Source organism: Podarcis vaucheri, assembly GCF_965113315.1.
Source record: "Podarcis vaucheri genome assembly, chromosome: 4".
Taxonomy (NCBI): Eukaryota; Metazoa; Chordata; class Lepidosauria; order Squamata; family Lacertidae; genus Podarcis; species Podarcis vaucheri.
Window position 1 is genome coordinate 27,737,895 of NC_138762.1, and position 261,547 is coordinate 27,999,441.

Sequence of the window (261,547 nt, forward strand, 5' to 3'; positions counted from 1 at the left end):
CCTCTGCATCTAGGCCTTGCCCCAGTTCAGCCGGCCCTGGAGGCGGGGACTCCTGTGCAGGCTGGGATTCCTCTGTTTCATCCTCCGAATCGGAATCCCAGGCCATCACACTGCTTTTGAAAAGTCCTTTCAACACTGGTTCGCAAGATGACTGAAAGCGCCTGCTGTTCAAAGGGAAACACATGGCAGAAATCCAGCTGGGCATGCCAAAAGCAACTCTCTAGATGCCAGGCTTAAGCTACTATCCCTAGGCATACCTGCTTGAGACTAAGCCCAGGGGGACTTCATAGTAAGCATGCACAATGAGTCACTGACCTATGATGCACATTGTAAGTAGGTACTCATCTCTTTGGCCTTCAGAGTTTGCTGCTCAGTCTTGACTGCATTTTGTATACCTGATTCATACTATTGCTAATACTGGAGTATTCTCACAGTAATTGAGATTTACCCGATTTCTATTTGTGGATTGTGCAAAATCACTGCAATTCATCAACAACATCTTCCACAGAATTATCCATCCTTTATAACATAGGCCCTAACTATATTGAGATTGCAGACTCTAGAAGCATTTGGGATTGTAAATCCCATTAAACTCATAGGAATTCTGAGGAGTCATCCAAAGGATTTGCATCATAAGTCATCTTAATATTCCTACTTTGATTTCACAGCAGTACATGTGGCTTCATGGAAGATGCTGCATCAAGTCCCTTGCTGGGAGCTTTTGATCAGAGCTTTAGAACAAAGCTCAGAAATAAATGTAATACGTAAACAACGAATATCATAATACAATAGCCTCATTAGGTGTAAGCAGTGTAATCTCTCTCAGCCTAGCTTTTTGTTCTGATTCCAACAGGATTAACTCTCTTAAATGCGAGCCCAATGGTCCAATAGAGTAGCCTTTTATTTTGAAACAAGAGCTCAGTGCCCTAGCTTATCTCCAGCCCATTATATTTTCAACATAAAATAATAATGATGGTTGGCTTGCCATTATCAGACTTTCCCCTGCCTTTTAATAGCTGTGTGGAAGTCAAATCAAGAGAGAAGCCAGAGGCAGATTTAGGGCAATGTGGCTGGTTCCACAGCAGTACAGGGTTGCAGATGCTTTGGGACTACAACTCCCATTATCCCTGACCTTTATTGACCACCCTGGCCAGGTCTTATGTGTAGGAAGGGTTTTAATGGATAGGAGAGGGCATATTGATGGCAATTTACCCCTCCTGGCACTGCATGTGTGGGTTAAACAGAGTTTCTAAATCCCATCCATGGCTGCAAAATTCAAAGCATAGGAATTAGGTCGTAAAACTTTGTTTTGAGCAAGTCCAGCGATGAAGTAAGCCAGCTTTCCCTTTCTTACCCCGCTTAACAAAGAACCAGGCAACAACTTGTAAAGAAGTTCAAAAATAAGATTTACTTACTTTATAATCATGCATTGGCTCACAGTAATGGTAACAGTAAAGACTATGCAGGCAAAATGCTTATATTTACAGCAAAACCGTGCCTGAAGAGAGAGAGAGGAACAAGAAGTACTATATGCTCCTTAATCTCCATGAGAGGAGGGGAAATGACATCACACAGAGCCCTCTCTACCAATCGTATTTCTATGGTCTGAGTACTGGCCTGTCTTCAGTACAACTCTGTGGACTTAGCCCCTTCTCATGCTAACTAGCAAGAATATGCATTTGTTAGGTTTGCCTGCTAATCTCCCACATTATGGGAGCTGGAGTCCCTATCCCTGCTAGTGCAAAGGGCCATAGCTCAGTAGTAGAGCAGCTGCTGCCCATGCAGAAAGTTCCAGGTTCAATCCTTGCCTTTTCTGGGTAGGGCTGGGAGACAGACCCCTGTCTAAAAGCTTCTGCCAATTGCTGAATTAGATGGACCAATAGTCCTACCTGTTAGGATCATCCTACTTGTGTGTAGGACCCTGGTAGAGACACATGCCCAACTGGCATGTTCTCTCCCTCCTGGTCGGTCGTTCGGGAGCTTCCAAGGCTTTCTCCAGCCCGAACATCACACCGACTGATACCAAGAGGCATCAGCACACTTAGGAACCTGCAGAGTATTTGCAGTTTGTGTAACAGAACTCAGTAGCACAGCATTTTGGCTAATCTACTTTTATTTACACATAATACACTCGAAGTATTCTGACTTAGCTCCTTCCTCTTTCTCATCAGACAGCAAAGAGAGAAAGAACAAAGGACAATAGTCCCACATCACGGAACACAGTAACACCAAAACATCCTGTCTCTGTCACTTCCCACCATGTGGAATGAAAACATACACCGTCATGTGATAGACAACAATCTCATGACTGCAAACACGGAGCAAGAATCCTAACACTAATTCAGTGTAAGGCAGCTTCCTATGTCCCCATGAAAGCTTTGAAGGGAGAGGAAAACAACCAGCAGGGAGAATATTGCACTCCTCCATTCAACACTGCATCTGCCTAAGCTTATTTTCCCTAAAGGGAAAAACAAACAAACCCCTGTCTGAGCAGTTACACAGATTTGCATGTAAAGTGTCTTCTGTCCTTTCTAACCTTTTCTACTTTAAAATCCATAAAGTATTTAGAAGCAATCTGAGAAGTATAAACATAGGGGTGGGATGCAATTGCAGCCGTAATCATGGGTTATGCCGCATGAAGAGAAAGGAAGGGTTTCTCCTCCTCCCACGAGTCGCTGAAATTGCATTTATTATGGTAGCGTGAAAGACAGACGTGTTATTCTCCCTTTGGAAGGGAAGTTAATGGGATGTCTGCCTTACACTCAAGCAACCCCATTGCCCTGGTTTAACGCACTCAACTGCACTTTCCGTATGGTTCATTCCAATTTAGAAATGAACTCTGTATTCAGGAGAGATGGGTGTGTGATTGCTTTGGGAAGCATAAGCAAAGTGGCAGATGGGAAAGCTGGAAATGGTTAGAGAGAGAGGATATTCTTTCTGCAGCATGTGTGGGTATTTCTTTCGTCCTGGTCTTGCCTCTGGTCAGATGCAGTTTGTGAGTAGTCATGATGGTATAGGAACCTCCAATCTACAGTCATACCTCATGTTACGTCCGCTTCATGTTATGTTCTTTCAGGTTACGTCCCACAGTGACCCGGAAGTACTGGAAGGGGTTACTTCTGGGTTTCGCCACTCGCTGTTGGCTTTTTGCAGTATGGTAGCACTGCAGAGAGCTTGCTGGGGAGACCATGCATTAAAAAGAGACTCAAAAATAACTTAAACAAGGTTTTAATAACAAAAACAAAAACTCCATTTACACTAAATACATCACCAACATGACCCAAGCACCAACCCGTCCCCCAAGGAAATGGGAGAGCTAGGTGCTGCTCCTTATATACTATACCCAATTGCTGACACAGCTTAATCAATATAACTCAGCAGCCCCTGCTATGTTTCACAGCTGTAAAGCTGGGTCTCGTTACCTTGCTCTGGCCCTTGCTCTGGCCCCTTAAAGACATACACATCGGGTGGAACAATGATGAACCTTTACATTTAAAGAAACCATTCAACACTCGCACCTGCGCAGAAGCGCAAAATGATGTCACGCGCATGCACAGAAGCAGCGAGTCGAAACCTGTGCGTGCGCAGACGCCGCTGTGGGTTGCACTCTTTTCATGCTGCGAACAAGCCTCCGGAACGGATCCCGTTCGCAACCAGAGCTACCACTGTATCTGCTCACTAGAGACAAAATGTGTGGGAAATGTTCACTCTGCAAGAAAGACCCATTCCTTCAAACCACCTTGAGTTTTCTGAAATTATGGCCACATCCACACCATGGACTTAAAAGCAATCTTATACCGCTTTGCCAATGACTTCCCCTGAAAGAACACTAGGAACTGTAGTTTGTTAAGGGTGCTGAGACTTGCTAAAAGACTGCATGGAGCTACGTTTCCCAGTGCCTGTAACAAATTACAGTCCTCAGCAGGGGTGCCAACTTGAATAAAATATTGGGGAGGGGGCAGATAAGCCCCACCCTGCATAATCGATCACATGACACAGTGCATGCAAAGCATTTGTTTTCTCATGAAAATTGAGATCATGCCTGCCTCTGGTTACAATTGAGGAACACCCCCCCCCAAAGAAATCCAGGAGGAGCTTGAAACTTCAGTCTGGCATGCCAACCACATTAGGATGCTGGCCAATCAGTGCTGGTTATAGAATCGTATAATTGTACAGCTGGAAGGAGCCCTTAGGATCATCTAGTCCAGCCCCCTGCAAGGCAGGAATATTCCCATATGGGGATCGAACCTGCAACCTAGTCATTATCAGCACCATTCTCCAACCAACTAAGCTATCCAGCTGAATGGTCATGTCAGCATCATCAGGCACCTATCCAGGCCTACATTTTAGCAGGGGCCTACTGCTGACCACCCTCCAGAAACCCTTGGCTTTCTTTGCCTTTGCCGCTATTGCTGCCCACTGTCCCCAAGCACGCAAGCAGTGACAGGAGCAAGGAGGAACATCCGCTTGCCTTTCCATCCTTCCTGGGCCATGGTGCTGACTGGGCCCAGGAGGAAAAGGCATGTGAATGGGCTATGGTGAAAAGCAACAAGGAGGTGGATCCCCTCAAGGAAGGAGTTCTGAAGAGAACACCTTGCCAAAGAACCTCCTTTCCATCATCATCATCATCAATCAACCCCATCTGGAATTAACACTGCATGAACACAATTCGGACTGCATAATTGAAGCACACACCATGCACAGAGTGGCTACGTATGAATGATTTTTTTTCTTCAAAGGCTGCAATCCTTTTTTTTTTAATAAGAAATTTATTAAGATTTTCAAAATATTACAAAATAAAGATAGAAAAAATAAAAATTCAAAATAAAAATAATTAAAAACAACTCAGTCTTTCCATTACTTATTTTTCATTAGCTTGTTTCCCGGACCTCCTCACGCCTCCCTTTTTTGTATTCCAATTCAGTTTGTTGGTTCAGCAAATCCTTCCCCTCTTTATTTATCCTAATCTTTAATCTTAAAATATTGTAACATTAAACCTTTACCTATTAGTAATCCATTTTTCATATTCCCTTATAGTATTGCAGCTAAAAACCACTTAGTTTCTATCCAACATCATTCTAACATTCATTAATTTTACAATATTTCTGTAAATAGTCTTTAAATTTCTTCCAATCTTCTTCCACCAACTCTTCTCCCTGGTCTCGGATTCTGCCAGTCATTTCCGCCAGTTCCATATAGTCAATCACTGTCATCTGCCATTCTTCCAGATACAGGCTGCAATCCTTAGTATATTATATTGAAGCCAACTGGAACTTGCTTCCAAGGCAATGTGCGGAGGACTCAGCTATAAATCCTGCAGAGAGTCTGAGTGGCGGTTGTCATAGTGACAGATTCTACTAACCCAATGTGGTAGCCAATGTTCCATTGTTAAAAAAATAAATTGTTAACTTTCTTTTCAGAAAACCCTCGCCATGTATGAGTATCATACTATTGCATCTGTTTAGCCCAGTGTTTCCCAAACGTTTTTGGGCAACGGCACACCTGTTTACCAGAAAAAAATCTCGCGGCACACCACCATTAAAGCCCCGCCCTGTGACGTCAGCGCGCAGCGTCACGCCGGGAGGGACGCACAAAAGTGAACGTTTTTTCCCTTCCCCTTGCCGGGGAACCTCCAAGCTTTGGGGGTGGGAGGAGGCAGCAGAGCGAGGGACTGAGGGACGGCGGCAGCTGAGGCGGCGGCGGCTGTTGTGGTGGTGGCGGCGATAGCGGCGGAGGAGGAGCCGTCGCCGGGAGTTGCTGCTGCTGCTGTTGCTGCTGCTGCCCGGACATGCCGGCCTCCTCCTCCTCCGCTGTCTCGCGCTCCTCCCTTTTGCGCGCGCTGCCCCGCCGCTCGGCACCACCACCGCGGAGCCGCCCCCGGCTCGACGCGGATCCTCGCCGCCGCCGCCTCTCGCCGCCCGACTCGCCCGCCTCCCTCCCACGGCACACCAGCCGGTGTCTCACGGCACACTAGTGTGCCGCGGAACACCGGTTGGGAAACACTGCTTTAGCCCTCTGCAATAAAATAAAATAAAATTCTAATAACCAAGTTTCTACCTGGTTCTATTCTCAAAAAAGTTGTATGGGGGGGGGCTAATTCCACCCACCCTCTACACTGAGGTGAGGAAACATTTCTGGCTGGTGCGCCGGATTTTTTCCTCTCTATCCCTGCGGAGCCAATTTTAACAAACGGGCTGCCCCCCCCCCACTTCTCAGAGGCCTGATGCTATAGTGATGTCAGATGCAGCTGTTCTTTGAAGCCGTAATTCTCTGGACTTGGAAGCATGTTGCAGGCCTATTTGAAAACCCATTTACCAAACACCTCCGTCCTGCTCTTCAAACCTCCAGGTTAACATCTCCAAGCTGACTTACACCCGTGTGAGATTCATGTGCGTTGCTGTTTTGCTTATGCAAGGGTTATGCCAGATACCTTTAAATGGTGCATCTGAATCTATTTCCATATTCGTTGCCCTTGGAGAACAATACTCCTGGAGATGACTGTACAGACAATGTGATTCAGCCTCGCGAAAGTATGTAATACTCTTCTGGAGGTAGCAGCTCAGGATGACACAGCGGTAACCATGGTATGCGAATAAAGAAAAGTTTAGCCTAAATAAATAAATAAAATACTACTGCGCTATAGCCTCCTCATAAGTGAGTAATATCTGTAGTGATCTAAAAAGAGAGAGAGAGAGAACGGCAGTAGCATTAAGAAAACTGCATTATTTCTTGATGATGAGAAATCTCTTCTGTCTGTTATTTTACTTACCTTTCATATTTGTACCCCATCTTCTTCCAAAGGGATTCAGGGTTTGTAAAAGGAGAGAGGTGATATAATGCTCATGGTATCCATGATGCAGCGCAACCATGAATCTGGGGAAATCTGTGTGGGCTTCAGGAAATTCTTCAGACAGCTGGCCTAGAATTATTGGTGGATTCAGAAAACCCAACATCTGGGTTTTGCCAACCCCCTAACATTTATCACTAAGGCACTCATAAAACGTCTTTCTGCGATGTTGAGCCCCTGATGATTGGCCATATGATATAAGGTCTGAATTTCAAGTCTAGAAGATGACCCTGGAGGGCGATGGCTTGTACGAAGGCTGCAGTTCTCATCAGATGTGTTGAAGGAACTTCCATTAGCATTAGTAAGTGGAAACCGCACCATTCCCCTTTCGTATTCTAGCTGAACTTGCTGTCTAGTGGGAGTTTGTTCTAACAAGCTGGAACTGTTCTTTTCAAACCACTTGTCTCTCTCTCTCTCCATTAACAGAAACCAGTCCCCTTTCCAATGAAGCCCACAAATTGTTTCTGTCTTTATGACCTTGTTTGTGCGGCAACTGAATGTGCCAACAGCACCTCCAGAAAAATGAGGGTTGGTTGTTGTTTTTTTGTTCAAGGCAGATGAAAGTCCTTTATGACTCCTACAGGCTTATAAAAATCAGACATCATTTCATCCGAAACCTTAGAGTGAAAACAATGATTGCTTATTTGGGGGCAACCGGGGGGGGGGTCCCCCAGTGGACAAACCAGAAGACGCAATTCAAGATCCCATAGAACAGGAATGGAGATTTTTTATTTGTAGGAAAAGGCAATGGAGGCCTTCAGCTGATGGTGGCTGGAGACAGAGCCCAAAGCGAGCAGAGCTGAGTTTCAGGATTGCATAATTAGTCCTTTTAGAGGTGCTTTCAGACTGTCACTTTTCTTGGGTGGAATTCAGTCCTCTACAGACTTCTGTTTTATTGTGCTTTCAGGATGTCAGGCAAAGTGAAAAGCCTGAAGCAAACCGAATTGGGAGTACCACACAACCTGACTTGCAGCCCCTAAGCGACCCTGCTGCATTCAGGTATGGTGGAAGATGCCATCCCATTGCCAGGCTAGCATTTAGCTGCTAGTCTCAGGGCCCCTCCAGTCATCCCTTCCATCGTGCGATCATGATGATTTGTGTTCATGATGCTGCTGGAGAGCATCACACGTGATCCTGCGTTTGTGCCTGCAAATGTTTTGGGACAGCCATACTGCTTCATTTGCAATCCATGCAGATCCTTTAACTTCCCACTGAAATCCCACTACTTCTCATGCCAGAAACATACTGGTTAATTTTTGTCCCACTTTTGATGTGCTCTCTGGACAGCAGTGATGTGGTAGCACTGGGGGAGCATCACAAAATGAGCAACAGAGCAGAATCCATCCACCCTAATGCACCATTATTGTGTCCATAGCACATTGTAGAGTTGCTCTTTGCATCTGTCTGTCTCGAGAGACAATGGAGTGTGTCTCGGGGTGTGTGTGAAGTCAAACTGCTGCATTTGCAGCACCCAAGTGACCTCCCCCGGGCTCAAGCCTGGGCAGTATGTATGGAGGTCCTGGGCTGCCCAGATGACAAGATCTGCCCCCTCTCAGCCTCGCTGATGCGGTCGAAAGGGAAACAGAGCAATACATTTGGCACCAGCTTGGCTGCAAGAGTTGCCGGAAGGAGGCATACAAGGCAAAACAAGTCTTAGGGATTCCACTCAGGATTTGTGTAAGTCTTCCTCCTTAGCTTTTTCTCCTCCCGAAGGTGTCCTGCAAGGCAGCGGAGATTTAGGATCAGAGTTTTCCTTCTGCTAGATGGGCTCACTTCCCAGGTTGGCAAGCCCCATCTGCCGCTCACTTTCCTCTGCAGCACATGCAGAAACCGCCTTCTTGACCATTGGACTCACTATTGGTCTCATCTGCTCCATCTGCCAGAGCCTGTCTTCACATGCAGGGAAGTCCCTAACTTAAGGTTACCAGATTTTTTTCAAAGAATCTGGGGACACTTTTTTTTGAAAAGAGAGAAAAAAAGTTTTTTTGGTTTTTTTAAAGAAGAGAAGTAATATCTTCCCCTCTGTGGTCTCCTCTGTCATGTGGCCTGCCTCTGGGCCCCGGTCTGCTCTCTTGGAGCGCTAGTTGCCGTGGAGTAGGCTCGGATTGGGCCTGGGCTTGCCCCCGTGTCCTTGCCCTCCCAGTGCTCTCCTACCACTCCTCAGCAGCAGCAGCGGCGTGGCAAAGTCGGGGCTCCCCTCCTTTTTCTCCTTCCTCTTTCTCTCTCTTCCTTCTCCTTCTCCTCTCCTCCTTTTCCCTGCGTTGGCTCAGGGGTTGTCCTGGCCTCAGAGCACCGCTGGGCAGTTGGCCAGGTGACCGGGTGCTCTTGCTCCCAGCTCAAATTGGGTTGCGGTGTGTGTGTGTCAGCGGTTCCCCCAGTTGACGTGCTGGGCGTCTCAGGTTCCCTTTTGGCAGTGGCGGCGGCAGTGGCACTCTCAGAAGCCAGGAGCCAGTCTGGTAGCGCAGTTGGCTCTGGCTGGCTTCAGGAGCTGCTCGCTGCTGTGGCGCCTGCCATTTTGCCTCGTCGGAAGTCCCCATATGATGTGTCTTGTGCCGTTGAACCAATCACGCAACGTTCATTCCCTCCTAATAAATCTACAACACTTAAAATATAAATCTGGGGACATTAAGTGAAATCCAGGGACATTCTGGGGACAGATTTTGTCTGGGGACAGATTTGTAAATCTGGGGACTGTCCCCAGGAAACAGGGACATCTGGTAACCGTACCCTAACTCACTGAAGATTTGAGACCCATCAGCTACCCTCACCTGGTTTAGAAGGCCAGTCAAAGTTGCTTCCCAGGGTGCGGCCGCTGTTTCATGTTGACAGCTTCTAGGAGCCAGCAGTGAGAGCTGAATGCAGGGAGGGGTGTCAAATTTTGGCCTTAATACACCCCCCCCCAATGTACAACAAAGCAGTGTGTGGCCTGCAGCTTCTGTGTCAAAGTACTATTGTGACCCACTTGGTGTGAAAAGTTGGACTGCCCTATTCTAAATAAATATTCCCACCCCCTCCCTCAGCTTCTAGTTACAGGCAAGACAAACAGTTGAAGGCATCCAGTTCTAGGCTGCAGAGTGAAATTGAAAAATATATGTGCGCGCAGTCAAAAAAATTATTTGTGGTTTCAATCCTCACGAAACCTTTCATCTCATGCTAAAAATATATCTGAAATAAAACGCACCGTAAAGAACAAGGAACACTGAATGCAATTAGGTTTGAACAGAACTCTCTGTACATTCAAATAAAGTCTTCTTTATTTATTGCCTTTTGCCTTTCAAAGACCACTTACCTTGCTGTGAGCTCTAAGGGGTGTGCTTTATATACAGGCTTTGTGTCCAAAGGGTTTTAGAAATAATCTTACATCAAAATATATATTCTACTCTCTAAATAAAAGAATATATTCCATTTTCCGCTCTAGACTTTCAGGATAACTATTTATAGATTATCACTGCCACCTGGGCCCATTTCTTTTGTAAACTAAGATGATAATAAAGGTTAGCACTTCAAGATGCAGAGATTCCTGAGTGTAGTTTAATACTGAAACACTATGAAAGCCGTGTACATTTAAGGGAGCCATTTACTGAAGTTGTGGAGTTAGGTTTAAGCAACAATTTCACTTTCAGTAAAGCAGTGCATGTGATAAGGCATACAGAAGCATCTTAAAATAAACCCCAATCTTCACAGTAAACAATAAGCAAAACAGCTTTAATCCTTCAAGTTGAAGATGGAAAATTGCAATATGAAACTGTCTTGGAGAATCACAGGATTGTACAACAGTAATGCTCAACATCAAAAAAACCAAGATTATGGCCACTGGTCCCATCACTTCCTGGCAAATAGAAGGGGAAGAAATGGAGGCAGTGAGAGATTTTACTTTCTTGGGCTCTGCGTGATCACTGCAGATGGTGACAGCAGCCACAAAATTAAAAGACGCCTGCTTCTTGGGAGAAAAGCAATGACAAACCTAGACAGCATCTTAAAAAGTAGAGACATCACCTTGCCAACAAAGGTCTGTATAGTAAAAGCTATGGTTTTCCCAGTAGTGATGTATGGAAGTGAAAGCTGGACCATAAAGAAGGCTGATCGCCGAAGAATTGATGCTTTTGAATTATGGTGCTGGAGGAGACTCTTGAGAGTCCCATGGACTGCAAGAAGATCAAACCTATCCATTCTGAAGGAAATCAACCCTGAGTGCTCACTGGAAGGACAGATCCTGAAGCTGAGGTGCCATTACTTTGGCCACCTCATGAGAAGAGAAGACTCCCTGGAAAAGACCCTGATGTTGGGAAAGATGGAGGGCACAAGGGGACGACAGAGGATGAGATGGTTGGATAGTGTTCTCGAAGCTACCAGCATGAGTTTGACCAAACTGTGGGAGGCAGTGGAAGACAGGAGTGCCTGGCGTGCTCTGGTCCAGGGGGTCACGAAGAGTCGGACATGACTAAACGACTAAACAACAGAAATGTTATTGGTCCTTTAAGTCTACATCAAGGAATGGAGAACTTGTGGCCCTCTATAAGTTATTAGACTCTGACACCCATAAGCCTGAGCCAGCACAGCCAATGGTCAGGGATGATGGGAACTGTAGTCCAGTAATATCTGGAGATATTAATGTAAATATCAGGTGAGCTCCTCTTGGGGCACCGCAAATAGAAGGGCCATAGCTCAGAGGTAGAGCTGCTTTATACTGAATGGGACCATTGATCTATCTGATTCAGTATTGTCTACACTGACTGGCAGCAGCTGTCCAGGATTTCAGGCAGGTATCAGGGACTGGCAGGATGCTGACGAGAGTGCACCGGGGGAAGGAGGGCTGGAGTCTGACCCGGGAGAGGGGGGTAGTAGTCTGTGGGGCAGTAGTCTGCCAGGAGGCAAGAATCAGAGGCAGGGGACGCTTCAGAGCTGGAGGAAGAGGAGGAAGATCCCTGGAGATCCACTATTTGGGTTCCACGCAGCTTGCAGACGAAGGCTTTTCATGAGATTAAGAGAGTGAGGGAGTCCTTAGGTTTCAGGATCAAAGGTTTCCATGGGAGGGAATAAATCCAGAGCCATGATGGTGAATATTGAAAAAGTGTACCCACTTACCTAATAGTACACCTTGTGAATCTGGTTAGACAGCACACTTTCCCCATTGCACAGAAATGCTCATAGATTAAGAAAAGAAAATTTATTGTTGGAAGTACATAACTTGGATAGAAAAGTTTATCGTGCTAATTTAACTACTGTACCTAATCTACAGAAGAAGGAGGCAGTGTCAGGGAATGGTCTGAAGACAAGGACTGGGGAATGCATTCTATGGCAGACCAGCTTCTCTCCGATGGAGAGCTGGAGGGGAAAGAGTCGCCCCCCTTGTCCACAGCGTGTTCAGAAGCAGAGAGAGAGACAGAAGCCAAGCAGCTTAGGGAGGAGTTACCCAGTTTCAGGATAATGACAAGGGAAGCAGAAGGGAGGAGGCAGCTAGTTGAGACATCTCTTGAGAGTGTGAGGGGACCCTCCCCCTCACCACGGACTCGGAGGTCCGAATGTACCAGAGAGCAAAGGAGTCAGAGGGAGGGAGGAACTTCCCACTGGTGTCCAATATGCTGTGGAAGTTAGAAGGAAGGTTTAGAGTAGCCAACTGGCCTCCTTGCGGAGAGCTATGCATATGTGCTTGCGACATGATGCTGTAATAAAAGGTTTATAAATCTATCAACTCCTTGTTAATTCTTATCTGTGAAGTTACCAAAGAGAGGGGCGGACTCTCCACGCCTGACAGGCAGCCATGTTTGCTGCTTTGTTCTCAAAGGATAGTTTCATAGGGACCTCTCATCTTGAGGTCTGAGAGTGAAGTGGGAGCAGGAAGAGGAGGGAGGGTGTAAACTGGATGCAACCCAACCCAAGAGGATCAGTCTAAACATCAAAGAGATAGATGGGTCAGCTTAAGAGGTCAAAGGTATGGAGAATCTGGAGGTCCCTCACTCTAGCTGTCTTAACCTATGATAAAGTCATCTTCTGCAAGTTGAGTTGCGCTCAAACTCCCAACAGAAGTGGGCATGGGAATCATTATTGTGAGATTTGTGAAGCACTTCATACATCAAAAGCACTATAGACATTAGTTTGGAGATATTTTGTTTTTCAATAAACCAAGAATGTCACATGGTTTGATGTTACATCATGACATTTCTCTCGATGTGTGAAAAAGAGCCTTTGTATTTCAGAAGCAACAACAAAAAAGAGGGGTAAAGTTTCTTCCAGTCAAAAATGAAACAGCAATCATTTCACCAATCATGGAAGAATAAGTCCGGAAAGATTTATCTTTAAAGCAGAAAGTCATAAAAACGAACATTAAGCCAGTTTTATGCTTCTCCAGTAAATACTCGCACAGCGGGGTAGCCTTTATGGTTGTGGACAGGCAAAACACATTACATAATTTCAGCTATGAAGAAAGTGGGGTGGAATACTATAAATCTGTCACCTTGGGCGTAAAGTTATACCTTTATTGATTCCTTTGGAGCAGAGCAGAGCAGAACAGAATTAAACTTGGAGGCAGGTGAGAGTACATTTCCAGCTCTTTAATTATGATGGGGGGGGGGTGCGAACAGGATACAGGGAGTGAGGCATCAGGCATAAGCCTGCATTTTATTAATGTTTGATCAGGACTTGTATATTAAAGAGAGAGCTTAAAGATTTTCAAAAGTTTCATGCCAGGCAGACCAGCTGCTTAAGAAAACACTGGCAATGTTTTCCTCCTAGACAAGGGGGCCCCTTTGATTTATAGCAGAAAACAATTCTCAAAGTCGTAAAAGCTGAAATTACAGGCTGAGAACGAGGACACTGACCCTACATGTTACAGAAGATAAAAAAGGCAGAGATGAACATAATTAGGAATGAGTAAATAGTAAAATAATACCAATGTGCCTCCCAGTAAAATGAGCCAGATCTTCTTTCTAAGGTTAAAAGGCCAAGACCAAATGGAGAAGCATCTAGCTGGCAGAAAGAGAGCATTTTTGGAAGTCTTTTTAAAGCATTTTTGGGAAGTCTTTTTAAAGCTGTTTCTTTCTTAAACTGAGAAAGTTAGAGGGCAATAAATGTTGGGAAGAGCTAATGGGAAAAGCAACTGGCTGGAGAAGGGGGGGAGTGTAAACTGAAGAGGCTTCTTTTGGAACTGCTTTTTTTACTGAGTTCCCTTTTCTACTTTAAAAAGGCCTTATTCCTTTTAAGAGGCTACCTGTGTTGTGTATTAAATATATTGGCTTAAATGTAATTATGCAAAGGATTTAAGAAATGCTAGATTTCATATAGTTGTAAGAGTTGTATTTTGAAATTAAGTCAGCCACCAGTCTAGCCCCCCTTGCCAGACAAGAGACGCCATCCAAGCAGTCCTGATATATTAGTTGTCAGACATTTGTTTAGAAACCTTCAAATGAAGGAGATCTTTCAATGTTGATGTGAAACTCAAGATCCTTGACATATGTTTAAGATAAAAATTTAAGATTAACCATTTGTTTTAGAAGGCAATAGGGCAAGGAGGGCAAGAGGTGAGCTGGTAATTAAGATTCCTTGTTGAGACACATGTAAGATATATTACTACTTATTTGTCATTTATAGATGTAACAATATATAGCTCTTTGTGTTCCATATAAGGACAGGAGGATATGGGTGTATCTTTTAGGATTGGTTATAGCAATCAGCCAATAGGAAATTCAACCAGGCTGATTGGACAGAGGCAGCCAAAGGAGGAGCAAAGGGGGCTGGATTAAGGGAATATAAGTGCTGGCCATAATGGCAGGAGGCCAGGCCAGAGCTTGGTAACCATATACCACTGTGCCTCTCATTTATTTGTCTGACAAATAAATTATTATTTTAATTTCTCTATTGCTGCGTTGAATATTTCATTCCAGCTAAGCGTTAACCACAAGCAGGGTGCTACAGGAGAATGACTTTCACTTCCATTGCCATTCTTGAAATTTGGATCAGGCTTTGGACAATCATGCAAGCACTAGAATTTGCTGCAGCTCAATTGGTCTCCTGCTCCTCCTTTCAAAACCACCAGAATATTGTAGTTACCGTAGTACTTTGAACTAGATTCAAAGTATGCCTGCCACAAAAGCAAGCAATAAGACAGAAATGTGGTCCATTAAGAAACACACACACACACACACAGAGAGAGAGAGAGAGAGAGAGAGAGAGAGAGAGAGAGGTTGATCAAGGTATTCAACGGAAAATAAAAAGCTTGCCACTACTTTGGCCAAGTCCTTTTCTTATATATTACAAAACTCTGGCCTCCATCATTCAGTCTTCCTTTATAGCCCCCCCTGTTTCCTTAATGTCATTGTCAGTTTAATGATTGCCTCCCACAAATTCCTTAGTCAATTCCACCATATTAGGCTTGCCATTAGCCTTCCAAACTTTTGCAAGCACGATTCTTGCTCATGTTATATACAGTCCATTCGTTTGGAAGTCCCCTGGTATCCTTTGTTTAGCCACGGAATTCAAAAGGCGTAACAATGGGTTGCTGGTCATTTAAAATGGAAACCAGCATCTTCCAATCATGTCTGGCCTTCCTGCATTCCCACTAGCATTTCCTCCAACCCTCCAGGCTCACAACTCTGGAAAATATCCGTCCAGCAGATGGTGTTCTTTTTCCTGCTGCGAAAGCAACACTGGAGCTTGGGTCTCCTGGGTTCCTGGCTCCACTGCACCAGCACATTTGCCCTTAAAGCATGCAGACATGGTGCAAATAGCAGGAGAACAACTCCAAGGCATTTGGACAACTTAGCTGTGAGAATGGCCAAGGGCTGCTGAAGTCTGCTTCTTCCCATTAAGGGAGATCCACATGAAAAAAAGCAGGCTGCAGCTGATGTAAATGCAGATGGTCATCTAGATATGCACCTACATTTTCCAGAGACCCAGCTGGCTGCATCTGGAGCCACTGGCTGTTGAAATATGACTAATTATACATGACTAGTGTTAGATCAGGGCCTGCAATTTCGGGAAACAGCGTACAGAAATCTCTTTAAACTGTCTGTGTCTTCGTGTGGAAGTGCCTTTCGCCCCTGTTTTTCCTCTTGGGGCGGCTGGGGGGGGTGAGGGAAGTCCTTATAAGGAGCCGTCACACAGACAAGTCTTTCTGTGAGATAAATGTTTACCACAGATCTACTGTTTATCAAAGCTTTTTACAGATGCATCACTTACGCAAAGCCATGAGTCACGGCAAGTGCAGTGTATGAAATCGCTGACAGGCTGAATGATTTTCCCCCCTTGCATGACAATAAGGGTCAGTAGAATAATAGAATCATAGAATTAGATCACTAAGAAATGTATTGCCCCAAAATGGTTTCGATTCACCGCAGGAACAATGAAGGGAAAAGGAGGGAAGGAGAGAGAGAGAGAGATGAATTTAATAGGTCACAATCTGAAGTTTTTTAATGGGGATTTTGTTGCTATATGCTCTCCACGCTCTTTTAGAGCTTGTAAACTGTATCCCATCTCAAAACAGGCAGCTGCTATTTAGGTAGCCGGTGACCTTCCATCGTATTTGATGTCAGTTTGTTCTGCAGTAAATGTGGGAAGAATTTGGTTATATATAATGGCCAAATAAACAGACATTTCTCAGCAATGGTGAATCCTTCAGTTTGGGAGCCAAGGACAATAGCACCATTGGGTTTCTTGGCAAAGCTTTTTATCTGTTTGCTCCCACTGAAGCTGGTAGCATTGACTTCTGAGTCTTCCTAGTGCTTTTCTGTTCACAAGCAGAGCAGAAAGCTTTCTGTAGTCAGGAGAAGAGATGAGGAAAACTGGATACACAAGGGCTGCAAGATCTTAGCATATCCCTCAAAGGAGAGATTATCTTGAACCTTAGATTACAGCGGAAGTCTGGGCTGCAGTTAGATAAGGGAAAATCCTGGGAATGGCCTGGCTAGATCGGAAGAGATGACATAAATTACAAGGGCCTTCCACTGATTTCAGTTCCTGAGAAAATCCTGGTGAAATGAGTGGAAGTCAGAGATTTACAGCAGCTTTCCTCCACTCAGTTTAGCTATGGTGGCCTTTGCTCAGTAACCAGAGCACAGACTGTAAGGTATGGGAGGAAGCTCACATTTATACAGCATCCCACACCATGCACAGACCCTTATATATGAATCAGGGCTGCAATGTACAGGCCAGAGATTTTTCTCGGTCTGTACCTCTGGATTCCAAAAGACACAAGGGGACTTGGAGGTTGATGGCCTTATGGGAATAATTAACCCCCTCTCTGGTGGCAGTGAGTTATTTGAGGGGAAGGATGAACTGAGCAGTGGGGTATTACTGTCTGTGAGAGCCAGGAACTCCCCTCAGATGGCATGGGACCCAGGGCGGGTGGGAGGCGGCCATTGTTATGTATTCAGCGGTCTGTGTTTGCCTGAGCTTGAGTCTGGACTTAGGAATCTGAGCTCCTGTGTTCTGATTCGAGACATGATATCCAATCACAGAACATTTCAGGATTTGGGCCTTTGCCATTGGACCTTAATATCTGAGTCATGATTTGCAGCTTGGAAGTTTAGACAGCCAATCATGTTGGGAGTGGCCGAGGCCTTCAGGAATATATATAAGCAGTTGCTTTGCCCCTACTGTCTAGTTCGGTTAGTTCAATAAAGGTTCTTGCTGTTTTCACGGTGTCTTCCCTCATGGGAACCCACCTACACTTCAGCCATCACACCATCTAAATTCTACTAATAGTAGGCCCAATGAGATTAATAGACCTAAGTTAGACAAATCCATTATTTTCAACAGGTCTGCTTTGAGTAGAGCTAACATTCTCTAGCCTGGCTGGAAGACTATGAACTGTGAATCAAGAAGCAGGTCAAAGTAACTGCCCATCAATACCAATAATCTCTACTCTGGCAGCATCAGGAAGAGTCCTTTCCCCACCACCTTCCTTATTGCAAATAGCAAGAATTTGAACCTGGGGTCTTCTGCTTATACCGTAGGACCATTTAGCTGTTGATTTTTCCTGGAAGTCCTGAATTCAAATTTCACCTCAGCCAGAACCATAGGCGCCGACTCCATGGGGCTTGAGGGGGTCCGAGCCCCCTCAAAAATTTGTTTGGAGGGGCTCCGCCCCCCCAATAATCTTCGGCGCCCCTCCAGCAGAGCGCCATCGCCGCCCCTCCCCCAGCCCAAAATGCATAGGGTCGGGCTGCATGCCTCCTGCCCTCCCTCCCGAGCAAAAGCTCCACCCAATTTCCTTCGGAGCTGATTAATAGGCGCAGCACACTCTCCCCTATTCACTCACGAGGAGGCGGCGCCACTGTATTTGCATATTCATGAGCTTATTTATTATTCATGAGCTTTCCTGGGGCCCCCCAATATTTTTTATAAGTCCGCGTCCCTGGCCAGAACCTCAGTAAGTAGGAAAGCCAATCCATCACAACGCCAGCGCATACCAGCAGTAAATAACACTGCTCTTGTTACCTCACGGAGCTGCGGTAAGGTTTGCCAAAATGTCTGTGAAGCACTCCAGACACTGAAATGTGCTATAGTAATTTTTAATATAAAGAAGAACAATGTGATTATTCTGTGTATGTGCATAATAATCATCGTCCAGGGACTCTGGAGTAACTGACTGCTCCAAAGCACAACATGGTGCTTTTATATACATCCTCCCTGAGACTACCTCTAATGTAATGAGCGGCGAGGCAGACAGGAAATTTGCGAGCTTATTAGCAATTGCAGGAAGGGAAGCCAGAAAGCAGGTTTCAGCCCCGAATCCCTTTGTGGCCGCCTCCAATCCCAGCTCCAGCTTTTCTCCTTCTGAAAAATGAAGCAATAATCACGACGAGAAATGAGAACATATTTCTCAGAAAACAGCTCCTTGCCTTTCTTTCTAAATAGACCAGATGGGAGCACAGCCTCGAGATCGCACATATAAATCTCACCTATGAGGTGCTCCAGTTCTGGGAAGAGTCCAGGGGGCTTGTGAAATGTCTCACACATTTGATGGCTTTTATGCTGTGGTTTAGGGACTGTGCAACTTATTAGATGCTCCCTCGCACCCCGAGAAGCCACTGCTTGAGGCTTCTATGTGGCTAGTTAAGCAAGTTCAGGGTTAAGAATGGAGTTTATGGATTGGGGAGGGGTATAGTTCAAGGTGCTTTGTGTGCAGACGGTCCCCTGGCATCTCTGATTAAATTATTTCAGCAGCAGGCACTGGGGAAGAACTTTGCTGAGACCCCGAAGAGCACCCGTGAGTTAGAATGAATGCTGGGTTTAGGAGAATTAGTAGTCTTCTGACTCAATATAAGGCAGCTTCCTATTCTCATCCCATTTAATGTGATGGGAGTAGGATGGGCAGATTGATATGGGGGAGACGAGGGACTGCAGACAAATTCATTCAGTATGTATGTGAATGAGAATCTGCCTGAATCACACTTCCTAAACTAACACATGATCTGAAACACAAGCCATTCTTTGAAACTGGCCTCTGAGTGGTTTAGCAGTCAATCCTTCAAAGGGAACGACAGACCCTCCAAGTGTCCCTATTTTCCAGGGACAGTCCTGGATTTACAGAAGCTGTTTCGGTTTCCGATTTGATGTCCTGCTTTTCCTCAGGACGTGCCTATTTTCATCGGAGAAATGTTGGAGGGTATGGAGTTATGCAACCCCCGAGCCAAGGAGATAAGTAACTATACAATCTTTAGAAGACATTTCAAGGTAGCCCTGTATAGGGAAGCTTTTAAATGTTTATTATTATTATTATTATTATTATTATTATTATTATTATTATTATTATTATTGAATTAATTATTTTCATGGGAGAAATGTTGGGAACTGTGGGACTCAGGGCTGGCCCATCCATGAGGGACCTCAGGGTGGCAGGTTCCACGTAGCAGGGAGGGGAAGCAAATCTATTTCCTGTGCTTTTTGGCTGCTGCCACCTCCTCCTCCGCTGTGCACCCTCTGCCTGCTCACTGGGTGCTTGTGGGTGCATGATAGTGGGCATGTGGTGGCACAGCAAAGGGGGAGGAGGAGCTCAGCATTTTGTGTGGCGTCTGGTGGCAAAATGAGCTGAGCTGGGTGCTCGCTTCGGCAGCACATATACTAAAAAATGAGCTGAGCTGGCCCTGCAGAGAACTGTAGCTCTGTGGAGGGGAATAGGGTCTCCTGAAAACTCTCAGCACCAGAAACAAACTGCACGTCCCAGAATTCTTTGGGGGAAGCCATGACTGTTAAAAATGGTATCACATTGCTTTCAATGTATAGTGCAAATGTGGCCTATGTCTCATATTCAGAAGGGTGAGGAGTTCATCAGCTCCTCTGTTTTAATTTGGGCCACTCTCTTTTGTAATAAAAGATACAGTATTGGTTTGTTTTTTTAAAAAATCCCCCCCAACCTGCAGAAGATTTTGTTAAAATTTCTAGGAAACAACTCATAAATCTTAGAAGTACAGTGGTACCTCGGGTTACATACACTTCAGGTTACATACGCTTCAGGTTACAGACTCCACTAACCCAGAAATAGTACCTCGGGTTAAGAACTTTGCTTCAGTATGAGAACAGAAATCATGCTCCGGTGGTGCAGTGGCAGCAGGAGGCCCCATTTAGCTAAAGTGGTGTTTCAGGTTAAGAACAGTTTCAGGTTAAGAACGGACCTCTGGAACAAATTAAGTTCTTAACCTGAGGTACCACCGTATGTGGTCTCCGGACAAGCAGCCAGGGTCTGCAGGAGAGGCAAGGCCAGCAGTCCACACCCTTTGCTTCAGTGTTGGGTTGATAATCAAAGACGTTGTGGAATTAATCATCACAATTGATTAAAAGAACAAAAGCAGCATCTGCTTGAACTTTCATTCTTGGAACTCTCTGCTGGAGAGTTTCCACATTCTTTGAAAAACAGCACTAGAGCACATTAAGGAGCTGAATTCACTCAAATATGGCAAATAAATGAGCCTACTTTCGCCTTATTCCAACTTGCTCAATTTCCGCTGTTGTGTTTCTAGCCATTTTGCAAATTGTATGCTTATTTGTGTGCATGTAATGTGTGTGTGTATGTGTGTGTTTAGACAATGGGAAAGAAAAAAAATTGCACTTGGTTTAGGGACTGGATTTAAGCCCCTTAGCAATTTGCCTAAGTGGGTGGGCCACTGAGGGGGAGTTCTCACATTTGCAGCCCCCACTTTCCACCTCATTATTCAGTGCTTTTGTATGTAGCAAAAGAACTAGCACTGGAAACATTTTTTTTAAAAAAAATATTTTCCATATTTTGATGACGCACATTAATCAGGTATCCTCTAAGTAATCAAACAGTCACCAGACAGTCTGTATTTGATGTCTGTATGTGGCATAGCCAAACCTAGACAGCATTTTAAAAAGCAGAGACATCACCTTGCCAACAAAGGTCCGTATAGTTAAAGCTATGGTTTTCCCAGTAGTGATGTATGGAAGTGAGAGCTGGACCATAAAGAAGGCTGATCGCCAAAGAATTGATGCTTTTGAATTATGGTGCTGGAGGAGACTCTTGAGAGTCCCATGGACTGCAAGAAGAACAAACCGATCCATTCTTAAGGAAATCAGCCCTGAGTGCTCACTGGAAGGACAGATCCTGAAGCTGAGGCTCCAATACTTTGGCTACCTCATGAGAAGAGAAGACTCCCTGGAAAAGACCCTGATGTTGGGAAAGATGGAGGGCACAAGGAGAAGGGGAGGACAGAGGACGAGATGGTTGGACAGTGTTCTTGAAGCTACCAGCATGAGTTTGACCAAACTGCGGGAGGCAGTGGAAGACAGAAGTGCCTGGCGTGCTCTGGTCCATGGGGTCACGAAGAGTCAGACACGACTAAACAACAACAACATGTGGCATAGCTGGCATCAGTATGTGACAGAATTTAACAGGTGACACCAGGACTGTATATGGGACCCCTGATCCAATTACAGGCCCAGTGCTTCGCAGTGGCCCTGACAGTGGAACGGTCTCCCTCGGGAGGTTGTGGTCTCTCCTTCCTTGGAGGTTTTTAAGCAGAGGTTGGATGGCCATCTGTCATGGATGCTTTAGCTGAGATGCCTGCATTGCAGGGGGCTGGATTCAACTCCACGGTTCTGTGAGTCTATGATCATTTGCTCTGCCCACTCTTTGTCTCTTGCCCTTCCCAGCACTAACATGCAACCCTCCTCGAAGTAGGCTCCCCACGAGGAATGCATCTCTCAGGCTGAAAAAGGTTCCCTACCCTTGCCTTAAAGATGAGCGGATTGATTACGGCATGAGCTTTAATAATAATAATAATAATAATAATAATAATAATAATTCCCCAGCCACTCTGGGTGGCTTCCAACAAACTATTAAAATACAGTATTGCATCAAACATTAAAAGCTTCCCTAAACAGGGCTGCTTTTAGATATCTTCTAAAAGTCTGGTAGTTGTTGTTCTCTTTGACATCTGGTGGGAGGGCGTTCCACAGGGCGGGTGCCACTACCGAGAAGTCCCTCTGCCTGGTTCCCTGTAACTTGGCTTCTCGCAGTGAGGGAACCTCCAGAAGGCCCTCGGCACTGGACCTCAATGTCTGGGGGAGAACGATGGGGGTGGAGACGCTCCTTCAGATATACTGGACCATGGACCACTGATGGATGGCAGAAGCCAAGGATGAACAGCAACCTGGGCATCCCTGTCCCAGTGATGTGGGGAGTTGTTGTCCAACAACATCTGGAGAGTCACAGCTTCCTTGCCCTTGTCAGGAGGCAGTGAAGGCCACCAACTTGGTTGGCCTAACATTGTATGCAATGAAACTCACAACAAATGAAACTGATCTGTAGAAAACACAACTTGAAGAAGAGACAATGCACATATTTTAGTAAACTAAGCAATCTTTAATAACAATATATTAAAAAGAAAAAGAAGATTAGAAGAAAATGGTGGAAGAGAAGTCTATCAATGGCTACTAATAGCTATACTTTGCCCCTGTGTTCACAGGCAATATGCTTCTGAATGGCAGTCGCCGGAAACCACAGGAAGAGAACATGATCTTGTGCTCTGGACCTGGTTTGGAGCTTCCCAGAACAGGATGCTGGACTAGATGGGTTATTGACCTGATCTAGCAGGGACCTCCTTACGTTCTCAAATCTTCAGATGCTGCCATACTGACAAAGCACCAAGATCTGTTTCGCTTCGTTTTCCCAGCAGGACTCATTAGTACAAGTAAACAGAACTTCTAAAAACTACGCAAGTCTGTTTAGCTCAGTCTCCTTTTCTACTTCAGATGGATCGTGCCCTTAATCACAAGTATGTGTAATGATTTCTCAAGCTGGCAACTCGGGGGTGGTGGTGGGACTATAATTCTTCATTATAAGCATGGATCATGCCTATATTTAAAGTTGCCAGATACCGTAATGACCAAGAAGATAAGTGTGTTTGTGTGTGTGTGTGTATTCTATTCTGGCCAAGGATGGTTAAGCCTGCTGTGACCCAGCTTTTATCAGAGAAAATTCACTTGTGTAGGGCAATGGAAGTTTAATCTATAGATTCACAGCGCTGAGCTATTCTGACTGAGCTTGCTTAAAGCTTGTTTCCTCTAGGAGTAAAGCCAGGTCAGAGCCTCTCTCAGGCCTTGACGTGGCACCATCAGGGCAGAACTTTGAGGCCGAAGTCCAGGGACCACTCAGCACAAGGTGCAAGAAAACTCCCCCCCCCCCGCAGCAGGCTGGGGTTACCACATTTTGAATTAAAGAGGGCCCCCCGTGAGACCATTAAGTCTGAAGTTACCTATCTGCACCATTGAACTGCATGGGGCTTGAGGACAGAGCCAGGCCTGTGGGTGCAGCACCAGGAGAGAGGCCAGCGAACGGCCTCCTCCTTCTTCACCACACCGAGTCCCCTTCAGGCGCAAGAACGCATGAAGAGAGCTAGAGAGGTCAGAGGAAGCCATCCAGGTTCCGCGAAGATCTCTCGAGCACCGTAGATGGGAGGCTCCAAGAAAATACAAGCAATCAGATATAGAGAAGGCAATTGTGGCTCGAGAACAAGAAACAAAATGGCAATTATAGTAAACGAGGATGCGTCAACAGTTCAGAATGCTTCACTGAGTCTTATAAACTGCAGATATGTGTGTGTGTGTATATAACCTCTGCGCATGATTCCTTCTCTGTGCTGTAATTGGCAAGTTGATTTAATAGGCAGATGCTGGGAATTCATCGTTACAAAACGATCTGTGATTTCTAGGCATGCCTTCTCAGAAACAATCCCTTTCCATTCATTGGGACCAGTGGTGGACTTAGAGGTTTCAAATTTCAGCGTCACTCCGTGTGATGACAAAATTTGCTCTTGCTGCCTCACCTTCCATTGTACATAATTTCTGTGGTGCCCCCTGCAGTGCAGGGGTTTGAGCATATTACACCGATCCTGCTCAAACTGCACTGGCTACCAATTAGTTTCCGGGCCCAATTCAAAGTACTGGTTTAGACCTATAAAGCCTTAAATGGCTCAGGACCACAATACCTCAAGGACCACCTTTTCCCATATGAACCTACCCAGACCCTGAGATCATCTTCCGAGGCCCTCCTTCATGTGCCACCTCCTTGAGAGGTCCAGAGAGTGGCAACATGAGAACGGGGCCTTCTCTGCAGTGGCTCCCTGTCTGTGGAATGCTCTCCCCATGGAAGTTCGCCTGGCACCTTCATTATACACTTAAGGCACCAGGCAAAAACGCTGCTTTTTAACTAGGCCTTTGGTTGATCTTATTGACATCCAACACTCTTTTAGAATGTGGGGTTTTTTGGGGGGTGGGGCGGTTATTGGGTTGTTGTTTTTATTTTGTGTATTTTTATTTTGTGGTTTTATATTTTGATTTCATTCTGTGAACCGCCCTGAGACCTCTGAGTATAGGGCAGTATATAAATTCTAATAATAATAATAATAATAATTAGAGACTTGTGCTACAAGTCAGGAGTGGGGAGTCTTTGGCCACCCCCATGTTCCTGAACTCCAGCTTCCATCACCCCAACAAACATGGCCAGTGGACAGGGATGATGGGACTTGAGGTTTGGTGATACCTGGAGAGCCAATTATTCCCCATTACAGTGGTATCTCGGGTGAAGAACTTAATTCGTTCCGGAGGTCCGTTATTAACCTGAAACTGTTCTTAACCTGAGGTACCACTTTAGCTAATGGGGCCTCCTGCTGCCGCCACATGATTTTTGTTCTCATCCTGAGGTAAAGTTCTTAACCCGAGGTACTATTTCTGGGTTAGCAGAGTCTGTAACCTGAAGCGTCTGTAACCTGAGGTACCACTGTACAACTTTAGGTGAACTGAACTGGCAAGTGAGGGGTGTGGCTCTCATGGAGGCCCAACTGTGGGTGCAATGGGACTCTTCAAAGTGCCAGGCCACTGAACTTGGGGGTTGGGGGGTCAGATAGCAAAGGAACAAAAATCAGTGGACTTTCCCAGGGGGTACATCTTCAGGAAGTGAGCAGCGCAGACTGACTCTCAGCCTAACGTATCCCACAGGGTGTCATGGCCTGGTTGGACACAGAGGAATGGTGGGAGAACAGAGGGAGTGGTGGTGGGACAAGGATGAGTGGTCAGAGGGAGAAGAGGGAGAGGACTGGGAGGAGGAGGGGGCAGAAGCAGAAGCCAATTTCCTCCATCACTTTCTTAACTGCAAAAAGTTCATTAAAAAAAATGTGTTTGTTTCACCAGGGCAACAGAAGGCTTTAATCCACTTTAATTAGGCAAGCCTAAATTCCCAGTATGTAATTGAATTCCTCCTGATTATTTTTTTAAATTAAAAAAAAAAGAGTTTCTACAGTTAAAGCATGTGCTGTGTGAATAAGTGCTTTGTTATGTCTGCCACCCTTTTGGCTTTCACCATTTGAGCTTGCTAGTCATTGGACGGATGGTTATCACAATTGGTACTCCCAATGCGCCTTCGATTTATCAGTGGACAATTTCTGGTGGATTTATCTGCATTTTTCTTACGCGCTGTAAGGCAATTTTGTGGCTGTGCAAGAAAGCAATATTAATCGGCTCTGTTCATCAAAAGAAACCCATCAAGCATACAGTTTTGTCTACCTTAACAATTTTAGATGGAGGGAATTTTTGCCGAGAAGCTTATAAACATCCATGGATTGAAAACTGTTCCCACCATGGGCGTAGCCAAGGGGGCTGGGAGCGGGGCAGCTGCCCCCCCCAATAAATAAAAGTCAATACAATTCTGAGGTTCTTCCTACTCACTTTGCCAATGGCTTTACAAACATTACTGTCTTTAAGCGCCATCTTGTGGCTTCCAGGAACTTGTTCCTAATTTGTTCTAAGGAAAGGTTTAAGGAGGAGGGTGCGTCTATGCGGCAGTTATTTGGGATATTATTGTTGCCATGGTAACAGGGCTTTGCCCATCTTCATGGTGAAAGTCGCCATCCATTTGCATTTAAAAGTCTTCCTATCTATTCGATGGGAGGATGCTAAAACTGCAGTTGCTTTCTTCTTGGAGAAATCCAAACCTTTTGGAGGGGAAGAACTCTGCACAAGGAAGCAAACTGGGTTTCCATCCATGTGTTTGCTGCAGGGAAATGTGGACAGGGGTGGCAATCTTTCATAATACAGTGGCCTGTGCAAGCCCAAAAGTTAGGGGCCTCCCCAATAGATCTTTTCAATTACTGATCTTCTCGATTTTGTGCCCCCTTGGCTTGGCACCCTGTGCAGGGGAACAGCCCACAGTGCCCTAAGTCCTAAGGTGCTGGTGTGGTGCCAGAGGACATCTGCAGGGCGAAATCAACACCTGGCAAATCTCCCCTGCGAGTTTCATCCTGCCCTGCATTCATGTTAACTAGCAGACAATATTTTGTGTTTGCCAGTATAACATGGGGCTCATCCAGACAGCCTGCTTATCGAGCATGCATCCTGATCTGCAGAAAAGTCTTCCCCCGCCTAAAAAGTGGGTTTGTTGCACTAGGATGATATAGCACTTTAATCTACTTTAATTGCACAAACCTAAATTTCCAGGATCCGCTGGCTTCCCCCTGGAGGCCTCCGGAGTCCCAGCTATGGTTGCTGTGCAAAGAGTGTTCTACACAGGCAAACACATTCTAAAGACAACCACTAGATGTCACTCTTGTGTAAGGGACAGAATACCACTTTCTAGATTTTCCTAGTTTGCTGACATGCTAAACGAAAAACACGTTGCCTTCTTTGTGAGAGACTTCGGGAGTTAATGTTTAAAAAGTTGTTCACGGTCAGGAGGACTGCAGGGCATTGTGGGTGAGTGTGTGGGTGTTTAGGCGCCCCTTCGGTTTTGTTTTTCTCTCCTTTCCTTCCTAAAAGAGGAAGGACTTTGCCTCGGAATATTTCATCCAATGCCACCCACACTTTCTCTGTGTGTGAAGCTTTTCTCCCAATGCAAACAGCAGTTTTCAGAGAATTGATTTTGGTCAGGACCGCATCAGGGGAGAATACCGTTGTTCCCCCCCTCCCTCCTTGCCTGCTGTGATCTTACAATTATCAGCCCTTCCAGAGGCTGCTATTAAAGGTAAAGGTAAAGGGACCCCTGACCATTACGTCCAGTTGTGGCCGACTCTGGGGTTGCGGTGCTCATTTCACTTTATTGGTCGCGGGAGCCAGCGTACAGCTTCCGGGTCATGTGGCCAGCATGACTAAGTCACTTCTCGCGAACCAGAACAGCACACGGAAACGCCGTTTACCTTCCCGTCAGAGCAGTACCTATTTATCTACTTGCACTTTGAGGTGCTTTCAAACTGCTAGGTTGGCAGGAGCTGGGACCGAGCAACAGGAGCCCACCCCGTCGCGGGGATTCAAACTGCCGACCTTCTGATCAACAAGTCCTAGGCTCCTTCGTCTCTGCTATTACGTGTTACCTTACCTGTATTACAAAACGCATGAGCAGTAGATGCAAATAATCATTTCAAGGCTGCTTCGGACTAGATGCATACCCTCCAACATTTCTCCGGTGAAAATAGGGACGTCCCATTCCATAATGATAATTTTACTATTTATACCCCACACATTTTACTGGGTTGCCCAGTATATAAAAACATAATTGAACAGGCTTCCTCAACCAGATGTTTGAGACTACAATTCACATCATCCCTGACCACTGGTCCTGCTAGCTAGGGATCATGGGAATTGTAGGCCAAAAACATCTGGAGGGCCGAGGTTGAGGAAGCCTGTAATAGAACATTAAACATTTTAAAAAAACAAAAACCCTTCCCTATACAGGATTGCCTTCAGATGGCTCGGATAACTCCATACCCTCCAACATTTCTCCAATGAAAATAGGGACACCCTAAGGAAAAGTGGGACATTCCAGGGTCAAATCAGAAACCAGGATGGCTTCTCTAAATCAGGGACGCCCCTGGAAAACAGGGACACTTTGTGCTGCTTTTATCCAAAGGCTTGGCCATCCCGGTTGCAGCTTAGTCATTACAGGATCCTAACCTTTGTTTCCAAGTGCTACATTCACTTCTGGGTGACTCCACGCCATTGGTGGGAGCGAAATTGGGTACAGGAAAATTTGCCTTTCTACAATAGGCTAGTTTCCATAAACACAATCCTCTCTGTTTTCCGTCCAGACAAGCAAGAGGCATTCTCAGGGTTCAAGGACATATTCCAGCCAGGCCAAAACACCTGGGGTGTGAAGCAAAACCAGTGACGAATGTGGCCTGTGGAGAAGGTGTGTGGCTTGGGGAGAGTGTCCAGGATCAGATAAAGAAGCCCAGAGGGCCACATTTGACCCCTGAGCCCGAGGTTCTGCCACCCATGATCAGGACTGTGGATCTCATTCTTTAGCTGGTTCCCAGTCTAGAAGTCAGCCAGTGGCCCTGATGTGCATTATCTGTGGTGTGTCTGCCTGTCTTGTCTGCCCAAGACGGAAAACTCCTCTCAAGTAGTTCATTGCTTTGGTTTATTGTTGCTTTGGTTTAATTTTTTACTTGTGTTTGATCTTGTATTTTATTCTGTGAACCACCCTGGGAATCTCTTGATGAAGGGTGTTATATAAATTTAATTATATAAATATAGATATACAAATATAGATATTTTTCACATCCGGGGGGAAGCTGGGAGAGGAGTTTAGTGACCATAGTTTCCTCCCGACCTGATTGGAATCATTCCATATCTCGGATCCAGCCTTTGCCAAAATATATATCTTTGCAGACGAATGAAATATTGCTATTTTTTTCCCCCAGCAAGAAAAGCACACACACCACAAAATCAATTGAAAGCTGTGCGGCTTAATTATTAATGGCCGCAGAGCTGACTAATCGTGTTTGCACAGCCTTTCTGTAAACAGGTTGATCACAAAACGCCGTGTAGTCCAGTCCCTGAGTGTCTAGCATTGATTCTCAATATAAACACACCTTTCAGCCGCTATCTCCCAATGCAGCAAGTTTAGAGAAGATAGCCAAGATTAGGCCCAGCTCCATTTATCAGGACAAAAGTCTGGATTCAGCTGTCTTGGACGATGGCATGGAGGCATGGTGGAATGCCAGCCTCCTGGGCGCAACTTCCCTCAGAGGCAAAATACGCTTTTACCTGGCTGTGCAGGATGAGCTCCTCTGAGGAAAGCAGCAGGGGTTTTCTTTCAAGAGTAAGAGAACCCATCTTTGCACACGTTGCAATATTGCCTTTGAGGATGGCTTTTCTATATGCTGCGTTTGTATCTCACACTTCCCCAATGACAGGGTGAGGGTGGCTGACCTGGGCTGCACTCACAATGACTTTGCAAAGTAGGTCTGCTTGAGATGTGTATTCTCAGAGGCCTCTCAAAGGAGCTTTCTTGAACCCAGGGTGACTAGCCCAGTCCAGGTCTAACATGCTCCCCATTATGACAGTCTCACACTCAGGCCACCTTTGCAGAATACATTTAAAGCACTGTGGTACCATTTCAAACTGCCGTGGCTTCTGGGAGCTTGCTAAGGGCGCTAAGAGCTGTTGGGAGACCCTTTCACAGAGCTACAATTTCTAGAGTGAAATTCCCCGTGAAAGGCCTTGGTTATCAAACCGGTATTGGAATTCTTGTAGAAACAAGGTTTGTACCCGACACCGCGCAAGCGGGAGGCAGATTGCGCAACAGCTGGTTCCATCCCTCTCTCTCTTCCTGCAGCCCCCCTAACCCTCTCCAGAAGGTCGGGGAGATCTACTGAACATCTGCCGAACATTGTGGGCTGTGCCTTATTGGGGTGCAGGATGCGTGTGTGCAAGAGTGCTGATCCGGACAGAACCACGAGGTGGTGCCTTTTCATCAGACTTCTTGCAAGTCTTGCTGAGTCTCGCATTAAGAGTTTTCTGCATGATAGTCTCTCCCTGCTCTCTTTTCCAGCATCACTGATTGATGCTTTCACCCTGCAACTAATATGAGTCCCCACCTCCAGGGGGTGGTCTGTGACACAGGGGAATGGATTAAACCCAGTTTCCCCTTATTGTGGCTCAGCTCAACATCCCCACGCCTGCTCTTGTTAAAATAAAAGAAACATCCAGTCCCGTCCAGCCTTTCTCAACCTGTGGGACCCCAGATGTTGTTGAACTACAACTCCCATCACCCCAGCTAGCAAGGCCAGAGCTCAGGGATGATGAGAGTTGTAGTCCAACAACATCTGGGGACCCACAGGTTGAGAACCACTGTGTTAAATGAACCTGCACCGTTTTAATGTCACATCTGTTTCAGCCTGGATAGTGTTCTGTCCAAAGAGGAAAGCAAACCTTCAAAAATTCTCTCTCTCTTTTTTTTTAACAACCATCCACTGAGAGTCATGAGAGGTCACACACGTGGTATCGAAGGTCAATGTTGCCAATCTGAAGTTTTGGAATTGCATTCGTTGTGATTTTTCTGAGCAACAAGTGAGTTACCGCAGCTCGGATGGTATCACCAAAAAATGAGCACTTGATAAGCTATAGGCAGAGAATCAGACCTGAGCTCCTTGGAGGAAAGTTTGGGATGGAAATGGAACAAACAAACAAGCAAATGGCACACTTTAGTTGCCAGGCACAAAGAAGCACATACTCAGATGAAGAGTACGGTATATTAGACTACTTGGGATGCATTAATGGACTGTAAGAAATAGGAGCACCAAGAATTCTGATTCTCCCTGCACAACACACACCTTTTTAAGTTTGTCTGTTTAGTTTCTTGGCCTGTGGAAACAGAGGTATAGGGCACCGTTCACCCTGTTGGCTGGCGCTGATGGGATTTGGAGTCCAACAACATCTAGAGACTCACAGGTTCCCCATTCCTCATCTAGAAGCTCTCAGTGGGAAGCAGAGGTGTTTTGGTTCTAGCAGACATGCTTGTGATTCTGCACATAATGCCTTATGAATTTATTATGAAATCTCTATGCCACTTTTCCTCCCAAAGGAGCCCAGGCCAGGAGCCTCCGGTATGTTAAAACAATACAATGAAAAATCAAAGGAAAGCCTTTGAAAACAATGGAGAACATTAAGAACACCTACAAACAGAGGGATGCTAAGACACTGTGTCATAATATTTTAACATTTGCCCCATCTCTACCTATCCAGTTCATAATAATGTAATAATAGTCCCTGTGGCTCAGACCAAAGACCCATCCAGTCCAGCGTCTTCTTCGCCAGAGGAGGAAAACAGATGCCTCTGCTAAGGAGGACTAACAACTGCTGGTGAATATTCTTTGGCATGGCACCTACCCCACAATGAGTATACCCATAGAATCATAGAATGGTAGAGTTGGGACCACGAGGGTCATCTAATCCAGCCCCCTGCAAGGCAGGAATCTTTCACCCAATGTGGGGCTCAAACCCACAACCCTGAGATTAAGAGTCTCATGCTCTTCCGACTGAGCTATCATACAAGATCCATTGTGAAATAAAAACATTCTACCAATTTTGGCTTTTTTTTTTTTAAAGCTAGTTTCATAGCACATCTACTTCTGAAGCAAACACAGAAGAGGCTATTGCTGAATATATTAATGTAGCATTCATCAGGCAGGGAAGAGCTTTTATTTATTTGTAATATGGAGTGGTGTTTTGTGTGCGTGTGTTTGTGCATGTGATGAGAGTGGCCCCATTTTGGCCTGTAAAATACCAAGAGTTCAGCATGCTATTCACGCATCTCTTTGCACCCAGACCCAGCTTTGCTTTCCCAGCCTTGCAAGTGATCTCTGTGACTGGATCTTTTTGAAGGATGGATTTTGGATTTTGTTAAGGTCCAGAAAGCCGCCATATACCACTTGGTTTGCATTCATCTAAGGAACCTGGAAGACACTCTTGTGGGGCTTACATAAATCATTTTAATCCCTGAACTCAGGACAAATGGCACAGTTCATTCATCACACAATACTTTTGAAAGAATCAAATACTATCTTGAAAGTTGTTAAGTTTCCAGCCCTCATGAATACAGAGAAAAAAGTAAAATAGGATAGTCGTGGAGGGCAGAAGTAGACGGTATCTTATAAAAGAAGTCTCATAAATATGACAAGTAATATTATATTGGTGTCCATAGTTTCTCACACCCCATAGGGTTTACACATTTGGGGTGGGGTCTTTGCTCTTATGCCTTAAATAAACACTCATACTGAAGAAATGAAGCAGTGAAACTGTATCTAGAATGTGTGTATCTGAAGAAGTGTGCATGCACACGAAAGCTTATACCAAGAACTAACTTAGTTGGTCTTTAAGGTGCTACAGGAAGGAATTTTTTTATTGTATCTAGAATGGATATTGCTGATGGGAAAACCATCACAGGGGTCATTTCTGCCTAGCAGGCTCTGCCCATCTTTTAGAAGGAAGCAAGACTAACAAGAACGGTAACTGTAACTGTAGAGATGGGTGTGTCTGTATATTTCAGTTCCTCTTGCCCACTCTTAAGTTCAGCTCTCAACATTTCCACATCAGTTTGTGTGTATGCAAGTTTTTAAAGGCAGTCCTCATGAAAATTCATCAGCATTTTAGGGCAAATTTATGCTACTCTACACATTTTTGCATGTCATTTTGCCTAATCGACACATTTTTACAGACCCATTTCCTCTAATGTAATGCTTTTGTGTATATTATTTCAAGAAATATCTGCCCTTTTTCGGCATACTTTAGTATATGCATTTTTGCGCACATTACTTGCCTGATGAATTTGGCCCTGCAAAACCTGGAGAAGCGTGAATTTCAAAGAGCAGCTGTGTCTTGGTTTGCATATTGTTTCAGAAAGTGCAGATTAGGTAAATTCACCTTTAAATGGCAACTTAGGCCAATTCCTCCCCCCACCCCCATCTCTACCCTACTGTGCCTTCACATGCCCATAGTGTCATCCAGGCAATGGCCAGACCCAGATCGGCTTAGCAAAGTGGTGCCCTGAGACAACAATCATGCTGCTACTGGGGAAAAACAGTGGGCCTTCATTTCAGCCAGTGCTCACTAGGGAGCCTGAATCTGATATTAGCACCAAGGCATGGAAATTCTAGGGACGCGGGTGGCGCTGTGGGCTAAACCACAGAGCCTAGGACTTGCCGATCAAAAGGTCAGCGGTTCGAATCCCCGCGACGGGGTGAGCTCCCGTTGCTCGGTCCCAGCTCCTGCCAACCTAGCAGTTCAAAAGCACATCAAAGTGCAAGTAGATAAATAGGTACCGCTCCAGCGGGAAGGTAAACAGCATTTCCATGCGCTGCTCTGGTTCGCCAGAAGCGGCTTAGTCATGCTGGCCACATGACCTGGAAGCTGGATGCCGGCTCCCTCAGCCAATAAAGCAAGATGAGCGCCGTAACCCCAGAATTGGCCACAACTGGACCGAATGGTCAGGGGTCCCTTTACCTTTACGGAAATTCTAACAATAAGAAACTTGATGTAAAAGGGTAGTTTTGAGCATCTGCAGAGTGTTTAGTAGTGGAGCCTGGTGCATTTGGGACAAATGGGACTTAGCCAGCACCCAACAGCCTGTTTTCTTACTTCAAAGTCTCAGTTTTGCCCTTATAGAAATCATCAGGGAATAATAATAATAACAATAACAACAACAACAAATTATTTATATCCCGCCCTCCCCAGCCAAAGCCAGGCTCAGAGCAGCTAACAACAGTAAAAATAGCACAGTTTACATAAAATCACAGTCAGTTAATTGAAATATATTCTAAAATCAATTCAGAATGAAATTAATGGCAACCATTGGGCTAGAGTTCTATGAGGATTACAGAAGGAGAGAGGGAGTCAGATTGTGCCTTGGCCAAAGGTCTGGTGGAACAGCTCTGTCTTGCAGGCCCTGCGGAAAGATGTCATGTCCCGCAGGGCCCTAGTCTCTTGTGACAGAGCGTTCCATCAGATCGGGGCCACGGCTGAAAAAGCCCTGGCTCTGGTTGAGGCCAACCTAACCTCCCTGCGGCCCGGAATCTCCAAGATGTTTTTATTTGAAGACCGTGAAATCTAAGCAGGCCTGACCCTTGTTTTTCCATCCTACCCACCCCCTTCTAGTCACACTGATTTCCCAGTAAACATGTTTTCTTTTCCAGGTACAGCACTTGTAACAGTATTTGCTTGAATTAGGGGGAAGTTTGCTCTGCAAACTGCATTCACCTTTGCCAGATGGGAGCAGCTGTTCCCTTGACATTCTCCCAAGGCTTCTTGTTTGCATAGACTCTTGTCGGCAAATAACCCACCCTAAACAAGCCATTCATGCTGCCTTGCTCTCCAGAGCTGATAGGAGAGCCCTGAGTGGTGTCAAAGGACACCTTCTCCCTCATCTTTCCCCTTCATTAACAGACAGCCACCTCCAAGACGGCGCCACTGGACCATTTACCTCCTCCATCAATCATTCTGATGGGGCTGATGGGAAGCCTTACTATAGAAAGAACGAAGGAAGCAAGAGCGATTACAAAGTTTTGCTTCCGTGAAATGTCTTGAGTGTGCCAAGCCGACACCCTCATGTCTTGGTGAAACAGAGGCATTGTCCCTCCCTACGTATCTGGCGTGTACTCAAGCGATGAGGACGTGATTTGGCTCCAAGGGCAAAACAGTCATTCACCTTTCAATGGCCAACCAGATAGTTTTGAATTTGAACCTGAGAAGCCTTGTCTTAAAATCCCAGGCTTAGGGTTGCCAGACTTTAACCAAGGAATGAGGTTGTTGCATTATTGTTCAGTCTGTGGCTTTGCTGGCATTAAGAGGAGCTGTCCTGTGGTCTAAAGGCCTTTTCAACACAGTGGATTGGTGTGGTTGTTCCAGCAACGGAATAACCACGTAGCTGTATAAAGCAAAGCGACAACACACAAGGCTGTCGCACAGCAAAGTATTTGCAAAGGCATGGTCACGTAGCAAAGGCAGGTCCTGAACTGAGAAGAAAAAATGTAGCCTAGGAAGGGATTGTTCGGGAAAGGGTTAAGCATTCCCCCCTGCCATGGCTTCTCTGAACCGATCGGTGCTTTTTTTTCTGGGGGGATGCAGGGGTACGCATACCCCTAAACATTTTGTGAATCTAAGTTTGGCCTCATTGAAGGGCAGTATTTCAATAGGAGTAGGAAAATGAGAGTACCCCTAAACAATTTTTTAAAAGAAAAAAAGCACCAATTAATGTCTTCCAATGCTCTCTCTCTTTGGGCTTTCCCAGGACATTTTGTTGCTTGAGATGGACAAGATAGTCTCTTTCCATGTGCGAAAGCCAACCACATTGGCAGCTGAACATGAGAAGAGCCTTCTGGGTCAGGCCAATGGCCCACTTAGTCCAGCATCACACAGGAAGTTGCCTTATACCATCAGGCCTTTGTGCCATTTTGGTTAAACTTGCCTATAGACTTGGATTGACAAAGATGCTGCTCTCTCATTCCTACCGGAACTTGAGTTGGAGAAACTGGAGTCATGGACTTGAAAGGGGAGCTGTCTAGCCAATACCAAACATGGGAACTAGAGCCCGGACCAGGACACAAGTGCTAAATGGCAGGGGAGCTGTCCACAAGGTAGCTGAGCCACAGACCAAGGGGCATGATAGATGTGGCCTCATCACTAGACAGGCAGCAAATCAGGGCCCTTCCGTTGCAACTCCACCCATTCTGGTGCCTCAGCAGAAGCTCTCCTCCTGGAAGCACTTAGACCCTAGGCCTCAGACCCTGCCGTCTCTGCAAGCACTTGCTTATATATGTTGACTGAACTTGTAGTCAACTAAGCCCCACCCCCACTGTGGAGCTACCCAGCTGTTAAAGGACCCTCACTTTTTTCTGCGGTCTTTGGATCCTGTGGTGCTGGGAGGAGGAAGACCAAGAGCGCTGAGAGAGTCTTTACCTCCAGTTCAGAGTCCTCTGTTGTACAATACACAATGTGAAAGTTGTTGGTCATGACATACAGAAAGCCCTATTAACATCTGCTATAAATTTTGGAAACCTATTTGTTCTCTGTGCATTTGGACACCTCTTAAGAGATCACAATCAAATTCCTGAGATCAAGGATGGTTTCGATACCATCAGACACAATTTTGAATCAAGATGGCTGACTGAATGTTTCAAAACTGCCCTGATTCTAATCATTGATTAGAAGGGCACTGATACTTTTGTTTCTTAGAATTTCTAAGTAATGCTAATTATGAGGCTGCTAGTTAGGATTTGGGGGCAAGAAGTCCAACAGACTATGATTAGTTTGTCAAAATGGAAATATAAGGAACAAAATCCATTCCACCCCCTGAAGATTTGGTCATCAACCAATTCAAGCATCGTTAAACAATCAATCTGACTTTTAGCGGGCTGCTGTTTACACTGACATTCTTAATTTGGAAGCTCATCTCAGCTGTCCACTGCTCAGATGTAAACAGAAGTTCCCAGCTGTTACAGACTGAGAGGCTGGGCGGAACTGCTGAGCACAGATTTTTATTGGGGGTCATACAGACAAACCCTCTTCTTTCTAACAATAGGGGTCATTCTCCCTATAGCACTAGCGTTGCACTGACACCAGCCCAGACCATTTATAGCTGGTATGTCCGAATCTAATGAATGTGGTGACATCCTTTCAGTGTGTCCATGTATGTAAACTTTCTTCCTTAAAATTAAATTAGTTACTAAGTGTTCTGGAGAGGATGACTTTTTAAAAAACAACAAGGCAACCCCTTAAAGTCCATTAAAAAAAAAGAAAGGGGTTTGGTGCACTAGGGCAGTACAGCACTTTGATTCACTTTGATTATGCATTCTGGAGGCACACTTAATCTAAGTATAAGGCAGTTTCTTAGGTTTCAGAAAGCTCCTGTATTTCACAATCAGAGGCAGCATGCTTCTGAATGCCAGCTGCTGGAAACTGCCGGAAGGGAGATTTGCACTCAGGTCCTCCTTTGGGGTTTCCTATTGGCTTCTGTGTGGTCCCTGGGAGAAGAGGATGATGAAGCATATGGGTCCCTGGCCTGATCTAACAGGCTCTTCTTGAAACTAGCATGGAGTTTGAGGAGGACGGGTGAGACCTCAGAGAATAGACCTCAGGGGCTGGGAGAGAACAGGCCCACAGGCTGGAAGTTCCACGATCTAGAATTGGCCAATGGCCTGATAAACTAAGAAAGCTTCATAGGTTTACGTACATTTCCTCCTACATACTGTCTGGGAGATTGGTCAGTAAGGTACCTGGTCTTAGGCTTGCCCTCCCTCTGAAAGAACAGGTTTGGAGTATTGGGATTCTCTTGGATCCATCTTTGTTTGTTAGGTTTACTATATTCTGTTTTGTTCCCAGATAGAATCATAGAATTGTAGAACTGGAAGGCGCCTTCAGGGTCATCTGGTGTAACTTCCTGCAAAGCAGGAACCCTGCCCACAGCTATCCCTGGGCAGGATTGAACCATCAACCTTCTGGGTAACAGCCAGATGCGCCGACCCATTGTTAATTTCTTGCACCACCTGATTGTAACAACCTTATATCAATTATATTGATTTCTTGGAATTTTCTATCAGAACAGTCAGCTTTGCTTATGTTTATTGCTTGTATGTTTGTTGTTGTTGTTGTTTAGTCGTTTAGTCGTGTCCGACTCTTCGTGACCCCATGGACCAGAGCACGCCAGGCACTTCTGTCCTCCACTGCCTCCCGCAGTTTGATCAAACTCATGCTAGTGGCTTCAAGAACACCATCCAACCATCTCATTCTCTGTCGTCCCCTTCTCCTTGTGCCCTCCATCTTTCCCAACATCAGGGTCTTTTCCAGGGAGTCCTCTCTTCTCATGAGGTGGCCAAAGTATTGGAGCCTCAGCTTCACGATCTGTCCTTCCAGTGAGCACTCAGGGCTGATTTCCTTCAGAATGGAGAGGTTTGATCTTCTTGCAGTCCATGGGACTCTCAAGAGTCTCCTCCAGCACCATAATTCAAAAGCATCAATTCTTCGGCGATCAGCCTTCTTTATGGTCCAGCTCTCACTTCCATACATCACTACTGGGAAAACCATGGCTTTTACTATACGGACCTTGTATGTTTATAAAAACCAAATAAATATATTTAAGAGAGAGAGAGAGAGAGAGAGAGAGAGAACTGCTCACTAAACTCCCCCAGTTTTTGTGTGGTATGTGCATACTGCGTGGCAGAAAATGCTAAACAGGCCCAAGACAACAGGGAATGTGATATTAAGAAAAAAACTGATCTTAATGGTAGAGTACTGACACCGAAAATATTCATTTAATAATGGCATCTTTATGTAAATTCCGTCTTCAGAAAGAATTGTGTAGTGCAGTCTTTGCCAACCAGGGTCCTTCCAGATGTGGACTACAACTCCCATCAGCTCACACAACACAGTCTGTGGCTGATGGGAACTGTAGTCCAAATCATCTAGAGGGCCCCTGGGTGGTGGAGGCTGGTGCAGAAATGTACTTTAACAGAATAAATGTACTTTATTTTTTCTGCTTATAAAGAGTTTGACAATAAAACAAACCTATCTAATCTTAAATCTAAATCAGCTTGCATGAGCTTAGGAAAATTTAGAAGTGGCCTTGAGTCCTCCCATTTCTTTATTATATCTCTTCTTATGTCCAGTTTTATCTTGCTAGAGGATTGCTGCCTTTTGTGTTCTGGTGAAAAGGCAAGAATGTTAGAGATAGCTCTGCAAACAAGCTAACCAGGAAGAAGGGAATTTTAAAAAACCACAATGAAAAATATCTTGGGTTTGCAGAGGGCAATCGGACCTGCACCTATCTAAGCCAAAAGTGAAAAAGAACAGTTGCAACTTTAATAGAGTTCAATCTCTTTTCTGTTTACAGGGAAATGTGTGCACTGCATTTTCCTGTCATGCAAATGAGTGACAGGGTGCTTTTTTGGTCAAGTGTCTGTGTGTGTGTGTGTGTGAGAGAGAGAGAGAGAGAGAGAGAGAGAGAGCATGCAAAGGAGGAATCACGAGAAACTTAAGAATTTACAGTTGGTAAATATTCCACATAATGAAAATTCTTTCTATATTTAGAAGGGTGGCTTCTGTTTTTAATGTATAAGCACATTGCCTACCATTTACCTGCCATAAAACATAATTAAACAGGAACATGCATGCTCCCTTGACTCTGCAAATCTACTTCAAAAGAGGAAGATGGGACTGGCAAGTTGTAAAGTTTATGGCACCTAGTTGTGATTCCAGGTTTACGGGGACATGGCCCAACAGTGAAACGCAGTATGCCTCTGAATAATACCAGTGGCTTTTGTGGTCGGGTCCTGTCTGTGGTCTTTCCATAGACATCTGGTTGGCCACTAAGAAAACAGGATGCTGGACAAGATGAGGAATTGGCCTGATCTAGCAGGGCTCTTCTTTTGTTTTTAGAATGCTACTGAATGGAGAAGTCACCCTGTATCCTTATGCAGCAGCTGGGAGCAGCCACCGAGACCATATAACACCGGCCCTGAAAAACCTGCATTGGTTCCCAGTACATTTCCGAGCACAATTCAAAGTGTTGGTGCTGACCTATAAAGCCCTAAACAGCCTTGGCCCAGTATACCTGAAGGAGCGTCTCCATCCCCATCATTCTGCCCAGACACTGAGGTCCAGCGTTGAGGGCCTTCTGGTGGTTCCCTCACTGCGAGAAGGAAAGCTAGTGGCGCCCGCCCTGTGGAACGCCCTCCCATCAGATGCCAAAGAGATAAACAACTACCTGACATTTAGAAGTCATCCAAAGGCAGCCCTGTTTAGGGAAGCTTTTAATGTGTGACATTTTAATGTATTTTTACGCCAGATGGGCGGGGTACAAATAATAAATAGTAATTATTATTATTATTATTAGGGAATAAGAAACGACCATCTCTTAATGGAACGGCCAGTATTTGGGGGGCTTTAGTCAGCTCCACACTGTTCAGCACATGAAGTTAAAAGGTTCTTATTATCTATGTGTAGCAGGACAACATATATGTTGGTCACTAATGCTAAACATACTGGTTTTGGGGTATTTTAAGCCAATTGGCAAGGAAGTAGCTGACCCAAGAATCCAGGGGGACATGACAAAAAGAGGCTTGTTTTAAAACTAAGCCTTTTTTTAGGAGATTGGTTCATGCATGTTTGGAACTTTGGATAATGGCTGAGGAAAAGCAAACTCCCCCAGCCAGCCTGTCTTCTCCAGAGATGTACAGGTGATGCCAATCCTGGGAAAATTGGGTCATTATAAGCCGCTATGTAAAAGTAGCGTCTATCTTTGCTTCCCTTTTAACAAGATTAGTCTTGCTTTTCTCCTGCTCTTTATGTGGCTGTCTAATGGCCACCTCTTCACTCTCATGCTAATGTGATTAGCTGGGCATGGGGACCATACTGGGAGATACTGTCACAAAGATCTCTTCTTACTTGAGTGCACCTCTTTCCTGAATGCAACATCTTGTGTTGGTAGTCACAGGGGGCATTGTTAACCCGAGGATTCGAGCAGAAAGGGATATTTATGATACCTCCCATAAAACCTGATTCAGGGAGACATTTAGGAAAGGAACTGGACAGAAGACAGATGTGTTTCCTTTCGCAGATGCAGAGTGGGGGGGGGTGCCTCTCACTCGCTTCGCATACGGAACAACTCTTTATGGTGTTTTACAAATGCTTTTTTTATTTACAAGCAAAACATGCCCAAGTTACACAGACACTTTCCAATGGAACATTTATCCTCCATCTTAAGCACATATACACAGAAGTGAAAAGGCACCGATCTCAAGGGAGCTTGCTTCTGAATAAGTATGCCTAGAGTGAAAGCAATAGACACTTTTCGGCAATCCTTAGATGTGGGAAAATCTGGTGTTTCGTAGATTAGAAGAAAAAATAGAAGATTTGGATGCCATTAGAGTTTTGACCAATCTGAGCAACATAGAATACCAGGTGTCCTGTTTTTGATTCATAACAAAACTATCCTAGAAATGATACCAAACTCATTTGCAAAAACAGAATTAAAGATTTGGTGAATCCGGATATCAGATTTAACAGCTCCTATATCACAACTGATTCTCTTTGCATTGCACCCCTCCTTCTACACATCTGAATAAAGCTGATTATGAACGGGAAAGAAAGAGACATATACTATACCAATTCACTTTTATGAAAATGACACTTCTCTCACAGCCAGGCAACTCATGGAAAGAATGGAAGAGTGTGATGTGAATTGGCTAGCAATCTATCAGGTAAAAGACTTCATCTCAAATCCAACAATTAAAACTCAGGCGACTAGACCACTGACACCATTTGAAAATCTGATTTTGCATAGGACTGAACCCCCTTGCCCCATATTGTCAATTTTATACAAAATACTTACTGACCTAGCCATTGGACAATGTTCGGCTATGAAACAAAGGACCTTGGTATCTAAATTGAAGAAGCAGATTGGAATAGTCTATGGGGAAACCTCCGCCACCACTAAATTCAGCATCAACCCGTATTAGGGAAAACTCTTTTAAGTTAATAAACAGTTGGGAAAGATGGAGGGCACAAGGAGAAGGGGAAGACAGAGGACGAGATGGTTGGATAGTGAACTCGAAGCTACCAGCATGAGTTTGACCAAACTGCAGGAGGCAGTGGAAGACAGGAGTGCCTGGCGTGCTCTGGTCCATGGGGTCACAAAGAGTCGGACACGACTAAATGACTAAACAACAACTACAAAAATCAACAGAAATAAGCAAAATTATGAATCAGGATGTACAATGCGACCCATGCCTAGGTTTGTTAACGACTTTTAAAAACGCTCCACTTAAATGACTGCACAAGGAACTTTTCACTTTTCTTTTGGTAGCTGCAAATTTGTTCATAGCAAAAAACCTGGAAGGGACTTGATCATCTACACATCACACAATGGAAACAGAATGAATGGACAATCACTTTATCTGAGAAACCAAGTAAGAGAGTTTATGCCCTGGGTGCTGCAACTGATAGACAATTTTGCCGAAATATGGCACCCCTTTTATAAAGTATTCAAATGAACATCCTAATGACTAGCACCCATCAACTGCACATATAGATTTATGGGAGAAATTGTTTACCACCTTGAGCTGGTTGGAGGAAAGGTGGATTATAAATGTGGTAGCTAAATAATAAAATAATAGTTCCACTGATGCAGTGGTAGCCTGTGGTGCTGGAATTTCTTGCTTTACTTTCCTTCCATGCAAAAAATGCCTCATCAGGAATTTTAATTTCTCAGTCTGTTCAACGCAGCTTCTCTGCTTCCCATGAGAATTATTTTTTCTTTTACCATTCTCACCCCGGGGCAAAGAAAGCACTACTTGTTTTATGTACAGAGCAGACAAAGCAGCAGCGTATTCCATGTATTGATTATTTACTTTGGGAAAGAAAACATCCAGGTTGAAGGATGGCGTGTTTTCTTCCTGGACAGGAAGAGATAGGGCAATAGAATAGGCAGCCCTTATTCCGCTGACATGGGAACAAAGTGGTGGTTTGTTGGGGAATGTGTGTGGTTTGCTTCTGTCACACACTTTGGGACACACTCAAAGAGGCCTGACATTTCCATTAGGTTTTTGCGGGTTGGGAAGAGCTGGTTAGTGCTGGGGAGGCTGGCCCATTAGGGCAAATAGGATGCTGTCCCACCAACCTCAGCATGCTCTCACCTGGGGACATTCTTATTTTCAGCTGGACCAGGGGGTGTCTATTGTTGTCAGCTACCTCCTCAGTCTCAGTGATCTCCTACTTGTACAGCTCAGCAAAGAGGAGGATGGGGACTTATGTACTAAGCTTGGAGAACAATAGGCAGGTAGGCTCCTAGAACACAACAGCTGATTGGCTTGCAGGAGAAGACCAATCAGGCTCCAGGAAGAAGTTAATCAGCCTATTAGGCTGGTAGGGTTGTAGAATGCAACAACTGATTGGCCTGCAGGAAAAACCAATCAGGCTCCAGGAGGAAGTTAATCAGCCTATTAGGCTGGTAGGATTGTAGAATGCAACAACTGATCGGCCTGCAGAAGACCAATCAAGCTCCAGGAGGGAAGCAGAATCAGCCAATCAGACGAGACTCATTGTGTAAATAATGTATATAAAAGCCTGAAGTTTTGGGGAAATTCAACCACTGTTTTACAAGCTGCAATTAAGAGCATGAAATCACTGCAGGGCTCTGAGTATATTTCAGGGACAAAATGGTTGGTTCTGCCTATCACTGTCTTTGGCTCCAGCTTCTGTTGCCCCCCCCCCCCCCGGCCTGCCGCTACTGAATTAGCAATGTTCTGGATCCTTGCACTAAGGAAAAGATGGCTCATAATTGGTGGAACATCTTTTAACAGCTGCACACTCCCATGACACAACTTTACTTTGGAATGCTTTCCCCAGGGAGGCTTGCCTGGTGCTTTCATGACATATCTTTAGATGCCAGGCAAAAACACCCCTCTCCTCCCAGGTCTTTGGCTCATTGATTTTTGTGTGATCTTCAGATGAAAATTACAACGTTTTTCTTAGCAATGACCTTATATTATCTGGGTTTCATCAGCTGCTGGACTTCCTTGTTGATAACACCCTTTTGTGGTGTTGGTTCCAGGGAGCCTGCCCCGCTGTAGTTCAATGGTGGGGTTCAGTGGGCCTACCTAGTACTGGTGGACCAATTGCAGAAACAACTAACAGCAGTGCTGCAATCCGTGTTGGCCGGCTGAGTCGCCATTTCAGCTTCCAAGAATGCCCTGGTGTGATGCTACATCAGGGCATTGTGGGAAGTGTAAATGGGGTTTAGACTCAACCAATCAGTACACGGGCCTAGGGCAGTCATGAGGGGCCTGGGGCCCCAGCAGCTGTCCATGGGTGTCTGTGCTGACTCTAAGCCTGTCTCTTTTCCTACTGTTTCTTTTTCTTGCTGTATCTGGCTATTTATTCTAGAAGCCTACAATTCCCCTCTCCTTTCCCCCTTTCCTCTATTGAATGGGCTGTGCAGGGAAAGAGTTAGTAGGCAGATTATGTGGGCATTTCTACTGCTGTCTGGTTATATTTTCATTAAATGCCATACAAATCTCTGTATTTAACTTTTTTATAAATGAAATGATAATACTAAGTTTTCTAGATAGATAGAATCCATTAGGAAAGAATTAAATTGCAACTTTTCAGATGTCTAACATATTTCTTGGTCATGTGCTCTTCTTAAAAGCAGGGGAAAACAATCAATGAAATGCCCAGAGCCCTAACAGCAGAAACATCTGTTTGATTCAACTTTCTTGGATGAATGAGCAGAAGGAAAAGCTCAACTGATTAACTCTGCAATTTATCCAACGTGGTTTTGGGGTAAACAGAAATCCCAGAAAGGGCTTTTAAGGACACTGAAATTATCCTGCTGGCAACAGACCAGTCAGGCATGGCACACACCAGATTCTTAGGCATGTTATCTGTCACTTGAAGTAGGAATATATGCCAAAGGGGGCATAGAGAAATTAAAGGCATGCAAATATTGATAATTTATCTGTGGGTGATGCCTTTTACTGCCTTAGTTTAGCATAGGACTATGAGGTTTGTTGTCAGATGAAACAAGCTGGGAGCATGCAAGGAATCGCAGCAGAGGATGATTGGAAAATCTTCCCACTTTTTCCTTGCCTGCTGAGCTTTGGGTTGGAATACTAGCTTCCTGCTCACTTAGCTTGAACTAGCTTAATGGTAAAAACAAAAGATAGGAGAAAACAATACGTACTGTATACTGTACTTTGTTGATTTTTAAATGTTTTTCTGTCATGTTTATAAAGTTAATTTATTTTCCCTTCAATTTTTGAACTGCTCTTTACAGTATGTGTGACTTTAAAGAGCAGTTAATAAACTGTTGTTGTACCAAATTTGGCTTTGTTTGGACTTTTTTTGACCATAGGAACGCATTAATTGAATTTCAATGCATTCCTATGGGAAACCGTGCTTCGCAAGACGAAAAATTCGCTAGACGACAAAAATTGCGGAACGAATTAATTTCGTCTTGCGGGGCACCACTGTATTCCCTTAAGTAGGTGTATGTGAGTGAATTAACTTCAACACAGCAACCAAGGATGCTTGCCACATCTGGGCAAGGTTGGTATCATTAAAGCAATGATGGGGAATCTATAGGATAATAATAATAATAATAATAAATTTTATTTATATCCCGCCCTCCCCAGCCGAAGCCGGGCTCAGGGCGGCTAACAACAATAAAACAGTACAAAGGTACAACATAAACAACATTCTAAAATCATTCATTATAAAAATTAATTAATTCAAGCCACTAGCAACCATTGGGCCAGAGCTCTGCGAAGATTGCCGAGGGAGGGAGTCAGGCTGTGCCCTGGCCAAAGGCCTGGTGGAACAGCTCTGTCTTGCAGGCCCTGCGGAAGGATGTCAAGTCCCGCAGGGCCCTGGTCTCTTGTGACAGAGTGTTCCACCAGATCGGAGCCACAGCCGAAAAAGCCCTGGCTCTAGTTGAGGCCAGCCTAACTTCTCTGTGGCCTGGGACCTTCAAGATGTTTTTATTTGGGGACTTCCGGGTTGGCGCCATCGCCGAATGGCAGACTGCCTCCGAGCTCCGGAGGGAGTCTGCTCGGCAGGGGCTGGGTCCTACCGCGCCGGCGACGCGGGGACCCTTAGAAACCACGGGAACGGATCCCGTGGACATGGTGACTCGGCTGGCACCGTTATCGCTCTCCCGGCTTGTGAAAGAGCCTTTTTAAAGGCTACGGATCGGGCGCCGGGGAGTAGCGTGGTGCTTTGAGTCCTCCGCTTCCCCTGCCGGGCGCAGCCGCATGCCATTCGGCGGAGAGCGCTGGCTTCTTCCAAAGGAAATTCGGACAATTGATCAACAACCCGTGAGTAATTGGGCAACCGGGTTTAAAAGGAGGAAAAAAGAAAATTTTTTCCGGATTTGGCACGAGCGGGAGGGGATCCAAAAAAGGAAGTCAGTCCCCTCCCTGATTGTAAACATGCTAAAACAAGGACTGAGAAACCAAGATCTATTCAGAAGCTTATTGATGATAAAAATTACCAACTCCACGATGTGAATTATAAGAACTGTGCTGGAGGAGAGGAGTCGAGGGTGAGGAAAAAGCAACCCCCCCCCCCTGGGAACCGGGGCGATTCGGACAGCCTGGCGAAGAGAGATGGAGATTTTGACAGCTGTCAAAGGAGCTGTCAAAACTGGAAATTATAAAGAGGACTTTGCTACAAGTTCTTTGCTGGTTAATTTTGTTACAATTTGATATAAATATGGATATAAACTGTCGGGAAAAAGAAACAACAAATTGACTTTTGGATTAGAGGATACAAAGTTATTGTAATCCCTCTAGAGGGGATTCGGGACATTACAAGTGTCGTATGTGGAAAACTACTCTGGGATGTGTAAAGGTCTTATCTCCTGGGAAAGCTGCAGAACTGAAATATTATTTTGTCTACAGAGGTGACTATAACACAATAGAATCTTCTATTGAAGCAAGAAAGGAACTGGACGTAAGTCTGTGTCCCTGAATAACAAACCTCTGTAGAGACGTTAAATTTTGGAACAAGAATGTTTTGACAGCTGAACAAGACAGAAACCTGAGAAACCAAGAAATAAAAGAGTAGATGACTGAATACGACACGGAAAGAATAATGGGAGGAGCAACAAAAGATTAAAGAAAATTAAAGGCCTCTATTAGATTGGATTTTCGACGTTAAACATCATTAAGACAATCAAATCCGAAGAAAACAGCATGATGGACTGAGATAAATTTGGCTGTGGACTTAAGATCTCCAGGCCGACAACATACAGACAAATGGACATGGGGAATCAAAACCGGGGAAGGGAGGGGGAACCTTAGAATCCAAAGGCTTTGTAACCAACTTTTTGAATTTCTCTATACTTTCTATCTTATATTCTTTATAACTTTGGTATTTTACGTTTCTGTTTTTTCTTTTTTTTTAGAAAGGGGGAACTCGTGGAAGAAATGAGAGCGGATCTTGGGGAAAATTTTGTTCTATTATAAGACGAGGAGTGATGCTAAGATGGTGTAAATTTAAATTGGTTTATGAGTATAATATATTAGGTTTAATTGGGGATGAGAACTTGTGGAACCAACTTAGATAAAGGGGAATACAATCGGGAGGGGAAGGAGGAAGTCCCAGAAAGAAGGTTATGAAAAGAAGGGTCTAAGTTAGTTTCTCTTTTTCTTTCTTTCCTTTATCTTTCTTATTTTCCTATTCTGTTATTATTGGAAATTTTAATAAATATGATTATAAAAAAAAAAAAAAGATGTTTTTATTTGAAGACCGTAGGTTTCTCTGTGGGGCATACCAGGAGAGGCGGTCCCGTAGGTACGAGGGTCCTAGGCCATATAGGGCTTTAAAGGTTAAAACCAGCACCTTAAACCTGATCCTGTACTCCACCGGGAGCCAGTGCAGCTGGTATAGCACCGGGTGAATGTGATCTCGCAGCGAAGACCTCGTAAGGAGTCTCGCTGCAGCATTCTGCACCCGCTGGAGTTTCTGGGTCAGTCTCAAGGGCAGCCCCACGTAGAGCGAGTTACAATAATCCAGTCTGGAGGTGACCGTCGCGTGGATCACAGTGGCTAGGTCAGGGCGAGAGAGGTAAGGAGCCAACTGCTTAGCTTGGCGGAGATGGAAAAATGCCGCCTTTGTTATAGCTGCAATCTGCGCCTCCATGGAAAGGGAGGTGTCGAAGATTACACCCAAACTCTTAACGGACGGTGCTGGCACTAATTGCGCCCCCGCAAGAGATGGGAGTTGCCCCCCCAATCCCATATCGCCCCGTCCCAGCCACAGGACCTCTGTCTTCGAAGGATTTAGCTTCAACCGGCTCCCACGTAACCATCCAGCCACAGCTTCCAAACATCTGGTCAGTGTGTCTGGGGCCAAGTCAGGATGGCCATCCATCAACAGATAGAGTTGGGTGTCATCGGCATACTGATGACAACCCAGCCCAAAACTCCGAACAAGCTGGGCGAGGGGGCGCATAAAGATGTTGAAAAGCATCGGGGAGAGTATCGCGCCCTGAGGTACTCCACACACCAAGGAGTGGCGCGATGACAATTCCCCCCCAAGCGCCACCCTCTGTCCCCGACCAGAGAGAAACGAGCGCAGCCATTGAAGGACTGTGCCCTGGATCCCCACGTCGGTAAGGCGGTGGTCCAAAAGTTCGTGATCGACCATGTCGAAAGCTGCTGATAGATCTAGAAGAATCAGCAGCCCTGACCCGCCTCGATCCAGCTGTCTACGAAGGTCATCTGTTAGGGCGACCAGAGCCGTCTCGGTCCCATGACCAGCGCGGAAGCCAGACTGGAATGGATCCAGAGCCAATGTTTCATCCAGAAACCCACCAAGCTGTTCAGCAACCGCTCTCTCAATCACCTTACCCAGGAACGGAAGATTCGAAACCGGGCGGTAATTGGATAGATCTAAAGGATCTAATGATGTTTTCTTTAAGAGCGGGCGCACCACTGCCTCCTTCAGTTCCCCTGGGAATGTCCCCGTGCCAAGGGACAAATTGATGATATTCCCCAGGGGGGCCCGCACCTCGTCTGGACACGCTCTAATCAGCCAAGACGGGCACGGGTCGAGAGGACAAGTGGTGGGCTTTCCAGCTCGGAGGAGTCTGTCCACATCGGCTGGGGATATCTGGTCGAAGTGGTCCAATACTGGACCCGAGGACAGTCGAGGGGCCTCCAGTTCCTTTATTGTATCCAAATTGGCAGGGAGGTCATGGCGGAGCGACAAGACCTTCTCCGCAAAAAAGCTCGCAAATGCCTCACAGCCATGTGTCAATTTGTTATTTAAATTTGGCTGTCCCTCAAGGGACGTTAAAGACCTAATAATACTAAATAATTGCGCTGGGCGAGAGCTAGCGGATGCAATGGAGGCCGAGAAGTATGACTTCTTAGCAGCCTTCACCGCCATCTCGTAGGTTTTCATAAAAGCCCTATAAGATGTTCTTGAGGCTCCGTCACGGGCACCCCGCCATACTCGCTCTAGCCGTCTGAGGTCCCGCTTCATTTTCCGAAGCTCCTCGGTAAACCAGGGAGCCCGGTTTCTGCGGGGTCGCAGAGGGCGCTTAGGTGCGATCTCATCGATGGCTGCCAGGAGCTGGGCATTCCAGCCCTCAACAAGCTCAGTCAATGAGTCGCCAGGGGGAGCAAGGTCCCGCAAGGCTTGGCGGAATCTCTCGGGGTCCATCAGCCTCTGCGGGCGAGCCCAAATTGGCTCGCCACCTAAGCAGGGTGGGGGTGGAAAGTCAATCCTGGCTTTCAGAGCGTAGTGATCAGACCATGGCACCTTCGTCGGAGGAGACATGATCACATCTATACCGACGCCAAAGATCAAATCCAGCGTGTGGCCTGCTTGATGTGTGGGGCCCGAAACAAACTGGGAGAGCCCTAGTGTCGCCATGGAAGACACCAGGTCCAGAGCCTGTGAGGAGGGAGTGGCATCGGCATGGATGTTGAAGTCCCCCAATACCAATAGGTTAGGGAACTCCAAGGCCCAGCCGGCCACCGCCTCCAGCAGGCCTGACAGGGTGGCTGCTGGTGCGCTAGGTGGCCGGTACACCAGCCAGACAGCCAAGCTCTCCTCGGAGCCCCACACTAGGCCAACACATTCGATGCCGGGGATCGATGGCGATGGTAGAGCCCTGAAAGGACAATCTTCCCGGATTAATAATGCCACCCCTCCCCCCCGGCCCACAGTCCGCGACTGGTGGAGGACAGAGAAACCCGGGGGCGCCATCTCTCGTAAGGTAACTGTTGCCCCTTCGCGCACCCAGGTCTCCGTCACACAAGCCAGGTCGACCCCCTGCAAGATAAAGAAATCTCGCAGGGTGGCGGTTTTATTGCCTATAGACCTGGCATTGCACAGCACCAGTGACGGAGGTGAGTAATCCTTGCTCACCCTACCCTCGTCCCTCGGGATGGGGCGCAGATTGGAAAGGGTACGAGCGTATCCATATGTGACCCCCACTCTAGGAATTGTACGCTGTGCAACAGAAAACTTGGAGGACAAAGCTCCGACTCCGCCCTTGAGGGAAGAAAAGCTAGGACAGGCATAGGCAAACTCAGCCCTCCAGATGTTTTGGAACTACAACTCCCATCATCCCTAGCTAACAGGACCAGTGATCAGGGATGATGGGAACTGTAGTCTCAAAAACATCTGGAGAGCCGAGTTTGCCTATGCCTGACCTAGGACATTATTCAGGACCCTCCTAGGTAGAGAACACAGCCTTTCTACCCTTTCATTCAAAGGAGTTGCCTACCTCCTCAGCTCCACAGGATGAAAAGACTGCACAATAAGGTAAAGGTCATTTAACAGTCAACCACCTTCTCTAGGGAAGTGGAGTTTACTACATTACAGGTCCACTCAACATATGGAAGGCTGACCATTGGCCATGTTGGCTGGGGCTGATGGGAGCAGGAATCACACAAACATATGGATGGTGATGGATCCCTACATTAAAGAGAATTAAGAACAACTCACTGTATTCTGGAACTATCCATTTCCCCACAAAAGAGTTTCTACGGGAAATTCCAGTGTGAAGTTGCTGAATTATAAATAATCCGGAAATCTGATGTCCTGTCTGATTATAGGAGTTAACAAAGGAGAGCTAGGATGGTTATGTTTTTACCAATTATTGCTGGATGGCCACTTTTCCTTTCTTAAGCTATACACAGAATTGCCATAGTTGCCTCTTAGCTGTAACACTGGGAAGCCCAATCTGTTTTAGAGCTGCTCTTTATCACCCCGACAAACCTGAACTGTTCAATCCATTCCAAACCTCTATTCCCTTCCTCAGTGACTATAATGGGGAATCTAAAAATAGCTGTAACTTTTACCAAAGTTCCCTGAAAAAATAAATCACTATGATTAAAACTTAAATCTGCTCAACAAAAAATCCCACCCACTTCCCTTCAACATTTTCCCGCTCAGCTTGGTGTCATTTCTCAAAAAAGCAAAGTGGCAGAAAAGATTGAGTATTAAACTTTGTAGAAAACTGAAGCAACACAACTGCTAAAAAAAATTAGGCACCACGTGATCAACCATGTTAACGGGAGGGGGCACCGACTCATCTTAATTTGTTTCATAATTCAGTGTGCACATAGAGTTAGTTACCAACCTTCAGCATAGTAAGACTCAAATGGCATATGCCTTGGAGCGTGACTGGAGAGTTTATGGGCTGTATTATGGCCTGCAAGGGTGGCTACTCTATGGCCCTCCATATTTGCTATATGCAGTTGCTTGACCATTTGCCATGTTGTCTATCTGAGGCTAACAAGAGTTGGGAGTCCCCTGTAAAGACACTCCTTCCTTTCCTGCTCATTTACTCTATGCTAAGAACTGTTAAAAGAAAACGAACTGTTAAAAGAAAAATCCTGCTCCTTTTCCCTTTTATGGGGTATCCAAGAGCCCATATAGTGTCCTTAAGTGGGCTCCCTATTGGTAGGAGAAAATAACAGAACCCAACCAGAGTATACTGAGAAGCAAAGCGGCTAGTAAGCCTGATCTTTATTAATTGTTGCAACAGGGTCCCCACTCACCACACGCAGGAGGAGAGAACCCAGAACAATGGTGCGCAGGCCCCTATATAGACTTTTGAAACTGCCCACCCTGTAGCTCAAGACCACCCCCAAAAACATACATACATCACAGAAGGAGGCGGTCTACATCAGACTCCTTTCTGCCAGGATACCCGATAATGCTCACTGATTGCTTTACCTGGGCATTCTTTTGTGATGGTAAATACTTTTAGTTCCTGAATCCAGGTCACAGGCTCACTCTATTCGTACACAAATACGCCCTTAAGACAGAATTTGTAAGCAAAAAGACAAAGGGAAGGCTTTCCCCATTTCCTCCCTCCTTGCAGAGAAATACATTGAAGTCAATTTGGGAGTCAAAATAGCTTCAGGATTGCTCTCCTGTAGGGCTTGCCGATCGAAAGGTCGGCGGTTCGAATCCCCGCGGCGGGGTGCGCTCCCGCTGTTCGGTCCCAGCGCCTGCCCACCTAGCAGTTCGAAAGCACCCCCGGGTGCAAGTAGATAAATAGGTACCGCTTACCAGCGGGAAGGTAAACGGCGTTCCGTGTGCGGCTCTGGCTCGCCAGAGCAGCGATGTCACGCTGGCCACGTGACCCGGAAGTGTCCCCGGACAGCGCTGGCCCCCGGCCAATAAATGTGAGATGGGCGCACAAACCCCACAGTCTGTCAAGACTGGCCCGTTCGGGCAGGGGTACCTTTACCTTTACCTTACTATTTCAGACACGTGGTTTATATACTTATGTGTTTTGCCTTGTGTTTATGAACATTTATTTTATATTTAGGACCTTTAAATTCTTATTAACAGAACCTTTTAAAATTCTAGCCGACTATTAAAATAAATTTGGATTTCAGAACAAGTGCTCCAGTTTACTCCTCCCCCCCATCCCCTTTTCCTTTTGTGTCATTTTCTTTACACTCCCTTTGCCTTCAAATCAAAATTTTTTTAAAAAAAAATCCTTCCAGTAGCACCTTAGAGACCAACTAAGTTAGTTATTGGTATGAGCTTTCGTGTGCATGCACTTCTTCAGATGCACACACGAAAGCTCATATCAATAACTAGCTTAGTTGGTCTCCAAGGCGCTACTGGAAGGAATTTTTTTATATTTTATTTTATTTAGTTTCAACTACGGCAGACCAACACGGCTACCTACCTGTAACTTTGCCTTCAAATGCAATGCACATTTATTAGATATGTATATACATTTCATAACTGCGCAATACAAGATTTTTGGCAAATAACCCGAGATGTGTGCTTTTTATTCGACAGACTCCGCCCACCCAGAGGGCGAACGCATTGCGCAATCGCGGATGCCGCCGTCTCTTCTCAGGCAAACTCCAGCGCGCTCTCTTTCTCCGCCCCGCCCCGCGGCAGGACGGTGGGCGGGAAGGGACAAATTAAGGATGGCGAGGCTTGGAGGGGCGGGGCTCCAGCGCTACCACGTGGTGCGCCGCCGCTCCAAGCATGGCTGGAGAAGAGTCTGCCGCCGAAGAGGAAGATGCTGCCGCCGCCTCCGACAGGCGCAAGCTCAGCGCTTCCCGCCAGCGCCCGCCTCCGGCACTCCTGAGGAAAGCCTTCATTTGCTCCTTCCCGGACTGCGACGCCATTTACAACAGGGCCTGGAAGCTGGACGCGCACCTGTGCCGGCACACGGGAGAGGTCAGTTGGGCGGGACTAAAGGGGATAAGGGGAACGGCCATTGGGCGAAAGCGTGTCCGCAAGAAACCCGCCGAGGGGCCAAGTGTGCTGACGGGCAGCAAGAGGGAATCGAACCTTGGGGCGCGCGAGCGCGAACGCTGCGACTGCTATTGGAGCGCGGCCTCCCTCGCATAGCCAATCGAGGGGAAGCGGGCCGTCATTGGCCGGTCGGGGGTGACGCGCTTGTTCGGGGCGGGGCTCCATGGAGATGACGCGTTTCCGGATAGGGGCATGAGGGCTTTTTTGAGTGGCTGTCAAAACCTGCAGTGGTGTGTACGGGGCTCATGTGAGATTATCATTCATATAGTGTGTGTGTGTGTGTATACATACACACACACATATACACACACACACACACACACACAGTATATTAATATATATGCATAAATAAATATATACATACATATATATGTATGTATTTATACGTTTCTTTTTTCCCTGAAGGGACTCAAGGAGGCTTACAGATAAAAAAACAAAATAACCACTAAAAACATAGACACACCCATTAAGAAAACAATTAAGTATTGATAAAAGTTAAACTATGAAAGGGGGGGTTTACTCCTGAGTAAATGCAAATGAAAATCTCTCAAGAATATTGGCCAACCTTCTAACTAGTAAAGGGGTGAAACTGGCCCTAGACAGTGACTGGGGGAGTTTCTGTTATGGGAAGTAGTAGGTCAAATACTTGGGGTGTATTGGACAAAAAGTTAATATGGGGTACTTTTTTAAAACCTTTGTCAAATAGACATGCTACGTTTGGTCATCAGAAAATTGTCCTATGTAAATTAGGGTAATTTGTATAGAGAAAATCTCTGGAAACTTTTCCAGTTATTTTTTTAAAAAAGAAATCCCCCATCTGCTAAGTATGGTATTTGGTGTGCAAGAGGAACTGTTTTGGGAAATTGGTAGGATGTGTAAGATGATGAGTAAAGCTAATAAATTTGTGATATAAAATCAGCTGTTTTTCTCCTTATCAGCTGCCTTTCATTTGCGATTATGAAGGCTGTGGTAAAGGCTTCACTAGACTCTACCATCTTAAGCGCCATTTTCTTACGCACACTGGAGAAAAGCAATTTGTGTAAGTATACTATGGCTGTGGGTGGGGAAGGTGCTGGAATTGTTAGAACAACAAAAATCCCAACAGATGTTAAGATTTGCAGGTTTGCTGCCACAGGAATAGGATTGGGTGAAGCTGGCAGTTGTATGTTTGCATAACTAATAGGATTAACATATTTTGTTGAGGTTTGGCTAAATGAAAAACTCCAGCCTTATGGGTGAAGTGGAGGATATGAAATGAAAAACTTTTAAAACAAGCATGGTTCTGGAACATAGGATATTGTAGTTGGGACACCAGTTTCAGCTTTTAAGTCAGTGGTGGGCAACTTTTTCTCTTTTGAGGTCTGCATTTCCCTCCAAGGCAATCTATCAGGGGCTTCATAGAACGCTGCATTACACCGAGTCAGGCCTTTGATCCAGCCAGCTCAGTATCGTCTATAGTGACTTGCAATGGCTGTTCAGGATTTCAGGAAGGGTTCTCTGCCAGGTGTACTTGGAGATGCCCGATATGGAACCTGAGCCCTTCTGCACGCAAAGCAGATGCTCTATCACTGAGCTACAGCCTTTCCCTAGCATGCTGGCTGTGGGCAGAGCCAAAGCCAGCAGGGGCTAGAGCACGGGTGTCAAACACAAGGCCCGCGGGCCGAATCCGGCCCGCCAGACCTCATCATGTGGTCCGTGTAGCCGCCAGCGGCCGCCAGCCTTCACCTTTTATTCTCGCTTTTTTTTTTTTGACACAAGAAAGCCGCCTCTTCAGCGCATGCGCGGCAGCCTACAAGCCAGAGAACGTCTGCCCTCTAGCAGCACCGGCCGTCCTACACAGGAAACCTCCACTTTACATGCATTCATGTAAAGTCCTACAGATAAAACCGGCCCTTTGAGGGTGACCAAACTGCTGATGCGGCCCCCGATAAATTTGAGTTTGACACCCCTGGGCTAGAGAGTAGGACCCTATGTGCATTTAAAGTAGCATCATACACCCTTGAATAACAACACTCTGCTCCCTTAATAAACTGGTTCTTTGTGGGAAGCCATGGCTATTCAAGTGGTATTATAGGGTTATATAGTGCAGATGAGGCCTAGATTGAGCCCACCCCCTTTTCTTTCTCCTAATGATAATCCCCATTTCTCTCTTCCTGGCACCCATTTTTTTCCTCTCAGCCCAATGACTAGCTTGAGAGGGGAGTGGCATATGACTCTTTCCAGAGGTGGGAATAGTTTACCCACCACTGTGATATATTATGTTATTCCACCCCCCCCCCTCCTCTGTGTGTGGTGTTTCTTTTTACTGAGATTCTTCATAACATACTTATTTTAACTGTAATATTTTTATTAGAGAAAAACAATTAGGCGGGAACCCTGTACTGACTAAAAACACTGGTGTGTTTATTTTTAAGATTCGTTTATAAAAAATGTGTGGTGCATCATCTTAGGAGAGCTTCCTCCTTCTTTCTCACACAAGGAGGAATAATTCTTCTAAGATTCTAAGTGCGTGTTGCAACGTATGCCTGCAGCCCCTGAGAACCAAGAAAGTATTCCCTTTTACCCTCTTAACAATTATTGTTTTATTCATTAGCCAATGTATACACCTTTAACCAAATAATTTGGCCAATTCAATGATTTGACTAAGGTTTATTTAATTAGCTGACATCTGGAAAGGCCAGTTGCACCTGCTTGTATTCTTTCATATTCTTTATAGAGAACATACGCTTGTGTATTTGTAGGTGCAAGGTGGAGGGCTGCAACGAGAGATTTACAACAAAATCAAACTTGAACAAACATATTGGTCGCAAACATTTACAGCATTGTAAGGAATACATAGTAAGTGGCCTTCTTTGTTTGCCCAAATAGGCTTCTAATAGGTTATAAATGAATAATGATAAATAATCCTTTGCTCAGTGTTAGGAAATAATTCATTAAATGTGCTTGACTTATTAACTCTTTTATCAATGTTAGAGCTTAGCCTGTGCATCTAGGTTGTGATTAAGCAGTACAATTACCGTATTTTTCGCTCCATTGGACGCACCCGACCATAGGGCGCATCTAGTTTTTAGAGGAGGAAAACAAGGAAAAAATATTCTAAATCAAATGTTGTACAAACTACTGTATTTAATAAACAACCGGTATATCAGAATCACATTACAGCCATGTAAAGTGAACAGCAGTCAACAATGGCATTAAGAACCATCATCACTGTCATTAACAAATGAAGTTACAGATAGGTAGCCGTGTTGGTCTGCCATAGTCAAAATAAAAAAATTCCTTCCAGTAGCACCTTAAAGACCAACTAAGTTAGTTCTTGGTATGAGCTTTCGTGTGCATGCACACTTCTTCAGATACGAAGAATTATCTGAAGAAGTGTGCATGCACACGAAAGCTCATACCAAGAACTAACTTAGTTGGTCTTTAAGGTGCTACTGGAAGGAATTTTTTTATATTAACAAATGAAGAGAGACTTTAAGGTTTGAGTACTCTTCTAGTCTTCTGTGAACCCCAAGAACTCATCACTGCTAAAGTCAGAATTTATGAAGCTCAGTTGCTCACAGTCACTGACATCACTTTCTTCGCTATCTTCATGTAAAATACCATCTTCGTATACATCCAAAGCATTGCTAATGCCACATTTTTTTCTCTCAATCCTCTTCCTCCCCTCTCTCTGAGAGCCAGTGTGGTGTAGTGGTTAGGAGCGGTAGTCACGTAATCTGGGTAACCGGGTTCGCGTCTCTGCTCCTCCACATGCAGCTGCTGGGTGACCTTGGGCCAGTCACACTTCTTTGAAGTCTCTCAGCCCCACTCACCTCACAGAGTGTTTGTTGTGGGGGAGGAAGGAAAAGGAGATTGTTAGCCGCTTTGAGACTCCTGAAGGGGAGTGAAAGGCGGGATATCAAATCCAAACTCCTCCTCTTCTTCTTCTTCTTCTCAGCGAACAGCCTGCCAGCTGCTCGCAAACATTCCCTTTACTTGAATTACAGTCAAGAAACAGCCAAGCAGAGCTTCTCAGCGGCAGGCTTGGGAGGCTTTCCTTTTCCCCACTTTTTTCTCCCCCCCCCCCAAGCAGAACAGTCCCCCTTTCCAGCCTCCTCTTCTCCATCCCTTTCACCCAAACTCCTCAGGTGACGTCTACAATTTCTCCCCTTCACTGCTCCCTCTCCTTTGCCCTCTACCATGACTCTCCACTCAAGGCAACATATGGTACCTCATCTCCCTTCACCCAGCTTCTTGGTCCCCCTCCTCTCCATCTTCTTCCTCCCCTCTCTCAGTGAACAGCCTGCCCGCTGCTCCAAACCTTGAGGAGAAGGGCAGGCTGCTGGCAGAGCAGCACCCCCCCAACCCCATTCAGCAGCCCTGGAGCATGGGGCATGGGCGCACAGCCCTCCCGTTCCTCCAAAGCTTCCCGGGGCTGCAGAGGGAAGCCGAGGCTGCTGGCAGATGAGTGCGGCTCCCCCCCCCCCCATTCAGCAGCCCAGGAGTGCGCGGCATGGGCACACAGCCCTCCCCTTGCTCCAAAGCTTCCCGGGGCTGCAGGCGGAAGCCGAGGCTGCCGGCAGGGGAGCGCGGCTCCACCACCACTACCAAAGACCAGTCCAAGAGTGTGCCGCACTCTGGCAATTTGGCTCCAGGGACCACACATTCGCTCCATAGGACGCACAGACATTTCCCCTTACTTTTTAAGAGTAAAAAAGTGCGTCCAATGGTGCGAAAAATACAGTATCTGTATACACATAGTCAGCTTTTACCCATTGACAGATATGGCAGGGGGACATACCCTGTTTACTTGCAGTGTGCTATTTGCTTGTAGCTAGCAGTGGGAGCCCATTCTGTGCTGACTGAGGACTCTAACCAACGCTTTGTTACATGCTGTGTGCAGGTAAGATACTAGTGTGCATTACTGGATCAAGTGACTGCATTAAACCCCAAAAGTCCTGTGTCCTTTCCTCAGCTTTGCCATGGTGAGCTTTATGGCATGATGTAAAATTGAGCATATGCTAGTATTTTACATTAGCCTGCCTCTAACAGTAACTGTCTTGATTTTTCCAAACAGTGTGACTTTGAAGGATGTGGGAAATCCTTTAAAAAACACCAGCAGTTGAAAATTCATCAGTCTGAACACACTGGTGAACCGCCGTTCAAGTAGGTGAATATTACTGTTTTTTCATGAAAATAAGTAGGGAGGTTTTCAGGGTGCTTGTAGACAGGAATTTTAAATGGTTGCCCTGAGGAAGATGATGTTTTTATTTAACAGAGCCTGAAGACCAAAATTAAAAGCCCTGGGAGAATAAAAAGGTATTTACCAGGCACTTAAAATAGGATGTCATCTCCAACAAGGCCTTCTCCTTACGCAGCTCTGTTAAGCATCATATATGATGGCACTGTGAAAATAAAACAAAAGCCATCATGATCAGTTAGCTGCCATTCAGGACTTGAAAGTGGAAGATGTAACCTAAAAATGTGGCACATTGCGCTTCCAACTGGAGAACTCTTCTCTCAGAACAGTAATTGGAGCATCATGTTAATTTGGGGTGGGTGAGTTACAGATAGGTAGCCGTGTTGGTCTGCCATAGTCAAAATAAAAAAAATTCCTTCCAGTAGCACCTTAAAGACCAACTAAGTTAGTTCTTGGTATGAGCTTTCGTGTGCATGCACACTTCTTCAGATACCTGAAGAATCTGAAGGTATCTGAAGAAGTGTGCATGCACACGAAAGCTCATACCAAGAACTAACTTGGTCTTTAAGGTGCTACTGGAAGGATTTTTTTTATTTTGGGGTGGGTGAGTGATGGAAGTAAAGGAAAAGTCCACTTTCACTTACACTGTTTATGAACTGGGATTTTTATTTGTGTTTTGAGTGATGTGTGTTTTGCTTTTGTCACGTAGATGCAGCCACGAAGGATGCAAAATGCGCTTTTCCATGCGTGCCCATCTGAAGCGTCATGAGAAGATTCACGAAGGTAAATTATTCCTCTTGCTTTGGCTGTGTAAAACCCAGCGCTGTTGTTGCTTTAATGGGTTGCCTTCAGATATAAGGCTCAAAACTGGAAGTTATGGAAGCAGGTCTGCTGGTTTTAAATCAGATTGACATCAGTCACAGTGCAGGATGTGTGTCATTTCAATTAGCAAATGATATGTAGGGCAGGAGTGTGCGAAAAGTCTTTTTTGAGCCTACATTAGGGCTGGCTTTGGGGATAATGCTCCTCTTAAAGGTGGTTTGTAAAAAGCCTCTTCCCCATTGATGCCATGCTGGGTTAACATTTCATTGAGGAATACTATACAAGTCACTGTTAAGAGCAGTGGGGCTAGCCCTTACTGGACCAGAAACTCAGCTTCAAATTGAGGTAATTTGTTTACTCCTTAGACAGCAGAGCGTGGTAAGAGATGCCCTATAGGAGGTGAAAGAGAACCTGTGGCCTTCCAGCTGTGGATGACAGCTCTCACCATCCTATTAAGGACTGCCTTACTCCTTATGTTCGGTCTCGACCACTGAGATCTTCTGATAGGGCACTTTTCATTGGTCCCACATACCTCTGAGGTTCAGCTGGCTATTACCATGGGTTGAGGCTGTAGTGTGGCAGGTCTTGTCCTGTGCAACTCCTTGCTAGTAGAGGTTCAGCAGGAGTCGTCATTCCTGCTGGTTTTAGATGATTTCCTAAAGACTGAGTTATTCAGACAGGCCTTTCAAACTTGAGGTGCCTTTTACTGTTGTGTTTGAAATGGTTAATGTTTTTACTTAACACTGTGCTTTTTATGTTGTATGCTGCCTTGTGATATATACGAAAGTGTGGTTTGTAAATAAGACAATCTGTCTCTGCCCATTGGCTGGGGATGATGGGAGTTGGGAATCCAGCAAACGTTTGAGGGCTGCAGGCTCCCCATCCATGCTCTACAGCATGTGGCTTTGCATTTATTTACATATATATATATATGGCTGTTTATACTGTTTTTCGTAATAGGCTATGCATGCAAAAAGGATGGCTGTTCATTTGTTGGGAAAACCTGGTCAGAGCTTCTGAAACATATGCGACAAAGTCATGTCGGTAAGTACTATCAGAACTTTTACACTTTGATTCAGCTTGAATGATTTCTAACGTTGGAAGCCCATTATGTACTCTTTTTTCTTTCCTTCAAAAAATAGCAATCATTTCTTCTACTAATAATCCTTTCTTGACTTTGTTTGCTTTATAGCAATACAATATGCTGTGCATGCAACTAGTTTCAGATGTGCATTTGTAAGAATGGCTATAATTGTATATCTGTACACAAACAGCAATTGCACAACTCTCTTCAGTGGGTTAAAAGCCTGTCATGTATACTCTTGACAGTCATCATAATAACCCTAATGCAGGTCAATATTATTCCTTTTCACAGATGGGGGATTTGAGACTTGGGGGATTGTAGCTTGTTCAAAGCCACCAAGTGTGTTCATTGCAATGATAAGATTTGAACCAGGAGCTACTTGGTCCACAGTTCTGGCCACTCTGCTACAATATCTCATATGTAGGGTGCAAGGAGTATGTGTGTACAGCTGATGGATGTGAGTAGAAAGTACAGGGATGGGGAACCTTTTGCTTACAGGTCAGACCTGCCAGGTGGCCCAATTCAGCCCTCACAGTTGTTTTTTGCCAGCTACACCCACCTGCCAGTTACCTGACATGTGACAGACATGGGGAATCGTTGGCCTACCAGAGGTTGCTGAAATACAACTCCCATCATCTTTGGTCGGGTTTGCTGGGGTTGATGTGAGTTGTAGTTTGGCAGCTTCAGCAGAGGGCAAAGATCACTCCAACCTGTCATACAGTGTCAGCTGCAGCTGCCCTTTTGTAGGGAGGCTTACATTTGGTGTCCTTTAAATTCAGCAATGAGTGCAAGCTTTGCTGCTTTCCAGTGGAATTGGGTTCAGCTTAGGTCGTATGATATATCAGGTGATTGATGGGTAGATGCAGCCACCCAACAAACATAGCCTGCAGAAGTTTGCCCACTTTTCCATCTGGCCTGCTAGACGGAACTGGTTCCCCATGCCTGCTTTAGCAGAAGGCTGTGAGTGCTTGCTGGATTGTACCGGTGCAGGTGATACTCTGATATTATATTCTGCTGCTGAAAATAGTACGCACGTAAATTGTTCCTTGCCTTTGAAAAAACGAGGTGTCACTGTTTAAATCCTGTTTAGAAATTCTTTTATTTCAGGTTTTACATTGCGTTCTCCCCCCCGCCCACTCCCATTTCATTTTCTCTTTCATCTCCAGAACCGATAACCTGCAGCGTGTGTGGCAAAATATTCCGCCGCAAAGATTACCTCAAGTGCCACCAGAAGATCCACGCTGCCGAGAGAGAGGTGCTTAAATGTCCAAGGGAGGGCTGTGGCAGAACGTACACAACCCTGTTCAATCTTCAAAGCCACATTGTCTCATTTCATGAGGCAAGAAGATCGTTCACTTGCAACCACCCTGGCTGTGGGAGAGTCTTTGCCATGAAAGTAGGCGTTCTCAAGTTAACTTGAATGTGCACATTTTTCTTCCTCCTCTCTTGGTCGCCTATGTATAAACTTTTAATTTTTGTTCTTTACAGCAAAGTCTTGTAAGGCATGGTGTTGTACATGACCCTGACAAGAGAAAGTTGAATTCAAAAGTAAGTCAGAGGTTTCAGTTTGCTCTCCCCATGCAATTTTAGGAGTGTGAACCCACTTTGAATTGCAGGGCCTGAGTGGAGGATGTGACAGGTTTATTACTGAACAGGGGTTGAACACAGGGGGTCTACATCAGTGTTTATCAAACCTGGGTCTTTGGACTACAATTCCCATTTTCCTTGATCATTGGTCCTGTAAGCTAGGGATATTGGGAGTTGTAGTCCAAAAGGGGGGGTGGGTGACCCAAGTTTGGGAAACACTGGTCTACATGATGGAACTAGTTTCTTGAACTTTGCTATTAGCCATTTCTTTGTGCGCTGCTAATAGCTCATGTTGTTGTTTAGTTGTGTCCGACTCTTTGTGACCCCATGGACCAGAGCACCCCAGGCACTCCTGTCTTCCACTGCCTCCCGCAGTTTGGTCAAACTCATGCTGGTAGTTTCGAGAACACTATCCAACCATCTCGTCCTCTGTCGTCCCCTTCTCCTTGTGCCCCCCATCTTTCCCAACATCAGGGTCTTCTCCAGGGAGTCTTCTCATGAGGTGGCCAAAGTGTTAGAGCCTCAGCTTCAGGATCTGTCCTTCCAGTGAGCACTCAGGGCTGATTTCCTTAAGAATGGATAGGTTTGATCTTCTTGCAGTCCATGGGACTCTCAAGTCTCCTCCAGCACCATAATTCAAAAGCATCAGTTCTTCAGTGATCAGCCTTCTTTATGGTCTAGCTCTCACTTCCATACATCACTACTGGGAAAACCATAGCTTTAACTATACGAACCTTTGTTGGCAAGGCAACCTTTGTTGGCAAAGCTCATAGTGGTTGGCAAATGGGAGCTTATGATTAGGTGATAACTTTAAATGAAATATCCATCAGAGCATCTTTGTGAAGGTGACCTATATGCACAGGGCTGGGGTGCGTATCTACATTGGCTTGAAGGACCTTGGAGGTGCAGGGTTGATCTGATGTTTTGTATTGAACCTGCTGGCTTGTAGGAGTGCCTGCTCTTTGCCGCCTCCTGCTTACACCTACTTCTGCATTTAAATATCAGAGCAAATATCACAAAAATACAGTTAAGTTGGATCCAGAAATAAGCCAGCTATAAAAGAGGCTGACAGAAACATATTCTCCCAACCCCACCCCATCCTGAAAAATCTCCCAAAGAGAGGGAGAAACTTATTGAAGGGAATATGGGGCAAAGGTTGAGGGGAACCCTGAAACCTGGGCAGAGGCAACTTCCATGAGTAAGATTTCCACTTGTGAAAAGGGCCTCCACCAAAATTCCAGGGATTTCCTCACCCCCAGCGCCAATCCCATTCAATAAAGTCCCCAGGCCCCAGGAAACTTATCAGGGAAGTCAGGGGGAACTTATCTCTGGATCCGGGGCTCTTTTCTGCAAATGGAAACCAAACCCTGAACCTTCTCGCCAGGAAATCAGACAAGAGTGGACAACAACACTTTACCATCATTTCCCACTGGTTAGCTGCCAAGATTGCTGACCACAAAACGTATACGTACTTTTTTTAAAGCTTTATTGTTTATATGTTTATCCCAATCTGCGAACCACAAATCTATGTGTTTCCTTTCAAAGGTTAAAAAGCCACGTCCTAAGCGGAGTTTGGCCTCACATCTGAGTGGATTCATCCCACCTAAAGCATGTCGAAGAAATGTTTCCTCTGTAGATGAGGCTCTGATCACACCTGAAGCGAGCGCCACGTTGCCTACTGTGGAAACACTCTCCCTTGGCTAGAGTATCAGATGAACGTGGACAATATATTCATGCATCTGAAGTTGAAAATGGCTTTATGAAGTAGCTGTTACTGGCAAGTCTATGGAGTCTGTAAAGAAAACTGGAGACATTCAATTTTTTTATAAAAAAAATATTAAATCACTGCTTGAGGGTTTCTGATTCAGTGCTGTCCTTTCTCTTCTCCTTCTCTTCTCCTTTGTTCTTCTCCGTTCTTTTGTATTCCTGGATTTCTTTGTTTGACATATGCCTCAGTACACACGTGCTCCTTCCTTCTTTGACAGTGCGGGGCTCAGAGAGGTAAGTCGCTTTCCCAGGCATCGTATCCAAAATCTGACCAAAGAATGCCAGCTGAAAAGGAAAAGATGTACTGGCATTATGAATGTATTACCTGAGCCTTAAAAAAAAAAAAAAAGTTTTAGTGAAAGGACTTGACTGAAGTGTAAAAAAAGCAGACATAGGCTGTTGCTGTAGGAACGTCTACTAAATTAATGTGCAACGAACGCTGTTGGTGGTGAGCAGAAATTCAATCATTTTACAGATTCTGACTTGGGTCAGTTAGAAATGCCTGACAAAGAACAGCCTCCTCCATCTTGTGTGTTAGTTTAGTGCACTGGTGAGCACCCCGATTGGGGTTGAAGACTTGCCCATCCCCCATTACGATATTCTCATTATCGTTCTGGCAGGTTCTATTGGGACAGATGCCACTTCACTCCGCATGCTTATTTTCCTTATTTGATTGACAACTGCACTGGGGAAAGATAAGTAGTACCCTGTACTGGCTCTGAGGCAGGGATCTCCAGCTCCTGACCCCAAATCTCTTCGTAGAGGTCAAAATTAGTTTACCTTCACCCTGATTTCAACAGGAATTACTTTCATATAACTATGCTGCTAAGGATTGTAGCGAACGTTAAAACGTAAGCCTGTATTCCTTATTCTGGAATGTGTGACATGCTTTAAAGCAGGGATGGGAAACCTGTGGCCCCCAGGTGCATTGTGGCTAGAGATGTAAAGGCCTTAAAATTTCTGATTGTGGACTACAACTCCCATCATTCATGACGGCTGGCCAAGCTAGCTGGGGCGATGGCTACTGGGAGTCATAACATCTGCAGAGTTTCAGGTTCCCCAAAGCACTTCACTTATCAAGGTTATGGGCAAGAAAGAGGGAACTGGCTGTTTGACATTTTTTTAAAGTATCTAAAAAAAATAATGCTCTAAATAGTGTTGGCAGAAACGTAAGTCATACTAAAGGTCAGTTCGCAATACTGGCCAACTTGACTGTGAGAGGCCCTCCATGAAAACTTTGGTTGTAACTTACCATATTTTTCTGTCCATCACCACCCCTCTTCTGCTGCAGTGTAACCCGGACATGGTGCTTCTTGTCAATCCACTGCTGAATCTGTTTTATCTTTGTGTCTAAATCGTGCTGCTCAATTGCTGTGGAAAAGGTTAGCTCCTTCTGCTGAAGGGGGCCTGTTGAAATGAGAAGCAAAGGGATTGTTAGGATTTGTTTTAAAGCAGCTGTGTTCCAAACTAGCTCAGATTTAATTATGTATGGGGGTTTCTTTGGAAGGGGGGGGGGAATCGCAGCATGAATTTCACATGGCAGAAGTATATGAAGTAGCTCCTTATTTACAGAGGCCCAAATATCCTTAAGAGGGCAAGAAATGTACAGAAAATGGTTTGTCCTGCTCTCCCTGCATAAAACAAGATACACTGCTCTTCCTTGCTCCCAAGTTATTGTTTTAATATGGCTAATAAACTGGCAAAGCATATGCTTTTATTCTTTTTAGAGCATGACTTTGTGTGATGTAGCGATTTGGATCTATGCTCAAGTGGCAATTAAGGAGAGCTCTTTTTTGTAGTCTTAAGAAGTGTGCCTTCTGCCAACAGTGTTGTAGTTATGATATAGTTGATATATATATAGATATATATGATATAGTTGATATATAGTTATGTATGTAGTTATGTAGGGCATTAAAATCCCCAAAGCTAGTGGTGGTTCTGCGAACATCTACTTATTCTGTCCCCTCCACTTTCTGCAGTTGTGAACTAAAGCGGTAATATACGAGAGCCTGCAATCTCTGTTTAAAAAATGGTGCTATCCCTGAATGAAATCCTGGAGCAGATGCAGATCAGCATATTTCCCATTATTTTGATAACCAACTAGGCTAATAAATATGCATTTAGAAACTGGCTCTTAAAAAATATATGCAGCGAAAAAACAAAGGACTAGAGCCTAATCCATCTTTTAAAAAGCTTTTTAGAATTATGGACTGAATAAGTGCTATACATACCATTTTTAGCGCTAGCTTTCTGCTTATCTCTAAGTCTGAGCCGCTCTTCGAGGATCTGCTGCCCAGACATTAGTCTGTACACTGGAGGGTCTGCTTTCTCTTTCAGAAGAACAAGCTTCACTGCTCTTTCATCCATGATTCGAATCACATCTGCCCTGTGGATGTTTCCCTGGTTTTCGCCATTCTCATCAATCAGCTGAATAATCCGATGGGGGATTTTCCTCCCAACGCTTTCAATTGTATTTTTGAAAGTGGTGGTTCTTTGCTTTGCTTTTAAGTTCCCCTTGGCATCTTCATGACTACAGAATGCTCGTGTAGGAACAGGCAGAAGTCCTTTTTGAGAATCCCTCTTTATCCAAGTTTCCGAGGCTGTAGTCCTTTTTACTGGTTGCACCAAGAAACTGGCGAAATACTTGGTGATGTGATTCACTTCCTTCCTTCTGGCCTCATCCAATAGTTTCTTTAGGCACAAGCCAGCCATTCTGGATACATGGGGGTGGGGGGATGCCCAGAAACCTAAAAACAATATTTAAAAATGAGAAAACCTTGTGAAATAGAGTTTCATAAACTGCTTTGAGGTTTTATTACAGCTGAGGTATATATGTCTTTTGAAATAAATAAAATTATATTTTTTTAAATGCACTGAAGTTGCTTGCTTAAATTATCAAGATATCCTTTCCTATGTAAACACCTGTAAAATGATATTGTATACAAGTTTTAAGGTGCCCAGAAATATTGACATACCCAGGCCTTTGCTGCTGCTTCATTACAATATGTTATTTTTTAAAATTCCTGCCTGTGTTCAGATGTATTGCATCGCATTCTCATTAACATATGACAGGATTTATTTTTAAATTGCACACCCCCTTGGAACTGCTGTGGGAGGCAACAGAATGATACCTTAAGGGTATACAATGCTTTCTTATCAGTTGGACCCTGTAGTAGAGGGAGAGAGTGTGTGCACGCCTGCAGTCCGGCCCGCCACAAGGTCTGAGGGACAGTGAACCGACCCCCTGCTTAAAAAGTTTGCTGACCCCTGCCTTAATAAATATATAACCCTTTGCATGTATTGGATGTGCATCCCATTGAGTTCAATTGGGACATTCTTCCTGGCAAGCGTTTTGCAGCCTAGGGGTGCAATCCTATTCCTACTCACCTCAGAGTAGGCCTGATTGAACTCCGTGGGGTTTCCTTCTGAGCAGACACGCCTAGGATTGCTCTGTAATTAGGTTGCATGAACATATTTGCTTAAGGTTTTGGACAAATAATGTGCAATTTTTTTGCAAAAGCATGAACGGCGGATTTGATACACGTGTATGTGTGCATATGTATGCATGCGTGTGTAAGAATCTTGCACCCCTTATGACAATGCCAGAGCATAATGTGTTGGGAGGAGATTTTGCTCTATAGAGACTGCAGGGGCTACAAATGCACACACCCCTTTCGGAATATCTATGCATGAAACATTTGCCTGGCAAACGAGTGGGCCCAAATCGGAGTAGGCCTGCTGAAACAAATGGACCCGTTAAGTCATGCCCATTCATTTTAACGAGTCTTCTCTGAGAAGGCCCTACATTGGATATAAAACAATATTTTTATCATTTTCAAATTTTTGCAAATTTGCACATTTCCAACTGTCTGCACACCTGCATTTTACCAGATTATGTTCCACTGAAGGGAGGATGGTTGTGGTCATAAATCAAAGTTTTTCATGCTGCCTATGTGTGGTGCTTTATTGACCAATATTATGCGTGCTTGTTTCTATCAAATGTAGTAATCTGCCGTGGTATTGCCTGGCAATGGAGAGTGGGAAAGAAAGAAAACAGGAGATTTATAAAGTGGAAAAAACTGGAGAGGATGAAAAGAAGCAATTTACAGTTCCTGCTCTGGAGTCATCCAGTGAAGCAAGCTGTTTAGGGAAACACAAGAAAGGACTTCATGAAACAGTGCATCATACAATTCTTATAAAAATGCATTGCAATGTGATGTTTGCTCTGTAACTTTGCTTTAGTGGAGTGGTGGCGAACTTGCTGTGGGCCTCAGAAGGTGGCTGGACTGCAAGTCCCATGGTTGGAATCCAACAACATCCATTGGGATGTTAAAGGAGAGATTCATTCAAATGAGCATAATATATCGCAGCAACTGGTGAATGTAAACACTCCTGCTTTCTCTCAGCGCATTAGGTCCTCTGCAAATCCTCATGTATCAGGTGCTTGAAAAAGTGTGCATTCCACCCTGTGTGCACGCCAGATATTTGGGGTGGAATCTCATAAAACTGACTGGCAACTTAATGGGGTACAGCAAAAGGCTTTATATGCAGTATACACATACAACCCGCTGTACCACGCAAGGCTGCTGGAACTTGGGAGACCTGCACGTCATCCCAGATGTGGTTTCGACTTCTGGCACTGCGCTCTCTCCAGAGGCGCCCTGTTCTCGCGCGTCCCCATTTGGCGCGAGGGCTCGATCCGAAGCCGCGCCTCGAGGCTCAGCCCTTCTCGGGAGCAGAAAGGGGGGTGATCGTTCACTCCGGCCGCGGGTTCAAAGGCCTCCTGCAGGGCGAGCCCCTCGGCTTACCTGTCAGCCCCCCGGGGGCCGTCGGCAGCTCCAGCGCCCAGGAACGGGGGACAGGAAGCCAAACGACCCGTCGGAGGGGAAGAGGAAGGGCTTGCGGAGGAAGCGGGGCGGGGAAAGGCCCAGCCGGTCTTCCGAGAGTGCCTGGCTGGCTGAGCAGGGGAAAGGAAGGGAAGGATGAAGGGACTAGCCTCTGGCAGCAGGTGCCTGGATCCGGGCGCTGCGTCCTAGCGCGCGGCTGGGGCAGAGCGCGGCACTCGCGGGTGCTCCTTTTGCTCCCTGAAATAGCAGAGCAAATGTTACATTGGAGGCGAGGTTTCACAGCTAAGGAGGGTCAGCACTTTTCCAGTTTGCCTGGACTACAACTCCCATCACCCCAGATCACTAGCCCTGGTAGCTAAGGCTGATGGGAGTTGCAGTCCAGCAAAAGCACGTGGCAGGCCAAAGGTTCCCCCAATCCTGTTGTTATAGCATTGTGTGTACGCAGAGGGTGCCATCTAGCTATCTAACTGAACTACATCTGATCTTGGGAATCATGAGGTAGGTGCAGATGTTTTGCCCACAAGATGACTCATATAAACCTTTCTGTGCTGTGAACCGACCCGAGATCTATGGATGAAGGGCGGCACAGAAATAAGTAAATAAATAACTAATGAATATGGGTTTGCAGGGCTTTCATTCTTCAGTGGCAGTACATTTATTGCTACGTTTATTTCTCACCTTTCCTGAAAGGAGCTCAAGGTGGCGTGCATAGTTCTCCCTCCTTATTCTACATAGCAACGGGGACTTGCCCAAAGGCACACAATGAGCTTCACAGCTGAGGAGATTTTAACCCTGTTAGTCCAGTTCCTAATCCAGCACTCTGAGCGTTAAACCACACTAGCTCTCAAACAATTAAGTACCGGTATATGTTTTAAGCAGGCACAGCCTGTTAGATTAGTGTAGATATCCGTGATGTACCGATTGATTTAATAAACATTCAGCTAACACTGGATTGATGAACACATGTTAGGTTTTAAACATCAGGTTACCAACCCTTTGCCCTTTAAACTTGGATTTGTCTGTTAGGTTTTCTTTTTTCTAAAAAAAGCTTTTCCAAGCATCTTCAGGTCGAACTGGGAAAGGCGCCTGAGGTTCTGGAGAGACCCTGAGAGACTCCTAGGAGTTTTGGCAGTGTTGTGGTGCACACACCCCAGTTACCGCACTATAAAAACCACCTCTTTCTGCTTACTGCTTATGGGTAGGTCAAAATAATTGAAGAGCTACTTTGAAGTACTGTACACATCCAGAGTCTCTTCAAATTGGTGCATAAATCTACACCACAAATTAAAGGACAGTTCTCTTGTTATACCAACAAAAATTTTGCACATACATGCAGGAAGTCGCAATGCCTACAGCTGTCTGTTTCAAGTTTTGCGCTTTTAAAAGTTAATGTGCAAATTAATCCGGACAATTGGGGCAAGGGGGGTGGGAGCTGAACAAATTAACTGTTTATTGTATCTGATCTGGTGGTTTATGCAAATAATGAAAACGTGTGCAGCAAGATGAATTAAATCGGGGGGGGGGGCAGGGAATACATCTTTTTGGAACTTTTGAAAAACTATTCTGAAGAAGCACATTCCACCATAATGTTGCCCAAGATAGGCTTTTAAAGGAAGTTTCATTGAATGGTGATTCTAAAAACAAGCTCTGTGTGTTTTTTGGTAGCAAATGAATGAAAAGTGAGAGAGAGAAAACACCACATCAAAAAAACAAAACATTGCCAATGTAACAAGTGTATTAAATGTCTAGTTAAACATGGCAACTGTATGGCGCGGGCCTTTCCGCTGTACATCTGAGACATTGTTCTGTAGCTTTTGCAAGCTGATGGGTTCAGCTGCAAAGATTCTGAAGGCTGCTTTGTTGCCAGCCTGGGACACATCCGTGACCTTATTAGAGTGGAAGTGAATGCTCTCCTTTTTTGCAACAGTAAATCTACTAATTTTACAGTCAGTTGAACAGCAATAGATTAATTTGTTTAAAGTCCGCATTCACAAAGCCAACGCGAACTTCACTGCCTTGAATACCCTAAACTACAGTGTGGATTTTCTTCTCTCTCTTTTTCTCGGAAGGGTAGACACTATTACAGCTTGCCCCTAGAATGGTCTGCGCAGTTCACTGTCACCTGCTTCTCAGCACAGGTGCTGACCTCTCCGTCTATTCTCTAGCTCCTGACAGACTAACAACTAGACTGATCCTTTGTGTGCAGCATCGAACGCTTTCCAAGCGACTGGACCAGTTCTCTTCAGCATTCCACAGGAAGCAGGAGAAAGGCAAGGTTAAGGGGCCATTCCGAGGGTCAGAACGGGTTAAATTTAGTTAACATCAGAGGTTATAGCTTTTAACAAGGAGTTTGAAGGAAACTTATTTGAAGATGCAATTTGTTTCTTCTTTGTCAATCATTTTCCTCCCCTGAATCTCTATTGATAGTGACAGCTTAACAAAGTTTTTATATGCTGGCTCCCCCCCAACTCCCCACCCGCCGACCAGCATCCTTTATGCAGGATAAAGGGGCTGGAATGCTCAGAAAGAGATGCAGGTGGAAAACGACTTTATAAAGCTTCCATGATTTTGAAATTGAGGGTTGAAAGTAGGTCCCCTGCTTGGCTAAGTCAAAATTAATTTGTAGATGTTAAGAAGACGGACACATTATTGGCAGAAGAGGGAGCTGCCGGCGGCAGGCTGTTCTATGGGCCGCATTTTAACAGCCTGGTCTTTGTGTAGGGGGGTCTCTCCACATACACATATCCCACTCTCCACGGAGAGGGAGCTCAGTGAAATCATCTATATTATGGTTACCAGATTTTTTTCAGTGAATCTGGGGAGACATTTTTTTTTGAAGCTGAGCAGCAATAGGGAGTTAGTAGTGGTGGGGATGGTGAGGCAAAAGACCCTGGGCCCAAGCACATATGCATATTGTATAAAGGTGCAAAGCCCTTCTTTCGCACCCTGTGAAACATAAATGCGCAGAGTTTTTTAAAAACTGGGCAACGGCATGCCGCCTGTCCGTGACTCCCGAGCCTTCCCCGATCTCCTGCCCCCTTCCCCCTTTGTTTTGACAGATTGGGGGAGGCTCTGGAGTCACAGGCGGGTGGCTGTTGCCCAGGAGGGGTGCAAGGAGCATGGTTTCTCTGCCAGGCAAGGTGCAAAGCCCTTCTTTCGCACCCTGTGAAACATAAATGTGCAGAGTTTTTGTTAAAAAACTGGGCAACGCCTGCCCACCCGAGACTCCTGAGCCTCCCCCAATCTGTCAGAACAAAGGGGGAAGGGGGCAGGAGATCTGTACCGCTGGATGTCCCCGGTTCCCCTTTGGCAGTGGCGGTGGCAGTGAGCAGCTCCTGAAACCAGCCAGAGCCAACTGCACTACCAGGCTGGCTCCAGGCTGCTGAGGCTGCCGCTGCCACGTTTCCCAGGGACAGATTTGCAAATCTGGGGACATTCTGGGGACGGAATTTGTCCGGGGGCAGATTTACAAATCCGGGGACTGTCCCCGGAAACCAGGAACATCTGGTAACCCTAATCTATATGAGATTCCTGTTGGTGGTTTATTTTGTGTGGAGCTACTTAGCATAGAAACAAAGCACATTTAGCTGAGAGGTTGTGGTGCTACAAAACGTGCCGCCCGAATATTCCTCGACTGGCTCCTTTTGTCTTTCCAAAATGTAAAAATTCTGGGTAGGCTGTTCTAGAAAGTACAGTTTAGCACATTGTTTTAAAAGGAGTTATTAAAGTAAAACCCTTTGATTTAGTTGCATTAGAGCCAGTGTTGTCTAGTGGTTAGAGGGCTGGACTAGGACCTGGGAAACAAGGGGTCGGGTCCCTACCCAGCCATGAAGCTCAACAGGTGATTTTGGGCCTCTCACACACGCTCTGATTACAGCATGGTTTTCATGAGGACAAAAGGAGGAGGAGGAAACCCTGGAGCTCCTTGGAGGAAAGGTGGGATATAAATGTAATAGTAAATACCTAAAATAAAACATAAGAAAACCCTTTTGCAGGTTAGAGTAACAATTCTTGGTGCTGACGTACCACCCCAGTCCTCCTGCATTGGGCATCCCATTTTACCACCACCCCACTCCCCATCTTTATATGAAGAAATATTATTTAATGAAAGCCATGCCTAGAATGCCTTTCCCTTGCAACTTTAACAACAGCACCCTCCACCTCAGACAACCCGAGATGTGTAATTAGGGAGCGTGCCATGAAGGCCGCAGTGCACCATGAGGTTTAACCCTTCCTTCCCTAGCTTGATCCCAATTAAAAGCATCCTCCCCCTGCTGGTGTTTGCCTAAGAACAGGAACCAGTGGGGAATTAGGGCCGAATAAGAGCCTGCTAGCTCAAGCCAGTGAACCATCTAGTCCAGCACCCAAATCTGCAAGCAGGACTTGAGTGCTGCAGCAGCCCTCTCCTTATCTGTGGCTCCTTCCAACTGGCCTTCAGAGACACACTGCCTCCGACAATGGATGAAGAAATAGCCATCGTGACTAGTCGCCATGGATAGCATTATCCTCTATAAATTTGTCTAATCCTCTTTTAAGGTCATCCAAGTTGGTTGCCATCACTACTTCCTTGGTTTCCTCAGTCAGTTCCATAGTTGAATTATACGCTGTGTTGAAAAGTTCAATTTTTGAACTTTGAAGGCAGTCCTGTGTAGGGAAGTTTTTAACGTTTGGTGTTTTATCGTGTTTTTAATATTCTGTTGGGAGCCGCCCAGGGCGGCTGGGGAAACCCAGCCAGATGGGTGAGGTGTAAATAATAAACTGTTATTATTATTCGTTTAAAACTCACAATATTGAGCTTCACTGGATGTCCACAAGTGTTAGGGTTTATGAGAGAGGGAGGAAAAAAAATATCTGTGTCCACTTTCTCCACATATTACATAATTTTATGCACTTCTACAAAGTCTCCTCTTGCTCACCCTTTCGCTGAACTGAAAAGTCCCAAATGCTGCAACTTTTTCTCATGGGGAAGTTGCTCCATCCCATTCATCATTTTGGTATCCACTTTCGGAACCTTTTCCAACCCCACAATAACCTTTTTGAGACGAGGTGACCATAGCCAAATCAAGTATTCCAGGTGTGGCTGCACCATAGGTGTGTATAATAGCATTCTGATATTGACAGGTTTGTTTTCAACCCCTTTCCTCATGATGCCTAGCATGAAATTTGCCTTTTTCACATCACTCTGGGTCGTCATCTACTCTAAGGTTTTGTCTGTCACTGCCAGTTCAGACCCCATAAGCGCATATGTGAAATTAAGATTTTCTGCACCAATGTGTATCACAGGTTTACATTACATTTGCCATTTTACTGCCCATTCACTCAATTTGGAGAGGTCCTTTGGAGAGCTCTTCACTATCTCTTTTTGTTTTATTCACCCTGAACAATTTGGTATCATCAAACTTGACTACATTACTGCTCACTCTAAACCATTTAGGAACAATTTTAAAAGTGCATGTTCCTGTACTGAACCTTGTAGGATCAGTTAGACCAGATCCTTGGAGCTACTTTCGACACCCCTTCATTGGGAGAACTTTCCATTTATTCCATTTATTCCATTTATTCCCAAGAGTTACTGATCCATAAGGGGACCTCTCATCTTATTCCATGACTGAGAAGCTTACTCAGGAGCCTTTAGTGAGGTACTTTGTCAAAAGCCTTTTGACAGCAGGTATACACTCTATAGGCAAATCACTTCTCTCTACATGTTTGTTGACACTCTGAAAGAACTCTGACCGGTTAGGGAGAAAAGACTTACTCTTGCAGGACATCTGTAAGGCATGTCCTAACTGGCGAAAGCCTAGCAGCTCAGCCATTTTCACACTGCATGGGGCATCCAACAGGGTCAAAGTTGGTGCTGGGGAATGTGGTCTCTTCCTCCAGGCAAAGAGAACCGATGCACTTACAGTAAGGTACCTTTCCCGAGACCCACCTGGAGCTAATTCTGCCTCTGTACATATCAACATGATGTTACTCCCTGGTGTAAACCTGTTGACTACAAAATACATGGGCTTGTGTCTCACATGCCCTCCAAGGGTTCAAGGTGATGTATAAGAGGGAGGTAGTGATGTATGGAAGTGAGAGCTGGACCAGAAAGAAGGCTGATCGCCGAAGAATTGATGCTTTTGAATTATGGTGCTGGAGGAGACTCTTGAGAGTCCCATGGACTGCAAAGAGATCAAACCTCTCCATTCTTAAGGAAATCAGCCCTGAGTGCTCACTGGAAGGACAGATCGTGAAGCTGAGGCTCCAATACTTTGGCCACCTCATGAGAAGAGAAGACTCCCTGGAAATGACCCTGATGTTGGGAAAGATGGAGGGCACAAGGAGAAGGGGACGGCAGAGGACGAGATGGTTGGACAGTGTTCTCAAAGCTACGAACATGAGTTTGACCACACTGCGGGAGGCAGTGGAAGACAGAAGTGCCTGGCGTGCTCTGCTCCATGGGGTCACGAAGAGTCGGACACGACTAAATGACTAAACAACAACAATTCCATTTTATCTTCACAACACCCCTATGAGGTAAGCTAGGCTGCGAGAGAGTTAACTGGCCCAGAGTCATCCAGTGAGCTTCATGGCTTGGAGGTGATTCAAGCCCAGGTCTCCCTAGTCCATCCAACACTCTTATCACATTGGATCAGGATACACCCGGGTGTATTTGGCTCATTTATTTAGAAAGGGGAAGGGGGGATGCCTGTTACATTTTCTAACAAACTCCTCACGCCCCCTCCCTCCTTGCTCTCACACATCTATTATGAGAAATGTCCAGGATCAGGTAATAGCTGCCTTAGGTACCAGATGATATTATGTTAATGAAGAGTGGGATAAATGCTGTGGCAAATTTGCATATAATGATCACGGCCATAGCCTTTCCTGAAGTGCATATCCCAGTGTGGCTGCCCCCAAACAACAGACCTTTTCCGTACCAGCCATAAAACTCGGGGAAGAGTCTGTTAGAGAGACAGAACGGCATTTTCTAATTTCTGTCCTACATTTAACGGTGCTACTGTTGCGGCTCCGAAGGCATCAAGTAATTACGAGCATGAGAGTGGTTACACAAATGAAATATGCAGTATAATGTGGCTGTGTCAGAAACAGGTATTCGGCTCGCAACGAGCATGCCCAGTTATAATCAAGCTGTCACAGAAGAAAGAAAGCAGGGGGAGGACACAGAATTGGGCCTAGGTGTTGGGGCATCTCACATGGGACGCTTGTCTTTATGCCCCCTTCCTTTAAATATGTTACTCTGAAAGCTGTGCACATGACGCAGACCTGAGACTTGGTCAGTGACGCAAAGAAACTTTAATCCCAGCCAGTGGGATTAAAACCCATCCAAATTGCACTTTTCATTGTAGAACTAACACATGAGGAGCAAATTGAGAACAGTGGTAATAATGATGATGATAATGATAATGATAATAATAATAATAATAATAATAATAATAATAATAATAATTTATTTATACCCTGCGCTTCCTGGTTCAAAAACTGGGCTCAGGGCAGCTAACCACAAATTTAAAACACTTTAGAACAATTATAAAATACGGTATAAAAACATGAATAAGAATAAAATTCAAGAATCAAAAATCAATCAGATAATCCCCTGGGCTATCTGGCTGAATTGATCCTACTTGGGCCAGCGAGGAGGCCAGGGGAGAATTATCTGTGGGGTCTCAGAGTGGGTGATCTTCATAAAAGGGGAGGAGGAGGGAAGAGAAGGGAAATAAAAGATCAGGCTGAATTCAAATTAAAGGCCAGGCGGAATAGCTCTGTCTTACAGGCCCAACAGAAGGAGGTTAAATCCTGAAGGGCCCTAGTCTCATGGGACAGAGTATTCCACCAGGTCGGAGCCATCACTGAAAAGGCCCTGGCCCTGGTGGAGGATAGTCTAACTTCCTTAGGGCCTAGGGCCTCTAAACTATGGTTATGCATGGACCTTAAGGTCCTCTGCGGGGCATACCAGGAGAGGCGGTCCCATAAATATTCTCCCATAGAGAACCAAATGCAGCCCTCTGAGCCTTTCTACCTGACACTTGGGACTCCATGTCCCACCCCTTCCCCACCCTCTGCCCAGGCTGTACCTCTTACAAGCCCTGCTTTGCAGCCCCCCTGTAGTGCTTTTTCCTGGCTGGAATGGGCCCTTGGCCCTTTTGCTTGCTTGGCTGGAGAATCAAGAAGTAAACATGTACAAAAGTAAACATTTGACCACCTACTTTTGCTCCTGGCCCCACCTTCTGCTGGTTGGCAGCTCCCTGAAGGTGGCCCAGAAGGCAATGTGGCCCTTGCCCCCCATTCCAACCCAGAACATAGTCTTTCAAGGATATTTTCACTGGCATGGTAGTAAACAGTGTCCCCAAATTTCAGGCACCTACAATCTAGAGCAGGGTTTCCGAAACGCGGGTCTCCAGCTGTTTTTTGGACTACAACTAGCAAGACCAGCGGTCAGGGATGATGGTAATTGTAGTCTGAAAACAGCTGGTCCCCCACTACACAAAAAGAGCCCAAAATATTCTCCAAATTTCCAACAGAATCTCTGTACATGGGGCATTTTTCACCCTAGCCAATGTAGCATGCTGAGGTAAAAACAGTTTCCAGCTAAACTGATTGAGAGACGCAGATTTAAAAGCCTGGGATAAAAACAAGTCCCAAGAAATATGAAGTGTTGTTAGTTTGCCTACTGCCTTATTGCTTGCTCTGAGGTGAGATTTGAAGGAAGGCAGAGCAGTAGCACCCAACAGGGAATCCAAACATAAAGGGCAGCCAAGGAGAATAGGTGGAGCCATGAAAATGGACAGGAAATTTTGGGAGGATGAAGGCAGGGGCTGACACAACCACAGCCTGTACTGGTGTGCTGAAATCTTTTGAAAGGTATGAGCTTGGGCACTGTGGTTCTCCTGCAGAGTTGGCACTTAGAAGAGAGAAGCACATACAGTTTTACGCAGTGCTGTTTTTCTAGAAAAATAATTTAAGAATGGCAATGGCACCCACCTGAGAGGTGCTGGAACTTGAGTTCCAGCTGAAAAAGGCCCTGGTTTTTATGGGGATGTACCTGAAGGAAAGGTAGGAAAGTCAGGTTCTGCCAGTGGACCTGGTGAGGACTAACTTCCATTTGCCGCCCCCCCCCCTTTCTGCAACCATTTCTCATGGTGGCTATTCTACTGGGATATTCTGTAACTTTATCATTAAACAGTATGGTACTCCAAACAGGTTGTAGGTTTGAAAAACCAACAGGAGAGCTCCTCTGCTACCTTGTAGGTTTACCTAGTCTCCTACTGAGGGCAGCCTTCTTTATTTCCCACAGTGCCCCAAAGAATGTGGCTACATTTGGGGGGGGGGGCGTATTAAAATGGCAGTTCTCTGACTCAACCACTATGATGGATGTCATGTGCTGATGTTGGGCCTGAGAGTCTGAAAGTGTTTTATTTATATGTTTATTGCTCCATTCCATTCATGAATCACTTCCTATGAGGCATCTTGAAGTGACAAGCAACAACAAAATACACGATCAACACTGGAAACGTATATTAAACAATTTCATATATAAAAGCAATTAAAGAATGTATGGGTTAGGGGTTTTTTTTTTGTATATGTTCATATAACGTCCCCCCCCCTTTACACAGTTGTTTGTTTTGTTCTCTTCCTCCCCTTTTTTGTATCATTTTACTTCTTTATATTTGAAAAAAAATCAATAAAATATATAAAAAAGTTTAAAAAACCAATTTCATACATAAAAGTCTGAGACAGCTGCTGACTGGGATAAAAACCTTCACTTAAAAGGCCTGTTGGGAAAGAAAGGCCTTCAACAGGTGCTGAAAAGATAATAGAAACCATGCCTGTCTGATTTGTAATGGGAGGCAGTCCAAGGGGCAGGTTCTGCCACACTAAAAGCCCTATTCCTACATGTATGGAACAGACTTCCTGATGAGATCCTGTCTTTAGGGGACCCCATCCCTGGCAGAGTGCAGTGATCCATTGTTTATATACGGGGTGAGACAATCTTGTGTTGGTTTCTCAATATGTTTATTTTCCCTCTTCCTTTTATTCCTTATCTATTAAACTGTAAGCCATTATTTTAAACTGTGAACTGCCTTGATCATATTTATATGAAAGCAGCCTCTAGTAAAAATAAAATAAAATAAAGGCATACATAATAGCTGGACCCAAAGGTCTACTTTAGACTTGCCCGAGGGCTCGGGAGCACACCCAATCAGATTTTTGAACTTTTCATGTTATTCAAGCAGCACACTGCTCTCCAGCTTTTTGTCACTTGAAGCAATTAAGTCTACATGATGGCTATAACTGATATTTTATTCTTTTTCTATTAAAAAGGAGAAAGGAATATCAGTTATAACAATCATGTAGACTTAATTGCTTCAAGTGACAGAGTCAAGTTCTGCCCTCCCACACTGCTGAAGTTTTATTCTTTTTCTAACTTCAGCAATGTGGGAGGCTAGAGCTTGACTCAGTTTCACCATTGGATTTTGGGTTTTCTCCGTTTGTTGGGTTACAATTGATAGGAAAGGAATTGTAACATTTATATTGAGTTCAGCTTTCTGAAAGTTCCCCCCCCCCCCCAATACACACACTTTTCCAATTCCACACGCTTATGCCTCTGGTGGCAGTAATTAGCTCAATGTGCTAATGAGGACCCTTGGAGGAAAGACTGACAGGACTAATTAGTGGGTGAATTTCACTTTAATAAATGTATGGGCAATTTTCTAAATGCAGATGGCCCAGTCCATCCTGGTGGGAGTTCTGCCCAGAGCCACTTCATATGGTAAGTGTCTGAGAGAAGTGGTTAATTGGTAAAATGCTACATGATACTGATTAGAAGAGAGCTAATGGCTGCCTTTGCTTCCCAATGTATTATTCATTGCCAGACAATGTGAAAACCTTGTATCCTTCAAGAGGTCCACCACAGCCAGGTATTTTCAGCAAATTGGATGGGGGTTATGAGAAGCACCTACCTGTGCAGTGACAAGAGCTCAAGTCATGGATTTCTTGCCCCAAAAGAGACTTCCATTTGGAAGCAGCATGGAACACACATGTGTTCGTGTTCCTGTGGGCATACACATGTCCTGGGAAGCCATGGCCAGCCAAAGCTTACAAAACACACCTTCTGAGCCACCATAGAGCCACTTTATGCTGAGTCAAAGCATTGGTTCGTGTTCCCAATGTAGCCTTTCCTGATGGGTTGCATCTCACCAGCATCTCAAACAAAAGCTCTTTCCAGAGATTGTTCTAACTAGAGAATCTGGGGTTGAATCTGTCACCTTCCACAGGCAAAACAGGCATTCAGTGCTAAAGCAATGAGCCCTTTCCCTTCATAGGTAGGTAGGTAGATTTAAAAATATTATTTTTTTTCATTTTCACAATAACCTTCAAATCAAATACATTGGTTCGTAAGTTGACTTCCCAACCTCATTTCTACAGTGTTTTTACTCAAACATTTTCTACTGCGTTATATTTTTATCCGTTAAAAAAAAAAAGTTTCTCTATTACAATTACTTTGTCATTTTTCGTCTGCGGCTTTTATCTCGAATCCTGCCCACGATTTCACTTGACTGTAATATTATTTTAAATAGTCCACGAAAGGCCTCCATTCTTCTATTAAAAGTTTGTCATTTTGATCTCTTAATTTCACTGTCAGCTTTGCCATTTCTGCCATAGTCCATGACTTTCAAAAGCCACTCATTCTCCTTCGTTGGAACCTTCTCTTCTTTCCATTTCTGTGCATGTACTATTCTAGATGCTGTTGTCACATACATAAATAGTTTGGGCATCATCTTTGGTACACCTGTCCCTAGAATACCTATAAGAAAGGCTTCTGGTCTTTGGGGAATAGACAACTTTTATTCTAGCTTTTGTCTTTCATGACTTGGAGTTTGTTACTTAGCCTATATGTAACTGTACTGTTTCTCTATTTGCCCATGTTATGGTTTTCATAGACTCATAGAACTGAAGAGATGGAAGGGACTCTGAAGGTCATCCACACCAACCCCCTGCAATTGCAGGAATATTTTTTCATCTTTTAATTTTAATCTGTTATATTATATAATTGTCTTGTTTTATATACTTTATATATAAAATAACAAATCTTTTAATAAAAGTACATAGGCAGGGACACACAAGAGCATGCTCTGTTATCAATCTCAATCTGGATTTCAAGCCAGGATTTCTGGGAGCTGAATAATTTTTGAGTACAGCAGCTTCTAAATATCAAATAACTTTTACTGTCGCTCCCATCGGTTTCAACGGATAGGCATTTCAGGAGAGCGCAGTTGGTTGACAGATTCAGACCAAGTTTGGGTGGCTGAATTAGGGTTAGGACACATGTACTGCATATTGCGCAAGGATTTATGACGCCTATTTGCACCCTCCTTGTTAACCCCTTACAGAGGGTCAGTCTTCAGCATCTGGTTGGTCACTGTGAGAACAAGGAGGCAGGACTAGATGACCCATTGGCAAGAGCAACCAGTGGGGCTGAACAGGTGGGGCTCCCCCCTTCCAGAGGTGCTGGGTTCCTGCTGCTTCCTGAGAGGGGACTCTCACTCTTCTCCATCTTGTCCTCTTTCTAATAAACAGAAACAAATACCCAGCAGAAGCCACATCGTAAAATTATTGAAGTAAGGGTATTGTTGCCCTGTTTCAGCATTTCTTTGCTTTTTAGACAGCACAAGAGCTGTACTTGTACGCCACAGAAAAAACATGCCGGCTTTCCCCAGATTAATGAATAAATTAAAACCGTTGCCAACCTGTGGGGCTAAATTCAGGCCTGGTGTAAGAGGCTGCGGCCCCTGTGTCATAGGACTCACTTAGGCACCTAGAGCTCAGCTCGGACCACAGTCTCTTTATTTTATAATAAATTACCACATGGATCATCAAATTTGATATTCTCTCATAAAGGTTTAATTAAGAAAAAAAGCCTAATCCCCTGACACAGAAAGCCTCTGACTAATAGTACTAATAAAATGCTCTGAAATGTTTGATAGAGCTTTCACATACTAATTGGCTTTCATTAACTTTAACACTGGCTGAACTGATCAGAGGAGCGCTGGCTGGGCTCACATACTCCAGTAAATGCTGCTGCTGCAGATTATTATTATAGTAAGTATAAAAGGGAAAGGCAGATGTCCCATTTTTCATATTTGGGTCTGTAAGCAGGCTTTTCTCCAACTCTGGTTGGCCAGTGAGCCTTGGATATTTTGTTTTCCACACTAATTTCTGGGTTTGGCTCACTTGCTAAATCAGGTAGGGGAAATTTTTGGCCCTCCAGATATTGCTGAACTACAACTTCCACCATTCCTGGCCAATGGAACAACATTTGGAGGGTCAAAAAATTCCCCATACCTGATCTAAATGATGAATTTCCAAATTCTTAAGTCTGGGAAGGGGCAAAGGGAATACAGTACACTTATATTGGAAGCAGGTCTCACCAATCTTTTGGAATTTTGAGGAACTGCTGTGGGCACCAGTCACAGAATGATTGTTGTGAGGGAAAAGACATAAAACAAAATTTCTGCCATGGAGGATTACACAAAAGGGCGTTCTTTCTCTTAGCTGGGGCTAGCCAGATATCCTCAGAAGCTCGCAGAGCAGGGCACGATGACAATGGCCACCCATTGTTGGTTACCTATGGCATCTGGTGGTCAGAGGAACATAGAAAGTTGCGCTTATACTGAATCAGTATAACTCATTATTTGGTACACAGATTGGCAGTGGCTCTCGTAAGGTTTCAAGCAGGGGCCTCTCCTAGCCTCACATAGACATACTGGAGATAAAATCTGGGATCTTTGCTTGTGACCTATGGACCTTTTATATTCAGTGTACACTGCTTCTGACCACATGCACAAACAAACATGCATTTCCTTTCTCCTCTTATACATGCATTTATCTATATATATATAAACATAAAGGCAAGGCAAGGCAAGGCAAGAAATTTGTGAATAGACCTGTGCGTCTTATGATTGGGCCTGACACCAACAGACTGAATATGCAGGCAGGTTCTAGTGCCCCAGAGCCATGACTACCACTGCTGGTGTTGCAACATGGCAGCCCAGCAGTGGCACTCAGCAGGTCTCTTTTGACAGCAGCAGTAGTGTATCTTGACAGATTTACCCAGCAGTTTTCACACACACTTGTCTTAATCTTGGGATAAAGTCATCCTAGTGGTGCAGCAATAAAACTGCTAGCACATTTGCAAAGCTAAGCAGGGCCTAGTCTGGTTTCAAATTGGATGGGGGACCTCATGTTAAGATTCTGGCATTATATTCTCATGTTCTCTGGAATCACATTGCAGACTAAGCCTCAATTGTGTGCAGCTGGCATAAACTTAGTGAAAAACTGAACAGCCAAAAGACATACTGCAGTGTGAAAGGGATGTTAGAAATCAGAACAGAAGGGTTACAGTTCTAATCAGTAAAACTAATGCAATAAACCTCATGTGTGAATACATCCTTAGTTTCTTTTATGGAGACCAGCTGTGTTAATCACTCTTTAGTTAGTTTGATCAGATTTAGGCTCTTGCGTGATGGGCCCAGTCTCCGGAGGGGAATGCTTTTGCAATCTTGGCCTGATGATTTCATTGCATTGCCCTAGCTACGTCCTGCACACATGATTTGCGCCATCAGTTTCCACCAGGCAGGCCTCCAGCAGCCTCGTTGCTTTTACTTCAAAGCATGCCATACTAAAGCCATTGTAAAATCATATAGTCAATACTGGAGTGGAATGCCTACCAGGCTCTTGCGGACAGCAGCTTGCCAACAGCACTGGTATCTTAATTAGGCTGGCCCCTCTTCTGGCATATTTGTGCCAGGGCTGGGGCTGGCATAATTAGCATGCTGGCACCAGTGGGCCCAGAGCTTTATGCTGGCATATGGACCCAGAGCTGAGGTGAGCACCAGTGCCAGGCAAGCAGTTTGCCTGCCAGCTAGAAAGCCACAGGGAATAGGAACCAAGAGGGGGAAACAGGTTCCAGTGGTGGAGAATCCATTACAGCAGATTGCACAGGGTCTTGCTCTTGAGGCAGTGACTGCAGCTTTAATTCAGAGATGCTCTAGGTTGTGCTAGCCACCGTGTTCCAGACTAGTCTTCTGACCTGGTGCGCTCTAGGTGTTTGGGGCCAAAATTTTGGCTAAGGCTGATGGGAGTTATAGTGCAACACATCTGGAGGGTGTTAGGTTGACAATAGCAAAATTAGTCGTTAATGTAAGTTATCCTGCTTCAAAATGTGGTAACATAGCGCTTTTGCATTTGGGTTCCCTGATGCTTATTCTGCTAAATGGGGCCAAGGACCTCTCTCTGCCCCTACATTCCTCCCTGACAACCCCACAATCCTGGGGGAGAGGGAAGCTGGAGAGGGTTGAAAAAGACACTCCAGCTCCATCTAACAGGCACCAAAGCCAATTCTCATCCTGAGGAATTTAAAATTGCTTTGATGCCCCGTTTGCATTGGAGATAGGACATTGAAAATATGCCAAACACCTGTAGAGATTCAGCACATATAATCCTTGCAAAAGCCCAACATGCATTCAGAGAAACAAAAGGGATATGTGGGAGATTGCAGTAAAATTCAACAATGCATATTCTTGCTAGTTAATAAGTTTAGGGGCTAATGACCACCAAGCTGATAGGCCTTAGAAATGCAATTAGTAGAGAGGGCTCTGTGTGATGTCATTTCCTCTCCTCTCTTGAGCAGGAAGAATCAAAGAAGCGTTTCCTGTTCCTCCCCCCTCTCTCTTCCTTCCACCAGCAATGGGTGCAGCTACGCCTTCCACTTGCTCTGGCTCAGGCACATGTCTGAGACTGTTTTTACTACAAATATATGTATTTTACCTGCATAGTTTTTCCTGCTGCTGTTGCTGAGAACCAATGCAAGATTGTGAGTAAGCAAATCGTATTATAAACTTACTTCCCAGTCTGTTGTCTGAATCTTTGTTAAACAGGGTAAGGAAAAGGTCAGTCAGCTTGCTTCGTTTTCAGAATTTGGCCAGCGGTAAAAGTCATTTAGAGGCTGTTGTCAGCAACAATGTCTCTTGAGTCTTCAGAAACTGTCGACAAGCACCATTAAGACCCCAATGTAAACATCAGCATTTCCATATATAATAAGATCCCCATGATCAAGGCAACAATTTCATTTTAAAGTTCATCCTGCTTCTGGTTTTTCTGTCCAATTCACGTCTAATCCTACTATACCAGCTACTAAGAGGTTTTGAAAGCAACGTAAAATTGAACAAGTGCAGAAGCCAAAAGAAAGTGAAGCTGTATCCCTGACAGAGAGGCAGCAGGAATAGATCACTTTCTAACAGAGCTAAGGCAAAAACTTCAAGATTGTGAATTTGAAGCTGTAGGAAACGTCATGTTAAGAAACGAGGCTGCCCTGTTCTTGTTTAAAATCTAAAACAGCTTATCTTGTATTCCTTGAGGAGATTTCACCCCTCCCCTATCCAAGAATCTGCTGATGAGTCTGGTGATTTTCCAGAGAGGAGGGGCGGTGTTCTGCTCTCTACTTATTCCGCTCCAGCCTAACATCAGTCAGTCAGCCAGTGTGTTGGAGAGAGAGAGACTGAGTGTTAGAGATTGTGTGTATAGATAAGGTTGCTGCTAAGAGCAGCTGCAGACACTCAGTGCAGTTCAGCATTCATTTATGTTTAGACCTCATTAGCTCTGTATATAGTTGTGTAAAATAGTTGTAGATAGAATAATGAAGATATTCTACAGAGCTGCTCTCCGAGTCGTTTATGCTCTGCTATACTCTGCTATACTCTGCTGTGCGACGGCTGTCTTCTTGGAGTGAATCCGGTGCTCACAACTCTAAGCTGTGAGTCCACAGCACTTTGACCTGTTCCTGTGCAGAAGGTGGTCTCTGGAAGTGCTACCCAGCTCGCCTAGCCCAGTCGGGGCTGAGGTGGATGAGTCCAGTTGGTGGCACTGGCTCAAGGGAGATGCTGACATTCCTTTCTTTGAATTTGTGCCAAATTTTTTAAACCTTTCTGTAAAGGCAATACTAGAACTTTCACAGCTGAGTCCTCAACTCTTATTACTTTGTTTGGCTTTCTTTAAGCTGGGCTGTGTCTAAAACTTGCCATTTAGGTTTTCAAACATTTTTTGTAAATTTAGTATTGGAAACTGTACCTTTGAGTCCTTAATCCTTTATTACTGTGCTTTGCTTCACCTAGGTTGAGCTAGGATTATAATACTTAAGAATTTTTGGGACTTTTAACCCGCTTTTTTGAATTTTGGTCATTTAAGGTTTATGATTTTTCTATTTCCTTCTGAGGAAACTGAATAGCTTAGTGAAATGAGGTTTGTAGCCGGCATCCCATTAAGGCTTTGTACAATTCTAGGTTTTCCTAATTTTTCTCTTAAACTTTTTGATTTTTATTATTTAGTTTATTTCTCTAAAATAATATTTCTAGTCAATTACTTCTCGTTTCAGGGATTTTCACGGTATTGCATTTGTTTTGTGTAAAGTCCCCCAAAAGATAGCAGCACAGCACAGAATAAACAGGGTGTGGACACATTCGCAAGCCTAGAGCATGCCCAGCCTGAGGTGCCATGTGTCACAAGGGCTTATTTCGCCCAGATGTGCACAACAGAGAGAAAAGAAGCAACTCCAAAATTGGAGAAGGAAGGTACACTGTTGGAGAAGTGTGGTATGCTACTATAGATGTTGTGGGGGTGCTTGAAGCTAGATAATGGATCTGAGGTGATGCCAGACAATTTTTGCAGCGAACCTGCAAGGTGTGCGCAAAGAGATTGCACTAGTGGCTTTGGAAAGCGTCAGAATTAACTAAAGGGTGCGATGATAGCACAGCTGGGCTGAACAAAGCAGATCTTAGGACGGGTGAATCTGTGTGTTGTGTTGAGTTCCCTTTGGCTCAAGAACTTATCTCTTAAAGGGCAGTGACCACAACTTCCCTGACTATTATGACAGTCTTAACTTGCAGAGCACATGAGACACCGTGTGAACCTTGGCTTTCGATGCTGGATATCTTTGAAATACCTTGTGACCTAAGAAGAACCCGAAAGCTATTGTACTGGTATCTTAAGATAGACTTGCTTTGGCAAAGATATTTGCCGCAGTGCCCTGTGTTTCTCTCTGTGTGTGATCAATTAGATTGTTGAATAAAGCACCTCATGTGTGTGTTGCTTTAGGTGAAGCATTTGATTTGCACTTTGTTCCTCGTTCTACTTTGTATTCCCTTAAACTTGGACAATCTTGGCCTGTGTGGTACTGTTATTGTTGCCTGGAGAACGTCTACTCCCCACTCTCTTTAGGACTTAAAAGGATGGGAACTGCCTCCTAATTGCCCAATTAGTCCTAATGCCACGTAGTGTTGACTATTTAGTTACCACGTATTGTGTACAGAACTAATTGTGTGAAAGCCAAATGAATAGGAAGGAAACAAACAAGCTACTAGAAAATAATTACATGGAGTGTTTCTTTTTAGTACCTCTAGAGCAGATTTCATTATAGTCAACAGCTTCTAAAGCTGCTCGAAATAGCAGTATTTGTCATTTTCATAGAAACTTGATAATGACATTAATTTATCTTAATGGTCTGTTCTATTGTTATAAATAGTAAAATTAGCTCAAATTGTCTTGCTTTTGCTGGTTTTGGATAGCTCCAAAGGGCCCCACAACAGCAGATGAGTAGGTAATTTGGTGTGCTTGACAGACTTCCAATAATTTGTTATGTGGAACATGAGTAATGTTAGTGCCATTAATGTTCATTTTCCTCTAAATTCATTACTGCCCTTTTCCCTTTTATCTTTTTTAATGTCTGGGCCATTTTTCTATATTTCAAGTGGCTGCACCAAGCCTATTCATATTCCGCTGTAGTAGCTATTAACATTCTGAACATAGCGAACATCAGGTAGAAAAACAACTCTTTATGAAATGATGAATTTGGTGGCTATTTATGACCCAAAGCAGGTAAAACAAGGTGGTATTAAACAATGGTCATAATTAAGTCAAATCTAATTGCAAAGAAATTTAAATGTTGTCATGTTTCTTGCAAAGATTAAGAAAACAAAATGCTTCATGAAATGTCTAGGAAAGTGCAAATGCTTTAATATATAATAATCACCGCAACAACAAGAAGGGGAGGGGGGAACCCCACCAGCACAACCTATTTCCCCGAGTATCATCTGTGTTTAAAGTTCACAAGATATTTTCATCCAAAGTGATAGCTGAATACACAGGATGTTCTACTGCATTTAATTCTTATTAGCCCTGGGAAATGGTCCTTTTGACTGAGGTTTGTTGACATGATTATCATCTAAACAAATGAGAGAGCATTTATAAGGGTAAAAATGAGTATTTGTAAATGTGTTTATTTTTCGATTGTGGTTGCCTTCAATTCCTGCCTCTTTTACTTCCCATGATGCTGTGCCTGGGTTTTGTACTGCTATTGAGATGAGGTATAATATTTTGCTTTATGAAGTCTCACTAAGATAAATACAGCATGAGCGAGTTGCACTGTATACTGGTGTATCTGAAGAAGTGTGCAAGTACACGAAAGCTTATAACCAGAACAAACTTAGTTGGTCTCTAAGGTGCTACTGCACAATTTATTTATTTATTTTATTTATTTCGACTGCGTCAGACCAACACAGCTACCTACCTGAGTGTACACCAAATTCAGTTGTCAGTCTCAAGACAATGTGATATAATAAGAGAATGCCTCTGGACATGTGGAAAGTTTATATTTACTCCCTGAGAGATAATAGCCTATTACACACATTTGTGATAAAGGATCAAGGCTTCTAGGAAACGAAGTGTTATTTCTAAGCATGCTGAGATTAACTTTCACTGAGAAAAATGAAGTGTTCACATTTACAAAGGAATATTGGATTGGCTTGAAACCCTCCTTGTCTTTTTGTGGACCATTTTTCAGTGGTATTTTGGGGGTGGTGATATTTGGGAGAGCTAAACCAGCTTGTAGCAGTGGAAACAGAATTCTGTGGGTTAATGAGGGCTGCCAGGGGCTGTCCCCAGAACTGTCATTGGATTAGTTCTACATAATGATATATACCGTGTATAAGATGAGGGTGGTTTTTTTACTGTAAAATAATGTTTAAAAACTGGGGGCGTCGTATACGGTAAATAGGAGTGTGATTGGTTGCTACGTCAAGGGCTGTTTTGGATTGGCTCCCGCAATTTGCCTTACAATTTCCTGTGCTGCTGTTTATTGGACTGATTTTTAGCGAGCGGTTGTAGCTGTCGGGTTAGTGATTTACTGCATTCCTCCCCCAAAATCATGAACAACCTCTGGCAATCCTCCCAACAACTTTGGGCCATTTTCTTAAATTTGAGTCCCCGCAAATAGGGGGCATTTTATACATAGGGGCGTGTTATACACAGAAAAGTATGGTAATAATCTTAGAAAGGGAGCTGTGGGAACATTGCCCGGACAAATGCTGTGGCTGCCACTTCAAAACAGACAGCAGCAAGACAACAGCAAAAGGAGGGACACTCTCTCTCCCCACCCCTATTGCAGCTCTAGATTTTGTTGAGAAGTTCTCCCACCTTGGACCTGACTCAGAGAAAGGTAGTTGCATTTTACGTCCCATTAAACTGAATGGAACAGGTTTGTGGCAACTAAGTTGATTTTCATTGGGACGTAAGGCCCTTTCACATGTCATACAAATGATCCCTCACCAGGGAGCTGCAGCCAATCTTATTTCACACATTTGAGATATATTAATAATTTGCCCTTCATTGGTGCAGATGCTAGGGCAGCGTACAGAACACAAAAATAAGAGCAACCCCTCCAAATCATAAAATAAGCAACAAAACCTAAAAAAACAAAAAACATAGCCAAGGCCCTCAAGCATGACTAACTTCTTCAGGTCGGGAGTCTTGAATGCATAGCTATATGTGCTGTTAACAAACTCAATTTCTCAAATGTTATGCATTCAGTTTCTGTTTCCAAGTATAAGAAAAAGTTTCTTTTACAGGTACCTCAGTTTGCGAACTTAATCTGTTCCGGAAATCTGTTCTTAAACCGAAATCGTTCTTAAACCGAGGGGCTCTTTCCCTAATGAGGCCTCCAACCACCCTTCCACCGTTCAGATTCTGTTAGAATCATAGAATCATAGAATCATAGAATCATAGAGTTGGAAGAGACCACAAGGGCCATCGAGTCCAACCCCCTGCCAAGCAGGAAACACCATCAGAGCACTCCTGACATATGGTTGTCAAGCCTCTGCTTAAAGACCTCCAAAGTAGGAGACTCCACCACACTCCTTGGCAGCAAATTCCACTGTCGAACAGCTCTTACTGTCAGGAAGTTCTTCCGAATGTTTAGGTGGAATCTTCTTTCTTGTAGTTTGGATCCATTGCTCCGTGTCCGCTTCTCTGGAGCAGCAGAAAACAACCTTTCTCCCTCCTCTATGTGACATCCTTTTATATATTTGAACATGGCTATCATATCACCCCTTAACCTCCTCTTCTCCAGGCTAAACATGCCCAGCTCCCTTAGCCGTTCCTCATAAGGCATCGTTTCCAGGCCTTTGACCATTTTGGTTGCCCTCCTCTGGACACGTTCCAGCTTGTCAGTGTCCTTCTTGAACTGTGGTGCCCAGAACTGGACACAGTACTCCAGGTGAGGTCTGACCAGAGCAGAATACAGTGGCACTATTACTTCCCTTGATCTAGATGCTATACTCCTATTGATGCAGCCCAGAATTGCATTGGCTTTTTTAGCTGCCGCGTCACACTGTTGGCTCATGTCAAGTTTGTGGTCCACCAAGACTCCTAGATCCTTTTCACATGTACTGCTCTCAAGCCAGGTGTCCCCCTTCTTGTATTTGTGCCTCTCATTTTTTTGCCCAAGTGCAATACTTTACATTTCTCCCTGTTAAAATTCATCTTGTTTGTTTTGGCCCAGTTCTCTAATCTGTCAAGGTCGTTTTGAAGTGTGATCCTGTCCTCTGGGGTGTTAGCCACCCCTCCCAGTTTGGTGTCATCTGCAAATTTGATCAGGATGCCCTTGAGTCCATCATCCAAGTCGTTGATAAAGATGTTGAATAAGACCGGGCCCAAGACAGAACCCTGTGGCACCCCACTAGTCACTCTTCTCCAGGATGAAGAGGAACCATTGATGAGCACCCTTTGGGTTCGGTCAGTCAGCCAGTTACAAATCCACTGAGTGGTAGCATAGTCAAGACCGCATTTTACCAGCTTCTTTACAAGAATATCATGGGGCACCTTGTCAAATGCCTTGCTGAAATCAAGGTAGGCTACATCCACTGCATTCCCTTCATCTACCAGGCTTGTAATTCTGTCAAAAAACGAGATCAGGTTAGTCTGACATGACTTATTTTTCAGAAATCCATGCTGACTATTGGTGATCACAGCATTCCTTTCTAGGTGCTCACAGACTGTTTGCTTAATGATCTGCTCCAGAATCTTCCCTGCTATTGATGTCAGACTGACTGGGCGGTAATTATTTGGGTCCTCTCTTTTCCCCTTTTTGAAAATAGGGACAACATTTGCCCTCCTCCAGTCTGCCGGGACTTCGCCTGTTCTCCAGGAATTCTCAAAGATGACTGCCAGTGGTTCTGAGATCACATCTGCCAGTTCTTTCAATACTCTTGGATGCAGTTCATCTGGCCCTGGAGACTTGAATACATCTAATCTAGCCAAATATTCTTGTACTATCTCCTTAGTTATTCTGGGCTGTGTTTCCTTTGCTGAATCATTTGCTTCAAATTCTTCAGGTCGGGCATTGTCTTCTTTATCGGAGAAGACTGAGGCAAAGAAGGCATTGAGGAGTTCAGCCCTTTCTGTGTCCCCTGTTTGCATTTCACCATCTTCTCCTCTGAGTGACCCCACTCTTTCTTTGTTCTTCCTTTTGCTACGAACATACCCATAAAAGCCTTTTTTGTTGCTTTTAACCTCTCTAGCAAGCCTGAGTTCATTCTGTGCTTTAGCTTTTCTGACTTTGTGTCTACACGTGCTGGCTATTTGTTTGAATTCCTCTTTGGTGGTTTCCCCCCTTTTCCATTTTTTGTACACATCCTTTTTTAATCTTAATTCAGTTAAAAGTTCTTTAGATAGCCACCCTGGTTTCTTTAGGCACCTTCCATGTTTCCGTCTCATTGGTATTGCCTGACGTCGTGCTTTTACTATCTCCGTCTTAACAAACTCCCAGCCATCATGAACTCCCTTTCCTTTTAGTATTGCTGTCCATGGGATCTCACCCAGCACTTCCCTAAGTTTTATGAAGTCGGCTTTCTTAAAGTCAAGAAATTGAGTCCTAGTATGCTTGGCTGCTACTTTCCGCTGTATAGTAAACTTCAGAAGAGCATGATCACTCGCGCCTAATGATCCTTCCACATCTACCCCACTAACCAGGTCATCAACATTGGTTAGGACCAGGTCTAAAATGGCTGTTCCTCTTGTTGCTTCTCCCACTTTCTGGACAATGAAGTTGTCTGCAAGGCCAGTGAGGAATCTGTTTGACCTTATGCTCTTGGCTGAGTTTGACGTCCAACAGATATCCGGGTAATTGAAGTCCCCCATTACTACTATCTCCCTTCCTTTTGCATGCTTGGCCATCTGTTCCAGGAAGGCATCATCTATGTCCTCCGTTTGGCTTGGGGCTCTATAGTAAACTCCCACAATGAGGTCTCTGTTATTCTTCTCTCCCTGAATTTTGACCCAAATGCTCTCACTTTGGCTTTGAGGTTCTAAATCTTGGATCTCTTCACAGGTATACACACCCCTGACATATAACGCCACTCCTCCTCCTTTCTTGTCTGGTCTGTTTCTCTGAAATAGATTGTATCCCTCCATTATTACATTCCAATCATGGGACTTATCCCACCAGGTTTCAGTGATGCCTATTATGTCATATTTAGTTTGCTGTACCAAGAGCTCAAGCTCATCTTGTTTATTTCCCATGCTTTGCGCATTAGTGTACAGACATTGAAGTCCATTAATCATTCCCCCGTGTCTCTTATTTAAGGATTTTTTCCTCCCTCCACTAGGTCCGCGTGCTGTTTGCTCCATTTGGTCTATGACATTTGGATGATCATCTTAGACCGAGGTAAAGTTCTCAAACCGGGACACTACTTCTGGTTTTTCGGAGTTCGTAAATTGAATTGTTCGTAAACAGGACTGTTCTTAAACCGAGGTACCACTGTATAAGATTAATGCCATGAGAAAAACGGTGACTTGATATTCTTTTTCAACGAGGTAACAGATATTAGTTTTCTTCTGTAGTCCCACGCAGAGTAGCAAAGTATGCTGATCACATTTGGTTAATTAAATATTTTCACACATGCTTGGAGATAGAAATGGAAAGTTATTAGTTTGAGGGTTTGTTTTTAAAATGGTGTCACAATATGCTAGCTTTCAGTCTTTGTTTCTCAACAGCACCTTCCTTCCTTGCATAAGAAGGGGGGGGGGGAGGAAAAAAACACAGCAAGCATTCATTTCTAAGATCATGCTATTTTGTGGCTTTGTGTAAGGAGCACCATAATCAATATCCTAATCAAAATATACTCGGGCATGGATTGTTCTTTGTATTTTATTTTTTTAATATGGAAGATAATGTTTTTGTAATGCAGGGTATCAGTGATAACAGTTCATAAATATTTATCCTAATAACGTAAATGCATCCACCTGCCTTCATTTATAAAATAATAGCCTTTGAGAGTAAGGCACAAACCTTATTCCATTTAACTGACTTTCCCTGCAGTCCATTAGACTCGGCTGTGTATTCTGCTAAGGAAGCTGCAGCGTGTCAGCAGCCCATAATGGTTCATGGAAGATAAATGGAATTAGGCAATTGAATAATTACAGGGGCACTCTCTATAGCGCTATAAGTAAAGGTCTGTCAGCATTTCCATTAGGAAATCCAGTCCCCCAGCTTCAGCAGCATACATCTGTAAAGTTTGACTGGGGACAAAATTCAACAAACAGAAACTCATTGTGGGGTGGGGGGGAGATATATTTCCATGTTTGCTTCAAAACCTGCTGACTAACTTCTAAAAAGTGCTCAAGTGACGCCTCAGCACACACAGAGCCTCTACTTCCACACCATAATGAGCAGAGTTGTTTGCAATTTATATGCCATAAATCAGCACGTTAAAGCTGCAATCCTTTGGGTCCTACCGCCAAGTAAACATAAATAGGATTGTAATCCTAAACACTCTTAAGGGTGTGGTAAAGGTAAAGGGACCCCTGACCATTAGGTCCAGTCGTCGCCGACTCTGGGGTTGCGACGCTCATCTCGCTTTATTGGCTGAGGGAGCCGGCGTACAGCTTCCGGGTCATGTGGACAGCATGACTAAGCCTCTTCTGGCGAACCAGAGCAGCACACGGAAACACCGTTTATCTTCCCGCTGGAGCGGTACCTATTTATCTACTTGCACTTTGACGTGCTTTCAAACTGCTAGGTTGGCAGGAGCAGGGACCGAGCAATGAGAGTGTTGCGGGGATTTGAACCGCCAACCTTCTGATTGGCAAGTCCTAGGCTCTGTGATTTAACCCACAGCGCCACCCGCGTCCCTTTAAGGATGTGGTACACACCACCATACCTTTAAACCCCCCACTGGGGGGGGGGGAGAATCCTACAACATCTACAGCCATTCTGTTTTGTTCTTTTTGAAAATCAGTACTGATAGAAGTTGTGTGGTTTTTTTTATAAAAAAGAAGAATAGTATTATTATAACGTTATGCATTGCCTTATGCTGAAAGGTATCAGGGCTACTTAAACAAATACCGTATTTTTCGCTCTATAACACGCACCAGACCATAACACGCACATAGTTTATAGAGGAGGAAAACAAGAAAAAAATATTCTAAACATGTGATCTGACAGTGAGTTTGGAGTAGCCCAATGCAAAAATCCTGAGGATCCATGTGGATCCATGCTTTGTAACCACGGAGGAGGGAAGGAAGGGGAGCCATGGATCCTCTGCTCACGACTGCAGCAGATCCCCCCCCCGCCACCCGCAGGCATTCGCTCCATAACACGCACAGACATTTCCCCTTACTTTCTAGGAGGAAAAAAGTGAGTGTTATGGTGCAAAAAATGCGGTAAATATTAAAACAATGCAGCGATAGCAACCAAAAGTGACCATACTCAGCATTCCACCCCCAAGTACACATTTCCCACCATAAAATCATCATAAGCAATACAGTAATCAGAATTCTTTTTCTTTTTGGTAGGTGGGTGCTTTAAAGGTATGGGGGTATGTACCCATACCCTTAAGTGTGTCTAGGATTGCAATTTGTCAATTGCAATTGTTTATGTTTACTTGGAGGTAAGTCCCATAGGATTGCAGCTTTAATGTGCTACTTTACATATAAATGCAAGCAGCTCATTATGGTGTTCAAGTGGAGGCTGTGTGTGCTTGTGTGTTTGTGTTGAGGGGGTATTTTGAGCACTTTAAAGAAGTTAGTCACCAGGCTTTGAAGCCAACGTGGAAATATATTTGCCCTTAACTTTTATGACCAATGCAGGTTGCATGCATCATATTCAGTCATAGATGGCACAAACGTTTGTGCATCCCCTATGGGAGAAGTGGAGACACTACGGGGGATATCTCATGTGACCAAGAGAACGGCAATCAACTGGACTTTGTATATATGACACTATGTTAAGAAACATGCTAAAATGCAGAAATCTTCGGTGCAAGATCCTAAATGCCATTAGGCGCACTCTTATTAGGCTGTCTCGTTGAACCTCAGCATGCATGAAGGGAGACGTTTCCAAGTATGCAAGGCAAGGAAGATTAGACTCAAGCAGGTAATGATTGTCAAACCATTAATAACATCTTAAATTCTGGACCTATCTGGGATAGATTTTGTAGAATCCCAAATAAGAGTTTGTACCGTATGAATTATTATCCCATTTGAAGCACAGAATATATCTCAAATGGCTTTAAAACCATATTGTAGTGAAATATGCAGTTTATTCCATTAACTACTCACTGAGTCAATTGGAGAAGTGCTGTTATTAATTTCAATGGAAAGCTAAAATGCAGTTCATTTTCTGTAATTGCAGGCCCATGGCCTAAAGAGACCGCAAAAGCTTTTAATCCAAGGCATTTTTAGAAGGGCATGATCAGAATTACATTTAGCATCATCATAAGGTATGTAATTATGAAAGCCTCTGTAAAATACAAATGAAAAGAGCTGCGCTTGGTATGATCTAAATCTCCAGTGTTGCAAACCAGACAGGTATCTGATGCTGAGCCCCATCTAAACACAGTTTTAAAAAGGTGGTTAGACAAACAAATATTTGCATCTCAATCCTAAATGCATTTCTTTGGAAGTACCAGGATAATTGATCACATTTGTAAGCCTCTGCCTTCATCTGAGCAGCTCAAATAAGCAAAGGGGGTTATTATATTATTATACATTTATGGATTGCATTTCACATGAGTCACAAGGTGATTTACAAACATACAATCCAATTATCCACAGTTAGCCTATTTTATTTTCACAGCAACCTTTTGGGATGGGCTAGACTGCAAGATAGCGACTTACCCAGGGAGCACTGAACCCAGGTTTCTTTAGTCCATGGGAAGCCATGTGGTGCCCTCAAGATGTTGTTGGGGGTTGGAGTCTGACAGTCTCTAGAGAGCAACACATTGTCTATTCCTGCCTTATTCCAACAAATGGTCTAGTACATCACACTGGCCTACAGCTCTCCCCTTCTTCCTGTGGTTATCCCACCATTCATTCTCTTGTCTTCTCCCTCTGGGCCCAATCAGCACCACAGACTAGGAGGAGAGGGCAAGACAATGGTTGTTGCTCCTCCATGTTCTTGACGCTGCTCAAATACTTTGAATGGGCAGGTAAAACAGGCAGAACTTTGGGGTTTGAGCATTGGCATGCAGTGCTTAATCTGGGAATGGCACTTGCTTTTAAGGCAAGTGGAGATTTACTCTAATCCTAAACCCTATGACTCCACTTTGGGGTAGGTCCAAAGCAACCCTCCCCCAAATGTTTTGGGCTATAACTCCCATCCTCCGCGAGCAGTGGCCATGCTGCCTGCAGCTGATGGTACTTTCAGGCTTTTGGTGAGTCCTCTTGGTAAACACCTTTTTCATTAACACACATTCTAAGAATCTCGTATTGAGCAGCGACAATCCTGCATCTCAGATTTGTCCAGGAACTTACATAAGTTATAAAGCAAAATGTTTATTGGTGACACACGGAATCAGAATATGCAACCGCAGTGGGGAAAAGCTCAGGAAAATCTGCACATTTACTACAGCAATGGGGAGTAGCTCAGCAGAAACAAAGCATACAATTTCTTTGGTTTGAAAAAGAAGAAGAGGAGGAGGAGGAGGAGTTTGGATTTGATACCCCGCTTTATCACTACCCTGAGGAGTCTCAAAGCAGCTAACAATCTCCTTTCCCTTCCTTCCCCACAACAAACACTCTGTGAGGTGAGTGAGGCTGAGAGACTTCAGAGAAGTGTGACTAGCCCAAGGTCACCCAGCAGTTGCATGTGGAGGAGTGGGGAAGCGAACCTGGAGTGGGGAAGCGAACCTGTGCATTGCAGACACACAACAAGGAACAAGCACACATGGCATGAGAAGAGGCAGAAGAAGGGCACAAAAATGGGCTAAAAAGGATGATGGACAAAGTGGACCTTTGGTTGGAGCCAAAAAGGCTCGTCTAATATTTACTTATATTGAGAATGAATGCTCTGTTTCTTCCTGGCGACATTTTACAAGAATGCACTCTCTCTCTGCATTCCTTCCGGTGGAGAGAGATTGCACCCAGGCAAGTGTAGCCTCCAAGTTTTCCTTCGTTGCTTTTGCACCAAGACATTGAAGTGCTTTATTTTTAGCTAAAACTGCCTATGGTTGCTTAGGGAACCCGTTACTCAGTGTACCTTATTTTCACAGAATCCCGCGGCTTGAGCAGCTGATACATGGATGTTCTTATGCCATTGTATTTCCTAGTGGAAATAAATTAGAATCTAGACTGGATGTTCTCCCGAGAGAAGCAATATTGAATTTTATACTTGAACTGGGCATGTGGCAGCTGCTGCTGTATGAGTTGGTGGATGGAGTGGCAGAGAGGCTAAGGCCAAAGTCCTAAGTGGGGTTATTTGGGAGTAAATCCTACTGCAATGAATTGGGTTGCCTTCTGATGCAGTCCTTAGTTACAGAGACCATCAGGTTACTATTAGTTGTTTAGGGGGAAAGATAGGTCTAATACAACCTCCTCTGTGTAATGGTGGTTAGTGGCATGGCTTTGAGGATGGATTTGGGAAAGGACCAAACCACCTGGATAGCTCAGTTGGTTAGAGCATGCGGCTGATAATGCCAAGGTTGCAAGTTCGATCCCCATATGGGACAGCTGCATATTCCTGCACTGCAGTGGGTTGGACTAGATGATCCTCAGGGTCTCTTTCAACTACAGTGGCATCTCTGGTTACATACGCTTCAGGTTACAGACTCCGCTAACCCAGTAATAGTACCTCGGGTTAAGAACTTTGCTTCAGGATGAGAACAGAAATCGTGCAGCGGCGGCAGCGGGAGGCCCCATTAGCTAAAGTGGTGCTTCAGGTTAAGAACAGTTTCAAGTTAAGAACGGACCTCCGGAACGAATTAAGTACTTAACCCAAGGCACCACTGTATATGATTCTGCACACGTCCCCAGTGCTGTGGTCCTGATCCACATCACACAGCTGATGCAGTTGTTTTTAAGGTCACAAGATGAGATTGGGAGATAGGATTGCTGATCCCTTGCACCATATATTGTTTGGCCCTTTGACATGCAGTTGGGTTAAAAACAAGAGCAAGAAATCTGCGAGAACAGAGAGTGCTGTCGCCATGTGAGGTCATGGAAGAGTACTTATAGATCTCTGAGGATCAGAGTCCATGAGCGGAGCTCTCTAATTTAGGAGCATATCCTGCTCACAGAAGCCAGGCTGCAGAATAGTGCCGTTCAGCATTCTCATCATGATTTCCCATAGATCGAGTTTACTTCTTAACTGGTCAAGACAAAACCAGGGAGTGCACTGCAAGAACCAATTCTTTGCCTCATTGGGTTTTTCTGTGGCTAAATGGACCAATTTGTAGAATAAAAGTGCTCTAGATGGAAATGGTGGATAATGATAGCAGGAAACATACGAGATTGCACAGGGCATGATGAGCACTTTAAAACAACTGAGACTCACCTAACCGTTTTGTGGCCTGATTCACCAGGTAACGTAACAACATAGTCTTTCCCCAGAACAGAGACAATGCAAAAGCCAAAACCAGGCACCAGTAAAAAGGGAGAATGGGGAACAAGTATCATGAAGCAAAGAATACAGGTCAGTCCTTAAGAACTTTTCAAGCAGGAATGTAATTTGGAGTAGTGAAATAATAAACACTACTGCTTAATTTCTGGGCTAGGTGCCAGGCCTGGGCCGGACGCCAAACTTATCGGCTGGAAAAGAATCTAAAGCAAAGAGCTTGTGAAGACAAAAAATGGACAATTAGAAATGATTGGACATCTTACATTTAAATAGCAGAAGGGGAAAAAAGAGGACCAATACCCAGGACAGCAAAATATTTGGAAATCTTGGAGTAAATAATTGAATATAATTAATTGCTCTTCTGGTCTCCAGGCCTGAAGCCTGATCGCGTCTTGGAGACTAGATTTAATTGAAGCAAAAGAACTTGAAAGGGAAAAACAACAATAAAGACTACAAAGATAACAGAAGCGGGTAAAATCCAAACCGAGACATTCGCATTAAACTATAAGGAAATTATTGTGACTTTAAGGCACAGTAAATAGCAACTCGGTGAAGCAGTTGTGTTGGCTAGATGCCAACAGACAATTCCCATGAGGCAAAGCAATCCAAAATAAATTGGGGGGGGGACACACCCATCAGATCGAAGTGTCCAGTGATTAACCAGAGCCCAATCAACAGAAGCAATTATGGCAAGTAGACAAGAGAAACAAAGTGGAGATGGAAGTAAGAAAAACAGGAAAAATGGAACTCAGAGGGGGAGCAAGGAGGAGTTGGGGGCGAAATCTAAAGTAAAAAGGCATCAAGAGCAAGTAGATATCTTGGATAAAATAAAAGAAATGATGCAGAAAGGCAACGAAATTCTCAGAAACCAGATAATGACAGACATTACCGCTCAAATAGACAAAGCAATTTCAGAAATCAAAGTAGATAAAGTAGAAGCAAAGATGGACCAAATCCAAGAAAGAGTGCAAAACAATGATGAAAAGATAAAGCAACATAATGTGAAAATTGAGCAATGGGAGCTGAGAATGATGAGAGTATTTCAGGAGTTTTACCAAGAGTTATATCCTGCAGGTAACAATTCTATGGGGAAGATGAAAGAATATATTGAGAGAAACTGGAAGATAAAGCTAGAAAGGAAGGATAGAGAGGTTATGGAACAACCAATTTCAGAAAAAGAAATAGAGGAAGTTATAGGGAAACTAAAAAAGGGGAAAAGCCCAGGAGCAGATGGATTGGGAACAGAATATTATAAGGTATTTTTAAAAATATTGGTTCCTAAATTAAAAGTATTATATAATTCAGTAATAGAGGTTGAGAGGATCCCACCATCATGGAACAATCAATGATTATCTTAATTCCAAAACCAAGTAAAGATTTGAAGGGCCCAGGATTGTATAGACCGATTTCCCTAATAAATCAAGATGCTAAAATATTGACTGCAATAATGGCAAAAAGGACGAATAATTTCATGTGTAAATATATAAATAAAAACCAATGTGGCTTTGTATCAGGAAGACAGATGTCTAGTTTAATAGCAAGAGTGTTGAATAAAATAGATATAATAAGAAAAAATAAATTGAAAGCTGGTATAGTAGCATTGGATATCTTTAAGGCTTTTGACAGTGTAGAATGGCCGGTGTTAAAAATAATTACAGAAAGTTTAGGATTTGGAGAACGATCTAAAGGATTAGTAGATCAATTATACTTGGGGAACAAGGCATATGTCGTAGTGAACAATAGTATAACAGAACAAATAACACTAGCCCGAGATACAATACAAGGATGCCCCTTTCCCCAATTTTATTTGTATTGGTCATTGAAACTCTGCCCAATGTAATTAGAGAAGATGGAAATATAAAAGGAATAAGCAATAAAGGAAAAGAGAAAATAAGCTTATTTGCAGATGACGTCTTGCAAACAAACTGTTGGAAAATATGCAGGTAATAGAACCACATTTGAATTTTTTTAGAGAAATAGCAGGGTTGCGAATTAATTGGTCCAAATCAGAGATTATGAGATTTAATTACGATGAAGATGAAAACCGAAAACTTTTGAAGAAAAAAAGAAGATATAAAATTAAGAAATGTAATAAAGTACTTGGGAATAAATATAACAAGAAACTTAGAAAATTTAGAACAAGAGAATTTTAACAAATTAAAAAGGGAAATTAAGGGAAATCTGGAGGAATATAATAAAATTAAGCTTTCATGGTTTGGAAGAATAGCGATCATTAAAATGAAAATTTTGTCTAGAATATATTTTTTATTTATAATATTACCAATTAAGATATCGGAGACAGAGATAAAGGGTTGGCAAAGTATGATTAATAAATTTTGTAATGGGGATCAGAAACCCAGAATTAATAAAAGAAGATGGTCTTAATCCCAGAAAAAATGTGGACTAGGTCTCCACAACATAAAGTTATATAGCAAATAAGTTAAGATATATTATAGATGGGATAACACAACAAGGAGAATTAGCATGGTTAAAGAGTGGTACACAGAAAATGAAGGAGAAATTAGTGAATATATTTTCTGTCAAACAGAATAGGCATTGGTGGCAGAATATTGAAAATCCCTTATTAAGAAACATCATTGAGATATGGGCAAAATATAAAGGAAAACCGATACCGGTAAATTCCCCACTAACCCCGGTGGTGATGATAGAAGATTTCCCAGTAAATTTTAAAAAGGACATTGAAAAAGAAGTGAAAGAGAAGAAAATACTTGAAATAAAGGAATGGGTGGAGAAAATGAGAAGCAAAGAACAAATAATAGAAGCTCTAACAGGAAGTAAAATAACTTGCTTTAACTGTATACAACTGGAGCAATGGACAAAGAAGTTGTTAAGGGAAAACAAGAAATGCAAAGTGTTGTCATTTTGGGAGGTTGATTAGTTATAATGGAATGGTCTTGGGGGTGGGGTGCACATTTTTATTTCTATTTATTTATTAATATAAATAATTAAATTAAATTAATGTAAATGAATATAATATTTTAAGGGAGAATGGGTTTTTAAAAAATCTCCAATCCTTCAGTTTATATATGACACTGTTGAATCTCATCATTTAAGACGGAAGGCACAGCAGAACAAACCCAATCATCTAGACTACAACACTATAAAGGAAGGAAATTTGTCTATGTATCAACAGGGCAAGGGAGGGAGAACCCACACCAAACTAGTTTTCATTACCAAAGATCATGAATAATAGCAGTAGCTCCCCTGAACGGGAAGTCTAGCTGCATTGCTTGCAATTACTAGATCAAGCATTCAGAGGAAGGAACACTTTGGTTTTGTCTGTGTAAGAGGACGTTTTACTGGGTCAACCCAGTCAAATGGGCGGAAGAAGAAGAAGAAGAAATAATAATGAATTCAGTGCGATGCCCCCGTTTCACATAGAATGTATCAGGTGGAGCAGGTATGCTTCCTCACCTGTTAGGCTTTATCGTAGCCTGCAGTGAAATGTAATACACTTTTATTTGCAAAGTGTTGCATTAAACCTCAAAGGTTACTTCACCACACCCACAAGCTTTTGGGAAGATGATGGGATGACACTCATTCACCTTAGTTAATGGCTATGGATTTTTTGGAATATGAGTGAAAGTCAGTACACCAGCGGCTGCAAAAATAGAAGAAAGGATCAAGATCGGAATTGCTGTATTTGGATTATATATGAGACTACTATGCGCAGGACCTAGAAATAATTATCTCTGGACGATCAGTACACGGGAAGTCACCAAATTGTTTAATTTGGAATGTATAATTGGCTTTATAAATTGTATTATGATTTGGTATGATTTGACATTGTAGTAATGTGGCCCATATTGAAGTGTTATTAATGAAAAATTTAAAAATATATATTAAAAAAAGAGGGCTTTACCCTGTTCTCAAACCTTGGTGCCTCCATACCTGACCATAATGGCTGTGCAACGGTGATACCTTGTCATTCCATGTAATTGTTGTACTGGCTTTGTTTCATCCACAGCCATAATGTACCCTCTCACTTGCCTGCTGCCAAGCCAGATATTTACTGTGGACAAGGGATCCTGAGGTGCACCATGCATTTAAGGTGCTCCCTAATCACTTACATAGAAAGCTGTGTTATACTGAGATCAGGCTATTGGTCTATGTAGCTCTGCAAAGGACTAGCCTCAGTTCTCCAGGGTTTTAGGCAGGGGAATTCTCAGCCTTGCCTGGAGCTTTGGGGGAGTGAGCTTGGAACTTTTCCCAGGGAAAGCCAATGCTCTGCCGCTGTGCTACAGCCCTACACAGGATGTAGAGGACCATTAAACTGAAATTGGATGGATCCACAAGAAGCTTTGCTAATGTTGACCTTGCAATAAGAGCACGCACCCCTCCGTGCACCATCGTGGCAAACTGCTTTTGAAATTGAGGGGAAATTCAGAAGCAGCTTCCAATCAAGTAGAGTGGGGAAATGTTTTCCACCCAAGAGTAGCATTCCTTTCTACTCAACCTTCTGGGGACCACATGCCAGTGGCTGGCAGGGCCAGAGGCAAAGGTAAGCCTGAGAATGAATGCAAATTTTACCTTTGCACAGCAAAGTTTCCGTGCACACCTGCTTGTTCTCCATCCAGGCAGGCAAACAAACGAGAGGCATCGTCAGAGTTCAAGGACATATTCCAGCAAGCTAAAAACACTCAAGGACGGTGCAAAGCAGAGCCAGTAATGGGTGTGGCTGGGAAGGGTGTGTTACATGAGAGCCTTATAGGGTAAAGGTAAAAGATCCCTGGACGGTTAAGTCCAGTCAAAGGCGACTATGGGGTTGCAGTGCTCATTTTGCTTTCAGGCCAAGGGAGCCGCCGTTTATCCACAGATAGCTTTCCAGGTTGTGTGGCCAGCATGACTAAACTGCTTCTGGTGCAAAGGGACACTGTGACGGAAACCAGAGTGCACGGAAACACAGTTTACCTTCCCGCTGCAGCGGTACCTATTTATCTACTTGCACTGGTGTGCTTTCAAACTGCTGGTTTGGCAGTTTGAAAAGAGCTGGGACAGAGCAACGGGAGCTCACTCCGTCACGGGGATTCGAGCTACCAACCTTCTGATTGGCAAGCCCAAGAGGCTCAGTGGTTTAGACCACAGCGCCACCCCCGTCCCCATGAGAGCTTGGTAATGAGTCTTGAAGGGCCACATTTCCCCCCACCCTGTTATAAAATGTGGGAATTGGTTGTTCGGAGAAAGCATTCTAGAGAGTGAGTGCCAATACCTTTTGCAAGCCAAAGTAACTGTAGATCCTGCCCTATGGAGGAGGTCTACCTTTGTATGCATCTGGGCTAAATACATTCACAAATGCGTAAAATTAACACAGTATTATACTGCATGAATCTACAGTATGAAAGCAAAATAATTTCCTATTATACAGAGAAGTGGGCTTTTCTTTTTTAAAAAAAACCCAAAGGTCTGTAGTTTTATTATGAACAAAGGTACTTTCGGGGGGTGGAAATGACATGCTGTAATATCCTGCATTACACAGCTTCTAAATTGGGAGGGGGGAGAAAAAAAGGGGGGGAATCTCATGCCTCACAATGGATAGATGTAATGGGATTGAAATACATTCTCCGATCATTAATACAAGCTTCATATAATACAGAGATAATTGATGAAATCGGCTGACCGTTTTTGGACCTTGGTTGCATTTTTAAAGCAGGCAAAACCCCTGACCCAAGCAAAAATCTAGATCCAGTCAGGAGCAAACATAGGAGCACCTTACAAAAGGGTGTCCTTTGTGTCCAAGTCGCACAGACTGACTGAAACATGCAAGAAGTTAGCAGTTTGGTTTAGAAATGTAAACGTGAGTCAACTCTAGGTAGAAATTAAGGTAGCTGTCATTGGCTCAATGACAGGCGATTCGCCGATAAAATTATTCCACAAAAAGACGACAGATTGTTTTCCAGCAGTTCACGTGAAGGCATTTGGGCTTTTGTCAGCAGATGACAGAGCAAGGGGTTGGGGGATGCAGTTCCTTCTCTCAGCTTGGGGGGAAAAGCAAGATAGAAAAAAATCTTTCCTTTGGACTTCCTGAAATTGTAGTAACGTAGAACACTTAGCAACAGCTTCCCCCTTTGCTTAAATCATGTCTCTGGTTTTGTATACAATCCACTCAAGAGAGCTAAAGACAGCTGCAGTATAAACTGTAAAAATGGTTTTTAGAAAAAAGCGTTTCATCAAAATTCTTACATAGCAAAACATTCACTTTGGAACAGTAATTATTAGTAGACACTAACAGATCAAAGGTCACCTCCCCCCCCCTTTTAAAATAATTGCCAGCATTCTTAGTAATCACATCAACGTTAAGCTTTCATTGTAGGATACAAACCTTTTCATATACTAAATAGTTTGCTAAGAAATAATCTAATTATTGCACTTCATTATTATTATTTTCTTTTTTAAAAAATCCAGGCTTTTGTCCTACTTCATGAGAACGGATGACCTGCAAATAAAACTATGGGATGAAAATGGCTTCTTACAAAAAGACACACTTTTAGAAGATTATGGAAGAATATGGTAGGTGAATATGAAAATGTTTGTAAGTGTCTGCCCCTTTCTTTTTTGTTTAACTTGTATTACGAATTACAAAAAGATACCGGTTGCTGCATCTTGCTGTCAAATCTTGTTCTGCAGAAAAGGGAACTAGAGGATCATTGGATTGATTATATATATATATATATATATTTGCTTTCGTAGATTTTCACGGGTACAGGAATGCAGGTTTTGGTGTCTTCGGGTGTCTTCCCGTGTAAGAGTCGGGGTGTCTGTGCACAGACACCCCGACTCTTACACGGGAAGACACCCGAAGACACCAAAACCTGCATATATATATATATATATATATATATATATATCATAGAGAATTCGCCAATTTTGCCAGGATGCCACTTACCTACCCTAATAACAAGTATATGTCCAATACAGTGGGGAGGTCGGAGGTTGCAAGATACCCTCTACCACTCACATCATGAATGGGGTGACCTGGTGCAGACACTGATCTTAACCCAGAACAGCCACGTTTATAGTGGTTGCACCAGCACTTATCTGCAATCTAAAGCTGAATACTGGAAACCACCCAATGTAATCACAACCAGGCCTGTGTCAATTCTGAGCATCCTGCAACAGCGTTGCGCAGGAATGAGAAGGGGCATTGTGTATTAGCATCACAGGAATCTTGCCTTTCATTTAAAGAAAGAAAAAGCAAGTTTCTAAACCTTATGACCGAAGATATTAATTTGAATTGGTGTTGAGTAAATCCTGGAAGTCTGGGGCAAACTTCTAGCAGCACTGAGCTGGAGCTTCATTCTGCAGCGTGGCTCCCCATCTCACCATATGACTAGCAAGGCAGAATAAATTATGCAAAGCACAGACATATACTTGCAAGTTTTCATAATTTATTCAGATTACAGGATTTTGGTTTATCACAGCGGGTTCACAACCTTGTCTGTAGCACAGCGCAGACGATGCATGGAGAATGTGTGCACGGTTACGCATTTGATGCAGAAACAACTCAGGACACAGTGCAGATCTCACTGACTGGTGGCGCACTGATGTGTTCATGACTTAAATCAAATAGCAGCCGCAGCCTAGGGGCCGATACTAACTGGGTGGCAAACTCCGGCTGCCATGCTTGACAGTGAAACATGGGCCTGCTGATCGCATGGAACTAGGGACAGGTTCATACACTACAAAGGCGATGTGGAGTTTCCTGGCACAAATGATTTTGTGGGACAAAACTCACCTCATGGTCTTCCCCTGCCCCCCATCTTGGATTTCCATGCCAGTGCTGCATCTCATGGTGGGGGCAGGTGACATGGGGCTGTGCTAGCGGAAGGCAGTGCAATGAGTCCCGCTAGCGCAACAGGATCTCTCTCCTCCCAGAATCTACTTGGGACGGTCAGGAGAACGGCCGGGAGAGCACGCAGAGGGAGGAAAAGGGAGATCATTCTGTCTGGAAAGCAGAAATGCTTGCGCTGACAGAATGATCTGCTTGGTGCAACTTTGAATACCACCCTAAATTTCCCGATGGGGCTTTTCCAGCCTTATTGAGAGATGCAAGGCTTTGAACCTGGGTTTGTCTGCATGCAAGGCATCTGCTCTGCCACTGAGCTATGGCGCCCCTTCACCTGTACAGTTGCCTGCAGCTTGTTTGCTGGAGCCGTGATTACCTGTGGTCAGCATGACACCAACCTCCCAAGAGCTGAGTTGCCTACTGGGATGGGGAAGGGCTGAGCCAGTGTAACCAATGCAGTGCTTCCACCAGTATGGTTGCACAGTCCCAAGCTTGCCTCCACCTTGTCTAGGGAAGCAGCAGCGGCACCACGGCCAGCAGGGTGGCTCCATGCCCCCTACCCACTGTGCCAGCTGCTGCTCGCCATAACACAAGGAATTGCCCCCTTCTGATAGAGACATAGGGATTGCAAGACATAGGATTCAACTTGTACGACCGTTCTCTGGTTGAATGCTCAAGAGCACACGTTAACCACAGGAAAGGGTGCTTCTTAAATTCTTCTTTCCCAAGTGATGGTGTCCACAACATGGGGAAGCAAAATCGGATATATTTTATTGGAGTTGGGGGCTACCGTTGAGAGTCCTGCGCGACAAGAGTCTGCTTGCACATTTCATCCTGCCTAGTTCAAGCCCTCAGATCCAGCTTGCAGATTGGATCCTGCCAGGATCCTGCTTGTTCAATTGGGCCAACACTTAGCAGCAGCAGGATCAGCAAAGCTGGCCTTGGACATGCTGGCATGCCATCGTGCTGGTTGGTTGAATATAAACACTAGGGTCGCTGGGGAAAGCTGCAAGCAACCCCTCCATGGCCCTAAAGCAAGCATAGGCAAACTCAGCCCTCCAGCTGCTTTGGGACTACAACTCCCATCATCCCTGACCACTGGTCCTGTTAGCTAGGGATGATGGGAGTTGTAGTCCCAAAACAGCCGGAGGGCCGAGTTTGCCTATGCCTGCCCTAAAGTGTGTTGTGCACGTCGATGCTTGGATGGGACAACTTGTGGAAAAACAAAGCAAAGCAAAAACACAACAAACATGGCAGAAATGGTGGTTTTGAGATGGAAAGAGACACACAGTGAGGTTGAGAGTCTTCCTTTCCCATCCCTAGCTCCCCCACAAAGTATGAATGTAGCAGTTTTTGGCCCAGCTTATTACCAGCTGCATAAGTAGTAGAAAAGGGGGGGGGGAGAGAAAACACAGCTTGAAGATTTTGAACCAGCCATCTAGAAAAATTAAGCTGCTTGAATCAAAGTGGTGTTTGTTTTCCTTTTGTTTTCCTTTTTTTGCTAGTCTATACAAGACTTCCTGGCCAGCAGATAACTGTCAATGTTACTTTGTTCCTCTGTTCCTTCAGCATAGGAACCAGTGCTGAGTGGCTCATGCCCACGGTTGAAAGTCCATTGACAGCAACAATCATATCGCCGCATCTAAAAGACAGAGATAGAGAGGGAGAGAAGCTAGTGAGGGCTAGTAACATGACGCACTCGCGGTAGCCTAACCCTGGGATCATTCACAACCCTGGGATGTACTACTGAACAGGCACACACAGGAATGCACTGTGACGGATTAATTCTATGGCTTAAATCTCCATACATTTGCGTAAGAGAAAACAACAGTTCTAAAAAGCAATTCGGTGCTGTGTGCTAGTACACAGCTTCTGCACGCTATGGTTTATTAAGACAAGGTTCCTGGCTTACCTTCACTCACAAGGTTGTTATTTTCAGCTAGTTTGCTTGAAATCAACCCTAAATGCCCTAACCTTGGTGGATAAACATTTTCATTTTTTAAAAAACTATCAATTTTGAAAGGTGACTGTGTTGTGTACGAAAAAAGAATGGACATGCAAATAAGCTCAGTACAAACACATTATAAATTTACACGGGAATACGTTTAGAGCACACAATCTAAACATTCCACAGAATGTCACAAAGAATTTGCAGAATCACATACAAGCTCTAGCTATTGTCCTTCTTTGTTTCAGATACACATAAAAAGAAAGAACCAGAACAGCTTACTTGAGTCTTCCGTCGAAATACGCTGGTGTTCCCAGGACAATTGTTTTTATGAAGAAAGGCTGATTTGTGTGATTTTCCTCATAGCCGCCGACAATGCTAAAGCCCCAGCTTGCTAAATTGCTCCTCCGTAGCACCACATCATGGCAACTATGCAGGCAGCTGTGGAAATAATATTATTATAAAATTTCTATACCACCCTTCATGTGAGGATCACAGGGCAATTTACTATATAAAAATGCAAAAACACATAACATAGTAACAAACAACAATTCCACCCCCCTTCATGCACAGTTTAAAAGGTCATGGATTGTTTAATTAGCAAAAGCCTAGGTGAAGAGGAATTGTTTTGCCTGGTGTCTAAAGATATTTAACAAAGGCACCAAGTGAGCCTCCCTGGGGAGAGCATTCCACAAGCAGGGAGCCGCTGCAGAAAAGGCCCGTTCTCAACTTGCTGCCCTCCGGGCTTCCCGTGGAGGAGGCACACACAGAAGGGCTTCAACATCATCCCAGGGTCTGGGTCAGTTCATATAGGGAGAGGCAGTTTTTGAAGTGTTGGGGCTTTATAGGTCAAAAACCAGCACTTTGAATTAGGCCTGGAAACGAACTGGCAGCCAGTGAAGTCAAGCCAGGATTGGCATTATATACTCAAAACTGTCCTACCCCGGTGAGCAACCTGGCCACTGATTTCTGCACCAGTGGAAGTTTCTGAACTATCTTCAGAGGCAGCCCCATGTATAATGTATTACAGTAATCTACCCTAGTAATCTCTTCTAATCTACACATAACAGGTAGAATTCAACATCACACTACGATGAATGTTCCATTTGTGCAATCATTGCTGCTTGCCGGACAGAACAATCCTTCCCCCCTCCTATCCTGTGCTGTTCTGGGGGCTCTTCCAAATCCCTACTGCCAATTTCAGGGGACATGGGAAGGGAGTAGAGGGGGAAAGCCCCATTGCACAAGCAACGGGTTTCTATTGATGGGGCATGTTAGGTGAATCCCTCTCATAAGGTGGTACTCAGCTCAATTTTATTCAGAGTACAATCATACCTCGGGTTACAGATGCTTCAGGTTGCGTTTTTTCGGGTTGCGGACTGCCAAAACCCGGAAGTACTGGAACGGGTTACTTCCGGGTTTCAGCGGTTGCGCAGAAGCACTAAATTGCGCTTTGTGCAGACGCGCTGAATCGCAACCCGCGCATGCATGCTGCTGCAGGTTGTGGACATGCATCCCGCACGGATCACGTTCACAACCCGAGCATCCACTGTGCACCCACAGGAATTAATGAACCCGAGTAAGTTATAATAATTTCAACAGGTCTGCTCCGAGTATAATTTTTGAATATTGCCCATAAATTATAATATGCAAATGTTATGCTAATCAATGTTCTCTCTGTTGCTCGTTTTTGGGATGCATTTTCCCTGTTAGGGTGAGGACACTGCGGTTGTATGCTGTGGGCCTCCCTTTCCAACAGTCACAGAAGAGAGGTCTGCTTCTCCTGTGTGGTGCTACTCTGCATTCTCCAATATGGCACACTAGATGCAAAGCCAGACCAAGACATAGAAGAGATGTGCACTCGCAAATGGCTGGTGCACTGATTTTTTAACTAAGAAATATTAATCGGGTGGCCTAAAGGCTACTCCGGAGGCCTGGCCAAACAAAAATGCCAGAGATGCAGAAGACCACAAGTCAAAGTAGGGTTGCCTGATTGTCGAGCAGTACCTGGGAAGCCCGAGCCACATAACCCATGATGGGGACCAACTTGCATCGTATTCATTCTCACTGATGGTGCTGGGCTGCTCATCATTGGCCTGGGGCTGTTCTTCAGCGATCTGGACCTCCAAAGCTTTGAGGGCAACGACAGAAGAGGCAGCACTGGCTTTCAGCATGGCCACTGCCTCACTGTGGCTTAGGTTGGTGAGATCAATGCCGTTAATATTCATCAGCACATCGCCTGGTGGAAAAAAGAAAATAGAAGCCATTAGTTGGTCCAGAAACCTGTGGCTTTCCTGTGCAAATGCATAGCTTGTTGTTTTCTGCTCTTCACTCGCACCTGGACCCTACAGGCACATGCACCTGTGATGGTACGCAAGGTGGTTCAAACCCAGGTTGGAACGGAAGCATCTGGCATAGTGACGTCCACTTCTGGACTGCAAAGTCAGCAGTCTTTGGGAAAACGACATACCTCAGGGGCATGTTTGCAGGCCAGAATGTTGCACACCAGACACCAGATGGTTTGATGGGGGAGACCTCCCTCCTTTCCTGCCTCCCACTTGCAGCCATTGCTGAAGCATCAATAGCAGCCAGGTAAGTGAGGTGGAAGGGATGCAGTGCAAGATTGAAGGTGGAAGAGAGGGGGTTCCGAGGCTCTCGAAGGCCTAATTGGGTTGGCTTGGAAATAAGCAGAGTTATCTGCATTTTGGGAAGGGGAAACATCTTGGCTTGTTTCTAATCCAATCCTAATGAGGCTAGTAGGTCCTGTGCGATGCAAGTCCAACCTGCTAGGCTGCTTGTCAGCTGCCAATAGATTTTTACAACAGTGACACAAGATGCACAGCGTTTATGGGTATATTGCGGTGTTGCCAGCTCTGCGATGCACAGAGGATGCATCTCTTAAGTCATAAAAAACTTATTGCTCTTTACCCGTGGCTAACAGATCCAGAAAAAGGAATGAATATTATACACGTTTGCGATACATTCAAGCCCTTCAAAGTGTGCTTTCAGGGTGGGGTGGGAGAAGCCCCAAAGTTATAATATATATATACATAAATTATAAAGCAGACACACACATATAATAAATGTGTGTCTCTGCTTTAGAGACATGCAGAACTCATTTGAAGGAACGTCTCCACCCCATCATTCTACCTGGACACTGAAGTCCAGCACCGAGGGCCTTCTGGCGGTTCCCTCGCTGCGAGAAGCCAAGTTACAGGGAACCAGGCAGAGGGTCTTCTCGGTAGGGGCGCCTGCCCTGTGGAACGCCCTCCCACCAGATGTCAAGGAAATAAACAACTATCTGGCTTTTAGAAGACATCTGAAGGCAGCCCTGTTTAGGGAAGGTTTTAATGTTTGATGTATTACGGTATTTTAGTATTTTGTTCGAAGCCACCCGGAGTGGCTGGGGAAGCCCAGCCAGATGGGCGGGGTATAAATAAATAATAATAATAATAATAATAATAATAATAATAATAATTATTATTATTATTATTATTATTATTATTATTATTATTATTAGGAAAGGGGGGGAAATAAAAAGGGCTAGATGAGGAAAGCGCTTCCCAAAAATCATTTATACACCTCAAGCATTAAAACTGATGCTCAGGATGATGGGGCTAGCCTACAATCCCATTCATCCCTGGCAGGAAGGAATATTCTTCAGATACTGGAACACATATTCAATGTGATATCTAGCTTGGACTTTTCTATTGTAACTTGCCTATACAATGTTGTTGTTACCCCCATAAGATCTTCGCACAGAAATTGCAAACTTCCCAATGAAACCAATGGGAGGTTTGCAAGAGAAATGGCACCCCCCCCATTCATTTCAATGGAGGTTGTGGACAGCTTTGCACTTTGGCTAATTGGGAACAGCGCAACACGCTGCCTGAGGAGCCCATTCTAGTCCCACCTCTTTTGATCCTGCCATCTCTTGCCAAGCAGCCTTGAGGTTGCACGCTCGTGACGAATATTGGCAACTCCCCACTCTTGCTTCCTCGGCCTCCTGCTACTGTCATGCCAAGGGACTCGTGGGGCTCTTTCTTCACCGTGATATGCTTCTCTTGGCAAGTAACGCATTGGGAAAGGTCCTGCAAAAAGGCAAATGCCGTCCGTGAGGCAGGTTGAATCTGAAATCCATATTTAGCCTTTTATAAAGGTGTGGTATTTGTTCCACCCACCCTGCCCCAGCAAAAAGAAGAAGAGCTGAGATCTGGAGCGCCTACATAAACTTCCCAGGAAATGCAAAATGTTGCTGTACCCTGTCATCTGCCTCTGATACCATGCTGGGTGGCACAAAAGCCAAGCATCACTCCACCCTTGGGGGGGGGGGCTGTTTAGGACAGTTATCTTTTGGAGGTGTGGAAGTGTCCAGCAACAAAGACTCACAACTAGTGCCAGCTGTTGAAATTATATGCTCAGGTGTTGCTCACTATACTCCGCTCTGATTTGCAAAGAGTACCAATTTTTCATAGAACAAAGGTTCAAGGAGAATATAAGAAAAACGTAGGGAGGCAAGAGCCACCTGTTGGATCAGGCCAGAGGTCCATCATCTCTTCCAACATCCTGTTCATACAGTGGCCAACAGGATACCTGCAAGTGTCAGGGACTGGGCAGAGGAGGAATGGTGGAGACCGCCTCCCAGCCTGACCCTTCCAGAGAAGAAGACAGTTCAGAATTACAGAATTACCTCGGGTTAAGAACTTAATTCGTTCTGGAGGTCCATTCTTAACCTGAAACTTCTTAACCTGAGGTACCACTTTAGCTAATGGGGCCTCCCGCTGCCACCACACCACCGCCGCACGATTTTTGTTCTCATCCTGAAACAAAGTTCTTAACCCAAGGTACCATTTCTGGGTTAGCAGAGTCTGTAATCTGAAGCGTCTGTAACCCGAGGTACCACTGTACAACAGGGGTTTGAGGGAGGTCACAGTTCAGAGGAAGATGAGGGGGAAAGTTGGGAAATAACGGGAGAGGAGGAGCAGGCAGAGCCAGAGCAGCAGCGGGCTGACATGTTGTCACTAGAAAGCATTCCAGACCCTCCATCTCCCAGAACTCAGAGAGCAAAGGGCTCGGTGACAGATGGCCCTAAGAGGCAACCGTAAGGGGGGGTGTGTGCTGTTGAGGCATGAGGAAGTGGAAGAAAAGGAGGTGGAGATTTACTTGGGATACCATTATTCTAAGAGGCTGCATTTTCAAGCCTCTCTCTGTAAATACTGAATAAAACGCAGATGGTAAGGACTTTTCCTTGTCTTATCCGTTCCTAGCAACCTGCTGTGGGGGTTGGTTCCTCTGCCACCGGACAGCAAATGGGATATGAGCACAACAGCACTCACCCCAGCAACTGGAATTCCAAGGCAGTATATAAATTTAATAAATAAACAAAATAAAATACTGCCTCTGACACTGATATTGATAGGTGCCAGTCAACCACTTATAGGAAGAGCCACACTACCCACTGGAGCAGACATATACCGCCTGTGAGGAATGTGTGTGGTTGCTCACGAAGATAACAGCCAGGACTCCGACCTGTCTTCTACAGGTTTTATTGAGTGCAAAACTATGTACAGTGCATAAGTCCGAAATACATGTCTGCCTCAATCACTGGCAGATTCCAGAAGTAGTTTCTTCTGGTTTGCCCTCCAGCACAAAAACCCAGGAAAACCCCCTCTCCGCCTCTTTTCCTTACGCTTAATTCCCTGGCCAAAACTATGCGACGGAAGAGGCCTTTCCAACTCCTTGGGAGCGATGTTGTGGCTCATCTCAGCCTCAGTGAGCTTTTGCATCAACCCCCCCCCTTTTTCTTCATCCGTTTCTCCTGAGGGCTCGCCTTCACCAGATTCTGACGAGGTACAGCTGCTCAACAAAGGGGGAGGCTCTCTATACGTTCCTGCCTCTCTCCCCTGATGATGGCAGCCCCTGACACCGCTTTATACCTGTAGGTCTCAGGGCAGTTCAATTTTTTCCACCCTCTCTCCAGCAATTCATGACCCCCCACCATGAAACTGCTTGTCACAATTTTGCTAGTAATTAGGCACTACTTCCAGTGGTCAGCAAGCCCCACTGCCCTCCAGCTTACCTTATGTGGGCTGGGCCTGTTACTGTGATACAGCGAATGAGACTGGTGTTGGCTGATGGGGTGAATCCCTCCATCTCTGAGAATGCTCACGATCTGTGACTTGGCAGGCCTGGAAATGGCTAGGCTCACCCTCTCGCCGCTGGCCTGTGGGGAACAAAAAAAAAGGAACAGGAAGGGCAGCTGGGAAGAAATCAGCATTTTTGCCAGCACCACAGCCAGACAGCCCTAAAATAAAATGGGCAATGCATGACGCAGGGCGATAGCAGAGGAGATTTCTGCTTTTTCTCACAAGCCAACTAACCACCAACTGCTGCCTGATGCAAAAGGTATAGAATGGAAGAATTCTGCGCCCAGGAATCTCTTCTGAGTACCAGAACTGAACTAGGCCCTGTGCACACAACTCTTTTGGAGGGCCCTGTTTGTTCACCTAAATAAATGTGACTATGTCCGAAAATATGACAGAGCTAAATGCATAAAAGTGAACCAGTTAATAACATTTTTTTAAAAAAATAGAATTTTAAACTAGGAACTTCTGGTGGGCTGTTTTGTTTCATTTAAAAAAGAGGCAAAGACAAAAGATCTTGCCAACTAGCTGGCTGAGGTGACAAATATGCAGGTAACGTTCTACCCAATCAGAGTATGATGATGCAACCTAAGAGGTTTAAACTCAGTTCACGCCTATAAATCTGTCACTGCACTCAACAGCCATTCTGCACAAAAACCCATTCCTGAACAATTTTCAGTATTTTGGAATGGTGATTTATTACATTTGCAGGTCTGTGATGTTATGCTCCAGGATGCCATAGCAGTTTCCCTAAAAGCAGGAAAACAATGCTGTTTCTCTAGTACACCACAAGATGTCCTGTTAAAGGTTGCTTTCCTGTGGAAACTGAGATGGTACATGTGTGAGAGACACAGTGATTGAGGAGATAAGCTGGGATGGATGAATATGGGTTGCCTAGTAGTTTGCTTGAAGTAATACCTTTTTCTTTTTCTGAAAGGTTGCCATTTCCTTTGAAACGAGTATTTTAAAAATTCCCCTTTTAACTACTTGCTCCCCTCTTCTCCTTCCTGATCCCAGTCTCTTCCCATGTACCCATTCACAAAGCAAGAGGGTGTCTCAAATGCCAGTGCCGTAACACAGGGGTCCCTGGGGTGACCCCCCCATTTTGCATTTTAGGTGGGGATTCCCATTTACAGGGCTCAATTGTTCCAGCTCTGTGGATGCAGAATATCATCAAAAGGCTCCAGCCTAGCTGGGGATTGTACAACTCCCTGAGCTGTAAATGTTGATCACTGTAGATCAAAAGAACTGGACAGGGTACATTGTTCTATGTTGGTCTTAAAGAGACCTAAAAACCTGCTTTGCAGCAAGCCAGATCATTAGTTCAGCCGGACTGGCAGTATCTAATCTCACTGCCAGCAGCTCTCCAGCGTCCCTGGCAGAAGTCTTGCTAGTTGAGAACGTTTCCTGTTATTAAGATATGACACCCAGTCAAAGCACTGGTTCATGTAGCATTAAAAGCTGATTTCTATAAACAGTCTAAGAGTGTGTGAGCAAACCCATGCTTTCTTCCCTTTAGTGAAACAAAAACAACAACTCCTTGTGTCAGGGAAATTACCCACAAGAAACCAACTATATCATTTTAATATGGAAAACAGCCTTCATTGCACAAGTAAGAGTCCAAGGAGACTCCATGCTAACAAGTTGGTTTAGCACAGTCATGTCCAACTTCCAGCAGGCTGCGACCTGCTATTGAGTATCAAAAACTGGCAGTGATCTACCACACTCTCCCATTGTCATTCTTCAACTTAAACATATTATATTTGGCTGGGGATACCCAGCCAGATGGGCGGGGTATAAATAATAAATTATGATGATGATAAAAATAACAAATTATTACCCCCACAGCAGACCCCTCCTAGGGCCCTTGGCACACGCGGGAAGCCAACACGCCCCAAAATGTCCAATTCCCCCTTTACCAGATGAAGAGCTGGCGAGGAAAGTTCAGCACCCACGCAGAACTAGGAGAGAGAGGACATTTTCTTTCTACAGGAACCGGCGGGAGGGGAGAGAAGGAGGAGGGACATCATTGTCTCTCTCTCACCCTTCCCGCAGCTCCCGCCACAGCGCTGTAGCCCATGTAGAGCCCATGCACCTCATCTTCACCTCCCTGCCCCACGGCTGCGGATTGTAGGGGGCGGAGGCAGATGCCTTGCGCCTTTCCAGGGCCGGCCAGCTGGCTGGGCATCAGGCAAAGCCAGGGCTTGAGCGGGATGTGGGAGTTGGCTGTGAGGCAGAGGCGGCACTAGCACCAGCCAGAGCACTTGCTGCGGCAGTGGTGAGCAAGCCTAGCTAAGCAGAGCCTCAATGGGCCATACCGCCTGAGGAGTTGCTCCGGCTGCAGCCGAGCACGCATTGAGGGCGCCCGGTGGCCATGGGAGAGGTCAGCGGGTGGAGACGACGAGGCCTTGGTCGTGACCGACCAGAATCCATTGACGCGTTGGACATGTCTGGTTTAGCGGTATGAGCATCAGATATGACATTTTTCCAATCCAGGGATGGAAAACCTGTGGACTTCCAGATGCTGTTGGACTCCAACTCCCATCAGTCCCAGCCAGCATGGCCAACAGTCAGGAATGATGAGAGTTGGAGTCCAACATGCCACAGGTTCCTCATTCTGGTTTATACTCTTATCTCGCTAGGTTTCCCTTAAAATTTGCAACATCAGCATCCTTGGTAACTAGCAGACCGTTGTGACTGCTTTCTCACCCTGCAAGATTCAGCCGAAATTTACCTGGATAATCTGAGCAGCCAGTTCTGGAGTGCCATGCTTCAGGTCGTGCCCATTGATAGCCAACACTTTGTCGTTGCTACAGAGCCGGCCGTCCTGAGCAGCCAAGCCGCCTTCCAAAAGGTCGAGGATGAAAACCCCAGGCTCGTCTGTTCTGCGCACCAGCTTGATGCCGAGTTGCTCGTTGGAGTCGCGCTTGTGCAGGGTCACGTGGAAACTATCCTCTCGCTGCGGGGGGCTGTCACTGTGGTTGTGAGTTCGGCTCCCAAAGCGTCTCTCTCGGAGCACGGTCAGGTGCAGCGCCGTGCAAGGCTGGGAAAGGATGGCCCTGGCATGGTTGTGGGACACGTTGCTGATATCAAAGTTATTGACCTGAAAGAAAAGAATTAGGGCCATGTCAGTGGGACATGCAACAAAATGTTGGAGTGTGGAGTGCACCATTTAGGGTACCAGCCAACTATTCCTACTTGTCAAGATCTTCTAGTTTGAAAATGTCTCCTCCCCAAAACACACACACACACACACACACACACACACACACACACAGTTCTTACTTGAAAGGGCTTGGATGCTCCCAAGTGACAATTTTCACATACCCTGATTTGAGCCTAACCTCTTTCTTGCAGTTTTTAAGATCAATGAGGGTGTGTATGTGCAATTTATAGAAATGATCAATAGTAATACACAGAGCTTTTTTTCAGCCGAAACTCAGTTCCGGTACCTCTCAGGTGGGCACCACTGCCATTATAAGCGAACAAGGAAGGCGTTCATGGTGCATTCTGGCACCTCTTTTTCTAGAAAAATAGCACTGGCAATACATACTGCTCTGCTAGTTAAATTACGTTAACGTCTTATAAAAAAAACCCTCGGGGGGGCATAGAAAGCTAAAGGAAACATAAGTACATCGTTTTACAAAAGGACAACAAGACATCCAGTCTGACTGCCACATTTAGAAAGATGCACCAGAATGGAAAAGAGTTATAGGACGAGAAACCCCCAAGAGCTGCATAAATCACTAGTATCAATGCTGAAAGGGCAAACTCACATTGCCTGAATAATGTTTCCCAACCAGAGACTGCCATGCTAACATTTGTCCAGAATAGAGAATTCCAATTAACTGCCAGGAAATGATAACACTCACTCTCTTTCTCTCTCTCTCTTCCCCACCCACCATTTGATATAGAACAGCACAGTCCGGACACACGCAAGTTGAGAAGAATATATAATTAGATACGTACTTGCAGTATTTGATCTCCGGCAAGGAGTCTTCCATCTCTGGCAATGATCCCATCTCGATAAACCTCTTGAATAACAATGTTGATCAAAGGTGTTTCATTGCCACCCACTATGCTAATTCCCAGCTCGATATAAGGATTGGACCGATGGATTTCTATGGTGGTGATCTCACCTTCCGGCAAACTCGGCGGCTGATGGGTTGCTGCCCGATTGGAAAAGAGAACAATATGGACGCCTAAATACATTTTTGTCCCTCAACAGAGGAAACTTGTGGGCAACAAACAACAGGATACCTGACATATTGTAATGCAGATCAGCTGAAACCAAACTTGCACAACTTACACCTGGCAGGCTAAGCCCTGCCCACTAGATTCATGTACAGGATTGTGACCTGCCACATTCTCATCAGCCCGCCTACTTTTGAAATCGCAGGCAGACAACAAAACCAGGAGCTTTACTGCACTACAGTGGGCCTCTAGACATGGGTGTGACCAGCACAGCACAGGAGTGGAGAGCTTCAAGCCGGGGGCAAAGGTGGCCCTCAGGATTTTAGTAAGATGAGTGAAATTGCCCTGGAGTCTATGGAGTTCAGCTGCAGTAACTGGTGCCATCCTAGGTGCGGAAGGATTAATTCAGAAAGGCCCTGAGGCACAAATACAGGAAGCCAACTGTAACAAACATGGGATGCTCATGAGTGGCTGAACAGATTGCATGCCACTCTAGGAAGGGGAAGCGGAAGAACTCCTTTCCTCTCTGATAAGACTTCGCTTCCTCTCTAAAACCCCAGACTGAAACATTACCATAGGGTAACTGCAGGTGAATGCTGGTATTATTCAGTTTCCTCTTTTTTTTCTTTTTTTTTTTGGTAGAAAAACATCCGATAGCTGAGAGCTGATAATGGGGAATCTAATTTTAACAAGATGTTTGACGATATCTGCAGAAAACACAGTGCTTCAGTATGGCTACAGAGGAAGCACATTAAAGGGGATGAATTATAAACTATCCTTCCCATAACTGCATTAAAAGAGAGATTTCATATTTTCACACTAGGGTTTCATTATTCAGAAGCAGCAACCACCAGTACCATTCAATGGATAATGGAGAGCCTTTTTAGTTGTATTTTTAATGTATTTTTTTACCTCTGTGGCACTAATTGTTTTTCTCTTACACTGCTTTCTGGTTGGTTTTATATTGATTTTATGCTGGTTTTGTGCTGGTTTCTAATAGCTTTACGTTGACTGTATAGACATTGTTTTAATACAGATAGGTATTGTTTTTAATATGTATATCTATACATTATTTTATTGATTCATAACTTTTCTAAACCACATCGAGGAATCTGGGGGTGGGCAGTAGAAAAATGCCATGAATAAATACATTTTAAAAAACCAAATGAAAAGCTTCCTAATGTCAGCTGCACTGCTAGCTCAAATGTCTTTAAACCAGGGGTGGGAAACCTGTGGCCCTCCATATGTTGCTGTACTACAACTACCATCATCCTGACCATTGTGCCCCACTGGCTGTAGATGATAGGAGTTAGAGACCAACAACACCTGGAACGCCATAGGTTCCCGAATGCTGACGTAAAGGATTAGGAAAAGTCATGGAAGCCAAGTCAATGAATGACTATTAGCCGTGATAATGAAATAATTTATCCATGTTCAGGGGCACTCTTCTGGATACCACCACATGCTGGGGTAGACAGACAGTGAGAGAAATCTAACACTCTGCTTCTACAACTCCCGAAGGCAGATGATTGTTGAACCAGCGTTTCCCAATCTCAACCCCTCCAGGCAGTTTGGACAACCTTCCCTGGCCAGATGTGAGCCAGAGTAAAGCAACATCAGGCTAGGAAAGGCTGGGCAAGATGGACCTTGGTGGAAGCAGTAAAAGAAGTTCCTACAACCAGTTGGGCTAAAGCTGAACTGGCAGTGACTTGGGCAGGAGGAATGGATGCAATCTAGTGAAATAAATTGCAGGATGAAAGCCCAAGGTGAGGTGCTCAGTCTAGGAAACAAAGTGCAATGTAAGCGCTATGGTTACCCTTGGGTTATGTAAGCAAGCCTGGGTGAATCAGATGGCTACGTACCAACTTGTGTAGGTGCCAGAGGGCATTTCTCCAAGTTGCCACTGTGGTCACCGTGATAGATAGAGGGCAAAATGCATGGATACTTCGAAGGAAAGTGCAGGGAGGCTGAATGGAGATCCATGGTTTTGCATGGGTGTCAATCTGCATCCTTGGATAATGTTTTATCTTCTCTAATAATATCCTCCAATAATGCCCTACACTTCTGCATCTGTCTGTCTGTCCTGGCTGGGCAGGCCTGCTCTAGAAAATGCTTACTGGAATACTCAGTGCACTGACAGCAAAGGCCCTATAGAGCGCTGAGCTAGGCGGAGCATTTCCATCATCCCAGATCAATTTTAGAAGGCTCCATTGTGGTGGGAGGGAACCCAAATGGCATATTCTGTTTTGGTGGCAGCTATGGTGGCACACTTCTGAATGTCAGTTGCAGGAGGGTCCTACTTGCAGGCTTTCCCACGGCATCTGGTTGGCTACTCTGAGAACAGGATGCTGACCCAGACGAGCCTTTGGTCTGCTCTTATGAGACCCCAAATCACCTGGCTGTCTGAGGTGCCCACTTCACCCTGCTTCCAAAATAGCACTACAGTGGTACCTCAGGTTAATAACTTAATTTGTTCCGGAGGTCCGTTCTTAACCTGAAACTGTTCTTAACCTGAAGCACCACTTTAGCTAATGGGGCCTCCCGCTGCCGCCGCTGCACGATTTCTGTTCTCACCCTGAAGCAAAGTTCTTAACCCGAGGTACTATTTCTAGGTTAGCCGAGTCTGTAACCTGAAGCGTCTGTAACCCGAGGTACCACTGTACAGTTATTCGCATGTGCATAAACAGTACACTAGGATGAATTTCAAACATCATGTCACTCTTAAATTTTAGAAGATGTTGGTTCAAATCCCAGCATATTCTGGAAGGACCTTTGGCTTGGTAATATCTCTCTCTCTCTCTCTCTCTCTCTCTCAATTTTCTTTCCTGAATGGTATTTGAACCCTTCTAAGGGAAAATTCTGAGCTCAGTGAGCTGATTATGATTAGATTTATCAATTCATTTTTTTCTTGATTACTTAAAAATGTGACCTGATTAACCAGGTAGATTTTTTTTAAAAGCCCAGTTAATTAAAGTATTTCTCAAACCATGGTTTGCAGCCCTAACGACTTCTGAGTGAGAATGAGAGAGAAAAGGTTTAAAAATTAACAAGCAACGGGAAAAAGTTGACCATGAAAATGATTGCATGCAAGAATAAATCTGGCTTGGGGGCTTCCTACTTTTCAAGGTTTAATACAGGCAGAACAAACAGGATGTCAAAAGAGAAACAGAACATACTGTCAGCTCCTGTGTTCTCCTCAAAGGCAGGGTTGTCAAGGCCAGACTCATCTGTCCACACAGGGACAGTTGCTGATGTAATGTTCTGCTCTGCTGGTGCTGTTCCTGTCCCAGAATGCTCTGCGTCAGGAGACTGAGAACCTGGGTGATCTATCATGCTGTTCTCATTCTCGCTCTCCGCGTCTGCCTGCAATTTGCTGTTTTTTCTTCTCTCCAAGGCAGCTCTTCGGTGGGAAGCCCCAGGACACCTAAGGACAAAACACAACAATGTCTTCACATGAATATAAGGAGGCTCACAAAATGTCTAGACAAAAAAAAGCAAAACTTTTGGTTGACTAATCTGGAGTCTTGCTTGCGATCCAACTGAGTAGCAATCCATGTCACACACACTCTCCAAACAGACGTCTCTGCTAAATAGTTACAGCAGCCTCTGCTAACCTGGTGCTCACCAAATATTTTGGACTACAAATCCCATCAGCACCTGCCAGCAGAGCTGATGGAAGTTGTAGTCCAAAACATATGGAGGGCACCAGGTTGGCAGGGGCTGAGTTACAGTGTTATTTTGGAGAAGGGCAGTTATGAGCTAGTCTTTTGATAAAGAACCTTTCCCATCTCATGACTTCAGATATAGGTGTTGTCCAAAGATTGGGATTCCCTACCTGAATGTTAAATCTTCCTTATATTTTTTAGATGAAAGGTATGGAAAGAGTAACATGAAAGCCCTTCTTTGTCAGACAAGGAACAACAACAAAAGGAGAGCAACTTTTTTGGCTGGGACTGAGTGACTCCTGCTGGGTGATCTTTGACTTGTACCTCCTACCGACTGACACATGTGCTTTTGAAACCCTAACTCTTCCACTCTTCCTCATTGGTACACCCCAAACTGAACTATCCTTGTAATCCAGTCCAGGGTTAGCTTAAACTTTTAGAGGAATGACATGGGCCCATAATACTTGGGCACGAGGGGCAGGGAGCTGGGGAATGAGCTGAGTATGATGTCTGCCCCATCTCCTTTGTATTACATGTATGCATCAAACTCTGACTCCAAAGATCAAATATAAGTTGGAGCAGTCCTCTCTCAAATCAGCTTATGGTGGGTGCTCAGAAAGTTCTACCACCTCTTTTTCTAGGGGAAAAAATAACCCTGACAAGTAATATGCACAAGTCAAAATGGGTGGCCATGTGGACAGTATCTCACAGTGACAAATAATAGAAAATTGGTGTTTGGTTGTTTTTGTATTCCCCACCCCCAAATATCCTGCATTCCTCATCCACTGATCTGTTCGGTCCTCTTTCGTTTCTGCCACTTGTGCTCCTCTGCTGCCATTGGTTGACCTGTTATGATGTCACAGTCTGCCAAAACCCAAGGGAGAACTGGAATGCCTTAGAACAGGTATTTTGAAGTCAATGAACAACTTTTGCTTAAAGCAACTGCATCGTCATTAAAACATGCACAAGGCAGAGATTGTGATGTGTCCACCACAAAAAATAATTTGAAGGGATTCCAGTACTAAACAAACTGTGCAAGGGTCGAATCTTTCTCTCTCTCTCACACACACACGAATGATAAGCTTGGTATGGGAAATAAGGGTCTGGATCCCAACTAAATGGAACTTAGTTAATATTGAAATCACTTGGTCTTAAGCCATGACTAACTGATTTCCAAGCATGGCCTAAATTCAACTTAGCTTGAATCCAACCCACTGGACCTTAAATTCTGCAAACAGCACTGATTGTGCCAGGGCACCTTTGGCCCTCCAGATGTTACTGAACTAACTGGGGCTGATGGGAGTTTTAGCTCAGCAACATCTGGAGAGCCAAAGTTCCCTCACTCCTGGACTTCACAAATCCCAGAGATCTCTGTTAGGTACCAAGTGTCCAGCAGAGCCCCAGCCCAGGGTGTGTGGTCTGATGTGACCGGATGCACCCGGACAGCGCTGTGTCTCTCCACCCCACCCCCTAAAATTGATTCAGCAAAGTTGCCACCCTTGCTGAATGCTGCACTATATGCTGAGTTGCTATGCCCATCTTCGACATCTGTATGGCTTTTCTGAACACATGTCAAGAATCAAATGAAAGCTGGGCTGAGTCCCGTAGAACAATCTTGGTCCTCTGTTCAGTAATTGACTTTTTGGCAAAGTGCATTCCAAAGGGCTATTAAACATTTAAGAAGGTTTTGAAATGTCACATGCTAGGGAATTAAAAGTCCACCCAAGACTTGCGCTGGCTCATTTCAGAGGAGCTCAAAGTGCTCTGAGGGAGCCTGTGGCTCTCAAGAGAACTTGCTGAACCTGAAAATCTGATAAATCAATGGGATGCTAATGAGGCAATAGGGTAATATTGGGGGTGGGGTTAGTGACCAGGAAATAATTACATTTGTGCCCCATTCTTCTAATCTCCTTGTTGAGCTAGCTCAGAGATTCGCCACACACTCCAGAGCTGCCTCAGGGTTACATTGACATTTCATTCATCTTTTATGCTTAAATGAAGCAGATTATTTTGTCAATAGAAACTACCGGGTTTGAGCCAGAATGACTGCAAGGCCAAGGCCAGTCGAGTCTGTTCTAGTTCCCGGTGGTTCAGAATAATAGCGAGTGCTGGCCTTGGACCTGGAAGGTAAGGCTGCAAGCCTGAACACATACAGATTCACTGGGGTGAATTTGGGCAATCGACAGATCTCAGGTTTCCCATCTGCAAACAGGAACGACAGGTTGCAGCTACACTTCTTGAAGCCCCCTCTCAATTCAGTAGTTATTAGTCACACAGGTTAAAGTGTGTATAGGATTGCAGCTTAAAACATTTTACATGTTGAAAATGGCAGGGTAATGATGGCATTTGAGAAGGGACATGGCTCACAGACATGCTTTGCATGCATGAAGTCCCAGGCTCAATCTCTGGCATCTCCAGGTAGGGCTAAGCAGGACTCTCCTGCCTAAAACCCTGGAGAGTGTAAATCCTGAGCTAGATGGAACAGTGCTCTTACTTGGTATAAGGCAGCTTCCTAGGTTTCTAATGATAACCATGGATGACTTTCATTTTCTCCTGGGTGGACTGCAGACAGCATAGGCCTTGTTCGCAGATTGCGGTGACCCAAGTTGCAGGCTTACTGTGATTTATTGGGAACAAGCAACATGGTGGGTGCTTGCTTCTTCTTTGTCCCTCCCCTAGCTCGAGTGGGAGAAAAATCTTGGACGCCCACAATTACGCTTGACTTCCCATGACACCTGAACCCAGAATCATGGTTTAGTTCTCCCTAACAAGTCAGGCTAGCTAGCCAGCCCTAAACCATGTTTTGCTTTTGGTACCAGCTTGTTGGGGAGACACAAACCACAATCTTGGATTTGGACATTGTGGGAGACCAAACTTAACTGTTGCTTCCTGTTTCACTCCCCCCTCCTCCTTGTGCCCAGGGAGGAGCGAAGTAGAAGATTGGGCAGAAAGCATTAGTATGCAGCTTGTTCCCGATAGCTCATGATACGCTATGAACCTAGGCTTATCAGGAGCCAACATGGTTCATAAATTCACCCAGAGGATGTAGTTGACTTCTCCCCAGAGCAAGTGAGCCTCTAGAAAAAGACCTGATCTTGATGGCAGTATAGTTGGCACCAGGCTTGCTTTTGAGAGGTCTGTCCAGGTTTTTCAGTGCCTTACTCGACTGAAGGAAAGTCTGAGAGGATTAACCCTGAACACCCTTGCTTTAGGATGTTATTGCCAGTACTGTAGTTTAAAATTGTTTTATTGATTGTATCATGACCTGGGATTGCTGTGCAATAAGAAGTGAGGTGTGTTTAAAAAACAACAACACCACCACAAATTAATAAATGTGCAACACTCCTGAAAAGGAAAAGTGTTTCAGTCCAAAACACATACATACAAAATCCAGAGAAAGAAAAGCATACTTCAACTCACATTGACATCCATGGCATATAAGCATGTTAGTCTTGACGGCTCAATCCCACACTTTTCAAATGCGACTGAAAGATGCAGAACTTCTAAGTTATCACTGGTGGATGGCCTTTCCTACTTACCTGTTTTTGAGGTGTGCTTCCAGGTCACACCGCTGCATCACTTCCTCGCACGCTGAAGAAAAGGGGCACAACACCAAGAGTTTGTCAAGCAGTTTGTGGACGAGGATACTGGATTTTTTGCACAACTTAAAATGGAGACGTTTGCGGTCCAGAGGGCAGAAATCCTTCTCCTGCAGGAAGTTCCGTAGGCACTTATAGCAGAATGTGTGGCCGCAAGGGGTGTCTAATGGCTGTAGCAAGGGCTGAAGGCAAATATGGCAGACCAAGTCATCGTCTACATCGTTCTGATAATTGTACAAGTGGTTCTCCCTTGTCCAATGCTGTTGGCCACATTCAAAGCACAGAGGGTTCAAGTTCTGCTCCACCGAAACCATCTCCTTGTTTGTGGTGCCCATTATAAAGCACTCCAGTTTGGCCTCCTCGTCAATGGAGAACTTGCTTGTAGAGGTTTTATTTGTTCATGATTTTTTTCTGTTTAGCAAAGAGTCATTTTTCTGAAAAAGTAAAAAAGATAATAATCATTATTGAGATTCACTGAAAGTGAACAAGAAGACCTGATGCAAGAGAAACTGTGTTCAGCATTGCTGTGTGTACTAAACTTGAGCTCAACCTCTGGCTGAATCTGGAGGGAGAAATTTCATGAAGGAACAGCTTCCCTATTTTTGCAATTTGGGGGCAGGGTGCAAATTCCATGGCTGGGTATGGGCAACATACAGATCTTCAACTAGTTCCTCCCACTGGTAGCTGCTATTATACCACTCCAAAATGATATTGCCACCAGCCTTTGGGGGCGACCAAAATGGTGGCCATCAGGAGGGAAAAGAGCACCAGCAGATTTTGTCCGCAACCCGCCACGGAAATCCTCCACCACTTTTGTACCCTGAAAATGGGGACATGAAATTGGTGTGTGTGTGTGTGTACCACAAACCTAAAAACTGAATTAAAATTAGGTGTCCGTGTAACCCAGTTTCTGTGCCGATAAAAGCTGACTGCAACAACCCGTTTCACATTATGCAAAATGAGCAGTTTTAACATAAAGAACATAAGAAGAGCCTGCTGGGTCCACCTTCCTGTTCTCACAGTGGCCAACAAGATGCCTGAGGGAAGCCTGCAAGCAGGACTCTTCCTTTCTTACATTTACCAGCTACTGGTATTCAGGAACATTACTGCCTCAATCGTGGAAGCAAAGCAGAGCCATCATAGCTAGTAGCCATCAACAGACCTCTCCTCTTTTTAAAGCCATCAAAGTTGGTGGCCATCACTGCCTCCTGCAGAAGACAGTTCCATAGTTTAACTGTGATCTGTGTGAAGAAGTACTTCCTTTTATTTGGACCGATCTTCCAACATTCGGCTTCACTGGATGCCCACGAGATCTTGTGTTATGAGAGAGGGGGAAAAACTTTTCTCTGTCCACTTTCTCCATGCTATGCATGATTTCCATGGTTAGTCTTATTCTGGATAATATCGTGAAATTGTTTACTATTTACATCATTCGTTCTGGTTTGTTAGGGAGGCAACAGGGGCCTATCTACATGTTCCATGAAAACAGCCCCCTTTGAGCATTGCGTGTGTGTGATTCAGAACAGAGCAGCAGCAGCGTGCGCACATTTCCGTACTTCCTGTAACTCCACTTTCCAAAGCTGCTTTTCCTTACAAGAGGCTGCCAGGATTTTCTTTCATGTATTTGCACGTAAGCTGTAGTTCAGTCCTAGGCTATGTTGGATACTGAAACCCACTCCCAACAGCTGGAAATGTTCTCTTCTGGCTCCTGGCATTGCCTGCACACTTTTAAACATTCTTTGACAGCTGTTAAGAGCTAGAAGTTTGCTGTAAAAAGAATCATAGCTGAATTTGTCACACAGAGGCACCACATTCTGTATTTTTCCAACGCTCCAGTGGTGTCACAGAACACTCGTTCCAAAACATTATACGGAAATGGGAAGGCCTAGCGCGTGGCCCTTTATTTTCCCACAACGAAAACATTTTCCAGTGCTATGCACCAGCTATTATTTGCTTTTTTGGCTATAAGCGAGGCTACGTGGGGCAGCAGGAGCACTTAAGCTCAAAACAAAAACAATTCATTTCATTGACTTAGCACAAAACAAATGCTCCTATTGTGTATTAGAGGTTAGAAGACCCCATTCATCAAACCTGCCTTTTAAAACAGGAGGAAAAATGAACATACGTGCAGAGACATTTGGCTCCATTTCCACCACTACCACCCGGCCCTGTTATGCATTTTATAGTCAGCAATATCAAAAGCCATATGTGGAAAGTTTGTCCATCTCAGTGATTAGCAATTAAAACTCTGTGCGCTCTATAATCTACACACAACAACAACAACAACACACGGTTTTGATGACTGCTGCTTATTAGTAATGTCTGTGTTTTCATATTTTTGGGGTTTGCAATGTGTTTTGTTATTTTGTCGTTAGCTGCAGCAGACATGGAAAGGCAGGAGAAACATATTAATTTAAAACAAAACTCAGGAGGAACATCAGTTGTCATCTATCTTTTTATATATATACATTTTTATTAGTTTTATATCAAAGTTGTACACCATAAACATAACATTTTCAAACCTTAAAAAAGTGGTTCTTTCGAACCTTGAGACCTCCCTCCCTCCCTGGGTTCCAATTCTAAACATTTTCCTGCATCTTTTACTGTAATCTATCTATCATATAATCATGCTATCCAAAATCCATATTACTTTACAAGTGTCATTGTATTCCTGCCAATGATTTCAACTGTTTACAGTGGTCTCTCAAATATGTTAGAAAATTATTCCAGTCTTTTAAGAATACTTGGTCTTCCTCATTTCTGATCTTTCCCAGCTGTCATCTATCTGTGCAATGTGCTGTGTACCAATGCAGACATAATACTGGTCATATGACACCCCCCAAAGAATCCTGGGAAATTGGGTTTATTCCTCAGATAGCTACAATTCCCAGCACCCTTAACAAATGACACTTCCCAGCCTTCTCTAGGGGAAATCAGGAGCTTAAAATGTATGGTGTTTATATAGCCCAATCTTCTGTTTATTTTCCTGGTTTGTTAACTAACACTAAGCTACAATTCCCAGGCTAAGCTCTAGCTTCCCAGGGAGCGCTAGCTTAATACAAACCAGGATTTTTGTTTCAAACCTGCGGTAAAGAAGGCTCTCCAGTAACCACAGTGAGCCATATCAGGCGATCAGGCTAGGAAACCAGAGCTCTCCCTCTGCAGACTTTATCTTACCTTGAAACAAAATCCACACCTACCCTGTAACTGTGGTTAGACAGTTCATTGGTATCTACTGTATGTGAAACCTCAGGCCTGGGGGTCAGATGTGGCTCTCTCTTTCTGGCCTTTGGGAGTCTCCCAGACCATGTCCACTCCACAAGCTACACCCTTCACTGGCCTTCCTCTGAGTCCTTCTTGGGTGCTTTTGCCTGGCCGCAATGCCTCCTTGAACAAGCACTGTGATACCACTATGAAGACTCATGGCTTCCCCCAAAGCATTCTGGGAGCTAGAGTTGGTTCAAGGAGGGTTGAGAGTTGTTAGGCCACACACACCCATTCCCCTCACAGAGGTACCATTCCCAGAATTCCCTGTGAAGAGGGACTGATAAACTGCTGCCAGCCAACACTGAGCCAGAGGAAGCAATGGTTACTCAGTCCCAGGCAGCTTCCTATGTGACTTCAAACTGTACTTTCAGATTTTTGCTAAAAGAGAAACCCTGGTTGGTCTCAGCTACGATTACGGCTGATGCCGGCAAAACTGCTTAAGAGGGGAATCTGAGGAGGAGAGCGAAGTTTGCGTGGCTTCCAATGCGCTAGCTGTGGTTAGCAAAAAGCCTGCTCCGAGCGCATTAATAATACACACACACTTGATTTGTGGAACAAAGAGCAAGTCACGTCGACAGGCTACTGTTATAAATAGGTTTCATAATTAATAGCTGACAGCCAATACCCTGGCTTTTCTAATGAAATAAAACACGCGATACGATGAGATGGAGAGAAAGTCACACTGGTGGGAGATAATTAAAATGTCAGTCCCAGCCAAGTAGCTTTGCGTTTGCATGTTAATGAGGTCGCCTCCCTGGTACGTGTTAACTAGCCATGGCCTTAAACAGGAAGGCTAGCAACAGGGAAAGCAACACAGGTTGGTGGCTGGGGGTCTGGGGTGGTTAGAGGTCGTTGCTGTGGGGGACTTCAGTATTATTAGCCCCAAACTGCAGAGGGGGAAAGGGAGACCGGAAACGGAAGGAACCATAGTTTGCCTTAGGCAACCTAGTGATTTTGGGGCCGAGTCCAGCTGGGGAATCCCTGTTTCTACTGGTAATCCTGGATGTCATACTGCTTTGGGAATATAGTGGTACCTGAGGTTAAGAACTTAATTCGTTCCGAAGGTTCATTCTTACCTGAAACCATTCTTAACCTGAGGTACCACTTTAGCTAATGGGGCCTCCTGCTGCTGCCGTGCCACCGGCACACAATTTATGTTCTCATCCTGAGGTAAAGTTCTTAACCTGAAGTACTACTTCTGGGTTAGCGGTGTCTGTAACCTGAAGTGTTTGTAACCCGAGGTACCACTGTAGAGGCTTCTGATTGGCATATTTTCTTGTAGGTAACCTTTTGCGTTTGGAAACTGTTCCATAGTAGCAATTCCTTCCTCCAGATGACTTAGTCATAAGCAAATTAGTCGTATCGATTCTACTTTTTTCATGATTGTGTGTAAGCCTTTTATTTATGCACAAAATCAAAAATTATTTTAAAAAACAACAACCAGAACAAGGCATCATATACACCACCCACTGCTCTGCGCAAAAACATGCATCATCACACTTATGCAAAAGATTGGTTATAAAAGGATTGCCTTGTATGGCTGCCGTCAGCAAAATCATTCTATCCAAAGCAATTCCATTGAAATCAATGGGAAGTTAAGTGGTTTGGAGATTGTTCCTATCAGGTAGTATAATTCCAGAGGGGCGGGGTGTCAAAACACATGGTGCATCCTAAAAATGTTTATTTCCCAGCAAATATGCAAAGCTATGCAATCAATAAGGTTCTTGAACATTCCAGATTGAAGCAGCTGCAGCATATTCTTGTATTATACGTTTCAGCAAAATATTGCATTATACAAATATTGTATCTTGTATTATACGTTTCAGTCGTAGCTGAACAGCACAGCAAACCCATCATGAAGACAACTGCAAATCCATTTTTAATAGGAATACTGTCGAAATGACAAATGCTCCTGGCATTAGTTGACAACGGATGTATTTGCCCCAGTCGAGCGAAGGAGATCTGTGAGTGCAATTAATGCAAATATGGATAAGCACAATGATACTCAATCCCAAAATCAATTTATCTGTTGATGTGGACTGAAATGTGCATTCCCCCACCTGGGGAACTAATGGTGTGCTATGCACAGCCTAAACTAGCCCAGATATGCTACAATACATTCTGGCTCCAGTCCTGTGCGACTTTGACACTTTAAGGCCGGTAATGACACCTTGTTTCACCACCCTTCTTCTCAGTTACCTTGAAAGGAAGATCACTGTTATCAGCACAGTGCATACTCTGTGCTAAAAATATTCATACAGTGTCTCAGCAATCCAGACTCTGCACCACACAAAGGAATTCCCAAATAATGATGCAACTCAAGCAAATCTGCCTATTTTTGTTTTGCATTAGCTTATTATTCCATTTGGCACCATTTGTGCCTGGTTGCACAGTAGAGGCCATAGCTCCTTGCAAGCAGAAGGTCCCAAGTTCAATCCCTGGCATCCAGGTAGGGCTGGGAGAGAACCTTTGCCTGAAATCCTGGAAAGCCCCTGCCAAGTGATGCTGAGCTAGATGGATCTGACTCGGTATAAGGCAGATTCATAGGTTCTTATCTAAGATTCCCAGACAATTGTGCCAAAGGACCATTCTCAAAAGCTTTGTTGCCTTCTGCAAACAGTCATGGGGCAGGTAGCGCAGCTTTAGTGGTGAGTTTGGTATCCTTTGCATGGACTCTCTCCTGCATTCTTCCTTGGCAGGTTTCATGAACTATCCCAGGCATAGGCAAACTCGGCCCTCCAGATGTTTTGGGACTACAACTCCCATCATCCCTGACCACTGGTCCTGTTAGCTAGGGATGATGGGAGTTATAGACCCAAAACATCCAGAGGGCCGAGTTTAAGGATGCCTGAACTACCCTCTCAAGGCAAGCCATATTTTCCATTGGCTGCAAACTAAATTGCTTTGGAATAAAAGGAGATGCTATCAAGATACAGGACTGGCAGCAGCAGAGACAAATGGCAAATAGGGGCAGATTCAGAGTGCCAAGATCTGAACTGGCATGCACAGCTCTAAGGTGTGCAATGAATTCCTCTTGCGGCTACTGTGAGAATCAGTTTGTTTCTTTCTTTCTCATTCCTCATGTGGCTGATGGAAACTTTTCCTTATGAGTACCAACAGTGTGGGTTTCCAAGCAAGAGAAAGAAAGGGAACTCTGACCATAAAATTCAGTGTATTACATAGTGATCATGATTTTGCCTTATACCATCAGAGCCTTGAAATGTCATTTCCTTTTCGGCCACCATTTGGTTAAGGCAGGAAATCACATGCGCATTAGATGTTTTGAAAGTATTTGGAGGAAACTGAATTGATGTGGTAGACTGTCAGGATGTTTCCGTAACTGAGGATATGTGCTAAATACCTGAACAATTGGTGGAAAAGACAGGGGTGAGGTAGTGTCTAAATGTTTTTCCAGCTATGTTTTTAACTTTCTTAACTGGTTTGTTTATTTTCCTCTCTGACCTGGCTGTTCCAGTTTAAGCTCATTATGCTTTAAAAATGCAGAATTCTTTTAGTTTGGCTGTACTAAGAATTTAGACACACACGTACACCCTGCAATCTTCATCATGTAAATAATATTGGGTCCAATGCTTCCGCTCCCAATACTTGTATGCCATATTAATTTTTTTTTCAAACAATACCCAAGTAGAAAATAGATACTTTATTGGCACATTTTTGTGTTTTACTTTGAAAGATTTTAGACAGCAGATTTGCTAGTTCCACTTAAAGATAGGGGTCTCTGCAACCCCTCAGAAGTCAAAAGCTGCTCATGTACTGTACTTTTTGCATAAGATTAAAGAATGCATGCTAGATATTCTAATGACTATTTCCTGGTTGAGCCTTAGAGATCCTTCTAAGCACTTTGCTTGAGGCGAGCGATGGGCAGGTGGTAAAATATCTGAATGTTGTCATGCCTCTTAGACTTGCTATGAAAGTCAGTTCTTAGCTTGTCAATGGACTGACAAAAATAATGTGCTTGTTCTACAATTTCATTTTTCCTTTCTTTTCGCACACATGACAAGTGGGTGGAGGAGGGGAGGAAAGAGCCATGCCAATCTGGGCATGCACCCAAAATAAAACATGTAATTTTATTTTATGCAAAATTTACTCCCACTCTAAACATAAGACATTCTGCCTGCAAAATGAGAACATTTCTTAGCACAGAACCCCAATTTCTCAAACGTAATAGATGTGCTGCTCTCATCGTTAGCCCAGCAAGGAGAGAAAAACATCCCTCACTGATGATGGAGGCAGGTACCAACATAATCGCAGCCATGTATACCGTAGTTGGAGAGAGGATGGTTTTTATCTTCACAATGTTGATTGAATGGTAAAGGGACAAAGACGCAAAGTAAACGAGCAGGGAAGAGGAAGTAAATGGCATTTATATTCCAACTAGGAGAGTCTGTCATCACCTACACCAGGGATGGGAAACCAGAGCTGCTCCAGATGTTATTGGACTCCCAACTTCCATCAGCCCCAGTTAAGCACAGATAACAGTCATGGACGATTAGGGGAGTTGTAGCGTCCCGATTCCCTGAATATAGAAAACTTGCAGGTAGAAAGAGGCTAGAACCCTTCTTTATGACAACTAGTTTTCAACATACAGGGAATCTGTTTATAAGGAAGAAGAATCAATCAAGTGACACCTGAATTGTGGTGTATCTGCTGCTCGTGATAACCAGACCTTGATGATCAGCCTGGATTTTCATGAGCCACTTTATGCAGATAGGCTAAAAGAGATACATGGTGCAACATTATTAAAAACAGCGCAAACAAAAAAGCGATCAGACCATAAAACAAATCCTTGCCTTCCCCAAGAGAGATAATCAGATAAGCCCCAAAATACCATCAACTGCTGTATAAATTTAACAGTGAAGTGCTTGAGAAGAAAAACCCCCTGGCACCAGAAAGATGTTGTTTTTGGTGCCAGGAGAGCCTCTCTGAGGAAAGAATTCCATAAACCAGGGGCTGCTACTGAAAAGGCCCTTTCTCCTTTTGCTATCCCCCCCACAAGCCTCCCATGATGTAATATCCCCCCCCCCACAAGCCTCCCATGATGTAATATCTAGCACCCACCACAAACACTGTACAATGAGCACGGTAGATTTATTATTATAACAGTAATAATACTGGTGAAAGAATTGCAAGCAAGATGATAGCAAGTGTCAAGGGAAAGAGAGAAATAGCTATAAAATCTGCCTTTCAAAACATATAATTCACTCAGAAATGAGCCCCTTGGAATTTCAGAATGACAACCGAATTGCGTGGCTGATGCTACTGCTTCTTCTTCTTTTAAATTTTGCACGACGTGCTCCTGATCACGATGCCGCTTGTAACTGCGATTTGTCAGTGAGCATCACTGCACAGCCTTAAGAAGGTGGCTTCTAACAAATTACATCTTGTAGTTTATCCTTTTAAGAAATAGTATGACAAGGAACATCTCTCCCGGAGGGCACAATTGACGATGCGGCTTCTGTCGTGTTAAGATTTGCTAATTGGGCGCCGAGCTTGGTGCGGCTGCGCCAACAGAACAATCCTGTGATGAAAACCAATGCATGATTCACACCAGCCTATGCCTGGTTCTCACATGCATTTACTCTGCTTGATTTCTTCTCTGCACTCCATGTCTCCTTGGATCACCTCACAGGCAGTCACAGCTGTTTTTGGACTACAATTCCCATCATCTCTGACCTGGTCCTGCTAGATAGGGATGATGGGACTTGTAGTCCAAAAACAGCCGGAGATCCGAGTTTGAGAAACTCTGCTCTAACCCACGGATTGCTGAACTGGCCACCAAAAGTGCTTATGTACCCCCACTTCTATTGCAGCCAATTGCATTGGAAAGTCATAGCTGGGGAGGTAAGGGCTCCCTGGGAAGAGGGACTGATTGTTGAACCACTCTGCGAATTGTGCCTCTGGTGAGAATAGGGGTTCCTGAACCAACTACAGTTCCCAGGATTCTTTGGGGAAAGCCCTGGCTGCTAGAAGTGGCATGATACAACTTTAAATGTATACGGTCTGACAGTTTCATGCCAGTAAAGTGACTTTGTCTGCCACCGAAGGCACAAAAACAAAAAAAACAAAAAAAGTTAAAATGACGGAAATGAATGACTAGTTCCAAATCAGTTATGAATGGAATTTTAAATAACTGAAACAAATGGAGTAATTAAACAGGATAGGGAATCATTTCCGCTTTAGACTTCCTTTGCCTTGCTTTCCATTTGCCTTAGCATCCACTCCACAGGAACCTGTTCTGACAGTGATCTATATGTCACCTGACTACGATCAAATACAAAAAAAAAAAAGCGCAAAAACCCTATAAGCAGAGTTCGGATTTAAGCCTAATTACGCCGCAGCTCCGAAGCAGATGCTCGGCCCATCTCAGCGCTCAGCAGAATTACAGCATCTTACATGGGGGCTTAGCCAGCTGCCTTAACTAGGCACTGATATAGCAGGATAATTAGAGACAACATAAACGGCTCCATATCTGATCTTGTCATATTTTTCATGACAAGCATCTGGCGCTGTAAAGCAAAAACAAAGCTCCGCGTCAATTTCTGATGACTTCACCCTCCATCAAACATGGCTTGCCTCAACGGGGATCTGCTCCATGATTGAAGATGCACTGATGGCGAGGGGGTGGGCAGGAATGACAAATGATGCAAAACTGTAAGGAATATTCTTTTGATTCCACCCCACCCACCATTTTTATTTAAGTGTGCTAATTACCATATTTTTTGCTTTATAAGACTCACTTTTTTCCCTCCTAAAAAGTAAGGGGAAATGTGTGTGCGTCTTATGGAGCGAATGCAGGCTGCGCAGCTATCCCAGAAGCCAGAACAGCAAGAGGGATTGCTGCTTTCACTGCGCAGCAATCCCTCTTGCTGTTCTGGCTTCTGAGATTCAGAATATTTCTTTCCTTGTTTTCCTCCTCCAAAAACTAGGTGCGTCTTGTGGTCTGGTGCATCTTATAGAGCAAAAAATATGGTATATGACAGTAATAATCAGGGCCCACTTTTATCCAGCCACTATTTTCCATTGACATTGGGGTGTATGGGGTGTGGGGGACACGTCGTGCTCCTTCTGGGGTAGTCTGTCCTCCTTTGGTCCCCACCCTGCACTTAGCTCTCACATGTGGCTCCTAGAAGCAGTCAGCATGTAACAGTGGCCACAACTCGGTAAACACTTTGACTGGCCCGCTAAACCAGGTGAGAACAGCCGATGAGTCTCAAACCCTCAGTGAATTAGGGACTTCCCTGCATGTCAGGCTCTGGCAGATTGAAACCAATAGCGGGTCCAACAGTCAAGAAGGTGGTTTCTTCACATGCTGCAGAGGGAAGTGATGCAGCTTGTCAGTCTCGGAAGGTAGCCCATCTAGAAGAAGGAAAACTCTGATCCTTAATCTTCGCTGCCTTGCGGGATATCTTTGGGAGAAGAAAAGGCTAGGGAGTAAACCCTCCACAAATCCAGAGTGGAGTCCCTAAGGAGGTGCCTTGTACACCTCCATCCGGCAGGGGGCGCCAACTTGAATAAAACATGGGGGGAAGGGAAGCCCCACCCTGCATAATGGATCACAAGACATAGAACACACACACACCAATTGAATGGCAATGCCCATCAACTTGGGGGGCCAGCAGCCTCTATTGTGGAGGCGAAGGGACCTCAGCCCCTAGGAGTTGGCTTCTGGAAACTCCTGTAGCCAAGCTGGTGCCAAACATATTGCTCTGCTTTCCTTTGGACCACATCAGCAAGGCCGAGGGGGAGCAGGTCTTGTCATCTGGGCATCCCAGGACTTCCCTACACTCTGCCCATGCTTGCACCCGGGGGGGGGGGAGTCACTTGGGTGTTGGAGCTGAAATCCAACAACATCTGGAGGGGCTTGCCCCCGATGTCCACAAAAACACTTGAAAACATCCGCACACAGCCATCCCCATATTGCTCAGTATTGTTACACAAAGCATTTGGAGGCAGGCTCAGCATTATGCTAAGCTTTCCTAGTTCTAACTGGGTATAAATGACTAATATATTACATTGCCACAAGAAAGATGCTGACAGCAGGAAGCTGAAAATGCTGCTAGACGGGCAGAAGCAAAGGCTAAGATTAGAGGTGCCAAGTTTACGAAAGACAGAAGGGAAGTTGGGATAATTTGTGGCAGACCTTTTCCCCTTGCCTCCAGATGAATCACATCTCCTCACCTTATGGAATATTGCAGTCTGAACGCTGAGCTAAAGTGTGGTGCCCTCACAGGAAGAGGTCTAGTTTGATTGAAAAGTTTCGGGTGCAAAGACATCACATTTGCCCAGCACTGAAACGGCAATATTTGGTACCTTGGGAAAGGGATACAATTTTTTCCCTCAGCTTCTGAATACATAGCACTCAACACACCACCCAGCAGCCATTAGACCTCTGGTTGATGGACAAGGCTGGCATTACTGAGCATCTGTTGAGGCCCAGACCCCAATAGGGGTCCCATGTGATGCTACTCATCCTTCCTACTATTGTTGCCTGTTCACCTGCCCTCTCAAGGCTGCGTTGGTGAGCAAGGAGAGGCGCAATAACTTCTATACATCTCATCTTCCTCCTCTCAGAGAGGCACGGATTGGGCCCGGGGGAGAAGTGAACATATTAGCAATGGCAAAAGTGGAATAGGAACGTAAGAACGGCCTGCTGGATCAGGCCAGTGGCCCATCTGGTCCAGCTTCCTATTCTCACAGTGGCCAACAAGCAGGACCTGAGGGCAACAATACAGTGGTACCTCGGGTTACATACGCTTCAGGTTACAGACTCCGCTAACCCAGAAATAGTGCTTCAGGTTAAGAACTTTGCTTCAGGATGAGAACAGAAATTGTGCTCCGGCGGTGCGGCGGCCGCAGGAGGCCCCATTAGCTAAAGTGGTGCTTCAGGTTAAGAACAGTTTCAAGTTAAGTACAGACCTCCGGAACGAATTAAGTATTTAACCCGAGGTACCACTGCACTCTGCGGTTTCTAGCAACTGGTATTCAGAAGCAATACTGCCTCCTATCCCCCCATGAATTTGTCTAATCCTCTTTCAAAGCCATCTAGACCGGCGGCGACCACTGCCTCCTGAGGGAGTGAGTTCCATAGTTTCTCGTTCTACTTGTGAGCTTCCCACAGGCATCTGGTTGGGCACTGAGAGAACAGAATGCTGGCCTGATCCAGAAGAGCTCTTTTTATGTTCTTCACCTCAGCCTCGGTCTCCCTGTCACCCATCCCTCTCCCCCCCCCCAACAGCTCCGCTTCAGAATGCACTTGTGAATGCCCCTTCCCCCCAAGATTCATGTGCGCTTGCAAATGCAAAAAGGGCTCTTGCCTGTTGGTGGCAGAGAGGGAGGGGGAAGCACATTCGGAAAGCACAACTTCAACCTTACGAACGCAGAATATTAGGGCACATTTAACGGAGGCCTTGGAACCTGCATTTCATATTTGTGGTGCTTGGTGTTTCCATAGTAACAAGAAGCTTCAGGCTTTAATTACAGCAGCGACTTTAAAAAGAGTGCTAACTCCTTTCTCTCTCCCTCTCTCTCTCTTTCTGTTTCTCTCAAGGACACCTCTTGTATGTTGTCTTACGAAAAGCTAATATTAGGTTCTAGAATAAATTATACAGAGAGCTCTGCGTACTCTGCAGAGAAGGACGGGAATCAAAACTGCCCCCACCCTTTCCGCCCCAGTAAGCTAAATTCTGCAAGCTACGTAAGTCGCCGAGTTCCAAGAAATGTGCATTTAATACTTAATTTTGTTTGTGGCCATTGTGAGGTAGGGCAAGGATATCTGTGGGACGATGAAGCCCTACCCCCACCCCCACCTTCACCACTGGCAGTCCTACCCAGCCTCCTTGATGTCTTTGCGATATCACAGCAAGCATCAGCCCCATGTCCTTTCAAGCATATACAGCAACAAATAAGGATTGGGTAAAATAAAATAAAACTAAGCTGCTCAGGCTGCTGAGTGCTGATAAGGAAATGCCCCTTAACTTCCCTTGATTTAGACTTCCAAGCACTAAAAACAAAACACGACTGAGCCTTCAAGAACTTGCAAAAGGGAAAGTTGCAAAAAAGCAAGGATCGGGTCATCCTCCCCCATTCCCATCAACTCCTGTGCCGAATGCCATCCCTTCCCTGGCAGCGCGGCAGGGATAGCAAGGTCATTTTCTTCTCTGTCCTGAGGTCTCAGACTCCCCTCTGGTGCTTAGAACCCTACAGCAGCAGCATTCCAGTCTCAAGGACCCATGGGAAATGCTGTTTCCCAGGGCTCCCGAGGCCCCAATATGTAACTGCCCCACCATCAAGTAGGTTTGGGAGGAAGAAAATTTTGTTGGCATCTGCAGATTTTGTTGACATCTGCAGAAGTGATGGTCAAACTTCGGTACACAGCAAACCAAGCCCTGTCCCAAATTTGGAAGGGTCTGGGATTGCCTTGTATTGGGGGTGAAGCATCTCAAACTGCAGGAGTTTGCATTTTGAATACCCCAAAATTCACCCTCATCACCAGTGCTGAGTTCTGTGCCTGATGCTAAATCTGGTGTCTTGGGAACATCTCAGGATCATCTTCTAATAACTAATACACTAAAAATTCTGGCAGTTTTTACAATCTGCAAAACCAGAGACTACACTTGTGCATGCACTGTATAACCATTATTATAAGGGAGGGAGGGAACTGCAATCCTATAGCCACTTACCTGGGACCAAGTCCCACTGAATTACCGTATTTTTCGCTCTATAAGATGCACCCGACCATAAGACGCACCTAGTTTTTAGGGGAGGAAAACAAGAAATAAGAAGCCTCCTGAGTGAAGAGGGAGCGCTCCTTCCTCTTCGCCCAGGAGGCTTTGCAGGGCTATCCCTGAAGCCAGGAGAGCAAGCGGGATCAGTGCACACTGATCCCGCTTGTTCTCCTGGCTTCAGTGAAAGCAAGCCTCCTGGCTTTCCCCCAACCTCCTGCAAAAGCCAGGGATAGCTGCATGAAGGCTGTCTGCTGCCCTACGGAGGCTTCGCGCAGCTAAGCCAGAAGCTAGAACACCTAGAGGGAGCGCTGCGCAGTACTCCCTCTAGCTGTTCTGGCTTCTGGGGTAGCTCTCAAACCCTGCATTCGCTCCATAAGACGCACACACATTTCCCCTTACATTTTAGGAGGGGAAAAGTGTGTCTTATAGAGTGAAAAATATGGTAGATGTCTACTTGTGGGTAGACATGCATAGGATTGCATTGAAAGTTACTGAAACATAGATGTAAAGGAAATATACATGTCAATGCACCATAATCCACAGAAAAATATGTATCAGTGAACCCTGGGGGCGGGGGAATGAGGCTTTGTATCATTAACATAAAGACACCAAAAGAAATTTAGTAATCACAGTTCATTAATCACAACTGCATATTGATCAATCAAATTATAACAAAAAGGAAAAGTACATACCCTATTTCACACACGCTCACCAATTCCATCTAAGAAATTCCTGTACGACTTAGTTATGAAGTAATTTCTGCTATACAATCAAGTAACTCAAACCAGCTAGACAAGATCTCTTGACAAGAAAAGACCAAAACCTTTTTTTAGCCAGAATATATAGAAGGGTAGAGTTTTATGCTTGCAGTCATGCAATTAAGAAAGGGAATAATTAACCAGACCCTTCCCCCCCCACCTGGTCAAGTGAGTTTGGGGAGGGAGGAGGGTGAAAAATCTGTTTGCACAGGAATTTCAATCTGTCCAACAACTCTTAATACTGTATATGGGATGCTCTTTCAGATTAGAAAGTCTAATGCATTCCGTCAAACCCTTTCCTTTTTGACAAGTGCATGTGCTTCCAAAGATCAGAACAGAGAAAGCTGCAAGATTTTTAAAATGATTATTGAAATGACAATAGTCCTTTTGTACTGTTAACACTGAACCTTTTAAAGCAGAAAGAAGTATTTTACCAAAGGTTGCAGTTTCATTTACTCATACATTTACACAACTGCATCTTTTATTTAAGACATTTTTCTTTTTACCTTGCCTTTCCAAAAGCTCAAGCTGGTTTACAATTCAAGCTTTTGCTTTGCAGCTAATCTGAAAAAAACGAGGAAGCAGAGAGTGTAATGCATGCCCTTTGATCTTGTGCATCATCAGAAAAGCACTTGTCTCTCAAAGGATACTGGAAAATTTCTCAATCCAAAGTTCCATGTCCCTTAAAAAAAAAAAAAAGAATTAGTCACAGTAATCCAAATGAGAGCATTCCACTAGCAAAGCACATTAGGTACCAAGTTATTCCATGGCATATATAACTTGTTGGCAGGGTCACAGCAATGGGTGATAGTTCCAACTCTACCCACCTGCCCCAAGAGATCTTTCAGGACTCTCTGCCTCTTTGGTCCAGATGGAGCAAGACAGGATAGCTCCATTTCTAAAATCACCTATTGCCAGGATTCCCATGTCTGTACATTAATATTTTTTAAGGTTAACAAACATGAAACTGGATTCTCTTGCTCTAAGTCTTGATCCTGCCAACATTCTCAACTGATGCAAGATCCTTATTTTCCAATTCAAGCACAGCAAAATGGCTGTAACAATAGATCACTGGAATGCTTTTGTAATTGGTTCTACGGATGCAATTCATTTGAAAACTTTGCATCTGAAGTGGTCACCTATTTTCCAAGGAGGACCTGATCTTAAGATGCTGGTATTCTGTCCAGGTTGGGACTGATGGGAATTACAGTCCAACACACTGGGGGGGGGGCACCAGGCTGGGGAAAGGCTGCTCTAGAACATTTACACTGGAAGATCCCCAAATTCTGTATGAGAGGTAAGAAAAGCAGCCCCCGAGGCACCGTAAGTTCACAAGCTCCTTTGTGGTAAGGTGAAAATGGAATAAGATTCAGGGTGGCTGGGTAGAATTGTGATCTAAACGAAGCAGGTGCAATTTGTTTTGCCTGCTTTTTTTCCAGCAAAAAGCAAAGATCAGCCAGCATAGAAAGAACAGACAGTAACCTCTGCAAATTGCTCAAGCTCCTGACTGATGGCTGTGTGCTGTTAAGCTACTCAGAATCTGGAGAACCCTCTCCACTCAGGATTGCCGGGAGTGAAATGTGCAACTTACAGATCATGTAACTTGCAGCCCAAGTCAGCATGGTTCAATGGGCAGCTAATGAGCTAGATCCACCCCACAGAACATTTTGATCTGGCCCCACTAAGGTACAAGTGATGGAGGCAGAGAAAGTAGACCTCTCCCAGTTCAAGTGCCACATTCTCACACACAAAGGAGGTGCTCTACCACTGAACTACAACCCTTTCCATCTGAGATAAGGCCTCCTCCGGCCATTTACTCCTTCAGATACCTGCTTAAGACTTTATTTACCAAGGCCTCTTGCTGAAAATTTCAATATATGCTTATCTGTGGGCTTGGGGGTCATCTGCTCATCATCTTCTGGTATTGAACTGTTACTTTAACTGTGCTATTTCTGGTGTCTCTTTAATACTTATTTATTTTGTCTTATGTGCACCAGTCTGATAATTTATCAGTCTTAGTGGTTTATAAATATTTGAGAAATACAAAATAAAACTCAGCTGTGCTTACTTATGAGTAGACATATACAGGCTTGCACTGTCCATCAGAACAGGAAATGGGGCAGGGATACGGAAAGTTAACAGTGAATTATGGCACCCTGAAAAAATTAATTAAGACATCTTACTGGAATAAAGATAATCTTAGGCCAAAAAAAAAAAAAAAAGCCCCAAGCACTAGCAAAACTGAGCAATACATTTATGCTAAGGAAAAGGAATAGAGTGCAAAAGGAATATGCGAACGACGTCCACGTGACACTCCTGGGGAAGTGTTCTTTTAAATAGAAGCCATGTTTGGAAAGATTAACAACTCTTTATGCAGCTTGCTACACTATCAATATTAGAGAAAGGATTTTAAACACAGCCTGCAGACAGGCGTCTCAAAGGCAAATGGCCCTTAGATGATTATGTAAACTCTTGTCTATATCCAAGGGAGAAAAAGAACATACAAATTACGATAATGCTGTATTTGTTCAAGTCAATAGCCGGGCATAATACACTCCTCTATTTTAATCTTCATAATTCTATAGCCATGAAAAGCATTAGAGCCTTCTAAGAAAGCATTTGTCAGAACAACCCGGGGTGCCCCTCCACTTTCCAAACCTATTTTCAAATGCATGTTATGCTTGTCTACTCCTAATAAACCATTCACAATTTCAGATCATTTCCCTTTTATGGACCTCCTCCGTGCAATCATAACTTTTTAATATCAGGAGCGTTGGAGAAAAGCATGGTAATCTGCAGGAATCATCTTTTTCATGAGAAGCTTGCCCCATGTTGCAAACAAGTGACCCATTGCAGAGAAGGAGGGAAGGCTGTCATTTCAGTGGCTATTGCTTGTAGAGATGCACCTGTATTGTGGCTCAGCACATGCCCTGCATGCAGAAGGTCCTCTGTTCTCTCCAGGTACCTCCAGGTAAGGCTGAGAAAGTGTCCTTTTGGAAACCCTACATAGCCGCTGCCAAGTCACTGTAGACCAGCCTTCTTCATCTGGCCGCCTCCAGAGCAGTGTTGGAAACACTCACCAACCCAACTGAAGAGGTTCCTGGTGAGACCAGAGGGACATCACTATCCCTGACAACAACCCCTAACTATTGGATTATTTTGCCCCATCTTTTTGTGCCTGCCAAACAGCCGTGTCATGCTTATGACAATATTTTATTCTTTTGTGAATTGTGCTGTTTTAAATGTGCATTTTATATTTGACTTTAAAAAAAAAGTTTAAGATTTTTTTTGTTAACTTTGCTTGTGTAAAATATGTATTCTGCAATTGACCTCCTTAGTAATGTTTTATTTTGAAATCTTTAAGATAATATTTTAGTTTTCTGTTAATTACCGTATTTTTCGCCCCATAAGACGCACTTTTTCCCCTCCAAAAATGAAGGGGAAATGTGCCTGCGTCTTATGGGGCGAATGCAGGCTTTCGCTGAAGCCTGGAGAGCGAGAGGGGTCGGTGCGCACTGACCCCTCTTGCTCTCCAGGCTTCAGGAAGCTCTGTGCAACCCTCGGGAGACCGGCTCCAAGGGTTGCGCAGAGCTGCCTGCAATCCCGGGACCAGCGCAGCTCTGCCCGGCCACCGGGAGCTGGGGAGAAGCTCCGCCCCACTCCCGGTGGCCGTGCAGAGCTGCCTGCGGTCCTGGGACCAGTGCAGCTCTGCGCTGCCATCCGGAGCGGGGCGCTAAGCTAAGCCCCGCTCCCGGTGGCCGTGCAGAGCTGCCTGCGGTCCTGGGACCAGCGCAGCTCTGCCCGGCCACCGGGAGCTGGGGAGAAGCTCCGCCCCGCTCCCGGTGGCCCTGCAGAGCTGCCTGCGGTCCCGCGCTAAGTCCCGCCCCGCTGGGATGGCGGCACAGAGCTGCCTGCCGTTGCGGGACTGCAGGCAGGTCTACGCCGCCATCCCGAGCGGGGCGCTAAGTCCCGCCCCGCTCGGGATGGCGGCACAGAGCTGCCTGCCGTCGCGGGACTGCAGGCAGGTCTACGCCGCCATCCCGAGCGGGGCGCTAAGTCCCACCCCGCTCGGGATGGCGGCACAGAGCTGCCTGCCGTCGCGGGACTGCAGGCAGGTCTACGCCGCCATCCCGAGTGGGGCGCTAAGTCCCGCCCCGCTCGGGATGGCGGCACAGAGCTGCCTGCCCTCCCGGGACTGGTGCACTTCTCCCCATTGCCAGCCCCACAAGCTCGGGGGACAGCGGGGAGGCAGAGCGTGCCTTCCCACTGTTCCCCGACCTGGTTCTTCCAGCCCCGCACCTGGGGGGGGGGAAATAATTTTTTTTTCTTTATTTCCCCCCCAAAAAACTAGGTGCGTCTTATGGGCCGGAGCGTCTTATGGGGCGCAAAATACGGTATGTTGCTTTGGCTATATACTCTACATTTGACTTTCTTCAGATTGTTTTATTGACGTTCTTAAAAATATAAAGTGGTACAGAAATGAAATAAATAAATAAAATAATAAACAAACAAACAAACAAATAAATAAAATAAGCTAGGCACCAAATGGCACCTAAAGTCTAGGTTGCAGTTGCCACAACAGAATGTCTATTTGCCAGGGAACTAGATACACTTCGAGGTCCTTTCCAATGGTACAATTCTGTGATTCTATGATCAAAACTACATTGCTTGACTGTAAGCTTGGCCTTACAACAGTTCGCTTGTCCCAGTATGCAAAAAGGAGAAACAAACATGGTGGAAATGGAAATGGTACAGTTGTATCTTGGTTGTCAAACGGAATCCGTTCTGGAAGTCCGTTCGACTTCCGAAAATGTTCAACAACCAAGGCGTGGCTTCCAATTGGCTGCAGGAACTTCCTGCACGCAATCGGAAGCCGCAGAAGCCACGTCGGACGTTCGGGTTCCAAAGAACGTTTGCAAACCAGAACACTCACTTCCGAGTTTGTGGCGTTCGGGAGCCAAAACGTTCTAGTTGCAGCATTCTAGAAGGCAGCAGGTTGTTGTTGTTGTTGTTGTTGTTTAGTCGTTTAGTCGTGTCCGACTCTTCGTGACCCCATGGACCAGAGCACGCCAGGCACTTCTGTCCTCCACTGCCTCCCGCAGTTTGATCAAACTCATGCTAGTAGCTTCAAGAACACCATCCAACCATCTCATTCTCTGTCGTCCCCTTCTCCTTGTGCCCTCCATCTTTCCCAACATCAGGGTCTTTTCCAGGGAGTCCTCTCTTCTCATGAGGTGGCCAAAGTATTGGAGCCTCAGCTTCACGATCTGTCCTTCCAGTGAGCACTCAGGGCTGATTTCCTTAAGAATGGATAGGTTTGATCTTCTTGCAGTCCATGGGACTCTCAAGAGTCTCCTCCAGCACCATAATTCAAAAGCATCAATTCTTCGGCGATCAGCCTTCTTTATGGTCCAGCTCTCACTTCCATACATCACTACTGGGAAAACCATGGCTTTTACTATACGGACCTTTGTTGGCAAGGCAGCAGGTTGGAGACCATTAATCTCACCTGGTATAAGACACATTCATATACTCTTCAGCATAGCTGTTAAAAGGTACAGGAGTCCTAGTTTCCTTTGCATGTGGCCCCCCATCAGCAAAATCACTTGCAGCTCACAGAAGCGCTATTGGAAACAAAGTACTTCCATGCTTCAGTACACAGATTGCCAAAGTCTAGGAAAGGGTGAGTCAAGCAAGGCTGTACTATGAAAAATGCCATAGTACACAGTTTACCAGAATAGATGGCCAACTCACATTCTTGGTTTAATTTTTAATCTTGCATGACATCATGATACCAGATGCTGACACAACTTGCTTTCCGTTGATTACTTGAAACAGAAGTTGTGTTCCCCTGAAACCTGTTCCAAGACCAAATGGGAGTTCTGAACACCACTTTTATAACATAAAAAGAGCTTGCTGCATCATGCTGTCGGGCTATCCAAGTCTAGCACCCTGTTTTCGTTGGCAATGTATCTCATTTCTTAAAAACATGAGACTCACCACAAAATAATCATAATCAGAAGTCAATCTAAAATTCATAATCTGGGAGGGGGGAAACACCACTTTTGTCTACATTTGCAATAGAATAAGTTGAGGATGAGACAGGAGGACGGTTTCGCATTCAGACTACAAAAGCAGAATGCCTTTTTGAATGCCTCCTAGATTTAATTCACACACACCCCTCCCTGAAAGTGCAAAAGTAAAGCAAAGGAAACAGAATGAGTGCTGGATATCTAGGGTGCTAGATATTTACTCACATGGTAGAGCATTCAAAATGGGCACCATCTTACCTGCAAATACCTGAAGTGGTATTTGATTCATTCGTTCATTTATGCATATATCCCCCAACCCCTTCTTCCATCAGACAACCCAAGACAGAGCACATGTGGTTCCCAGGGAGTTTGCCATCCCAGATCTAGCCAAGTGGTGGCCTCATATGCTCTCAGACCATGCCCTGAGACCATAGCTCATTCCACATCCCCTTTTTCTGCCAGGTATAGTCTGGCAATGGCTGTGGCTATGGCTGCAACCAAAGGTGGGTGGAGCCAGAATCACTGGTGGGTGAGACCACCCCTTTGTCTCTGTCTCTCTCTGGCACCTCTTTCTCTTTTATACTCTCTCAATTTTTCTTCTTATCCAGTAGGTTGCTGCAGCAGGGATAGATCTTGCCTAGGGATGGGTAAATCTGTTAATTTTCCAGTCTTAAATTCAGTTCTCCACATTCCCACATCAGTTTGTATTTTTTTAGTACAAAACCCTCATGAGAATCCATCAATGTTTTAATGTGAATTTATTCTAATATATACTTTTTTTCTTTGCCATTTTGCCCAACAGGAAAACTGCTTGGCAAAAATGTGTTGAATATAATGCATTTTTCTAGGTTGTTTTCACTAAAACATAAAAGCACATAGAGCACACTTTACCATAGGATATGCATTTTTCAATGCATCATTTAGCTTTATTATTCTTACATTTTAGAACTGCATTGCAAAATTAGGAGAAGCGCGAATTTCAAAAGATGGCTGGGTTTCGCTTTGCATTTGTTGCAGAAAGTGAGAATTCAGCAAGTCCAGCTTTAAATGCAAACTGAATAGATTTTCTCCCCAATCCCTACACTGGTCAGTGATCTGCCCTGATTGTTACATCTGACTCCCCGTTTCTTTTCATATTGTCATCTCCCCAACACACCCCTCCTCTATTTCTCTCTGTCTCATGTTCCCCCACCCACATGAAACTGTGCTAAGGGCCACACGGAACGAGGTTTAGGGCCGTAGAATTTCCACCCCTGCTTTTAAAACATTTTCTCTTTTAAAATCTGACAGTATGTTATTTTAAGTAAAAACTTTCCAAACGGAGCAGACACTAACATCACAAACATATGCAAACGAAAAGCTTTCTGCAGGGGGTGATTTAACAATAAGACTATTTAGAGAGATGTCTGCATTCATTACAGTCAAGAACTTTAATAGGTAACTGTAGAATGATTACCGAGTATGTATCCTAGGAGACTAGATAGAGCTCTCATACCTAAAAGGCACAACACTTTCCCCTGTTTCCAATACAAAAAGTACAGGCTCTATAAATAATAGAGTAAGCTTGACAAATAAAGTTAATCTCTTACTTTGAGACCCATTAAATATGTATTTCTGCTTGTCTGGCACTGCAAATTATACACATTCTGATCCCTGCTACAGCTCTCTCATTTCCCCTCCCTCCTTCCAAGCTAACTACAGAGAAGTTAGGACCCTCTGTTAGGGTTGAATTTAAAAGCAAAAGAGGAGAGGGTCAGTCTTAACAGCAGCATTGTGATGGCTGGGATTCTGGACTATTTAAAGTATAAGCCATGGGTAAGGAATCTCTAGCCCACAGGCCAAATTAGGGCCAGCACAGGTCTCAACGTTGCCTGCAGGGCCATTTCCACCATGCCATGCCCCACCTGCCTCACACCTGAGTCACTGGGGAAGCTGGGGGGGGGGGGAGCTTGCTGTGAGCGATTGGTGCTGACAGCAAGCCCTGCTGGTATCGGCTACACTAAGGCATTCCCCAAGGGGGCTGACCGTCAGCAAGTCCTGCTTCGTATGTTTGCAGAAATGGTTTGGATTCCAACAGCCCCTGCAGATGGCCTTCAAAGGGCCTTTGCCATAACCACTGATCATCACAGGCAGGGCCATTCACCTGTCAAAGAGCAAAGTTGGCCCACAGGAGGTGGGGGAATTAAGGCTCCGGCACACTGGTTAGGTCCACTTCTGCACCCCTGGAAGAAGCCTTAACATTCAACAAAGATGTTCAACAGAGAGGTTAGGCTGGCCTCAACTAGAGCCAGGGCCTTCTCAGCTGCGGCTCCAATCTGGTGGAATGCTCTGTCACAAGAGACAAGGGCCCTGCGGGACCTGACATCTTTCCGCAGGGCATGCAAGACAGAGTTGTTCCACCAGGCCTTTGGTCAGGGCGCAGCCTGACTCCCTCCTCTGGCAACCTGCACAGAATTTTGCTTAATTGGTTGCCATCAATTTGATTTAGTTAATTTTTATAATGAAATATTTTTAGATTGTATGACTATTTGACTGTTTGATTATTTGATTGTTGTTAGCCGCCCTGAGCCCAGCTTCGGCTGGGGAGGGCGGGATATAAATGAAATTTATTATTATTATTATTATTATTATTATTATTCTGTGTTGAAACAGCAATTCTCTTAGGGCAAGGGTAGCCATATGGAGCCTTCCATCTTGTTTTGAATCACAGAATCATAGCACTGGAACAGACCCCAAGGGTCCTCTAGCCCAACTCCCTGCAGTGCAGGAATCTCAGCTAAAGCATCCATGACAAATGGCTATCCAACCTCTACTTAAAAACCTCCAAGGAAAGGGAGTTCACCACCTCTAGAAGGAGAGCGTTCCGCTGTAAAACACAGGGGTCAGCAAACTTTTTCAGCAGGGGGCCGATCCACTGTCCCTCAGACCTTGTTGGGGGCCAGACTATATTTTTTTAAAACAATGAATAAATTCTATGCCCCACAAATAACCCAGAGATGCATTTTAAATAAAATCACACATTCTACTCATGTAAAAACACGCTGATTCCTGGACCGTCCGTGGGCCGGATTGAGAAAGTGATTGGGCCAGATCCGGTCCTTGGGCCTTAGTTTGCCTACCCATGGTCAAACAGCTCTTACTGTCAGAAAGTTTCCCCTGATGTTTAGTTGGAATCTCCTTTCTTGTAACTTGAAGCCATTGGTTCAACTACAAAACACCCCTGTATGCTTGCTATGGCTGAAGGCAGTTGCAGTATACAACATCTGGAGGTCTGTTATCCCTTTCTTAAGGTAGTGACTAGAATGGACTGCCAAACATAAAATGCAAAAACCATATGAATACAAGCTACCTTTCAAGCACAGTGCATTTTAACGTAAAAGTGAACCTCATTTCAGGCTACCAGGTCTACCCTCTTCAGTTCCAAAGACAGTTTGGCGGGGAGTGATCCCATGCATTCTTGCTTCTGGAAAGATTTCTCTAAAACAATTCCCACCCCACCCCTCAACGTGAATGCAGTCTCTAAAACACCATTCCCACTTCCGAGATCATGAGGAGGAATGCCCGAGTAGGATTCCTTGCAAATCCTCCGCAGGAAGGTAGGCTGATAGCTCAGAACAGCTGCCACAGAAGCTGCTAATGTCAAAGCAACCTTAATATCGATTCCCCTTTCTCTCCTGTGCTCTCGCACTTTTGTATTGCAATTTAAGCAGGAGGAAAACATACCTGAGCAACGTGTAAAACCATAGGGCAAGAGGCATTGTTCTTCCCAGTGGAGGAGGAGATCACATGATAACACAGAAGTTCGAGAGAGGAGAGACTGCCGGCGTGCTAGTATAAGCAAAATACACCAGTGGAATAATTAAAAGAGCGCCAGCCACAGCAACCTATTGCAGGATCTAAGCACAGCGACCTATTGCAGGCTCTGCTTTAAACACTGCAAATTGGTTCTTGCACATAATGGCACATAAATGCAAGCTCAGCCTTGACAACCACGACTCGGTATGTGCTGTAGTGGCACCTGTCATAGTTAAAAGGATCCACAGGGCGTTAGTATTCAAACTGCTTTCCCTGGAGGGCATATTAAATAAATCAAGACTTTAAAAACATGCTCCAGGCTAGGATTAGGCATATAAATGCTTCTCCAGGTGTAGCAAGGCAATGCCATCCTGCAATTCCAAATTTTAAGTACTTGTTGAGAGCATGTGCTTACTGCATATAGTAGGGGGTGATTCCAAAACCACTATATGCACCAGTGGTTTTGAAACAAACATAGACCACTAGGCCAAAATAACCTGGTTGTCTAGAATGCAAGGATGTGCCTAGAGTGGAAATAGTAGGCACAATGCAATCAAGAGAACATTAACAGGATTCAAATTTCCCTTCCATGAGCACCTCCTGGCATGTGCTGTTAGAGCAGTCTTACAAACAGGTCCAGAAAAGTTAGTAGCCTGCAGGATTTATTTATTTTTTCCTTATTCTGTGTGCCTAACATTTATGTCATACATAAATCCTGAAGAGCTGGAGAGAGAGAAAGAAGTCAAATATTTTCCAACAGACAAAATCTTCATTGCATAATTGTCTGCTGGGAATTTTTATTCAATGTGGGGACCAGATAAGCAGCTATTCATCAGTTTGGCTCCATCCACACTAATCATTCGTATTGATTTTATACTGCTTTGGTTTTCACTAAAGCATCCTGCGTACTGCAGTTTGCTAAAGGTGTTGGGAATTATTAGGAGACTCCTGTCCCCCTCACAGAACTATAATTCCCACAGCTCCCCTAGTAGAGAGATTATTAAACCAGTTGAAGTTTGTGGCCTAGCTGTGCCCTCTCCCTACCACACCCCCCCCCCCAAAGACTGGAGAGATGTGCCACAAGTTGGAACAAACACACACTTCTCTGTAATCACCAACAATCAGCTGATCAATTGCCCCAAATCCGACATCATACATGGCCTGGAACAGTGATGGGGAACCTGCAGGCCTCCAAATGTGGTTGGACTCCAAATCCCACCAGCCCCAGTCAGTGTGCTCAGTGGTGAGGGATTATGGGAGCTGTAGTCCAACAACATCCAGTGAACCACAAGGTCCCTTACCTAGCTAAGGGGGGGGGTGTTTTAGGAGAGTACTGAGGGCAGGATAAAGAGGCCTGGCAAACCAAATTCTTCTTGAGGACTGTAGGCACACCAGCTCAGCACATTGTGCTGTCTTTATTGTAGCAGAGAAGCAAAATTTTGAACACAAAAAACCCATATAAAATTCCTTTTTTCATCCTTCATCTTCAAACTTCTCTCAGATAAACAAGAAAGGGGCTGTCAATTGATATTCCTTCCAGCCCACACCAAGATCTCAAAGTCAATTTGGCTGAATGTAAAACAGAACAACAGCTCTATTTATAAGCTGTCCACCTCCTGCAGTAACTTCAGGATGTAAAACATTCCCCATTATACCTGGTCCAGGGGCACACATCCAATTTGAATGGGAGGCAGCATCAGGGTTTTGCAATTTTCGCTGAAAATTGGCAACAAGACTGAAAGCGTTTCATACAGGCCTTCAGGACACAGATACCAACTGGGCCCCCGAGACTTGTCACTGTAATAATATTCTAAGCAAGGGCATCTGCTGCCGCCATGTAAATCGGAGTCTACAGCTCTCTGACCCCCACCTGTCCTCCTCTATCAGAAATCCTGCCTGATATAAACCACTTCAGATATGACAAGCTCTGAGCCGTAGTGCCATAGGAAAGGATTTTTCTTTGAACAAAAGACTGCATTGACGGCAATTTCCAGACACAGGAGTGCATTCATTTATTTCTATCACCACGTTTGTGCCCTACCCCACCTCAGAGATGCTCATGGCGGCATACAACTGGCTTAACCTCCCTGTCCTCTCACAACAACCCTATAGAGGAGGTTTGTCTGATAGCACGACTGTCATAAAATGAGGTCTAGTTTGCCCATGAAGCAGAAAGTGGCCATAAAGTGGATTTAATTTGTTCAGCTGCAGGCAGGGGGTGCCGTTTTTTCAACGCACCCACATCTCAAAATTTAACAAACAAACCTGCAAGCGAAAATGAAACAAAACCTAATACATTAGGCAGAGTGATTCTAGCCCAAATTACCCCCAACATACTCATTTTTTTTACTGTAGGAACAATTTTTTTAAGCACATGCACACGCCATAGAAAATGGCATTCTCAAGTGGCACAGTCCCTTCTACCTCTTTAGGACTAAGGACATAACTTACACACAACCTCTGGAAGTCTTCAATATCACATCCATTGGGCAGAGGGAATCTGACTATTTAAAAAACCAATTCACTGGATCCAGATTAAGTCAACTGAAATGGAACTTAAGGTCAAATAGGTATGTGGGGTGTTAGGGAAGGCGTAGTACCTCTGGTGGGGAACACATCGTGCTCCCTCTGGGATACTTTGTCCACCTTTGGTCCCCACCCTGCACTGAGCTCTCACCTATGGCTCCTAGAAGCTGTCAGCACGTGACAGCGGCCACACTCTGGGAAATGGCTTCAACTGGCCGGCTAAACCAGGTGAGGGTAACCAATAGGTCTCAAACCATCAGTGAGTTAGGAACTTCTTCTGCCTGTGAAGACAGGCACCAGAAGATTGAGCGGACAAGGCAAATAGTAGGTCCAATGGTCAAGGAGGTCATTTCTACACATGCTGTAGAGGGAAATGAGGGGCAGATGGGACTCATCAACTTGGGAAGGTAGCCTATCTAAGAGAAGGAAAACCCTGATCATAAACCTCCACTGCCTTGTAGGATATATTTGGGGGAAAGAAAAGGATAAGGAGTAAACCCTACAAAAATCTGGAGTGGAAGCCTTAGATCGATGGCGTCATGTACACCTTCTTCCAGCAACTTCTGCAGCCAAGCTGGTGCCAAATGTATAGCTCTGCTTTCCTTTGGACCACATTAGCGAAGCCACATAGGGGTCTTGGACCTCTGTACAACCTGCCCAGGCTTACTCCTGGAGGTCACTTCAGTGCTGCTGATGCAGCAGTTTGACTTCATCCCCCGAGGCGCACTCCATTGTCTCTCAAGACAGATAGATGGCAACAAAAAGCTCAGTGGGACTTATGTCAATCATGACTAGCCTGACCAATTGATTTTAATGGAAATTAAGTCCAAGCAGTTTAGGCTGCAGTCCTAACCGCTCTTACCTGGGAGAAAGTCCACTGAATTAATTAAGACTTACTTCTAAGTAGACATAGTTAGGATTGTACTCTTAGTCTGGATCCAACCCAATATAATGTTCTATCGTCACCTATAATAGTCACACAAATTTGAATGGAAATTAATGACAAATGCCAGTGTTTGTTGCAATTTCTGAATCAGTGGAAATGTGGATGAGGTCATACCAAAACAAAACAATTAAGAAAGACCTGGCAGCATAGTTCAAGAAATAATCAACTCTTTTCGACAATTGCTGTCTGTTTCCTTGTTGACCTTTGAATATCCCACAATGGCCTTTGAGACCGTAGACCGGGGTAGCCAATGTGCCACACTCCAAATGTTTTGGACTACAACTTCCATCAACCCTAGTCATCACTGCCAATGGCCACGGAGTATAGGTGCTGTAGTCCACAACACCTGAGAGGTACCACATTGAATACCCTTGATGTAGTAAGCCATCAGACAGTGAGTGAACAACAAGAGAATTAGGAAAGGCAGATATGGATTATGTAGCCGAGTCTGATGCTGTGGAAGTTTCTCCTTAAAATGGGTTTCCAAAGTCTTCAAAATGATTCAGGGCTTTCTCGTTTTAGCAACCCAATGACTTGATTGCTCAAGATTTATTGACTGTACTTACTCTGTTTTATGGAGCACCGTTTTTTAATGCCATTTTAATGCTTCCCACCCTTCAAGTAAGCTTCAAAAGGAAATGGGATAAAAGGTATTTTAATCAATCAATCATAGTTTCGCACATGAAACTGCTAAAGGTACATGAACATTACTACACACTGAAAAAGTGTATCCATTTCATTTTTATTTTTTTTATAAATGCAAAAGTGGCATAAATTGTAACCTGTCCTGGGACCAGCTGGTGAAAGGTGGGTAAATAGTAATTACAATAATACCGGTAATAACAACAGCTTCTTTTACCAATGCTGATCCAAAATTGCTTCAACCGTATTAACAATGAAATACTGTTTAGCGTTTCACTGTTTTCTGATTAGAAACTGCCAAGGAACAATTGAAGCTCTCTCTTGTACTGTCAAGCAAGGTCCCTACAATTTCTAGTTGTGTAGAATTATTATAATGTCTCATCAAGAAGGAGCTTACCTAGCAACCTTAAGAAGAGCAAGAATGGCCCCTTTGTTTTAAAAATTGCACTGGATTTAATAAAACCTGGATGCATCATTAGGTCAATTTAAAACATTGCAAAATACATTGATGGATGCTACCTAAACCCAATGGCTATGCTTAGCTCAGAGGAATGTAGCTATTAAGGCAGAGCTTAATAGGATTTTGCTATTTATTGCTCTGCAACTTGATTTTTTTCCCATCCAGAGAACTATAAAGTAGACTTAAGCATTCAGAAGTACAGCTGCAAGTTGCATACTTAGATCTTTAAACCAAGGATTTTCAACATTTTTGTCAAAGAATGAGAATTCCTAAAATCCCCAACATAACATTGGTGAGGGGGTGCAGCTGTATCTGCTACATTACAGTCACCATAATAATATAGACTAGAGGCAATCTCAGAAGTATAAATGCCTGTGAGTAGGCCCACTCGTTTGATCTGTTTACCACAGTGCATCACACAAGACAAGCTCCAAGTAACTACATACATTTTATTCTTAGTTCCTGTACAGTGGTACCTCCATTTACGAAATTAATCCATTTCGGCCCAGTATACTTGAAGGAGCGTCTCCACCCCATCGTTCAACCCGAACACTGAAGTCCAGCGCCGAAGGCCTTCTGGCAGTTCCCTCACTGCGAGAAGTGAAGTTACAGGGTACCAGGGCGAGGGCTTTCTCGGTAGTGGCGCCCGCCCTATGGAACGCCCTCCCATGCCAAGGAAATAAACAACTATATGACATTTAGAAGACATCTGAAGGCAGCCCTGTTTAGGGAAGTTTTTAATGACTGATGCTTTAATGACTGATCTTCCAACCTTCTGTTGGAAGATGCCCAGAGTGGCTGGGGAAACCCAGCCAGATGGGCAGGGTAGGAATATATCATCATCATCATCATCATCATCATCATCATCATCATTATTATGTTCTTAAACCAAAACTGTTCTTAAACCGAGGTGTGTTTTCCCTAATGAGGCCTCCCACCGCTGGTGCCCTTCCACCGTTCAGATTCCATTCTTAGACCGAGGTAAAGTTTGCAAACCGGGACACGACTTCCGGTTTTGTGGAGTTTGTAAACCGAATTGTTCGTAAACAGAACTGTTCTTAAATCAAGGTACCACTGTATTATTATTTCAGCTACATCCCACCTTTCTTCCAAGAAGCTCAACTAGCAGACTCAGTTCTCCCTCTCCCCATTTTATCTTTACAACACCCTGTGAGGTAGCTTAGGCTGAGAGGCAGGGACTGGGCCAAGGGCACCAGTGAACTTCATGGCTGAGTGGGGACTTGAACCAAGGCCTCCCAGGTCGTAGTCCAACACACTAACCACTACACAACAGTTCATCTTAAATATTTTGTGCATTGTGGAATAGAGCACACGAGCATAATGCTTGCCGCCAAGCACCACCACAACCTACACACTAGGTCCATGTCTGAATCAACATATGATGTGTACAGTGGTACCTCGGGTTAAGTACTTAATTCATTCCGGAGGTCCGTACTTAACCTGAAACTGTTCTTAACCTGAAGACCACTTTAGCCTATGGGGCCTCCTGCTGCTCCTGCGCCGCTGTTCTCATCCTGAAGCAAAGTTCTTAACCTGAAGCACTATTTCTGGGTTAGCGGAGTCTGTAACCTGAAGTGTATGTAACCTGAAGCGTATGTAACCTGAGGTACCATTGTACAAACATGCGCCCAAAGTACAATTCTCCAGTAACTTCCCGTAACACCCTTAGGGCTATGTTACGCAGTATACATAACCGAACTTTGATTCGTTATCTATATAACTAGGTTACAGTGGTGCCTCGCAAGACGAAATTAATCCGTTCCGCGAGTCTCTTCGTCTTGCGGTTTTTTCGTCTTGCGAAGCACGGCTATTAGCGGCTTAGCGGCTATTAGCGGCTTAGCGGCTATTAACGGCTTAGCGGCTTAGCTGCTATTAACGGCTTAGCGGCTTTAAGAAAAAGGAAACAAACTCGCAAGAACTCGCAAGACGTTTCGTCTTGCGAAGCAAGCCCATAGGGAAATTCGTCTTGCGGAACGACTAAAAAAACGGAAAACTCTTTCGTCTTGCGCGTTTTGCATCTTGCGAGGCATTCGTCTTGCGAGGTACCACTGTACTAGGAACAACCAATCAGAATTCCGTGGAAAGTGCATGTGTTATCAGCCACCTCACTGTGGCACTCACAGTCAACATCAACACTCAAGAAAGGAGATTCCGACTAAACATCAGGAAAAACTTTCTGACAACTCAACTTTCTAGAACTTCCTATGTGCAAAGCAGTCCTTAGAGGTTAAAAACACAACTGAAAACCAACTGCTTTTTAACTGTCTGCTAGTGAAAGAAATGCCAACCCAGTGTGCGGCAGCCGTGAAAAAGGCAAATTCCTTGCTAGGGATCATTAGGAAAGGAGTGGAAAGTAAAATCGCCAGCATCATAATGCCGCTATACAAATATATGGTACATCCACATTTGGAGTACTGTGCACACTTCTGGTCACCTCACCTCAAAAAGGAGATTGTGGAGCTGGAAAGGATTCAGAAAAGATTCACAGTAGTGAGTTTGTTACATGCACAAAGATGAAAAGACTTATCATTACCTACTGTGGAAGAATGGTTGTTGAAATTAATGGCTTTGGCTGAGCCGGCCAACTTGATGTGTCTAATTAGAGGAAAATCATTGTTGACGTTTATTAATGATTCAAAAGCCCTTATGGACTTTTTGCACAAAAAGGAAAATGAACTTGTTTGGAGGCTGAAAAAAGGTTGGTTTATGGAAAGTAGAAGAGTTGGATGTTATTATCGAGCAAGGGTTTTGCATAAGTCTATAAAGCTGAAAGAGAATCAGTCAGAAGTCTTCCCTCTTTCCTTCCTTCCTTCCTTCCTTCCTTCCTTCCTTCCTTCCTCTTTCTTTCTTTCTTTCTTTCTTTCTTTCTTTTCTTTTAGTTTATGTGTAAAATGTGCTTCGTTTTTTATGTTAAATGTTGAACTTGGCTTTTTTCAGCAAAGGTGTAAGAATAAAAAACTTTATTATTAAAAAAAGTAAAAGATTCAGAAAAGGACAACCAAAATGACCAAGCAGATGGAGTGCCTCTCCTATGAAGAAAGGTTGCAAAATTGGGGAATTTTTAAGATTAGACAAAAGGTGGGTAAAAGGTGGCGTGAAATAAGTTCATAATATTATGCAAGGCATGGAAAAAGCAGATAAATAAGAGATTTTCTCCCTCTCCCATAACTCTAGAACTCATGAACATCCAGTGAAGCTTAAATATTGGCAAATTCCGGACAGATTTTTAAAAAGTGGTTCTTCATGCAATACCTAGTTAAACTATGGAACTCCCTCCCACTGGATGGCTTTAAAAGACGATTAGACAAATTCATGGAGGAGAGGGCTATTGATGGCTACAACCCAAGATGGCTCTGCTCTGGCCTCCACAGTTGGAGGAGCAATGCTTCTGAACGGCAGTTGCTGGAAACCACAGGAGGGAAGAAGATGCTATTGGGCTTGAATTCTGCTTGCAGGTTTCCCTCAGCCACTGTGAGAACAGGATGCTCGACTAGATGGGCCACTGGCCGTATCCAGCAGGCTCTTAGGTTCTTAAATAAGAAAGTGCTTGGTCGACATGGCTGTATGTGTTGCGCTAATTCACTGACTGAAGTAAAGCATACGTCCAAAGTTGCCCTCTCTTGAAAGCGAGTCCCATTAGTTTTAATGAGACTGCCTTCCACAGAAGGCTTTTTATGTCAACATGCCAGGAACCCAGAGTTTGAGCTCCCTCAAATGCAATTAGACATGCAATCCTAAAAACGCCTACTTAGAAGTAATTTCTATTGAAAACGAACAGAACTTAATTCCAAAGAGATTTGCCCAGTATACGGCAATAAGACAAGGGCACAGATGGCCTGCCCAGCAAATATGTAGACTCCCCTCCAGCCCAATGGGAAAGGGAAGTACTGAAGGTCCCTAGGGAAGTAGGGAGCTTGCAAGAAAATGGGAATCTGACAGAAATATAATAAAAAATAGAAGAATGGAAAATTTGCCACTGGCTCCCAAACTGTACTGCTAGGGGGTAAGTTCATCTTTTATTCACAGTTAGTTTTTTATCTAGGTCCTAGGGCAACCTCCCCGGGGCCACATGCTGGTACAGTGGTACCTCGGTTACATACGCTTCAGGTTACAGACTCCGCTAACCCAGAAATAGTGCTTCAGGTTAAGAACTTTGCTTCGGGATGAGAACAGAAATCGTGCTCCAACGGCGCAGCAGCACCAGGAGGCCCCCATTAGCTAAAGTAGTGCTTCAGGTTAAGAACAGTTTCAGGTTAAGAACGGACCTCCAGAACGAATTAAGTTCTTAACCTGAGGTACCACTGTAGTAGACAGGGTCAGAGGTAAAGATTTTGGGATATATCCAGCCTCATATAACCAACATGCTTAACTCTAATTAATGCATGAAGGGGTTAAGACCATAGAGTAAGCTGTCCTGCCAGGCTTAGCTAAGTCACACTCCCTCACTCTGGGAGGAATGGCTAATGTACTCTTTATTTTCCCACTTTCTACCATTATTCCACCATGTGAATCCTACCAGCTTGGTTCCAAGCTTAGACCATATGGCTTTAGCCAGCCACCTTTGTGTTTCTATGCAAACTATTTAGAAACACTTACCTTTCTGGAGCCAACCTAAGTTGTGTTACCTGTCTTTTCTTGCTGTTGTATAGTAAAGCACATGCATTGAAGAGTTTGTAAGTAAATCATTTTTAACTTACCAAACATGTAGTCTCTTTCTATGCTAAAGAAAGTAGGAAGCTTGGAAGCAACTTAGAAGGGGGTATTTTAAAGGTCTAACAGCCTGTATTTTCATGCTTTACTTTGCTTAATGTTTTGTGATCTTAAATTTCTGCTGGGGCTCTTTCACCAAAGACTACTTGCCCCAAACCTGGATTTAGGCATGCAAGGAATTCTCCTTTTTATTTTTTACTCGTATTTTCCCCTTCTAACCATATTAAAAACCAAACAAAAGTAAGCAGAGCATTATATGTGAATTGTACCTTTGTACAGCAGGCTGGTTTCTTCACATTCACACATCCCTCTCTGTCCTCCAACCAGGCATACAAGAAGCATTAAACTGTTGTAACACGCCCGCCCCCAAGGGCCTTATGATGAAGGGTGGGTGGTAACAAGGGGGCAATATTGCTTGCCGTTTTACAGATCTGTTTTAAGGATTCCGGAGCCTGGAAGCAGCTAGCAAGTTTGAAAGAGGGATTGCTGTTCATAATGTGTACATTTCTTCCACTTTCACCTCTGGTCAACAGAATATGCAGGGTTGTTTAACTGTTTAGGAAACCTGCAAAATTTGTTTGATCACGGGTAGCTGTGGGGGCAAACAAAGTGTGTGTACACAGCATGCGAAGCAACACATCTCTCTCAAAAGCTATTGCATGCCTTGCAATGGGCTACATAAAAGGCTGTTACGAAATCCAAAACACAACAAATTTGGCATTGTAATCCTCCTGCGATACCATATTGCTGCTCTACTGACTCCAGCTATTTCCCCCTCATTATTTCCTCACTTAAGCAAGCAGTCTGAGGAGTGTTGCCATCAACAGCAAAATCATACGGTCTCTCTCACCTCCAGCGTGTTTTGCTGCACAGCAGTCGATCCGTAACTACCCCATAACATGGTCTATTGTTGTTTAACATCCAGTTTTATTCTTCAATTACTCTGCTGGCTTGACTCTTAATTTATTACATTTTCTGGTACATTTGATTTTGGATATTATGACATCCTGGCTCATGCCATTAGAGAGGAAACATAAAGCGACGGCAATACCAGGGGATACGGGAGGACAGAATACCATTGTCAGCCTGGAAAATTAAGGCTATCGCTGCTTGCTTTGTTTCCTCTAGTGGCCCTTTCCCCATTGGCTCTACAATGTAAATAGCATTTTAAAAATAAATAATGATGCAAAGTCTGATAGCCTTGAATATAGGTAATCACACTAGTCTTCAGTGCCTACTGACTCCTAAATATGTTTGGATATGTTAAAATTTGATATTTTGCAATCTTTGAATCTCATGCAGCAATTCTAGGCTCACTAACCTGGGCTCAGTAAAAAAAGGTAAAGGACCCCTGACAGTTAAGTCCAGTCGTGAACGACTCTGGGGTTGCGGTACTCATCTTGCTTTACTGGCCTAGGGAGCTGACATTTGCCTGCAGTTTTCCCAGGTCACGTGGCCAGCATGACTAAGCTGCTTCTGGCAAAACCAGAGCAGCGCACGGAAATGCCGTTTACCTTCCCGCCGGAGCGGTACCTATTTATCTACTTGCACTTTGACGTGTTTTCGAACTGCTAGGTTGGCAGGAGCTGGGACCGAGCCACGGGAGCTCACCCCGTCGCGGGGATTTGAACCACCAACCTTCTGATCAGCAAGCCCTAGGCTCTGTGGTTTAAGCCACAGCGCCACCCGCATCTCACTAACATGAGCTCAAGTCCCACTGAAATAAGCATGTGAAATAAACACATGGATAGCTAGTTAAGTCAACTGATGAGCTGCCTCTTGAATCTGGACTACTGAGTCGGGCTCAAAAGAGTTGCTGGCAATTGTGAAATAGTTTATTAAAGAGGTGATATTATAGGAAATCTATGGTGGGGAGATTCATGGCCAGAATTGCGTCCACCACCTGCATTTAAAGCACATTGCTTCCCCTCCAATGAATCCCAGGAACCACAGTTTGATAAGGGTGCTGGGAACTGTAGCTCTGGGAGGCACAAACTACAATGCTTAGAATGTATTGTGTGGTGTTGTCCTGTTTAGTTAGGCCTTGGCACTTCAGTAGGCCTCTAAACACAGGCCTGAAGCAGGGTTTCTCCTGAGCCAAGGAAGAGATGGAAGTGGGGAGGAGACTGGGTTATACTGAAGGGAAAGTACACCATTAAGTCACTGTGCCTGCATAAAACTCATTTAATGTCTCCCAATTATTCCCTAGGTACTGAAATTATAAGATGTAGTATATTGTACGAGCTAGCTTTTTTTATCCAGGCCTTTGACACCTGAGATATATGGTATTCTTCTGGTTGTAAATCAGGTTGTAAATCAGGCAGGTAACAATAAAGTAAAACAGTTTTTAAAAACTATAAAGCAAAAGAATAAAAGCAGCATTTAAACACTAAAGCAGCAGAATAAAAAAGATTAGAAGTACATTGAAGGCCATAAAAGCTAATTTAACCAGAGTAGCTTCTCACAAATTGAAACAATTCAATGAAAGGACAACCACTCGTGGCCTAAAAGTCTTCCTGAAAAGGAACCTTTAAAAACAGCCAGCAGAGGAAGGGAACTTTATATACTGCAGTTGTCTGTGGCTGCAGTATTAGCTGCAATCCTTTCCTAGGAATAGGGGGGTCCAGTTTGCATTTAAAAGCAAATGTACCTAGTCTTCACTTTCCAAAGCAATATCATGAACATACAATCAGTGCTTTCTTAATAAAAAAAAATAGGTGCCGGTACTCACCATGAAGTTGTTACGGTAAGTGCCACACTTTAAAAAAAAGAAGAAGATGTGCTGGTACTGTACTGCGTATCCTTGAATACCCATGGAAAAAAACACTGCATCCAATTTTAGCTGAATGTTGGGAGATTCAGGCAGCATACATGGAACAAGGTAACACAGGAGGCAGTGGTAGAAGCCAACATGAATGGCTTTAAAAGAGGATTGGACAAATACATGGAGGAGAGGGCTATTGGATGGCTACTAGCCACAATGGCTGTGCTTTGCCCTCCACAGTTGGATGCAGCAATGCTTCTGAGTACCAGTTGCTGGAAACCATAGGAGGGGTGAATGCTCGTGTGCTTGAATCCTGCTTGCTGGTTTCCTACAGACATCTGGTTGACCACTGTGAAAACAAGATGATGCACTTGATGGTCTGTGGGCCTGATTCCACAGGCTGCTCAAACTGAAACACAGCCATTCTCTGAAATTTGCTTTTCTCTGAACTTTGCAGTGCAGTTCTCTAGCTGAGTAACGTGTATAAAAATGCATATGATAAGGTAAAGTGTGCACACATGAAAATGCATATATTAGTGAAAAGGACCTAACAAAAATTCATTATATTACGGAAAATTGGTTTGCAAAAAATGTGTCTAAAAGGCAAAACTGCAGAGACCATTTTGTCTGTGAGTCCTGGAAGACCTGCTCCCTGCCTTCCAACTTTTTTCACCTGGTCTGGGAGGGTGGGGCCCTGTCTGACTCCAGCTACGAAAGCTGCTGAACAGACCCTTGGGCTATTTGTGGGTTTTATTGTTGTAATTGACATTAATTTTTGTATCTTTATTTTTAGATGTAATGATTTATGTGGAAATTGTTTCACTTTGGTTGTTTACTTTTTGATTTGTTTTATTGTTTGTTTACGACTTTTGTTACGTGTGTAATTATGTAAATCTTGTCATGCTGCAAGCCGCCTTGAGCGGCATACAAATAAAACAATGATGTGGAGGCTCGCATTAAGTTACTAAATAACTATTCTCTGTATGGAATTACACGAATAGCTTTTGTTCAAGGTGCACCCAGTCAATCTTTAAAGGAAACACGGTTATTTTCATTATGTTCCAGAACAGATTTTTAGAGAGTGAATTCTGTACAATATTTTTTAAAAGTGGTAATTACCATGGTGATGTACTAGTATGCACATTTTAGGATATTACGCATAACTTGCAAAGAACATGGCACTGTACCAAGGAGAGTAGGGGGTTGGGGGAGAAAGATTCAGATGTTTTCAGAAGTCTCCATAAACAGACAAATATTTCTGAAAGCTTCTAAAGCTACAAGATTCCACATTCCCTGTAATCGGCTTACTCCGAGCTGTTCTTAGAACATTTTTCTACTATATTACCCAGATCTCTTTGATACTGAGCATGATCTAAAGTCCTGCGCACACAGATTTCTATAAAGAAATGAAAGACTTCTGTACCACCTTCCCACCCCCCCAAAAAAAATTGGTCACAGAGCAGTTTCACAGAAAATAAACCTAATATTAAAAACAAAATACATAACAAACAAAAACAATGAAGCAATTCTCACGAATTACATAAAGAAGCTCCATTTTTGAAAACCATAAAGATGACCTCATTTGCTACTAAAAGGTGGGCTTTTTTCCTGGCACATGAAAAGGTATGAAGTTCAGGTGAGATGCACCACAGTGAGGAAGTCATTCCACAGGTACCGAGTCACCACTAAAAAGGCTCTTCCACAGGCTCTTGCACTATGAACCCCATTTAATGCAAGAACAACTTGGAGAGCCTCCTGCGCTGATCTTAATACACAGGCAGGCTGCTAAGGGCAGAAGATGCTTTCCTAGGTTGCTCAGTGCTTTAAATGTCAACACAAGAACATTGAGTGACAACCAGAGCAACTGTCTGATAATAGGTGTTATATGCCACTGGTTCATTAAACAATCTATGGCCTTTTAAACTGTTGGGGGGTATTGTTATTGTTTGTTACTATGTTATATATTTTTGTGTTTTCATATTTTAAACTGCCCCATGATCTTCAGATGAACAGTGGTATCAGAATTATACCACCACCACCACTACTACTACTACTACTACTACTAATAATAATAATAATTTCTAGCCATGAACAGAGTACCTATAAACTCCTCCGTTAAAAACTACAGAAACAGGCCACTTTTTCTGGAATGTTTCCCACCCCTCACCTAGACTTTTTGAAATGCACATAAACAGTCCATAGCAAATCACTCACCCTGGTGTAGCTGCACCAACTCCACATGGTTTCTGAACTGCCTCCTTTTGCTTCTAAAACTGGAAAGCTATTGCATGTATTTGAAAACTCATTATCAGCGAGACCAATTCCACAACCGCTTCCAACGATAAATGAATTCTGGATTCACTTAAATCAATGGCATGATAGTCCTATTGATTTTAACAGAATTAGGAATTCATCCTTGGCTCTTCAGTAAATCCAGAGCTTAAAACATCTGAACAATGTGGGCTGGTGAAGGGGGGGGAGCTTAAAACCCCCCTGTATAATCTTAAAACTCATTTCATAAGCATTCTGCATGTATTGTGAATTAAAAGCTAAATAATCTGCCTAGCTTCAACATTCCTTGTATAGTTGCACCATTCTGGTTTTGATTTATTGCACACCCCCAAGGTCCCAGGGCAGGTTACAATAAGTTAAATTGCAGTCAGAAAAACAGGATGGGTCCTAAAATATAAACATCTCAATTTGTCAAAGATTAGAGCAAAGGGAGTCCATCTTCAGCGTAAGACAACTACTGTATAGTGAAGATACCAGGTGCACCTCTACATGAAAGTAGTTCCACAAGCAGTAAATGCAACCCAGAAACTACGGTGTTATCGGTACAGTAGGATGAAGCAGAACAGAGCCATGCATAGTAAGTAAATATATGATCGCTACCAGAGCTTTGAAGCCCAATGATATAATTAGCCAACAGGATATGGATGGGATATTGTGAATCTCAGCACAGTAATGATGTTTTTAAAAAGATTATAACAAAGAGAGTCGAGCAGCACCTTTAAAATTAACAAATTTATAATGGAATGAACTTCCATGATCTGGGCTTGATCAAATGCATGAAGGAGAATTATCAGCTGCAGGGATAAGTATACATGGGTGGAATTGTAAGTGATGAGGTAGGAGGGAAATAAAATGCAAAGGATACAGATTAACAATTACAGCTAGAATGTATGCAAATTAATGTAAGTGACCCTATTAGACTTCTTGTATCTCATCAAGTGGACTCTAGTTCACACAAGCCTATACCAGAATAAATTGGTTAGTCTTTAAGGTGCCACCAGATTCTTTGTAATTTTACATTGATTCATTGATTCACAAGACCTCACCTCTGGGGAAAAATTATGCTATGCCAGTTTTGTTTAGGAAGACACACACCTTAGGAAAGCAGGAGAAACAAAAGCATACCACACACAAATACAAACCCAAAGAAGTCTGCCAGGAATAAGTCTGCTGATTAACTGGATAAGAAGGCAAATTTTTAATCTGATCAATTCTATTAAAAAGATGATAAATAGCCATCTTTAACATGTTATTTTTTTGTTCCGCACTACAGTAACACACTAAAGCCAAAGTAGCCACAAACAATGGACAAATATGTTCTTCCATCCCAACTGATTAAAATTGGGCCCCACCAAGTAATCAACCTCAGGTTTTGGTACTATTTATTTTAATGGTCACTGTTGAGCTCAACAGACCATTTAATTTGCTTCTACTCTCAGCCTCTTACACACCAAAATCAATAAGAAAAGTGTTAATCTGCAACAGTGTGGTGTGGATCTGGTCAAACACAATGAGTGAAAAAGTAGGATCCAAAACTGAAATATGGAAATATTGTCCAAGCGAGAGGGGCTGGTTCTGTGAATTTCATTTTCTACATTAAATTTCAAATTCACAGAACCAGCCCCTCTCACTTGGACAATATTTCCATCTGCAATTTCAATTTCTGATCCTACTGCTTCTTTAATTTCATTAAAACAGTCTTTTCAATAATTATACCTTCCTGGTTGATGATCCCTTTCTGTCCCTCTAAAAGAAAACACACATAAATCTGAATCATATTAACATAAACTACTTTACTATCATTCAGGTTTACAGAGTTGTTCCTGAAGGCAGGCTTAGGTTACATAACAGATAAACTATATACAGTGGTACCTCGGGTTAAGTAATAATTCGTTCTGGAGGTCTGTTCTTAACCTGAAACTGTTCTTAACCTGAAGCACCACTTTAGCTAATGGGGCCTCCAGCTGCTGCTGCGCGATTTCTGTCCTCATCCTGAAGCAAAGTTCTTAACCTGAGGTAGTATTTCTGGGTTAGCGGAGTCTGTAACCTGAAGCGTATGTAACCCGAGGTACCACTGTACTAGATCGTAGTGAGTCATGAGAAGACTGCATCCGAGCAGTTAACACTCCTTGCAGCAACCGACCAACAGACCAACTGACAAAACTGCCTGCCACATAGAGGCAGTTAGTCCTCTCTCGGAATGTTGGACTTGACTGACAGCTTTAGATCCCACAATGAGAACCATACCTTAAGGAAATGCACTTCAAACAGCTGTCAGCTCTGGAGTGCAATCTTCTGGGAAGATTCCCTGCAATGGTCCCATAGAAACTAAGCAGAGCAGCAGAGGGCACTGTAGTATGCCCCTGAGACACTGCGGTGGTAAAATCCTGCTAATCACAATGCAGAGAATTTGAGGATTTTGCTCTCAAGCTGCAATTCTATACCCAATTACCTGGGCGTCAGTGACCTCAATGGGGCTTACTTCTGAGTAAACATGGACAGAATTCCACAGTCAGTGCATAAAAGTAGTGGCCTTTAGAAATTCTATGTTTTTAACTACACACACAAAAAAGACATATTACTATACAGGAACAGTTAATAGCCACCTCCTAGGCAAAATAATTTAAAGGGCGATACTGTCCTGTAAGAGTTTTAGAAATTGTCAGTCTGGTATTGAAGTACAAGCATGATCTACATATTATTAAAACAACCATGTCAATGGCCCAAAGATGGAAAACTTGGAATGCCTCTCTTCACGCAATGTTATTGAGTGTAATAGTTCTTAGATCAGCATTATTCTCCCCTCAGAAGTACGCCGAGATGCATCAGACATCCTGACATTGATTTAAGTAGATTTGTACAGCTCTTGGGAGGTAATGGTTCAGTTTAATGCACTAGCAATTATGGCTATTTAAAAATGTACATTAGGCAGCAATTCTAAAAACAATTATCTGGAACCATGTCTCACTCCGATCAATGGAACTTACTTCCAAGTAAACAAGTTTGAGACAGGGTGGAGCAAAATGAAAATATGAGTGGGTACATGTGGGTGTTATATGTGGGGGGGGGGGGGTTAACAGACAGTATGTGTAGGTGGCCCCAACCACTTTTGGCATTGGCTATGCCCACAGGGACGCGGGTGGCGCTGTGGACTAAAAGCCTCAGCGCCTAGGGCTTGCCGATCGACAGGTCGGCGGTTCAAATCCCCGCGGCGGGGTGCGCTCCCGCTGCTCGGTCCCAGCGCCTGCCCACCTAGCAGTTCGAAAGCACCCCCGGGTGCAAGTAGATAAATAGGTACCGCTTACCAGCGGGAAGGTAAACGGCGTTCCGTGTGCGGCTCTGGCTCGCCAGATGCAGCTTTGTCACGCTGGCCACGTGACCCGGAAGTGTCTCCGGACAGCGCTGGCCCCCGGCCAATAGATGTGAGATGGGCGCACAAACCCCAGAGTCTGTCAAGACTGGCCCCTTCGGGCAGGGGTACCTTTACCTTTACCTTTATGCCCACAGAAGGTTAATCATGAGGAAATGTGGTCCTTAGGCTGAAAAATGCCCCCTTCCTTGCCATAGCCACTGGCAATTCAGATCTATTTTCAAATCTCTTAGTAGGTGTAGATTCGATTCCCACAATTCCAAGGTCCCAGTTTGGCTCAAGGACTTTCAGTGCTGACATCCAATTTCTTTATACTCCACTTTTCCTTCGAGGAGCTCCCAATGTGAGTTATGGTACATTCCCCCTCTCCATTAGTCCACCCACACCACCACCCTGCAGTACCTCTAAGCTACGAGACAGCGGACGCCGCTCAGTGAGCTCAATGGCCAAGTGGGTATATGCCTGAATACCTGAAGGAGTATCTCCACCACCATTGTCCAGCCTGAACACTGAGGTCCAGCCCCAAGGGCCTTCTGGTGGTTCCCTCGTTGTGAGAAATGAAGTTACAGGGCAAAAGGCCTTCTTGGATGTGGCACTCACCATCCTGTCAGATGTCAAAGAGATAAACAGTTATAAGATCTCCATAGGCATCTGAAGCCCTGTATCGGGAAGCTTTTAATGTTTGATGTTTTCTTAAGTTTTCTTATATTCTGTTGGAAGCCACCCAGAGTAGCTGAGGCAACCCAGTCTGATGGGAGGGGTACAAAATTGTCGTTGTTGTTGTTATGCCTGACACTCCAACCCATAAGTGGGGAATCTCAGGCCTGGGGGCCAAATGTGGCCCTCGAAGCTTATCTATCTGGCCCTTGGAAGCCTACCCAGGACATACTTCTCACTGGTCTGGTTTTATACACCAAATATTTTTACCTAAATATTTTCCCAGTCCTTTTCTAACCTTTTAGACTGCATGGGTTCTATTGCGCAGATTCTCTGCAGCAGCCTGTGGGTAAACATTTAACATATACGTACTGAATAACAGCCGGTGCTGCTAATTGTAGATTATTATTCCTCCCTCCCTCCCTGAAAATAACTTTTCTCCGACACGTTTAACATTCGAAGTTTCATAAATCTCACTATTTTAAAAAAAATTGCACATTAAGAACACCAAGTTACTGTTTCCAACTTTAGCTTTAAGTCGCCTTAATAAGGATATAAAATTAATGTGTAGATGTGCTCAACTGTCACAATGAAATATAATCCTAGTTATAAAAGTAAATCTGCAGAACAGCCAGCTCTTCATGCGTGAAATTCGGCTTTATCATTAGTTAAGTGAGCACGAACCCTGGATGCAAGAGATGGGTAATGGGATCATCACTAAAGGAGGGGGTGGGGGAACATCCTGATTCCCACCCCCCACCCCCTAAAAAAGGTTCCCTCCCACCAAATTAAAACTAGCTTTCTCCAGTGGTGGGGAGCATACTACTCCAACACCAGCCTAACAAGAGAAAATGTGATGTCCTACTGGCCAACATGTACCATATTGACCCGAATATGTCACACTCCCCCTCCCCCATTCCAATCATGAAAAGTTAAAGTGCGGCTTATATTCGTGACTTTAGCATGGTTCCCCCCCTCAGGAAGCAGTCCGCAAGCATGGGGCAATAGGGTGCAGGCCGCCCACCGCTCTCAAGCCTCCCCTGAGCCATTGCAATGAATGGGGAAGAGGGGGGGCCTCCGGCAAAGCGGCGCGGCTCCCCTCCCTCCGCGAGAGCAGTCCAAGAGCACGGGGCAAAGGCGCGCAGCCCACCTGCTGCTCCAAAGCCTCCCTTGAGCCACCAGAGATAAGGGGGAAGAGGGAGAAGGCTGCTGGCAAAGCGACATGACTCCCCCCCCCCCACAGAGAGCAGCCCAGGAGCATGGGGCAATGGTGCCCGTCCTGTCCCATCTGCGGCTCCCAAGCCTCCCCCAAGCAGCCAAATTTTAAAGCTGTGGCTTATTTGCGGGTGCGGCTTATATTGGGGCCAATACGGTAGCTTGGATGAGGATGCCTGATGTCTTCCCACTGGTGTCAGTGTGTTTCTTAAATTCAGTCCATTCTGGAGAGGATTAGCGTCTAACTAGGATGGACTGCCTTCTTTGGGTCCAATTGATGGAGCTTGGCTGCTTCACACCCAGCATTCCTTTTGGTGCAGGGTCTAGTAGTGACTGGTGTTGCTGGCCCCTCTGCTTACATGCAGAAGGACCCAGGTTCAATCCTTGGCACCTCCAGGTAGGGTGGGGAAAGACCCTTCTGCCTGAGACCCTGGAAAGTCACTGCCAATCCATGTAGGCTTTTTCAACCTGGTGCCGTTTATTTATTGCACTCCTGTATCACACACTTCGCCCTGTGTTGGAGATGGCTTAATCAGCTCGCCACAATAAAAACAATCCAAGCAGTAAGAGCTATTTAAGAAGAAGAAGTTAAAAATTCATAAAAGCTTACACCAAAATAGCAAGCAGCTTAAAGATCATAATCTATAACAGATCCCAAAGGAAATATTAAAAAGATGTACTTTGCATCTGATCCAGAAAATTCAAAAGGGGTGAACTGATGCCATCACCTTCAGGAGCTCATTCAAAAAGATCAGGGCAGCTAATAGCTCCTGCTAATAGCTACCACCATTTCTACTTTGCTAATGCAAGGACTTGGAGCAGGAAGTACCTAGACCTTAAAGGGAGTTGGACTTCTTGAGAGACATGCAGTCTCTACAGATTTACGCAGTACTTTTATCAAGATATGAGGTACCTCATTTTTAAACAAAAAATACTGTCTGTGGCTACCATACTACTGCTGAGTGAAAATCAGGTGGGCATCTATTCTGTATCACCAGCTGGACAAAAAAAGTGAAGAAAGGGGTGGTTTCTCCTGAATCTTTTTTTTACTGGAAACCATCAGAGGAAGCTCATGGGAAGTGTTAGGCACTCCTCAACGGTGCAGTTTTAACCACTCACCTGCTCTCAACTAACAATCTATATGTGAGTCAGATGGCACCCTTCTCATGTTACCTGGATTTCTATAACAAGATTTGGTGCTTCATGAAATTAAGCTGATGATGTCGAACACTTCCTACAAAGGAGCAGAGGGAAAACTCTGGCCAACAGGCCTCACTAGATCCACCTAGCCATCTCCCCAACCTATGCCCAGCTGATGGACACCTGAAGTCACATGTGATGTCAGGTTTGGGACAGGTAATGATGCTGTTCCTTGACAAAGTGAGGCTTGCAAGCACCGCCAATCAGAGACCAGCGGTCCCTGACAATCCCTGGGCCTTGAATGTTCTTTAAGGTCCAGGGATCTCAAGTTATCTTTGCCACTCGTGCACCTTTGCTGTACCCCCACTTCCTCCCAAAAAAGCAAGCTGTACAATTGCGAAAAGTTATTCATGTGCCACATTGCTTATTTGCAGAATTAAACCTTTACTGGAACAAATATTGCAAAAAGCAAAGTATTAAATGACAAAAAGGATCTAGAGGATTTGTTCATTATTCAGCTAAGCTAATGATACAGGTGAAAATATTTTATGTTTCAATGGAAAATGCAAAGCAATAAAGCAGCCACACTATATCCACGTGCTCTATCTTTGAAACATTTATACAATCCTAATTTGACAGAAAAGTGTAGTCGTTGTATGGGCTCTTATGGAAATATTCACATTTTAAGTTAATTATATGAATGCTTGCAAGGTTAGATCCCAAATCAGCACACATTAAAACATTACTAGTTGCTTTCACATTATGACCTAACATTTACAGCTTGTAATTAATGGCATTTGAAATTATTTAATTTTCAAATTTGCAAGGGGCTATAATTTATACACAACAAATACCAGTCATTTAATAAGGGAATCAAGAGGCATGAGCATCAATTATATCTTACTAAACTGCTAAAAATTGAATTCAGTGATACTTTTAAATATCCTAACCAAGAGTCGCCAGCGGATTCAGAACTTTGCTTTCCACACCATTTTTTTAAGTAGCCTCGCTCACAGCAATTCCCAGGGCTGGCATAGGAATCACTCCTAAAAGAAACCGTAACTCCCTGGCCCAAAAGTTGCTGCTGATTCAAGTGCCGAAAACAGGCTGCTTGTTTTGCGAGATTTCCCCTAACGCTTTGCATGCACGCCCATATGCCCACTTTCAACATGCTAGGGGGCCAAAAGGCTCCAATGCACGTGCTGCCATATTAATTGGTAAAAGGCTGGAGATAGGAGCCTTCTTGTATGTGAGTCTAGAGCAACCTTTGCCAACCTAGTGCTCTCCTGATGTTTTTAGATCACAACTCCCATCCGCCCCTGGCAACAGGGCTCAGGAAGGTGCCTTGTAACCAAGCCACAGGTCCATCTAGCTTAGTACTGTCAACACTGGCCGGCAGCCGTTCTCCAGTGTTTCAGACAGCCCTACCTGGAAGGGAAGGTGATAACACCTGGGGCCCATTGCACACAAAGCATGTGATCTACTAGGTAAAGGTAAAGGGACCCCTGGCCATTAGGTCCAGTCGTGGCCGACTCTGGGGTTGTGGCGCTCATCTCGCTTTATTGGCCGAGGGAGCCGCCGTACAGCTTCCGGGTCATGTGGCCAGCATGACTAAGCCTCTTCTGGCGAACCAGAGCAGTGCACGGAAACGCCGTTTACCTTCCCGCTGGAGTGGTACCTATTTATCTACTTGCACTTTGACATGCTTTTGAACTGCTAGGTTGGCAGGAGCAGGGACCAAGCAACGGGAGCTCACCCCGTCGCGGGGATTTGAACCACCAACCTTCTGATCAGCAAGTCCTAGGCTCTGTGGTTTAACCCACAGCGCCACCCGTGTCCTTTGTGACCTGCAACAGAAATTTTCTGTCATGCTAATATTTCATGCACCTCTTTTCTATCGGAAGGGAATTTGTTTCCACAAAGTCAGAGCAGCATATGGCACTAGCATCTTTACTGGGACAGCAGCTCAACCCCCATCTGATGTTCGTTTCCTAAGCCCTCTTGATCTCCTGTCTGATTGTATGCTTAGGAAGTGTAAAACATCAACAAGTCAGGAAGAATCAGGAATTCACATTGGCCACATTGCTTGTTTAAAGGGATGGAATGAAGGTCTGGCCAGGAACAGTTTCCCTTCTGAACGACAACAAAAGGTTAAGTGCACTTTATAATTTAGGAAATCATTTTCAGAAGCAGATTGTCAAACATACCTTCAACTAATCCATAACAGATTTTTTTTTTACTGCGTACAAAAGAAAAACACTAAGCTCACAATATAATGTAATTAAAAAAGGAATTAAAGGAAGCTCAGAAGTACTTAATAGCGGATTTCTACAAAAGCAAACAATCAAATAGCACTGAGCATGCATTAGAAAATGGGAGAAGAGAAGGGGGGTGGATCAAAGAGGGCAGGCTTGTATCTGCCCATGCCACGTCTGAAATAATTCATGTGCTGACTAGTTTTTATTTATTGATGCAATTTTAATCCCACCCTTTGGCACAAGTAATCTCAGGGCAGCTAACAAATCCAAAGGTCCTCTTCCACTGCTTGTATCCTTACAACTGCCCTACAAGGTAGGTGGTTATGCTGTCAGCAGAGGACTTAAGACGTTCATGGCATCCCTCTGCCAAATGAGCAGGTGCACAGCAGGTCTGGCTCACCACGTTTCGAGTTAACATTACCATCTAAAGCACTGTTTCCTAAACTTGGGCCTCCAGCTGTTTCTGGACTACAACTGCCATCATCCCTAGCTCGCAAGACCAGTGGTCAAGGATGATGGGAACTGTAGTTCGAAAACAACTGGAGACCCAAGTTTGGGGAAAGCTGATCTAAACAGAAGTGGGGGGCTTTAAGTCCATTAAGTCCAGAGTCTGAAACATAGCTATTGATGGCTGTTTGCCATGATGGTTATGCACAGTCAGAGACAGTGATGCTTCTGAATCTCAGCTGCTGGAGGAAAGAGTGCTCTGGCTACTGTGAGAACAGCATGCTTGACTAGATGGGCCATTGGCCGTATCCAGCACGTTCTTTTCACATTCTTATGAGATGGGGAACCTATGGTCCACCACATGCTGTTGGATTCCAACTCCTGTCAGCCCCAGGCAGCATGGACAAGGCTTGGCAATGATGGGAGTTGTAGTCCAACAGGCTTCTCATCCCTGGTCTAAAACTGCCCAGTTGCACTGGTTAGGCTGGGAGATGACAACTGCTTCCAGGTCACTTAGTGAACTTCATGACTGGGGGGATTTGAACCTGGGTCTCCACTGTTGTGGCCCAGCACTCTAACCACTACACCACACTGCCTACAAATTTTATTTTCAGTCGAATAGCAATTCTAACATCTCCTTTAATCCCACGTGATTTCCCTGCCTTCTCAATAAAAGCAGGATCATACAGTTATACGGTGGCTTGAAAAAGCAAAAAGTGCCCAAGAGAGATTGCAAAATCGTTCTTTAAGGCACACACTTCCAGACTTGAGTTTCCAAGTAACTAACTGTCTGTTCTGATGTGCCCCGGAGAAGTTTAGACACAGCTATGGTTTTCTTTGGCAGGGCTGCAACACACACAACCTGAATCCAGCTCCTGTAACGGGGGCTCATTTGCAGCTGTTCTTTCTTCCACCCACACTCAGCAATTCCATTCCTTTTCACGTTAGAGCCCTTTTATAGAACAGCATCAGGGGAACACAGCAACGTTTCAGTCTCCAAGGGGGAAAAAATACTTATGTACACAGTCTTCCATACATAAGCAACATCCACAAACCGACTATTTTGGCTTAATAACCATACTTAGCCTCTGATAATGACAGGTAAGTTTAAACAAGAGCAGCGTGCAATTTCAAAGGCAACGGGATAGTGAAATTCTGCACCATTAATACCATGGGAGAGTTACAACCATTCTTTTGCTTAGGGGTATAATCAAACATTATGCAGCAAACAAGGGATTCTCAACCCTCTGTTTGCTATGTAACACCAACACAGGGATGCACAAAGGGCTACTGGCAGGTAATAATCAGCTGGTGGGAAGGGATGCTTAACCCTTCCCCACCCACCAAGTCTCCCCTTCAACTCTACAGCCTGGCCATTTGTTCCTTTAATTTGATTCAACTGGACTCCAATACTAGTGGATAAGTCCATCCATTGGGACAGGAAAGAATCCTAGCAGAATCTCAGGAGAAGGGCTAAGTACACTTGCCCCCCTTCCACCAGCCATTTCTCCTCTGCAAGTAACCCTGCACCCCATGTTATCCGTCAACCAGAAAACATGCATTTGGGAAATTATTTTAACAGGGAAGAATGCAAGAAGTTCAGCTTTTTAAAAAAGGTCATGACTGAGGCTTATACATTCATGCTCAATTCAAAATACTTGTATAAGGGGATAATAATTTTGAGAGGCAGGGAGAAAAAAACTCAGTCATCCACAAAAACCCGAGAGAAGCAGCCGCAGGACAAATGGAAGCGTGCGCGCGCGCACACACACACACAACTCATTTGTGCAAGTTGTAATCACAACATTTTGTGGTATTGTTGCAATTACAACTTGCATAACTGACTTTAAACATCAATGAGACAAGTGCATGGATCCAGCAGCTACGGGATGGAAAAGGTCCGAAGTAAAAAGTTTCTCATTCAGAAGTAGCACACCCAACGTCAAACAAGAGTCTGGTGTCATTATCATCTCTCAGCTGTCGCGTTCCTACCCCTCCCCAGACATTAGCAGGGCTAGTAGTGCTAGAAAGAATGTGGAACTAAACCAGGCATCCCCAACTTGAGGCCCTCCAGACGTTTTGGCCTACAACTCCCATGATCCCTAGCTAACAGGACCAGTGGTCAGGGATGATGGGAATTGTAGTCCAAAACATCTGGAGGGCCGAAGGTTGGGGATGCCTGAGCTAAACGAACCATCCTTCTAATGGACGTAAGCACCTTTACCTTTACAAAAGTAAACTTTTAAGTTAGCACAGGGTGAGAAACACGTGACCCTCCCAACCTTGCTGGATCACAACTGTCACCAGGAAAATGAGAAACAATTAGTGGAGCTTCTGGGGGATCCTGTTTTATTCCATTTTTTTTTCCATCAATGCCCTTGTGGGAGGGAAGGTGCAGAGATAACAGAGAGAAAAGCTCCAAAGATAGGCAGGATGAAACAGATGACCTTAGGAACTGGAGCGATATAAAATGGAATTAAACTCAAGAATACAGAGCCATGCCTCTGGGGAACAACAACTAGGTTTTATATTTTACTAGTGACTCCTACGCAGAAAGAACACAGGGGCAAAAAGGTCCAGGGATCCTCATCAATCACAAGAGAGCAACACAGTGATGCTCTCAAGGCTAGACTTTGGGGTCCAGAACTCCAGTGAACTGAGGCAGTGGGGAGGGAGACAGTCAGGCAGAACAGTAAGGCTGACTTAGCAGAGTTTGAAGTAAAACAAGTCCAGATTGCCATCTAAAGAAGGGGCCCCAAGTAAGACCCTTAGGCCCAGAGTCCAAAATGACCTAACTGCATCACTGGGGTCATGATCCAGCAGCAAAGCAGGTAAATGCCTGAATATGCCAGACAGGACATTTCTAGGGCTCATCTGCATCAAGTACAAAAAAAGTATTATGTCACCAAAAGACTAACGGATTTATTATGCCATATGATTTCATGGACAACAGTCCACTTAATCAGATGCATGAAAATGCACTTCCTACATCTGATGAAGTGGGTGTAGTCCACAAAAGCTTATGCCATAATAAATCTGTTAGTCTTCAAGGTGACACAGGGCTCTGTTGTTCTTCCTACAGCTGGCTAAGAGAGCTATCCCTCTGGAAACAGTATCATGAACACAGGAATGTTTAGGAACACAGGAAGTTGAATTATACCAAGCCAGGCGATTGGTCTGTCCACCTCAGTATTGTCTACCCAGGCAGCATCTTTCCAGAGAGAGACATTTCCCTTTGCCTGGTGAGACCATGAACCAAACCTGGGGAGGAGTGTGTGCTCTACGGGCTTCCCAGGCAGTTTTCCTTCCAGGCCCTGACAAGGTGAAGGCCTGTTTAGCTTCAGCAAGGTTGGTTGCTGGCTGCATCATTGTCTTTAAATCCATTCCCTAAGACTGAGGTGTAAGGAAGAAGGAAGAGAAAGGGATTGAATCAAGTCATCTTGGCACCATTAACGCTGCTCATTTTTACTCTCTGCCAATGGCACACAGTAATCTGAATGAAGGATCTTTTCTTAAAGTTGTCTTGGTAAAATAACTCGTGTTCCTTCTCATCCTTGCACACCAGTATAATATATTACTGCGGGTCCTAGCTCAGTGACAGAGCACATGGTTTTAATGTGGAAGGTCCCAGATTTAATGCTTGGCATGTCCAGGTAGGACTAGGAAAGGCTTCTATCTGAAACTCTGGGAGAGTGACTGGCAGCCAGTGTAGAAAATTCTGCACTAGGTGGGCCAGTGGTCTGATTCAGTGCAAAGAAGCTACCTATGTTTCTATGCACTGGCATAAAAGCAAGTTCTCACGGCCACAGTCATGTTTATCCCAGTTTTATGTTGTTGTTGACATCCGTCTGTCTCGAGAGACAATGGAGTGCTCCTCCAGGAGTGAAGTCAAACTGCTACATTTGCAGCACCCAAGTGACCTCCCTGGGGCGCAAGCCTGGGCCATGTGTATGGAGGTCCTGCGCTGCCCAGATGACAATATCTGCCCCCTCTCGGCCTTGCTGATGTGGTTCAAAGGAAAACAGAGAAATACAGTTGGCACCAGCTTGGCTGCAGGAGTTGCTGGCAGGAGGTGTATAAGACGCCATCCAACCGCCTTAGGGACTCCACTCCGGATTTGTGCCGGGTTTACGCCTTAGCCTTTTCTTCTCCTAAAGTTATCCCTCAACGCAGTGGAGGTTTAGAATCAGAGTTTTCCTTCTCCTAGATGGGCAGCCTTCCCAGGTTGGTAAGCCCCATCTGCCCATCACTTCCCTCTACAACACATGCAGAAACCGTCTTCCTGACCATCAGACCCACTATTGGTCTCGTCCACCAGAGTCTGCATTCACATGCAGGGGATCCCTCACAGTGGGTTTGAGACCCATCAGCTACCCTCACCTGGTTTAGCTGGCCAGTTAAAGCCATTTCCCAGGGTGTGGCTGTTGTCCCATGCTGACAGCTTCTAGGAGCCACAGGTGAGAACTGAGTGCAGGGTGGGAACCAAAGGTGGACAAACTACCCCAGAAGGAACACAACATGTCCCCCACCAGAGGTACTACCTCTTCACTAACACCCCATACATTCAATGTTGTAGGCCATTCTTTTACATACTCCACCAAGTAGCCTACCCCATGGTCCCCTAACCACCTGACATAAGGCTCTTACACATATATGCAGTCAGAGATCCCACACACCACCTATGTCTTAAAATTGCTCATTGTGTGAGGGCAGAGGCTGGCCCTATAAAGACTGAACAAAGCAACAGGCTCCTGCTTACAACCTTTTGGATGGACACCCCAACTCATGTGTGGTTTCTAAACCCCTGCCTGAAAAAGAATTCAACAAGAGAGTTCAGTGTTGGTTTGTGACTCGTCGACTTGTTTCATGGGCTTGTCCCCCATGCTACATTATCTCTTGCCTTCTGCTACCAACAGACCAGTGACCCAATCATAGATCTCAGACTTCTCAGATTCTGTTCCCTGAGCTTTGTCAAGTCATGGAAGGGAGAGATTTGTAGATACTGTATTCAATTATCAAAATAAAGTCCAGGAGTTTAGCTAGAGGCTCAGTTCACGTCAGGAAACTGGCAGAGTAGCCTAGGAAGGAGAGAACTTTATATGTCTGCAAGAGGATTCAAGATTCACCTTAATTGTGGGATATTATGGGAGCGAAAAGGCAGTGCTTAACCTGGAAAACATGGAGGTCCTGGGCATCTATCTCTTTCAACACTCCAAAGCTGGTCCAGAAGTAGGGTGGCCAGACGGAAAACAAGGACAGGACTCAGGCATGTTTAATAGTTGGGTAGAAGAGGGAAATTTCTTTCTTCCATTATTAAAGGTGCAGGAGTCCCACCCTCTTCTCCTGAAGAGGCACCCTCCTGAGGCGGGGGCATATTTGTGCCATCACAACCAAGAGTGCCTTCAGGGAGAGACCCACCTCACAAACTTTTTGAGGACTGTCCCTTCAGAAGGCTGTTGGTTTATCAAAGGTGGTGTGATGATTTATCACTGAGCAGTGTTAAGCAGGATGAAGAAGCTGGGGAAGACCCTCAAAATGCCAGAGTTGACCATCTTTTCTCAGCCTATGAAGCAATGCTAAATCTCACTTCCAACCTAAAACAAATATTAATAAATAGAAAAAATAACTTGGAGAAACAACTGATCACCCGGCCTTCCATTCTTATAGGTATATCGGGACTGATTCCCAATCCAACCACCCCTAGATCTAATAAGGGGCGGAAAAGAGAGAACTTCATCTCCTTTAATAACAAGCAGCCACCATCCGCATCTCTTTTTCAACTGCGCTGTGGGACCCTGCTAAACTGTGTTAGCGTGCAGACAAAAACTGGGAGAGAAACGCCTGAAGGAGGGAGAGGGAAGGCGTCGGTGTCACAAGACCTGCGGGCAAAAAAAAAAAAAAAAAAGGCTATGAACGAAGGTGCAAGCAGATCAAAGCTGAACCCAGGAAAGGTAAGGACACAGAGAGGCGCCCTGGGGACAGTGCAGCTGGTCACGGGGTAGAGGCATAGGGCAGCACCCACTGCAGAGAGCTAGAGCTCTGCCAGATCAACATTCACAAGGAAGGAACACTCTGGAACCGCAATGCCTCGGAGAGAGGTGAAAGGCGGCGGCGGGAGAGGAGGGGGAGGAGGTGGGATTTGGTCTGAAAGGAGCCCCAAACACGTTGTCACCAGAACGGTGCGGTGGACCAGGAGACCATCCCTGACAAGAAGGTCGGGCTGCATGGGGAGGGGGCAGCGCTGGTCCCTCCAGCCAGAGGCTGTTGCTGCCCGTGGAAGTTACTCACCTCGGCGGGCAGGAGCTCCCGTCTCGTTGCACCGTCCCATCGCGCTCCGTAGGGCAGCGGGGTGTGCGGGGAGCCGCCACCGGGAGCGGGGCAGCTGCTGGCCCCGCTGCTGCAAGCGGCCGTGCCTCTGGCTCCTCCTTCTGGCTCCGCTGCTGCTGCCGCCGCCGCCGTGGAGCTCCTGGAAGCAGCCAAACTCCAGGCAGGACTTAGCAGGCGCGTCTCTCTTGGTTGCGCGTGGCCTCCGCCTCCTGCTCCTCGCGCTCCTCCTCCCCGGGGCTGGCGGCGCGTCTCAGCCACTCAGCGCCGCCCCTGAGCCGGGGGAGGAAGCGCCTGCCGCCTATGGGAGCCCGGCCGGGGCGGGAGCCGGCTGCGCAGGCCAGCGGAGTCCTGGCTTTCGCTGGGGTTGTCCCTGTCAGCCGCCTGATTCCAACCGAGCAGCGAGGGAAGAAGGGAGGAGGAGGAGGAAGAGGGTGGAAAGGGCAGGCGGGATGCTCAGTCCTCCTTGCTCACCTTGTACATGTACTGTTTCCCATTCATGCTGCTCTGGTCTCCTTCAGTGTACAGGGTTTTGATAAAATAATACTTTGCAGGGTTGCCATTGCCGTTGTTGTTTTTAAAATGTGACTATTATGTTGCATTTTAATAAGTCTGAAAACTGTCAAGTGGGCAGGCTGCCTTATAGTATCTGTTTTGGTATGTCTGTTACGGAAGGGTGGAAGTTGATAAATGGTAGCATTTAGATCATATTTGGGATGCAAAGAGAAAAATACAAACTGCAGACCTGTGCCAGACAAGAAATTATTGGGTTAGCTTATGCAAGCCATCCTGGCCGGGCTAGCTAAGTGCAGAGCCGTTGATAGGTGTTTCAACAAAACCAGCCAAGAATCTGATGACAAAACTGAACAGATTAGGGCATGATACCCAGCTTCATGCAAAAGGTTGATTCCATAATGTAAGGTTTTTTAGAGGTGTTATTTGTGTTTTAATGGTGTTATTTGTGCTTTATTTTGTTTCTAGAGGGGTGGCCATGTTAATCTCTTCCTATGGAAACCAAGGGTCTTGTGGCACTGTAAAGGCTGACATATTGGCATAAGGTTTCATGGAGCAAAAGCTTGTGACATAATAAATGTGTTACTCTTTAAGATGCCACAAGAGTTCGTTATTTTTACATTTTGTGTGGTACCTGCTTGTTGCAGCAAAATGTCCATAGGGCTAAAAAGGAGGCTTCTACACTCTCATTCAGTGAGTGCAGAAGTGTTCCAAAAAAATGCTTGGGATTTTTGCATCCGGATGCTTACTGCTGAGGACAAACAGGTAGAGGAAGGCCCTTGTAAGAATATAAGAAGAGGCCTGCTGGGTCATATAATAAAGATCCATCTAGGCCTGCATACTGTTTTTTGTAAGCACCAGTCAGGTGCCTTTAGGAAATCCACTTAGACAACAGCCATTCCTTATCTGGATTTTGTTATCCTGCCTTATCACAATTGACAGAAATATCCTCAATGGATTTATCTGTTTCTCTTTTAAAACTATCTCTAAGCCAGCAGCTGGCACCACATCTTGTGGCAATGAGTTCTCTTAGAGAATGGTGGTGTCTTCCTTATCATGCTGCTTGCGAGCATTCAGAGGCCTCTGGATGACTGTTGTTGAAAATAGATGGATTAAGTGAGGCAACTCTTAAAGCAATGAAACACAAATCATGGCTTCCTGCTACTGGGACACTTTGAAGTGGGTTCCCTAGCAGCATGTCCACCCCAAAGCTTATTCAGGTATCGTGTGTTGCATGGACACCCTGCTCTATCTCGCCATACCATCTAAATTTGCTGAATCTCTGTAGGTGCAAGATTGGTGTCTGGAGGCAGTAATGAGCTGGGTGAGGACCAATAAAATGAAGCTAAATGGTACTGTGAATGGGTGATAGGTTCAGAATCTGAGGAGAAAGCCTCTTCTATATAGGATCACTCTCCCATCTGAGAAAGCATGTTCATAGTTGGGGGCACTCTTTGATTCTGAACTGCCTAGGGAACCTCAGCGGCAATGAGTGCCAAGCTCTAGCTATGGCTGTTCACAGACTGGCATAGCCTGGCCACAGTTACCACTGTTCTGGTAACCTTATGCTGTATTGCTGTAATGCTGTATTGGAAACAGGGAGTTTACATATGAAGACAGTCCAGCAGCTTCAGTTGGTGCAGAACATGGCTACCATTGGTAAGTGGTGCTTCTAAATGGGACCATATTACATCAGCTCTGGGCAAACTGATAGTTTGTTCTACTAGTCCAAATGCTAACTTACATAGTTCTGAACTACTTGGGTCTTAGTTACTTGTCCCAATTAACTGCCAGCCCATGCTCTAAGATCTGCTGAAGAGACTCTTCCCATTATCCTCACAGCAAGCATTGCTCATTGGATGATCACTTGTGTCAGTTATGGCACTTCATCTGTGCAATTCCCTCCCAAGAAGTGTGGTTGGCTACCTCATTACTGAGTTTCAGGCATGGCTTTTAAATAAGTGCTTTGGGACCAAGTTAGTTGTTTATGTATACTGTGATGGAATTAAGATCTCTACTGTGGTCACTGTTGCATTGATTTGATGTGGGGTTACTGGCTTCTACATTTAAGTTTTGCATTTTTAATGGGTTACTATTTATCGTATGAACCAAATATCATTTTTATTAGCTTAATCAGCTATATATTTAAAGTGTGGTTTACAAATCAAATAGGCAACTTTATTAGCTGTGTTATTTAGTACCAGACTTACTAAATAAATTCTCTCCAACAGGTTTAATTTACCTCCAAAGGTTCACTCTTCCATCATCTCCCAAGACAGACGGATGCCAGCAACAACAAAAGTAGTACCAATTGTTTTAGACTGCAGTCCAAAACACATTTACCCACTGAAGATAATGTGGGCTACTTCTGAGTAAACCTGTGCATTATGTTGTTTATGTGTTTTGTAGTGGTGTTTTTTTTAATGGAACCCTATAACTGGCTTTTTCACATTACAAATATACTACAGGGTGTGACTCAGTTACAAGAAAAATTCAGTTACAACCCATTCTCAGTCATGCTTACCCAAGAAGCAGACTACATTGATGTCAAAGGGACTTTCTTCCAAGAATATCTTCTTAGATTACATAAACCCAAGTGTTCTGAGCCACTTTCAAGCAAGAATGTGGAATTTCTGGTCCTCCAAAATGTGCTCCCATCATCTTCATTTGCCTTGCTGGCTGGGGCTGTTAGGAGTTAGATTCCAATAACCTCTGGAGGCTCCTCATCACTGCCTTTAAAACACTGAACAGCTTTATTGTAGCATAAGTTTTTACAGGAGAGGCAGGGAGCCTCATTTTCAGGGAACAAATATGGTTTCTCTCCAGGCCCCACACTCCTTGAGTACTTTGACCTGGCTAGAATGTGCCTTTTAAGCTGTGATCATGCCTCTCGCTTGCCTTGAAGGGGGTTTGTAGAGGTGCATAGTACAGCGGTACCTTGGGTTAAGAACTTAATTCGTTCTGGAGGTCCGTTCTTAACCTGAGGTACCACTCTAGCTAATGGGGCCTCCCACTGCTGCCTCCTACTGCTGCCGCCATGCGATTTCTGTTCTCATCCTGAAGCAAAGTTCTTAACCCAAGGTACTTTTTCTGGGTTAGCAGCGTCTATAACCCGAGGTACCACTGCATAGTTGTATGCTTAAGTAGAAACCTCCAACTTTTGCATGGCTGGAATGTATCCTACCGTGCAAACATAGGAGTTGCATCCATTGCTGTGCATCTGGCTACATCAACAATGGGAATGCAGCCCTCATTAAGGAATGTGGTGCTTGGGCTGAAAAAGGCCACCACCCTGCATTACAGCCACAGATCTATCGCACTGCAATCCTATGCCTTGCCTGCTCCAAAGTCATTTCCTAGCGAGTTCAGTGGGACATAGGCTGCAAAGACACCATACACTGAATAGCTCTCCCCCGTCCACAGAATCCTGGGAACTGTGGTGTATTCTGGGTGCCGGGAATTGTAGCTCCATGAGGGTTTCCACAATTATTGGTGAGTGTGTGATGTGCTTTAAATACAGGGTGTGTACACCAGCTTACTCTCAGTTCAGTGTGTATGGTTGCAACCTGCAAATCATGTACTAAAAGTTAAGTACAGTATAACCCACCCTTTATCCATACAGATGACAGGGTGGTGTTACAAAGGTGATTAATCATGCCGAAACAATACAGGGAGTGTGTGTGGAGGGGAACATACACCGTGAATCAATAAACCAACATCACCATCAAAGAAAGAAGCGCAAAATTTTTGGGTTGTTGTTTTTTTGGCTGGGATGAATCATGGAGCGTGCGTAGGACTGCGGCCCGAGCAGCACCCTAGGGCGCGAACACCAATGCAAGGCAACCTTCGCGGGTGCCCGCCATGCGGAGCGAGATCCGTAACGTGTGAACGGCCAACCTTCCCCCCCCCCTCCCGGCTGGGCGAGCAGGCAATGGGTAACAGGGGAAGGGCGGCGCTTCCGCTTCGCCTTGAAGAGGAGCCTCCTCCCCCTTCCCGGGGGTCATCGCGAGCGGCTGCTTGGACTTGTCGCGAGCGCTCGTCTCCGTTTCCGCCGCTGGGGCAGGAAGAGATGACGGGCGACGGAGGCGCTTGAGAGACAGCCAGGCCGGACGAACGAACGACCGACCCCACCGGCCGCCATGGCGGAGGATTCGGAGCTGGAGAGGTGAGGCTGCTGGCAGGTGGGGAGAGGCGCCGGGTGGGGGAGGGGGGAAGAAGGCGGAGGGTTACTCCTCGAATAGGCGGAGGTGGGCAGTGGTGAGGCGCCAAGGTAGGCCTCGGGGAAAAAGGGCTCCCTCGTAGCGCTGCGCAGAAGCTGCTTTCGTGAGTCGGTGGGCGCCTGACTAGAAGCGGAACCAGCGCCTTGACTTAAATCCAACGGGGAGAAGCGAGCGGTGGTGGTGGTGCGGAACCTCGGCAGGCCGACTTTAAAAAATACCGTTTATTACGTAATAAACATGGTTCCCCCTCGCAGGCCGGCCTTGCAATCCTGTATACGTTGTCTCCTTGGAAGTAAGCCCTGCTGAATTCAACGGTGCTTACTCCCAGGTTGGGCAGCGTGTCTAAAGCTGCAGTTTTTTTCGGCCCTTTCTTTATATTTATGGCGGAGCAAGCTTCAAGACAGACTTTGGAATGTCGAGGTCTCGCATTTTATGGCCCTCCCTTCAATCTTCCGCACAGCAGTGACTTTTTTATTAATTATCGCTATGCATCTCGAGTACTTGAGTACACGCCTAATATTTGTTATTTTGTTCGTTTATTTCGTTTATATCCCACCCTCCCGGAGGAGCTCATGGGTGGCAAGTGCATGTGTAGTATAATAATAAGAGCAAATACGATAAAAAAAAAGCAACGGAACATCTGTAAAAACAGATGTAACTGAACCATATGTCTGGATAAAACTGCCAAAACGGAAGTGTTTTCAGCGGGTGTCTAAAAGTGTTGCCTGCCTAACATCAACAGGCAGAGTTTTCCAAAGTACATTATAAAAGGGTAAAGGGACCCCCGACCGTTAGGTCCAGTTGTGGCCGACTCTGGGGTTGCGGCGCGCATTTCGCTTTATTGGCCGAGGGAGCCAGCGTACAGCTCCGGGTCATGTGGCCAGCATGGCTAAGTCACTTCTGGCGAAGCAGAGCAGCGCACGGAAATGCCGTTTACCTTCCCGCTGTAGCGGTACCTATTTATCTACTTGCACTTTGACGTGCTTTCAAACTGCTAGGTTGGCAGGAGCAGGGACCGAGCAACGGGAGCTCACCCCGTTGCGGGGATCTGAACCGCCAACCTTCTAATCGGCAAGTTCTAGGCACCACCCGCGTCCCAAAAGTACTTTATAGGTACTGCCAAATGCAGAACATTCACTTCTTGGACTTCTAGAAGTGCAAGTTCTGCAGATGAAAGTGATCAAGTCTGTGTGGGGCAGTGGCGGAGCTTGGGTCTCAAATTTAAGCAGCACCCTGCGCAACACCAAAATTTGGTGCCCCCTCCCCACATCTCATGCTCCATTCTAAAGCATAGTTGCAGCATCCCTGAGGCTCCACACCCCATGTGACTGAACCAGTTGGGCTCTTCTAAATCCACCTCTGTATGGGGTAAGTATAGTGGTGCCTCGCAAGACGAAATTAATTCGTTCCGCAAGTCTCTTCGTCTTGCGGTTTTTTCGTCTTGCGATGCACGGTTTCCCATAGGAATGCATTGAAAATCAATTAATGCGTTCCTAGGGAAACCGCCTTCAGACCAGGTCCGGGGACAGTCTGTCCCCGGACCTCTTCTGAAGGCTGGGGGGGGGACAAGGGCTTTTCTTCCCACCCCCAGCATTTTAAAAAACCCTGGGACAGCGGAGGACTTCTCCGCTGTCGGGGCGATCTTAAAATGCTGGCGGGCGGCATTTTAAAATCGCCCCGGACAGCGGAGGACTTCTCCGCTGTCCGGGGAGATTTAAAAGCCCCTGGGAAGGCAGGCAGGGGGGACAAAGACTTTCGCCCCCTGCCCGCCTTCAGAAGGTGTCCCCGCCCCACTTCGGAACAGCTTTCCGAAGTGGGGCGGCTGGGGCAGGTGTCCCCGCCCCCCCCCGCCCCACTTCGGAACAGCTTTCCGAAGTGGGGCGGCTGGGGCAGGTGTCCCCGCCCCCCCGCCCCACTTCGGAACAGCTTTCCGAAGTGGGGCGGCTGGGGCAGGTGTCCCCGCCCCCCCTCCCCACTTCGGAACAGCTTTCCGAAGTGGGGCGGCTGGGGCAGGTGTCCCCGCCCCCCTCCCCACTTCGGAACAGCTTTCCAAAGTGGGGCGGCTGGGGCAGGTGTCCCCGCCCCCCCTCCCCACTTCGGAACAGCTTTCCGAAGTGGGGCGGCTGGGGCAGGTGTCCCCGCCCCCCCGCCCCCCTTCGGAACAGCTTTCCGAAGTGGGGCGGCTGGGGCAGGTGTCCCCGCCCCCCCGCCCCCCTTCGGAACAGCTTTCCGAAGTGGGGCGGCTGGGGCAGGTGTCCCCGCCCCCCCGCCCCACTTCGGAACAGCGTTTTAAAATGCTGGGGGTCGGGAGCGAAGCGCTGCCGACCTCCAGCATTTTAAAATCTCCCCGTGTCCCAGGAAGATTTTAAAATGCTGGGGGTCGGGCTGCCGACCCCCAGCATTTTAAAACCTTCCCGGGACACGGGGAGATTTTAAAATGCTGGGGGGTCGGCAGCTAACGCTTCGCTCCCGACCCCCAGCATTTTAAAATCTCCCCGGGACAGAGACTTCTCTGCTGTCCCTTGGAGATTTTAAAATGCTGGGGGTCGGCAGCGAACGCTTCGCTCCCGCCCGCCAGCATTTTAAGATCGCCCGGGGCAGGCGGGGGGGAGCAAAGACTTTTGCCCCCCGCCGGCCTTCAGAAGAGGTCCTCTTCTGAAGGCCGGCTGTGGGCGAAAGTCTTTGCTCCCGACCGCCAGCATTTCCCTATGGGCTTTCGTCTTGCGATGCAAGCCCATAGGGAAATTCGTCTTGCGAAGCGCCTCCAAAACAGAAAACCCTTTCGTCTTGCGGGTTTTCCGTCTTGCGAGGCATTCGTCTTGCGGGGTACCACTGTAAATTGGTCCCAAGCCATTCAGGGCTTTGTATACTAATAATAACACCTTGAACTCAGCCCAGCAGCAAACTGGCAGCCAATGTACAGCTTTAAGCACAGGTGTAATACACTGACAGATTCTTACTCCTGTCATCAATTGTGCTGCTGCCTTTTGCACTAACTGCAGCTTTCAAATGGAGCACAGGACAAGCCCCATGTGGAGTACATTGCAGTAGTACAGTACTGAAGTTGACAATGCCCGAACCACTGCAGTGAAAAGTAAATTCCATTGAGTTCCATGGGCCTTACCCCCAGGTAAATGGGTTAAGAATCACAGCTTTAGCATAACAGTAGTAGTTGTAGTGAAAGTATATAGAATAATTAATGTGGTAGTAGTAATAATAATAATAATAATGTTGTCAATATATTTAAATATAATATTTAGGTATTTTCCAGTACAATCTTATGCATCTTTACTTAGAAGAGTAAACGGCTTGATAGCTCTAACTCCAACATCTTGGTGTGCTTAGAATTGCAGGCTTTGTTACTTTGAGCAAATTGATGTTTCTAGATCAGTTCGTGTGGACTCTCATCCATGCACGACTGTTGAGGTACAGGAACTCTGGCATCAGGTAAAGCCTTGGTTATTCACCCAGGCCTTTGCAGGAGTGTAAGGTCCAATTCCGTGTGCTGCTCTGGTTCGCCAGAAGCGGCTTAGTCATGCTGGCCACATGACCCGGAAGCTGTACGCGGCTCCCTCGGCCAATAAAGCGAGATGAGCCCCAGAGTCATCCACGACTGGAGCTAATAGTCAGGGGTCCCTTTACCTTTAAGGTCCAATTACAACCTAAAAAGCATGCAATGTATTTGCCTTGTTTTAGGTTGGTATTTATTTATTTATCTTGGAACCAGCTCTTGCAGGGTGGCTAACATCCATAATAAAGCAGCATTAAACACAATCTTAAAATCACAATTAAAACCACATATCAACAAAATATAATGTGTATAACAGTTAACAGCATGTTAGATCATGAAGAGGTAACACCATTTTCGCTTAGGTTCTGAAGGCATGCAGCAACAAATAAGTTTTGAACAATGTTCCTGAACAATACCAGTGTAGGGGGCAACTGACTTCCTATAGGGAGTTCATCCCTAGGGTGCTACTGCCAAGGAGGCCCTGCATGATATGGTAGCCCTGTGGACTGCACTCAAAGGTACCACCAGCAAACCCTTCCCAGGCAGTCTTAAAACTTGGGCTGGCTGGTAGTAAGGAAGGTGATCCTTCAAGTACTTTGGTCCTCAGCCATTTAGTGCTTTGTACATTAATACCAATGCCTTGGAATTGGGTCTAGTAGCTCACTGGCAGCTAGTGCTGTTCTTTCAGGATCAGTGCAATATGATCCCATCTCACTGTGCTCAACAACATCCAGGCAATGGCATTCTGCATCAGCCACAGCTTTCAGACCATCTTCAAGGGAAGCCTCATTTATGCTGTCCATTTATGTATATTTTATTGCTACTCTGGAATGGCTTTTTGAAAGATTTGAAAGGAAGCAGGTGGGACTAATAGGTGGATCCTGCATGGAAACAGATAATGCTCTAGATGGGAGTCCTGAAGGATTTGGCATCCATTTCAGGACATCTTGAAGCAAAGCTAATAGGCAAGCCAGCAGTTCAACAGAGGTTCTAATATTACTCGCCTCATGGCCTCAAAATACTAAGTTATGATTCAGAGTTCTCTGGGGCAGTGACAGGCCCATTCTAAGTGTAGCATCCTCCTGTATTCCTCATCTTTTCCTATTCACTTTGGCTAAGTGCCTGGGGAATAATCACAGCACCGCACTCTATCACATTGGACAGTTATCTTGGCAGTTGGTATTTGGAAAAGCCTCATGCAGGGCCTAGGAACAGGAGGCAATTCCTGAACAGGTAGGGAGCTTAAGAACTCCTGGGGAGGTACAGAAGATAATGGCATAAGAAGTCCTAAAGCCGGATAAGGGGAAAAGGAGAAAGTAATTGGGGCTGAGAGGTAGAAGCCTTCAAAGGAGGATAGCAGGATAGAGGGATTTAAATAAAAGCAAGTTAAAGTGGCAATGGTAAAGACCAATTTAAATCAAATTTCCTCTTGATAACTGCATATGTTTGTTAAACAGTGGTGCAGAACTGACCATTTTAAACTGTCTTGATATGTAACTGAATAGACTGTTATTTACTTCCATCTATTTGTTGCACTGAACACTTTTTGCACGTTCCCTTTCTTTAAAATATTCCCATTTAGGGAATAAATAGTTATAATTAAATAAATGGAGTGAGATTGCTTCAGTCCCCCATTGGTGCTGAATCTTTCCATCCCAGTTTGGGTCTTTCCTCTGGATAAACTGCCGTTTGAAAAGAAATGGTTATATCTTGCAGGTCTGTATGGCGACTCGTGCAGTTTAAGCTGTTAAAGAGAGAAATGGCTAATTGAATGAGGATAAACAATGCTTACTTTACAGTTTCAGTTTGTTTTGATTCTAGAACAGTAGCTTTAATGAGCTTGCAGTGGGTCAGTAGTTTGCACTAGCTTTCTTTTTCCATCAACAACTGCAAAAAATAGATCTGCCAATACTGGAAAATTGATCAAATTTAGTTATTATTTTTAATCTCCTTAAATGTTTAGAAAGGCAGTGGAAGAACTTCTGACAGAGGCCAAGCGTGGGAAAACCAGAGCAGAAACTATGGGAGCCATGGGCTGGTAAGTTATTGAAGCTAAACCAATGTTGGTGTTTTTCTAAAATACAGTTTTTTGGGGGAAACGGACACTGTGTCTGCAATCGTAAATATGTTTATTAGACAGTAAGCCCCACTGGACATGGTGGAAAATATGTTGTATTGAACATGCATAGACAGCACTGTTAATCTTCCATAACTGAATTGGATGATAATCTTGCTGTTTTATGTTAATTGCACATGCAAGAAATTCCATTGAAATTAATAAGAATTAAGTCCACGTAATTCATGTTAGAGCAAACGTTAATTTTTCTGAAAGCAAACATAGTCTGTTACAGTCAGTAACCATGGATCATGCTAAGCAAACATTTTTACACTTTCCTGGCAAAATACTCCTATGTTTCTGTGCTGTTGAAAGTAGTAGAACACCCCAGTGCACAAGCATTCCATTAGTTGCTTCAAGAGGTGTCCAACTCTGCCACCACTCCTATATATATATTTTTACCATTTTCCTTATCCTTTGAGATGCCTCAAGAAACCAGCAGAGCTTGTTTCCTCCCTACGGATTATCCCAAACCCAATGTGGAATCAAGCTCTTCCAGAACCTCTTCCATCTAATTCCCTTTCTCGTAAGATAAATAACGGGCCTTGAGGCAGGGGAAGAGAAAGGTGGCTATGTCCAAAGGTTCATGGTGAGCTGGCTCTTTTTTTTAAAAAAAACTTTTTTAAAAAAAGTTGTCAGAGATCCATAACAGCAACAGTGTGATTTGATGAGCAGCATAAATTGGACTTAAATATCTAGCAACTGCTTAGACGTGTAGAATACACAGGGTTTCTTAATTTCAATGAACCCTGCTGCTTAAAACTGCTTTAAAGCCTGTTCTTAATCAAGGTCCTAAGTTCATAGCATTCTTGAACTGCATTTCTGTATATGATGATTTTCTTATTAACTTGCTTTGATGGGCGGTGACTTTCTGCGGTCTCAATCAAAAGTCCTTCTGTGTCATAAAATCTTAATATGTTATCTTAATATATATCTCCTCTGTATAGAATCTGGCTGTTGCTTTGAAGTCAGTGTTAAAAGGCAAACATCTTGATTGTTTCTTTCTGTACTCCAAGTTTACACTAGGTGGCATGCAAGGAAAGCCAAAAGCGTGCATAGTTGAGCTACTTGATTTGGATATTCGCAGCATCTGTGTCTCTTGTGTGAGATATTTATGTTGTTGCTTTCTAATGCAGGATGAAGTGCCCTCTTGCCAGCACAAATAAAAGGTTTCTGATTAATACTATTAAGAACACACTGCACTCCCCGAAGGAGCAAGAGCAGGGACAAAACCATCAAGAAGACGATAAGGAATCTGAACCAAACCAGAGCAGGGAGGAAAGCAAGCCAAAGAGACACAGATCCCACCCATACAAACCTAGCTTTCGGTCTAGAAGAAGGGTAAGCTCTTCTCCTCCTAGGCACCACCGGAACAGGAACCAGCACTCAAAGGACAAGCATGAACAGCGATCAAGCAAATGAGGAGGAACCCGTGCCATTCCAAGAATGAAATTAAACACTGAACTGTTTGGGTGGGTGGGTGAGAATGTTTAACTATTTTGTAATAGAGGGCATTGTTCAGTACAGATTTCCATGTTGGCAACAGCTTTTTAGAGACAAGCAAATCCCGCTCCTCATGAACTTTCTTTGAGGAGTTCTTGTATTCTTTAAAGCTGTCAGTGTGTTCCTTCTGTTTTTCCCCCTGCCCTCCAGTCTTCAACCAATTAAAGTTGTTACTTTGTATAGTTGTAACATGTTGAGTGCTTTGCACAAACCGTTTGGAAACAATTTATTTAGACAAATATACACGGCGGTGTATTCGGTACATGGTAAGTTATTTTGCTTCCCAATTCCTTCAAGGAAGCTACTAAATCTTAGTTTGTAAAAGCAAAAAACAAAACAAAGATACTCCAGGTACAGAAAATGTGATATGCTTCTTGGCCTGCACATAGATGAATTTTAATAAGTTTACTGTGCTTGTAACCTGAAAATGACTGATGTTACAGATAAGTAAATGCAGGTTAGGCTAAATGTATATTGGTAAACAAACTACCCAGACTGAGTGACTCTTGTGTCCATGTGGGAACTCCAGTGCCCACATGGAACTGCATGAACAATAGATCCTCATTCACTTCAAACTTGGGGAGAAGGCATCGGACATGTTATCTGTTTGTGTGCACAGAATATTTCCCAATGCTGAAGTGAATTCTGGCACCCTTTTTTGACCTAGAGTTGTGTGTACACTTGGAACCTGTGAAATCACAGCTGTGGGCTGGATCTGAAATTGGCTTTCATTGTTTTGCATCCATTGGTGTAAATGATGATTTGTGAAGGATCAATAATGAATGCAACTGCTTGGGACATCTCTTGAATGGCAATGGAATGAAAAGTCTTGAGGGATACATTTTTCATCACAAATTGCTGAATGCTTTTGCAAAACAATACAGACAATTGCCACCTAAAGTCTGACTGCTGTCTAGTTACAGTTGTATTGGTCAAGTTCTCAGTGTTTCCTTACCTGCAGATAATTGATCCTTGTCATTTCTCTATTGTATGGAAACATTAACATTTAAATCCTTAGGCAAAGTTGTTTGTATGGTTAAGCTGTTTTCAACCTTGGGTAGTTTTCCTGAGTTAACATTAAACTTGAACTGTGTTACTAAAATGCGTTGTGTTCATTTCCTTTATATGTTAACAGATTCATCAGTCTTTCAGAATTAATACACATTCTGTTGCCAAAGATAAACAAAACACATATTCGGTTTATTAAGCATACTGCAAATGGTCATCCTAGAACTTGTTTCTTGGGGAGAAAAAAAAAAGAGGTCTTAAGCTTTGAAATATTAACTTTAAAATAGTTGTTTTAGTACAGTGTTAATCCTTAATTTACTCAAAAGCACTTAATAGCATAAAACAAGCCTGCTGGCTCCTGCCAATGACACCTCTAGTCTAGCATTCTGCTTTCACAGTGACCAGATGCTGATGGGAAGCCCCAAACTGGACTAGAGAACACAGCATTCTTCCCACCTGTGAATCCCAGCAACAGTACTAACCATTCTGGCTGGGAGTCTCTGATAGCCTTCCCTTCTATGAATTTGTCTAATCCTCTTGTAAACAGTCCCCAATTAATTGATGATGGCAACAAATAAACAACAAGCTAGCAATCTTGTTAACTGAGTTAGTCAATGTTTTTATTTTATATGGGCAGAAATAAATCATTCCTGTTACTAGTACCTTAAAATTATAATCTGTAATAAAGCTCTGTACATATATTTAAAAACAAGGCAGTCCCTTGGTTAGGGTCTAATAAGGCTCAACACAGAAGGAAAAATGAATGGGGAAGGAAGAGGGAAGCCAGCATGCTGACATGGGTATTTACTTGTTTTTAATCATTCTATCCTGCATTTCATCCACTAGAGCAGGCTAACCTGTGGCATTTTAGATGTGGATTACAGCTCCCGTCAGCCTCAACCATCTGGAATAGTGGGAGTTGTAGTCCAACAGCAACTGGAAGGTTTCATTGCAGGAGGTTGGACTATAGATCACCCCTGGGGTCCCTTCTAGGTTGGCTACCCTTGCAGTAGGGGAACTCAAAAGTGTTAACCAAGAAGAGATAGAAAATATAGTGGTTGTTTTAGAACAACACCACCACTACAGTAATTGACTGCATTAGGAATGGATTATTGGTCCAGCCTTCTCTCTTAAAGAGCCAGGTCTTCAGCAGGTGCCAGAAGACACATAGCAGCATATCATTACTACACAGCATCCACTTGACAGCCAATAATATCCTGTTCCTTTTTCTCCTGCTGATCTTGGTCAAGGAGACCAAAAGCAGGACCTTGGATGTTGAACGGAGAGTGTGGGAAGATGTTATGAAAGGAAAGCTCAGATTTATCTTGGGGAAGGCACAAAAAAGTGAGAATAATTTCTAATAGTGTTGGAGAGACAATAGGGTCTTGAGGTCAAATCTTTCAGCACTAATGTTAAAATGAAAATATAAAAGAACAGGCAAGAAAAAACAACCTCTTTCACAAGGTGAAGATGATCTGGAAATATGAAGGTAGGAATCAGCACTGCATTCGTTTTAGGTGTTAAGAACGTAAGAAACCGCTGGATCAGGCCAATGGCCCCTCTAGTCCAACATCCTATTCTCACAGTGGCCAACCTGATGCCTGTGAGAAACCCGCAAGCAGGATCTGTCTCCTGTGGTCTGCAGCAACTGGTATCTGGAAACAGCTGAGTGCCTGTATCCAGAGTTCCTTGTATTGAAAGGAGAAAACCCTCCATATAGGTTTGTGCAGGCGTTGTGTACGTCTTTGTCTGCTAATGCAGTTCCATATCCCATTAAAGCATAGGGAGAAACCGCTTGCAGGTGGCAGAACTCCATGCATTTGTGGGGGTCCTGGGCCAGATCACTGGGTCAATCAAAGCTTTCCAAAAATATTTAATAGGTTACCCTAGGAATGAGAGCCTCTGGCTCGCAATGACTTGCATATGCTGTTTGCTTGCTGTACCAGTATAACAGACTACTCTGTAGTTTAAAGCCGGCTTAATCTATTTTAACTAGTTGCTTTTATCAAGCTAATTCTGAAGCATGTGGATTACCTGCTTTCGAACACAAGCTGTACTGTAGGAGAATGTGTTTGATTCAGCATGTTGCTTTGTGTTTTTCCCTTTTCACTGAGTTGGTAGGAATTTCCAGGACCAGCTATTTGCAGGCCATTTCCCATTTACAAGACTAAATTCTGAAGCCCTATGGTGTTTGTAATAACTATTTGTAAAAAATAATGAATATGCAAGCAGGATATGTATATACACGAAACGAAGTATAATTACTAATACATAAGATGAGCATGAGAGATCAGGCAAGCACCCAGACAGATGGAGCTAGACTTTAAAGACAGAGCAGGAAAACCTTTATCAACATGAGGGCCATGTTCCCTTCTTGGCAAGTGGTGGGTGGGAGGGGCAAAAGTGAGCAGAGCAATGAATGTGAAATTAATGAATTGGTATACCACCTGTCAGGGGTACAGGGACAGAGGCACAGGGAAGGGAGGAAATGGAGAGCGATGGAGAGGAATCCCAGGACAGCGAGGAAGAGGATAGCAATGACGCAAGGGATTCCATGAGTCTCTCCAGCGAATCAGAGGATTCCCAGAAGGGGGCGCCTGTGGTAAGGGCAAGGGGAGCCCCAGGGGGAAAGTATCAGGAGCGGGGGGCCAGCAGGGGACCCCAAAGCGGCAGCTGGGAATCAGGGCCAGCCTCCCCACCAGAGCGCAGCGAGGAGGGGGGAGGTTCCAGTGTGTCAGAGGGAGCAGCTCCGGTGACAGAGAAAGGGGAGGGATCAGAGCAAGCCGTTCTCCCGGAAGAGGAGGAGGGCAGTGAAGGGAGTAGCATAACTGTCAAAAGGAAGGTCAGAAGTTGGGCGCGCGCACCAAGTTCAAATGAGGAGGCGCGCGGAATAACAGGGAGCCCGGAGGAGGAGGGGCCAGGTCCCAAAGCCCGCAGGAGGGGGGAGGAGCAGTCTGGAGACTCCGCTTCAGGAGAATCCAGGAGGGGAGGAGCCCCGGCGGGCAGAAAGACCCTGCGGAAAAGGAAAGAGAGAAAAAGGTGGAGCAGCGTTAGCTTATTAAACTGGTGTAGGGGAGGGACCGATTCAGAGGGGACTTCTAACGTCTAAGCCTAAGACACGCGGGGCTGCACGCCTCGGTTGTGGAACCAATAATGAACTGCAATAAACATCCTTGTATATAAGAAGAACTTGGCGTTGGTCTTTTGTGAGCTGAGACCTGAGGCAGCCCTGACACCACCAAATACTACAATATAAAACAGTGGTGTTCAACAATATATACAATACAATATACTTTATAAAACAATATACAACAGTGCATACAGTAACATATAAAGCACCATACCAGAAGGCTGCAGTTGATGCAAAACAGTGGCTAAGCTGCTTATGGGGCCAAATTACCACCAATATGTGAGACCTTACGGATGAGATTTGCACTGGCTGCCAATCTGCTACCTGGGCAAGTTCAATATGTTGGCACTGACATAATAAGGCCCTATAGAGCTCAGAACCAGGTTACTTGAGAGACCACCTTATCCCTTATATATCCAGGAGGTCACTGGTCTAATCCACGATTGATGCATTCCAAAATGGGTTCAGTATGGTTCCACCAGGACATATCAGTCACAGCAACTCGCTGATCATTGTCCTCAGCAACTTTGGCGTATTTGGAGATGCCAGCTAAGCAGTGTTCGAATTCACAAAAGTGAACACGCAGGACTAAATGGCTTTTGTATGAAGCAGAAACACAGCTGCACTGTAAATGGAAGAGGCTATTAAAGGTAAAATATCTCCATCAAGTTGCCATTTGCAGGTTTCTCTCCACCCCCCCAACTTATAAATATATCTCATGTATTTATCTTCCTGGGATTTGTCTTTAAAAGGAAAAAAGCAGGGTGGAGGCGTCGGTAGAATGGAGGTCATAGAAATATAGTTCCTTTTTATTTCCTGCCTGGGATGTCAAATAGAATCTTCAGGCAGGTGGTTGAATTCACAGACTCTTTAAAAGGGAATATATCGGTCCGAGGAAGACATTGCTTAAGGAAGGGGGGGGCGGGTAGCTGTCAGCGAAACCCTGACAACATCAGCTGCTTGCTAGCAGAAAGGCAAGCTAATCATGGCAACTCCCCCCCTTTTTTTTTGCAGACATGCAGCTGTCCAAGCAATAAGGTAAATGAGACTTCGCCGCAGAACTCTAAATAGGAGAGCCTGAACTATAGAACCATCCTCCTCCAATTCCTTGGTAATGCACGGTTTGGGGCCTGACTGGGTGGTCTTAAGTCCATTGCCACAGTGGCTACGGAGGGTTGATACCAATCAAGGCCTCCGCAGCTGAGACCCCGGGTGACCTGCGCCAGCGGCTTCCACCCACCCCCCGCACCCCCGTCGCCCCTTCCTCGCAGGCCCCCCAATTCGCTCATTTGTGTGCGGGATGCTTTTCCTGCTTTTATTTATGGGATTACATAAATGAGCCATTAAAAATGTAAATCTTCAGAACAGTTGAATCTGAAAGATTTAAGCAATCAAGGACAGGGCAGTACAGTAGAAGAAAGTGCCTCCACCCCCAAACTAGCCGCCCTGTGCCAGAGTATTCTGACTACACGGACAATAGGAGGTTAAGGGAAAGAATAACAGAAGAAAGCAAGGGGGTTGGGGGGGAGGAAGGAAACAAACTATCTCGCCATTGTAACCGTCACTGGCACCAAGGGGAAGATTAGGGTTTCTTGGGTTTCCCTACCCCCACCCCCGTTCTTTTCTTTTTAAAAGCATGTTAGGACAATAATGATGAGCTATTATAAGTGACAAAGGAAGACTATCCCACTCTCCTCACAGTGCAGGTGTCAATACAATCAAGCTTAAACACAGAACTGAGTTTGGGGTGGGGGGGAATGAAGATTATTCCATTTCCCCCTGCAAACCATTTTTTAACTCTTTAATATCTATTGCAAGCTACCAGAACCCCCCACCCTCACAGATATGGAAAGAAGCACAGCTATTTTTCAAACCAGCTATTCGACCCCACGCTTGCCGCCACTACCAATAGCGATGGCTGGAAACTTCATTTGCTTTGTCCAGTGTTACTCCTGGACGGTGGTACAGACTTTCAAGCGCTTTGCTTAAGGTCAAAATTGTGGCCTAGGGCTTGCCGATCAGAAGGTCTGCGATTCGAATCCCCATGACGGGGTGAGCTCCCGTTGCTCGGTCCCTGCTCCTGCCAACCTAGCAGTTCGAAAGCACGTCAAAGTGCAAGTAGATAAATAGGTACTGCTCCACTGGGAAGGTAAACGGCATTTCCGTGCACTGCTCTGGTTTGCCAGAAGCGGCTTAGTCATACTGCCCACATGACCCGGAGGCTGTATGCCGGCTCCCTTGGCCAATAAAGCGAGATGAGTGCTGCAACCCCAGAGTTGGCCATGACTGGACCTAATGGTCAGGGGCCCCTTTACCTTTACCTTTAACAAGGAAGATGGCTCAGCTTGATCACCTGTCAATATGATAAAAGGATGGCTGTGCTTGTCTGTCATCTGTGTTTGTCTGCCTGCTCCGCCCCTGCCAGGTATCTCTAATGTGTAAAAGGCTACATTAAAAATTGCATTGGTCCTTGTAATGGTCCCAGTTAGATGATGATCTGCAGCAGTACAACTGAACACCTTCATCTGCCCCAGATCTGCACATCAGAGTGCCTTTAACTGCCCCAGCTGCAACAAAACACATATCTCCCGCTGTATCCTTCCAATAGTTTGACTTCACCCCCAAAAGCACACTCAGCAAAAAGCACTGGCATTACCCTGGTTTGTGGCCAGGAGAGTCGCCAAGCTTGGACGGAGTTCACAGTTCTACGGATAAATACAATGACCTGTGAATGTCCCAAGCTAGTCCAGTGTAGAGGGTTGGAGAAATGATTTCTAGTTCTTTGTTTGTGTGGACAGGAGTGTTATTTAGAATAACAGCACTTAGACCCTCATCCAGTGGCCTCCTCGTTAATGGAAGATACATTGCAAATGTTCTGATCTGAAGATCCTCTCTCACAACAGTGGGCTGTATACACACTAGGGTGTTCTCACCAAAACAGGTGAAAGGCATCCCCCAAATGAGGACAATAGAGAGCACGGATTAGCATAACATTTGCATATTATAATTTATGGGTGATATGCCAACAAATATACTCAAAGTAGACCTATTGAAATTAAGGGACCTAACTTATTTGGGTTCAATAATTTCTCTGGGTCTTACTCTGAATAAAAGGGAGCTACTCCCACCCTATGAGAGGGATTCACCTAACATCCACCATCAATGGAAACCCTACGGCAAGACTTCCGCTTGTGAAATGGGGTCTTACCCCCACCCTCCCTCTCTCACAGAGTTCTCTCTAGCAACTTTACAGGAAAACTCTGTGAACCTCAGCTCCTATCACATGGTTAGGCAAACTAAGGTCCGGGGGCCATATCCGGCCCTATTGCCTTCTAAATCCGGCCCGCGGATGGTCCAGGAATCAGCGTATTTTTGCATGAGTAGAATATGTCCTTTTATTTAAAATGCATCTCTGGGTTATTTGTGGGGCCTGCCTGGTGTTTTTACATGAGTAGAATGTATGCTTTTATTTAAAATGCATCTCTGGGTTATTTGTGGGGCATAGGAATTCATTCATTCCCCCCCCCCAATATAGTCTGGCCCCCCCACAAGGTCTGAGGGACAGTGTACCGGCCCCCTGCTGAAAAAGTTTGCTGATCCCTGTCCTATCATGTGCCTATCTAGCACAGGGACAGTCTCAGATTTACAGAAGCCGTCCTGGTTTATGATTTGATCCCAGATTGTCCTGTTTTTCCTTAGTAAAGGTAAAGGTACCCCTGCCCGTACGGGCCAGTCTTGACAGACTCTAGGGTTGTGCGCCCATCTCACTTAAGAGGCCGGGGGCCAGCGCTGTCCGGAGACACTTCCGGGTCACGTGGCCAGCGTGACAAAGCTGCATCTGGCGAGCCAGCGCAGCACACAGAAACGCTGTTTACCTTCCCGCCAGTAAGCGGTCCCTATTTATCTACTTGCATGATTTAGACAGACAGGGTATAAACAGTAAAATTATTATTATTATTATTATTATTATTATTATTATTATGGAATAAGATGTCCTTATTTTTATCAGAGAAATGTTAGAGGGTATGCATTTCTTTCTTTCTTTCTTTCTTTCTTTCTTTCTTTCTTTCTTTCTTTCTCTGAACGTAAATTACTTGATTTCTCAAATAAAGCTATTTCCATCCCTAAAGTGTGTAGCTAACCATACACACAAAGCTAGATATCGTGCATGGTGCCTAAAGCAGGGCGGCGAGAGAAGACGGAGAAATAGCAGCAAACAACGCAAAATAATGACTATGAATTCAAAGTGAAAATGAATAGGGTCTGCCTCATTCATAAATGTCATATGAGGCTTTGGTTTAAAAGGCAAGCCTGTCATCCCGGGGACAGCAGCTGTTGTTATGCTGAACAAAATGGATACAAATGGGTATTATTTTAAACCGAAATGCTTTAACTTCAGACTTAACAAGCACACTGTGCTCGTGGTAACCTTGTGTCCTGCAAGCCATGATCTCCAGTAGATGGCTTGATTGCACAGGAAATCAAAATTCACTGGCTCTGGCCTAGAAAACCAAAAAAAGAGAAGAAGAAACTTCCAACAAAAACAAAACAAAAAACACTCCCCCCCCCCACAACACACTGGCAATGTTTGAGTTACTATGGCAATCGCAAAATAGGAAAGCCTTTTCTTCTTTTCCCATCTCTGCGTGCAGCCACAGACTGCTCCTGAATGGCTCACATCTGCAAAAAGTTTTAACACGGTCCTCAAATAAAGAAAAGCGTCCCCAAAATGGGCACTGACCCGTCTCGAAAAATGTTGCAAATTTTACACGCGGGGATCGGGGAGCAGTTGCCACTTCGCACAGGTTATGTCATAATGCGAACAAAAAGCTTATAAAAGCAGACGAGGGCTTTTGGCTGTCAAATATGGAGAGGGGATTGTGGGGTGAGGGGGGGGGAGAGAAGTAGAAGTAAATGACAGCCTTTAATGCAGATGTAAGGAGAAAAGTCAAAGATGGGTGACAGAAAGTTGCCGGTCAATGAATGAAGTGGGGGGGGGGGAGTGAATTTTCAAACACAAAAACTAGACAAAAGGGTAAAATACAATAAAAATCTATCTATAGAGAATTACTGGGGGTAAAAGCCTCCTAGAGAAAAACAAGGGGGGGTCATTCCCTAGACCTTAGCACTAGAACGTATGTGAAATCAACATGTGCTGCTTTGGAATAGGGCTTCCAAGACCGAAATAAAAGATCAACCTAATCTTTGACCTGGCAAAGTTATGGTTTTTCTTTTTTAAATCACATTTCTTGCCCACTTCACACAAGCCTTATTAGACTGCAGATCATGCAGCTGAAGTTTTCCCTCTCCCTCTCAAGTGAACAGGACTTTTCATTAGGACGGAGCATCTCTGGAGTTCTTCCATTTTTCCACCTTAAGCTTGAGATACGTTCATTTGAGCTGAAACGGATATGGACTACGTTGCAGAAAACTCTTGTGAGGCTGCCAAAGTGCGGAAAGCTATCATTTGAGCATTAAATATGAATCTGTACCCGGGCTCCTCATCAAATTTTGTTTTGTCAAACACTGCTTAACATTGTGGTATCTAAGCAACTTGGCACCGGTGGAATTTTTCATTTTCTTTTTGGCTATTTTGTGAGAAAGGCAGAGGATCCCTAATTTAAATCTTGATTTCTATAAACCCTCCATAGTTTCCTAAGCATAATCAAAGGGGTTTGTAGTCTTGACAGTCACAGTCAACTGAGGAAGATTTTAATGTGTGGCGAGGCATTTAAATAGAGTGAACAGCCCACAGGAAAAAGTCCAAAGAACTCTATTAAAAGTGAGACTGCATTATACATTCATCGACTCTTGTTCTTTTCTGGGGGGTGTTTTAGTATGAAGAGGAAGGGACAATGGAAGACAATGGCTCTACCTTATCAAAGTTCATTCAGGCAGCCATTTCAAATACTTTTAACTGCTTGTCAATGGCACTTCCAAGACTCAGAGATTCTAAACATTCTGTCACATTTGTGTACTAACCACTTAAAGTTTTGCTAAAGCTTTTTGACCTAGACTGACTCTCCTTTATCTGGGTCAAAATGCAAGGCAAAGCTATTGTGCTAAATGGCCTTCATTAAATTCATTGATTTGACCTGTATTTTAAAGACCAAAAGGCAAATGGGATGGGAAGCTAAAGTGCCCATACAAAAACCTTCTTTAGGGTATTTTTCTGCCTCCTTGAACTATATAGCATTCAATGGGGAAAGGACATCTTCCGGCCATTGGAATTGTGAGTTATGTAGGGAGGAGGCTGTTTTTGTGCAGTTCCTTGTGACATTTAGGGGGGGAATGGTCATTCTTTCCTCAGCGGCATGAGTAGCAAAAAACAGGTTATGGTTGAAGGTCGTCATTTTTCGTGTTTATCCCTACTGCCAACAAAGTTCTACTTTGAGGCAAAGGTGGCCTCAAGAATAAGATTTGCCAGTTTATGCCAGACATTTATTCACCAATTACTGATGTATTATCAAGGGTTTTAGTCATCTAGGATGCGATTTATAACTGGAATAAAAAGTGAACTCAAATCTCAATACAAAATCAGACCCAGTCCCTGTATACACATTTTATTTTACTATTCACTGAGGGTCCATCTATACTATACAGTATAAATACCATATTAAACAGTCATTGTTCTCCCCCCACAAAAGAATCCTGGGAACTGTAGTTCGCTAAGGGTGCATTGCTGAGAGTTGTAGGAGATTTCTATTCCAGACCCTCCAATGACTCAGCTACATTAGTAAAGAAAAAGCGTTCAATATGCGTTATAACACTGCGACACCAGATGGTGCTGTGGAGTCCTGTCTTTCGCCAACGTGATTTCCCACTACATATAAGGTTTATGACGCGTTTCCCTGAAATGCTTTTTTGATGTGTCTAGATGCAGCCCAAGTGTCCCTATTTTCCTGGGACAGTTCCAGATTTATGCAAGTCGTCCCAGTTTCTGATTTGATCCCAGAATGCCCCGCTTTTCCTCGGGATGTCCCTATTTTCAATGGAGAAATGTTGGAGGGTGTGATAGGACCAGGGCCTTGCAGAGCCAGGCAGAGGCCCAGGCCAGGTAGATAATGTGCCCCTCCTTTTTTTTACCCTGGGGATAAGTGAAGTCTTATAAATAAGTAAGTATATAAATATGCTGACCGAGGCCCCCTTTGGAACTGGAGGCCTGGGCCAAGTGCCCCATATGCCCCCCCCCAAAAAAATCCCCTGTCTGGGCCTGGATAGGACATCCTTATTTTCATTGGAGAAATGTGGAGGGTATGGAGTTATGTGACCCCTTGAGCCAAGGAGATATAACCTTTAGAAGACATCCGAAGGCAGCCCTGTTTGGGGAAGTTTTTTAATGTTTAATGTTTTATTTTGTTTTTATATATGTTTTTATATATGTTGCCCAGAGTGACTGGAGCAACCCAGTCAGATCGGTGTGGGTATTAACAACAACAACAACAACAACAACAACAAAACAACAACAACAACAACAACGATTCCCTATTTTCATCAGATAAATGTTGAGGTTATGCTATTCCCATTACAGTGTTAAAATTTCCTGAGAGGCTTAACAATCAATTTGCCATCCCAGTGAACTCTGAGAATTGCCGCTCGGTGCAGGGAGCAGGGGTTTCCTAACAACTCTCAGCAGTGCACCCTTCACAAACTACAGTTCCCAGAATGGCTGCTTAAATTGGTACAATACTGCTTTAAATGCCTTGTCCCACCCTCCAGCCCTGGGAGTCCTCCTAAGGGAGCTGTGTTGAGGAAGAACTGTGAGGGGAGAGACTTCCAGCCGGGCATCAGGCAAAGCCTTTTCCATCTGCCTACTTCGCCCTCCAGTCTCTGCTTCTCAGTTTGTATTGTATTATTTTATGCACTGTGACTTGCCTTTATTTTAATGATTATAGTTTAAAAATCATTTATTGTAATTGTTAAGAGTGGATTTCTGTTTAACTTTTATATGCTGATATTTAATATTCTATACTATTCTAATGGATTGTTGAATATTACTGTATTTTATATAAGTTGCTTATTTTAAAGTTATGTTTTATTATCACATTTTTTTATTGGATTTGATTGTTATAAGGTGTACATTCTTTGTTTCTTCAGCTTGTAAACCGCCTTGGGTATAGTAAAATAGAAAGGCGGTATACAAATTAAATATGAAATGAAAAATGAGATAGTGCAGACTGGGCAATAATTCATTTACTGCATCTTTAACCTGCCTTCCTTTTAGAAGCTCAGGGCAGAGTACATACCGTAAGTCTCCCTCCACCTTTTCTCTTCAGAATAACCCTATTAAAACAGGTCGTGCCATGAGAACCAGCACTGTTACAGGTGTGACACAATACTCATTCCATACTTGTCTATTGACATCAGGCATGTGCCTCATCTGTGCTATTTTTGACACCTGCTTAAAACAGTTCTGTCTAGGCAACCCTGTTCAGATACTTAGATGCTGACATGTTTTAATCTCTATTTAGTCTACTGTTAATTTAGATTATATTTTAAATGTTTGTTAATTACTTGTTTTTAACTGGGTTTTTTATATATAATTTTAATATTCATTGTAAACTGCCAAGAGGTTTATTACAATCAAGCAGCATATAAATTTTGTTAAATATAACAAATAGGTAATTTTAAATAGTGTCTGGCTCAAGGTCTCCCAGAGAGCTTTGTGACTGAGTGGCTATTTGGGTCTATGCCTTCCCACTCCTAGGCTGTACATTATGCCCTTAAAGCACATTCAAAGATTATTCTTTCCCTCAAAGAATTCTGGGCACTGTAGTTTACCCCTCACAGAGTTACAATTCCCAGCAACTCTCAACAAACTACAGTGCCCAGAATTCTTTGAGGGAAAGAATGAGCTGCAGACAGTATGAAGCCCTGGATTGACCAGATCTGGGACCCTCGCAACAGAGCACTCACTTTGTGGGAAACTGTCTTATCCAGACTACTGGAATTTGTCCTTCTAAGCCAGTGTTTCCTACTCTAATTGGAAGGAGATCTCTGAGGTCTCAGGCAGAAATTTTTAACTTCTTCTGCTACTGGATCCTTTTTTAACGGGAGACACCGGTTTGTTAAGGGTTGCTGTAACTCTGTGAGGGGTAAACTTCAATGCCCAGAATTCCTCAAGGGAAAGAACGTGCTACAAATGTGCTTTAAATGTATAGTGTGTACACACAGCCCCAGCTTGAAGGGGAAGCTGTTACAGTGGTACCTTGGGTTACATACACTTCAGGTTACATACGCTTCAGGTTACAGACTCCACTAACCCAATAGTGCTTCAGGATAAGAACTTTGCTTCAGGATGAGAACAGAAATCGTGCTCCGGTGGCACAGCAGCAGCAGGAGGCCCCATTAGCTAAAGTAGTGCTTCAGGTTAAGAACAGTTTCAGGTTAAGTACGGACCTCTGGAATGAATTAAGTACATAACCCGAGGTACCACTGTATTGTTTTTCCTGGTCAGGGGGCTGTTTGGGGTCTAATCTGCACGTATGGTGAAGGTAATCACTCCAGAAGCTGTGGAGTGGAATGGGAGAAATACTTTGGTCAAGTAACTCTGGCTCATGACTGAAGTCGCCCTGAATGTCTGCCTTGAGGGAGACATCAGGAGCAGCAAGCATCCAGTGGCACTGACTAGAGTTCCACCCTTGTCATCATTTTAATTTACTCATAATGTAATGCCATTTCTACAGCATTGCATTGTGGGCAGGGCTGGCACACCCATGAGGTGGGGCGAAGCAGCCCTGTGGGCACCTCGCCCACCCCACTTTCTCTGCCACTGGTGGGGAAGTGATGCTATCACCAACTATGTAAAATAGACCCACATCTAGTTCTGCAAGCTTTCTGTGGCAATCACTCAGTTTTAACATGTCAAACTACTGGCATGAACTGGGAGGAACGAAATAATGTTAAAAAAAACAACGTTTTTGGATTGCAGCTTTAGCATAGCTGTCAACTTACAGATTTGAAAATAAGGGACCAGCAGCCTCGAAAATAAAGGATCAGCCACCAAAATAAGGGATTTTAGTCAACCAGCAGCCAAACGAAGCCTCAAGCAGTGGTTCCCACAGCGCAGCAACCCGGCAAAGGGGATGCAGCAAGGAAAACCACCATCACCTCTCCGTTGGGAAGCGCTGAGCAAAGGTGAGTTCCCAGGCAACGTGGCTGATTTGATCAGCACAAAGCATGCAAGCTCCACCCCCCAGTCGTTCTTAGACTCCTTATTGGGTGAGCAACGCAGCCAAGCAACACAGTTGGAGCCTCCCTCCTCCCTGGCTGGCAGGGAGGGAGGGAGAGGAGCTGCTTCCTTTGAAACCCAGGAAATTTAAGGGACATCTTCAATAAGGGACAGCAGTGGGACACGGTGCTGGGATAAGGGACTTTCCCGCCAAATAAGGGACGGTTGACAGCTATGAGCTTCAGGCAGCCCAAGAAGCTGGCTGCAGCACTGCAAGATCTGCACACCTGCAAAAGGGTTGGGCCCCTCCTGGTGCCACCCTTTTTACTGTGGAGCAGTCTAACTCTTGAGTAAACAGAATCCTAGAGTTGGGAAATAAGGTAGGAAAAGACTTTTGGACAATCTGTCTCCTCTCCTAAAGGTGGGGTCGCCCGCCGAGTAATCGCTGCACTCCACACGCAAACAGAGAGCGGGCAAGAACACAAGAGCATAGGCCTCTGTCCCACAAAGTTGTCCCAGCCATGCAAGGACTTGCACAACAGAACTTCTGCTCCCACTCCTTCCCCTGCAACCTCCCCAGATCTGTTCTGGAGGTTCACCCAACCCTTCAGAGCAGATTCACCGTGGTTGGGTGTGGAGAGAAGAGGGAAGGAAAATTTGGTTGTGCAAGTGGAAGTCCTTGCATGAATGAGATGACTTCATTGAATATAGCCCATAACAACAGCCTTGCCAAAGGCCCATCTAGTCTAGCATCCTCTTCACAGTGGCCACCCAGATGCCCATGGAAAGCCTGCAAGCAGGATATAAATGCAGCAGCACCCTCTCCACTCGTCTTCCCCACCACCTAGTACAGTGGTACCTCGGGTTAAGAACTTAATTCGTTCCGGAGGTCTGTTCTTAACCTGAAACTGTTCTTAATCTGAAGCACCACTTTAGCTAATAGGGCCTCCCACTGCTGCTGCCAGAGCACAATTTCTGTTCTCATCCTGAAGCAATGTTCTTAACCCGAGGTACTATTTCTGGGTTAGCGGAGCCTGTAACCTGAAGCGTCTGTAACCTGAAGTGTCTGTAACATAGCTGTCAACTCTCAGATTTGAAAATAAGGGATCAGCAGCCTCAAAAATAAGGGATCAGCAGCCTCACCTGTCCCCAGGACAGTCTACCAGATATCTAAAAATCCAGGATAGCAGCGGAAAACGGCGCTGGAATAAGGGAATTTCCCGCAAAAAAAGGGAAGGTTGAAAGCTATGGTCTGTAACCCGAGGTACCACGGCACTCAGAAGCTACCTCCATCACTGGAGGTAGCTCATAGCCATCCATCATGGCAAGTAGTCTTATCCTCCATGAATTTGTCTAAAACATTTTAGAACCAGTCCAAGTTAGTGGCTGTCCCTCCATGGTGTGGTAGTGAAAACCATAGTTTAGCTGCGGTGAGAGCCGCAGCTCATTGGTAGCCCATCAGCCTTTTGTGCCAGAAGTTCTCAGGTTCAGTATCACTTGGCGGGGCTAGGAAAAGCTGCTGCCTGAAATCCTGGGGAGCCAGGCAATCTACTTAATATTAAGGTACGTGAAACAATGGTCTGCCTTAGGTTCCTATGTCCTATGTTCCTTTTGTCCAGTCCTAAATGTGCTACCATTTGGCTTTGGCAGATGATACTGAGTTTTAGCATTATGAGACAGGAAGAAAAATTTATCTGTGTCTACTTTATCTGCACCGTATCTAATTTTGTACAGCTCTATCATGTCCTCCTCTTGCTCACTATTCCTTCTCCCCCCCCAAACTAAAAAAAAGTCCCTTGTGTGGTCAGCTTTCCTCAAACTGAAACAATTAAAACGCAACTCCCTTTAATGATTGGATTGAAAATATGTACAAACTCGCTACACATGAACAAGTTGTGTAGACTTGCCATGGGCAAACTTAACAACATTTGGAATTCATTTTTATAAATATATTAGATTAAGGTCTGGTTAACTACAATAACAATTGTTCCTCTTTTTTATAATGTACACTATGTTGTTGTTGTTGTTGTTGTTGTTGTTGTTGTTGTTGTTGTTGTTGTTGTTATGTTTTGTTTATTACAGGGGTACTATTTCTTGTTTCTTTCTTGTGTCTTTTCTTACTCTGTGCACTTGTTATTTTGTATTTTTCATTTTTCAATAAATAATATAATTTTCTAAAAAACAATTTTTAAGCTTTCCTCATAGTGGAGTTAATCATACACCACAGAGAAAGAAACTCTGAGATAAAAACAATCCCAGACAACTTGAGTTCGTAAGCCAAACTGCACACACATTACAGAGAAAAGAAATAATACAGAGTAATATAGCAACTATCCTTGCAGTTTAGTACTAGCTGTACTTTAAAATTAATCTCTAAATAAGTATGTTTTGGGAATGGGCCTTTGGGGTGTGGCTGGCCAAGGGTTAGGGTCTATATGGGATGTCACAAACAGCTCCTGCACTTCAAAATTTACCGCTGAACCTCTTTCTACCACCTTAATGCTACTTCAGTCTGCTGTATGCATGAGCAAGGTCTGAGCCTCTGGCTAGGTCTGTGGACATGGCCGTGTTACATTCCTACCAAGCCTTTAATTAGCAAACGGTGGCAAAAGATGTGTTTTGAAAGTAAGCGAAGGTCTAAAAAGCCTTCAGTAAATTCGGGACGTTTCTTGGGTTGGGACACATGAAACCATGGAAGTCTTGGTGTCTTCATACAAAGCAGGACAAAAGGTTTTGTAAACTGTGTGTGTCAATGGAAACAATTCTGTGCAAAGCCTTCTGGGCCCTGAATCCCTGGGATGAAACGATGACCCACACAGATATGTGTTTCATCCTCCCTACCAGCTCATCAGCGATGCATTGCTTGGCTATTACTTTGGCTAATGAAAAATAGCAGCTGCGGGGATATGGGAACAGGGGCTCCTTCAGCTCTGCGACAATTTAAAGAGAAAAATAAAGAGGGCGGTGGAAACGATTTTAAAAACAACAACAACAGGGATCTGCACTTCCAAGACTTGTCAATCAGGTACCTCCCATGGATCTTTGGTTCACTTTTAGGAGAGAGAGAGAAACCTTTATTTTCATTCCCCCCCACCCCATCCTGTTCAGAATATAAATTATAAGCTGGGACTGGAGCTGAGGAGGGGGGGGGGGAGGAGATCTATTCAAAACCAGTTTATTCAACAAATTGATCCCCTTTTATATTTGTGAGTTAGCTGGAAAAAGACTTTCATTTTCTACTAATCTGTTAATTATTCAGAGCTATTTGTTGAAAATGTCACCCAAAGCCTACTCATTGTGACTCTTGCTTTGGGTGTTCACCTCTTCCTGGGCCTGTGCTGCACCCCCACAATTGGTCTACCCCCTTTGTATGTCACATGCTCCCCTTTCTGATCTTTGGTTGGGCATCTCATGTAACCACAAAGAACTTCCCAAGGTGGCCATGCAAAATAGGGGTGCCCAATCCCCATTTCAAACACAAGGGACAGTCCAAAGTGCTGACCCCGTGATGTTGTATGAGGCTGCTGTTTTATCACTACACAGAAGATTCCCACACTCCTTGTTTTGCAGCACAAAGCAAAAAAGCACTGCCCCAGTGAATGTGCCATGGATATAAGTGGGAAAGTAGATTGATTTTCATCCCAAAAGTCTCTACAGTGATGCTTAATGCATCATTCCGCTTAGTTTAAAATGAACTTTGTAAATTCTTGCTGCCTAAGCAGCATGTCTTTGCTCATTGTTAAATGCCTAGTAGTCTTTGCTCAGGAACTGAGCTATTGCCTATTGCCTTGATGAAAATGATGAAAATGAGTATTCACTTTAATAATGACTAGTATAATTAACTTCCCAGTTTTGGCCTGTTCTCTTCAGCTACCTGTTTCCTATTAGCTACACATTTTCTAATCGGTATTTGATTTATTTGTTCATCCGCATTTCACTTGCTTTATTCCTGAATAAAGAGAAGAGAAAATGAGTATTTTTGAAAGGAACTTGGTTTAGCTAGCATTCTTAATATTGCTTGCTAATAATAATAATAAAAGAATATATAATGAAAATAGTATTGCTTTAGAGCAATCACGTTGGGGATCAGAGATAGGGAACTGAACATGTTCTAAAGAAAAGTGTTTGATTTGGAATCTTAGTGGAAATCCATTGCTTAGGAAATGCTAATATGTAGATGATCAAACCGGACGTTGTTACTTAAGTGTGGTAAACCATTTAAATTAGAAATTATTGCTGATTTATGTGAATTTAAAGTTACAAATGTTAGAGTCAGTTCATAGAAAATTTCAGGAGGCTTTGGACATCTGCGCACAACCTCTTGGCTTCTTCTCTTGTCCATCTTTGAGATAAGCGCAGGGAGATCACAGGAGTAAGTATTCTAAAGGAAAGACTAGCTTCTTAAGAATCCTTAGAGAGTTTTTCCTTGAAATGCACTTGCTCATTATAATTACCATTATTGTGTATGTTTCACGCTCTCATACCATAACATCTGATCCGGCAAATGTTGCTTGCTTAGTTCGATTCATATTTTAATGTCTGTACAATACCCAGTCCTTTTTTCTAAAAAAAATATTTATTCCGTCACCGTGACAGGAAATGAGGCTGCCATTGGGGGGTAGCAACGGAACTGATGATTTACCATGCTAAAGAAGAAACTAGATTCACAAAATGTTTAGGGGTATGCGTACCCCTGTGTCCCCCCCAAAAAGCACTGACAATACCTATCAGAACCCACATGAAAAAATACATGTATTTGTTCTCTTCTTCTTCTTCTTCTTCTTCTTCTTCTTCTTCTTCTTCTTCTTCTTCTTCTTGTAATCTCATACATTTGGTTAACACAAGAAACTCAGGTTTAGCTTAGCTACTGGGGTGTGAGAACCTATGTGTAGGGCTGTGTGTCTGCTTTGTCTGAATCCTGAATCCTGAGGAGAGCATATTCAGACCAAAGCAGCCCCACACTCCAAGGCAAGGCAAGGCTCCCGCACAACTTCCCCCACCTGCAAAAAGCAATCTAAGGCTTGTGTGAGCTGGCTTTTGGCATGGCCTTCACTTTCATGTGCAAAAGGCACTCGGAAGATGCTGGGCTGGTTTCACTTGTGTTTATAGCTCTGTAAAGCAGCCTCCAGCCTCTTTTGCCAAGCTGTAGTCAAACCAGGACAAAGCATGCCAAAGCCCCCATGATCTACTGCCTGCTTCCATACCCAGGGAGAATGGCATTGAGAGCAAGAAGCTGCCCAGTGACATTGCAATAAAAGAGGAAGCATCCATCACCTCCCTCTGCTCCAGGTCAATGGCAATAAATTAAGGACCGGTTTGAAAAAGGAGAAATGGTGTTATGCCAAGGAGGCGGGGAGGGGCTTTTGAAGGCTTCACCTGCAGATGCTTTTGCTTTCCCCCCTTTTGCTTTGTTTATTCATGTAAAACTAGAGCTGGCCTTTCCAGCATCTGGTACCCTTTTAAGATGCTTAGATAGAATGCTGCGAGTGACAGGCTCTCAGGCTAGCAGGAATGGTATAAGGGTAGACAAAAATTGTGAAGGACACAGTACCGTTGGATTTCATTAAAATCGAATTTGGTTAAATGTTTTCAACATGGGTTCATATGTCACCTCCTCTCTCTAGAATTGAGCTCTATTCGAAGCCATTCCAACTCCAGTGGTACCTCTGGTCATGAACGCTTCTGGTTATAACGCTTCAGGTTATGAGCTCCGCTAACCGGGAAGTAGCTGCTCCTGGTTGTGAACTTTTCCCCAGGATGTGAATGGAAGTCGCGCACCAGAGGCACGTGAGCAGCAGGAGGCCCCATTAGCGAAAGTGCACCTCAGGATAAGAACGGTTTCAGCTTAAGAACGGACCTCCGGAACAAATTAAGTTCATAACCAGAGGTACCACTGTATGTTACTTTAAAAATTGGTCCCTACGTGTTCCTCGTTTTCCTCTTCTCTCCTCAGCAATTATTCCTCTGAAGCCTGTGGGCAGCGGGACTGTCTTGTTTTTCAAGCTTTGCACAGCACTTAATAAATCCTATGCATTTGATAAAACATGAAAACTCATAGTGACTGCCAATACAATACAATAATTATTTTCATGTAGACATTTGCCCTATTAACAGTGCATGCCATGAAGACAGACTTGTAACGCTGGGGTTCATTAAGATATTATTCATAATGATGTTATACAGTGGTACTTTGGGATACAGACGCTTCAGGTTACAGACTCCGCTAACCCAGAAATGGTACCTCGGGTTAAGAACTTTGCTTCAGGATGAGAACAGAAATCATGCAGCAGCGGCGCAGCAGCAGTGGGAGGCCCAATTAGCTAAAGTGATACCTCAGGTTAAGAACAGTTTCAGGTTAAGAACAGACCTCCAGAATGAATTAAGTTCTTAACCCGAGGTACCACTGTATTTGCAGCTGTACAGTGGTGCCCCGTAAGACGAATGCCTCACAAGACGAAAAACTCGCTAGACGAAAGGGTTTTGCGGTTTTTGAGCTGCTTCGCAAGATGAATTTCCCTATGGGCTTGCTTTGCAAGACGAAAACGTCTTGCGTTTTATGCAAGTTTGTTTCCTTTTTCTTAACACCGTTAATACAGTTGCGACTTGACTTCGAGGAGCAACTCATAGAACGCGGTGTGGTAGCCTTTTTTGAGGTTTTTTGGTGATTTTTGAAGCTTTTCCAAAACTTTTCCGACACCGTGCTTCGCAAGGCGAAAAATTCGCTAGACGAAAAAACTCGCGGAACGAATTAATTTCGTTTTGCGAGGCACCACTGTATAGTGAAGTTCTTAAGTATGCCTTGGTAACTGAATTACCATTTTAAGCCTGCCTGAACAAAGCTGCTGTATCTGTTAGCTAAAAGGCTAACACGGGCTAATCTAAGCTTCTCTTTTAAGATGCAAAGGGATGGCACTGTTGAATGGATAAACTTGAGGGAGGAAGGATAATATCTAATAATTATATACTCTCCTAGCATCTAATCACATATCAATGGAAAGGAGACTCCAACTAAAGAACTTTCTGATGGTAAAATAATAATAATAATAATAATAATAATAATAATAATAATAATAATAATAATATTTATACCCCGCCCATCTGGCTGGGCTTCCCCAGCCACTCTGGGCGGCTTCCAAAAGAATATTAAAATGCTATAATACATCAAACATTAAAAGCTTCCCAAAACAGGGCTGCCTTCAGATGTCTTCTAAAAGCCTGGTAGTTGTTGTTCTCTTTGACATCTGGTGGGAGGGTGTTCCACAGGGAAGGCGCCACTACCGATAAGGCCCTCTGCCTGGTTCCCTGTAACTTGGCTTCTCGCAGTGAGGGAACCGCCAGAAGGCCCTCGGTGCTGGACCTCAGTGTCCGGGTAGAACGATGAGGGTGGAGACGCTCCTTCAGATATACTGGACCAAGGCCATTTAGGGCTTTAAAGGTCAGCACCAACATTTTGAATTGTGCTCGGAAACGTACTGGGAGCCAATGTAGGTCTTTCAAGACCGGTGTTATGTGGTCTCTGCGGCCGCTCCCAGTCACCAGTCTAGCTGCCGCATTCTGGATTAGTTGTAGTTTCCGTGTCACCTTCAAACGTAGCCCCACGTAGAGCGCATTGAAGTAATCCAAGCAGGAGATAACCAGAGCATGCACCACTCTGGCGAGGCAGTCCACAGGCAGATAGGGTCTCAGCCTGCGTACCAGATGGAGCTGGTAAACAGCTGCCCTGGACACAGATTTGACCTGTGCCTCCATGGACAGCTGTGAGTCCAAAATGACTCCCAGGCTGCGCACCTGGTCCTTCAGGGGCACAGTTACCCCATTCAGGACCAGGGAATCCTCCACACCTGCCCGCCTCCTGTCCCCCCAAAACAGTACTTCTGTCTTGTCAGGATTCAACCTCAATCTGTTAGCCGCCATCCAACCTCCAACCGCCTCTAGGCACTCACACAGGACCTTCACTGCCTTCACTGGTTCTGATTTGAAAGAGAGGTGGAGCTGGGTATCATCTGCATACTGATGAACACCCAGCCCAAATCCCCTGATGATCTCTCCCAGCGGCTTCATGTAGATGTTGAAAAGCATGGGGGAGAGGACAGAACCCTGAGGCACCCCACAAGTGAGAGCCCAGGGGTCTGAACACTCATCCCCCACCACCACTTTCTGAACACGGCCCAGGAGGAAGGAGCGGAACCACTGTATAACAGTACCCCCAGCTCCCAGCCCCTCAAGACGGTCCAGAAGGATGTTATGGTCGATGGTATCAAACGCTGCTGAGAGATCCAGCGGTGGAGTCTACCTCTTCTCGAATCTGAGCGACTTTATCTGCAAAAAACTTTGCAAAGTCATTGCAGGAGATCATGTGGCCCGTACTGGGCCCTGATGGAGCAGGTGGTTCCGCTAAATTGCGAACCACCTGAAAGAGTCTCCTGCTGCTGTTTTCCGCAGATGCAATAGAGGCGGTGAAGAAAGTCTTCTTCGCCGTCGCTATCGCCACTTGGTAGGCTCGACATTGAGCTCTAACCCGTGTCCGGTCAGATTCAGAATGGGTTATCCGCCACCGGCGCTCTAGCCGTCTCAACGATTGTTTCATTGCCCTCAGATCCATGGAAAACCACGGGGCTGTCTGGGCTCCATATAACCGGAGAGGGCGCTTTGGAGCCAAACAGTCAATAGCCCTGGTTAACTCCACATTCCAGCGGGCCACCAGGGAATCAGCTGAAAGGCCATCAACATGGGATAAAACATCCCCTACCACTCTCTGGAAGCCATTTGGATCCATTAAGTGGCGGGGGCGGACCATCTGAATCGGTCCCACCTCCCTGCAGAGGGGAAGGGTCGCGGAGAAGTCCAGTTGCACCAGGAAGTGATCTGACTATGGCACTTCTTTGGTTTCGCTTTTACTTAGTGTCAGATCACCAACATCCATAGAGGTGAACACCAGGTCTAAGGCATGCCTGTGGCTATGAGTTGGACCAGACTTATTCAGGGACAGCCCCATGGAGGCCATGCTTTCCACGAAGTCCTGAGCGGCCCCTTGTAAGGTCATGTCGGCATGGATGTTAAAATCCCCTAGGACAACCAAACTAGGTGTCTCCAGGAGGACATCCGCCACGACCTGAAGCAGCTTGGGCAGGGAATCCTTGGTGCAGCGGGGAGGTCGGTACACCAGTAGGAATCTTGTACTGCCCCTATTGCCCAACTTCCAGAACATGCACTCAGAGAACTGGGTCTTCCCAGTAGGACGCCTGGTGCAAACCAATGACTTCCTAAAAATCACTGCAACCCCCCCTCCCCGCCCACAAGGCCTGGGTTTCTGTGCGTAAGAGAAACCTGGTGGACAAGCAGCGGCAAGGACAGGCCCATCTGCTTTATCCAACCAGGTCTCTGTCACACATGCCAGGTCAAATCCTCCATCCACAATCAAGTCGTGGATGGCAGTGGTTTTATTCATCATTGACTTGGCATTGCACAGCAACACTTTCAGGTCATGTGGGTTTCCCTTGTTGATTCCAGTATCCTTCCGGTCAGGACCAGACCTGGAGGCAGGGATAGTCCTCAAACAACGACTAAGCCTGCTTCCTCAGTAATGACATGGTCTGGTCTTAGCGTAACTCCTCCTCCTACCCATGATCACTGAGATCGGTTGTCCCAGTGCATCCCCCCCTGTGGAACATGCCCCAGCCATTTTGTTTGCTGGGACCCACTCCCAGGCAGCCCTGACCCCTCCCCTTAAAATCAAATTAAAGCCTATACAAAAAACAAACTAACAGAACAATAAAACTATGAAAACAAAAAGCAAAGTTACAAACTAGTTGGGAACCACTCACGTAACATAAAAGCTCTGCTGGATCAAGCTAATGACTCATCTAGTCCAGCATTCTGTTCTCACAGTGGTCCACCAGATGCTTGGAGGAAGCCTACAAGCAGGACCTGAGTGCAACAGCACTCTCCTCACTTGTGATTCCCAGGAACTGGCGATGGAGTTGAGCCTGCCCTGTGCTCCTTATTCATAAGTATGTTAGGCATAGATGCTACATCTTGTTGGTTTTCAAGTAATTCTTCTTCTTCTTCTTCTTCTTCTTCTTCTTCTTCTTTGGCAATCACTCGTAGCCGAGTAAGATTGTCTTCCATAAACATGGTTTTAACAGTAAGGGACTGTGGGGGCCAATTCTGGATCCACATGTCCTTCCACAGTGGGGACATAGGTTTCCGAGTGGGAGTTGATCATGGTGAGGATTTGCAAAGCATGCCAGTGTGATGTAGTGGTTTAGAGCAGTAGCCTCATAATCTGGTGAACCGGGTTCGCTTCCCCGCTCCTCCACATGCAGCTGCTGGGTGACCTTGGGCCAGTCACACTTCTCTGAAGTCTCTCAGCCCCACTCACCTCACAGAGTGTTTGTTGTGGGGGAGGAAGGGAAAGGAGAATGTTAGCCGCTTTGAGACTCCTTTGGGTAGTGATAAAGCGGGATATCAAATAAAAACTCTTAGCATGTTTCTCCCTTTTGTCCTGAGTTTGAGCATCTTCAAAGCCCGTGACACCTTTGGTAAAGCCTGTTCTCCAATTGAAGCACCCGCAGGCCAGTGTTTCCCAGTTGTCTGTGTTTATACTACTTTTTTAAAAAAACAGATTTGCCTTGAGAGAGTCTATAAACCTCTTTTGTTGACCATTACGCTTTCCATTTATATTGTTGTAGCAAAGCATATCATGCAACAAACACTCAAAGCAATGTTTTTGTCAGCTTCCTTGACTCTGCATCAGAAAGCTCCTCCCTATCTTATTAGCATATCACCTGCATGTCTAGGTAGCACCATCTAAGAAGCCTGGCAAGGAGAACCACAAACGGAAGGTGTATAACCTCATGGTCGGTTCTATAAACTTTGGTGGACAACAGCTCTGATGTTCCTCAGCTCCAGACCAGTCTTTGGCTCGGCCATTCATTTCAAGCTTTCATGAAGTACCGTCAGCTGTTTGGGCAATCAATCATCCAAGCTAACCATGACTACGGGGGCTCTGCAATAAATGTTCATGGTTGTCTCTATTAACATCATTTAGTTTTTAGACTTTTCCTAATTAAGAAAGGTTCCCACCAGCAACAGCAAAAAAATCCCTACCACCTCTTTCATTAGCCTGGCTTTTCTTCCCTTTAATTACTATTGAGGTCCTGGCTGATTAAATTAGTTTCTCCGAGTCCCCTTTCTCAAATCTTGGGGAAATTATCTTTAAAAAAATCATGAAATCAATTCCCTTACGCTGTTTTACTCTTTTATGCCTCCGGCTCCGAAAGGGACGGGGAGACAAGAGCAATCCCTCCGAAAAGTGTGCAGCACTGGACTGTTTGCCAGCCTTCCATTGCCTTTGTGGACCATCTGGGTCAATTTCCTTCCAACTAAATGAAATGCAAATAAAAATTCCAGCAGTTTTTCAGCTGCGGGCTGCCCGGCTCATTACCATCACAGAGGCTGGGAGATGAGGCCTGACCCTGTGCACTTCCCCTCATCTCATTAAGTTGTAACTCTACCGTGGCTGCATTCATGCTGTTTATTGACGCTGAAAGGCGTCTTTATCCAAAACTAGCTAAATTCACATTCAGATCTTTTTTCCCCTCGGACGGCCTTGCCTGCTGCAGCATCCACATGAAAGTGAACCTATTGTCGTTTGGTAATGCATCCCGCTGATTCAGTAACAATCTAGCGGTTCCCCCCCAACTCCCCCATCCCCAAAATGCTTGGTTTACCATTTTATGTCCCAAAGATTTGCCAATGAATTAAGAAGCTGAATATTCAATGTACAGCATATACATTTTGTTGTGATGATGGTCATTAAAGCAGATACAGTGGTGTCTCGCAAGACGAAATTAATCCGTTTCGCGAGTATCTTCGTCTACCGGTTTTTTCGTCTTGCGAAGCAACCCTATTAGCGGCTTAGCGGATTAGCGCTATTAGCGGTTTAGCGGCTATTAAAGGCTTAGCAGCTTAGCTGCTAAAAGACTATTAAAGGCTTAGCGGCTTAGAAAAAGGAGGGGGGAAGCGAAAAAAAATCTCAAGACTCGCAAGACATTTTCGTCTTGCAAAGCAAGCCCATAGGGAAATTTGTCCTGTGAAGCGCATTGAAAAACGGAAAACCCTTTCGTCTAGTGGGTTTTCCGTCTTGCGAGGCATTCGTCTTGCGGGGCACCACTGTAATGGGTGGCTTGGGTATAGATCTGTATAGGTGAATGCAGAGTAGGACTGGGGACGCGGGTGGCGCTGTGGGTTAAAGCCTCAGCGCCTAGGGCTTGCCGATCGAAAGGTCGGCAGTTCGAATCCCCGCGGCGGGGTGCGCTCCCGCTGCTTGGTCCCAGCGCCTGCCAACCTAGCAGTTCGAAAGCACCCCCGGGTGCAAGTAGATAAATAGGTACCGCTTACCAGCGGGAAGGTAAACGGCGTTCCGTGTGCTGCGCTGGCTCGCCAGATGCAGCTTTGTCACGCTGGCCACGTGACCCGGAAGTGTCTCCGGACAGCGCTGGCCCCCGGCCTCTTGAGTGAGATGGGCGCACAAACCCCAGAGTCTGTCAAGACTGGCCCGTTCGGGCAGGGGTACCTTTACCTTTTTAATCATTGTGCTAACTATGCTGTTCCTCCCAACCTAGCAGTTCGAAAGCACGTCAAAGTGCAAGTAGATAAATAGGTACCGCTCCGGCAGGAAGGTAAACGACGTTTTCGTGTGCTTCTCTGGTTCGCCAGAAGCGGCTTAGTCATGCTGGCCACATGACCCGGAAGCTTTACACTGGCTCCCTCAGTCAATAAAGCGAGATGAGCGCCGCAACCCCAGAGTCGGTCACAATTGGACCTAATGGTCAGGGGTCTCTTCACCATAACTATACTGTGGCACAGAAACCTGGGCAAACCTGGAAGCTTAAGGTTGCAGTGCCACCAACACAAATTGTGGTGACTTTTCCATGCAATTGGGAAATATCTTAAGCTCCATCTGCACTGTATATCCAAAGCAGTGCTTTACCACTTTAAACACTTTCCCTGCAAAGATCCCTGGCAACTGCAGTTCAAGAGCACTGAGAGTAGTTAGGAGACCCCTTTTCACCTCACAGAGCTACAATTCTTGGAATGGTTTGACAATCAATATCTCTTCCCAGGAAACTTCCCAGTCTATAAGTGTTTGAAAGCAGATGCACCTTGGACCACAAAACGCTTCTGTCTGAGCCATACTAACCACCCATGTGCTTAAATCTGGCTTAAATTATTATTTAAGCCAGCATGGTTGAAAACCAATAGGTACCAAAAATCACAGTGAATTCCTCATCTAATCCTCTAAACCTCTGCACTCAGCACTTCTGTTTAACCAAAGCTAGTAAGTTCTACTGTTCTCGAAGTCAGATGCTAATAATTTTTCTCACTACAAGTAGCTGATCATGGCTTGTAGTAGGCATAGTCTTGAAAAGAACAAAGTGTGATTTTCAGATTAATAAATGACAATCTTGACTTGCCGGATACTCAAATCTGGATCTGGTCCATGCAAACGCATGAAATCACAATGATCTGAAGCAACATTTTTCATATATTGATTCAGAAATATCTGTTTCCAGTCTTCCATCTATAAAAGCAAAGAATATCAGGATTCACCAGGGAAGAGATCTTAGAGTCATTCATGGTGGTTAGCTCAATGAAAATGCTGATCCAGTGTGCAGCTGCTGTGAAAAGGGTGGCTTTGAGGTTTGGGATCATTAGGAAAGGAAATGAATAAAACTGCCCAAATCATAATCCCCTTATACAAATCTATTTTGCAACCACACTTGGAATATTATGTAGAGTCCTGGTTGCCACACCTGAAAAATGATGCAGTAGAGCTAGAACAGGTGCATAAATTGACTGAACAGTAGAGAACTGACCCTAAAACTCATATGCAGGTGGTATCTAACTCCTAGGAAGCTGGAAATGATCCATTCCGGCACTTCACCATGTTGCTGGAGGGACTGCCCTACACCTGGTACATATCTCCATATTTGGTGGGAATGCACAAAAATTCCAACAGTCTTGGAAACAGTCTTCCTTGAGAGATTAGCAAATAAGCTACAGTTGACACGTGGACAGATCAAGAAAGATAGCTTTACCCCGTTGTGATTTAATTTAATAACATATGTCAGTATTCCAGAAAATGAACACACCCACCCCACCAGCAGCATTTGGCTCTGTCAGGGGACTGCCATCGGAACAGGTGAGGGAGGGAGGGGGCCCGTTGGGATACAGAGAGCCTCCAAAGCTCCTGAGGAGCAGTTCCTCTTCCAGCGGTGGGAAAAGCCACACCTCCAGTGGAGAAGAGAGGGAAGGGGCCAGCCAAGCGAGGAAAGGGATCGAGGATGCTGCTGAGAGCCCCAGCACCTCATCTAGCCAGGCTGGCCAGGAGGGACGCATGCCACTTCCGTCGCCCAGCTTGCGCAGAGGGGTGAAACGCAAGGAGGGGAGAAGGAGGCTTGGGGTGCTGAAGTTCTTATGTTGGGGGAGAAGCCAGAAGGGGCCACTCCTGGATTCTACAAGTGACTAAGACTGACATGAACTCTGCACTGTAAATAGTTTGCACAATAAAACCTGTAAAAGATAGGTTGGAGTCCTGCCTGGTTACTCAAGAGCAACCACAATCAGCATCTGGCAAGCTCCATCTGGTAGAATCAAAGAACTGTAGGGTTGGAAGGGCCTCTGAGGGACAACTAGTCCAACCCCCTGCAATGTAGGAAAATAAAACACCCTCACAGGTTCACCAATACACCATCACTTTATATTGTTTCACTGATAACATAAGATGAAAAATTACTATTATACGTACCAAATCTAAGCATCCCTACAAGGGCTCCTGATGAGGTGTTTGTCTATGTGATGCTGAATATTTGTTTGTTGTTTTATTTTATTAAATGTCTGTATCACCCTTCATCCAAGGATCACAGGGTGATTTACAATATAAACACACACACAAAAACAGCATAATAACCAAAAAAAATACACACACACCCCAGGTTAAAAGGCCTTCATTTAATTAGGAGGAATGTTTTTGCCTGGTGCCTAAAAATATGTAACAAAGGTGTCAGGCAAGCCTCCCTGGGGAAAGCATTCCACAAATGAGGACCCACTGCAGAAAAGGCCTGTTCTCGTGTTGCTGCCCTCCAGACCTCTCATGGAGGAGGCACACAAATAAGGGCCTCAGAAGATGATCTCAGGGTCTGAGAAGGTTCATATGGGAAGAGGCAGTCCTTGAGGTATTATGGTCCTGAGCCGTTTAAGGCTTTATAGGTCAAAACCGGCACTTTGAATTGGGCCCAGAAACTAATTGGCAGCCAACACAGTTGGGCCAGGATCAGTGTAATATGCTCAAAACATCTTTCCATGGTGAGCAACCCGGCTGCTGAATTCTGCTCCAGCTGAAGTTTCCAAACTGTCTTCAGAGGCAGCCCCATGTACAAGACAACTGTAGTAATCTAACCTAGAGCTTAAAGGTAAAGGTACCCCTGACCATTAGGTCCAGTCACGGATGACTCTGGGGTTGCTGCGCTCATCTCACTCTATAGGCCAAGGGAGCCGGCGTTTGTCCACAGACAGTTTCCAGGTCATGTGGCCAGCATGACTAAGCTGCTTCTGGCGAATCAGAGCAGCGCACGGAAACGTTGTTTATCTTCCCGCCGGAGCGGTCCCTATTTATCTACTTGCACTTTTGTGCTTTCGAACTACTAGGTTGGCAGGAGCAGGGACCGAGCAACGGGAGCTCACCCCGTCGCGGGGATTCGAACCACTGATCTTAAACAACAGAAGTTATGCTATCCTTATCCAGATAGTGGCACAGCTGCGACACTATCCTTTAATTCTGTTTTATTAGGTTACCCTTTTGTTATTTAAAAAACAAATGAATTCATGAACCAAGAACTTATATGTTGAGCATTCATAATGAACCATATGTCTTTAATATTATTGCAAATTTATGGTGTAAAATCAAGCAAGAGCTATCAATCAGCCAGTACTTTCCACATACAAATGATATTAGAAGTCAGTCTATTTATTTGTTTGTTATTATTGTGTTTCTTATTTATTATTTATTTATAAACATATAACATTTTTTATTATTGTGTTTCTTATTTATTAAACCCAATAAAAAGTTATGGGGGGGGGAATTACTCAGTTTTGAAGTCACTGCAGAAGGTGAGGTTTATTCTGCAAAATGCTTGCAAATTTTGGCGCAAGTTTGGAGTGAGTTGGATAACGTCAAATTTTGACATGTTACCAAAGAATGTAAAGAGACTATTTATGTACGTGACAACGGCTGCTAGAATGCTATTTGCCCCAAAGTGGAAAGAGGATGGTGTACCAACAAAGGAAGAATGGATAATTAAGATGATGGATTATGCTGAAATGGCAAAATTTACTGTGAAGATCAGACACCAAGACGAGAAGAAATTCGAGAGAGATTGGAAAAAAATTATAGACTATGTTAAAGAACACTGTAAATATGTCAAAACATTAGCAGGATTGGTATAGCATTTATGAAGTAAATTTGATATTTTAGTTAAATATAAAGAAGTGAAAATTAATTGGAAAAGTAATTATATACAAGGGGAAGAAATGAAAAAATGTGGAAACCAGGTGGGGTGGGGGGAAGTCAAACAAGATGAATTTGTTTAAAAAATTGAAAAATTTTGTTATTTTTAAAAAATATTGGAAAAGACACTATTATTATTTTTTGGCATGTTAACTATGAACCCCAGTCTGATGAATAAATTGCCGTATTTTTTGCTCTATAAGACTTACTTTTTCCCTCCTAAAAAGTAAGGGGAAATGTGTGTGCGTCTTATGGAGCGAATGCAGGCTGCGCAGCTATCCCAGAAGCCAGAACAGCAAGAGGGATTGCTGCTTTCACTGCGCAGCAATCCCTCTTGCTGTTCTGACTTCTGAGATTCAGAATATTTTTTTTCTTGTTTTCCTTCTCCAAAAACTGGTGGTCTGGTGCGTCTTATAGCGTGAAAAATATGGTAAATGTGGTACTCAGTTTTGGGGAGCACTGCAAAGCATGGGGGTTGCACTCCAAAATGCTGCAAAAATATTTCAAAACCTTGGCATAGGTTTGGAGGGGACCCCAAATTTCAGGGTTTGTAGTTAACACAACTTTCCCCAATGATTCTATTGGGACCAGTTTATTCATAAATCTTCCAGAAACATGAATGAACAGTGAGTAGTTAAGCTTGCAGGAGACACCAGCTTATTCTGAATGGTGAAGTGCAAAGCAGATCATGAGGAACCCCAAGCATTCTCTATGAACTGGATGGCTGGGCAAAAATAATAATAATAAATGGCTAATGAGATTCAATTAATATAAGTACAAAAGCATATGCAGTGAGGAAGAAAGAGGAGGAGGGAGAGAAATGTAGCTACATTGGCCCATGAGAGAGGGAAAAAAGCCAACGTCTATATTACAGCAATACTGTACCTTCATTGGGTCATTGAAAATATCACACGATAGTATGCATACTTTGAGTTCTACAGAACTCTTTATCAGACTGGAACAGATGTTGGGGACTTTTGGCCCTCCAGAAGTTGCTGAGCTGCAATTCCCATCAGCTGTGGCAACTAGCTTCGCTGATTGGGTCTGATGGGAATTGTAGTTCTTAAATACCTGGAGGGCCAAAGGTTCCTCACACCTGGGCTAGAAGAAAAACAGAATGACTGGAAGTGTGGAAATGGCTGAAGCCATGCAGCCTGCATCTGGTCACAGGAGGCGGAGGTTGCAGACATCCAATTGAGGCTGCTTTGGTGCTGTGCAGCTTATCAGGAGCTCGTCCTACACTCGAGTAGGACCCTGGCAGAGACACATGCCCGACTGGCATGCTCTCTCCCTCCTGGTCAATTGTTCCAGAGCTTCAAAAGCTTTCTTCAGCCCGAACATCACAGTGACCGATGCCAACAGACACCGGCACACTTAGGGAACTGCAGAGTCTTCGCAGTTCATGTGACAGACCTCAGCAACTCAGCATTTTGGCTAATCTACTTTATTTACATATAAACACATATGGAGCACAGCAACATGGCTCTCTCTGTCTCTAGCATCAGACAGCAAAGAGAAAGAACAAAGGACAATAGTCCCACTTCACGGAACACAGTAACACAAACATCCTGTCTCCGTCACTTCCCACTTTGTGAAGTCAAAACATACCACGTTATGTGAAAGACAAGAATCCCATGATTGCAATCACCAAGGTCTTCTGGGAACAAGAGGCATAACCAGGGCTGAGTCCTCATCTCTGAAAACACAAAGAATGGTCTGTTATCCAAAGTTATGCTGATGCAGAGTGCATTGAGCAAGACCATCAAGTAGAGATCTTGGGGTCCCAGTGAATTTTTTTGCCCGAATTCAGTATTTTTAGGCAAAATCCATGTTAGGGATTAAGAGGAGAGGGACTGAAAATAAAATGGCCAGGATCAGAACATTTTAATATAAATCTTAAAAAACCATCATGGGGAAAATCAGAACTTTGTTAGACCTCCTTATATTCCACTCTTCCACCATTATTATTATTTTCTGGTTCTCTTTTCATTACTTATACCCAGGTGGTATCCTACCAATGTAGATAGAAAAAAATGTGAGGAAATCAGATCCTGTCATGTGTTGCAATAAATCTATGTTTTTTATTTGAAATTGTTATTTTATGCTGTAGCATTGCTTTTATTTTGAATTATGTACGGGGGCACCATAAGCTTTTAAGAGCTTATAGCCTCTGAAGCTCTTCATCCATCCCTTCTCCCTGATAAGCAGCAATACATACACATGTCCATCTAAAGAGGAGGGGAAATAAGACCATGAAGCCCAGAGTCTGAAAATTACCCAACTGCATCCCTGAGTGCTAAACTAGGATCATGAGAAGCCACCATCTGGAGAGATGTTTTGTCCACCTGGCTCAGGACAAACTAAACACTTGACAAGGTAAGAAACTCCTCTTTGTTCTTTAAATCTCTTGTGATTTAAAGACACTCAGCAGGACACAGCTCGAGGACCCTTGAGACATGAGCCTCTCCAAAACGCAACGGCTACTGGAAAGCAGAGGGGGAAAGAGAGGACATTTTTAAGGTCATTGTATGGTAGCTCACTTTCTGCCATGGCCTGAAGAGGGCAGCAAACACTCTCCGAAACTAGGCTGAGTTTGAGGGAATTTGCCAAACTTTCAGCTGGCAGAAGTAGAAGGAGAAGACCACTTGTTGCTTTGTGCGTTTCTTCAAGGCTACAATAAGGCATGTCATTATCAGTGGGGAAGCAGTGACTGCGGACAGCCCTTATTTTGATTTATAAATAATAAGGAAGTCAGTGAAATAGCTTCACCAGACTTTCCTGTTGAAAGCTATGGAAACCACTTACAAGTAAAAATAAATCATAATGAGAAAAATGCATCAAAAATACATCAAAGTACAGTGGAACCTCTACTTACAACAATAATCTGTTCCGGAGGTCCGGTCATAACTAGAAACATACATAAGTAGAGGCACATTTTTCCATAGAAAGTAATGGAAAAGTGAATTGATCCGTTCTAGACAATGAACCCCCCCCAAAAACAGCAATTTAACATGGATTTTACTGTCTAACCGAGACCATAGATCCATAAAATGAAGGCAATAATCAATGCACTGTACTATAAAATAAATAAGACAGTATTGTAGATGAAAAAGATGAAAAAAATAAACAGTTATTTATTTTCTTACGTGCACTGAGGGTGGGTGGGCTTACCTGGCTACAAGCTGGGGGTGGGGCAAGGGTCAGTAAAGAGCTGATTTACTTCAGCCAGGGTCACTTTTTTTTCTTGCCAGGCCAGGTTCTTCTCTGGACTTCCTCAGGTTAGCTCCTTGGCGGGGTTTGGGGCTGCAGGGCGCCCTGCTGTGCCTCTTGCAGGCGGCACCTCTTCCACAGCTTCGGGGGTGGGACGGGGGCCTTCTCCCCAGCAACAGAGGCCTCAGAGCTGCTGCCCAGCCGGCCGAGTGAGCTCTGGGCTGCTGGCAAGGCCTCTGCTCGTGTCTAGAGTGTTCATAAGTCGAAGCACCTTCTGGAGGTTGTAACTGGAATTGTACGTAAGTAGAGCCGTACGTAAGTCGAGGTTCCACTGTAGAACTAAATTAAAGCAACAAGTAATAAGAATAAAATGGGGTGTATGTGTATATACATCTCTGTGTGAATATTTTATATATTTATTAGAGAACTTAAGCTTACAAAGGGTTTAAGAATGGCATGGATAGATAGGTGGATGATAGATCTCACTGCCCTTAGGCTTAGAATCTGAAAAAAACACAACATAAAATCAAAATGCACTCGGAGGGAGGAGGAAATAAACAAAGTCAGGTTGAAGCTCTTAGTTACAAGTTGTTTTCATGACCTGCTGGCATGGCAAAGTTCAAGGAGAGGAGAAACCAAAGGTTTCTGATCTCTTGGTTGCACAGATGAAGTTACCCTGCATCCCTTCTCTTCTCTTTACTGCTGCAGCCTGATGTAAGATAATTTGATAGACAGACATGCAAATCCTATGCACATCAAAGTGGAAGTAGGGTTGCGGGAAGGTATTTGATTCAGTTCTCATTTAAGGGTGAGCTTACCTAATCTGCATGTTACAAAACAATATGTGAGCTGAAACATATATACAACACCACCATAGCTGGAATGACCTGTACCCTGCCTTGCAGGACTTTTTCCATCTGGCCTGGGAGCCCTGACTGACTCCAGCTACAAAAGCTAAGGCTGCTGAACAGATTATTGGGCTGTGGTTTGGTTGCAGGTGTGTATGTGGGGGGTTGCTGTTATTTTTTTTTGTATTTTTAGGTTAGATCTCATTATGATTTATGCGGAAATTGTTTGATTTGGTTGTGTACTTTTTTATGCTTTATTGCTTATGAATACTTTTGTTGAGTTTATAATTATGTGTACAGTATTTTCATGTCATAAGCCGTCTTGAGTATGGTTTTAACTATGGAAACATGGCGTACAAAAAAAATGATGAGGTGATGAGATGAGAACTTGCACTTCTCCAGAGCTTTCAGTGCAGTTCTTCAGCCAAGTAAAATGTATAAAACATCTATATACTGGGGTAACATGTGCATCAAAATGCATATTTTCATGAAAACGATGTAGAAAATTGCATTGCATTAGGGCAGTGGCTTTCAACCAGTGTGCCATGTCAAGGTGGGGTGCCTTGAATGATGGTCAGGGGTGCCATGGGCAACCCTGGCCTCTGTCCCTCTTTCCTTCCCTCCCTCCTCTGATGCCAAAGGTTTGCACAGCTGTTAGTTGCATCAGCGCTAGCTACAAGCTCCACAGGTAAATTGTGCCTCTGGAGCTGGCCAAGGGATGCTGATTGCCAGGAGCTGATGCAGCCTCAGAGTAAGCAAGCAAGCTGGCAAGGTCCAGCAGCAGCCAGTCCACCAGCCCTTGCTGTTGGAAATGGACAGACAAGTCCCAGGCCCCTGTGGGGCAGAGTGAGGAGCCACCTCTCTTTGGGGCAGGAGGGGCAGCTCAGAGACCAGGAGTGGCAGCTGTGGCTGCCCAGAGGACTCCCAAGGAGAGAGGAGAGGAGACAGAAGGAACATTTCACAAGGGAGAGTATTTGAGAAAGGGTGAGGGCTGCCAGCTCAGCAGGCAAGGGGTGACATTACTGGGCTCCTGATCCTCACAGGGGTACAACAAAAAGAATGTAGACATACTTCGGGTTACAGACACTTCGGGTTGCGTGATTTCGGGTTGTGCACTGTGCTGAACCCGGAAGTACCGGAACGGGTTACTTCCGGGTTTCAGCATTTGCGCATGCGCAGAAGCACTAAATCGCGCTTTGTGCATGTGCAGAAGCACCGAATTGTGACCTGCACGTGCACAGACGCACGGGTCGCGGGTTGTAAATGCTGCGGGTTGCGAACGTGCCTCCCGCACAGATCACGTTCGCAACCTGAGCATCCACTGTAGTTGGTCAGCGGAGCCATAGGCTCCAAAAGGTTGAAAATCTCTGCATTAGGGGAAACTGTTTTGCCAAAATAAATATATTGGGCAAAATTGCGTACAAAACCATGCATTTTAGGATAAATTTGCACCAAAATGCTGATGAATTTTCATGCGGACTTTTTTTTTTTTTTTTTTTTAGTTTTTAATGAGAAATCAAAATGAAGATGTTGGCCCATCCCTCCTTGGGAGTTAGTCTCACAGAACTCTGTGGAACATGTAAGCAAACCTGCTAGCCCTTATACACAGAAAAAGTTAAGTGATGCAACATACCAGTGGGATACAAAGAGGGAAGGCACAGTGAGCCATAAAGAACTACCGTATTAGCCTGAATATAAGCCTCACTTTCCCCCAAAATTCCGACCGTGAAAAGTTTAAGTGTGGCTTATATTCGCGACCTTACAGTATGCAGCTAGGAGTGCAGGGCAAACAGCGCCAGGAGTGGGGCAAAGCGGTGCCCGCCCCACACATAGTCTCCTGTCCTCTCCAGCCAGGAGCAGTGAGAAATGGAGCGGCTTATATTCAGGTATTTTTTCTTTTTCTCTTCCCCCCCTCCAATTTTAAAGGTGCAGCTTATATTCGGGTGCGGCTTATATTAGGGCCAATACGGTACATCCTCAAAGGCCCCTGAGTTTATTGAAAGGCTGTAGCTCAATGGAAAAGCACTTGTCTTGCATGCAGAAGGTCCCAAGTTCGAATCCTGGCATCTCCAGGTAGGGCTGGGAGAGACTGCTGACAGAAACCTTGGAGAGCCCCTGCCAGTCAGTGTAGGGAATACTGAACAAGGTAGACCAAGGTGTTCTGACTCGGTATAAGGCAGATCCCTGTTTTCACAATCTGAAAACTTCCTTTCCTTCTTCAGGGCAATTTGATTAAACATGCTTCTTGGCTGTAGGGCATTCCTGAATGACAGACTGCGTGTCACACAGTAGCAAGGGGGAAACCCTTGCTTCAGACCCCTGCTTCAAACTACTGGCAAGCTCATTCATAAAAGAGGTCAAACTTTTCTTTAAAAAATGGCCAGAGATTTATTACTTTCCTTTGGGGCTCATGCTTCTTGCACACCAATGTTTTGGGAGTTCAAGCTGGTATGAGAAGGAACAAATTAAACTTGGGCAATTAAACTTGGAGAATGGTGGACTCAAATTTTAAATCTGTGCCATCAGTCAGCTCACTTAAGGTTAGTTAAGAGACAAATGCCCAGGAAAGAAAACGGTTCTTCATTTTGATTGAGAATCATTTGAGATTCATTGACATTTATTTCATTTACAGGAGGAAAGGGAATGGCATTCGGCCCAGTATACCTGAAGGAGCGTCTCCACCTCCATCGTTCAGCCTGGACGCTGAGGTCCAGCTCTGAGGGCCTTCTGGCGGTTCCCTCACTGCGAGAAGCAAAGCTACAGGGAACCAGGCAGAGGGCCTTCTTGGTAGTGGCGCCTTCCCTGTGGAACGCCCTCCCATCAGATGTCAAAGAGAAAAACAACTACCTGACATTCAGAAGGGAAGTTTTTAATGTGTGATATTTTAATGTATTTGTAATCTTTGTTGGAAGACGCCCAGAGTGGCTGGGGAAACCCAGCCAGATAGGTGAGGTACAAATAAATAAAACAACAACAACAACAACAACAACAACAACAACAACAACAACAACAACAACAACATTTTTTCTGGGCAGTCTCCCATCTGGCACTGAACACATGATCTGCTTAGCTTCAGCAAAGCTGCTCTGCCATGGGACTTTCGACCATGCCCCGTGATGTCAAAGACACTCCTTGTGGCAGGTGTAGGGAAACTCTAGACCTCCAAATGTTGCCGAACTGCAATTAAGAGAGTCAAAGTTTCCCCAGGAGGTTCAAGCCTCATGTTGGGCAAAAGATTCTGCATTGCAGGGGCTTGGACTAGATGACTCTTGGGGTCCCTTCCAACTCTACAATTCTATTATTCTAGATGTTCGGGAGATATATTTATACACACACATTATTATTATGATTACTGTATTTTTCCATGTATAAGATGATGTTTTTTCGTTAGAAATAATAGGCAAAAATTGTGGGTTGTCTTACATAGAGAGCAGAGTGGGGTGGGCGATTGGTGGTGACTCCCTCCCCCTCAACAACTCTGGGCAATCTCCACCTCAATTTTTTTTTCTTGCGGTCCCCAAAAATAGGGGTCATCTTATACAAGGGGGCATGTTATACGCAGAAAAATACGGTATTTTATTTTTATTTATTATTTGGGAAGGGTGATTTATGGTGCAGCACAGGTGGGGAAGGCTTGCTCAATCCTCTCATCTGCGATTTCCCTTTCTGGATTTCCCTTTCTCCTAGAATGAGAATCCGAAGTTAACCATGTATTTATTTTTATTATACCGTATTTTTCGCCCCATAGGACGCACCGGCCCATAGGACACACCTAGTTTTTTTTGGGGGGGGGGGAAATAAAGGGGGGGAAATTATTTTTCCCCCAGGTGCGGGGCTGGGGCAGGAGAGGCCCGAGCTTCCCCCGACCGCAGCCCCCAGAACAGGCAGCTCTCCGCAAGCCTTGGGAGACTGGCGCAACTTCCCGTCGGGCTCCCACGGCTTGCGGATATCTGCCTGAAGCCCAAACCAGGTCGGGGAACAGCGGGATGGTGGCGCTCCGCCTCCCCGCTGTTCCCCGAGCTTGTGGAGCTGGCGGCGGGGAGAAGCGCGCTTCTCCCCACCGCCAGCCTTCAGACCAGGTCGGGAAACTGAAGCCCGGGGTGCGCTGTGCAGCGTGCCCCATGCTTCGGGCTGCAGGCTGCTGCCCGCAAGCCTTGCAAGCCCGTGGGAACTCCCACCAGGCTTGCAAGGCTTGCGGATAGCTTCCTGAAGCCTGGAGAGTGAGACAGGTTGGTGCGCACCGACCCCTCTTGCTCTCCAGGCTTCAGCGAAAGCCTGCATTCGCCCCAAAGGATGCACACACATTTCCCCTTCATTTTTGGAGGGGAAAAAGTGCGTCCTATAAGGGTGAAAAATACGGTAACTGCATTGATATAGCTGTGTTGATTTTTATATTGTATGCCTGTTGTGTTACATATTGGCACTTGCGGTCTTTGGATGAAGGGAGGCATATACATTTAATAAAATAAATAAATAGTAGCAGATCTCCAAAAAGCAACAAAAAGCCAGGAGAAACCAACTAAAAAGAAACCACACAATTTCAGGCTGAAAAAGAAAGCCTGGGTTGGATGAGGAGATGTGTCACTGCCTCATCATAATCACCATTTCCTCCTGCCTCTCCTCTGAGGAGTTCATGGTGTTCTGCCTGGCTCTTCATCCCGCCTCGCTGGGATGTTGTTGTGAGAAATAAAAGGCCAAGGGAACTATGTATGCTGCCAGGACTGATCAAATACACCCCATCTTTATTCCATACTGACAGCATCCACACCAGAGTGCTGTCCACCTTACTAAGCTCATCCCAAGTTTCTAACTAATGAAGACATTACAAACGTGAACTTGTAAAAATAAATAGGGCTACAATCAGTGCTTAGAATGTCATATTAGTACAAATAAAGCTGTACTCAATGGATGAAAGGATATATGATGTTTGACATGATTGAGAATCGTAGAGCCAGAGACAGAGAACTTTAAAGCATTAAAATCGAGATGTGGAAAATATGGAAACAACGAGGAGAGGCAGGAATGAGATTTGGAGATATGCTTCAAGGTCCAGACTATGGGAAGCCCTGAAAAGTTAAAAATTATAATTTGGATGATAATTTGGTCTTTTTCATTTTAGTTTTTTATTTTAACTGGATTATGAATTGATATGTTAATTGGATGTTTTTTATTGGAAAATTAATAAAAATGATTTACCAAAAAAAAAAAAAAGAATGTCATATTAGGACTGGGGAGGCCCAGGTTCAAATCCTGACTTGCCCATGAAGCCCAATGGCTTCTTGACCTTGAGCCAATCATAGCCTCTCAGTCTAACCGACCTCACAGGGTTATTGTGAGGATAAGATAGGGAGGAGGAGAACTATGTATGCCACCTTATGCTCCTTGAAGGAAAGGTAAAGATAAAGGTAAAGGGACCCCTGACCATTAGGTCCAGTTGTGGCCGACTCTGGGGTTGCAGCGCTCATCTTGGCCGAGGGAGCCGGCGTTTGTCCGCAGACAGCTTCCGGCTCATGTGGCCAGCATGACTAAGCCACTTCTGGCGAACAAGAGCAGCACATGGAAACGCCGTTTACCTTCCCGCTGGAGCGGTACCTATTTATCTACTTGCACTTTGCTGTGCTTTCGAACTGCTAGGTTGGCAGGAGCAGGGACAGAGCAACAGGAGCTCACCCCGTTGCAGGGATTCGAACTGCCGACCTTCTGATCGGCAAGTCCTAGGCTCTGTGGTTTAACCCACAGCGCCACCCACATCTCTACGCCTTGAAGGAAAGGTGAGGCGTAAATTTGAGAAACAGAGTGTGGAGGAAGTTAGACGCACTTAAGCTCCGAAATACTCTTGAAAATCATCCTGTCGATAACTCTCAGTTATGCAGAATGGCTTTAGGTGTCCTTGCCTACTGCTGATATTATGGGATACTGCCCCACCTACAGGCTATGCAACATCATAGGCATGGCTGCTTCCTATATTCAGCTCAGCAGTTTCCTATTGCTGGTATCTGGCTCTGGAGGACAACCATGGCTCCAGCCATGACTATTTTGGAAACACGTGGATAGCTGACTCAGAAAAGGAAATGCAACGCTGGAGAAAATTCCCCCTCCGTTGACATCAGAACTGTCAGTGCAGCTGAAGTGCATTTGCCTCTCAAGATGTGCTCCTTCTCCCTTTACCGACATACGTATTTGTATGAAACTGCATTATATTTGAAAGAAGTAACTTTTGGGGATTCTCGGTTTACAAACCCAATAATGAATAGACTAGTTAAAATGTAGTTGTTAAAGTTAAAAAAATATAGAAGGACCCATCGTGTAACCCCAGCCTAGACAGTGTAATTGTGTGCATGTCTACTCAGAAGTAAATCCCATCAATTCAATAGAACTTACATGTGCATAGACTTGTAGCCACAGTGCAATTCTAGCCCTGTCTGCTCAGAAGTAAGTGCCATTGAGTTATCACAGGGACTTACTCCCAGGGAAGAGTGCATATAGAATTGTACCCTTAGATCAGAAGCCTCCAATCTCTCCAGGGCCCATTTTTTAAGCCTAAAGCAGAGAACCAGTGTGGTGTAGCAGTTAGGATGTCAGACTAGGACCTGGGGGAGCAGGGTTCAAATCCCTGCATGGGCATGAAGTTGCCTGTCACTGCCTCTCAGCCTAACCTGCCTCATATTTTACTATTTATATTTTGATTTCAACAATTTATATACAGTACTTCTTAATTACAGTCTTCTCTAAGTGGTGTGCAGGAGACTTGGGACAATGGAGAGGACAAAGAGGTAAGACTATACAATCAATATTTAATTAAAAAGCCCGATGGAATAAAGAAGTCAACCATAGGCGTTGGAACTTCAACAGGGTGGGGGCCTGTCTGAGTTCAACTGGAAGGGAGTTCAACAGATCTGAGTCCACAGTAACGGAAAGGAACTTTCTTATATTTGTATCAAAATACTTTATACAATATATTCCTGCTTCCTGACCTTATGATCTTATGTTCCTGATTTCTTTTAAGCAATTTACTTTATTTAACAAATTTTATATGATGCTTAATAGCTGACAACCTCTAAGCAGTTTGCGTAGAATCTAAAATATTAATTAAAAAATAAATACTGGTGAAAGCAAACATTAGTAGCAAGTGGACATAAAAGTAGAAATAAAGCCTGCAGTTTTAAAACAATTAAATGTAATAAAAGTATGTGGGTTAATAAATAAATCTTACCATGAACTCCTGATGTAAAGAGACAAACAAATAGGAAGGAAAGTGAGGGGGGGCAGGAAGAAGAGACCTGTCCGAAGTGAAAGAAGGGTATGTCTTGTCACTCTTCACTCTGGGTCCAACCAAGGGATAAATCTCACCCCCATTTCAGTGCCAGCCATCCCTGCTGCTTATTGGATATGGGCATATTGGGAGCTGTAGTCTTTCAGGTAGCTGTAATAACTATGACAATTAACCAGGCAGACGGGAGACCCTCCTTTCACAGCCACACACAAACATCCCCTGTGTGAGAAAAAGAAGTTGCAAAGGAAAGGTTAGCCGAAAAGGCCGAGGGGCCAATGAGAGGTCTGAGCCCCCCGGCTGAGCCAAAGGCTGGGGGGATGCCATCCGCACAGCTTGTTCTCAATGCAACCTTGCTGTGAGAAACAAACGAGTCTGACCTTTGGCTCAGCTCCTGGACTTCTGATCTTTCCAAGAAATGGCTTGTGGAGAATCCAGGAGGCTAGGCTCCCCCTAGCCACCCACCTGCCCCCCGCAACCTTTCCTGTAGCCAGCAAGTCTGGGTATACGTATACTTCGAAGATCACCTTCCCAGCCCGTGTCTCTCCAAAAGGAAGAGGCCTCGCTGCTTTCTTCCGAAGAATCTTACAGCACTCAATAGTCTCGGGTTTAGCCACTCGTAACTGCTGCCTTTGCAAGTGCACATGTGCTTATGGTTTTCCGAGCGCAGGATCCCATGCTCTCCTGCATTAGCAGATCACTTATGGCAGGGTTGGGGGATCTCTTTGAGCCCAAGGGCCACATGCCTAGCCAGAGGCAAAGGTGTGTGGAGCAATGAGTGCAGGTTTTACAGCCGTACAGCAGGCTAGCTACTTTCTACACAAACTTGCACCCCTCCCCCCTTCTAACTTCACCCTCGATAAGCAAGAGTCGGAGTTCAAGGACACATTCCAGCAAGGCAAAAACACCAAAGGAAGGTGTGAAGCCAGGTTGGTGAGGAGTGTCGCCTGGGCCAGAGGGGAGGACTGGGTGGTTTCATTTGGCACAAGGCCTGAGGTTCCCTGCCCCTGAGTTGTAGGGATTCAGCAGCCATTGGGAAGACATTGCATTACAAAGTCTGATGTAGTGCCAGCAGCAGTGACATAGCGTGAAGGGGGGCCACAGGAGTGATTGCCCTGGGCACAAAATTGTTAGGGGCACAAAATTTCAACATCCAGTGCTGCCTCAGTACTGGGCTCCATCACTGGGCTCCGCTGAAAATGGCTTCTCCATGTGAACCAGGAAGGGACCTCTCCAGACAACAGACCGACTCTTCTTTTCTTATCTCTGTGGCTGCGATTTCCTGAGTGATGCGGACACCGTTAGGCCTCTGAATACATACTCTGTCTGTTTCCCTCCCTCCCACCCACCCTTCTGTGCAGCCCCCGGGCACTGGCATCCCACGCTACGCCACTGGCCAGCAGTTAATATAGGATGTTATGGTGGGGCAGCCAGGTGAGTTGGTTGTATGGCACCAGAAAGAGCCATATGAGGTCCTTGCAATATTGTCCAAAGCTGCTGCTTCGTATAAAAATGGGCCGACAAGAGGTAGGGCAGGAGATGACCTACTGATATCCAGTCCTAAAGATACATTGACCACTGTGGAATCTTCACATAAAGAAGGGATAGGGACCCTGTGGCCCTCCAGATGTTGCTGAACTGCAACTGCCATCATCCCTGACCACTGGCCGGAACTGGTGGGATGGTGTCATGGGGCGCTGCCTCCTACCTGACCTCTGCTTGGTTGCGTTGCTGCTGTTTACTGGGAGGTAGGTGGGAAGGGGGTGGCAAGCTTGTTGAGATGCAAGTGCACAGGCGGAGCCATTTCAGTGTCTCCACCAATGCCCTTGCACCACATGGACCTCACGTCTGCCTTGCCCCACCTCCTCTACCTCCTAGGAAGCAGCAATGATGCGATTGACCAGAGGCCAGGTGAGCAGTGCCACTCCTCCGTTACCTTGGCTGTTCTTGGTTAGGCAGCAAGCAGGAATGCATAAGCACGTTCTAATCTGCATGTCAGCAAAACCAGAGGTTAATTTTGAGTGGCGTGCACATACAAAAAGACCTTGCATGGGCAAAGAGAGAGCGTTTGCTTCCAGGCAAGTTAGCAGAGTTATAATTCCACCCAACACACTTTTATTCCAAGATGACTGAAAGTTGAATACCAACTTCAATATTGAGTGGCATGCTCGTCTTAACTGGCATTATGTCAGGAAGAACTGGCTGTTGATGTACCGCATGTCACGATTAATGAAGAGATTTCTATCCTAGCTTTCACCAGAAACGGCCACAGGACAGTTTACCCCAAAATAAGGCAAAATAAAATATACTGTAGATAATATGCAAGAACACTAAAATAATAGTTGTGACCAAATATATAAATAACATAATAAGCAGTGTAACAACCCATTCTATTCACACAGTGAATAGATGCCAGCAAGCAAGGCTTGAGTGCAGCAGGACTCTCCCCATACATGATCCCCAGCATTATTCTTATTCTTATTATATTTGTACCCTTCTCATTCTGCTTGGCTTCCAGCATATACAGGACATAGTAAAAAAATCAAACACTGAAAACTTCCCTATACTGTACAGCCTTCAGATGTCTTCTAAAGATTGTATAGTTACTCAACTCCTTGACATCTGATGGGGAGGTAGGACATAGCCTATCATGGGCACCTATTTTATCTTATCTGGCATCTATATGAAGATAAAATTGGGAGGGGGGCAAGACATATATCAGCGGGGAAGTCGTTCCACAGTGGAGAAGGTGCCACCGAATGCAAAAACTGCATCCTGCGACATGTCTCTTCAGTTCTGAAATATTTACAAGATAAGCACAGATCAATGTGAAGAGTCACTGTGCTTAGATGTTGCAGAGAGGCAGGGTGGAGTTCAGCTCCCCATTCGGCCATGAAGCTCCCTGAGTGACCTTGGGCCAATCATTCTCTCTCCCAGCCTAACTTACCCGGTTGTGAGGACAAAATACATTTGAGCTTCTCACAGACATGGTCACAGGCCCACTGCAGTGCTTGCATTCTGTGGTCCTTTGGCCCCAGCTTGGGGGGTGGGTGGATAATATGACATGAATCTGCTGAAGTGGTGTCTACTCCACAAAAATGTGCTTCTCACACACACTTGCTGCAACAGACTAAACCCCCCTCTTGCATATATATGCACATATCACATTGGCATCTTCTATATATATAATTGGCAGCTTCTTTAATGACAACAGAGAAACATTTATACGGCCTGAAGAGAAACCAGAACATGTATATTAAAAAATATAGTAGCTTATATATATATATATCCATATATATAACATCTGAATGCAGCCCTGTTTAGGAAAGTTTTATAATGACTGATGTTTTAATGTATTTTTAATCTCCTCTTGGAAACTGCCCAGAGTGGCTAAGGAGACCCAGCCAGATGGGCGGGGTATAAGTAATAAATTACAGTGGTACCTCAGGTTACATACACTTCAGGTTACAGACGCTTCAGGTTACAGACTCCACTAACCCAGAAATAGTACCTCAGGTTAAGAACTTTGCTTCAGGATTAGAACAGAAATCGTGCTCTGGCGGCAGCAGCAAGAGGCCCCATTAGCTAAAATGGTGCTTCAGGTTAAGAACAGTTTCAAGTTAAGAACGGACCTCCAGAACGAATTAAGTACTTAACCCGAGGTACCACTGTATTATTAATATTATTATTACTTCCAGGGTGTGAATGTAGCCCACCTCCCATTAATGGTGCCATCAGGGCAGGATTTGGGGACAGTCATCTATAGAACCCCACAGAGTACAATGAGCAGAAGCCCCACCACATTTAAAATTAAGTGACATAATATGGAATATGCATTTTATGTCAAGTTGCTTTGAAACTTTTGTTTATCTGTAAGAAGCAACTGATGAACATAATTGACAACAGCAGCTAGCACAATAACAGCAACCATCTTAACGAGGCCACAGGCATAACAAGACAGTCCAGTCCAGGGTCTAAAAGGACCTAATTGCATCACTGCCTGCCATGTTCATTGGGGATTCATAAACCTCCTGGGTTTTTTTGCTTTTGGAGTGTGTAGTGGTTGTCAAGCACCAAGTTATGCAAGAGCACAAGTTATGCAAGTCTGCTTAAAGCCCACTTTTGAGAACAGGGACACTTCTGAAGCCTCCACTGTGCTCATGCAGTGCACAGTTAAACTATGGACCTCACTCCCATTGGAGACTGTGATGGCCACTAACTTGGATAGCTTTAAAAGAGGATTTGACAACTGTGGGAATGTTGAGGAAGGAGGAGAGGATATATTGATTAAATAACAACGGGACAACGGGAGCTCACCCCGTCATGGGGATTCGAACCGCCGACCTTCTGATCAGCAAGTCCTAGGCTCTGTGGTTTAACCCACAGTGCCACACAGCACATTCCCTTGCAGATTGCTGGAAGCAAGTTGATGGATTTGTTGTTGTTGTTGTTTAGTTGTTTAGTCGTGTCTGACTCTTCGTGACCCCATGGACCAGAGCACGCCAGGCACTTCTGTCTTCCACTGCCTCCGGCAGTTTGGTCAAACTCATGCTGGTAGCTTCAAGAACACTGTCCAACCATCTCGTCCTCTGTCGTCCCCTTCTCCATGTGCCCTCAATCTTTCCCAACATCAGGGTCTTTTCCAGGGAGTCTTCTCTTCTCATGAGGTGGCCAAAGTATTGGAGCCTCAGTTTCACGACCTGTCCTTCCAGTGAGCACTCAGGGCTGATTCCCTTGAGAATGGAGAGGTTTGATCTTCTTGCAGTCCATGGGACTCTCAAGAGTCTCCTCCAACACCATAATTCAAAAGCACTGATTCTTCGGCGACCAGCCTTCTTTATGGTCCAGCTCTCACTTCCATACATCACTACTGGGAAAACCATAGCTTTCACTATACGGATCTTTGTTGGCAAGGTGATGTCTCTGCTTTTTAAGATGCTGTCTAGGTTTGTCATTGCTTTTCTCCCAAGAAGCAGGCGTCTTTTAATTTCGTGACTGCTGTCACCATCTGCAGTGATCAAGGAGCCCAAGAAAGTAAAATCTCTCACTGCCTCCATTTCTTCCCCTTCTATTTGCCATGAGGTGATGGGCCCAGTGGCCATGATCTTGGTTTTTTTATGTTGAGCATCAGACCATATTTTGCACTCTCCTCTCACCCTCATTGAAAGGTTCTTTAATTCCTCCTCACTTTCTGTTAGTTAGAATCCTTTAAAATGAGCAATCCAGTCTGGTTTGTCCAGTCTGGATTGTTCCTGGTAAGTTTCCCCTTTATTTCCCTCTTAAAATAATAATAACACGACAGTCTTCATTAAAAGTAAGAGTAAAGTTTACTTACATTCAGTTCACAGCAGTAATCTGAAGGCAGGCTTTATCTTGTGGTTACAGTTACAGTTGTAGAGAAAAAGAAGTCTGAGCTAGGCCTCAGACTTTCTACCTTGTGGCTTCCATCCTCTGTAAGGGTGAGCCATGTGCTGGCTAAGAGCCAGAAGAGGAGAAGAGGAGAAGAGGAGGAGGAGGAGGAAGAAGAAGAAGAAAAAGAAGAAGAGGAGGAGGAGGAGGAGGAGGAGGAGGAGGAGGAGTTTGGATTTGATATCCCGCTTTATCACTACCCAAAGGAGTCCCAAAGCGGCTAACATTTTCCTTTCCCTTCCTCCCCCACAACAAACACTCTGTGAGGTGAGTAGGGCTGAGAGACTTCAAAGAAGTGTGACTAGCCCAAGGTCACCCAGCAGCTGCATGTGGAGGAGCGGAGATGCAAACCTGGTTCACCAGATTACGAGTCTACCACTCTTAACTATTACACCACACTGGCTCTCCACACTGGAGGTCCAAGAGAGAAGTCTGAAAGGAGGAAATGGAAAAAGGGAAGATGGTTGCCTGGCTAACCCTTATACAGGGTCTGCTAGGGTCACGCCCATCTACCTGGTCACACACAAGGAAAGGAGGCTCCAGATAGGTATGACAGGACGTCCTCCCTGACTGGAGCCACATTCCCCTGTGTGTCCACTCTAGGCAACAGGAAAATGTTGTTCTTGAATGCTTCAGTGATGATACATCCCACAACAACTTCATGGGGGATAAGACTATCACCAGCTACTAGCCACAATGGCTATGTTCTATCTCCACTGTTAGAGGCATCATACCTCTGAATGCCTGTTGCTGGGAACTGCAGATGGACAGAGTGCTCTTGTACTCATGTCCTGCTTGCAGGCTTCCCACAGGAACCTTGTCAGCTACGGTGAGAACAAGATGTTGGGCTAGCTAGGCTGCTGGCCTGATCCAACAGGCTCATTTTTGTGGGGTGTGAAACACAGAGCAGTCAAATACAACATTCCTAGAGTGGACATAAAAAGGGGATGTCTGGACCAGCCAGTCGGAACTTCCTGTTTCCTCCTGGGCTGGGACAAATTTCCTCTACATGTGACTAGAGGTGGGTGTGACCTCACCTGTGCAGGTAACAAAATAGCACAGGAGAGGCAGCCATCTCTCTCTCTGACTCCATTCCTTGAAGAAACAACATCTCCTTAGCCTGAGATGCTCTTGGCTTGAGGACAAAGGAACTATCTCCTTATGGGATAGATTCCACACACATATATTTTGTAACCTAAGTCTGCCTTCTGGGATCCTTCTGTGAACAGAATGTCAGTAAACTATTTTATATACTTTTATACAAGACTGTGTTGTGTCTATTCTTTTACGAGGGAGTAAAGGGGAATTACCAGGGAGCTTATTTTAGAGGCTTATGCAAGTCTGGCAAAGATCTATCTGCTGTGTTTAAAAGAGGAATGTTACTCTGCTAAATCATAGAACTTGTTAACACAAGTTGTGAAGGACATAATTAAACAAGATATCCTCTCCTGCCTCCCTGAACATTCCCACAATTTTATGTTCTTGTGAGGCTGCATAGGTAGCAGTAATACATAGTGGTGGTTTTGCTATGTTTATCCCTTGCTGCCTGTGGATTGGGACACTTCTGTGGTCCAGTTTTCCTCCTCCACTCCAAATCTGTGCATTTCTGGAAAAAACGCTCTCCTTTTCTGAGAAAGGGGCATCACAAGCCAGGTTTTCAAGAGTCTCCCTCACTTCCAGCTCTCCTAACGCCCAAGCTGGCGACAGAGAGCCTTGTTTTGCTGTAATGCCTTTTTCCAGGCTGGGTTGGTGGGGTGTTTTTTGTGTGTGTGTATTTTCCCCCTTTTTGCACAAGAAACCCATTTTCAACATTTCGCCACAAACCAGAGATTTCCATTGTTGGGGGCTGCACATTAAAAAGTGTTCTTGGCTTTGAAGTTTTTGTCTAATGGCTCTAAACTGAAAGAAAATGTTTTCCTATTACTTAATTCAATCATAGCGAAGAGGCTTGGTAAAAAGCCCACGGATTTTGCCCAAAGTGTGACAGAGTTCCCTTTGTGTTTGCTTATCCTCCGCTGTCACACAGTTTAATTCGCCTCTCTTTATCTGGCATTCAAAACTTTCTTCAATGACATTCAATAAGGTCCAGCGGCTGCAGAGAGTGAGAGAGAGAGAGTGAGGTGGGGGGGGGGAGGACCTGGTTATTCCCCTTCATATTCTTTCCCAGTAGCTTTGGGCTTGATGTGCATTCAGGGGTTGTTAACCCTTTACCTCCCTGAAGCTAATAGATTGGAGAGGGGTCCATTAATGCCTTCCACCCCCCAGCATTAAACATTGGCTAGAAGGAATACCTGCTACCCACCCCTTTCGGGTCCAGCTAGTTTCTGACTTCCAACAGCAGCGAGAGCACGATGCAATGCTCGTGATTATGCATTAGGATAGTTCGGGTCTGGTGAAACCCGGATCCTGCGTACAATTTACGCAGACCTTGGAAGGAAGCACCATTGAATATCAGTGGGCTTACCTCTAAGCAAGTGTGCATTTAACGTGGGGGGCATCTCTTGACACAGCTTTGCGAGCTTAAGTAGACTTTGGGAGGTGGAGAGAGGTTGTCGCTGATTGATTCCAAATGTATTTCTTTGGAAGGAAAGTGTCATATGATTTCTGGGGGATTGTTTCCAAGCAAGTGTGCTTCAGATCCGGATATGAAGTTGATTTCCCAAAGGGCTGTGTGTGCGTGAGAGGCAGGGAGGGAGAGATAAATGTGGGTGTGTATGCGCATATAGAAACACACACACACACACATACACATTCGCGTTCCACCTACAGAATATAAGATCCTCCGGGAAAGCGGAAGGAATTCTGACTTCTCCCAGCCGGAGAACGTTTGCGCTAGAGGCGTAACTAAGGCGGTTTTATTGGATGTGAGAGCAGCGCAGGCGAGAGGCAGCTTAAACCGCGTGGCTCCGATTCAATAGTTCCTTTCTTCCAAATGATATTTGGGGGGATGTATACGTGCATATATGAATGACGACAGCAAAGCTCCGGAAAAAACCGCTTGATATAAGTCCAAGTTTCGAAATTGATTTCTACCTCCTCTCTCTCTTACACAGCAATCCCCGTTTCTCATCTAGATTCCCTCCCCCACTCCAGGTGTTTTTTTTTAATGGACCTCATCCAGCAATTAGGCATTTAAAACAACAGCACCATGTTGTACTGATACCGGCTGGAAATACGCACACGTAGCCTTATCTCTCCAGTTGAACTATAAATGGTATTCAACTTGTCTGGCAGACTCAGGTTCTGTCTCCCTACAGTTGCAGCTAGTCGAGTCAGTTGAATTTTCCCGTATTTGTTGTTGTTTTTAAAGGGTTATGAAGAATTGGCAATGGGCAATGCATTCGGTCGCAGTGTTCCTTGGCCATAGAAATGCATTTTCTTCTTCACACCTGTCTTAATCTAATTCAGCACGAAAAGAAAGCAACTCTATGGGTTTTAGTCCACTACCAGATATTGTCAAGTGAGAGAGAGAGGTGAGGGGGAGAGAGAGGAGAGAGAGAGAGAGAGAGAGAGAGAGAGCGAGAGAGAGCGAGAGAGAGAGAGAGCGAGAGAGAGAGAGAGATGTACGTGTGACACACAGGAATATTGATATACTCTTCAAACAGACGCATGTTTGCGTGGAAGCAAATCCCTCAGATCTCAATGGGCTACAATTATGAAACATTAACGAGCAAGGGAACGTCAGTAATATGGTGCCAAATGAAGTTTACCGAGGGATCGTGGAAGATTTGGAGATTCCAAGAATCTGCTGAAATCTCCAGTGCATGGGAGCTTTGGGTCACGGTGCCTGGATGGCAGGCACCAGAAGCGTGCAGGGTCAAATTTACAAACCACTAAAGTCAGAATTAAGCAGACGCTTGCACGCTCTACCTGTTAAGCATTTACCGGCACCCAGAACATTATATGCAGCTATATTTCTCGCAAAAACTCATAAAGAAAAGTTTTCCATTCGTAGATTCTCTCATCTGTTGACACACCAGTCAGGCATGATCTACGACAGGGTCATTTAAACATATGTCACATCGTTCCTGTATCTCGGGTGCACGGGTCAAAAACAGCATCGTCATTAAAATAAAAATCAAAACACCAGATTGGCGGTGGCTGGAGGCAGCGAGCGCGCAAAAGGGAGATGGGTAAGCCATGCTAATGGTTAAAGCAACTCTTGGCAACAAAATTTTACGCATGTCTTCTCAGAAGTAAATACTACTGAGTTCCATGGGGCTTACTCCCAGGCATGTGGATTTAAGATTACAACCTGGATCTGCTTACACAATAAAAGCCTAGTAGGGTAGACAATATGACTCTCGAGAATCATCCGAGGGAAAGGAGACATGAGGAATGTGGACGAAAAGGGTCTGTTCCACCCCTCCCTTCTTTGGGTTTCTTTACGCAGCGACGTTGCATTTATTATCTGCAGGAAATAAGAGGCCACCACCTCCCAACACCCCCCCCCCACTGAATCGTGCAGCATGGAATAGTATCGAGTGCGTTCGAAAATATACGGGAAAGGTGCATTTACCTCCTATCACCGCATTGCTGCTGAGGGTGTGGGGTCGGGTTTGCAAAACATAAGCTAAGCAGCTTACGTGGTGGAGAGCATCGCATGGTTTTCCTACCAAAGGATATGGATCTTGCAGGTTACCACGCCCCGTGGAAGCGCGTGGAAAAATTGCCACCGGGTTGGCTGGGTGTCACCCACGAGAACAGGTTAGCATCCTCCCCGCACCCCAGTCTTCACTGGTAAAATTATTTTCTTGATCTCAGTGGCACTGAGTCACATTGGAATCCACCCTTCCTAAACCTGTTTGCTCAGAAGAAAGTGCCACTGAGGTGGCTTCCCTCTGTCAAAATGTAGTTTGAAAGTGCCTCAGGGGTCAGAGCAAGTAGTTGTTATGTTTTGTAAAACATCTCCTCCACTGATAACTCTGCATTATTGTGCGTTGTTGACTGTCATCGCCAGCAATCGACGTCGTCCCGATAAATGAGTCGTATTCCTAAGCAAGTAAGACTGCAGGAGGCTTTGTCTTAACCTCCCACTCTGCAATCCTAGGCATGCCTGATTTTAAGTAAATCTGACTGCATTCAGTGAGGCATAGGATAGCATAGAAGAGTGTCTAGGATACCAGCCTCAGTAATCACTCTCAACTTTAATGACGTTTTTTTAAGGACCTGTAACTGCAATTGCCCACTTTAATCCTTTGCCAAGTTTGCACCACCCTCCTTCTGGTTTCCTCTCCACGTTCTATGTCAGGTGGTGAGGTCTAAGTAAGACGACAAGGTCTAAGTCTAGAAAGATGAGATCTAAGCCAAGTAATGGATCGAAAAATCAGGATGTGATTCTAGGCTGCTATCAGGTTCTTACTAAACATTCTATGCCACTTTATCACGTGAGTCAGTTCCCTCCCCTCCACACACACAAGGGACCGATTTTACTGACTTGCAGCGCACCTTGTGTGTAAATATCTTTTTAAAAACACACAAACAAATAAACGAGCGCGGGGGGAGTCTTCCTGGTGATTAAAAAGGGGGAAAATAAATTATTCAGGTAAAAAGGTTTATTGCACTGTACTGGGTTTATTTCAAAGTAAATGTGTTCAGATTCTAAATGCTGTTTGAAAATCGAAATCAGGGAAGTAGAAATCAATATTTCTTCTTCCCATAGAAGGCTGAAATCTTAAATGTTATTGTGAAATCAACGGGGGTCAATCCCAACAAGGATTCTTGGGATCCCAGCGTGGCACTTTCCATCCTAAAAAGTTAAACCAAAGCTATGATTCAAAGCGCAATGACTTTTCCAAGTCTACGTGTTTAGGACCAGTTCGCAGATTCCACCAATTGCTGCTGAAACTCACATGCAAGTCACTCGTGTGTGTGTGTGTGTGTGTGTGTGTGTGTGGACGTGGACCATAGGCTCTCTTGAGTGCAAATCCTATAGCTTCCTGCTTCCTAATGCACACACGAGCACGTGGCGTTACTTCGGGCAATGAAGCCCTCCTCTACACTTGTTGATTTTTTTAAACTTCCATGTTGGAACGTGACAGGAACGAGCTTTATTTCAAAGCCAAGGATGCGTACCCAGCAAAACACTGTACTGCAGCTCGCGGGCTAAGGGTTGCCTGCACTAGGAAAAAGGCTCTCCAAAGGCTAGAACCGCCTAAGAAAGCTGACCGGGGTGGGGTGGGGGGAGCGGACTACAGTCACAAGCAGGCGCCCGGTAGGAAACGGACTGATCCGGCCAAACGAAAAGAAGAGCGCAACAGGGGGAAGACCAGAGGCCTCGGAGGCTGCCGGAGAAGCCAAGGGATTGGCCGCGGGGCGAGGGAGGGGAGGGGAGGAGAAGAGAGGGGGTGTCTAGAGGGAAGCCGGCCCGAGGAGCGTGGGTGGGGTTGACAAGAATGGGGGACATTGTGCAGTCCCTTTGGCGAACAAGGGGCATAATGAGGGAGCGTGCAGCGGCGGTGCCAAGGCGCGCAACAAAAAGCCTATTGACGGGGGCCGGGGCCGCTCCCGGCGCAGCCCGCATCACATGGCCCCCGAAGGGGCTATTTAAAGAGGGCCGCGCGGCCCTTTCAGCACCACTGGCGCTGGTCAGCGCCCTGCGAAGAGCCGGCCGCCGGGCAGTAGCAGCAGCAGCAGCATCAGAAAAGCAACAGCAGCCGCGGAGCCAAGGCGCCCCAGGCGAGGCTGGACGGGGCGGAGTCATGCCGCGGTCCTTCCTGGTGGACGCGCTGGTGCTGCGCGAAGGCGCCGGCGACAAGAAGGGCGGCACCTCGCCCGGCAGCCCTCCACCGCCGCCGCTCTTCCCCTACGCCGTGCACCCCTCGCACCCTCTCCACGGGCTCTCGGCCGCCTCCGGAGGCGCCTGCCCCGCCGCGCCGGGAGCCACGGCGGCGGCGCGGAAGGCCGGTCTGCTCTGCGTGTGCCCGCTGTGCGTGGCAGCCGCCTCGCAGCTGCACCCGCCGCCGCCGCCGCCCGCTCTGCCGCTCCTCAAGGCGTCCTTCCCGCCCTTCGCCTCCCAGTACTGCCCGTCGCCCCTGGCCGCCAGGCCGGCCCCCGGAGGCTCGGCGGCGGCGGCGGGCCACGCGCCCACCCTCTACCAGAGCGCCTACTCCCTGCCGGACCCGCGGCACTTCCACTGCATCTCCGTCGGTGAGTCGTCGTCTGGACGTCCTCTGGGGTGGCAAGGGTCGGGGGCTCAATCCCGGGAAACACGGGTGCGCGGACGGGTGCGGGGGGTTGATCCTCGCCTGAGATCCTGGCCAGGGTAGTGCCAAGAGCGATCCACGCACACGTGGGCTAGGAAGCTGGTCTCGCTGTTTCCAAGTAGCGCGCCAGGTCTTCACGTCTATAATTTGCAAGGAGGAGCCACAGAACTGACTCGCGAGTAAGCGATCGAAGGATCGGAGTATTAAATGCGGGGAGGGACAGATCAGACACTGTCTCCTGTCCCAATTTCCTTGCGCGGGACCCCAAAGCTTAACACAACCTGCAAGCTGAGAGTGCGCACAGTTCAGCGCTGGGTGTGCCAGAGAGATTAAAAGTCCCTAACAATTCATTGGAGCCCGATAGAGTTCATTAACAAATTGCCATTTGTAATGGGACGAGATCGCTTCCATGTGCGTTTGTTCAGTGCCAGAGACCTCTTGCCTGTGCCTGACTCTATTCGAGAGGCGCGCGGTGTTCCAGAATTGCGCGCTCACCTTGTCTGGCTTCCCTAGGCCTGGGGCTCTGGAGCTGTAGCTGCGCGTTCTGAGCCACCGCAGACAAGTAAAGTGCGCGTAAATTCCTGCAGCCCTATAAACTAGCAAGCCCTCATTGACTTCAGTGAAGCATTCCCCATTTAGGATCAAGTTACCAGATGGGATGCCAAGTGCAGAGCATGCCTATGTAGCGGGGGAAATGCGCATGGAACGCGTGGTGGGTTTTTGGAAGGGTCCAGAACCTTGCATTTCCCCTCGCTCCATTACAAATAGGCTGAGGGATATTTTCTTCCGCTCCAGATCCCTAAATACTCTTAACTAATTGATTATTTCATCCTAAATACTCTTAACGAATTGATTATTTCATCCGGAATGCGTTTAAACCTGAGTTTGCGGGGCCTCGGTTACACAGTCTTGTGGGCTGTGTGGTTTGGGGATTTGTCAGCCCAGAGAGGTTTGCACCCAGTTGGTCTTGACTTTGCGCTTTTCTCCTTCCGCTCCCCACCCTCCCGTCCCTCCTGCAGACAGTACGTCGGGCCAGCTGCCCAGCAGCAAGCGGATGCGCACCGCCTTCACCAGCACGCAACTGCTGGAGCTGGAGCGCGAGTTCGCCTCCAACATGTACCTGTCCCGGCTGAGGCGCATCGAGATCGCCACCTACCTGAACCTGTCCGAGAAGCAGGTGAAGATCTGGTTCCAGAACCGGAGAGTCAAGCACAAGAAAGAAGGCAAGAGCGGCTCGCACCGCTCCGGAGGCGGCTCGGCGGCGCACAGCTGCAAGTGCGCTTCCCTCTCCGCCGCGGCCAAGTGCTCCGAAGACGACGAGGACTTGCCCATCTCGCCCTCTTCTTCGGGCAAAGACGAGAAAGACCTCGCCCTGACGCCCTGAGAGGGCCAATGCTCCCTAGGCCAAACGGCAGCGCTGGTTTCTCTCCCCCCGATGTATAGCGATGAAATTGACGAGAGAGCCTTGGCTGGCCTCGTTGAAGACCGGGTTGGCTAGACAGACTCTGTAAATAAGTGTGGGGTGTTTTTGTTTTTTTTTAACGCTCCGGAGCTGTTGAGGAGGAGGGATATAATATATTCCCCATCCAGATTTGCTCTTTGGGTTTGGACTAGGTGACTCTTGGGTCCCTTCCAATTCTACTGTGCTATGATTAGGTCGCCACTCTGTTATGAAGTGGGACGATATTAACTGAACCTAGCGAATGGAGATTGCCAATTCCGATATTTCTCTCTCTCCCTCAAAAAAACAAAAACAAATAGCGGGGTGGGAGTTCGGGAAGAGAAATCTGGTGCATCTCCGTCCGGGTCTGAGGATCCCTCTGCTTTGTGGCTGAATCCAAACCTTTAAGCGAACTCTCTCTCTCCCTTGCTCCCCTGAACCTGGCAAAAGGTAGATCTTACGATCTACAGGGGCTTGCCATGATCTTGAGAGGCAGGGACTTAATCGGGATGTGGAGCGTTGCCAGTCATTGGGCTACCTTGGTTGTTTCTCCCCCCCCCCTTTTAAAAAAAATCTTTTGTTTTTCTTCTTCCTTGAAGAAAAAAAAAAGTCTGTATGATGATGCTTCAGATCTATAGTGATGTGATTGTACCGTTTTCTGTAATAACTGAGGGATATTTATTTATTTATTTATGTACATACACCTAGGCGCACACAATAAAGGTTTTTCATTAAAAAAATTACTTACTTACTTCCCCCACCCTCGCCTTTGCAGAAGGGGGAGGAGAAATCATATACACACACACACACACACACACACCCCTCTGGATTTGAGGAATCTACTGGGCATTGGCGCCTTCCTGACAAAGTGAAACACTTTTTAAAAGCCCCATCGATTTCAATGGGGTGGAAGTTAAGCACTTACTGGACTCCTGCCGCGGAAGCCCAAGAGATGTAGCCTTGCTTAGTGTGGGCTGGGTGGTGCTAGTGGTTCGGAATTCGATGCCGAAACGAAGTCCTCTGAAATCCCAAGTGAGAAATATAATTCTGTTGAAATCCGTGGGAGGTTAAATAACACATCGTTTGGAACGGATCGCGCCCAGTCTCTTTAAATGGCGCATGCCTTGGTGATTCTTTCTTCGCTAAGACGGATGCACGGGTCTGGCAAATATTAGGCTTCCAACATATACGAATCTTTAGCGTTTAATATATATCAGTATATAAACATGCGCACAGTATATACTTTGACACAAATCTCCAATTAATCGACGTTTGCCTTTTCTGCTTTCCTCTGAATAAAGTACAGAGGCAAATAAAATGCACTCCTATCAAAAGCTATTTAATAAGAAATCATTCCTGCTTTCTCATGTTCCCCCTAAACTCCAATAGCAGGACTCATAATGTTTACTAAATTCTAACAGAGAATGAGATGAAAATAATAATCTCCTTTTGAATCCCTAGCTAGATAAAGTTATCTGTCTTTACGCAATCGGGGCTAAAATGTAATTTGAAGGAAACCTGTTAAAAATGCAACCTTTAAAGCTCAGTCCTCTCTTTTCGAAAAGAAGCGTTCTCTAAAGGGTCCACAGCAGAGCTCTTATCCTTCTCATCTCAAATGTGTTGGGGTTGCAAAGACACAAAGAGGACAGACTCCCCAATTTGAAATACAAACACTATAAAATATCACCTACAGCTTATTATATTTATAATAATTAAATAATTAGCTGGAGCCTTTGTGGGATTTAAAGCTACGTCTGGCCAATTTGTTCAGCATTTGCGGTGTTCCACAAAGACAGCCCCCCTCCCCCCGTCGTCACTTATCGGTGTTGTTAAAATGTGAAAATAAGTTTGGCATTCAAATTAACCACAGGGTTTCCTTTCACCTAAATGTGCTCAGAACGAGCTTCCCAGTTCTCCTTAAACATTGCGCTTTGCACTTCACTGCGCCCCACTGGAGCAGAATGGATTTCTCGCCATAGCCCGGAGTCTCCAACGCGCCAGCCGAGGCTTTTGCGCATTGCTCCCGTTACGCACCAGACTTTTGCCTGCTCCTTAAACACCCCATCTCCCCCGACTCCACCCCACAGAGATGTGTGGTTTTGTAAGTCTGTGGCAGCAAAACAAGGCAGAGTAATGCGGCAGCCATAAGGGCCAACACATTTATTATGGCATCAGCTTTTGTGTGTCAAAACTCGCTTCATCGGAGGCATGAAGTATTATCCTCAGCTGGGCTGGATGGATAAACTGTTTTTCTCTGATTAGGTTGGCTAGAAACCATGGACAGAGACTGATAATAAAAAATATACCCGCGAAACTTCATGATATTCCGGGCAAAACGTTCTATCCATCTTCATCCCTGATCTCAGGGATTCAGAGTAACATTTTGGGAGCTGCAGAAAAGCGTCTGATCTATTATCATCGCTGCGTACAAACGCCATGTGCTTTACAAACCTATCCCAGGTTGCTGTTTTGCACCTTGTTTTTTAGAAGAACAACAACAAAAAAGATTCCTTAAGGTTTTGGGAATAAATAACCCAAGCCTGTGCAGCTTTACTCAGAGGGAAATCACACTAGATTCGACGGCATTGGCTCCCAAATAAGTGCGCACAGAATGGCACAGTCTCGCGGCAAAGCGCACTAGACGAGGGCCCTCCTTGCCGTGCCTACCCAGAGGTAAGCCCCACTGAGTTCTAGGGGACTTGCTTCTGAAATATGGCGGAGCATGTCACAAAGATTTGTGGTATGTGTGTCCTGTCAGGTAGGGGGGAATTCCGAATGACGATCATCAGATTAAGTTACAGGAATTTTGGCTTAATAAATTGGAGCTGCATTGCAGATACAGGCACGGGCAGAACCATTCCAAACCCCAAAAGTAGTGTAATGTAAGGGAGACAACTCGGATTTAAAAGGATGTTTCTTCCCCTGAAGGGACGGTTGCTGTCCTTCTATGGGCAGAAGGTATATGCTCATAGCAGCACCACGGCAGGCAGAAGTTAGCGGATGTTCCGCCCATGTCAGTAAAAGCATTTGTTGAATGCTGATTTCTTATATGGCTGTTAAGGGCACAGAACCAAACCCCTTAAAAAATAAATAATAAAAACAAACAAACAGAATTGGGCCTCAGGTAGCAACAGTAAGTTTTCATACTTGGAAGTAAGTTCAGTTGGTATGAATGGTAATTATTCTACATAAAAATGTGGTTAAGAGTAGAAACTGGAGGATGGATTCAATAATGGTTTGTAATGGGGTGCAGAACACCCAGAAGCAAATCATTTCAGGGTCCAAGCCTCAATTCAAGCTTTGGCAGAGGAGCCTCTATCAGTGCTAACACACAAGTACACTTCCACTGTGTTATGGAAATAAAGGTTCTTCTGGACTGAGATGGCAGAAGAACATTGGGATCATGGGAGAGAATCTGGAACAGGCCATTTAAGAGGCATCCTATGACCTGTTCCAGAGTAGGAAGGGCAACACAGTTCTGTGCTCCCAATGTTTTTTATTGGAGGTGAGAAATGTTCCAGAGCAGAATATATCTGTGCCCACCATCTGTACACTCCCCAGGCCATAGGAGTCATCTCCCAGGAGCTGAGGTCCCTTTGGCCCCCCAAAAAATTTGAGAGAGCTGCCCTCCCTAGATTTTAGGAAGTTGGCAGTCCCTTACTCTATATGAAAACCCCTTCCTGCCACCCCAATTTCAGAGAGGAAGTACAAGAGAATTTCACTTGCATCTTCTGCATGAAGAGCAGGTGCTCTCTAGCACTGAACTGTGACCTGTCTCTTGCCAAATAGCTCCATAATACCGTGGGATGCTGGCACATGTATTCATCCACCCATCAGTGTATTATAACAACAGAGTGTGGACAGTGTGTGGCAGGAGTGGGGTGGAGAGTAAGCCCAGATGATTCACAAACCTCTCTGGTTCATTGCATGTAGCAGCAGACATCATCTCAGCAGATGCACATACATCAACAGCCCTTATCAGATGACTTGTGCCACAGCACAAATCATTTGTTTCTCCTCTTGTCTTCCACCCCTTCACAAATGATAGGTGTTATTATTTGTACTTAAGGTTTGTTGTTGTTGTTGTAGATTGCTTCATTGGCTGCTTTGGGTGTCCCATTCTGTGGGACAGAAAGGCAGGATACAAATATAGCGCTCCTTTTTTAAACAGACAGATTAAATAACTTGCTGCTCATCAGCCTGAGATGATGGGAATGCAGTTTTGATTGCTGGATGTGAAACCTGTTCTTCTCCAGATAGTATTAGACTCAGTGCCAGATTTACATACAGTCTGAGTGGGCCTCATAATCTAGGGAGGGCATTAACTTCTTACCAATTAAAAAAACAACAACAGGCAGATTTTACTATCTCGGCCCAGTTGCTTTGTAACATTAAACAAGTGACATATGAGTCTATGACTGTATAATAGTTACACAAGTGAGTACTTACTGTTTAGTAAAGCTCATGGAGGCTTTAAAACTATTCAAAATCAAATGGTAAAGTCAGCTATGAAGCAATGTAAGTGTTCAGATCACTGTCTATCATTATAGCATGAATTCTGAGAACAAGCAAAGATTCTTCTACATCGCAGTGAATCACAAAAATATTTAATTTTGACTTTTTGTGAAAATAATAATGAGTAAGTGATATGAAAGTGGTGCTAGTAAACGAAAGTGACCAAAGAGCAGAAGCAAATACTCAAATGTCTAAAGCCAGCCATGTCATATGGCTTTGTACAGCAAGCAGAAACTGTCCTACATAATCCCTCAGACACAGAACATTTGTGTTCACAGAAAATCAAGTAGACTACACTGAGCAGACTGAAGAACAACCAGTTTATATACAGAACACAGCCTCCCAAGAACTTCAAGGAGAATTGTTGTCAGTAACTACCACTACAAGTGCAGAATCTTCTGGAGAAAGTCAAAATGAAGTGACAGGACCTACAGTCAAAGAATTAACACAAGGCAGAAGTGGTGGACCTGTAAAAGGGTAAAAGAGTATTGGGAAATAATTTATAATGAACTGAAAAAAACATTTAAAAGTACTTTTCCCAAAAAAACCCCCCAGAGTCCTTTTTGTTGGGGATAACGCAGACAGAAATTCCCAGGTGTCAGAAAAGGTTATTTATGTATGCCACTACTGCAGCTCATGTTTGTTAGCCCCAAAATGGAAAACAAGCAAAGTCCCAACCAAAGAAGAATGGCAACTTAAAACTGATGGAATATGCGCAGCTTGCAGACCTAACACATGGAACAAGAAGAACATACGTTTAAAGAAAACTGGAAACTGTTTATTGAATATATGGAGGGAAATTGTGTATATCTGAAAACGTGGGCAGCATTAAGATAAATTCAACAGTGTAAATAAGTTTTGGTGGATGCTATAATGGAATACTGATTGGTTTAGTTTATATAAAATATGCAGGGATTTATGTTGTGCAATATGAACCATGAAAAGAGAGGAAAGGAAGTCACTGATATTTTAAGGTTGTTTAAGTGAATATTCTAAAATGTAAAACAGAAAATTTATAAAAATTATATATATATTTAAAAGAATTAACACAAGACACTGAAGGAACATGCCACGAGATAGTTACACCAAAAGAAGCAGTGGCAAACTCATTACTGTCTTAAAGAACTGGAAAGCAAAGCAAATTATCTCAGTGCAGACACAAAAATGCCAACTGTTCATGCATGCTGGTAGTGATTTTAGATACAATAATGGTGTCGGTTTATGGACCACATTGAATGACAAGGAAATATCTTTCTGGATTGAGAAAGGTCCATCAGAATGTCAGCACTGGGATGGACCTTTTATCACTTTGAAGCAGACATACAAAAACCAGACCTGGTTCTGCTCAAATAATTTATTCTATTCCACCGAAGTAAATCAGGAAATCTCCCCTTGAGAACGACTAGTTTAAAGGTAAAGGTAAAGGTACCCCTGCCCGAACGGGCCAGTCTTGACAGACTCTGGGGTTTGTGCGCCCATCTCACATCTATAGGCCGGGGGCCAGCGCTGTCCGGAGACACTTCCGGGTCACGTGGCCAGCGTGACAAAGCTGCATCTGGCGAGCCAGCGCAGCACACGGAACGCCGTTTACCTTCCCGCTGGTAAGCGGTACCTATTTATCTACTTGCACCCGGGGGTGCTTTCGAACTGCTAGGTTGGCAGGCGCTGGGACCGAGCAGCGGGAGCGCACCCCGCCGCGGGGATTCGAACCGCCGACCTTTCGATCGGCAAGCCCTAGGTGCTGAGGCTTTAACCCACAGCGCCACCCGCGTCCCAGTTTATCTTCCCACAAAAAGGAGAAGTCTACTGTTTTGTGTGCAAACTTTTCTCTAACCAAACTACCTCAACTACAGCTTTAGCCTCTACCGGATTTGCTGATTGGCATCATGCTTATCTTGTTCAAACCCATGGAAACTCTTTAAATCATATGAACTCTATGCTACCATACTTAACAAAAAAGTGTGGCCAGATGCACACATCAAAACTCACAGAGTAAATTAAAGCAGAGCAGGATTACTGGAGACACACACTTCAGTGAGTTTTTGCAGTGATTTCCCTTTACCAGAATGTAGCTTGGCATTTAGGGGAGATGATGAAACATTTGGTTTACAAAACAATGGGAACTTTACTGGATGCTATTAGTTTGGGCCTCCCAAGTTCTCCTGGCCCAGGGCCTCCAGTTGCTTTAATCTGCCCCAACTTCCACCATCCCCCACCATTGCATATGCTGGCTGGGACTGAAGGATGTTGGAGTTCAACAAGAGCTGGAGGGCCCCAGGTTCCCCAGCCCTGCTATAATGCTAGGAACTATGAGCAGAGCTGGCATATACCTGTATGAGACATGGCTCATAAAGTAGCCAAGGATACCCAAACACAAGACTGCCCAACAAATTCCCCCTCCCACCAAGCTTTTAAAGGTGAAGTGTTGTCCACTCACTCGGGAGACTCTCTCGACTCACAGGAATGTTGGGATTGCAAATGTGCACTGTCTCTTCATAAACAAACAACCACACCCTAGGCCAACCCCAACCTCTTTCACCAACAAAGAAACACAAGTGAATAGCAGAGAACCTGCACAAGCGATGCTGATGCAAAACCCCACATCTATTAAGGAAAATAGAAACATCGCCACCCAACTCCACTCACCTTTCCCCGCTTTTCTTCCCAATGTCTCAACAAATGAAACTGATCTGTAAAAAATGATACTTGAAGAAAAGAGAGAGAGAGACATTGCACATACTTTTGTAAACCAAGAAAATTTTTAATAAAAATACATTTTTTAAAAAGCATTAAATGTGCACTGTCTTCCAAGTGGGTGACTCTGCTCTCAGTAGTGACAGCAGTTTCTAGTATTAGGTGACAAGACTGCAGACTCCTGTTCAGGCTCCAGTTGAGTCACTGCTGTCTCTGATGCTGCTGCCCCTGCTTGACTGCTCCAAGCCCTCCCCAGGGGTGAAAGCAAGCATCCCAGGTCCTCCCTACTCTAACTCAGGTTCCCAGAGTTTAGTCTCCACTCCGTTTCTTCCTCCTCCGTCAAAATCTGAAGCCCAAGCCCAACCCTGACAGTACTGCGAGGAAAATCCATAGCCCAAATGACCATCTTTGTTTACTGTACAAGTGTATAAAAGAGTTAAGACTCACAGAGAGCTGAATTCCTAGAGAAAACATCTCTTTGATATCATTTTCCTCAAACTTCTTTAGTGGGAAATTTAGACAAAGGATTTTAACAGACCCTCCGAGTGGCCCTGTCTTCCAGGGACGTCCCTGGTTTAGGGAAGCTGTCCCGGTTTCTGATTTGATCCTGGAATGTCCCACTTTTCCTTAGGATGTCCCTATTTTCATTGGAGAAACGTTGGAGGGTATGGAGCTATCTGACCCCTGAGCCATCTGCACAGTAAACCCCTGAGTCCCCCGACCCCCGAGACCCCCGAGTCCACCTGCACAGTGGACGCTCGGGTTGCGAACGTGATCTGAGCGGGAGGCATGTTTGCAACCTGCAGCGTTTGCAACCTGCGCAAAGCATGATTTAGTGTCTCTGTGCATGCGCGAGCACCGAAACCCAGAAGTAACCTGCTCTGGTACTTCCAGGTTGGCGCAGTGCACAACCCAAAAACGTGCAACCTGAAGCGGCTGTAACCCAAGGTATGACTGTATAGGGAAGGTTTTATTTTTAAAAAGTTTCATGTTTTATTATGTTTATATGTTGGAAGCTGCCCAGAGTGACTGGGGCAACCCAATAAGATGTGTGGGCTATACATAGTAAAATTACCATTATGGAATGGGACATCCCTATTTTCATCGGAGAAATGTTGGAGGGTGTGTTTTAATCCTTAGGATTAAGCCAACGAGCCATGTAGTCCAGCAGCCTTTGGCCAAGCAGATGCCTGTGGGGTAGGAAGCCCACTGGCAGGACACGAGGGCAGGAGTGATCTCTCCCCTTGCATTCCCCAGCAATTGGTATGCAGAGGGATCCTGCTTCTGGCACTGGAGGCAGTACATAGCCATGATGACTAGCAGCCAGCGGCCAGCAGCCAAATCCTCCTTAAATGTGCCTAATCCTCTTTGAAAGCTGTCCGGTTTGGCAGCCTTCGCTACATCTTGTAGCAGCAAATTCCATAGTTTCATTTCGTAGGCTCTTCCCGAGGAAAGGGCAGGATATATATTCAATAAATAAACGATGTGCTACTCTTTTCTGCCCCAAACCTTCTAGCATCCAGCATAACTGGATGCCATCCCTCCATTTCAGATTCCAGTATTATGAGAAAACCTTTCCTCTATCCACTTCATCTGCACCATGCATCTTTTTTATACATTGCATCCCATCTTACTCTTCTTTTTCCTAAACTAAAAAGCCTTAAATGCTGATTTGTTTTTTTAATAGGAGAGTTGCTTCAGCCCCTCACACATTTGAGTTGCCCTCTTCTGCACCTTTGCAGATATCTACAATATCCTTTTTGAAATGTGCAAAGTATTCAATGAGTGGTTGCATTATAATATTGCCAGATTTGTTTTTGATCCTATTCCTAATGATCCCTAACATTAAATTTGCCTCCCCCTTTTTTCTTCTTCTTTTACAGCTGGTGCGCAATGAAACAGTCTTCTCATAGAGCTAACTACTATGATGTCATGATTCCTCTCCTGGCCAGTCACTGCTAGTTCATACCCCATTAATGTATCTGTGAATATAGGATATTATGTCCCAGTGTGCATCACTTTAAAGGTAAAGGGACCCCTGACCATTAGGTCCAGTCGTGGACAACTCTGGGGTTGCGGCACTCATCTTGCTTTATTGGCTGAGGGAGCAGGCGTACAGCTTCTGGGTCATGTGGCCAGCATGGCTAAGCTGCTTCTGACGAACCATAGCAGTGCACAGAAACGCTGTTTACCTTCCCACCAGAGCAGTACCTATTTATCTACTTGCACTGGTGTGCTTTCGAACTGCTAGGTTGGTAGGAGCTGGGACCGGGGAACAGGAGCTCACCCCATCGCGGGGATTCGAACCACCGACCTTCTGATTGGCAAGCCCTAGGCTCTGTGGTTTAAGCCACAGTGCCACCCGCGTCCCTCCATGCATCACTTTACATATACATTAAACCGCATTTGTGCAAAAATACCCCTGTCCTAAACTGTTTAGAAAGTTTACCTCTGGATGTACCCACAATCACATGATCCTGCTCCAGACTACAGCATCATTCCTCTTCTGCTGCCCTGCTTCAAGTTCCCATGATTTCAGAATTGTGGCAGGTAGGTATTTAGGATAGGGCCTTCTCAGTTGTGGTACCCAATATCTGGATAAGCCTCCATAAGGAGGTCTGCCTGACTCATATCACTCTTCACTAGTGGATAAGTCACGAAATGAAGATTCTTGCTCTTATACTGATTTTACACTGAAATATGTCAACCAACCAGTCATGGACCTGCCTTCAGGTCTTTTGGGTGGAACAGCAAAGTGTAATAAAGATGAAGGAAAAATCAAACCCTGAGCAGAATTTACACACACGCATGCAAAATGAGAAGATTGTACTGAGATCATTCTATGGCAGAAATGGGGATCCTCAGGCGAGAGGTTAAGTGCAACTCTCCAGACATCTCTGTCTGTCAGGCCACACACCCTCCCCACCCATGGCACACTACCCATGAGTAAATATGGCCCCCTCAACAAAAAAGCTCCCCTCCCCCACTGCCAGCTTGCTAGGAATTTTCAAAGGAAGGAAGTGTGTGAAGATCTGCAGCCAAATTACAAATACATGATTGCTATATAGTCACAAACAGGGGCAATGGCACCATAGAGTTTCAGAACCCATATAGAGGGGACCCTTTGATGTCATATCCCCAAATCTGGGCGGGGGGGGGGAGAGAGAATGTGTTAATCTCTACGTCTTCCTTGCTGTGACTGCACACTCTTTATCTTTCTTGCAATGGAGTAGGATGACTGTGAGTTCTTCTCCAGAGAGTGTACTCCACTGTGAAGTGAACTTTTAAGGATTATTGTCTGATTTTCATCACTGTATTTGCTGAATCCTGGCAAGACACTCTGCTGTTAGCAAACCTTATATTTTCTTCTTTACTTAAACTGTATGAGGGTGATTTCTTTGTTAAGAGGGAAACATAGAGGCCCAAAAGACCAGGCTTCAGATCTTCACTCAGACATGAAGCTCATTGGGTGACCTTGAGTCAGTCACAGTCTCTCAGTCTTATCTACCTCATAGGGTGGTTGTTGTGGGAATGTTGAGGGAAGTAGGAGAGGATATATTGATTAAATATTATCCCTCTTCACTCACCCTAGTGAGCAAGTAGCAGAGCACATTCCCTTGCAGATTGCTGGAAGCAAGTTGATGGATCCATTAGAATACTTTAAATTGAGCAATCCAGTCTGGTTTGTCCAGTCTGGCTTGTTCCTGTTAAGTTTCCCCTTTTATTTCCCTTTTAAAAACACAATAACACAACAATCTTCTTTAAAAGTAAGAGTAATGTTTACTTACATTCAGTTCACAGTAGTAATCTGAAGGCAGGCTTTATTTTGTGGTTACAGTTACAGTTGTAGAGAAAAGAAGTCTGAGCTAGGCCTCAGACTTTCTACCTTGTGGCTTCCATCCTCTGTAAGGGTGAGCCATGTGCTGGCTAAGAGCCAGAAGAGGAGGAGGAGGGGGAGGAGGAGGAGGGGGAGGAGGAGGAGGAGGAGGAGGAGGAGAAGGAGAAGAAGAAGAAGAAGAAGAAGAAGAAGAAGAAGAAGAAGAAGAAGAAGAGGTGTTTGGATTTGATATCCCGCTTTATCACTACCCAAAGGAGTCCCAAAGCGGCTAACATTCTCCTTTCCCTTCCTCCCCCACAACAAACACTCTGTGAGGTGAGTGGGGCTGAGAGACTTCAAAGAACTGTGACTAGCCCAAGGTCACCCAGCAGCTGCATGTGGAGGAGCGGAGACGCGAACCCGGTTCACCAGATTACGAGTCTACCACTCTTAACTACTACACCACACTGGCTCTCCACACTGGAGGTCCAAGAGAGAAGTCTGAAAGGAGGAAATGGAAAAAGGGAAGATGGTTGCGTGGCTAGCCCTTTCACAGGGTCTGCTAGGGTCATGCCCATCTACCTGGTCACACACAAGGGGAGGAGGCTCCAGAACAGGTATGACAGGAAGTCCTCCCTCTCTGGAGCAGCATTCCCCTGTGTGTCCACTCTAGGCAACAGGATAATGTTGTACTTGACTGTTTCAGTGATGATACATCCCACAGTTGTGAGGATAAAATAGAGAGGGAGAGAACTATGTATGCCCTTCTGAGCTCCTTGGAGAAAATGTAGGATATACCGTAAATGTTGTTGTAGTAGTAGTAGTAACAACAGCAACAACAACAACAACAGGTTTTTAAAATGTTTTGTAAGCTAAATAGAATACCATTTAAATGACCCTTCAGGCTGCTCAACAAGATTGGGTGCCCACCTAAGCTCCACAGTGTGACAGTGTCCTTCCACAAGAACGTGTATGGCACCATCCAGTATGATGCCTTTCCTACAAAGAGTGGTGTGAAACAGGGCTGTGTTCTCACTCCAGCTCTCTTTAGTGTATTTTTCTCCCTGTTGCTCTCTTATGCTTTCAGCTCGATTGAAGTACAGTATGTACTTCCATTCAAAGTCTGTTCAACCTGACATGTCTCTCCATCATGACAAAGTTGCATCCAATTCTTATTGGAAATATGTCGTTTGCAGACAACATAGCCTTGACAGCCCACATTGAGGAATCTCTACAGAGACTCATCAACTGTTCTGCCCAAGCTTGCATGGAGTCTGGCCTCACCATCAGCCTGGTGAAGACCAATATCCTGGGTCAGGATGTTGCCAGCAACCCATACGTCAGCATTAGTGACCACATGCTTGAGGTGGTAGACAATTTTGTCTGCTTGAGCTCTACCATGAGCAACAACCTTTCCATTGTTTCTGAGCTGTACAAGTGTATTGGCAAGGCAGCTACGGCAATGGCTCGCCTCTCCTAAAGGGTATGGGAGAATGTGGACCAATATCAAGATGAAGGTCTACCAGCCTTGCATGTTGAACCCGCTGCTTTATGGATGCGACTTGTACACCCACCAGGAGCAGCACCTCAATGCCTTCCATATGCCTTCTGTGTCAGAAATATTTTGGGCATCACATGGCAGGACAGTTTGAAAGAAAGATGTGCCCTCCCAAGCCCACATTCTAAGCATGTTCTCACTCCTGTCTCAGCGACATCTACAATGGCTTGGCTATGACCACAGAATGGAAGGTGGCAGGATCCCCAAGGACATGCTCTAGGGCAGCCTTTCTC

General features: G+C 44.8%; 5 protein-coding genes and 3 long non-coding RNA genes across 13 annotated transcripts; 6 read left to right on the top strand and 2 right to left on the bottom strand.

Moving 5' to 3' along the window:
* Nucleotides 1–52,881: 52,881 nt before the first annotated feature.
* Nucleotides 52,882–63,892, top strand: GTF3A (general transcription factor IIIA). The gene is made up of 9 exons (XM_082220331.1): nucleotides 52,882–53,293; nucleotides 54,310–54,410; nucleotides 56,113–56,209; nucleotides 58,431–58,519; nucleotides 59,263–59,336; nucleotides 60,336–60,419; nucleotides 61,626–61,855; nucleotides 61,948–62,007; nucleotides 63,592–63,892. Exons 1-9 carry the CDS (start codon nucleotides 53,099–53,101, stop codon nucleotides 63,748–63,750), a joined length of 1,089 nt encoding a protein of 362 aa, XP_082076457.1. The 5' UTR covers nucleotides 52,882–53,098; the 3' UTR covers nucleotides 63,751–63,892.
* Nucleotides 63,856–68,773, bottom strand: MTIF3 (mitochondrial translational initiation factor 3). Of its 2 annotated transcripts, none has more exons than XM_082220343.1 (4): nucleotides 68,622–68,773; nucleotides 66,045–66,560; nucleotides 65,066–65,220; nucleotides 63,856–64,098 (listed from the first exon to the last, which is right to left on the bottom strand). In XM_082220343.1, exons 2-4 carry the CDS (start codon nucleotides 66,523–66,525, stop codon nucleotides 63,889–63,891), a joined length of 846 nt encoding a protein of 281 aa, XP_082076469.1. In that variant the 5' UTR covers nucleotides 66,526–66,560; nucleotides 68,622–68,773; the 3' UTR covers nucleotides 63,856–63,888. The 2 variants fall into 2 exon arrangements, with proteins under 2 accessions (XP_082076469.1, XP_082076470.1); XM_082220344.1 differs by lacking the exon at nucleotides 68,622–68,773 and adding an exon at nucleotides 68,388–68,513.
* Nucleotides 68,774–77,140: 8,367 nt separating this feature from the next.
* LOC309531062 lies at nucleotides 77,141–89,737 on the top strand. The gene is made up of 4 exons (XR_014219042.1): nucleotides 77,141–77,525; nucleotides 81,705–81,764; nucleotides 84,355–84,537; nucleotides 89,621–89,737. It is a non-coding gene; the product is annotated as an uncharacterized lncRNA (long non-coding RNA).
* A 13,236-nt stretch (nucleotides 89,738–102,973) lies between these two features.
* LOC309531053 lies at nucleotides 102,974–118,831 on the top strand. Of its 2 annotated transcripts, XR_014219032.1 has the most exons (4): nucleotides 102,974–105,411; nucleotides 115,490–115,611; nucleotides 117,595–117,761; nucleotides 118,693–118,831. It is a non-coding gene; the product is annotated as an uncharacterized lncRNA (long non-coding RNA). The 2 variants fall into 2 exon arrangements; XR_014219033.1 differs by lacking the exon at nucleotides 115,490–115,611.
* On the bottom strand, nucleotides 106,270–180,778 carry LNX2 (ligand of numb-protein X 2). Of its 3 annotated transcripts, none has more exons than XM_082220281.1 (10): nucleotides 180,570–180,778; nucleotides 126,177–126,670; nucleotides 122,149–122,396; nucleotides 118,748–118,947; nucleotides 117,513–117,881; nucleotides 114,715–114,858; nucleotides 112,549–112,726; nucleotides 110,643–110,874; nucleotides 108,918–109,076; nucleotides 106,270–108,329 (listed from the first exon to the last, which is right to left on the bottom strand). In XM_082220281.1, exons 2-10 carry the CDS (start codon nucleotides 126,569–126,571, stop codon nucleotides 108,194–108,196), a joined length of 2,061 nt encoding a protein of 686 aa, XP_082076407.1. In that variant the 5' UTR covers nucleotides 126,572–126,670; nucleotides 180,570–180,778; the 3' UTR covers nucleotides 106,270–108,193. The 3 variants fall into 3 exon arrangements, with proteins under 3 accessions (XP_082076407.1, XP_082076409.1, XP_082076408.1); XM_082220283.1 differs by lacking the exon at nucleotides 180,570–180,778 and adding an exon at nucleotides 150,762–150,856; XM_082220282.1 differs by lacking the exon at nucleotides 180,570–180,778 and adding an exon at nucleotides 141,513–141,644.
* A 4,337-nt stretch (nucleotides 180,779–185,115) lies between these two features.
* Nucleotides 185,116–193,570, top strand: POLR1D (RNA polymerase I and III subunit D). 2 transcript variants are annotated; one of them, XM_082220358.1, is made up of 4 exons: nucleotides 185,116–185,283; nucleotides 188,684–188,785; nucleotides 190,813–190,887; nucleotides 192,102–193,570. In XM_082220358.1, the coding sequence occupies exons 1-4, from the start codon at nucleotides 185,258–185,260 to the stop codon at nucleotides 192,385–192,387; spliced, it is 489 nt and encodes a 162-aa protein (XP_082076484.1). In that variant the 5' UTR covers nucleotides 185,116–185,257; the 3' UTR covers nucleotides 192,388–193,570. The 2 variants fall into 2 exon arrangements, with proteins under 2 accessions (XP_082076484.1, XP_082076485.1); XM_082220359.1 differs by lacking the exon at nucleotides 188,684–188,785 and having other exon boundaries at nucleotides 185,122–185,283.
* On the top strand, nucleotides 190,894–191,569 carry LOC309531066. The gene is made up of 2 exons (XR_014219047.1): nucleotides 190,894–191,137; nucleotides 191,182–191,569. It is a non-coding gene; the product is annotated as an uncharacterized lncRNA (long non-coding RNA).
* Nucleotides 193,571–246,521: 52,951 nt separating the features above from the next.
* On the top strand, nucleotides 246,522–249,432 carry GSX1 (GS homeobox 1; the record flags this gene model as incomplete). The annotated part of the gene is made up of 2 exons (XM_082220332.1): nucleotides 246,522–247,233; nucleotides 248,309–249,432. 2 exons carry the CDS (start codon nucleotides 246,522–246,524, stop codon nucleotides 248,671–248,673), a joined length of 1,077 nt encoding a protein of 358 aa, XP_082076458.1. The 3' UTR covers nucleotides 248,674–249,432.
* Nucleotides 249,433–261,547: the final 12,115 nt, after the last annotated feature.

Coding starts and splice junctions, on each gene's coding strand:
- GTF3A (XM_082220331.1), top strand. CDS start 53,099: ATGGCTGGAGAAGAGTCTGCCGCCGAAGAGGAAGATGCTGCCGCCGCC. Junction 60,420..61,625: donor TATGCGACAAAGTCATGTCG/GTAAGTACTATC, acceptor TTTCATCTCCAG/AACCGATAACCTGCAGCGTG. Junction 61,856..61,947: donor GGAGAGTCTTTGCCATGAAA/GTAGGCGTTCTC, acceptor TGTTCTTTACAG/CAAAGTCTTGTAAGGCATGG.
- MTIF3 (XM_082220343.1), bottom strand. CDS start 66,525: ATGGCTGGCTTGTGCCTAAAGAAACTATTGGATGAGGCCAGAAGGAAG. Junction 65,221..66,044: donor GAAAGCTAGCGCTAAAAATG/GTATGTATAGCA, acceptor TCATTTCAACAG/GCCCCCTTCAGCAGAAGGAG. Junction 64,099..65,065: donor GTGATGGACAGAAAAATATG/GTAAGTTACAAC, acceptor TTTCCTTTTCAG/CTGGCATTCTTTGGTCAGAT.
- LNX2 (XM_082220281.1), bottom strand. CDS start 126,571: ATGGGCACCACAAACAAGGAGATGGTTTCGGTGGAGCAGAACTTGAAC. Junction 118,948..122,148: donor GGAGAACACAGGAGCTGACA/GTATGTTCTGTT, acceptor CCAATCGGGCAG/CAACCCATCAGCCGCCGAGT. Junction 110,875..112,548: donor AGATGGCAGGATCAAAAGAG/GTGGGACTAGAA, acceptor TTTTTCCACCAG/GCGATGTGCTGATGAATATT.
- POLR1D (XM_082220358.1), top strand. CDS start 185,258: ATGGCGGAGGATTCGGAGCTGGAGAG. Junction 185,284..188,683: donor GAGGATTCGGAGCTGGAGAG/GTGAGGCTGCTG, acceptor TGGTGTGCTTAG/AATTGCAGGCTTTGTTACTT. Junction 190,888..192,101: donor ACTATGGGAGCCATGGGCTG/GTAAGTTATTGA, acceptor TTTCTAATGCAG/GATGAAGTGCCCTCTTGCCA.